This window comes from Eumetopias jubatus, unplaced genomic scaffold (assembly GCF_037043125.1).
Source record: "Eumetopias jubatus isolate StellerSeaLion01/CBP00866 unplaced genomic scaffold, mEumJub1_p1.0 scaffold_1, whole genome shotgun sequence".
Taxonomy (NCBI): Eukaryota; Metazoa; Chordata; class Mammalia; order Carnivora; family Otariidae; genus Eumetopias; species Eumetopias jubatus.
In genome coordinates, this window is record NW_028274807.1 from 12934084 (window position 1) to 13196189 (window position 262106).

A 262106-nucleotide genomic window follows, 5' to 3' on the forward strand; every position below is an offset into this window, starting at 1 on the left:
AAAATCTTTAAAAATAAATAAATAAATAAATAAATAAATAAATAAATAAATAAAAGGATGCTATAAATGCTATAACCTGATTCATCTTTCTGATGCATGATTCTTACTTCGTTTGTATAAAATGGGACATTTGGGTGAGTTCCGTGAGTTTTCTGAAGTGATGTTGTTTGGCTTCTTTTTGCCTTTTAGGTGCGTTTATGGATCTGTAACAGCTTTTTTAAGAAATTAATTACAGTGTCTCTCTCTTTCCCCCACTTAAGTGCCGAGGTGATGGTTATTGTTTTGTTACTTGGGAAGCCACGTAAATAAGACAAATCTATTTGCCATTTAAAATCTTTTGAAAATGTAACATCAAAAATACATTTCTCACACGCGCAGAATGTATTGACTTGAGAGAACTGTCCCTAATCATGGCCCCAGGGTAGAATGAATGGTGAACAAAAATGCCAATTAAAACAGGTTGTCTGAGAAATGTACTTGCTTTCCCTTACACAGGTTTCCCAAGATCCTAAGTCCCCCCAGAAACCTATAAAGGATTTTGTTTTCTTCTTTGGCATTCCCCTTCTGGGAAGGCTTCCAGACCAGCTTCCCTGCAAGCACCAATTCAACGTGAAGGCACAGAGGCTAAAACAGCTACTGCTCAGCAGGGCTCAGGTTAGGACGCCGGCAGCTCCTTGCTTGGGCTACATTTGCCTTGATTCGACAGATTTCTTCTAAAATGCAAGTATGACAAGCATCGCACATTGGCAGAGATTATCTTTTAGGGAAAGGGATACAGAAAGAGAAAGCTAAAGCCTCAAAGACAAATTTCATAAAGGACCTCGTAACCAGCCCCTGCAAGATCTATGTCACAGACACCACTCTCACTGATGATGGGGCCAGGGAATTAAATCCTAAGTCAAAAGGAATATAATGTAGGGGTTGAAAAGGAAAACAAAAACAAAAATCAAATAGCCAGTGCCGAGGACACGGCTTTGAATTTTAGTGCAGCTACACAGAAGCTGAGTGATTTCACTAGGTTAAGTTATTTGGCTAGCTTGTGCCTTGGTTTCTTCATGGATCGGGTGGGGCTGATAATATCCACCAGGATGCTGAAAGTAAGGATCAAAGGAACATACATAACATACAAATAAGGTACTTACAAGACAGACACTATGGTTGATAAATGTTAACTGCGGGGCGCCTGGGTGGCTCAGTTGGTTAAGCGTCTGCCTTCGGCTCAGGTCATGATCTCAGGGTCCTGGGATCGAGTCCCGCATCAGGGCTCTCTGTTCAGCGGGGAGTCTGCCTCTCCCTCTGTGCTCTCTCTCTCTCTCAAAATGACTAAATAAAAAAAAAACTTAAAAAAATAAATAAATGTTAACTGCTATTATTGCATATTCTCAAGATCCTCCAGCGTCTCGCTCTTCAAAGCGCAATCCATGGACCAACAGTATCGACATCACCCTGCCAGCAATTCAGAATCCCAAGCCCCACCCCAGACCTGCCGAATCAGAATCAATATCAGTAAAAAATCATACACTAAATTTTGAGGAATGCCAACTACTGAGTGCACACTTCTTTCTACACTCTAAACTCACCCCTTGAGGTTTGAGGGGTGGGGGTTGGTGTAGGAATGAATGGTAGAGTCTTTGGCTACAATCCCCCCATTTGCCAGAACACTACCCAGCAGTGGGGGTCACCAGGCTGGTTATTTAATGAGTTTTATGATACATTAAATCTTCTAGACCTCACGGCAATTTGACCATTAAAGAAATAACTTTTTTGAAGGTAGCCCAAAACAAGCCAACTCAAGCGAATAATGGGATTAGCGTGGTGATCTTGAAATCAGAGTTGTACCACGTGAGTCCCTCTCCATCAATCACAACCACTGTCCTCACGGCTGATTATGGCACATTGTTTCATCAAATTAAACACCAAAGGGATGTTGTAAAGGCAACATATGGTCCTCTTTCAAAAGTAGTTAGTCTGGCATTGCACAAGCAGCCTCATCCTGCCCCCACCCCCTGAAACCTCCTCCATCAACATATTGAGGGCATTTGCTCTGGCAAAACAGTGTCTCATAAAAGTGGTCGCTTTTAATTGCAGGCTTGCTGTTGTCGGAAGCACGGCCAAGACGCGTGAGACATAAAGCAGTAGCAGAATCAGGTTAGGAGGGGGAGATCAACTGTCCTTGTTCTGGGAGAAAAGGTGGGCAGATACCTTTTCTCACTTCTGCAACTCAGATGGGTACCAAGCTCCACAAAATCTATTGCACAAAGCAGACTGGGGATTCGTTTTAGAGTCAAGACAGAAATAACCACATGTAGTTAAAAGACTGGCTGAAAGGGAGAAGGTTTTCCTCTAAGGGTCGGGAGACACAGAGGATTGCGTTGTGTGGAGGAAAGGACCAGCCTGAGGGCAGCTTGGGCAGAACCCCTTGTGGTTCGTGGGAGGTAGTTTATATGCCACTGAAAGGTGAGACCAGCCCAGGACTGAATTTCAAGAGAAAAGTCATTAGGCAATATTAGCAGCAATGTTTGGTTGTTATTTTGCATTTATGCAGCCGGCTTTTTCTCCAAGGAGCTCTCATAATTAGAGAACAGCAATCCTCACAGCACCCCTGCAGCTCAGCGTGGGATGGTGTCAAAAGCACTCCCCACTGCAACTCTTTCTGCCACCCTCCCCTCAAAGTACCCCCAAAGTAAGAGGGCTGGGCCAACCTGGGCGCAGGGGTTCCATCAAGATTGCCATAGGGTATGTCAAGCCATTCCGCCATATACCTTAAACTTCACAGAGCTGTATGTCAGTTATAGCCCAGCAAAACCAGGGAAAATAAAAGATGACCATGAGGCATCTCCTACCTCCTGGTTTGTTGGTAGCCCTTGGTGGTGTCTCACCACACAGCTGAACCCATAGCGCTTCTGTGTCTGCTCAGAGGGAAACACAATCAAGCACCGAAGGCATCTTTGAATCACAGCCTGAAAAAACAATTTTTTTTTGGATTATTGAAAAACAAGACGCAGTTGTTTTTTAAATTTTTCAAAATAGGGGCATCTGGGTGGCTCAGTAGGTTAAGCGGCCGACTCTTGGTTTCGGCTCAGGTCATGATCTCAGGGTTGTGGGATCAAGCCCCGCACTGGGCTCCACGCTCAGTGGGGAATCTGCTTGAGATTCTCCCTCCCTCTGCCTCTCCCTCTGCTCACATGCTCTCTCTCTCAAAATAAATCTTTAAAAATAAATAAAATTTTCAAAATATACCGAAGAGGAGAAAATGAAAAGTGAAAGTCTTATCCACTGACTGTCTTTCTCCCTCCGTCCAAGGGCAACCGCTGTTACTGGTGTGTCACGTATTCTGAAAGGGGTCCTGGATGGTGCTAACCAATGTCCCGGTAGATACTAGAATCTCCTCTATGATGTTGAGAATGAACAAGAATACCCCCATAATTTCACCCTGGCGGGAATATCTCACACATAACCTAGCCTTTGACCTTGGGAATTCAGAGGTTTGGGTTTTGTCCTGATTTATTAATTTACTTATGTTTAACCCTGTGAAGATTATACAGTATCATAAGGGTGCTCTTTTATCCATCATAAAATGGACATGATAAAACTCACCACCTTTCTACCAGGGGGCAAAAAAAAAAAAAAAAAAGCATGAAATAGCTAGGTGTCCAGGACAATAAGATCCAGGAGAGTGGCAATTTCTGTGACCTCAAAATTCTAAGTTATTTTCCTTGACCATTTGGAACCTTTAAAACTTCAAATAAGCCGAAGTTGAAAAACAAGAGGTAAGGTTGTTATCTGCCCAAGAAGCTCTTAATAAAGTAAAAGAATTCTTTTATAAAAAAAAAAAAGACCTCATCTACTGATCTGATTAAAATAATTCACTGTGGAGAGATTTCATTATAAACAAGAGGGAAACGTCGCATTTCTGCTGGGATAACAGGGGGCACATGCATCTTAGAGTGGAGGGTGCACCCTCCGTCCCCAGGTTTAGGACACAACACAAATCTATGTCCCCCAACGATGGCAGGGGCAGGACCTCATGACCACGCCGCTCCTGGTGTAGGATTCACGGGAGCTGGTGCCTGTGTACAGCCTTTGTCACTCGGCTATAATCATGGATATGCTTAACCAATTTAAATGACCTTAATAAACCCGGAACCCTGGTGTTTTGGTGTTTTGGCCACTTTGGGATCTACTGCAGCTGAAGCGTAGCAAACAACCAACCTGCTGGGGGAAGGTACTACTCAAAACAGCCCTGTGACGAGTTTTGTTTTTTTTTTTTTTTGGTATCAGTTTAAAGCCCAAACACTGATGCAATTTGGCCCTCTTTCGAGCTGGCCTCCATCAGCCATTCTCCCCATTAATTAGCGTGAGCCGTAAGATGTTGCTAATGGCTACACATCTTGTAAACATGTTGGACTGGTCCTGCCCCTGAAGGCCCCATGCTGTTAAGTGATATCTCAGCTGGGGCTGGCAGAGCCAGTGTCCCCACCAGGGAACAGCCGAAAGGTGTGCGGTCTCCATTCAGAGTCAAAACATCACGCTCCGAGAGCTCTGTTTTTGTTGTTGTTCCCATAGAGGTGACTGCTTTTTGGTAGGAATGAAAGTAATAATGAGAAGGAGAATAAAAATAAAAGGAGAAGGAGGATCAGGAGCAGAAACTTGCACTGACGCTCACTAGGGACTGTTTCGGGCAAGGCTGAGTGGTGTGACTCTGGAAATCCTGGTTTCTCCCCACTGGGGTGAACAGAGATGTCAAGAAAGTCTGTGACTGTTCCTTAGTCTGCTGAGGCGGCTGGTCAGCTGCTTTTGTAGCTTGTTTCCAAAGCTAAAACCACAACAGGGGCTGTTTAAAAACAGGTTTGCAAAACAGCTTTCAGATAGGAAACGGCTGAGAGAAAAGAAAGTTTGAAGAGGCAGCCACATGGCTGCCATTTTGTTTGCTAACTTTATGCTTAAAATTCTGCTGCGGGATTGTGTTCCTTTTTAGGCGTTGAGTGGTATATCAGGGAAGGTGATGGTGGAAACCAAGCAGAGAGGAAGCCCGGAGTTGTTGGGGGTGGACTCTCCCAGTTTGTGTGAATTCTGATGGTTTTGGCACTAGAAGTCTGATGTCCAGGGAAACCCTTCAGTCCCAGGCAGACCAGGATGGTTGGTCACTCTACGTGAAGTCACAGCTGTGCAAGAGTTGAGAGAGACTCTAAAGACCATCTCCTCCAACTCCTCATCTTACATAAGAGGAAACTGAGGCCCAGAGGGGTCCATGAGGCAGCACAGCATAGGGCTCGGTTCTTCTTGATAAATATTGACTATATCTACTGTCTTGTCGGATGAGTAAAATCAACAAAGATTACTAAGTGCAAACATGATACAAGACAAAGGACTGGTCACGAGTGAAGTGACAGGGGTTCTAATCTTGGCTCTGCCACTAAATAGGAACCTCAGATAAGGTAATTCCCACCTGCTAACCACCTTCCACTGACTAGTTCATTTACCTGAATGATAATACTTTGAGGGAAGATTAATATGCCTGTTTAACAGGTGAGACATGGTTCAGGGAAATCAAGTAACTCACCTCATGTCCCAGTAAAAGGTGAGATCTGAAGGCAAGTTCCTCTGACATCGAGGCAGACATTCTTCCCAGAATGGCACACTGGTCTGTAACTGTGGGCAACTTCCAATAGCCAGTAGCTCCCACCGAATGATTCACCAAACAGGAGTGGCAGTTGGCAAAGGATTATTCTCTATTTGTGCAATGCAGTTAGAGAGGTGCCCAGATGATTATATACTAAGTACTGCCTACTTCCCAGGAAGGATTTAGATTAGCAGCATACATGTATTGACCTGAATTTTCTTTCCCTTTTTTTCTTTGTGACAAACTTAGCATCTGATAGACTTTTTAAAATGTTAAAGCCACCAGTTTCTTTATCTCCATCAGAATCAGAATCTTAACTTCATGAGGACAGGAATTTTGTTCACTGCTATAACCCCAGGGCAAACATGCCCGGCACATAGGGTTTCAGTACATATCTGTTGAATGAAAGAATGAATGAATGAATGAATAAAATTTAAAAGGCAACATAAGAATGTTAAGTAATTTTATTTTACATTTTTATTTTATAATGTACTTCAAAGTTGATCACACACCTAATAGGGAGGAGGTTGAAATTGGGGCTGTAAAGATGCATCTGCCAGAAAAGTTTTAACCAAAAAAATTATTGAATGGGATATTAAATAGATGTATGTGTCTTTAATTTTTGTAAATTAAATACTTTTAGTTATACTAAAAGGAGCTTGCTATTTAAAGGAAGCACTGTGTGTGTGTGTGTGTGTGTGTGTGTGTGTGTGTGTGTCTCCTGTAATGAAACAAAGAATCTTTTCAGAAAGGGGATAATGACCGTAAATTAATTTTCTAAAAAACTTCAGGGTTTATTTTGGATTTGCTTCCAGTGAAGGATTCTTTTCTGGTTAAGTTCAGTTTCACTTCCCTTGGTTTGCGTGGTGACACACATACGTGTAAGGAGCACAAAACTGAATGGTGTTTTATTTTTAAATTATTTTTGCCTCCTACATATTTATCAAGTATCTGTGGTAAAAATAAGGTTAAGTAAGCAGCATTTTCCAAGATGATTTTTAAAATAAATCGGTAGGTCTCTTCTAAATGATTAACATTATTTTAATTAAATATTTCTATAAACATATGCAAGCATCTCTGGTTTCTTGGCACACGTATTCTATTCAGGATTCCTCTGATTCTGTAGATGAAGCGGGTACGCAGCATTAGGGGTCTGGGCTTTATGAGTAAAGCTTTCTACGACTTACCAAATTCTATGTTCCTCAACAACTCTGAGCACTTGAATATGGCAACACATCTTTGAATAATGGAGGATAAATAAGAATAAATCGCATTGCTTCAAAAATGTGAAAATTGCCTCAGCCCTTAAAACACATTTTAGATATAAAAAAAAAAGTAAACTATTATAGAGAGTTCATCATAATAAAGCAACACGTCAGGTTTGATGGCAGGAGATCAGAAAGTAGGCTTAAAAGTAATATATGGTGTTTGGAGTTTATGTATAAATGTAATGGTCTGAGAAACAACTTTTGGATTGGATTGGATTGCCACTCTGTGTGAGACGTGCTATTAAGATAATGATGGAACATCTTCTTTGTGGACGCGAGAGGTCTAGTACCATGAAGAATTGATTAAATCTGTGACTTTTTCAAGGCAAACAGTGCATAAAATACCCATACTACAACAAGGAAATATATCTAAGCCAGGTTAACGGATGCATGAAACCATATGAACTCTGCTTCTTTTGGCTTAGTCTTTATGTCTCCCTAGAACTATGACTAATCCCCTTTATTTGAACAACTTCAAAGACTCTGATTTGACACACATGGCCCCCATATAACAGACAAACTTCGTTCCCGCCAGCAGGTAATCAGAAGCAACAAAAAGGTGTGTCTTCGTGAAGTTGCCTTGTTGTCCAAGCAGTTTGGGCTTCAGTTTCTCCCACAGAAATCCACGCTGTCACAGCCCACTGCCCAGAGGCAGAAGGAAGCCCAGTTTGCAGAGACAAAGAAATCAGTCTTGCCTATCAGCAAACCTTTTTGAAAGTAATCAATTTCATCCCACCATATTTACTCATAGAACACCTACTAAATTTGTGGATAACTAACTTTGTGACCGGGCACCTTACTTAGTTATCTTGTTGTTTCTAACAGTTTTTTAATGGATGGTCATGAATTTTAGAAATATTTATAATAATATCATAGGCAAACAATTCCTTCCCCGTATTTACAGAGTTTTTTCTGCTTGTTTCTCTTATCAAGTGGCATTGGCTAGTACTTCCAGAATATCAAATAATAGTTTCCATCGTGATTAATATTCTCTTATCTTTGATGATAGGAAAGTGCTTTTAACATTTTACCATGAAGCATGGTGACAGTTTTTCAATTAATATGTGTGTGTGTTTACATGTGAATTTATTGTGTTCAAGATCTATTCTTAATTAAAACTTTTTAAATAAAAAATGGCTGTTAAATTTTGATAAAAAGCCCTTTTGGCCACCAAGAATATAATCATGGGATTGTTTGTCCTATAACTTATGAATATAGTGAGTTTGGATGTCAGATTTCATAATATCAAACTATCCTTGCATTCCTGTGATTTTTTGCACTTTAATAAACTCCTGAGGATATGCAATATAAAGAAATAGTATTATCCCCCTCTACACTGATGTTTTCTATTCTCTTTGGCCCTGTACTAAGGGGGGATGCTGGTAATACCTTTAGAATTTAGAATTTATTTGCTGAAAGCAAGTAATGGTAATAATAATTGTAGCTCACACTTAGATAGCATGCGTTCTGTGACAGATGCTCGTCGAACAGTAGTGCGTATCTTAATGTTTTCCATCCACAGAGCAGCCCTGTGAGGAAAGCACCATTGTCCTCACTGTTACAGTCACCATCTCTGCTTTTGGTGTGAGGAAACAGAGCTTGAGTAACTGATTCAAGGTCACCCAGGTAGTAAGTGACAAAGTCCAGGCAATTTGGCATGAGAGAGTATGCTTTGATTTCCCCAAGTCACTCATTTATTCAACCTGCAATGTGTATTTACCAAGTGAGCCTCTTTCAAAGGCACTACACAATACATTTGCCTTTAAAGAAGCAAGCGAATATTGTGATGGATAGTTAGGTCTAAACAATGGGTCTAATGTTTATATCCCTGTCATCCAGGCAGCATTTCCAAAAAATTTCTCCCCAGCCTTTCAACACTTCTGTCCTCCCTGACCCTGTGTGTCAGACTGAGGGAATATTAAGTTTACCCCAAGAGACTAGCTTAGTCTGATGGCATCCTGGCAGATCCCGTGTGGGGGTCCCCGGAAAGCAAGCCCTCAGAAATGAAGGAGAACGAAATATCTACATCAGTTTGAAGGAGAGGCCGTCTTGTCTGGAGGAGCTAGAACTAGCTAGCCTGAGATGTGCAACAAGACACAGCTGCCTGATCAGGAGACAAGTAAAACACAGGGAGAGAAGGGTTCTTCCCGTCCGGTGAGAAAATCGCCAAGTGCCAGCCCGAGGCAGAGCGTGAGCGGGGCAGTGTCCGGGAGGTGGCCCTCATACCACAGGTCTTTCCCCTGCCTCAGAGCCCCCGTGGCATTTTTGAAGTGTTGGGGTTCGATTCCTTCTATTACCTGGTCTTAATTAATCTCCTGATGCCCCTTTGTCTGGGTGGCAGTGTCAGCTGTGAGGGTGATGAATAGAAGGCACTCCTGTCCATATTTTTTGGAAGGAGCCTTGTGAATGGGCCTGATGAGCTGAGGCTGGGGGGGTAGGGAGGGGGAAGGACTGTTTCCTCTTTAATCTGGCATTTAATCACTGGAGCTGAGGACAATGAAGGCCCCTCCAGCCTCCCAGAGCCTGATTCCATTTGGCAAGCCCAGCCCTCCTTTGTCAGCCTCACAAGGAGGCCCCACCTCCCCGTGCTCCACACAAGATTTGCCTCACAAGTGTCATCGAGATGAAACAGCCAGTACGTGGGGCTTGGGGACTGCTGGGCCCAGCCTCTGCGACCAGCGCTGGCCCAACCTTCACAGCCTTGGCTACTCTATGGATCCATCATTCCACGAAAGCTGTGATTTAATTTCCAGGCACTTTAATATTAAGCAGTTCTCGTGCGGAGGGCAGCCCGGTGGGACCATTTTCTCTATATATTCTTTTCCCCGAAAATTCTGATTCCACTAAGGACCTAAAGAGAGCCAGCTGGCTCATAGCGTTATGAAATTATAAGCGCGATGGTACTAAAATCCAAGGAAATCTTTCAAGGATACAAATCTCTTCCCTTCCCTTCCAGTCCCTTAACTACCGTGTCTATCTAATTCTAGATAATAATCGCAGCGATTTTTGTTGATTTTTTGTGATTTTTGTTCTTTGTGGGGTTTTTAGCCAAGCATTTCTTTAATATTGCCATGTTGCTTCCATAATGATGATTTTAATGGCTAGATGTGTATTTCATCAAGTTCATGAAGTTCACCTTTACCCTCCTTCTGGACAAAATACATGAAGGGACATCATACCACAGGCGAGGAGGCCTCAGCCCTGGTCCCTGTCTTTTTCCCAGGTGTGATCTGGGTACCTTAGCCCCTCTGAACGCGAGTCTCTTCATCGACAAGGTGAGGGTGACAACAGCGCCTACCTCCCAGGCCCACCGTAAAATCAGAGAGATGATGAGCGTGAGAGCTGTTTTGAAGTGCAGAGCCCGCACGAGTGGTGGTTACTGCTGGCGATTTCTAAATGTTCCGCAGTAACAGTAAAGTTCACGGTGAACATTTTCAAACACAGAGTGTGCGACTTCTTTTCAACTCTTTGCCTAGGAGAGAGTCCAAGAAGCCTGATGACTGGATCAAACATTATGAACATTTTTGTGATGTGAGAGCTCAGCTCCGAATTGCTACCTGATTTTCAAAAGAGTTGAACCGGTATTTACCGTAACAAGCTATCTATGGATGCAGCGTCTTGCCAAGGCCTCACCTGCACAGCAAATTTTCATTTTAAAGATTGATTGGTTGACTGGTTGATTGATTTTAGAGAGAGAGTGCACCCAAGCAGGGGGAGGAGCAGAGGGGGAGGGAGAGGGAAGGGTAAGAATCTTAGCGCAGAGCCCTAGGAGGGGCTCAATCTCACGACCCTGAGATCATGACTTGAGCCGAAACCAAGAGTTGGTCACCCAACCAACTGTGCCATCCAGGTGCCCCGCCAATTTTCATTTTGAAACATGCTGGGCGGCACAGTCGGTTGGGTGATTTTGGCTCCAGTTGTGGTCTCAGGGTCCTGTGGTCGAGCCCCGTGTCAGGCTCCCTGCTCAGCACAGAGTCTGCTTGGGATTCTCTCTCCCTCTCCTTCTGCCCCTCCCTCTTGTGTTCTCTCTCTCTCTCAAATAAATAAATCTTAAAAAGAAAAAAAAGTAAAACATGTTGGCTAATTATATAAGTTGCCACATATCTGCTGTTTGACTATTAGTGAAGTCTGAATTTTTCGTGAGTCCCCTTATGAAAAATTATTCTTGGGGCGCCTGGGTGGCTCAGTCGTTAAGCGTCTGCCTTCGGCTCAGGTCATGATCCCAAGGTCCTGGGATCGAGCCCTGCATCGGGCTCCCTGCTTCATGGGAAGCCTGCTTCTCCCTCTCCCACTGACCCTGCTTGTATTCCCTCTCTCGCTGTGTGTCTCTCTGTCAAATAAATAAATAAAATCTTAAAAAAAAAGAAAAATTATCCTTCCTGTGTGTGATTGCTTAGCCATTTGTCAATAAGTGAGCTTTTGTACAGCATGAAGACCATTTTTAAAAGAATGTAAATTCCCCAGAGTGGTGAGAAAGAGACTATATCATGCAGAGCACTCCACCTGAGCTTTAAAATGTCACTTACATATAAAAATGTTTGCAAGGGGCACCTGGGTGGCTCAGTTGGTGAAGAGTCTGCTTGTGGCTCAGGTCAAGATCCCGGGGTCCTGGGTTCGAGTTCCACATCAGGCTCCCTGCTCAGGGGGGAACCTGCTTCTCCCTCTCTCTCTGCCGCTCCCCTTGCTTATGCTTTCTTGATCTGTCAAATGGATGAATAAAATCTTTTAAAATAATAAATAAATAAATAAATAAATAAATAAATAAATAAATAATAAAAATGTTTGCAAGATTCTGCAGTCAGTGAGTTCTCAAAACCGAGATTCAACTTTCAGTTTCTTTCCTGACATGACAACCCTCCAAAATGGTTTATCCAGAGGTGGTGCCCAACCCTGCATCTTTGGTCCTTTTCTGTAGTGTGGGGGTTACCTTGTGAAGAAGGCAAATGACAAATTTAGGGTCTGACATTTTACCTGTGAGAAACTGAGACCTGGGGGCAGGTGGGGGTTGCTGCACATCAGCTAATGGATTAATCGACAAGGATGTATTAAGTGTTTTTAAGCATTCATGGGGCACCTGGGTGGCTCTTTCGGTTAAACGTCTGCCTTCAGCTCAGGTCATGATCCCGGGGTCCTGGGATCAAGTCCCACATCGGGCTCCTTTCTCAGTAGAGAGCCTGCTTCTCCCCTGCCTACCGTTCCCCCTGCCCCCTGCTTGTGCTTGCTCTCTGTCTCTCTCTCTCTTGCTCTCTCTGTGTCAAATAAATAAAGAAAATCTTTTTTTAAAAATGTGTTTTTAAGCACTCATTAAAACATGGTTCCTACTCTCGAAGGAAACAATAAGCCCAAACAACGACAGGAACCAACATGGAACACGGAACATACTTGGAAATCCAGTGGTGTTGCCTCTCTGCACCCCGGAGATCAGGAAATGGGGAGACCATGTAGCCTGGAACGAGCAGAGAGTCTTCAGAGAGGAGACAAACATCACCCTACCTTAGATCAATGACAGCAGAGCAGACGTGAGGAGCTGGTCCACCTGAAGCATTTCGTGCCTGGTCACTGTGCTCAGCTGCCCCTGTCCATGAGGAACGTCAGTCCAGAGGGCAGGACATGGAGGGTGACAGAGACAGGATTTGGAAATAAATGCGAATCACAAAACAAAGAGATAACCCCGACAAAACTCTGAAGATAGTATTATGATTATAATATATGAGTAGTAGTTCAATGCTATCATATTTGAGTATGGTGTTAAGAGCACAATAGCTGAATATTTGTATTTTTCATAATACTTGAGTATGGCATTATAATTATAATATGTGAGTGTGGGTGCTACAGTATAATATTTGAATATACATTATAATATGTGAACATTGTTACTATCATAAACTATTTGAGTATGGTATTAATATTAGAACATTTGAGCATTAGCATCTGAGTATAAGGGTATTAAGGATGGCATTATAATGATAAGATTTGAGTTGCATCCGAGCTATCTGACTTCACAGGCACGTACTTGAGCCTGTGTCTCTTCATGCGTGGGAGTATAGTATTTCCTTGCTCATCAGGCTGATGTAAGAAAAAAGTGTGTTGAAAGATACATTTGTAACATTTCCTTAACGCATTACCATTTACAAAGCACTTCCACTGTCCCCTGTCATTTTTTAAAAAAAGATTTTATTTATTTGACAGAGAGAGGGCACAAGCAGGGGGAGCAGAGGGAGAGGGAGAAGCAGGCTCCCCACTCAGCAGGGACCCCGACACGGGACTTGATCCCAGGACCCTGGGATCATGACCTGAGCCGAAGACAGACGCTTCACCGACTGAGCCACCCAGGCGCCCCCCACTGTCCCCTGTCTTGACTGAGCTTTATGGACTCATTTTACAGATTAAAACACTGAGGTTCAGGGAAGTCATACGACTTGCCTAAGGTCATAGGAGCCGGGTTAAATCCCCCTGAAGCCTACAAGTCTACATAAAATGGTATTTTATTTTGTATCTACTGAGTACGTGCCAAGTATGATGCCGGTCGTGTTTCTTATGTGACCTCGTGCAACCCTCTGGCCTCTCTAGATGAGAGGTCAGTCCTGCTCAGCCCTGGGTTGTAGAAGGACATCAACACCGGGGTTCAGGGAGAGATGATCCCCCAGGGAATGGAAGGCAGAGCAGGAGGAACTCAGGTCTGTCTGATTCCAGAGCATGCACTCACTTCCCCACACAACCAGCCTCCCTGGGGATGAGCGATCCACATCTTAGATGCATGATGCCTGTCTGCAGGACCCACACAGGGAGAGTCAGTAGGCTGCCGGACACACCTGACGGAGAGGTTCTCTAGCTCTCTGCAGAAGGAGTGGGCCAGAGACCACAGAGGCCAACAGCATTTAGCTATAGTTCAATCCCAGCAACAGTTGGCTTCGGAAATGTGTGTCCCCAGCTACACTGAATGTCAATGAGAAAGAAGCCCAAATCCTGCTACTTCTCATTTCACCTGGGGCAGGCAATAAAGATGAATCATGACCTAAAAAGACTTTGCCATCTGAGCTAATCAGTGAAACTAGATGATTTGCTCAAAGTAATGACTCTATTTCGTTTTCTACACCTTAACACACACACACACAATGCAGATCATTTATTAGTTTGTTGCTAAACGGGTTTAATGCGAATTTGTGTTTCTTTGTGGTTTGCCCTCTGACTATCCTACTTTGTAAAAGTCTAACAAGGTAAAATAACAAGTAACCAGGTAAGAAGTTTCCAAGTACAAATGCAAATGTTCTCACCTTCTTTAAATATAGAAATTTTATTCTTCAGGTTTAGGGTTCTGCTTTTAAAAGTGTGTGGTTTATTGAGAAGGATTTAGTCTTCTCACACAATTCCATATTAATTTGCATTCCTTCCTTTCTTAGGAGACGCAGCAACATTATGATCGTGTTTATCATTTGAATTAAATATAACATGCTTTGTTACTGATTTTTGTTTCATTCCTTAGCACCCAGTACAATTTTAGAAAGGCCACTTTTGAGTTAATGATAATTGCAAATGACTCTAGGTAAATGCTTAATATTTTGAAAACTCAGAATCTTTTTATAAGATTTCTTTATTAAAAAATTACAATTAAACTGCTAGTTCTCCCATGTTCTAATAGATGCTATTAAAATGTAATTTGTAGTTACAAGAGGAAATAGAAAGTATACTAAATTAACATCATATTATACCAAATTAATTTGAAATATATTTATATTATCAGATTTCATTTACAATTTGGTGGCTTTTTTAAAATTGTGCTATTTCTCCATGTCTGTTTTACTTGAATCTTATGCAAAAAATAAAGAAATAAATAAAATGTCTGTTAAAACCAGAGATAAAGGGTTCCTGGGTGACTCAGTTGGTTAAGCATCTGCCGTCAGCTCAGGTCATGATCCCAGGGTCCTGGGATCGAGCCCCGCATCAGGCTCCCTGCTCCCTGGGGAGCCTGCTTCTCCCTCTCCCTCTGTTTGTGCTCTCTGTCAAATAAATAAATAAAATCTTTTTAAAGAGAGAGAGAGTATTTTAAAATAAACAGAAATAATAATTTGTTTCATTAATTGCTTCATTAATAGAGCAAGTTACAAAACACATTTTAATCTTGGTCTGTGGATGATTAGCATGCGTTGAACGTGGTAGAGACCAAGTTGCCGAATAAGTCTGCTCTGGGAAAAAGACACTGTGGCACAATTTTAACACAAATTTCCTGCATTTGCAGCTGCAGGGAGGAAAGGACCACAGAGACTAGGCCTCTGGAACTGCAAAGTGTGGCCCTTTGTAAGTTTTAACTTAGTGGCCTCTCAAGTCCATTGAACAAGCACAGGAATATTTCAAATAATTGAAACAGTTGATACCTTGAGTTTCAGAAACTTTTCCACCATATTTTAACAGCTATCAATTTACATAGAAAACAACAGCGACGGGCGCCTGGGTGGCTCAGTCGTTAAGCGTCTGCCTTCGGCTCAGGTCATGATCCCAGGGTCCTGGGATCGAGTCCCACATCGGGCTCCCTGCTCCGTGGGAAGCCTGCTTCTCCCTCTCCCACTCCCCCTGCTTGTGTTCCTGCTCTCACTGTCTCTCTCTGTCAAATAAATAAATAAAATCTTAAAAAAAAAAAAAAAAACAGCGACATTTTGCAAAGGAGTGTGGTTTAAGATGCACACATTTTTTTTTTCAAATGTGCAGTCAGTTTTCACTGGCTGGGTTCAGTTCACAGTGGGAATCTCTGGCCGATGACTAAGGTTCTGAAGGAAAACGTGGAAACGAGTCCATCTGTGATCATTTGCTCCCTGGAACTGTACTGGTGGCCCTGGAGCATAATGCTGGCGACAAAAATAAAATCTGGGAGAGCTGTGGAAGCCCCTGGGGGAGAAATCAGAGCCCGGGCCACCTCTCCTTGCCAGGCTCCGGCTCTGCCCGCGATTCCCTGGGACACGGTGACTTGGAGCCCCTTCCACCCACCTGCCAAGGGGTGACTTGTCTTTGCCCACCTTTCCCAGTTCGGCTCCCAAGTTGGGAAGAGAGGGCCGGAAGTCCGCGGGTGACAGGTGCACAAGGTTGGCACCTAGGTTCACGCCAGCCTCGGGCTCTGGTGGGAAATGCACCTCTCTGCCTTGAACGCACATGGCTTCCTCTTTTCTCATTCTTGGCACCCTTTCTTCTTCCTAGCTCTTGGTGAAAGATCTGATACCTTTCTGTATTTTAAGTAGTCGTGTTACCTCTTCTATTTAAATCTCCTTTTTTAAAGATTATTTATTTATTTATTTATTTGAGAGAGAGGGAGAGAGAGAGAGAGCACAAGCAGAGTGAGCAGCAGAGGGAGAGGGAGAAGCAGGCTCCCCGCCAAGCAGGGAGGCCGATGCGGGACTCGATCCCAGGGCCCCGGGATCATGACCTGAGCCGAAGCAGACGCTTAACTGACTGAGAGCCCTCGTCTATTTAAATCTATTATAAAACCCCTCTCTCCTAAATAGATGGGAGGGGGGCTAAGCCATTGTCACCCACGAAAGCATGACAACACTGATGGGAGAAGTAGAGCCACCCACCCTGGTGACCAGGTCTGCTCCAGTCCCAGGTCTTAAAGCTGTGGGGGCCTTACAGGGTCACCTGGTTTGGCCTTCAGCTCTCGGCCTTGAGGCAGGCAAGGCGCCCAGGCCTGGTGACGACCTACGTTTGCCCAGTTGGTACCGTTGGGGGAGCGTCAGGCCCCAGGCCGCGTCTCCTGGTGGAGTGAGCTAGCTAACCAGTAGTCTCTTCCCACGGACTTGTTGGCCCATATGGATAGAATGGAAAGAGTGGATTAAATGACCTCTCAGGGCCTCTCAATGCTCCAGTTCTGTGGTTCTGACCAGCAGGATCTTAATCGTTTTGGTAAAGATTGCCTTTAAATAGAGAATGCCATCTGGCTTCCTGCCCCCCTGGCGCCGTCCACACTCCAGTCTCTCAGCTAGAAAATGTCCACCTTTTTTCCTGTCCAGCCCTTAGGCCCTTTGTCTCCAAGTGTTTTATTTCAAATTCTTTCTCGAGTCTTCAGCTTCTCCTTCCAGCTAGCCTTCCTTCCACACACCTTCTATCTCCTCCCCCACTAACCAGCCTAAAATGTCATTGCACCTGGCCACTGCTCTGCTCCCCACTCGTCCCCACTATGCTGACCCCCTCCCCTGCTCACCTGTGCTTCTCACTACCCTCCCCAACCCCAGCCTGCCTCGCCTCGGTCCCTGAGCCCACCACGCTGCGCTCCACTCACTCTGCCCAGCCTTCGCTGGCATGGTTCTCTTCCTGGCAAATCTTTCCCCCTCCCCACACCTTTCCAAGGGTTACGGTCTTACCTGTGTCCCCCTGAAAATCATAGGTTGAAATCCTAACCTCCAGAACCTCCAAGTATGCCCGTATTTGGACAGAGTGTCTTAAAAAGGGTAATTAAGTTAAAATGAGGTCATTAGTGTGGGCCTCAATCCAATATGACTGGTGTCCTTATAAGAAGAGATTAGGACACAGATAAGCACAGAGAGAAGGCCAGGTGGGGACCCAGGGAGAAGGCGGCACCCTACAAGCCAAGGAGAGAGGCCTAGGAAGAAATCGATTCTGCCAACACCTTGGTCTTGGACGTCTAGTCTCCACAACAGTGAGAAAATAATTTCTGTTAAGCTTCCCGCCTGTGGTACTGTGCAGACTAATCCATCAGGTCACCCATGCATTCATCCGGGGGAGGGGGGCTCAGTTCCAGTCCTATATTCTCTGATTACTCTTGCCCATCCTCTTCCCCTTTGCTCTGGGTGTCATGATGGAGCCATGTAAGCTGATCTGGGAGGGAAGGGAGGATATGACAGTGATGAGCAGTGGAGACAAATTGGCAGCAATGAGGGACCATAGGTCCAGGTCATGTCAGACATCATGGGAGTTGAGTGTTCCAAAGACGGGAGGTGGCAGCCGAAGATCGGGATGAGCAAGGAGCTGCAGGTGCTGGTAATGATTGACAAGGCGTCATGCCCAGTGGTGTGCTCGCCAACCAGCACTTATTACATGGCATGTGTGATCAGTCCCTCAGAGGGAGCTGTTAACAATTCTCTAATTATTCCACTTGTCCAGACACCTCCAAGTTACCACACTCACGACCCAGAACATAGAAGCTGCCAGCTGGGCAAGGGAAAGGAGATTTGCCAAAGGGCTCATCTATTCAGGGCTACAAGTTGAGGCTGAGGGCTGAAAAAGAGAAGTTTAGGGGGCACAAGAGGCTAATTTATGTCCCAGTGATGGATACTTGGGAATACAGCAGAGAAGAGAAACAATGCCCTCAGCAAGCTTACCGACTAGTGGGGGGTTGGAAGTGCTCCAGAGGCCCCCAAGGACAACACATCTATTCCCACAGAAGAGTAAAGAGAATGCATGGCACATCCCCAGTCCAGCTTGCAAAAGTCGTTTGATTTTATTTTATTTTTTTAAAGATTTTATTTTACTTATTTATTTTCTTTATTTATTTGACAGAGAGAGAGAACACAAGAGAGGGAATACAAGCAGGGGGAGCGGGAGAGGGAGAAGCAGGCTTCCTGCCGAGCAGGGGAGCCTGATGCGGGGCTCGATCCCAGGACCCCAGGATCATAACCTGAGCCAAAGGCAGACGCTTAACCCACTGAGCCACCCAGGTGCCCCCAAAAGTCTATTTTAAAGGTAGAAATGGGTCAAATAAACCTACATCCTTTATACAGCGTAACTCTCTGCAGTCATCAAAAACAAAAACAAAAACAAACCCCAAAAAAACAAAAAAAACCCTGAGGTACCTTTGATGATAAGAAATTGACTTCAGGAAAGTTAAGAAAGGAACAAGGTACATAACAGTTTGTATAGTATGTTTCCATTATGTAAGAATGGATACACACACATGCCCACATGTGCACTTACATATTAGAGTGATCTGGAAAGTCACACAAGAAACAGGAAGCATTGACTGACTCTGAATACACGGGGGAAAGGAAAGACTGGGGTAAGAAGAGAACTTACTTTTTCTGTGTTTTCTTTTTTACTATTTGCATTTTTATCACAGATATTACTTTTTTCCATAAAAACAAACTAATAAAAAGTAAATATTCATACTTGGAGGGAATAAAGTCTATTGAACTTTTCTTCCTTTCTTCCTCCCTTTCTTTCTTTCGTCTTTCTTTTCTTTCTTTCAAGTAGGCACCACACCCAGTGTGGAGCTCAGGGCGGGGCTTGAACTCATAACCCTGAGATCAAGACCTGAACTGAGATCAAGAGCTGGACACATAACTGACTGAGCCACCCAGCTGTCCCTGAACTTTTTATCTCATACTATATTCAAACCGAATTCCTGATGGATTAAAATTGTTCACTTTTAAAAACACTAAGTACGTATTGCAATCACAAATGAAATACTTGATTCAGGCAAGAATTCTCAATGGATACTAAAGCCAATGGGTAAAAGTTTGTTGGGGGAATAGGAGCACTGCACAGTCTCAAAGCATAACCCTACAGATTGCTTTTTAATTGCAGAAGAGAATATAAACTGATCTCTGGGTGAGAAAGAATGCATTTAAGCATAAAAGCAAAAAAAAAAAAAACCCAAAACAACAACAACAACAAAAATCCCCACTACACACACACACATAGAAACAGGTCCCTCTGCACACAAATTCAGATTTTCTTTTCCACAAGAAAATTCCACTGTAAGCCCAATAAAAGGCAAATTGCAAATTTTGAAAAGTAACGACTATGACTAGTACAGCAAGTCAGTATATGTATTACATAAAAACTTAACACAAATTGACTTGTTAAAAAATAGAACAACAGAGGCGCCTGGGTGGCCCAGTCAGTTGAGCATCAGACTCTTGGTCGTGATCTCAGGGTCATGAGATCAAGCCCCATCCACGTTGGGCTCCATGCTCAGTGCAGAGTCTGCTTGAGATTCTCTTTCTTCCTCTCCCTATGCCCCTGCCACTCGTGCTGTCTCTCTCTTTCTAAAATAAATCTTAAAAAAAAGACAATAGGAAATGGACAAAGGGAAAAGATACTTCACAGGGCAGAGAGATGACAATAAAAAAAAGAAGTCTTACCCTATCGTCCATCAAAGTAATGCCAAGTGAAATGGGATTGTATGTTTTATTTTCCAAATTAGCCAAAATTTAAAAATTAGGGGATACTGGGGCGCCTGGGTGGCTCAGTCATTAAGTGTCTGCCTTCGGCTCAGGTCATGATCCCAGGGTCCTGGGATCGAGCCCCGCATCGGGCTCCCTGCTCGGCGGGAAGCCTGCTTCTCCCTCTCCCACTCCCGCTGCTTGTGTTCCCTCTCTCGCTGTGTCTCTCTCTGTCAAATAAATAAAATCTTTAAAAAAAATTTTTTTTTTAAATAAAAATAAATAAAAATTAGGGGATACTTAAAGTGACCAGCACTTTCACTGAGGCTGGTGGAAACATAAATCAGCTTAAACACTCTAAAGAGAATCTGGCCAATGTATATCAAGAATTTAAAAATAGTTCGTATATGTCAACTCAATAGTTCCAGTTCTATGACACTGATCTAGAGAAATGATCCAAATGCAGATAAAGCTTTATTATCTAGGATATTCATCACATCATGTTTATAACAGCAAAAAATTAGAAGGCACTCAAACATCCAGTAATACGGAAATAGTTAATTGCAATACATTCCTACAAGAGAGTATTTTGCAGCCAATAAAATCAGATTTTTTCTGTGAGATTATAAGTCAAAAAGCAGCAAACAAAACCATTGAGTATGATCCCCACTTGGATTAAAAAATGTAAGCATTAAAAATGTGACCACTTTGGGGCACCTGGCTGGCCCAGTCAGTGGAATGTGTGACTCTTGATCCTGGGGTTCTACGTTTGGGCCCCATGTTGGGTATACATATGACTTAAAAAAATAAAAATCTTTGGGGCGCCTGGGTGGCTCAGTCATTAAGCATCCAACTCTTGATTTCAGCTCAGGTCATGATCTCAGGGACTTGAGATAGAGCCCCTTGTCGGGTCCAGGCTGGGTGTGGAGCCTGCTTAAGATTCTCTCTCTCCCCTTCCAAACTCTGCCCCTCCCCCTGCTCATGTGCTCTCTCTTTCTTAAAAAAATTAAAATTAAAAAAATAAAAATCTCTGAAAACATATGTGAAAGGTTAGCAATGATTATCTCCATGTAGTGGGATTACACATGATTTTTATAGTATTTATTTTACTTCTTTGAATTTTTCAAACTTTCATATTCTTTGCAATAGGAGAAAGGTTTACATAATAATAGTAACAAGAACATTAAAACTAATATCTATTGGTCATTTCCTATGTGCCTGTCCCTCTGGCAAGCATGTTACCTGTGTCACCTCTTTTATGATTAATCCTGTGTCATAGGGATTCTTAGCACTTCTGCTTTGCAATAAAGAAACTGAGGTCAGAAATCAAATGAGCTCACAGGTTTGAAGAATTTTTATTGGTGAAGGGAAATGCTTCTGATACTTAAAAATTATGACAATTTTTTTGTAATGCACAGAGTAAAATATTGACACCAAAATGTTAGCAGTGAATATCTCTGGAGATGGAATTTGGAGAGATTACAATATTTTTCTTTGTGTTTATATTTTTGATAATAACCATAGATTATTGTTATAGGTTATTACCCTAATAATAGAGGTAAATGACAAAATGTAGTGATATTAATGGCTAATTTGGAAAACTAACCACCACGCAAAATGTTAATTAGAAAATGTATTTTGAGTTCCAAAAATTTTTGAAAATACAGACCCTTCCTACATAGGGGGCTGATTGTATTATCTTTGATGACATTTACAGTAAAATAATAGTACTTCTTCAGTACTTACCAAGTACTTCTTTGTACCTACCAAAGTGCTAGCACAATTTTTTGAACGTGGACTTATCTCCATAATATCTATTGATAAAAGTGGCAATGCTAAATGCACTAGAAAAAAAAATTTTGAATTAGGAGGTACAATGACCTGAGAAGGTAAGCATCTTGTAAGGTGCACTGACCCCTAGCCGAGTCATTCTAAGACCTAACACAGCCCTGCCTCTCATCTGGATTCTTTCCAGCACAATCTGGTGAAGAAAGCCCGTGAATGTGGTACATCGAAGAGAAGGAAAGCAAGCTCCAATCTCAGATCCAAAGTTAGGCCCAAAGATACTTGCTCAGAAAAACACCTGCTTCCCACGGTGTTTTCACGGAGATGTTTGCTGTGATTGAGCAACCTCTCTCTTCTCTTCCCCCACTCAGTGTTTTCCCTTCCCTACTTCTAACTTAGTCACCAGCCTCAGGGACCAGGCAGCACTCCTCCCCAGGTCCATAAAAGCCTGTGCCACTTCTAATTCGTCTCCTGGAGTCAGGCACGCTACTGGGAGCCCTTGGGCACACCCTAGGGGAGTCGGCTAGCATGTCCCAGAGCCTGGAAATCTGGTTTGGTTTGCAGAGAAACATTGCCATCTAGTGCAAGAAAAAACAGCGTTCCCATTTCGTTTCTTGAGCTGTGGGTGTGACTGTGTATTCAATGTTTACAGTGCAAACTCACTTTTTTTTTTGAGATTTATTTATTTATTTATTTGAGAGAGAGAGAGAGAGAGAGAGAGAGAGAGAAAGCAGTGGGGGGCAGGGGAAGAGGCAGAGGGAAAGAGAAACTCCAAGCCAACTCTGCACTGAGCTTAGAGCCTGAAGCGGACCTTGAGATCAGGACCTGAGCCAAAACCAGGAGTCAGAGGCTTAACTGACTGCACCACCCAGGCACCCCAATGCCGTCTCACTTTGAAGCTGAATCACATTTAAGCTTTCCTAGAAAAAGTCCTGATTATCTTCTTTCCATGTTAAATGTTGTACTTCAGTGAATTGAAGAAAATGTAATCAATCGAGCACCACTTTCCTATGTAAATTACCAGAAATCTGAGCTAGACAGGAAAGGAAATGAGAAGAGAATAAAGAGATCTTTACTTCCTGATCAACTTGCTATTTGCCTCATTTTTACTGGTACTTTCCCCTTGTCTAGTACATACTATGATTTCTTTGTCAAAACGTCACTTGATCTGGCCCCATGGCCTCAGAATACAGAGGTGCTCGTGTTAGCAAACCTTCCTGGTGTGGTATGCTAGATTAGTGATCTTGTTTTGGAAATATGTTATCAAGAAATTATTGCCGGGGCGCCTGGGTGGCTCAGTCGGTTAAGCAGCTGCCTTCGGCTCAGGTTATGATCCCAGGGTCCTAGGATCGAGTCCCGCATTGGGCTCCCTGCTCGGCGGGGAACCTGCTTCTCCCTCTCCTTCTGCCTGCCTCTCTGCCTACTTGTGCTCCCTATCTCTCTGTCAAATAAATAAACAAGTTTTTAAAAAAAATTATTGTCAAAATAGAGATGAGTTGATGACCCAAAATCAAAAGAAAAGGCAGTTCTGAAAAATCACACTGGGAATGACACACACTTATCAGATGTGTCCCTATATAAGCCTTGACAGAGCAAGTCTTAGGAAGTTTTGAGTGAAAATAAAGGAAGGTCTGGGCTGAAGTGCAGGGCCACACAAGGGAAGGAGCCTGGGTCCCTGGGTCACCCTGCAGCAGAGTGACCCCCTTCTAGGAACACTTGGATTGAACAGGGACATACTGTCTCCACAGAAAACACATGAAATTGTAAGACCCTGTCAATTCCAACTGACTTCTTGTGAGTTGTTAGGATTGGAATCTTGGTCTCTTAGTTAATACCTTTGGGGACTCATTTCAGTCCTAGGTCCCTGCCTGCCCACAGAGATCACCCGCAAGGAGAGAAGGAACCTCAGACGAAGAAGATCCTGGGACCTTTGTGGATAGCGCCACGAGATCCTAAAGCAGAAGGAAAATTTAAACCAGGAGAAGGAGCCCCGTCCAGGGTCAGGTCTCCACCATCCTGCCCTGACTTCTCTTGCGCACAGAAAGGGACATGGCCTGGCCCTGCCTTGGGCCAGGAGTGTCTGAGCTCCGGGCTGGGATCAGCCCTTCCCACCTCCCCCAGGGCTTGTGTGATTGCGACACTTTCTACTTCACAGCAAAGTCAGGGAGAACTCTTTTCTGGAACCTGGCTGGCCTCCCCTCCCCCGGCCCAACTGCTCTGCCCTGGTTGCCGGGCACTGGTTGACCTCAGAGGTGGAACTCTCCACAGGGTTCTGAGTGGTCAGTTGTGGCCACAGGACACTGGCCGTTGCAGAGCTGTGGAGCCCGATGCAGCCATGGAGGGCCCCGGTCAGCCTCCAGATCCCCTTGCCAGCTGGTGTTGGAGCACCTGTGGGGGGCGCTGCTGCTGATTTCTGGAAGCTGGAGACACAGCCCAAGTCTCCCCGTGTTGCCCTGGGCGGTGCTGGTATGGACTGTGCTGCTGGTTTTCCTAGTGAAGAGAGGACTCACTCGAAGAAGCGCGAAGGCGCTGGGCCACGGGGGCTCTGCCCGCCACGAAGTGTGTGGAGCAGGCCGTGAGGAGAGTGGCCCAACCACACAAGCCGAGGCCGCCCTCAGGCCGCCCGGGGTGGTGGCCAGTCCTCCCCTGTCACAAGCCCTGTGTTTGTCAGCAATGAGCACAGACCTGAGCAGGTTGGTGCTTTGGGACACCGTCAACTTTCTGAAAAAGGCACTGAAGAGCCAGCCTCCTGACCTTCCCCAGGTCACTGGGGAAAAACCCATCTTAAGAGCATCAGAGAAGGATGGAGAACAACTTTGGAAGAAAATTATGGATCATTTGAGTAAAAACACTCATTTCCAGAAAGTCCAGAACTGCCCAACCAAGAAATTTTGAGATGGAGGCAGATAGGACATGAAAAGGAGGGGGAAGAAAGGCTGGAGCCGTCGAAGGCACACATGGAGCCAGTCCCGAAAGATCAAGTTTGCTAGTTCCCCGTCCAGGGCAGGACCCAGGCCATCCCCCCCGCCTGACCTCTCTGCAGATCACAGGGGTGCCGGGAACTGGGGAGTCCAGCACAAAAGGGGAGCAGGAAATGGGGATCACTCCATCCATCGGGCATCTGAAGGGTGTCACTGATGAGGCTGGCTTCCGTGTGTCCCTTCAGAGTTCTGACCAGGAACATCAAGAAATAGCCAGACGAGCGTGGGAAGAAAAGCAAAGGAACGAAGAGCTTCAAGACAAATAACAAATCTCCAAACCGAGGAGGAAGCATCTTTGCAGCATGAAAATTCCCAGCTTGAAAGTGAGATTCAGTGGCTGAAGCTGAAGCTTCAAATTCTGCCTGAATTACATCAAGAGCACATCTTGCAACTTCAGAGAAAATTGTCTGAGGAGGAAATGCCCCGCTTGGCAATCGAGAAGAAACCGGCCAGCCTGGGCAGGAACACCAGCTACACGCATCAGATTCGTGACCCCCGCGGCAAGACGGCCAAAGACCTGGGCAAAGAGTTGGAGAGAAGCCCCTGCCACTGTCCCCGGGAGGTCCTCTTCATGAGAAGAGAATTCCAGAAGGCTGGGTGGCAACTGTGCCGACCGAGAGAAAGCTCGAGGCGCTGAGAAGTGATCGCCACAGGCACCTGCTGGCCAACATCAAGTCCAACGGCCAGCCCTTCCCAAGGGGCTCTCTTGTTGCCGCTGTTCCAGGCAGCCCAAAGAGACCCTGAAGCGTCAGGGGGTCCCCGGGGTCCTCGGGCCCCCCAAGAAGGAGGAAGAGCACACTGTGAGGGCTCCAGGATCCAGGGTCGCCTGCAGGTGTGGCTCGGCTCACACCAGCGGGATCTCGAACGGTCACGACCATCTGAACGTGTTCTGTGTCTCCACATCATCCGCTCCCCTAGAATTAGATGATATAATTCTTATATTTTGACCTAAATAAGAGGGCCACCATGACTGGAACCATCACTGAAATCCGGCCTGGATGCAGTTACAGCAATAAAGACCATTTCTGTTTGGCAGGAGCATTTCTGTGGCCATTTTGAAACACATGAGCGTGTAGGAAAAGTCTGTAGGAGTAATTTAACATTTACCCAGATAAATTTTGACTCGTTTTTAAAAAACATTAAAAAAACCCTAAACAACAGCACCCCATTCCAACTTCATAATATTTGTATTAGATTATCCCTAAATTCAGAGATTAGGAAAGTTGACATTTTGCAACCGATTTTTAGATTTTAGGTTTTTTTTTTTTAACTTTCTTGTTTTAAGATCTTGTGTGTTATTTAGATGTTTCTAAATTTTATCCAGTTAAAAATTTTTCCCTTGATGGCAAATACACATGTACACAAGTGACAAGTGACAAAGCAGACTCAAGGCGCCCTTAGTTGGACGCCAGGAACAGAGGATAGTATAAAATAAAGCTGCAACATTTTTTTTTTTAACTCAAAGACAGAAAGAAAAATCATGCTGACACAGAAGGTACCTAAGTCATATAAGACAGAAAAGGAGAGGTGGCTGAAATATCGGACAAGATTCCAACAAGAAACCTCTCACCCCACATGCTGCAGAGGGAGAGTGAGCTGAAGGCTGGGTCTGGAGCTGTGGGCAGGGGTGGGGGGGGGAGGAGCGAGTCTGGGGAGACCTCCAGCCGCTAGCCGTGCACCCGGGAAGCTGCTCCCAGCCCTGGGCCTGGAGGCCGGAGGGGGATGCGGTGTCATCTGGGCCCGGGGAGGGGGGGGGCTGTCCTGATGGAGGCAAAGCTGGGGCGGACCCCGAAGCCGGCCCCCACCCTCTCCCCTCCTGCACCCCCATTTACCGCCCGAGGAGCCGCACCACAGCCGGGGCCCGCGGAGTCCGCGGCCGGGGGCACAGAGCAGGCCAGAGAAGGGCCCGGCGTGGACTCGAAGCCCAGCCCACGGGAGTCTGTTCAGCGGACAGAGCTGCCCCGAGTGAGGCCTGGGGGCGCCCCGAGCTCACGTGCTAGGCAGGGGCAGGGCAGGTAAGAAAAAGGAAGGGGGTGGGGGGCGGGGAGGGGGAAGGAAGGAGAGGACAGGGGTGACGAGAGCTCAAGGCCAGCTTGGACGACTCCCCGCTCGGGAGGGACCTCCTGGCCGTGGCCTCGGCCGGGCCTGACCCACGACAGAGGCTGCGGGCCAGGGGCTCTGGGGCCGAGGCCCCTCTCCTCCCCCGCGGCTGGCCCTGGAGCCCCAGCCCGGGACCGGGAGACCGCGCCCCGGCGGCGGGCAGGGCAGCCAGACGGGAAGCCTCTTGCCTTTCTGCCGTGTGCCGTCCCTCCCACGTCGGGGCTGTTCCGTGGCCGGACCAGCATCCTCGCTGCTGACCCCGCCCAGGCCGGGGCGCAAGAGTCTGACTCCGCTACCACCCCGTGCAGGCTGTGTGCCCCTGGCCAGGTCACCTAACCTCTCTGTGCCTCCGCTTCTGGGATGTAGAGTACGACGGCTCATCAGTAGTCTCTGCCGTGCACAGGTGGCGGGAGGTCACGCCGTGACACTGGGTTCGTGCTTAGGACAGTGCCTGCGCCGAGCAGATCCCATGTGCCTGTTTGCCAGCAGCCGGGATTTTCCTCGGGACCCACTGGAGCTCCTGGGTGGTGAGAGGAGCCATCCAAGGTGAGGCAGGTGAGCGGGGATCGAGCCGGCTGGTGGGGGTGCACGAGGGGCAGCAGCCTGGTGAGGGCTGGTGGAGCAGAGTGTGATGGCGGTGCATGGGCTGGGTGCTCAGGGAGCTGGGGCAGGTCTGCAGGGGGTAATGGCAGCCACAGGGAAGCTGGTGTGGGCCCCCAGGTCCCCATGATTCCCGAAGCAGTGGGACCTGGGCTTCTCCATTTGCCCTCCCTCAGGCCCTCAAGACTGGGGCAGGACTGGGGCGCCTGGGTGGTTCAGTAGGTTAAGCATCTGACTTCGGCTCAGGTCATGATCTCAGGGTCCTGGGATGGAGCCTCGCTTTGGGCTCCCTGCTCAGGGGGGAGTCTGCTTCTCCCTCTGCCTTTCCCACCACTCGTGCTCTCACTCGCGCTCTCTCAAATAAATAAAATCTTTTAAAAAAATAAAAATACTTTATTGATGAAAAAAAATGCTAACCATCATCTGAGCTTTCAGTGAATCATAATCTTTTGGCTGGAGGGTCTTGCCTTGATGTCAATGGCTACTGATTGATCAGGGTGGTGGTTGCTGAAGGTTGGGGTGGTTGTGACAATTTCTTCAAATAAGACAACAATGTAGTTTGCCACATCCATTGACTCTTCCTTTCATGAGCAATTCAATTTCTCTGTAGCATGTGATGCTCCTTGAAAGCATTCTATCCACAGAACTTCTTTCAAAGCTGGAGTCAATTCTTTCAAACCCTGCTACTGCTTTATCAACTAAGTTTATGTAATATTCTCAACCTTTTGTGGTCATTTCAACAGTCTTCACGGTATATTCACCAGGAGTACTTTCCATCTCAGGAAACCACTTTCTTTGCTCATCCATAAGAAGCAACTCCTCATCTGGTCAAGTTTTAGCATGAGATGGCAGCAATCCAGTCCCGTCTTCAGGCTCCACTTCTAATTCTGGTTCTCTTGCTAGTTCTACCACATCTGCAGGCACTTCTTCCCCTGAAGTCTTGAAACCCTCAAAGTCATCCATGAGGGTGGGAATCAGCTTCTTCCAAACTCCTGTTCATGTGGATATTTTGACTTCTTCCTATGAATCATAAATGAGTTCTTAATGGCATCTAGAATGGTGAATGTTTTTCAGAAGGTTTTCAATTTACTTTGCTCAGATCCGTCAGAGGAATCACTCCCTATGGCGGCTATAGCCAAATAATAAGATTTGAAGGTCAAAATTACACCTTGATCCGTGGTCTTGAGAATGGATATTGTGTTTGCAGGCATGAAAATGACATTCATCTCGTTGTCCATCTCCATCAGAGCTGTAGGCTGACTAGGTGCACTGTCAATGAATAAGTAATATTTTGAAGGAAATCTTTTCTTCCTGACCAGTAAGTCTTATCAGCGAGCTTAGAATAGTCAGTAAACCATGTTGTAGACAGATGAGCTATCATCCAGGCTTTGTTGTTCCATTCATAGAGCACAGGGAGAGTATATATAGCATAATCCTTAAGGACCCTAGGATTTTCAGAATGTAAATGAGCACTGACTTCAACTTAAAGTGACCAGCTGCATTAGCCCCTAACAAAAGAGTCAGGCTGTTCTTTGCAGCTTTGAAGCCAGGCATTGACGTCCCTCTAGCTCTGAAAGTCCTAAATAGAATCTTCTTCCAATGTAAGACGGTTTTGTTTACATTGAAAATCTGTTGTTTGGTGGAGCTACCTGGTGATCTGAGCTTGATCTTCTGGAGAATTTGCTGCAGCTTCTACATCAGCCCTTGCTGCTTCACCTTGCACTTTGATGGTATGGAGATGGCTTTTTCCTCAAACCTCACGAACCAACTTCTGCTGACTTCAGACTTTTCCTTTTGCAGCATCCTCACCTCACTCAGCCTTCACAGAATTGAGGAGAGTCAGGGCCTTGCTCTGGATCAGGCTTTGGTTTCAGGGAAACGTTGTGGCTGGCTCCATCTTTTACCCAAACCATTCAAACTTTCTCCTTATCAGCAATAGGACTGTTTTGCTTTGTCATTTGTGTCCTCACTAAAGTAGCACTTTGAATTTCCTTCGAGGACTTTTCCTTTGTATTCACCACTAACTGGCACCAAAGGCCTAACTTTTGGTCTTTCTTGGCTCTTGACATGCCTTCCTCACTAACCTTAATCATTCTAGCTTTTGATTTAAGTGAGAGATGTATGACTCTTCCTTTTGCTTGAAAACTGAATCGCCATGGTAGGGTTATTAATTGGCCTAATTTCAACACTGTCTCAGTGAATAGGCCCAAGGAAAGGGAGGAGGCCAGGGAACCGCCGGTAGGTGGAACAGTCAGAACACATTTATACAACTGAGTTCATGGGTCTCAAATGAGTACAGTTTGTGACACCTCAAAACAATTACAATGATAACACCAAAGATTACTGATCAAAGATCACTGTAACAAATACAATAATGAAAGAATTTGAAATACTGAGATTTACCAAAATGTGATACAGAGATATGAAGTGAGCCAGTGCTTCTGGAAAAAAATGGTGCCAATAGACTCGCTAAACACGGGGTTGCCACAAGCATTCGATTTGTGAAAAATGCAATATCTGCAAAGCACAGTAAAGTGAAGCACACTAAAATGAGGCATGCTTGTAAAGATGGGTACCTAGACAAAGAGGAATAAAGCTAGAGACATCATGCTCCCTGATTTCAAACTCTATTACAAAGCTACAGTAATCAAAACAAAATGAAAAGGCCAGCTACTAGATGGGAGAAAATATTTGCAAATTATGTGTCTGATAAGAAGTTAATCTCCAAAATACATAAAGAACTCATACAACTCAGGAGCTAAAAAACAAACAATCCAATTTTTAAATGGGCAAAAGATCTAAGCAGATATTTTTCCAAAGAAGACATACAGATGACCAACAGATACATGAAAATGTGCTCAACATCACTCATCATCAGTGAAATGCAAATCAAAATCACAATATCACCTCACACCTGTCAGAATGACTACTATCAAAGAGATAAGAAATAACAAATATTGGCAAAGATGTGGGAAAAGAGGAACCCTTGTGCATTATTGCTGGGAATGTAAATTGGTGCAGCCACTAAGGAAATAGTATGGAAGTTCCTCAAAAAATTAAAAATAGAACTACCTTATGATCCAGTAATTCCACTTCTTGGGTGTTTATCCAAAGAAAATGAAAACACTAACACAAAAAGATATCTGCACCCCCATGTTCATTGCAGCATTATTTACAGTAGCCAAGATATGGAAACAACCTGTGTCCGTTGATGGATGAATGGATAAAGAAGCCATGATACATATGCACAATGGAATACCAGTGAGCCATGGAAAAGAATAAAATCTTGCTATTTGCAATAACATGGATGGACCTTGAAGGCCTTATGCTAAGTGAAATAAATCAGAGAGAGACAAATATCATATGATCTCCCACTTAAATGTGGGATCTAAAAAAGCAAAACCAAAACTGATCTCATAGATAGAACAAATTGGTAGTTGACTGAGGTGGGGAGTAGGGTAGATGAAATTGGGAAAGGGGATCAAAAGGTACAAACTTCTAATTATAAAATAAATAAGTCATAGAGATGTAATGTACAGCATGGTGACTAGAGTTAATATTCTATTGCACATTTTAAAGTTTGTAAGAGTAAATTTTAAAAATTCTCATCATAAAAAAAATTTTGTTTGGTCACAGGTATTAACTACACTTATTGTGGAGATCATTTTGCAATATATGCAAATATTCAATCATTATGTTGTACACCTAACTAGTATAACATGTCATTTATACATAAATTTTTAAAAAATGGATATCTATATTATATCATACTGAAAATTATAAATATATTAAAAACTCAAATGTGGAAGGCAAAACTTCAAAATGTTCAGAAGAAAATATTAAAATATCCTTATAACTTCAGATGGGGAAAGGCTCTGGAGCCAGGCTGCCTGGGATCCAATCTGAGCTCCAGGATTCGCCAGTGGTAAAGAACCTGGACAAGTTACTCCCTGTTCGCTAGTTTCCACATCTGAAAAATCAGAATAATAATAGAAGAATTCGATGAAATCTCTTTCAGAAGTCTCCCCAATTTTGTTTGTAGGTTGTAGCTGCAAAGAAGGAATCCAAATCAATCCAGTGGACAAGATGGAGAACTTTGCCACATTTGGTTATAATCCCATGTGTCTCAACTCCCCCCCTGAAAGTTAAAGAAGTTAAAAACTGATCTAATGCAGAATGTCCCACCATGCACATCAGCCACCAGGGCTGATCCTGACTTCAAAAGACAGCAGCAGCAAAGGGGGCTATAACCTTAGCAGTCACCATCTTGCCAAATATAGCCAATAAAATTTAAATCACATGAAGTTCAGTTCAAAATAAATATGTTTCTAATCTAAGTGTGTTTTCATAGATCCTCACTAATGCTGACATTCTTGGCTTGGGAGGCCACTTGGAGTTTTCTCTCTAAAGAAGGCAGACCCCTGAACAGAGTTGAGGAGGCGGGTGGCCATAGAACTGTATGAACCAAGCTGCCACAGAGATTTAACTACTTTTGACAATCCTCTATAAAAGAGATAGTAGAGAACAGGAGTAGGAAGTTTAGATCATCTGTGTACAAACACAGCATCTTTTTAAAAAGAGTAATAACAGAACCTACCTCAAAGTGTTGTTGAGAGGATTACCTGAGTGATGTGCATAAAGCGTTTAAAACCACCTGACACTTCTTAAATGACTTATAGGTTTTTGTTGTTGTTATTTGTTGCTGTTGTAGAAATAGCTACACCTTGTTACAAGAGACAAATGCTCTCAATTTGGCAAATCTATGCCTAACAAAGTCCAGAAATTTTAGTAATGAAGGGAAGGAAATGCCAATCAATCCTGGAGGGTAACAAAGGAGAAAAAATAACAGAAAAACATAATAATGAAAGGACAAGAGTTCACGATCTATTCATCAAAAACCAAACAAATGTAAATGAGTCGAATTGCTCTATCAATCATTTCATTTAATCATTTCATCTGTGTACATCCCCCCCCCACCACCAAACTGCCTCCACCAAACATAAGCTGCATGGGATGTGTTTTGCCTTCTTTCTGCCACGCTTCCACATTCTGAAATGTGTGTGCATCATGGGTGTCCAATAAAAATCAGTTGATCAAGAGAGAGAATCTGCAACCTTGATCTGCAAATATGGCCCAGATGATGTGTTCTTTCTCTACTTGGAGGCACATTTTCTGGTAAGATGCCACAGAAAACAGAAACAGTGAAACAGAGATTCCTTAGAGGTCCAGCAGACTTTGCAATAAGACTTTCTTTTATGCACATCTTTTACAAGTCTTTATGACTTCTTAGTTTTTAAAAAGGAGTTCTTTAATTCCATAGTACTTTAAGTCATGTTTTTCAAACACTGACAAACTGCAATGCACGGGATTACAGTTCACTTGCTAAAACCAGTAACATTACAACATTTTATGTTTTTGACATAGTAAGGGTGTGGCTTTTCTGTGCTAATTTTACTATGATACCATCCTTTTCACTAGAAAATTTATTACTGTCATTCTAACTGTATCAGCCTGTTGAACACATTTGCAGCATTGCCTTGCTTTTACAAGGTGGTATTTAAAATACTGAAGAATGGATTTTTTTTTTTTTAAAATCCTGTGAATCCCGACCCTAAATTTCATTTCTGACAAACCAACCAGCAACATTGCCTTGTCATCTAAAGTTAGTAGGTTTCCAGGAGTTTGTAAAAACATTATTTTGGACAAGTCACACAGTGGGAGTTTAATTTTTTTTAATTTTTTTATACAAGGAGTTTAATGATCTGCAATGTTCTGGGTTTGCTACTTCTTCCCCAATAAACTTTAAGGATTTATAACAGACAACCAAATCACAGATTTGAAGGCTACAAATTAGGGGAATCAGTCAGAATTAGGACAAGGTTGAATAAGGAGGGCAGATGGCCTTTCTTGCCACTCTCTTAACTAGCCGTGCTTCCCTCCTACCAAGATGAGAAGCTCGGTCTTGTTTCTGCTTTCCCCCTATCAGTGTCTGGCTTACAAATAAATTAATCTCGGGGCACCTGGGTGGCTCAGTCGTTAAGCGTCTGCCTTCGGCTCAGGTCATGATCCCAGGGTCCTAGGCTCGAGCCCCACATCAGGCTCCCTGCTCAGCGGGGAGTCTCCCTCTCCCACTCCCCCTGCTCGTGTTCCCTCTCTTGCTCTGTCTCTCTCTGTCAAATAAATAAATAAAATCTTTTAAAAATTAATTAATTAATTAATCTCATCGCTTCATGGATAGTGCCTCTAACAGACATTATTTTTTTGTCAATAGTTTGAAATTTCTAGTAATGGTAGGAGAAAGGGACTGTGAGCAACCCCTCTAAAATAACAGAGTCTCTCGAGGTGTTAGTCAAGTACCAGGACAACTGGATTTAAGGTCTTGGTCTGTGAGAATCAAGTGTCACCAGTAGGTGGAGTACTTGGCCAGAAATTCACGGGGGCGGGGGTGTACGTTGGGGGGCGGAGGTTGGAGATGGAGACGGTTGCCAGCTTAGCTATTAAGTGGTCCAAGCAGGTCAGGGGATGCTCATGGTCTGGATAGTTTAGCAGATACCAGGAAGTGGGTATTTAACCAGATGAGACACAAGACTAACTGGAAATGTGGGACATTAGTGAAGGATGGCACCACTGAGCTGAGGCAGCCCTCCATAGTGAGTTCCATAGGCACTCTCTCTTAGGCAATGGAGCCCCGATCTTTATTGCACACCCTCATAGCCTCTGGGCCAGGCCCTCTCCATCTGGCTGGCTGATACCCCAGAACATACAATGTTGTGGAACTGTGGATTCCAGCCACCTGCCCTTCAGCAGGCAGCCAGCAAACGCCCAGCTCAGCTGAACACACAGGTTTGGTGGGGATTCAGGAAATGAAGGCCAGCGAGTCCTCTAATCACTGGTTCTCCATCTGGTACATAAATCTATGCATTCTGTTACACTGGTTGTTTAAATAACTGGGCCAGTTTGTCTCCCAAATATCCTAAGAGGCCCCCTCCCTCTTGGACATGTGTTTTGCAAGCTGGGCTCTTTGCACAAAAGTTAAGAAGTTGTCCATTTCCTTCTCCCTTCTTTCCCCTGCCTCACATTAGTTGTACCCCACCCCACCAGCTTTAATACACCAGTCCCTAAGACTTTGGGTAACATGAGCCCTTTCCTTAGAGCGTGATGAGGTCCAAGTTCACTGAAAAAAATTTGTTTCTGGTGCCTCAGTGTTAGATTAGACCCTGAATGATGATGACCTTCTAAATGGCCAGTGACCCACTTCTGTGGCATCTCTAAATTATGTCTCTATATCCACAGCATAAAGGATGCCATTCCATTTTTATATTCCAATTCTGAGTCTGCTTCCAGTAAGAGGAGGTGCTATTGGCTTGGATGAATGAGCCTCTGCAGTTGGCCCTGACAAAGATTGAACAACTGTGCTTGGAGACTGCTTACTGTCCATTTGTGAATATGCTGTTCCCTGGTTATATTGCTTTGAAGAAATTAATTTCCAAGGTAAGCTGGAACATGAATATACCCAGAATTTAAAAATATGACAAGTAAGTTTTAAGAGAATGAAGGTTGACAAAGTAATTTTTGTGGACAAATCGTAGAAAGGAAAGTCAAGTCTTTTTAAATTTGTCCAGCGGCTCAAAAATTTTTGATGCAAAGTGCAATGGCAAAGATTGTGACCCTACTGTGTTTGCTAGGCAAGGTCAAGGTACGTCAAGAGCATCTTCCCTTGTTGCTACAGTTCTGAATAAACCAACCATGCAGCTCCTCAGGGGTCCATTGAGAATCAAAGAACTCTTAATACAGGTTCTGGCTTGGAGGGAAAGAATCTTGGCTTACGTAATGGAAATGACAAAGCAGTCAAATCAATGTAACAGGTCAGTGTATTGAAGCCACTGACAAGTTGGAAAAGCAAAGGAGTTCTACTTTGAAAAACTAAAGAATATTAATTGATTTGCCAGGAGAATGAGGAAGATTGCCCTGTATTGGGAGTATGGCATCTCACTTCGGGAGGACTAAGAGAGCAATGTAGTAGGAGGACCCTAGGCTCGTCTCATCCCTCAAACACCACTGAACAGCTCTCAAATCTCTCTCAAAACCCCAGAAACCAACCTGAAGACTGACAGAACACACTTCACAACTAAAGGGAAGGAGCATGGCGTTTCTGTACCACAGATGGAGCTTTGTAATTCCTAATGGAGGGGACCCATGGAAGAACCAGCACCGTTTTAACAGCCTGGGCCAGCAAAGCAGTAACAATTGAATTATTCACTCCAACTCCTGTGCTTAATTGCAAAATGCTCTGTGTTATTTTTAGAAGACACGCTGGTTTGTTTCCCTAAGCAAAATGCACAAAGTGCCCTTTGAAGAAATTTCATTTCTTCTCTAATTAAAGTTTGAGTTGGGATCGTTATTCCTTACCTGTAGTATTAACATCTAGTGGGTTCACCTTGGAAATGAAGAGGCTCATCTTGGGAGCTCACCAGGGGGTTGCTGGTAAACTGATTTCTGGACAAGGTGTGTTACAGAGGACACTGAGGTGAAGACTCCATAAAGAAATGTAAGGACTTGATTCACTGAATTGAAGTAAGCTTCTGTGAAATATGATTACAGAACAATTTAACGAGTGTTACCATAGGCGATAAGGGGGAAAAAAGGAAAGAAATCCAGAAAGAATTTTTCACTTCTTACTTTATTTGATCTCCCTGCCCTGTGGGAACAGTATATACTCCTATCTCATTCAAGAAAGGATTGAAGATAAGATTCATATTTTTGGAATGTAGTAAGTTGATACTTTCCTTGCTGACTTCAGTTCTTCTTTTAACAGTTTTATTGATATAACTCATATACTTTTAATACATCCATGGAACTGTACAACGAGCCCCACTATCAAGTTTAGAACGTTTTTATCACTCCCAAAAGGAACCCACACCCATTAGCAATCACCCCCAACTTCACTCAAGCCCCAGCCCTATGCAATCACTAATCTGCTTTGCATCTGTAAGGATTTGCTGGTTCTGGATAGTTAAGATGAGGGGAATCATACCATATGCAGTACTTTCAGACTGCCTTCTTGCACTTACATGTTTTCAAAGTTTATCCATGTTGCAGCATGTGTTGGTACCTCATTCCTTTTTATTGCCAAATAACATTCTACTGCACGAATATACCATATTTCACTTATCCATCACTGATGGCCATAGGTAGTCTTCCCTTCTTGGGTATTATGAATAATGCTGCTGTGAACACTCGTGTACAAGTTTTTGTGTGAACACATTTTCATTTCTCTCGGATATATATCTAGCAGTGTTGCTATGTCATACAATAGCTCTGCATTTCACATTTCAAGGAACATGCCAGAATCTTTCCCAAAGTGGCTGCACCATCAATACTTCTTATCCTAGAAGTTTTTCAGTGTTCAGAGATTTAACCACTATTCAAGTAATTTTCCTATTTTTCTATGGCTTTATTTTTTAAATCCATTAATCTCGTATAGACTTCATCCAATATGTAGTGACAATCTAAATTTGGATTCTCCTCTAAATTCTCAGCCAGTGATTCCAGAATTATTGCTATGTAATCTTTAATTTCCTCATTGATACTTATTGTCTTCTTTTATATGTCACATTTTTGTATTTAATAAACTAATTCTGCACTGTTTATGATGTTCCATTGATCTATCTGTATATGTCCAAGTTAATACCACACCATTTTTAGAACTCTAACTTTGTTTTAATAACTCATAAGGCTAATCTCTCCTTATTGGTCTTCATTTCTGGAATATTTTTTATTATCTCAGTTGAAGCTTCAGAATACTTGCACTGACTCTTTTGGAGAAAAAATGCATTGGGGATTTTTATCATTATTGCATTATCTTTATAAATTAATTTGAGATGAGTTATTATTTTTAGAATATTTCATTCTTTTACCTTGAAATATGTTATTTCTGCAGAAGAAATTTCAAAACAAGACTTACAGTATTTGGTGACTTCTTTACGGTATGGACCAAAGGAGAAGGAAGAATCAAAAATACTTCTGGGGTTTGGGGTCTGAGAGACTAAGAGGAGATTAGTATGAGGCAACAGTGTATTGCTAAGGACTGTAAAAAAGAAGAGGGAAGATTTTTTTTTTTTCAATGCTGCTTTGGAGGACAGAAAAGCAGTCAATGTCTCAAAATTACCAGGAGACAGATTCAACCATATTTCACAAACCACTTTACACAAAACAGTTCTCTAGAAATGAAAAAAGCTGCCATGTAAAGAGAGGTAAGACCTTCATTTCTGGAGGCATTCTGGCTGAGGATGGATTGCCAAGTATTAAGAAGACAGCCCTCCTGTGCTGAGTTGAGTTACGCTGTGTTGAGTTTGTTCTCCAAGTGGGGGTAACCTTAGGATAATTGAAACAAGGGATTGGAATTCATAAAGAAGAAATGTAAAAGAAGATCAGGAACAAGGAATGAGCTTTAGGTAGTGCTGAAAGGAAAGAGAAAAAAGAGCCATAGGGAGAGAAAGAGATGACATAATTAGTAAGTAAACCCACAAGGAAAAATCACAGAATCATGGATGACAACAGAGGACCAGGGAAGGTTGGCCAATAGTCAAGAATCACACAGAGCGTTAAGTAGATTAAGGCCTAGGAGTACTTTATAAAACCATTTAAGGGTCTCAAGACATCACTTTGGTGTTTCAGGTATTCTGTTTTATGGGGATAATTATATACAAGAGAGGTCCTCAAAAAGTGGGGTTTTTGAAACTCTCAGGATACATCCCTTAAAACTATCAAGATTTTACTTACAGGAGGAGGTGAGGATATCATTATAGAAGAAAACCCTCTCAAGAAAAGGGAGGGGCTTGTTTTTAGCTCAGAGGAGGAAAGATATTTTAGAATCTAGAAAGAAGAACAAAGGATGCATCTTAGCCTGATTTCCCCCAAGAGAAGAATATGAGAAAAGTAGATTATCTGCAAACATTTTATGGGGATGGTGATCCCAAGAAGCAGCAGTGAGGGAGAGTGAAGCACTGGGAAGTTCTCTTCCTGCCTTGCTTGACCCCACAAGGCACCTGAGAGGCCATGGGACCCGTGTCTCGCACCACACTGTGAGAAAGCAGGCAGGATGTGTCTATCAGCTTGCATCCTCTCTTGGCCAGAGAATACTCCATGAGGCATTCACTCCCCAGAACTTCCAGGTTGTGTTTATGAGGATGCCGGAGGTTGTCTGCCTTGTCCCGAGCCATCATGCAAACAGAGAAGCCTTAGCAGAGAAAGCAAGAGGTGCTTTGTAGCTGGTTGGACCGTGTGCAGCTGGTTGGACCATGTGCAACTGGTTGGACCCATGGCAGCACCACTTACCATCATGGTGACTGGAGGAGGAAACAAGTATGGCTGAAAGAATCTGAAGTGGTATATAACAAGTACATGCTTCAAGATGTTTGCAGTTTAAGAAGACGTGTGCTTTTGTGAGCAGGATGATGAGAAAATGCATACCAGTGCCTGGCTCCTCTCAAGAAAATAAGATGCAAGGACTCCTTACAAGAACGAGGATACTGTGGTCAGAATGAGTATTCGGTACAAATAGAGAAGAGTCATTAAAGAAAGCCACTGGACCAGAGTAGGAAGGATGGCTGGATAGGGGCAGAGGTCCATTTGAAGTGAGCATTATGAACTTCTGGCTCTTTGCATTTTCTCCATGAGTGCCTGTGCCCTGCGTAAGAGCAGGAGTTGAGAAGGCGGACTGTGGGGGCAATCCAGGGCTAGGCTGGTGTGGCACGCGTGGTGAGGGCTGAGGGCGGACGTCATCAGCATGGTGGGGAGGGCAGCATGGAAGCAGCTGATCACAGAGTCAAGAGTGGGTGGAACAGATGAAGTGAAGCCTACACAGACGTTTCCATGCGGTTAAAGCAGAGCAGGAGTGGGGAAGAGAAACAACACAAAGGCAACAGTGGCAAATTGAAGGCGGAACAGAGCCACATGCTGATGACAAGGTCTAGAGCATAATCAGAGCTACCAGGAGAGGAGAGGAGCCTCGGTATCCTGCAGTGAACTGAGGAATGTTCAGGTTAACACAGAAGGAGCTGGGATGGAAAGGGAGGACCTGAGATGCATCCTGAAGTTGCCCAGGATGGTGTAAACGCTAATAGAAAATACTGGTAATGATTTGGAGGCGGTTAGCGAGTGGTAATAGTGACTTCGGAGGAAGGCTGTTGGAAAGAGTGGTGTTTGAGGCTTTACTTTAAAAGAGTTTGCGGAACCGACATGTTAATTAACAACCAAAGCATTTGCTAAAGTTTGAAGACACAGCAAGATTTGTCTTAATGCAGACTTACAACTGGCATTATTTCTGCAGGATAAGGTGGAGAGGTATGTAGAATTTCATTCTTACTTAGTGCACTGAGTATTATTTGAATGTGCTATTGGGAGCCTACATTGCTCTTGTGAGAAGGAAAGAGAAAGAGAGAAAGAGAAAGAGAGAAAGAGAGAAAGAAAGAGAGGAAGAAAGAGGAGGAAGGCAGGAAGGAAGGAAGGAAGGAAGGAAGGAAGGAAGGAAGGAAGGAAGGAAGGGAAAGAAAGGGAGAGAGAAAGAAAGGAAGAAAGAAAAGAAGAGAGGGGAAGGAGGAAGGAAGGAAGAAAGGAGGAAGGAAGGGAGGGAGGGAGGAAGGAAGGAAGGAAGGAAGGAAGGAAGGAAGGAAGGAAGGAAGGAAGGAAGGAAGGAAAACTGGGGGCAAAACTAGAATTCAAGCCCACAGTGAACAAACACTTGTCCACCACCCTTGACTCCACAGGTGAACAAAGCAGGCCGCCTAAGGTGGGGTTTCATTAGTCTTCCCAACACTCATTTTTGCTAAATCCCCTTAAATGGTGTAACCCAGGTAACACCAAGAGCAAATGTTTTAGAAGTGAAGGTTTTAGAAAGACAGAGAGATGTAAACCCTGCAGTAAATGTTTAACACGCTACACACAGAGATCCAGTCATATTCATCAGCAACTGTTTGCTTGACCTTTAGGTTTCCAGGGAGGAACTCACGTCCCCACGCTGTGTCTTTGTCCCGGTGTCCCCCAGTCAGCAAGAGATCCTGGAAGGCATCCGTGTCCTAACAAAGAGTAATACTGACCACAGTCACCATTACTCATGGTTCCTTTGTGCACAGCTGATGCTCAATGCTTCAGGTAGTTTCATTAGTCATAAAATACCCGTGAGCAGGTGCTGGTATCTTTCTCCTGCAGACAGGGCAGTACAGAGCTGCTGTGGGGGTTTGGCAGTGTCCTCAAGGCACCAGGCTGCTCCACGTTCCTGTGATCTCTGTCTGTGTTCACGCAGGAAGAAGCAGCAGAGGAGACAGTACCAGCAAACTGCCACTCACCTAGTATTGGCCCAAACTTGTCCCTGGTGTGTTGTTCAGGGTTCAGGTTGGTTACAGACGCCAGAGTCCACTCTAGCTGGTTTAAATAACAAGGAGTTTCTGAAGACATACAGAGAGTTCTTGAGTCATGGGGAGGGCTGAACAGACTCTGGGTTGAACGCAGAAGGTCCCCAGGGAATTAGGCTATGGAGGGATCTGCGGCCTCTTCCACAGTCAGGAAGTTACTGAAGTAAGAGGCCACCTTCTCCAACCGGAAGCCAGGACCACAGACCTCAGCTCCAAGCCATGACACATCTGCTATGACCAGGAAGCAAGTCGATCAGAAAGTCACCCCCACAGCCCTAGCTCCCAGGTGAGGCCAATTCTGCTGAGGCCCATGCCAGCAAGAGAGATGCCCAGAACTTTCTTTTCATTCCCCACTAAACTCAATTTCTAAACAAAGTCCCATGGTCCTCTCTCCATGTGGCTTAGTTCCAGATCAAGGAGAAGTGATCAATCAAACTTAAATCCTGTCTGGAGCCCAGCTGCAATGGTAGTTGAAGACTCTGCAAGTTGAGGATTTTAGCAGAGTCAGGCAAGAGAGAAAGGCACTGGAACAGAAGTTCAATGTGTCAAACTCCCATATTAGCCACAGTTGCTCTGGAAAGTTGGAGTATGCTTGGTCAGCTGAAGTATGCTTGGTCAGTATTCCCTTCCTCCGTCCTCAGGGGTCCTGTCCACATATATCACCTCATTGAATCCCTACCTCAACCTTTCAATGAAGTATTGCTATCCCTTTTATAGATTAGGAAACTGAGGCTCATGAAGTTTGAACAATCATGTTCAAGAAGGTAGTGGAATCAAGATTTGAACCAAAGTCCATGTTCTGCTATTCTCACATGGTAGAATTTATATGTTTGCTTTGCTAAAGCTAAACCCTGGAATAGTGGATTCTCTCTATTCTCAATTCCCTTGCTCCTGACTATGATTCACTGGCTTTCAAAGAGCTGAATAGGCTTGGTACTCTTCCATCTCCAAATCTTTGCTCTAGCAACATTCTTAATTGCTTGAGTTGCTTGGTCCCGTGGACCAGATGACCTGGGTGTCAGGACTGAATGGGGTGAGAAAGAAGGAAGCCTTCATCCATCAGCTCACAGCCTCCATGGCCAAAGACTCACTCCGTGAGGCATTATTGCCCTTTTCCCTTATATCTCACCACTCCAGATCAAATGCTACCCCTCTACAAAGACCTCTCCAATCTCCCTGCCAACATGTAGCTCCACCTTGCCTGTAACTCCCATGTATTTTCTTTGTACTTCCCTTCAAACATTTCTCACGATCAACTGGTATAACTACGCCTTCCATATCGTAGCTTGAAGATAAGAACTATGACATTAATTCCTGTTGTCCCTTAGAGCTCTTGGCACAGCACACGCATGTGGTAAGGGTTCACTAGATGAATAATAAATAAATTTCCCTAATGAGGGACTCTCTCTAAAATATAGGATAATCTATATCTGGGTAACTACAAATCAACTGCTTTAGTTTCCCTAGTGTTTTTAATTAGTGAGATGTTCCTCCATCGCCACCATCCATCTGATTTCTCCAGTATTTACTGACCCTTCATCAGTTAATGTACACAGAGTATTTTTTACGTGTTTATTTGTTTTGTGGCTCTAAACATTTTAAAAAGAGAACGGGGGAAAAAAGAGAGAGAGAGAACAGGACATCTTTGGAGTTGAAATGCATTCATTTTCTCTTTGAAACAACCACAAGAGGACAGTTTTTACCCTGGTTCAGGCATCTGCATACATAACAATCCATTAAGCCCAAAAGAATGGAACAAATCATGAAAGCAAAAGCATCTACGAATATCCATGCTCTACACTTAGCCCATTCCATTTCCCGCTAAAGTAGAACAACTTCCCTTAAGGTCAGCCCTTCAGGGTCAGCATACAGCAGCACCCTGCCTAGTTTCTTCTGAAAACTTTCCACTGTCAAACCCCCAAAGAATGGCCAGCACTCACCAAGGCAGGTTCTGTCCTGCTGTGCGGTTAATGAAGCTGGTGGGCCTGCAGCTTCCTCCTGGTTGCCATGGGAACAACCAGGGCCACTGGCCCTCTGAAAAGAACAGCAAGTGCAAGACCACACATTCCATCCTGCCTTGCAGATTAAACCAGCTGTCAAGCCAGAGTGAAGAATCAGGCCGAGGTCTGCAGCGTGGAAAAGGCAGCCTCGCGGTGGAACTCTGAGACGTAAGTACTTTCTCTGTTCTTTTTTGAAAAGCATGCCTAGCAGGACAGACAGTTTTTTGTAGCTTCAGAATTTCTACTGGCTGGCAGGCAAGTTCTGTGACCGTGTGAAGAGCCGCAGTGGGCGCCCCTTTCTTCTGGCAGAATTTACATTTCCTGAACATAATGTACACTTAACGGGTGGCTTTCACCATAAAACAATTTTTCTTTTTTTTAGGCTTCCAGGCACATGAATTGCTCTTTCCTGAGACTCTGCCTTTAAAAGGAAATGTTTTCAGTGCCTTCAGCAAAGAATGAAATGGCCTTCTCATTTAGTCTCTAAGCAGATAAACTCACATAGGCTAATATTATATAACAGATATCTCCGTGGAACCTCGGCTTCTTGTTTCTCTTTAAAATATTTTGCTCTATTTCCCTGTCCATCTTCAGTGCGGTCATAATTACATACAAGAGATGACCTCTTTGCCTTATCGTGATCCCAAACAGAGAAAACTGGAAACTCTCAAAACATCAGTTGATATTGTTCCTTTGCTCTGTTTTCATCTAACAGCATTACATTTATTGCTTTCTTACACGCTGCTCAATGGAAAACATGGAAAGATAAGAAGAAAGTATGTTTAGATGAGCATTAACACGTGGATTGGTTAACTTTTTTAAAAATGTGTCCTTTTATTTAAAAGTGAAAAAATATGGTAAATACTGTAGTCAAGGGCAAGAGGATGGGAATTTTTTAGTAAAAACCGGTAGTCCTTACACAGTTCTGCATAAATTTTATTGTTTAATAAGCATGTTTTGGGACATTTTTTTTTTAGCAGTAAGTGTGTTGGTGTGAACTGAGGAGAGGAAATGTTTCAGAAGAGTTGTGCATAATAGTCTGTAAAAACCTGTCTTTAAAAACTACCAAAAATATCCAGCCTCATTTGTCTGAAAATTTTTTTAGTGAAAACAGTGATCTTTGGGAAGTTTTTAACTTTTGTTTTTGGACCAAATAATGCAATATGTTTGAAAGAAAAAAAATAGTCTCATTAAAAGTTTTTTTACAGAAACTGGGCATTTTCTGAAAAGAACAGGTTGAATAAAGTTATTTATGGAAATAAGTGCTTTTCCACGGCTGATTTGGATTTCCCAATTTTATTTTCCATACTAATATTTGTATTGCGTAAAGCTGATGTACAATCAACTTTTTAAAACCAGTGTCCAGTAGATCACATCTCTGTGTCAGTGGGGAGGACAGACAAGCCACGTGGCTCATGGGTATATGATCAAGGGCACAGCCATGGGTGTATGTGCCACGCTGGGGGGTCTGAATCCATTGATCTGATTAGCTGAGCATAGACCAAGTCATTCAAGGGAAAAGCATGAGGGGTTTGCAGTCATTGGTTAACTAATTCTCACAAGGCCATGGGTTAAGGAGAGAGGTACAGTAGCTACATAGTTTAGTTAAGTCTTCCCATTGGCTCGCTCTCTGAGATAGTCTATGTCCCACATGCAGAAGCAGCATTCAACTGATATCCTTATTTTTAAATCTAATTTCTAAATGTTCTTTTTTTTTACACGATTTTATTTATTTATCTGACCGAGAGAGAGAGAGAGTGCAAGTGCACAAGCAGGGGAAGCCCCAGTGGGACAGGGAGAAGCAGATTCCCCGCTGAGTAGGAAGCCCTGTGTGGGGCTGATCCCAGGACCCTGGGATCATGACCTGAGCCGAAGGCAGACACTTAACTGACTGAGCCACCCAGGCGCCCCTAAATGTTCATTTTAAAAAGTGTTCCTGAAATGTTTGTGTCTACTGGAACTCATTTCATTCATTTTGTTTCCTATTCCTCTAGCATGAGGTTCCTATACACCCTTTATGTTAAATGGCACAGAGTCTAGTGATAGAATAAGAGGCATTTGAGCAGGAACATGAGCCTGGACTGGAAAATAACACTGTAATTTCCACCATGACTCCCTAGAGCGTATCTGGCTGCCTGGGTTCAGATCTTAGCTGTGTCTTACAGGCTCTGTGACCTTGGGCAAGCTATTTAACCTCTGTGTCTCCATCTTCTGACACTAAAAATGGGGTCATAATATCTACCTTTACGTGATTGCAGGGATTAAATGATATAAAACATGTAAAAGTACTTTGAAGAGTACCTGGCACAAAGAAGCACTCATTAACTGTTATTATTAATCAATAAAGCATGTGTATAGTTCCTAATTTCCGTTGACTTTCAACACCATGTATCTCCCACACTTCTTATTTGGACGTACATTGTCTGCTATCAATGTTTCTATATTTAGCTGGTTTAGTCCTGGGAACACAGGGCTGAAGAGCAGTAGGTGTTGATGCAATAAATGTTGATACAATAACATGTCTTCTCTACCCAGCAGTCTGAACTCTCCTGGAAATCAAGAGCTGTGTATTTGGGGGGCGCCTGGGTGGCTCAGTGGGTTAAGCATCTGCCTTCAGCTTGGATCATGATCCCAGGGTCCTGGGATCGAGCCACATGTTGGGCTCCCTGCTCATCAGGGAGCCTGCTTCTCCCTCTTTCCTCTGCTTGTGCTCTCTCTCTCTCATATAAATAAATAAAATCTATTTTTTTAAAGAGTTGTGTATTTGGCAAGTTAGGCTTGAGCTATCAAGTAAGATGCTGGATATATGAGCGTGAAGCTCAGGGCAGAGTGTGGGAGCTGGTTCATCATCAGCATATAGACAATATTGAAGTCCATAGGTTAGCATGCAGTCGGCAAAGGAGTGGATGTACACAGAGAAGAGAGCCAGGCACTGAGCCAGGGGCAGCCAACAATGACAAGGAAGAAGAGGGGACACCAGCCAAAGAGATGGAGAAGGGGTGGCCATTGGGGTAACAGGAAAAACTGGAGAATGTGGTGTCCGGGAAGAACAGACAGTTCTTTGCTCAAGAAGGAGAGAGTAGGCAACCATGTCACATGCTGGTACAAAGTCAATCAAAATGAGACCAGGAAATTAATCACTGGATTTGGGCATGTTGGAGGGTGGGAGTCACTGGAAAGCTGATGAGAATGGTTTTCATGGCATGATCTTAACAGAAGCCTGACTGGCGTGGCTTACAAATCTTACACAAACATGTATGGGTTCTCTGTTTATAAGAGCTTTGTTTTTCATTTCTTTTATGGTAAGAGATAAGAGAAATAGGTTTGAGGCAGGCAAGAACTGCCATCCACGACCCTAGCTACTGAAGTTTCAAGAAAGAGGTGGGATATAAAGATGGTTTAAGAGATGAGGCTGGTTTCTCAGCAGTTGAGAAGTAGAAAACACTCCTAGACACAGGGAGAAATGCAAGCCACGTGAGGGAGGTCTCCTCTCCCCCCGCCCTTTCACACACACACACAACCCAAGCCTTTCCAGGACTTCTCCCAACAATATTTCCTGATGCCTCTCCCTTCCAGTTTGAATCCATTTTCCATAAAAGGATCACTTCCCATTTGCATCTCTAAATTGCCTGGCCTCCAAGGCCATTAAGAAAGTCAAAATCTTCTTGTGGCCAGAAGAGCTAAAGAATTCATTTGGAGTCACGTCTAGACACCATATCATGGGTACTCAGTTTGGCTTAAATTGTGATGCCCAGATGTGGGCATCTGCTCTTGTCCCAAAAATAATCTTCAAGGAGTCAATGAGATCAGGAGGCATTCTTTTTTTTTTTAAGATTTTTTAAAGATTTTATTTATTCATTTGACAGAGAGAAAGAGAGAGAGAGAGAGAGAGAGCACAAGTGGGGGGTGCAGCAGGCAGAGGGAGAAGCAGGCTCCGTGCTGAGCAGGGAGCCTGATTCAGGGCTTGATCCCAGGACCGCGGGATTATGACCTGAGCCAAAGATAGATGCTTAACAACTGAGCCACCCAGGTGCCCCAGGAGGCATTCTTTAAAAAAAGAAAGAAAAAACACTTATTTTAGAATCATTTTAGTCTTAGAAAAATTGTGCAGATAGCACAGAGACTCCCATGTGCCCCACACCCTGTCTCCTCTATTGTTACATCTCCCGTCAGTATGCTACATACCCTTGTCAACAATTAATGAACTGATATCCGTACATTATTATTATTAACTAATGTCCACATTTTATTTGGATTTCCTTAGAACGTCCTATATTTTTTCTTTAAATTTTTTTATTGTTAATCACCATACATTACATCATTTGTTTTTGATGTAGTGTTCCATGATTCATTGTTTGCATATAACACCCAGTGCTCCACGCAGAATGTGCCCTCTTTAATACCCATCACCAGGCTAACCCATCCCCTCTCCCTCTAGAACCCTCAGTTTGTTTCTCAGAGTCCATCGTCTCTCATGGTTCGTCTCCCCTTCCGATTTACTCCCCTTCATTCTTCCCCTCCTGCTATCTTCTTTCTTTTTTTTTCTTGACATATATTGCATTATTTGTTTCAGAGGTACAGATCTGTTATTCAACGGTCTTGCACAATTCACAGCGCTCACCATAGCACATACCCTCCCCAATGTCTATCACCCAGCCACCCCATCCCTCCCACCCCACCCCCACTCCAGCAACCCTCAGTTTGTTTCCTGAGCTTAAGAATTCCTCACATCAGTGAGGTCATATGATACATGTCTTTCTCTGATTGACTTATTTCACTCAGCATAACACCCTCCAGTTCCATCCACGTCGTTGCAAATGGCAAGATCTCATTCCTTTTGATGGCTGCATAATATTCCATTGTGTATATATATATATATATATATATATATATATATATATATATACACCACATCTTCTTTATCCATTCATCTGTCGATGGACACCTTGGCTCTTTCCACAGTTTGGCTATTGTGGTAGAATGTCCTATTTCTGTTCCAGGATCCCACATTACCCTTAGTCATCGTTCCTAGGAGGCATTTAAAGACTCTTACAAATCTTTCAAGAAAGCAGCAAGGTTTGGGGTGGCTGGGTGGCTCAGTCAGTAGAGTGGCCAACTCTTGGTTTCTGGGAGTGAACTCAGGGTCATGAGATCAAGCCCTGTGTCCAGCTCCACACTTGGCACAGAGTCAGCTTAGGATTCTCTCTCTCTCTCTACTGAAATAAATAAATCTTTAAAAAAAAGAAAGCAGCAAGGTTTAAATTGCTTTTGGTCCCAATATTTGTAACTAAAACCACTAAAGCAAAATTTAATTCTTACTCTTCTAAAATTGAATCGTTGGAATAGTTGAATACAGATGAAAGGAAAAAGCTTAAGGCTTATATCAGTTCAATGTACTTTATGGGACTGTAATAATGTACAACAGGAAGCAGAAGATCTTACTTCTTTTTTATTGTTCTGGAAGCAGGTAATTAAAATATTAAAGGTTTGCAAGCCTTTTCTCTTTTTTCCCATCTCTTAGTGAAGGGATTACTCTGACTCATTTTCCTTGGCAACCTCACACTCATGTAATATAGGCCCAGTAACTTGAGCAAAGCTGTTCTGGGCTAGTTTTACAAAACTAGACGCTTAAATGTTTGGTTGTGGGGAAGTCTGCAGTGGGGGCTGTTATAATCCCTCAACCGAGAGCAACTAGGGCGATGGCTTTTAATTTTCACAAATATCTGTGAGATCAATATTTCCTAACTCTGCTCACTCTTCCTGGAAGGCTTGTGTGGGTGTGTGCAGGAAGGTAGAAGGGCAGGGCTCTGGGGCCCTGACTTGGGGCTCCTGGTCCCCATTCCGGGCAAGTGTGTTTTGCTCTATGCCCCCAACAGAGTTACAGGAAAGTTCCAAGGCAACTGCAAACCTAGATGATGCTCATTGGTAAAGCCACAGAGGTTGGGGATGCCTCTTGGGTTTTTGCCAGATGTCACTCAATGGCTTGCAGGGGGACCCACAGGCAGGGCATAGGATATCGAGTTCATATTTCCCATCCTCTAAGCCATACACAAAGTCTCAATTCACTTCCTTTGTTGTGGCTAGGCCAAACACCAAAATCCCTTCTAAAGAAGATGGATTTTGCTTGCTGATTTGATGACATGATACACTCCACAATTCTAGGAGGTGAGAGGTAAAAGAGGAAGTGAAGGATCAGCAATATGCATCTTTGACTTAGCTCATGTAGGAATTCACTTGGATAATATAAATATTTATGGAATGCCTCTATGTATCGGGCGCTATGCTGAGGACTCAGGAAAACACAGTCAACAAAAAGACCAGGGTTTTATCGCATCAGAAGCCTGACTTATCCAGCATTTCGCCAGCAAGGGTCCAGCATCCAGTTAGCAAATTAGCGGGTGAAATCAGTACCCAGCTGAGCTCAGTGCTTTCAGAACACAAAATGTCTGCTTTTCATTTGGTTCAAGTTGTTCCTTAGTCATCTTAGTCTAGAAGCTTCTGAGCACATTAGCCCATTTCCATTCTTAAATACATTTAATCTGAAAGCGGTCATCCACTGATCCTGGCTTCACCAACCAGTAGGCACAAATAAGGTTAAGTGAACCTTAACAGCTTGTATTTTGCTGGTTTGTGCTTCCACCTACCCAATACAGGTCCTTGCTTCCTTCCTCCCACTGTTTCTACATAATAGAGTCCCAGGAATGTCTTACCTGTGCTCAGAAATGATCCTTTCACCCGATTCTGTCTCCAGCTACCACTGGATGTTGGCTGTCCCTTGCCTTAGGCATGGGGCTCCCCATTGATTCACTTCCTGGAGAGCAGGGCCCAGGAGCGTCCCCCGTCTGTCCTCCTGGAAGGGCCAAATGGTGTTGCCTGGACCTCTTTCCTCATTGTGCCAGAGCTGTCCTGCACGCAGTGCAGAAGTGGGGAGAATGACTCTGTCCCCAACTCAGTGTCACACTTTGCCACCCAGAGAGAGGCCACGTGTGCCCCACCTCTCAGTCCAGGCAATCTCTGCCTGCAGCTCGCCTGGACCCAGCCCAAGGCATTAATTAGTAGGGGCTGAGAAGAGTCAGGTGCTATCCTATCCCTGCACTAGTTTCTGCCCCAGGCCTTCACACATCATCTTCATGCTTCCTTCTTTTTTCCTTGACAGTTCCACACATGCAAATAACCACTGGCTACAGCCCCCGCCCCCCCTGCACCACCCCACCCCCCCGCCGCCGAATTCATGAGACACATCCAGATGCCTCTGTTTAGGCTGGGCTGGGTCCAATACAGCCTAACTACTCTGGACAGTTTTGAGCTTGGTATGTCAGAAAACGAGTACTGGAGTTGAGGATCTAGTTACCCCAAGAGCTTATTTATGATCCAGGCTAGTGAGAGGAGTAAGACACTTGAAACAACTAGCAAATACTGCAGGGCTGTAAACAGAGTTGCTAGTGCATTTGGTCCAAAGGTGGTTGGATATGGGTGTTTTATCGTTTCCTTATAACCTCTGTCTTAGTTTCCTATTGCTACATAACACATTTCTACAGCGTGGTGACTTGGGGCACCTGGGTGGCTCAGTCTTTAAGCGTCTGCCTTCGGCCCAGGTCACGATCCCAGGGTTCTGGATCTCACTGGGCTCCCTGCTCGGCAGGAAGCCTGCTTCTCCCTCTCCCACTCCCCCTGCATGTGTTCCCTCTCTCGCTGTGTCTCTCTGTCAAATAAATAAATAAAATCTTTTAAAAAAGAAAAAAAAAAGTGGTGAGTTAAAACAAAAGAAATGCATTGTCTCCCATTTCTGGAGATCAAAGTCCAAAAGCAGTCTGATTGTGCTAAAGTCAAGGTGTCGACACGGCTCATTCCTTCTGGAAGCTCCGGGGGGCATCCGTTCCTTGTCTCCTCGGGTGGCTGGCATTCCACCGCTTGTAGCCATATCACTCTCTCTGATCCCTGCTTCTCTTGTCATGTTGCCTTTTTCTTCTCTCTCTCCTCCTGTTTTCCTCTCAGAAAGACCCTTGTGATTACACTGGGCTCACCCAGATAATCCAGGATCTCCCCATCTCAAGATCCTTAACTTCATCCCATCTGCAGAGTCCCTCTTGCTCTATAAAACAACATTTACAGGTTCTAGGCATTAGGACATGTATCTCCAGGGGCCCTTATTCAAGCCCCCACAGTATCTAGCAGGAATAAGAAGAGACCAGAAAGAACGTGTTTGATCATAGTCCATACCCTGCTGCTCCTTTAAACATTTTACACTAACATTTAAATTAGAATGTGTAGAACTAGTTGAAATGGGAATTGGACACTTATTTCCATTTACCAGATTTGCTCACTAATAATGTCAAGGCTTCCCATTCCCAGAATTACAGAAGAACATTTGTAAATCAGAGTTGTCTGTTACAGGAAAAATGGCGCAAAGAGGCATTTTTGCTTTACGTTGAGCCTGTTCTTTATTAAATTTTTCGTGTAAGTAGTCATTAAATGAACCAATACCTTTCTATTCCTTTGGGGTGGCTTTGGGGATGCCCTGACAGAGCATGCTAATATGTCCCTATTATCATTATAATTCCGACATTACAAAATATTATAGCTAATAAATAGTACTATAATGCTGTGTATATCATAGTATACTTACTAATAGTAACAGCACTCATGAATAGCCCTAATAGACTATATATATTTCCACATGAATCCTGCTTTACTCATATTATATCCTAGTGTGGTAGGAATTATCATCCTCATGCCATATTGAGAGAAATGGCTCAGAAAGTCATTTCTGAATGTCCCACAATATACAGTGAGTTGAACATGAATCATCACAATACTTTAAATTGTGTCCTCTTGAGACCCGAACTGCATGCTTGATGCTAATTTTGCTAAATGCCATCTCATGGAGACATCAACTTTGATTTCCTCATTTTTCTGGAGGAGAAAATAAATCAGATGGTAGCAAACAGTTTAGCTCCTACTCTATAAATCCCACGCGATCCCGATCATCTCAGAATCACGGTGAACTCTGCTTTGTGCCTCTCACGGTGAACTGTATCAAGCTCAATGACAGAGAAGTGGCCTTCCCCAACAGAGAGTGCACAAGGCGGCATCTCCAGAGGCAGACACTTGGGAGGGCATGTGAAAATTCAGTGGCTCGTACCAGGGATGGGGGTGTGCTCGTGTGGAATGTGAAGAAGAAAGAAAAGACAACACTTATCACAGTTAAGAAAACATGGAAGAGAGACCCAAATCAGCGTAACTTTCAACATTGTAAGCTTTGAAATATTAAACAACAAAGCTATCACTCCTCTTTTACGTATCATCTTTCGTAGTGTTTTATCTGTAACCTGCCTCCTGTGGCGCGTTTGTGGGGCAGAGCCAAAGAAAAGAAAAATGCCCAAGATCCTTTTTCTCAAAGAGCTTCTCAAGGTCCTGCACCTAACGGGTCCCCATGAGCATCTCATCCACATAATACAGGGTAGCCAGGACTTCCTCTTTGGCCTGCCTGGGAAGGGTGATTGCACAGCCACGGACCAGTGGGAACCGGCCCTGAGAACAGGAGATCTCTAGGTTCTGGGGTCCTCAAGAGGAGTCCCCATCCCACACTTCTCCCCTACTTCTTATTTAATCCTTGCCTTCCCTCTAACAAGGGACACGTAGGGATAAGGCTTAAAGTGCAAATACCCCTGGGCCAGAATGTGTTTATTTAAATCCATATGAAGGCTTACCCAAGTGCCATTAGAGCCCTCTATGAGAGTGGGTTTTTAGCACCAGGCATCTGGATGAGCCCTGACCAAGGAATTAAGAGGAAGGCACAGCAAGGGGACCCTGGAGACAGGAAAGCTACTGTACCCACTTCATAATCTTGCCTATCACTCGTTTGCCAGCAGCTGGTCTCGCTGCCAGCCTAATGAAACCACCACGAGACTCCTGACTCAGACAATGAATTCTGCCTTTCCCTGGGCAGTCAGGGACAAAGTGGGCGTCTTCAGGAGCGGAGTCCCAGGTAAGCCAGGATGGGATGCTAAGAACGAAACCGAGTGCTTTTCCAGTGCAGCCCACTCAGATCCCCTGCTTCCTACACCACCTGCTCCTCCCGAGGAGTTCAGGCAGCTGTCCAGGAGCTTTGTCCTCATTCCTGCCTCTCAAATCCTCTCTTGGTCCACACTCCACCCACCCCCGGATTCCAGATACTGAAACAGATTTATCTGGAAAGCCTGGAGTGAGAAGGAGTCAGCAAATGGAGAGAGGTAAACCTTCAAAGAAAATACACTAGAAAAGTGTTCTCTTACTTAGAACTCATGTTGCTCTCTCTGTCTCTACTCCAATTTCACCTCTGCCCGGGGCCTAAATGACCTTCCTTACGCCCGGATCGAAACGGGTCTGTCCTGCTTACTAACCTTCAGTGCCTCTTTTTTGCCTCTTTCAGGGGGCCTCCAAAGGGGGTGTTTGCATCCAAGGGAGTGCACAAGCCAGGCCAGTGGGGTAGAGCTGAAGGTCCTCCAATTTTCATTATTTTTCACCTCAAATTTTAAAAAATCTACTGTGTATTGCTTACAATGTAAATGATATATAAATATGGTATTTATAGTGTTTTTTTAATAAATAAAAGGTGGTTACATCTATTAGGGAGGGTTTTTTAAAGTTTTTATTGATGGGGTGAGGATCAGAAGGGTTTGGAGAGGGGTGCCTGGGGGGCTCAGTCTGCCTTTGGCTCAGGTCATGATCCCAGGGTCCTGGGATCGATCCCCGCATCGGGCTCCCTGCTGGGCGAGGCGTCTGCTTCTCCCTCTGCCCCTCACCCCGCTCTTGTGCTCTCTCTCTCCCTCTCAAATAAATACATAAAATGAAAAGAAAGCTCTCCTCGTTCTAAAAGAAGGAGGAGGAGGAGGAAGAGGAGGAGGAGGTTTGGAGACCAAATCCCTGAGCTTGGCTGGCAAGGTTCTGTCTACCCCTGCCCTGCCCGCACTCCAGGTCATGGGCTCCCAAATGCGCCAAGCACTCTAGTCTCTGGGATTTTGCTCAAGTGACCCTTCTATCTGCAGCCCTTCCCCTTCCCTCTCCCCAGCCCCTTCTCTGCCTGGCCCTAATAGCACCCCCTTTGGGAGTTTTTCCCAGTCCTTCTGCCCAACACTTGCTCTGTGTCTTTAATAAGCACTCACCGATCACATTGCCCCATTGCCCTATAATTAGTTGCCTACTTGTTTGTTCCCAGAGTACATAGTGAGTTCCTGGGGCAACCCATTAGACCCCTGGGGTGAGCGAGGCCATCCTACTGCTCTCAGGGTTAGCAACACTGGGCACCTTTTTGATAAAATACCCCTCAAGAGTAAGGCATAGCTCTCTCTTTGTGGGATCCACCCCAAATTCCAAATTGTCTCCTTTTCTGGGATTTCTCTCATTGTCGCCCCCTCAGAATCTTCAAGGAGTTTTGCAGAAACACACTTTGAGAACTGCATTTGTGAAGACAGCCTAGCCTAACTTCCCAAGTCCTGGCTTCAACGTGGATTTCGTGGGATGCCCGGACCTGGCTGTCTTCTGCCTTTCTTCCCGTGACTACGGTTCAGATTTCTCTTTCAGACCATCTGCTTCTTGCTGGAGCATCTCCTTCATTTCTGGTCTTATTTCCCCCGCTTCTTCAACTGAATCTTTTCCCTAAGTGCCTTTCCACCTTTAACATTTAAAAATCCCTTCTAATTTCAATTAAACTCACTTTTGAATTAAAAATTTGAAATCACTCTTAGTTTTTAATTGCTGTTAGAATTAGGGGAATACCACTATGTTGTTCCACAATTATATTTTTTTCTCTTTTCTGTTGAGACTACAAAGTTCAAAACATCATTATTCAAGACATTTCAAATCTGTTTTGGGGCAAATGGTCCAAATGGTATCCTCCCACCGACCGACACACTATCTCCTTAGTAGTAGTATCTTCTTATAAACAGAACTAGTGCAGTTTGAAACATTCCTTTTGGAGCCAAGTATAAACATTATCTAAATGTTGGGTGTAATCCTAGATTGAGAAGGAATCTGTGTGGAATTTGTTTTGAAGTCACTGATGTCTATATCTGCTCAATTCAGAAATCTTTGCTTTCATGCAGCTAATTGCTAGTATTAATTGCTGTCGAGATTTCTTCGGTGGCAATACAAAACTAATATTGGAACTGACTCTGAATCGTTGCTCTGGTTTATCAATATGTTCAATGACTTAAAGGCTCAAAGATTTAATGATCGTATAGGGTTTTCTGCATCTTGCCAGAGAAATCTGGGTGGATTGACACCACCTGACTGTTTATCGTGGTTGCATAAAGCCATTTATTATGTCTTACCACCTAGGCATGTCAGAAATCTCTAGTGCCCACCAATACCCAGGTCATCCTCTCCTCCTTTGGCATGGTGCTGGACTTCATTTCCAACTGCTTGCAGAGAGGGGGTGCCATATGCCTGAGTTCTGGCTGATGAATTGTGAATGGAAAATCCTGCAGAGGATCCAAAGGCCCAGGAAATGACAGAGCTAGGGAAGAAAGTTTGAGTCCCTGCATGACCACGTGGAGCAGAGCACACCCTCCCCACCCCACGGCTCTTTAACGGCATTACGCTGCAACATGAGGGAGGAATCAACCTTTGCCCTAGCTTCACTATGCAGTTTTTCATTTGTGGGCAGATTCTGGCACAACATCAGCAGAACAGCACAGACCCGTCACATTGTTAGGCCCCTGCCCATCATGGGGGTGGGGTGGGGGGGCCCTCTTAGGACATAGGAGGCAAATCCTAATGTTAGAGCACACAAAAGATAGATGCTGAGACAATGATGTGTCAGGGCAAGTCAGAAGGTTCCACCCGACAGGAACCCTCAGCTCCTCTCTCCTACTACCATCCCCATGGCCCATCAATCTCTCATCCTACTTTTGGGTTTTTCAAATTCTGATCACCCTATGCTAATTACATAGATAACTTTTTCTCTTCTTTTTCTCACTCAAGAACTACTGCCTTCCTCAGATACTACCTCTTCCATGAAGCTTATCATGATATCTTCCATTTCCAGGGAAAGTTACGTGTAGACGTAACACCCTATACAAAATGTTATTATACTGATTATCACATCATACTGTGATTATTGATTCACATGTCTCTTTCACTGGGGTATAACCCCTCGAGGGAGCTCTTATTGGCTTTATTCTCAGTTTCTAACACAGTGCCTAGCACATAGCAAGGACTCAACAAATGTTTATTGAATGAATGAAAAAAAGATAGTTTACCAAATGTCAGTGTACTCTTTTCACTGCTTGTTATAGAAATCCAATTCAGACTGGTTTGAGTAGGAAAAACAAAAAAACTTGGTTCACGTATTTCAAAAATCAAGGAAGGATGTCAGGCATGGCTTGATCCCAGTGCTCAAAAAAGGTTGTTAAGCATATCTCTCCAGGGCGCCTGGGTGGCTCAGATGGTTAAGACTATCTCTCCATTTCGTGTCTGTTCTTCTCTGTGTTGGCTTCATTGTCGGGCGAACTCACCCCTTCTGGAGACGAGATGGTCACCAGTAGATCATGATTTCCCTTCTAACAAGATGAGCAACCCCCAGAGGAAAAACAGTTTCTTTCCTCACGATGGTCAGGGGCATAGCTAGGGGCAGGGACCGTGTGATGTATCTGTGCCCATTCTCCTTATGCCAGGCTGGAATCTGCCCACAAATGAATAAATGCATAGTGCAACTCAGGTGTTCACAATCCGTATCCAACAAATCTAAAGAAAGAAGTCTAGGGTAAAACCGAAGGAGAAGATGTCCAATTAGCTTATTTTTTGAAAACCCCATAAGCTCGTTACCAGGGATATTTGTCCCACTCTGTACCTCATCATGAGGCGTCATGCATCTGGCCTCCTTGTTCCAGCCTTCAAGCTCTCTAATATCCAGAAGGCAGGGAGGGGCCACCCTGAGGTCCAGCCAGGGCCTTGACTGCAGGGGGTCAGGTGTTTGCTCACAAATCCTTTTTATGGTCTCCAGACCCACTCGTTTCAGGAAATCAATGTCTGTTTCCCTTTCTACCTCTTTTGCCTCTGAATGGTACCAGCATCTGGAAGAATGAAATAGACACTTTTTGCACCAGGTTCCAGGCTGATGGCTAGATCCTTTTCTGCCTCCCTTTTCCCCTCCAGGCTGGGATAAGAGCAAGCCAGTGGCATTGATGACAGTTTTCCTGGTTCTGGGATGAAAGGGTTACTGGGGCATCAAGACCTAGAAACCTCCAATGGAATCTAGGACAACTGATCATCTAAAATTATCCTGTAATTAATAAGTTAGTCACTGCTCCTTACTAAGTGGGGTAGTCACCACCACATGTTAAAGCTATTTAAAACTGTTAAATCTCGTGTTCAGGAAGAATTCTGGCTCTATGCATTTCTCAAAGCCCTTTCTTTTATTACAAAATGAACCAACGAATACATCCTTTCAGAAAACCCTGTGCCAACTCCAAAATAAACACAAAACACTATAAAGTACCTTATTCAGTCCCCCAAATGGACTTTAATCTATCTCTCTGCTATGTCCCTATAACTATACATTCAATAGGGCCTTTCTCAGTTCAGCCTTATTTGTCCTCCTCTTCTGCTTATAAGCCCTTGGAGGGCAGGGGTACTCATCTTGTTCATCTTTGTTTCTTCTACTTGGCCTTGGCACATGGGCTCTGCTGAACCCTACCTGACTCCTGCCTTTTTTCCCTCCCCCTCTGCTGCAGCCCCTTGGTCCTCACATGTAGGCCTGGAAGCAGAATCAAGTCCCTTAGAACAAAAGTTCCAGAAGCTCGTTGTCTTCTGGGCCACGTCCACAGGGCTATTAAAGTGCCTGCTGCCTAGTGAACGCCCAGTAAACATTTGCTGAATGAATGAAGTTATGATGGTCGTGAACCAATGTCTCACCTTCTGTTCAAGTTCACTTGGTTGAGCTTCAGGTTAGTCTCCCTGCACTCCAGTCACCTGCTGATGAACTTGTGTTCTCCGCCTGTCCGCTGGACCCTAGCATTTTTAGCTTTGCCTCCCTTGGTCTTCTCTTTGCCTTGCTTTGCCACCTTGTAGCCTCCTCACCTTGCACCTCTAAGTGGTGCGTGTCTGCCTCGCTTCTTTCCTGCTGTCACTGTCCTCTTCGGACACAGACTGATCCATCTATGCCTGCCCAGCACTTCCTGTGGGGGTCCTGTCACTAGCCCCAGACTCTCCAAGTCAGAGGTCTTATTCCGAGTATTTTGCCATACCCATGGTGCTTTGTACATGCAGATGGACTGAATTATCTCTTTGGTCAACTCAGAAGAACTGAATGGTATCTTTGGTTCTGTATCTTTTGGTCAGTCATCAGCTTACTCAGGGGAAATGTAATTATTTTTGCAAGACTGAAACCTGGCACCCTACTTTATAACGTGTGTCTCATTCCAAGCTCACCATAAAAGGAGGCCGTGCATCTATTTTATGCCAGGTACTCGGGGCATTTTCCTCCAGATCAGACACTGGCGTTGCTCCTTAAACTGTGCATACACTCCTACCTTATTTAGATCATTGATCGCTGCTGATATATTGCTTAGTTTTGGAGCCCTCCACTAAGTTTTTGATAGCATCTATTTATAACATTTGGTCTGGGGAAGGAGCAGATAAGCAAGTTCGTTGGGATTAATTGGTGTGTGATTAGCACTTTCACTGTCTCTGAACACAGTTAAAATCTACTCTAATACTTAAATTTGTAGGAGAGCAGGAATGTATCAATGGACCTATAAACAGATTAATATGATGGGGGCATGTTTGTCTAGTTAGAAATTAAAGTTTATCATTAACTAGATGTTTCACTAGTATTCATGCTACGTTGTTTAACAGGTAGCGCTTGTGGAGCTGAATCTAACACGAACTGTTTGTCTCCCGAATTCCAGGAAGTCAGCTATTGAGGGGGAGGAAGGAATGTGCGTGTTTCAGGGGCTGCCAAGCACTCAGTACAAGGAAGACGATGTTTGGAGAATCTGCACATTCAAAGCCCCACAAATTCCTGCCCACAGACAGCAGGGTGCCCCGGGTCTCATCTCAGGCACCCATGCTGCTTGCCATTAGTGTGTTAGTCTGTCAGCTGACATCACAGGGAATCGTATGCCTCGGATGCTGCCTTTCCCGAGGCTCTTAGACCATGCATTGCCTGCCTTTGATAGAACTTTGAGAGAGCGGAGGTCACCAAACCCAACCGTGGGTTATTTCGGGGGCTCCTTTTCTATCAGCTGCCTATTTCTTAAGTAATCTCGACACCCGACGTGTGGCTCAAACTCAGGAGCCGGAGATCAAGGGTCATGGGCTTTCCCGACTGAGCCGGCCAGGCGCCCTGTAAGGTGTATATTTTTAACAGAGTGCCTGCGATCACCAAGCTGCACATTTTTCTTTCAGGTGAGTTCCAATGAACTGGCTCACAAAGGGGAAACACAAACGTGGCGGTGCATGCTGAGAGCAGAATGGCACCACCTTTGGGGCAGAGCCTCCTTCTGGCCATCACGCTGGGCATCTTTGTACTCCACAGCTTCTCGAGTGGGCAGAAGAACAGCACGCTGATTTTCACGAAGGAAAACACCATTCGGAACTGTAGCTGCTCTGCGGACATCCAGGACTGTGACTACAGTTTGGCGAACCTGAGGTGCAGCTGCAACACCGTCCTGCCTTTGGCCCTGGAGCAAGCCAGCTACAGCGACCATCTGACCATCTGGTTCACCGATGCATCTGCCCTGGGCCTCCTGTTGAACTTCACACTGGTCCAGGACCTGAAGCTTTCTCTGTGCGGTACCAACACCCTCCCCACTGAGTACCTGGCCATCTGTGGTCTGAAGAGGCTTCGCGTCAACACCGAGGCCAGGCGCCCATCACCAGAGCAGAGCCTACTCATCTACAACGGCGGGGAAAGTGAACCCAGACAGAAGCCCGTGTGGTTTCGAAGAGGCTGGCAAACATGTATGTACATCTCATTCTTAGATATGGCACTTTTCAACAGGAAATCATCCTTAAAAGCCTACAGTATTGAAGACACTGCCCACATCACCAACCATTTTCCTTACTTGTCTTACTTCGAAACCTTCCCGATTTTAAGCAATAGGAGCTATGTCATCACGTTCATTTACTAACGTTGTAAAAGAGACCAACCGCCAGGAACTTTGGCAAACTCTGGATAACTTGAACAAGGAATCTGGGAATGAGGCCATGGGTATCCTTACCTACAACTTCACCTGTCTGCCCAGCCCCCATTCACCACAGAGCCACACATACAACCAGCCCTCTCTGCTGTCCTCTCTGCCCAACCACGGGAGCTGTTTCAAAAAACAAAAGAAAAAGAAAGAAAGAAACAAACAAACAAAAAAAAAAAAACACCCCAAAACCAACCAAACAAACAAAACGACTTGAGTCCAGAAGGTCTTGAGAGCAGCCAGAGTTTGGGTCTGTGGAGAAATGTCAGATCAGAAATGGAGACAGCAGGGCACACCAAGGACTGCTTAGTGGAACTCAGCACAGGGGATGACCCCCAAAGAAGATATCTTTCTTCAAAATACTGCCTTCATTTTTTTCTGCTTCCTTTTGTTGCTTTGACTGGAATTCCCCTAAGAAGAGGATAGATTTCAGAGGCTTCAGGACTGTGAGTCCCACAAAATGATTAGGTTCTCTTAGACTGGTATTTCCCAAATATCTCTTAGACTGATACTTGCTGAGAATATATGCACTGAGGAAGGGGAGTTTCAAGAGTGGAACAGGTCAGGTTAGGGCACTAGGGTTCGAGGAGTGTGATACAGAAATGAAAACCGGAGCACACAAAAACCAATGGCATATATCTCAAAATTTTGCTTAGAGCAAGGCCTAAACCCAGGGGGTTTCTCTCTTGTATCCCTTTTCTTTCATTCGTTCTTTGCCTTCTTCTTTGTCCCCACTGTACCACTTCGCCTTTCTCCTCCCATTTCCCTCATCCTCCCCCTCCCCCTCCCCTTCCTCCTTCTGCTCCAGAAATAAGAACTTAGATTAGTACCATTAGAGCTGCATTTAACACCACCAGGGGCTAGCCTGGGAATCTAATAATCATTTATAACGTTACGGACAAAAATGCTCATATGACTAAAAGATAATTAAGAAAAGAAACTTTAGGGCTCAGTCCACTTGGATGTTTAATTCTGGAAAGTTAAGACACTTTGTATGACATGGTTGACACAAAATGGTCTTAGGTGTGATGACAAAAGGAACCAAGGTAACATATTAAAAAAAAAAAAAAGGAAACAGACTTCAGTGTACAAAAATTTTCCTCACAGACTCAATTTACCATTGAGATACAACGTAAAGAATCCATGGCAATTATGATACAAATGACCAAACTTAAGAGTGCAAGGAACTAGAAACATAATTGCATTTATAATGTCATAATGGTAAGAAAGAGTCTTATTATAAAGTAACAGGATGTCTTGGGGCTGATGATTTCAGATCACATTCACCACATTTTTCTCTTACCCTTAACATAGGGTAACTGAAATAACCTGAAATATCTTACATTCACTTAATTGGTGGGGGATTTGGCCATTCAGGCTAATTAGCGTGAGTCCATAATGTCAGTGTTTAAATTAGGCCAGAACTAAGACCAAAGTATGAATTTTAATAGAATAATGCAATGACCTCATTATTGACGTTGTATTTGGGAGGTAAGTTTAAAGTGAGAGAAAAAGACAAGGAAAAAAAGGATTTGGAAAAGGGAAGGCAAGAAGAATATAAGTGAAAGGATGAATAATAAATATATTTACTATCATGAGTTACTGAAAATGTAAAAAACTGAATTTTAATGGATTTTTATTAATAAAGTACAAAATTAAATGATTTAGAAATTATGAGCATCTTAATATGCATTCTCTTCCATTTGGTGGCTTTGAATAGTTTCAAAGCCCTTCCACAGATGTTGTAAGTGATTCTTGTAAGAAATAATTGTAGATCAATGGGACTTAAATCAATAGAAAATGAAAGTTAATTTAGTAATGAATCAAGCTTGCCTGATTTATTTCTGGCCTGAAAATGTGGTTCAGGTTGCACTGATAGAGGATAAATAAGGAACAGAGAAAATCCACAGCACATACATGGGAGAAAATGGCACTTGGTGCTCAGTGGATGGTGAGGGTTGGGGGGAACAACAGGGAGCCATGGGGATAGTGGAAAACTGAGAGTATTTGCCCTACCTGAAGGGTCCACAGCAGCTCAGCTCTAGCTCTGAGTGTCACTGTGGGAGAATACAATGGGGCCAGATCTTATCCTTCAAGAAAATTAGGAATTCCAGGTTTTTGTGTGAAATCTTACAATTTGTAAATGTTGGCACACTATTTTGCTTTTTTGTTTGTTTGTTGCTTTCAGTAACACTGTGTGGTCAAACAAACCATGTCAGTGGTCCCCTTAAGCTTGGGGCTGGCCATTTGTCACCTCTGATCGGTAGTGTGCTGGTTAAAGTTTAACCACCAGCTCTCCAAAAAAGAAAAAAAAGGTACATAGATACATATGTACATAAGTTTATTATAAATTTTGCTTTTTATAAATAAGGGATGTATATTACAATTTACAAAATGATAATAAAATATACTGTATTCTTTATTATAAACTCTATGTATATAATTAATTCCCAAAGAATTCTTTAGGTGATTTTTGGCAAATTCTTATATCCAAAGCTAACCTAGGGTTGTGATTGATGTGTGAGTATAGTTCTGGCATGAATGTTGGCTGATATTTTTATTTACATTAGGAATAAGAGAAAAATTAACAAAGATTTTTGTGGGAATGTCATTTGCTAGTCAGTGATGTAAGCAAATTCTTTGTTGAGTCAAATAATATTTTTCAAATACTGGAGGAATATTTCCTTAACTTGGAGGACTATTCAGAATGTTAAAGCTATTGAAATGATACACGTTTAAGTTTAATCTGCATTGTTAACATTTTCACCAGCACACTCAACAAAACAACAAATCAAACCCTGATATGTAGTGTTTTCCAATGTTAGTGGTGTAAATACTGACATCATAACCAATTTCAAGCTACCAAAAGAAGCCACTGAACACGGAGTTGGGCAAAGATGCACAGTAGGACATGATTAGATAGTACTTCTACCTACAGATGGAATAGGCACAAATAATGTCAAGAGCATAAATAATAGTAAAATGCAGTAGAATTAAGAAGTGGTGAATGTTGAGAATTATCTTTGTTTTTTTGTACAATTAATTGTAAGTTTCTATAATTTAATTTTTAGTAATGACTAACAACCAGCTTGCAAAATTCCTGGAAAGTTAACAGTCAGCCCTGGTGAGCCAATGCAAGAGAGCCCTAGTGCCCCACTCACTGGTAGAAAGAGATGCAGAAGGAATGGAGTGAAGACAATGACCTCAGGGTTGTGGAAGATCACTTGCAGTATTTTTTTTTTAAGATTTATTTATTATTTTAGAGAGAGAGAGAGAGAGAGAGAGAGAGTGTGTGTGTGGGGGCACATGTGCTCACGGGGGTAGGGGTGGGCAGAGGGAGAGACAGAGAATCTCAAGCAGACTCCCTGCTGGGCATGGAGCCTGCCACTGGGCTCGATCTCAGGACCCTGAGATCATGACCTGAGCTGAAATCAAGAGTTGGACGCCCAACTGACTGAGCGACCCAGGCACCCCCACTTGCAATATCGATATGCCTCATTTCCTCATTTGTCAGAGCTACCGGTGGGAATTTTAGGAAATTTTCCCTCCCCTCCCATGCAGTAGCTCACTCTTCAACATCTACAGTCAGGATCCTAAAAGCCCTTACATGGGAGATTGGGGGTTAGGGGAGTAAGGAATCTAAGGCCTTATGAGAAAAAAAGAATTAGGGGTTAAAACTCTTGAGTTAAGCTATGAAGGGCTCCTGAGAAGAAGAACAAAAGAATCCAGAGAAGCTATTAACAGCATTTTTTTAATTTAAATTCAATTAGCCAACATATAGTACATCATTAGTTTTGATATAATGTTCAGTAACTCATCAGTTGTGCATAACACCCGGCGCTCATCACAACATTTGCCCTCCTTAATGCCCATCACTCAGTTACCCCATCCCCCCCACCTCCCTTTCCACAACCCTCAGTTTGTTTCCCGGATATTAACAGCATTTTACACACATTAAATTAAAAATGAGAGAAGGGCAATCAATTTCCATTTCCCAGAGTTGCTCACTAGTAACTTCAGGATCTCTTTCTCCAGAATGTACAGGAATATGTTTGTAAATCTGATTTGTTACAGGAAAAATGATGTGAAAACAAAAAGTTGTTTTATGCTGAGCCCTTTTTCTGTTCAAATTTTTAATGCATTTCAGATTTAGCAGAGTCCGTAGTCACAGCTCACAACTCAGAATGACACGCAAGTGTCATCAGGCCACCTGATGTAGCCTCCAGGAAAGCACTGAGGGGGCGGGGCTGGCTCTGCACAGAGCCCAGTGCATCATAACGCTTCGCCAATTTAAATGATACAGGCACATCACCACACAAATAAATAAAGTGGTAATAACAGCTCAAAAACAGATACCCCATTTTATTTTAAAGATTTTATTATTTATTTGACAGAGAGAGACCCAGCGAGTGACGGAACACAAGCAGGGGGAGTGGGAGAGGGAGAAGCAGGCTTCCTGCCGAGCAGGGAGCCCGATGTAGGGCTCGATCCCAGGACCCTGGGATCATGACCTGAGCCGAAGGCAGATACTCAATGACTGAGCCACCCAGGCACCCCCAGGTCCCCCATTTTAAAAAATCAGCACATGTTAAGAATAAAATCACAGATCCATGGGAAAAGAAATTTAATAAATGGTGTACAGAGGGGAAAAAAGATCAGAAGGATACACACTAAAATATTAATGGTACTGTATCTGGGTGATACTATTAAAAGTGAGTTTCATTTTCTCCTTCCCGAGCATCTTGATTTCCTAAACTTTTTTGAATAAACATACAATCACTTTTGCAATAGGGAAAACCCAGTAAGAGTATTTTTATATAAACAAATGCTGGAACAAGTGCTAACTCCTTAAAGCTACAGCCTGACCGCCTACCCAACATCGTAATGTTAAGTTGGATAATAGTAAAATGAAACTACAAACAACTCTAAAATATGGGAAAGAAAAAGATTAACAATCTATTTAAAAACAGGGAAGTAGGGCGCCTGGGTGGCTCAGTTGGTTAAGCGACTGCCTTCGGCTCAGGTCATGATCCTGGAGTCCCGGGATCGAGTCCCACATCGGGCTCTCTGCTCAGCGGGGAGTCTGCTTCTCCCTCTGACCCTCTTCCCTCTCGTGCTTTCTATCTCTCATTCTCTCTCTCTCTGAAATAAATAAATAAAATCTTAAAAAAAAAAACAGGGAAGTAAATAAACAGGCAATTCACATGAGATGACACCCAAATAGCCAATAATTGAAGAAAAAAATTGCCTCTACTAAGAGAACTAAGAGGAATGCAATGGGACACAGATATTTCATCTATTCAGCTGGCAAAAAAAAAGCTACTTAATGAAAAGTTTTGTCTTACTTGTAGGCAAATAGATATTCTCATATAATGTTGGTGGGATAATAAACTGGTACAGCCACTTTTAAGTACAATTTAGGAATGTATCTTAAAACACATAAAAGCTAGAAGCCAATTCTACTTTATATCTACCATAAGCACCTTCCCCCACAAATACACATATGTCAACTAGTAGAAACTCATCTAGCCATTCTCCTAGAAGAAATGCACTTTTTAAAAATCACATTGTACTGCAATAAAGTTTTAAAAAGAAAAGGATGAATAATATAACTAATACCCATGTAATTGTCATCCAGAATTGACAAATGTAAACATTTTGTCACGTTGACTTAAAACATTTTTAAACACGTTTATTTTAAACATTTTGAAACAAAAGATATAAAACAATATTAGTTTTAAAAACTGCAAATAAATTATGAATTTTACTTAGTAAAGGCTTGTTGGTAGGAGTATAGGCACAATTCTGAAACTATTTTGTGTGTATTATAGGATTGTGCAAAAGAGTAAATATATGAAAGATTTGGGGGACTCAGAGTTCTAACAGGAAGAGTATGAACTAAAGGGAGGAACAGCAGGTTCCTGGGTCTGGAACTAAAAGGTATCACAAACTCATGATTTTTAAAACATACATTACTTAGCTTTATCCAGAGAGAGTCCCAAGAAGCAATGACATCCCTGGGGCAAAGAACACACGAATACCTAAATTTTGGTTTCTCAAAACCACTCCCCATTAAAACAAACAAACAAACAACAGGAACAACAACAAAATAGGTCCTTGAAGAAATGGCTGATTCCAGGGTATCAGGGTAGCAAAAGTATAAAGTGAGCCTGGAATATCTTATTGTGACAGAAAGTAAGAAGAGCTCAATAAATTGATGGGAACGTATCCAAAAAAATACAGGAGCCAGCCTAAAGGATTCCGCTGGCCATAAGAGGGACCATCTGAGCATCAGTATGATCAATTACAGGAATGGTTTACAGCATATTGATTTGCAAAGATTTCATGAGTCTGTATTATCACAAGAAAGAATACAGTGAGCAGGCACAACATTACCTATGTAGTATTCTTGTTAAAACTGTTAAGCCTACATCTAATTCAAATCTGAATTAAGGCACAGTCTGCAAAAATAAAAATGGGGAAAAAAAACCTCAAAAAGCTGGGCTGAACTCTAAAAATATCAATGTCATGAAAACTAAAAAAAAAAAAAAGCTAGCGAGTGATGGGGGACTTTTCTAGAATAAAGGAGACTAGCTATGCCAACTGAATGTAATACACAATCTTTACTGGATTCTGGATTGGGGAAAAACAACAGCTATAAAAGGCAGGAGAAAATGGATGTCCCAGCTCAAGCAGAGAGAATGCATCGTCTTTTCCCCTTCTTTTTGTCCTATTCGGGCCCTCAATGGATTGGATGATGACCACCCACATTGGCAAGGGTGATCTTATCTCTATGGGAGACACCCTCACAGACATACCCAGAAATAATGTTTTACCAGCAATCTGGGCATCCCTTAGCCTAGTTAAGCTGACACATAAAGTCAACCATCATAAGGGAAAAAAAATTCATAGAATAAGCATCTTGTTTCTCCGGTGAGGACAAATTGCTTTCCCTTAATGATTGGAAGGGTCTAGTATAATGAAAATGGCTGGTCCTCCCAAGGAATGCTTCATATTGGGGGATCAACATTGGTCTCTGCTGTTGACAGGTTGGGCACTAAACAGATCAGTTTTGGTGAGAGGAAGTCCACATTGATGAATCCATGCAAAACCTTCATCCTTGACCCCGTGGCTACTTTGTTCAGAGGGCCACTACGTAAGCAGTGGAGTAGCTAGAGAAAGAGGTAGACTGGTATCCATAGAATGAGTCATCTGATCCACCTGATTATTGAAAGCATCCTTTTTGGTGGGGGGACTTCGCAGTATTTACATAGACACAAGTATCTCCCTACTTGTGCTTATTCTGAGTCTATTCATATCACTCATGCCCACTTGTCTAATTCCTTCCAAGTTCCTGAACATTCACTCCAACCTTTCTTACTCTGGCCTCTGCAAGAGAATTAAACTATATAGAAAAATGATTTCTTAGTTCCCCTAAGATGGAACATACTTAGGTGCATATAAGTTAATTCTAGATGCGTAAGAACAACAAAATAAAAGATAAGCTAATTTATTACATAAAATGGACGCCTTTAGGACATCAAGGCTAATTCTCTTGAGAGACCCCAGCTGAAAAGCCAAACCATTAGTGACTATATAATGAGTCAGAATAGATGTTCTTCTAGCCATGCTTTTCCCCAGCAAAGCAGGCACCCGGATGAACTGGGAGGATTCCCCTTCATGGCTTCCTTCATGTCCACTCCTGACTGGGGCTAATGCTACAAAGCCCACTGTAGGTGGTGTCAGCACATCATGTAGAACCATATGTAAACTAGACTTGAATTTTTTCTTCCTTAATCAACCGGTCATTGGGAATACCTCAAGAGGCCATAGGTTTGCTTCCAAGGATAGGTAGCAATACATCAAGGGTACAAGAGACAAAGCACATGGAACAGTGTCTTCAAGACCTGCTAGCATCCAATCCCATGTGTACTACTTCCACTAAATTTTAGAGGGCTGTTTTGCATGCCCAACTTTATGTTTTAGTAGATCAGATAACTTTAGTTCATCAGGGCAGCTAGATCACATGGTCACTTGGTATCCCATGGTTAGGCATTCAAGCATCTATTTGGGCTTAGGGCAAACCAGGAGTAATTTCTCAAAAGGAGACTACTTCTTTGCCACTTAGCTGAATTCAACTTCAATTTACTTCATTCAATTCAACTGCCTGGTCCATATTGGTCACAGGCCTAAGGTCATCCTTATCATGATAAAAATTAAAGCCATGGGATTTAATTTAATCATCTAACAAGAGATTAGAAAAATGATCCAGGATCAAAGAACAAAGCACTTGAGTACTTACCGATTACTTACAGGAGATCCCCTAAAGGTTTGGCAAGGTTAGTGAAAGGGGAGATAACACGAGCCTGGGGTGTTTTTGAGCAGTGGTATTCTGCTAAATGTTTAATAACCAGCTTTCCAGGAAAAAGAGGTCTGATTTGAGGCATTTGCTGATTTCCATGGTGTAAATACTCCTGCCTTGGCCAACTTCAAGCTACAGTGTGACATCACTGAACATGAAGTTGAGAAGAGATTGTATAATCACACTGAGAGGACAGTGTTTGAAGTATGAGCGTGGGGTCAGTTGGTTTGAAATTCAATAGGTCAAACAAGATGAACATAGAAGCATCCTCTGGATTGGCAAGAGGTAAGTCATTTGGTGGCCTTGAAAGAGGAGTGTTAGCAGAGTCGTGGAGACAGAAGTCAGACTGGAGAGGTTTGAGGAATGAATGGGAGATGAGGATGTGCTGGGCCTGAGTAGAGACAAATGTATGAAGTTCAGCCGTGAAGGAGACCGGAGAAAAGGACCTGGAGCCAGATGTCCAAGGAAGTTCTAGGATGGAACTTACTAAAGTAGGTGTGTGTGCTGACGGGAAGCCGAAGATGGAGAGGATAGCCATTGGAGTGAAGTCCTTAAAGAACGAGAATATAGTGCACACCTTGATAGATTAATCTTAGATAGGAAGGATTCTTTTTTTATTTACATGAGCATAAGTGAAGAGCTGAACTTTTCAGCAGAGTTATATAGTTATTAGTTGGGAACACATGAAGGGCTTTGAGAAGAAGTGATGCACTAGTTTCATGGTATGGGAGAGGAAACTTAACCAGGACACAGATTAAAAATACTGGATACATGTATTGAAATCCCTCATGTGCAGAAGGCTCTTTCAACTCCTTTGTCATGGTTTCATTGGGGCGATGGGAAAAAAGACTAATTAAACAACTTTGTGGTCATTCCCACATCTTTAACGCAAACTCTATCTCTTTAATATTTTTTCCTGCTTCTTTTTGCTTATTGGTTTGGTAAGAGCCATTAGGCTCTTCTTAAGTCAGTTTTGTGAAACACGTATTTTGCTAGAAAGTACATTTTCTGTAGAATTCCATATGTATTATTGCTGGGTTCCATATAACATCTTCTCATAATTAATTTGGCTCTTCCTTATCTCTGATTATATCTAAAGTTGTAGGTAGTGTGTGTATTTTGTATTGCTTTTTAAAATCAACCTTGGGTTTTTCTTTATAATTTCTTTATAATTCCTACATTTTGGTTTTTATTGTTTTCTAATTTATTGATTACAGTTTTCTCTTTGAATATTCCTACTCCCCACATTCTTTGAATTGTTTTGCTAGGGTTTTGTTTTGTTTTGTCATTTCTGAGGTTGGGTAATTTATTCCTATTACAACTTTTGTAATCACAAATGGTTTGAAGTTATACACTATTCTCCGAGTATACCTTTACAACTGTGTTCCATATATTTTTATATGCAACTATCAGCATTTTTATTAATTTTAGAGTTTTTAGATAATGTATCGTATTTTATTTCTTCAATTTAGAGATTTAGGTCGCTGCTCATTAACTCCCAAGTAGTCAAGGCTTTTTAAAGAATTTAAATTAGGAAGGGTTGCTCGCCTTTTGAATTTGGTTTGTCATGTAACTTTTTCTCTGGTTGAAGAATGTGCCCTATGAAGAATTTGTTCAGGTTGTCTTTTTTTTTTTAATTGTAGTCAGGTTAATGATTGCTATTTATAAATGTTTCACAGATGAAACAGATGATTAAATAGTCTCTGGAGAGTACATAATTCTATTAGTTTATCTATACATTTGAGCTCATTAATTATATTATTAAAATTTCATATACCTTTACATATGACTTGACTACTTCACTTATCTGACTCAGACAGAAAGGCATATTACAACAATGTATTATAAAGGAAAATGTTTTTAGCATCCATCTGAAGTCTGCAGTCCATTTAAAACAGAACCAGGAATGTTAGGTAGTCAGGAACAGATACAGAAAAGACTGCCTCAACTATGGCTAGAGTTTTGCTGGGTGAGTGTAACAAAGGAAGAGGGGGGAAGAGGGTTGAAGTTGTGGCAAGGGGCTGACTATAATCTTGCCCCAGGAAATCCAACCTAAAATAGGAGGGAAATAAAGGCAGGAGGAAGAGAATGGGCAGTGAACAGTGATGGGTTCATTGGACTGGAGGTAGAGTAAGCAGACTGGAATGACGGAAATGATACAATTCCTGGAAGACACCCAGTAACTCCCCAGTGACTTGGAGAAGGTCCAAAGTACAATCATGGTAGCAAGCCAAAGCCATGGATATGATTATTAAAGGTGAGAGGAGTGGAGAACTAACTCCAAGTAGAATATGTACTGGAATGATGAAGCCACAAAGAATGAACGAATGTTCATAAAACAATTCTGGAAGGAAATGCATAAAAAATTAAGTGTTAAGACTGTAAGTGATTATTTTCTTTCTTTTGTTCTACATTTCCTGAATTTCCAAATAGATAGGTAGTGCTTTTATAATTAGAGAAAGGTTATTTTTAAAAGCCCACTTAATTGAGGTGCCTGGGTGGCACAGTTGGTTAGGTATCTGACTTCTGGTTTCAGTTTGGGTCATGATCTCAGGGTCTTGAGATCCAGCCCAACATCGTGCTCTGTGCTCAGCATGGAGTCGGCTTGGGACTTTCTTTCCCTCTCCATCTGCCCCTCCCCACCACTCTCTCTCTTTCTAAATCAATCAATCTTTAAAATAAAATAAAGGTCTACTTAATTTTTAAGGAATTGGAAGCTTGATTTGGTTCTTCTCTAATGTAATTGTACTCTAAGGTTAGTATGTTTCTTATACACTTTGCTGCCCTCTAGTAACACTCAAGAAGAGATACTTATAACTGTTAGTTTTTAATATGTATCTTCTTTTCATTTTTTCCTCAGGTAGGACAGACAGTAATGTATGAAAGGTATTGAGCTAACACAAATGAGTTCTTTCAGAGAGGCTGCATTGCTATTTTTGCTTTTGTATTGGTAATATAGTTCTTAGATGCATTCATAAAGTATCCACTATGAATGTAATATAAATATCATATCTGTACTAAGACTGCAAATTACACTCTTTCGCAGAGTAACACTAGAAATGTAAATAAAATATGGGGGTGCCTGCTTGGCTCAGTCAGAGGAGCATGGGACTCTTGATCTTGGGGTGGTGAGTTTGAGCCCCATATTGGGTATAGAGATTACTTTAAAAAAATAAATGTAAAATACTGACCTGGATAAAGTGATTTCAATTACTCCTCATTTTACATGAAATATTTTAAGAAGAATTTACTCAAGGAGTCATCCTGGAGCTAGTAATTGTAATCATCTTGAAGGAAAATGTTCTGCCTCAATCCTAGAAATTCTTACATATTTACTGATGATAAAGATACTTAAATGGTCATTGGCACATGGGAAGAAATGAATCAAATTAAAATTTCTATCATTTTATATTTGTGCTTCTTAAATTGTAGTACCCTATTGATTTCTTCACAATATTAACTGCAAGTAGTAATTAATTTTTATTTACTTATTATGTCTCCAGCACCTGACTATAGGTCTGGAAGGAGAAAGAACACATCTGTCTTGTTCACTATTGTTTCTTATTGCCTCACACAATGCCTAGAACATAGTAGATGTTCAAAAAGATTCATTGAATAAATGGACAATAATAGAATTACCTGGTCTAAATAGCAGATGTATTTTTAAAATACTGAATAAGCCCAATATTTCCATGCAAGGAAATAAAACATTGTTTACTTTTATTATGAAACTCTAAATTTGGATGAAAAGAAATTTCACTTTCTTTTTGTTGAAGAAACTGTCATTTCAGAAAATGAAGGAATAGCCATTAGAGTTGAATTGCCAAAACATTCTTAAAAGTTGAGTATCTCTCTACTGAAAATTCTAATGTGGCAAAAAAAAAATTAACTTTTAAAAGCCTGAATCTTTTAAATCTGGATTCCATCCTTAATAATGGTTTGATAGAAAAGATAATCTTATGAAAGTAGATACAATGACTATATTTCAATAGAGTTTGAGACAAATAATTTAGAAATTTTCTAATATTTTTCATAGGATCATTCACATGCCCTGGATGGAGCTACTTGTTTCTCTGTACTTGTAATAACTACAGATTTGCAAGATAAAGAGCTTTCCTCACTTTTGCTTGTGACTTAAATGCCAATGAACATATCTGTATGGATATCTTAACAATAGAGAAAAAAGAAAGACAACTCCTCTCTAAAAAATTACAGTAAAGCTAAAGAGTTATTAAGCAGCTAAACTTAAAACACACACACACACACGCAATCCCTACCAAAATACCACCAGCATTTTTCACAGAGCTAGAACAAACAATTCTAAAATTTGTATGGAACCAGAAGAGACCCTGAATAGGCAAAGTAATGTTGAAAAAGAAAAGCAAAGCTGGAGGCATCACAATTCTGGACTTCAAGCTCTATTACAAAGCTGTAATCCTCAAGATAGCATGGTACTGACACAAAAACAGACACAAAAAAAACAGACACAAAATCTTGAAAGAAAAAAAAATACCCACAATTGTATAAATTCCACAGATAAAATTAACATTACTACAAAACTGAATAACTATTGTTTATTTTGTTAGAATTCTTTGGTCCTAGGGTTCTTTGGTTTTAATGGAAACAAACGTGAAGTACTTTAAGCAACTTTAAGCAACAGAATAGAGAACCCAGAAATGAACCCTCAACTCTATGGTCAACTAGTCTTTGACAAAACAGGAAAGAATATCCAATATAATAAAGAAGACAGTCTCTTCAACAAATGGTGTTGGAAAAATTGGACAGCTACATGCAGAAGAATGAAACTGGACCACTTTCTTACACCATACACAAAAATAAATTCAAAATGGATGAAAGACCTAAATGTGAATCCATCAAAATCCTAGAGAAGAACAAAAGCAGCAACCTCTTTGACCTCAGCCATAGCAAATTTTTACTGGACACGTCTCCGGAGGCAAGGGAAATAAAAGCAAAAATGAACTATTGGGACTTCATCAAGATAAAAACTTCTGCACAGCAAAGGAAACAATCAACAAAACTAAAAGGGAATCTACAGAATGGGAGAAGGTATTTGCAAATGACATAATGGATAAAGGGCTAGTATCTAAATCTATAAAGAACTTATCAAACTCAACAAAAACAAAAAAGCCAATCAAGAAATAGGCAGAAGACATGAACAGATATTTCCCCAAAGAAGACATACAAATAGTTGACAGACACATGAAAAAATGCTCAACATCACTCATCATCAGGGAAATACAAATGAAAACCACAAACACCTCACACCAGACAGAATGACTAAAATTAACAACTCAGGAAACAACAGATGTTGGTGAGGATATGGAGAAAGGGGAACCCTCTTACACTATTGGTGGGAATGCAAGCTGGTGCAGCGACTCTGGAAAACAGTATGGAGGTTCCTCAAAAAGTTAAAAATAGAGCCACCCTACAACCCAGCAATTGCACTACTGGGTATTTACCCCAAAGATACAAACATAGTGATTCAAAGGGGGCACATGTACCCCAATGTTTACAGCAGCAATGCCCACAATAGCCGAACTATGGAAAGAGCCCAGATGTCCATCAACTGATGAATGGATAGAGAAGGTATGGTATATGTGTACAACGGAATATTACTCAGCCATCAAAAAGAATGAAATGTTGCCATTTGCAACAACATGAATGGAACTAGAGGGTATCATGCTAAGCCAAATAAGTCAGTCAAAGACAAATACCATTTGATTTCACTCATACATGGAATTTAAGAAACAAAACCGATGAACATAGGGGAAGGAAGGAAAAATAAAATAAGATGAAATCAGAGAGGAAGGCAAATCTCTAAGAGACTCTTAACTATAGGAAACAAACTGAGGGCTGCTGGAGGGGAGGTGGGTGATGGGCATTCAGGAGGGCACTAGATGTAATGAGCACTGGGTGTTATATGCAACTGATGAATCACTAAATTCTACCCCTGAAACTAATACTACACTATATGTGAACCAAGTTGAATTTAAATAAAATCTTGAAAGAAAAAAAAAACCCACAATTGTATAAATTGCACAGATAAAATTAACATTACTACAAAACTAAATAACTATTGTTTATTTTGTTAGAACTCTTTGGTCCTAGGGTTCTTTGGTTTTAATGGAAACAAACATGAAGTACTTTAAGCAAACCCACACAAACAATAAAACCACCTCAACAGCAACAAAACCAAAAGAAATTTACTCTAAGGATTCTGGATCTCAGGGGCCCACAGACAGAAGTGCAGTCCTGCTTCAAGAAGCATTGAGAACAAGAACCAGGAAAGGCACAAAAATGCTATTTTGTCTTCTGCTATTTTGTCTTACCTTTCTTGGGGAAAAATGTCATGCTATTTTGCCTTCTGCTTTTTAGAACATCTGCTTCATTCTTCTCTTCAGCTACACAAACTAGTTTTCTCAGCTTTTGAATTGACATGGTAATTTATCGCTTCCCTTGGGCTCTTGAGTTCATTGCAATTCTAGCCACAAGCAGGCACTCATTGTCTTAGTTTCAAGTGCAAAATCTTGGGAGAATCTGATTGGCTCACCTTGGATCAGGAATTTATACCTGGAATTTATACCTACCCAGGAATTTGTAACAAATGTATTGCAATCTTGTTTTGAGAATAAACAGATGTAAGCTGTAGAAAATGTAATTTATATCAACATAGGATGAAATATTTACCACTAATTAAATAAAAGGATAATGTGCAGTACCATTCAGTCAACAAATATTTGTGTATGAGGTGCTATTATAGGTGTTGTGAAGATGGCAGTGAATAAAGCATAAAATATCTTCTCCCGTGAAGCTTACATTTTACTTTAAGTTAATGTAGAACTGCCTTCAGCAAGGCAAGCTCTAAAGATATTTAAATAATTAAATGTTTTTTCCAGAATAGAATTATTGAGTTATAGCTTTAGAAAGAAAAGAAAAATTCCTAGATCAGGGATTCCTAGATTATGAGATTTCAAATAAAATTTTTAGGGCAACCCCTTTGGGTACCCTCCCCCCCTTGGGAGCTTTGTACTATCACTTTGCTATCCCTCAATAAAGCTCGCTTCAAAAAAAATAAAATTTTTAGATAAAATAAAAAATTTAGGAGGATTCGTGGCTTTTACTTTTTAGTTTGCCAAATAAGAATGCAAAAACAAACACACACTATCATATAACGTCATCGTTTTGTAGAAGGAAAGAGATTTTAGTATCTTAACATGGAAAGAGAAAGACAATGTCAGAATAAAGGAACATTTTTTTCCCGAAGAAAGGACATCTGGCTACTCCTCACAGACTGTTCTTACTCTTCTCATTTGGCAGCTGACTAGGGAAAACTTTTCACAGGTTCATAGACTTGCATTTCGTAACCATTGTTCTAGACTACAGAGTCGAATACTGAGTCAGCAAAAAACCCGAAACTTGTTTGCCTATTTTATCTGAATTTACGGGTCACTTAATCCATGCAAAGTCACAATTCGGTGGGGGAAAAAAAACCAATCAGAATTATTGCCTGGAAAGACGACTTTTTAAAAAGAATTGAGCTAACTTATTGATTCAAACAAAATGACTGATGTAACAGTTCTATGTAAGCTGTTTCTGTTTTCCCAGAATACTAAAGGCCTTCCAATATTAAACGGTGATGACAGACTATATGCAACAAACAAATTAGTCTGTTTAATACTCAAAGCACAGAAGCATTTTATAAAATCATCAGTTTGGATAAGATACTGGCTGACAGGCAACCAAAGCAGCTATTCAGTTTCAGGAATTTAATTTCCACAAGATCTATAACCTCTATAAAAGGACCTTTGGCTTGCTTGTGCAGCAAAATAACTTTCAAGTGTTTAATTATCTGAATAGGTAGACTGTCAAAGTTATAAATACATTTGTTGTCTATTACTATCTTGGCTCATGTTAAAATGACAAGTGTCCTCCCTTCTATCCATATTCAGCCACCATTTTTACAGTGGAAGATCTTTTTGAAATTTTAAGTCAAGCTATTAACATATTCTGCTCTGGACCTTATGTTTGTTACCTCTAACCCTGATCATATTACTGCAAATCTGTCTCTTGGCTCAGGTGTCTGGAGGCTGATCAGGCACAATTTGAATCTTCTGTGATGGGAACTGGAGTTCAATTTCACCAACGAAACACTGTTGGAATCAGAACTTAAATCAATGCTGAGCAGCCAGAATATAAGAATTTAGAGTAATGAGAACAGAATGGGAGTGAGATGTTACTAACTTCTCCTATTAACTAGAAGAAAATGTTACAGAGGATGCTCTTGGCCTAGATCATCTTTCCAGTTTCCAAAAGTGGGTCCTGGCTGGGCAGATCTCAAATCCAAACAAAGAAAACCAGAGAAAATAAGGCAGATGTGTATGACATAGAAATTCTTGGTGGGCTTGGGATCTTCTGCTTCAACTTGGAGCTTAATTCTTAAGTGCAATTTTGACAGGATGGTGTGGACAAAAAGGCACTCTCATATTTGCTGGTAAGAGTACAAATTAGCACAGATTCTATAAAGAGCAATTTAGAATTAGCTAAATTACAAATGCACACATTTGGATCTAGCACTTCCAATCCTGTTTCATTCTCCAGATGTGACCAATTTCCAGAACTTTTCACTGTGGCAATGAATATATAGTAAGATGGGAAATAACCTTAATATCAATTTTTATGGGGCTGGTTTAATAAATTATGGTACATTCCAACAATGGATCGGTATGCAGCTGGGTGGAAGGAAAGCCAACACTTTACGTACGGACACGAACCTAACTCCAATTTATGTTAAACTAAAAACATAATTTACACATGTGTAAAAAAGGTAATTCATAAAGATACACTTATTTCTTCTACGTTCACAGAATATCTCAGGGGGATCCTGAGAATTTTAACTGCTGCTGAACTGGAAAGCTTCTGGTGATGGGTGGGCTCTTTTCACTATACAAATGCCCTTTGTAACCTTTTGAATTTTGAGACATGAACACGAATTCACATATACTTGCACACGTGAAGGAAAAGGCCTCAAGTCTGTTGATAACGACCGGCAAGCCTGTGAGTTCAACCTCACAAGCCGGTACCCTGATTGGGCCTTGCCAGTTAAGACTGTTACCTCTGTGACGCAAGGCTGAAATGTGTCACAACCACCCCCACTCGTGCAAGCCGATTTTCCTTCCGTTTCTGAAATTAGCTATGTTTCAGAACTGCTCGCAAACTTGGCTTTCTTTCCAAAACGCTAAAACACTTTGCTTTCGGCATAACAGAGAAAGAGGCTAAAACACCAGGCCAGGTAACAATTTATCTATAAATGAAATTCAATGCTCTTTTGAAAGTGCTTTGTAGCTACAAAACAAAGCTGTAGAAATACGAAGTGTGACTCAATATAGTAGTAATTACCAAATTACAACTCAACTTACAGTTTGGGAAAGACTATCCACCCTGGGACCCTACTTTGCCTCATCAAACCTGGTTTCTCTTTTTGGCTCCACCCCCCCCACCTTCTCCTCCGCTCCCCCTTCCCTCTCTTCCCCATCCTTCCTCTCCTCCTCTCTTTGCCGGTCCTAGAGCTTGGCGGGAGGTTTCCTCGCTTGACTGACTACTCTGCGTAAGTGCGGAAGACGCACTGCGGTACCGTCGGCCGTAGGACGACCGAGCTTACTCTGTCCTCTCGTCTCTATGATCCTCTTTGTGACCCGGGGGATAGCGCCAGAGTCCTAGAGTTCCGTGCCAACAGTCCTCCACGCCGACAGAGGACAGCGCAAAAAGCTGACGTTCTCGCGAGAGGCGCGGAGATCTCTCCACGTATTGAGGGTGCGAGCGCATGCGCGCTCGGTGGTGCGCGGTAGACGGAGGGAAGACGGGACCCGGCTGGAGCCCCGGAGTGCGCGCGTGCGCCGTCGCGAGCTTGCCGCTGCCGGGGCAGCCGTGTGAGAGCGGGTGTGAGACCGCCGTGCGAGCCGCGGGAATGTTCCGAAAGGCCAGGCGAGTGAACGTGCGCAAGCGGAATGACTCGGAGGAGGAGGAGCGAGAGCGCGATGAGGAGCAAGAGCCGCCACCGTTGCTGCCGCCGCCGGGCACCGGCGAAGAACCGGGCTCTGGCGGCTGCGGCGACAGGGCCCCTGGGGGGGAGTCGCTGCAGGGCCCGGGGCCGCCGCCACCTTCCGCGCTGACCCCGGGCTCCGGGGCTGAGGCCGGGGGCTGCTTCCCCGGCGGCGCGGAGCCGGGCAATGGGCTGAAGCCGCGCAAGAGGCCGCGAGAGAACAAAGAGGTGGCCCGGGCCAGCCTGCTCAGCTTCCAGGACGAGGAGGAAGGTAACCGCCCCGCCGGACCCCAGACTCCAGCATCCCTTACCCTGGGCCCCCACTTTTAGTCCTCGCATTCCCTGGACGCCCAGCCCCCGCAGCCCAGAACGGAGCCCCTTCGCGCCCGACTTGCTGCACATCTTTCCCCGCCTCCGGCCTTCTGCTCCCGGCGGAGGACGCGTTCCCGCGCAGCCACCAGCCTTTTCTTAACAACCGCCTCCTCCTTACCGTCCTCCTGTGCGTTTCATGCTCTGTGGGGCAGAAGCTCAGATCCGTCATTCTGAGTTTATCAAGTGGAAATTCAGTGTCCCCTTGTCCTGCTTTTTTCCTGGCGGATGTGTTTCAGGGTGAACTTGAGTTGGGTCCCCTGTCTGCTTTTGGTACAGTCTCTGAGTCCTCTGCAGGTCAGTGTGCCCACGCCTATTGGGGGATCTGTCCAGACATCCTTGACCAGGAAGGCTGGGTTTGTAAAGAGGAATCCTAAATCTGGGAACAGAATCCCCGGAGTTGAAGCGCTGGTTATGAGTGACCTTGGACCAGTCCCTTGCAAACGTCGAGCTTCGGTTTCTCCATGGATATAAGTAGGGGTACAGATGTACGGCTTTCCTCGCATTGATTTTTGGACAATGAGGGGAGACGGTGTAATAGTAATTGAAGGCATTTTATCTAAACGGGTGTGAGAGGCTAAGCTGCAGTGGATTTAGATTTCTGATCATATATGAGCCTTAAGTCTAACTTCCCGACCAGTTGCGTGTGTGTTTATGTAACCCAATTAAGTGCATGTTATGAAAAAAAGAAAGACTTTTGGATATCTCACTTGCATCTTGATGCAAGATGCTCTCATCCTTCCAGGAAGGTGGGCATTTTCTTTTTGGCCTTTCTGTTATTTCTTGTTTTGTTCGAGAGGACCACAGCCAGATTTTCTTTTCTTTCTTTCTTTCTTTCTTTCTTTTTTTTTTTTTTTTTTTGATGATGATGCAGAAACTATTTGATAAAGTGTTTGTATCTGACTTTAAAATTTTCAAATCAGACAGGGGCTACATACCAAAACTTATTTTTGAAAAGTGCTTTGCTCTCAGCTTAGTCTTGAATAATATATGTCAGTTTGTGATGGTTATAGATTTACTCAGATCTGACAGCTCTCTTATCCAACGTCTTTTGACTTTGGATTTTTTTTTCTGATAAAGTAATTAAGTGCTTTTTCAGTGATTTTGTTTTCTTTCTGAGGAAAACAATAGGACATATGAAAATTTTGTGTAGTCGCAGGTGTTATGCCTTTTAAAAAGTCTCAAATTTGCGTTATGTGAGGTTAATTTATGAAGTTGACAGCTTTTGAGAGTCTGTGACAGATTTGGAATAACTTCAAATTATGTGATGCTTTGGGGTGTATGAGTATCCATTTGGATGAATGTGAAAAGCACATAAGACCATGTGAAAGTTAGAAGGGAAAATACTGTCTGAAATGGTTGCTACAGCTTCATTTAATTTCTTTTCTAAGAAAATGAAGAAGTTTTCAAAGTGAAGAAGTCAAGTTACAGCAAAAAGATAGTAAAATTACTTAAGAAAGAATATAAAGAAGATCTTGAAAAGTCGAAGATTAAAACAGAACTCAACTCATCAGCAGACAGTAAGTACCAAACTAATAGGATTCTTTTGAAACAACAAAATGAAAGCTCTTTCTCACAACTATTGATTGGATTTGCTGTATATATCATGAACTTGTTCAGTTGATTCTGTTGTTGTCAAAGGTCCAGATTGAATATTGATACAGTTCTGTTATTTAATTCTAACACAGTTGCACAGTAAATGCATTTTTTTTTAATTTGTCAGAGAGAGAGAGGGTGAGTACAAACAGGGGGAGCAGCAGCAGAGGGAGAAGCAGGCTCCCCGCTAAGTGGGGAATCAGATGCGGGACTCGATCCCAGGACACTGGGATCATGACCTGATTCAAAGGCAGACGCTTAACCGACTGAGCCACCCAAGCGTCCCAGGAAATGCATTTTTAAGAAAATCCTTGCCACCGGAATGTTTCTGCTGTAGCACCTGAATCCTCCCCCACTTTTCTTGCTAGTGTTCAGACTGCTGTTAACCAGAGAAAGGAAGTTTCCCACTTAAGCCTGAGACACAGGTTTATTCCTGTTTGAGATAGTACTGTGTAAATTCCTGTGCTTGTATTTTATAGAGACAGGTGTTCCATTTCCTTGGTGGTATTTCCACAGTTGGTTTAATTCTTGCAGAACTTTAGGAACACCCTTGTTTTAATGTTTGTTGATAACACTTTCTCATTCAGCAGCCCTATCAGATACATGGATGAAGACTTCTCAGTGTGAGGCCCCTGCCTACATTGTACAGACATTTCTCAACACCCTTTCACAACTGAAGCGTAACAATTTTAAGAAGTTATTTGTCTTGGAGGAAAGTGGATCCATTATATATGCTGTGGTCTGAATTATTCTCATGCAAATGCTGAATCTTTTTATTCCATGGAATTAAGGATAGAATTATTATTTCACGGGTTCTCAGCCACAGGCTTAATGTGAAAAAGTATGTCGTTATATCTCAAATTTACAGTCTAGTTTTGGAGACAGCATCACAAATGTCTACTTGGACCCAATGTTTGGCCAAATGTCCAATGAGTGGTTTAAAGGGGAACTGCATTTTTTTTAGTGGCAGGAGAAGGAATGCTTCAAAGATAAAGTGGAATATGAAACTGGATTTTTGATAATTTAAATTCCAAAAGATGGGAGAGGGAAGATACGGATGTATAATCAAAGATTAAAGTGACTAAGGCGAGAGCAAATACATCTGTCAGGTCAAAGTGGATGATTTATAGAGGAAGTAGAGGTTTAGGGTGAAAGGTACATTGTTGACAGATTGTGAAGGATGTTTAGTATCCATTAAAGGGGTTTAGAGTTGCTGTGTTGGATGGCTCGCCAAGATGGTGACATGATAAATGCCTTTTGAAACCTTAACCTTGTATTAACATGCAGAATGGATTGGCACAAGGAGAGATTGGAGGCCTAAAACAGTTTAAAATCAAGGGCCAGCTTTGATCCATTAATAGTGAGTTTGAAAAGGTCTTAGTTGAGTGAGACTGAGGCTTTTCCTGACTCAATGGGAAATAGTGGATGAGTTAAAAATGTTTGCTATGGGTGTGGGAGAAGAAATGGAAAGAAAGGATTATTTGAAAAACATTCCAAGGGAAAAATTGGTAGGCTTGATATATGCTTTAGCTATTGAATTTAAAAAAACAGTCAAATTTTGAACTTTTGTGACATGGTGACTGAGAGAACAATGCTGTATTATATACAGAAATAGGGAAGGCAGGTGGGAGGAGGAGTATTTTTAGGGGAACCAATTATTTTGGAGCCTAGGAAACTGCTTTTTTCCCAAATCTTTTGAGAACCAACTGTGTGCAGTATAATAGTGCAAGAAAGATCAGAAGTGAGAAGGGACCATTTAGAAATGGAAGCAAGTCTGGGATTTATGAGGTCTTCTTCTGTGACCTGTGATCTTTGTGACAAAGACTTCTACCTTTAATAAGTGTACACAAAGAGAAAAGGATTTACTAAATAAAATCATAAAGGCCAGAGAAGAGATAGGAAAAGTTTCAAGATGATGATGCTCATTTGAATGAGAAAGTACCAGAAAAGTGAGGAAAAGAAAGGACCAAGGAGAGGCCATTGGCAGGGTTGCTGTTGTTTTCTTTCTGGAGGAGGGTGTCTGGCAGAAGAGACAGGTCCACTAGCCAAGCTGTATCTGTTTGGATGAAGGAACATCTTTTGCTGAATTGCTCAACAATACTGTATGAATTTGTTGTAGCTGCAGCCATTGGGTTAGCTGGTATGGGAGCTTGGACTGAGAGAAATCAAAGGCCATTTGCCTAGGTTGAGGAACAAGTTGGTGATGAAGTAGAAGTCAGCAGGTCCACTGCTTTCCGGAAGTTTGTCAGAGAGAGAGAAGTAGACAGTAACTAGAGGGACCATTGGGATCAAGGAGAAGTTTTTCAATAAGGAGAAAACTGTTTGTAGACAGAAAAAAGGTGAGGGAGAGCCTGGTCAAGTTCGAGGTAGAATGTTCACAAGAACAAGTTTCTTGATGTGGTAGTAGAAGAAATTGAGGGTCCTAGAGGAGCCTAGGGAAAGGTTATTTAGTATCTCTTTTTACAAAGACATCTGGAAGGATAATATATATCCACTGACAAAAATTCAAGTGTAACCATGTTGTGCACTTGTATGTGTTCAATCATAAAATGTATTTGCTCAGTCTTTTAAAATCTGCAGAAATCATTATCTGAACATAGATGATCTGATAGACCTTTCACAGTTCTATTGAAAGCCTTCGATTTAGTGTGGGTTTAGAGTAGAAGGAAATGGGTAGTTTTTGACTCCGATTCTTGGGTAGTCTTTGACTCCCATGTAAACTGTATCCATCTGATAAGGTGAATTTTTAAATCTCATAGCATCGGAATGCACTTCAGAAGACAGGCTGGGGCTAATGAAATAGGATGGTAGATGAGAAGACTAAGGAGACTAAGACATAATGACCCGAATCTTAGTAAACTTAAAAGTGTGTATATGGGGGAGTGGTATTATCCCTGGGATTCCTATTGAGGGGAATGGAATATGGTTTGAAATGCATAGAGAATCTTTGAAACGGTTTTTGGGAGGGGAACATGCTAGGGAAACACTAGAATATCATATTTAGAATAAACTTTTACTGTTTCATTATATTCATTGTGCCTGTTGCGTGCCAGGTTTAGTGCTCAAGGTGAAAAACACTTTGATTTTCTTGATTTTTGCCTGGGACTGATGGTGCAGTGGGGCTAGTTAGTTATAAGGAACGTAAAGCTCTGTAAAGATACGGTGGTGCCTCCTGGTATGCAGTGGCAGGAGAGCAGTGTTGCAACTGGTCTTATGAATGGCCTCAGAATTAGGGAGCTCTCTGTCTGTCCATATGGCAGAATATGGCACTCTGCAGCTCCCTTCCAGGTTTACATGTGGTTGTTTTTAGTGCCACCTGGTCTCTGACTTCTCTCGCTGTCTCAGTTCCAGGTTCCCGGAAAGAGAATCCGGTTGTGTCTGCTTTGGTCACAAATCCACTCTTGAACATTGAGTCATGGCAGTGGGGTCAGAGTTGCATTGTATAAATGTGACTTTTGGGGCTTAACCCCTTCAGGTGATGGATGACAAATGGTTATGAACTAAGAAGATAATCCTGAAGTATTCATTGCAGAAAGGTTTATGTGGTCCATAAGCATTGTTCTTGATAGAAAGCTGCCTCCAAGGGGCTTAGAGTTTAATGAAATGCTGATATAAAATGAAATAGTGATTCAAAGAGGTATGAACAGTTACCAGTGCAAGTTTAGAGGAAGAAACAAATCAAATTAATTTTGATTTGTGCAGAGAGGTTTATGTGGTCCATAAGCATTGTTCTTGATAGAAAGCTGCCTCAGAGGGGCTTAGAGTTTAATGAAATGCTGATATAAAATGAAATAATGATTCAAAGAGGTATGAACAGTTAGTTACCAGTGCAAGTTTAGAGGAAGAAACATATCAAATTAATTTTGATAAATTTAGTAAAATTTTGATGAAGTGAACTCAAGGTGGAATTGAGCAGAGCCTCCAAAGCAGCCCTGTGACGTTTATATTACTTTTACTTCCCAATTAATGCCTATTGTTGGATATTTCATTTTCATACATCAGTGGTTTGAGTTTTTTATAAATAATTAAAATAGTTCAGACTTGAATGAATTAAGCCTATAAACAAAACGGTGCCCACCTGATTTATGCATTCTATTTTAAATATATTTTAATAACTTTTTTCACAAATGTAGACGAACCACCTTTGGACAAAACAGGACATGTTAAGGACACCAGTCAAGAAGATGGGGTTATCATCAGTGAACACGGTGAAGATGAAATGGATATGGAAAGTGAGAAGGAGGAAGAAAAGCCAAAAGCTGGTGGCGCCTTTTCAAACGCTTTATCTTCTTTGAACGTTCTCCGTCCAGGTGTGTACTTGCAAATACTCCTCAGAAATGAAGGACTCCCTCAAGGAGGGGCCTGTGGAAAGATGGTGAAGGAAGGAGTTAGCTAAGTGGTTTTTCTTATGACATCCGTTTGAAGCCAAGGTGTTTTCTTTTGCAAATAAAGTGAGAGAACTAGAAACTTTCCAGTTTTCCAAGTTCATTCTCAGACAGGTATCTTTTGTTATCTGAGCAAATGTGGGGGCTTCAAGTAAATGGATAAATGGTACTAAAGTTTCTCTTTTTTTGTATTTCAGATTAAGACTTTAACATTTTTAGAAATGCTACTAAAAGCAAAAGTAAATGCTGTCAGTTTTATGCCCACGCTCTCTTCCTTTTTACTTTTCTTTAGGAAATAGTTTGCAAATCTGTTCACTGGGTAGTCAGTTTTCCAGTAAATAAATGCTTAGAAAAAGTGTCTAGCAGGGGAGGAACAGCTCAGTAAATTAAGGTACATTTACATGATGGGATATTCTAAAGCTATTAAAATAACATTAGATAAGTAGCAAGGCATTAATTTTTACTATAGGTGAAAGGTCAGTTCGATATGTCGTAGGTTATGCTTTATCTGTTCAATGAATATGGTTAAGCCATTAAAAATTGTGTTTATGCCAAACGGCAACATGGAAAAAACTTAACAATGCTTTAGTAGGAGGCAAAATTACTACAGAATATATTCAGTATGCTTACAGGTGAACTGAACACTATTTGCAACAGAAACATGCTATAATGGTTTTTTAAGGTGTGTTTGTGGGCACCTTTTTGTTTTTTGTTTGCTTTCTAGTTCAGTAATATGATTTGATTACTTTTGTTTATTTCTTAAAAATGAAAAAAAATTATAGTTACAGTTGCTATGGTGGATTTCCCCGTTCCCTCTTTCTCATACATATTGTCATTATATACATATATTTTAGTGTCCTTAGTGACTTTTAGTTTCCATTTAAGCTAAATTAAGAATAAATCAGTTGGACTACAGGCACAGTTTGGGAAGGGGGCACCAGCAACTAACATTAGACCATCACAATGACAAGCCTGTCTTGGTGAGATTATTTTACCCTTCATATTTTCCAGAAACTAGAAATTTTATACCCTAAAATCTCCATCTTTTATAATCCTTACCGTATGTTTCCAGGAGAAATTCCAGATGCAGCTTTTATACATGCTGCAAGGAAAAAGCGTCAAATGGCCCGAGAACTAGGAGATTTCACTCCTCATGATAGTGAGCCTGGTAAAGGCCGCCTTGTTAGAGAAGATGAGAATGATGCCAGCGATGATGAAGATGATGATGAGAAACGCCGCATAGTTTTTTCTGTGAAAGAAAAGTCACAAAGACAAAAAATTGCGGAGGAAATAGGTAACTTGATTTAATAGGATAGTAAGCCTGGCGCATTGCTATTAAATATGATTTGCTATTAAATATAGCCAAACAAAAATTACCCACATTTACTTAACTATGTTTGTTTATTTTTTTTAAGATTTTATTTATTTGAGAGAGAGACAGAGATAGCTAGAGAGAGCAGGGGCTGGGAGGAGGGGGAGAAGCAGACTCCCCACTGAGCAGGGAGCCCGACGTGGGGCTTGATCCCAGGACACTGGGATCATGACCTGAGCTGAAGGCAGACGCCCAACTGACTGAGCCACCCAGGTGCCCCTTACTTAACTATGTTTAATGTTTGAGGACTGTTTTTGCTTGGGTACAAGTGTCTTACTGGAATTTTTTTTAAAACTATAGCACGATTGTGATAGCTGTTTATTGAGCTCTTCCTGAATAGGCAGTATTGTGTTAAGCACTTTACATGCATAAATATATATAATCAGCTTAACATTCTTTAGAGGCCTGTAGGTTTTGTTCTTCCCTTTGTTGATTTGATGTCAAGCTCATAGATTAGGAAACCCTCCTAAGGTCTTAAGGGTTACATAATACTGCATTTTGCTTCAAGGGATACCGTGGCTAAGACAAGGTCGGGAGTAGCAAAGGAGAGGAGATCATGATAAACATTTTAGTAAGACTGACTTAGTACCAATAGTTTTGCTTAATTTTTGTGAAGTGCCAGGTTGGCATCTCTTCCCTCCCTACTTTTCTGGTATTTAATTTTCTTTGCTGCTATGACTGTAGGCATCGAGGGGAGTGACGATGATGCTTTAGTAGCTGGAGAACAAGATGAAGAACTCAGCCGATGGGAACAGGAGCAGATAAGAAAAGGAATTAATATCCCTCAGGTAAGAACTGAAGGATTTCACTTCAAAAATTAAAAAGTAAATTAAAAACCTTTTCTGCCTATTTTGTTGAGTTAAAAACATTGCACCTTGAATTGAATCTTTGTCATTCATTCAACTAACGTAATTAAGAAAATTACATAAAGTTACATATCCAATAAGCTTTTAAAAGAAACTGTATTATCTTTTGCTTTTTACAGTCAGAATGATGGAAAATTTTCTGGTTTCCTAGATCAGTGTTTCTCAGAGTGGTCCTTCAACCAGCAGCAGCAGCTGGGAGTTTGTTAGAAATGCAAACTCTCACCCTCTTGAGATCCAGGGAATGAGAAGCTGGGGCGGGGGCGCCCAGCCACCCATCCTGGGTCATCCTGATGCACACTGAACTTGAGAACCACTGTTTGGATAAAATCTTTCTTTCCTGTAGAGCTTATTGTTTCTGACTTCAGAAATTATTCTGTGGAAAATGGATTTCTCTGTTATATGAAAACTTACTCTAGATGGAAAGTCTATTCCTCAATAGTTACAACAGTTTGCTTTATGGAATTAAGTAGAACAGTGGAAGTGTTGTGTAAATGTGTAGACTATTTTGGTTACTGGTGTTTGACACAGAATTTTGCACACGTTTGGGTTATGTTAAGAAAATAGGGTACGTAGATGGCAGTCTCTATTTGCCGCTTATCTATTTATTCTCTACTTAGAACAAGTCATTTGTTCTCTTCCACTGATACCTTGGTGGCCTTGGATTATTTCCTATGTCCCTTCCAACTCTAAACTTCTCTGATATTATGTTTTCCTGAAAGTTATTAGAAATGAATCCAGTAATCCCGCAAGAGTTAGAATATTCATCCAGCCCTACCTTTACTTGATTCTGAAGAACTCTGCAATTATTTATTTTAATTAACGTAGTATTTGGAAAATGGTGTAATTTTTGCTGTTTGTTTTTGCTTTTTTTTTAACCCTAAAGGCATGATATTACAGTTTTAACTGTTAGTTTTCATATATATCCCATTTCTTTTTTAGGTTCAAGCAAGTCAGCCCACTGAAGTGAATATGTACTACCAGAACACTTACCAGACGATGCCTTATGGTTCATCCTATGGCATTCCTTATAGTTATACGGCCTATGGATCATCTGATGCCAAATCTCAAAAAACAGATAATACAGTCCCTTTCAAAACTCCCAGTAATGAGATGACTCCCGTTACTATTGATTTGGTAAAGAAACAGCTTAAAGACAGGTAGGGCAGATCAACTTCTTAAAGACCTGTCCTCTAGCTTTCTGTTCCCTCAGGCAACATGTAGTCTGGGGTAGCAGATGCAGAATATCGGCAAAGAAGATTCACTGGCCCATCTTCAAAAGCTAAACAGAAGATGACTTCATACTTTGTTCTGCTACCTTCTTGGATTACTTCTGTGGAAGCCTCGAAAAGTTATAAAAAATGCCACTCCATGATCTTGTTGAAGACAGTTCTGAGTTTGTACCTCTTGGACTCTGAAAGAGTGTAGTCAAGATATGGGGGGAAAAGCGAAACAGATTTTGGTTAGCCCACCAAATAACTTTATATGAAGTCTGTAAACTGCCTTTTTTTTCTTTCTTTTTTTTTTTTTTGGGAAAAAAGCAGTACAGATGAAAAGATGCCACTCCGAGTATTTTTATATTCTAATAGTGGAACTAAATGCATTATTATAATATTGCAAGAGTCCTGACAGCGTAGACTTTTGGATGTAAATGTGTTATATTTATCCTTTTGTGTTCTTAAGGTTGGACTCCATGAAAGAACTGCACAAAACAAATCGACAGCAGCATGAGAAACATCTGCAAAGCCGAGTGGACTCTACCAGGGCTATTGAAAGATTAGAAGGGTCTTCTGGGGGTATTGGTGAACGGTATAAATTTTTGCAAGAAATGCGAGGGTATGTCCAAGACTTGCTTGAGTGTTTCAGTGAAAAGGTAAGAATGCAAAAATATTAATCTCTTTGACTAAGGCAAAATTAGGGAGGTCTAGACGGCCTTGTGTAGATCATTTCTGTATTTCTCAGAAAATATCCACTGCATTCAGCTCTAGAAGTGATGAAAAGCCATGCTTCATTTTCTTCACTTCATTAGCGGCATTCTGTCTTGGGGGCGGCATAGTGCCTTTGTTGAAAACAAAAAAGATAAGGCATATTTAAATAAGACTTTGGCAAGTTGTGCTTAATATAGTGGTAGATTATTGGCCTGCCCTGAAATATTAGAATATAAGGTACTCCTCTGGTGGAATTTTCTTTTTTACAGTTTAGGTCTTAACTTATCTTTAAACTGTTTCTACATATAATTCCAAATAGGCATAAAGTTGCAAAATTTTATTAGTGTTTTTTTCTTTTAACTCTAGATAAAGTTGGTCACCATTGCTGCTGATAGTTTTCATCTAAATAAGCCTATGCTTCATCCATTTCAAGAACCGTATCATTAGTCATAATTTCTTTGAAGGCCTCATTTCTTCTGAGTTCGTTTTTTGTTTTTTTGTATGCTAGTCACTTGGAATAGTTTTTTGCATTCTACTGTGCAGTTTATTTGCATTTTTTTAAATTAGCTGCACATAGGATCCCCTTCTCAAATGACCTCTTAATTGATTTTTCTTTTTCAAGATAAATGTAATCGGTGCATTGGTTTATAAGCATTTGTGGACTTTGTGGCCTTATGTTTTTTTTTTTTAAAAAAAATGAAAATCTTGAATATCCTGTCTGTAAACTTCCAAGTGATACAGAATTAGAAGGCACATTTTTCCCTTTTCCTTGGCTGTGTGGATTAGCATAGAATCTGTAAGCATAGTATGTTTGAAGGAGTATTTTATCATCTCTGCTGATTACTTCAATACCCTAAAGCCAAAGACTCACAAAACACTGCTAGACTGTCTTCCTCATGGGTCTTAATGGTTCTAGCCAGTCCGTGGTCAGATGCAGGCTGAGACAGCATTCGCCAGGTCTTACCTGTTGGGTTTATCACGTTCTTGTCTTACCACCTGATTTTCTGGAGAAGCAACTGTAGTCTGAGCTATGATAGCCCTTGTGGCAGATCACTGGCTTAGGGTGACAAGTACAAGGGTGGGAAAGAAACCTAGGTTTGACTCTGCAGGGGGCTAGAGTCCAGGTGGGAAGTAGACATAGGTGTCAGAGCTGGTGGTTGTGTCCTTCCTATTAATAAAGCCCTTTTGAGCCCAGTGGACCTGGTGGGAGCTGATCTAATAACCTTTTGTGACCAGATAAAGGATCTTTGTCTTAAACCATACTTTGTAAATGAGGTTTGTCCCTGTCGAGTTTTTTCCTGGAAGTATCTGAGCCTTTGCTTTAGAACTTAGTAAACTTACATACTTGTAACTGTAAGCTTAACTCTTAAAAATTGACAGTAACATGATCAACTAGATTATATCATTCTTGAATTAAAGAGACTATTAGGACGTCTAGTTCATACAGTTTTCAACTGCTGTTTTTAAAAACAAGTAGTATACTTTATTGATCTCAAGTACCATGTTCCTTGAGAAATCACTTCAAATGTGCTAATGTGGTTTCACAGAGTCACTTACAGTGGTAGATAATCCTTTCTTTTAAGGATGAGTATTTTATTTCATGTTGACATTTTCATGTGCATTGAGTTTTATTAAGAGACTGCTTCTAAGTTAATACTGTCATTGTTGTCTTGGAAATATTTAGGAATAATTGGATACATTTGAATATTCCTTTTATACTATAAATTTGTTTCAGGGTAAGGCCATAGAAAGATGAACATTTCTTTGTTTTTTTACTCTTTTGTTATAAAAGTTTAAGTAGTTTTAAATTTAGATTTTTAAATTATTTAAAGATCATTTTAACTTTCCATTGTTTTGTTTCCCTATAGTCATCTTCCTTCTTGTGTTCTTCGCCTTAAATTTGGTCTTGAAATAAAGATAGTCAAGAACAGTTTTGAGTTTGGAGAGGGTAAAGAAATTGTCGTGGTGCATACTCTTGAGACAAATCAATATTGTTAAGAAACATGAAAGAGAGCTGAAGAATGTGTTTGAAGATTTTTATTCGCAGAATTTTCTCAGCTTTGTTGAAAGGCATTCCAATTACCTAAACAGAAAAATTACATTATCAGAATTTTAACTATAAGTCGAATAATTAAATTCTGTCTGATGCAACCTTAGGCAGGTAGCTCTTACGGTAGAGGAATGTTAACAGTCTCCAGGACTGAAAGAATGCACCTTAGGTGCATAGGTACATTTGTCTTTCGTCCTGTGTGGTGTGAAAAAAATAAGGGGGTGGGGATGTGTAAGTCACAGTAATACAGCACTAAATGCTTAAAAAAAAAAAAATTACTCATTGTAAATTTTAAAGATAGAGCCTGTGGGCTCAGCTGTCTAAGATAATCAGTGCAGATTTGGGGACATTGTTGCCTATGGTGTGGCATATTAGAGATTTAAACTCCCATCAGTTTGATCTTTCTGTGAACATTTGCTGCTTTTTCAACAGAATCATGCAAGTGTATGAAATTGCTTTTATTACAGACATCTTTGAATTCCACCTGCCTTTTTTTATTTTCCATTTGCAGTCTGTTCAGTTCAGGAAGCTGCTATAACACTTGGTGCCAGTGTTCCCAAACTCTAAATAATGTGTTTTCCATTTGCACTAACCATCAGGAAACTAGAATTTCTGGTTTCCTCAGGTATGTGTAGTGGTTGTTAGTGTTTTGTGAAAGTTTCATAGCATTTGGTTATAATATAAGATAATTGACAAAAAGTTTTCTGTTTTTTCCTTTTAAAGTTAGGTTTCATTTTATAAGCTTTTGTACTCTGTATGAACCGAGTGAATGCTTAGCTGTGGATATTAACCTGGAAAAATTCATTGACTTTGTAAACTGATAATTCATGTGATGAATTTTATTATTTCATTATAAAATATGGAAAAACTTAAACATTAACTAGCTTTCTGAGTTTGAACTCTTGACATTAGGTTAGTGAAAGCTAGAAATTTTATTTGCCTTACTAATGTAAGTGAAGGCAGTTCACATTTAAGAATGTGTAATAAAGTTGCAATGTAGTGTGACATTACTACATTACCGTAAGATACTTGGTACATACAAGTGGCAAAGCAGTTTAAGTGTCCAGAATTGGGCAGCTAGCAGACTCCCGTTCTTACCTGCTCGTGGAGCCCTTGCCTTTTTTTGGTACTGCACAGCAGTAATGGTTTATTTTAAGCTACAAAAATTCTGAGGGAGATCATGCTGCTGGAAAACTAAAAATGGACTTTAAAAAACTTGCAAATACTTTATTCTGAAAGAAAAGCACTACAGTTTTTGACATTTCTTTACTTGCTCTCTTTACTAATATTGAAGTGTTAAGTTTCCTAACCAAACTTTTACTCCAATAACTAGGCACTGGACATTATAGCTCTATATATGGATTAAAAGAAGAGCTGTTTCCTTAACATCGTAAAACTGAATTGCAATTTGTGTCCCTTTGGGAGTTTATGATTATTCTGTCCATAGAGGGTACTTTTTCAGAAATCCGGAAATAGTATGGAACCCTCAACGAAGTAAGCAACTGAGGAGTTTGGTGTTACGGAGTGTGTTGTATTTTTACAGGTGCCACTGATTAATGAACTTGAATCAGCAATACATCAGCTGTACAAACAGCGAGCTTCCCGCCTTGTCCAAAGACGACAAGATGATATTAAAGATGAATCTTCGGAGTTTTCAAGCCATTCAAGTCAGTCCATCTTGAAGGTTTTTATTATTCATTAAACAACCTTGTTTACTTAGTGCAGCCTAATTGAAAATTAGAGAGCTTAGCTTTTTTTTTTTTTTAAAGAAACATTTCCTTGCTCTTGTGTCAGGTAGTTCTAAAACTTAAAACAGCATGTCCTTTGGATTTTGTTTAAGAAAATATAGCTTCGCAAAGGAGCTCAAAAACGTGCACTGATATTCTGTCAATCTTATTCTTCTTTGGACATATTTTTTTACTCTTTAGATTATAGAGAAGATATTTTCAGTGTTTTATCTTAAAACCGCTATCATTTGGCCCCAATTGATCTCTTCCCCTCCCCCCATTTTTATCCTGTTCATAACACCAGTACAAATGCTGTTGTTGATCACAGTGAAAGATTCTGAGTTTGGGGACTAGGAAAGTACTGAAAGGGGGTTTTAATGACATAACAAAGGATACAGCTCCAAGATTAGGGGATTTTTGAGCTTCATGTCTCGGAGAAAAGCAAAATTTTTTTATTCTCTAGTTTGCCTTTTATACTGGATTTTTTTAATAAGTCAGTTTCCTCTAATTCTTGAAATTTTAATGTAAAAGTTCAGAAATTCAGTTTATATTCCTTTCATTATGAGATGTGTTATGGAAAACCGAAATTAATTGGAAACCTCTTATTAAATAGTTTAGCTGAGATTCTTTAACCAGAAGTTTTAAACCTTTTAATTCCGTTTTTCCATTATGCTCCATATTCTTGGGTGCTCTGCTAGGAATTTTCCCAGCATGGATTTCTCGTGGCTTCTTTTGTCATCTCTTTGTTCCCTGTGTCAGCAGTTCTAAATGAAGTGTGCATGACAATTACCTGTAATACTAATTTAAAATGCAGGTTTCCTGGTCCTATCCCCAGAGATTTTTGCTAGGTCTTGGATAGTGACCAGTATCTTCTTGTTAAACACCTCAGGTGATCCAAGTGCAAGGGCCCCTCATGTTATTCTTTCTGAAAACAGTGCTTTGTCCTACAGGGTGTCCCCTAAATTAGATGTTGGATCCTTGAGAAGGCATCCTGTGTGCGGGATGGGTTTTGGACCATTGTAAAGAGGTGGTAATATGGCCCTCAGAGCTTGAGTGAGACTCACATGTGAGCCATATGAATGGCTTTGACCTCTTCTTTTTGCCACACAAACTTAAGTTGGTTTATTGCCATATTGGGCACCTAGATGACTAATGCGGGCCTTCCAGATCACTTTTGATCCAGGCAGAACCAGATTTCTGGGGCAGATTACAGGTAACCTATGAAGGGAAGTAATTCCTTTTTAAGTTAAATGGTTTGTATGAGCTGTGCATCTCGTCAGATACCTTTTCCTGTCTATTATCTGTTCTTTATAATTTGAAGCTAATTACTTACATGATATTAGACATAAAGGTTGAATGATGTATGTTAATTAGATGGAGAGTTGGGAAAAAATTGAAAAGTAATGAGAAAGTGAAAAATACTGCCTTGGAGGGGAGTATTCATTGTCATAGGTTTGAGGAAAATTATATGGGACACTAAAGTATCACGTCATTTCTGATCTTTTTTTAAAGAAACAAAAAACCCTGAGATTCATCTGTTGAGATTTGTGAACACTTACCACAATTACTGCATGTAGTTTTAGAGAAGTGAAGGAGGCTATCCCTCAAGTCATCTACTCTCTCATATCTCCCTTATTATACTATAGAATCTAATAAACATAGCGACATTTTAAGTATTTATTATAGCAATGAATAATCTTTAAAATATTTCTTTAATGATGGATACCTCTTAAAGAGACAGGAATCATTTCTATAGTTTGGGACTTTAGCTAATTCACCTGTGGTGTGTGAACTCACAGTTGAGGTACAATAGGGGCATTTTTCTTGTTTACCATACTCATCTTTCTTTATAATTGCTGAACTCTGGAACATCCTTCCTGATGTCAGAGCGATTTTGAAGTATGAATGAACAATTCAGGAAGTCCGCTTTTAAAAATAGTTGGGTCTATGATAGTTAGGATACATTGAAGTAGAAGGCTGATTTTGGGGTTTGTTTTTTTCTGTTGCTGCTATTGGCAGCACATCTCTGATATCCGGGGAAGAAATATGCAAAAGCCTTGAATCGATGTCTTTCATTTTATGTATGATTTTCCCTGCATCCTGTCCCTTGGGTGGTTTGCTTCTGTTACAATCCCTGTCTTACAGAATATCTTCTGTGTTCTAAATGTAGAAACGAGGGAAGTATTGCATACATATGTTACCCTTGCTCTTCCTCCTACCCCAGACAAGAGACTAGAGGACTTTTCTCTGGAGAGAGAGAATGGGTCCAGAGAAAAGACCCTGAGACGCCCCCAACAGAAGGCTTTGTCCCAGGGATTGGATGGAGAGGCCTCTGTTAGATACCCCCCACCTTTGTCCGTAGAACTAGCAATCTCGTTCTTTTATATGAGGTGGTTACTGATCATAGAGCAGCACACACAGTAGAACCAAAGGGACTGAGGAAACAAAGACAGTGCAGGCAGCAGAAGAAAATATAAAATAGACTTGATATCCTTCGGGAGGTAGTAGGAGGTGCCGTACATGTGACAGAAGTAGAGGATGCTATAGAAAGGGAGTATTCTCAGAGTAAGAGCCATCTCTTAGAAATGAAAAATATGGTAACTGAAATATAAATTTAAATAGGAAGGTTGGAAGCTAAGGCTAGAAAATTGCCCTAGAAAGTTAAAAAAAGAGACGGAAAATAGGAATCAAAAAGAGAAGTAAGGGAATTGTGCTTTGAAAGAGTTTGTTTGAGAAAGCGTAGGTTGGTCCTCTTAGATCTGGTTTTCAGTCTATATGTTGATTCTGCCCTTATTCTAGAAATAGTAATGAGAATAAATTTCTACACAGCAAAATTAGAATAAATAGGATATATTATTAAATTCCTGAAACAAAGCTGTTTTCTCATCCTTTCTATCCATGTTTCTTTTCTGTCGTATCATTCAACATGTGATGCTTAACTTCTTCCTTAAAAAGTAATCTATTATTTTTCCCTTTGCACAGGTAATTTTGATTTTTAATTTATTTGGTCATCATGATAGCATCAACTAGTTAGTTCTGTTACAAGTAGATATAAAAATAGTGATTAAGCCCAGTTGTTTTTGTGTAGGGTTATTGAACTCTCCATTTATTTTTCTACTCCTTTTCCTGGGAACACAGCATAATACTGAGATTTGCTCTAAACTAGAAAACTATCTGGTTTACCAGTTACCGCAGAATCCTGTCATTGAGATTAGCAAACAGTCTGTCATTATGGCTTATTCTGTGCAAACTCTTTCCTCAAGATTGTTGAAGGAAGGCTTTTAATTTTAACCATCGTTGTTTTACAGATAAAGCTCTGATGGCACCAAATCTCGATTCCTTTGGGCGAGATCGGGCACTGTATCAAGAGCATGCAAAACGTAGGATTGCAGAACGGGAGGCCAGGAGGTAATTCTAAAAATGCTTGCTGTTGCTTTGTTTGCAAAGGGAGGAATCTCTTTTATCTGGTTTGGGAACATGATGTTTGTTGTTTAGGACTCGTCGGAGACAAGCCAGAGAGCAAACCGGTAAGATGGCAGATCACCTTGAAGGCCTTTCCAGTGACGATGAAGAAACTTCTACGGATATTACAAATTTCAATCTGGAAAAAGGTTAGACATTTATTTGGAAATGAGATGCATTGCCACTTTAGTTTCTACTTGGGTGTGGTTTTTACCATGAGATGGTGTGAAGTTTTGTGGCCTCTGAATTAGAATCAGCCACTTTTTTCTTAATTGTAAAAACTTGTACCCATTTTTATTAACTGAATATAATGATTTCTCAAAATAGTGGTGACACCTCATCACGGGCTTTATTTAGTACTTGCGTAATAAATGATATTACTCTTCAGAATCATAAAATTTTAAGTGACCAAAAAAAAAAAAAAAATGTGCCAAATCCCAAGAATAGACCTAATGCATCCTGTCCTAGGAAGGTAGAGCTCGGCCATGGGACACTCAGCCCTTACGTAAACTCCTGATTTGGGGAGTCCTGAAATAATTTCAACCAAGAGGATTAATAGGAGTTAATACTATTATGTGCCAGGCATTTCTAGAAAGGTTTTCAGAAATCTTTATTTGCCACCATTGGTTGTGGTTATTTGGAATTATATCGGCTGCAAGCCAATTGGAACTTAGTTGGAGAAGTGTGTTTTTCTCCCACCTTTTCATAGTGAATATTTTTAAACAGAAATTAGAAAGAATAGCACAGTGATCACCCATGTACTTGTCACTCAGATTCAACAGTTTTTACCATCATTTAACCAAGTTTGTCTTAATTTGTTGAGGGATGTGTGAGTGTGTATGTGTATTGTTGAACCATTTGGAAATAACCTATAGGCACCATGATACTTTAAACACTTGAGCATGTTTAATGAAAAGTTCTTAATATTGTGTCTGTTTAGTAGCACTTCCCCCAGAATAAAACTCTTGGGACTGTTTTTGTGGGTCATTCTGTATTTTCCAAACTAGGATCCACACGAGATTTCCTGCCCCACTTTTGGTTGTTACGTTTTTTCCCCCTAGAATTAATGAATGTCCATGAGTACCTTACACATATACACACCCCCATTGTTTGTTTAAGACATTAAGTTTTTGAAGAGACCAGGCCACTTACCTTGCAGAACTTCCGACATTCTAAATTTGTCTGTTTCCTCATAGTATTAATTTGTTTTTCCATTCACTGTTATTTCTGTGTAAGCTGGCATTTAGGTCTGAAGACTTGATCGGATTGAGGTTAAGCTTTTGTTTTGGCAAGAATACTTCATATAAGATGCTGCTGCTTATTGCATTAATGTCAGACGGCGAATGTTAGATTGTCCCACTATTAGTGATGTTAAGATTGATCTTGACAAGTAAGTTGTCACAACTAGGTTTCTCCATTATAAAGATTCCCAAGTCGTCAGCGACATCAGAGAACCTTCCACTTAAAGATCCTAGCCTCCATTGCCGATACTTGTCTATGTCCGTTCTTGCTGTCATCGATAGACTTTGAAAAAAGTGATACGATTGTTCACTGATCATGATGCACATCTGATATTTATAGTGATTTGTGGACTGAAGAGCAATTGCTTCATGCAATTACTCATGATTAATATACCATAGTAACTGAAATTTGAACTGACTTGTTGGGGGACAGGTGGGATTTAACTAAACTCTCGGTACCCGAAATGGTACATATTGCAGCTGTGCAAACGAACACTGCCTGCACTCTGGTTTGCATAATAGACATTTGAAACCTAAACTTACTCTGTTTATGCTTTCTGTTAAGTAGTAATTAATAGTGATTTCTCCATAATGAGCCTATCTGACTGATACTGAAGCTACACCGAAAATACTGAATTGTGTTTTTTTCTACTACAGACTAAATTATGGTTCTCTGTGGGATTTTTGTTGTTTTTATTGTTGTCTTTAGATCGCATTTCAAAGGAGTCCAGCAAGGTTTTTGAAGATGTCCTTGAAAGTTTCTATTCAATCGACTGTATTAAATCCCAGTTTGAGGCATGGCGTTCAAAATACTATCTGTCCTACAAGGATGCTTACATCGGCCTTTGTTTGCCAAAGCTGTTCAACCCCCTTATACGGCTGCAGCTTCTCACTTGGACTCCTCTTGAGGTGAGTGGCTTGTGTCACTAGTACAAAGCAATATAACATGGTACCTGGGTAATTTTAATCTCAGAGCTAGAGGGGAGGTAAGGCACCGGGCTCCAATACCAATTGTATGATGTCATGATCCTTTACCCTCCCTTCCTTCTAAAGAGAGCCGTTGGTTACTTTCAAGTTACAGGCAGTGCTTTTCTCAGTCAACTAAAATTACATGTAGTGACACTGGGATATGAACATGAATGAATAATCAGACCTTGGTCCTTTGATCCTAGAAAAACTTAGAACCTCCTGGGAAAGCTCAGTGAGGTGGATGTGAAATGAGGACCTGAATTGAGTCGGGGGTAATGGAAGTTGGGAGAATAAGACAAATTGATAAATTTAAGAGGTGCAATCAAGGACCTGATGGCCTGGTATATAAGGGTCCTATATACGTTCAGTGGTCACGTTTAAGAGAGGATTTGGGGGGTAACCTGCATGTGGACAGAGCCATGGGCACGAGTGAGATGGGCTGGGTTGGATGTGTAAACCATAAGGAGAGGGCTGAGGTCGGAGCCCTTGAAACGACTGAACAAAACTGAACCATTTGGCCCCCAGCTCTCAGTTGGTCTTTGCCAGACCTTGTGGCGTTTCACCCTGTGCATGTGTGTCTTAGTACACAGCAGAGCTCAGTGGGACTTCTGTGCATTTTGGAGTTCTTTTTCTGGGTCGCTCCCTCCTCTGCCCCAAGGCTTCTAGCTGTCTCAGCCTCCCTGAGCTCCAGTGCTTGTCTCCACACCTGAGCGAGACTGCTCTGCCTGTGGTCTCCCACCAGGGGCTCGCCTCCTTTGAGTCTCTCCCTTTCGGGGGCCATAGTCCTCTACTGCCTGTGTCCAGTGTCTGAAAATGGATGTTTCGTATATTTTGTCTAGTCTCTAGTTGTTTACGGCTGAAGGTTAAATCCTGTTCCTGTTCCTGTTCCTCTTACCATGGCTAGAGGCAGAAATAGCAAGCATTTGAAATGTTTCACTTGTAATATTCTTTTTTCTAGGCAAAATGTCGTGACTTTGAGAATATGCTGTGGTTTGAATCTTTGCTGTTTTATGGTTGTGAAGAGCGAGAGCAAGAGAAAGATGATGTCGATGTTGCACTATTGCCTACCATTGTGGAAAAGGTGATTCTTCCTAAACTAACAGGTAGACATTTCTGAATTTGAACATTTAAACACGTGGGTTTTCCAAATCTATTTTTATGAGTTTTTAACCGAGCATATTTCCTCATAGAAGTTATATTACAAATGATAAAGTAACCACCGGGTCCAGAGATGGCTAAAGGGTAGACATCTCTTAACCTAGGACTTGAAGACCACCTTGGGGTGGGCCTGGAGTTGGGGGTAGTAATTGATCCATAGGCGAATTTTAGAGACTCTTAAACACGACCCGAAGCAAAACTGAACACATAGTTTTGGCAGGGGGATATGCATTTTCCTGGGGAGCAATTTCATTACTTCTGTTAATTTCTCAAAAAAGATTAGGAATCATTGGTATGGGAACCTATTTAAAATATTAAAAATAAGTTTCAAGTTTAGTTAGGAATTCTTGATGCTGGGACATCTCCTAGGATACAGAAGTCCTCCCTTCCCTGCCAATCTTTATTATCACCCAGCAGCAGAAAATAGAATGAATCTATGCCCTCCCCACATTTGCCTAATCCTCAGTGTTCCCACAGTTAAGAGGACAAAGAAGAGTGGAGCTTATACTCTAGAGAGAGAAAAAGTAAGTCAGGATTGGCATTTATAAGTTGAGGACTGCTTGACAGCAGATTTAAGTCAGCTGCAATTTACTTCTGTATCTCAACACATTCTACTTTTCTCTTATAGTAATAGCTGAAAATATGTGGGACCCTTTCTCTACAACACAGACTTCAAGAATGGTTGGAATTACACTAAAATTGATAAATGGATATCCTTCAGTAGTGAATGCAGAAAACAAAAATACACAGGTAATTTATTTATTATCTGTGAACGGTTTTTTTCCTCCCCTCACCTTTCAAAAATGAGCAAGAGCTGGGGCACCTGGGTGGTTCAGTCGGTTAAGTGGCTACCTTCAGCTCAGGTCATGATCTCAGGGTCCTGGGATTAAGCCCTGCGTCCATCTCCCTGCTTGGTGGGGAGTCTGCTTCTCCCTCTCCCCCGCCCCTCCCCCACGGCTCATGCGCGCGTGCGCTTTCTCTCTCTCTCTCAAATAAATAAAAAATAAGCAAGAGTTGAGGGAATGAGTGGTTATGTTCTTTTTTTTTTTTTTTTAAAGATTTTATTTATTTGACAGAGACAAAGCGAGAGAGGGAACACAAGCAGGGCGCCTGGGTGGCTCAGTTGTTAAGCGTCTGCCTTCGGCTCAGGTCATGATCCCAGGGTCCTGGGATCGAGCCCCGCATCGGGCTCCCTGCTCAGCGGGAAGCCTGCTTCTCCCTCTCCCACTCCCCCTGCTTGTGTTCCCTCTCTCGATGAGTGGTTATGTTCTAAGGCTTGCCAGAAAATCCCATTCCCTCAGGCCATCTGGTCCTTTATAGCCTGAAATATACAAGATTTGAGATAATCATTTTTAATTTTCAACTCTCTCTGGCAAGGTGATGTCATTACTCCAGGTAGCCTCTCATCCTCACCTCCCCACTTCCCACTAATTAAACATCCCTTTAAGAACTGTTTTTTTGTTTTTTTGGAAAAAGAAAAATGTAAAACTACTAGAATGGGTAACCGTTGATGACTTAAATGCTAAAACATTTGAACAGCATGTAAAACAAACTGGTTTTCAAACTTCAGATTGTTGCCATCCCTCTGGGCCTTCTTAGGTAAGCAATTTAGACACAGAAAAGGTGCTCTTTTTTTTTTTATGATTTTATTTATTTGAGAGAAAGAGAGGGCCTAAGTGGGGGATGTAGAGAGAGATGGAGAAGCAGGCTCCCCGCTGAGCAGGAAGCCCGATGCTGGACTCGATCCCAGGACCCTGAGATCATGACCTGAGCGGAAGGCATAAGCTTCACCGACTGAGCCACTCAGGTGCCTCAGCAAAGGTGCTCTCCACAGTCATTTTCACTGACCTCATTTTGAGAAGAACCAGATTATGTGTCTGACTTTAAATCTTAGTGGTATATAGTAGCCTGAAGGTTTACAGATTTCTAAGTGGCTTCATTGCCTGATAGTTGAGGGCTGAACTAAGAGTAGTGAGTATTAAAGACCTTAATGCCTTCAGTGAGGAAGGTAAAAAAAAAAATAGAAGACTGTTGACTTGAAATTGAATACTCAGTGATTTAGAATATGGCTTGTTTTTCTTAAAATTTAACTTTTATCATAACCCTTATTAAAATGTGTGCTCTGTTTTTAATTCTTTAGGTGTACCTAAAAGCACTCTTATTAAGAATGAGGAGAACTTTAGATGATGATGTTTTCATGCCCTTATATCCCAAAAAGTAAGTAGCTCTTCAGAATGTTAAAGATGTTAGTATTCTCCATCATCTTCCAGAGAAGGCTTGAAGTTCTAGAAAAACTAAAGGTAGCCTGAAATACAAACTTTACCTTTTTAAACCTGTAACCCAAAGAGACTAGCTCAGTGGGGAAATTATTCCCTTAAGCAGAATAAAGCAAATAATGCTTTTTGTTCTCCCTTTGTATCTCACAGTAAATTTCCATTTTCTTTTAAAACCTATCTTCTGGAATATAATTATTTGAAAATTTGAAAAATTACTTAATTCTTTTGTTCAGCTATTTTACTTGTAGAACTCTTTTCCAGGAATCAAATGGCAGTTAACATATAAAATATTTGCTCATTTTTCTCTTTTTTTCTTAGTGTCTTGGAAAATAAAAATTCTGGGCCTTATTTGTTTTTTCAACGACAGTTTTGGTCTTCAGTTAAGGTATGTGTCTCTAGGCTATCTAAAAGACTTCAGATTTTGTTTGACTCATATATTTCAGAAGGTATTTTGCAATTTGATTAAGTCAATCTATAGGCTTAGATTGATAATCTGTATATAAACTCCATTTTACAAACTAGTTTTATTCCAAAAGTTTGTTCAGGTATGAGGTTTCCACACGAGAAAATGTATTGAGTTCCAAAGCAAGGTCTAAGCTAGCCAGCAAAATGCCTTGCTAAGCCACAGTTCTTTATTCAGTGAGTAGAGTACCAGTTACTTTTCTAAATTGGCGAATATAGCACTGAATATGATAGAAGTGGAGCCTTCGTGGAGTTGATAATCCAGCATAGTTGACAGCAAACCAGTATTACCATCTCAGGTGTGATGAATCTTGAAAGGAGAAGTTCAAGGTAGTATGGGCGCATATGACAAGGGCACAGAGCCCTTGACTGGTGAGTCACGGAAGATCCCCGACTGCCCCGGGGAAGTGCTATTTAGATCATTAGACCAGAAGAATAGGAGCTGACACTGAGCTGAGGATGAGCAGCATATTCTAGAAAAACTGAGAAAAGTCCAAGATGGCTGGAGTTAGGGAGGAGATGAGCTAGCTTCCCAGATGACATAGGAGCTGTAATTTACACATAGACATGTGTTCACTACCCTTATCAAGATGCATAACACTTCTACCATCTCCCCAAATTCCCCATATCCCTTTGTAGTCAAGCCCACCCCTGCACCATGGCCACCCCTTCTCCTTGTCCTGTGGTTTTCTTTGTAAGGGTACCTTATGAATGGAATTTTTTACAGTCTGGCTTCATTTACCTAACATACTGCGTTTGAGATTTATCAGTGTTGTCATGTGTTACTGGCAGTTAATTTCTTTTATTGCTACGTAGTATTCCTTTGTAAAGTGGATGATACCACAAGTTGCTTTTTTTTTTTAATCCGTTCTCCAATTGAGGAATATTGGATTTTTTCCAGTTTGGAGTGATTATGAATTAAAGCTGCTGTAAGCATTTGCATACAGGCCTTTTCTGGGTATGTAAGTTTACATTTCAGTTGGATAAATACCTACGCAAAGCTGGTTTTCAGATCAACAATATATTAATGTTATCCAGTTATCCCTCATTTTCACCACATACCCTACTCGGTATTGTCAGTTTTGGAGTGTTTTTTTTTTTTAAGTCATTCTACTAGCTGTGTAGAAGTGTCCTGTTACAGTCTTATTTTGTATTTCTCTAATGACTGATCATGTTGAGCATGTTTTCCTGTGTTTATTTGCTATTTGTATATGTTCTCTGGTGAAGTATCTGTTCAAATCTTTTGCATTTTTTTAAAGATTTTATTTATTTGAGAGAGAGAGCAGGAGGAGGGGCAGAGAGAGAGGAAGAAACAGACTCCCTGCTGAGCAGGAAGCCCGATGCAGGGACTCGAAGCTGGATCCTAGGACCCTATTATCATGACCTTACCTGAAGGCAGACGCTTAATCAACTGAGCCAACCCAGGCACCCAAATCTTTTGCATTTTTAAAAATTGTCTTACTGAGCTTTGAGTTCTGTATTCTGGATACAAATTCTTTATCAAGTGTATGATTTGTAGAGTTTTACTTTTCTACTGTGTGGCTTGTCTTCATTCCCTCAACAGTCTTTCAGAGTGCAGAAGTTCTTCATTTTGATGATGTCTAGCTTATCACTTTTTCCTGTCATGGGTTGTGCTTTGGGTGTCATATCTAAGAAATCTTTGTGTAACACAAGACCACAAAGTTTTTCTCCTATCCTTTCATCTAGGTAGTTCATAGTTTAAGCTTTTACATATAAGTCCATGATCCATTTTGAGTTAATTTTTATATAAGGTGTAGGGCCTGGATTGAACTTCATTTGTTCCAGAACTGTTTATTGAAAAGGTTATCTTTTTTTTAATTTTTAGAATTTTTAATTCCAGTATAGTTGATGCACATTATATTAGTTTCAGGTGTACAGTATAGTGGTTCAACCATTCTTTGCATTACCCTGTGCTCAACATGATACATGCATTCCTTAATCCCCATCACCTGTTTCACTCATCACCCCTCCTCCCACCCAGCCTCCCCTCTGGGGACCATCAGTTCTCTATAGTTGAGTCTGTTTCTTGTTTGTCTTTTTTTTCTTTGCTTATTTGTTTTCTTGAATTCCACATATAGGTGAAATCATATGGTATTTGTCTTTCTCTAACTGACTTAATTTCACTTACCATTACACTCTCTAGCTCCATCCATGTTGCAAATGGCAAGATTTCATCCTTAATGATGGCTGAATAATATTCTGGGTGTGTGTGTGTACATAACCACATCTTCTTTATCTATTCATCAATCGATGGACAGTTGGGCTGCTTCCATAATTTGGCTATTATAAATAATGCTCAGGCTGTCTTTATTGAATTGCTGTGTACCTTTATTGAAAATTAATATTGGTCATGGAAGGGACATGCACAAATTGCCATTTTTAAGATTACTCTGGCTGTTGTGTGGTTAATGGATCAAAGAAGGTAAGGATAGTAATAATGAAAATTTATTAAGGATGTACTGTGTGCTAAGCACCGTGCCACACTGTTGTTTATCTTGTTGAATTGTCACAGTAGCCTATAACTAGACACCGTTCTCGCTCTATTCCTGGGACAGTTAGGCACAGAATAACCAGCCCAGAGTCATTCCTTTGTTCAGTGTAAAAACGGGAGTCTGATTGAGACCAGTTCTGACTGATGAGCAGCTCTTCTCAGCTGGGGTCTGTGAAATAATCAATACCTAATGCCCTAAGTCCTCCACTGAGCATAATGAATTCTCTTTTCCCTGCGTCTAGAATGGTACTTGGCTATGTACCATCTTTGGGAAAATTAAGGAGCCACTCAAATCATTTTCTGTAGGTTTTATTTCTCTCTTAGAACCCTGCTTGAGAAAGACTACTCCAGAGCTAGTGCTCATAATCATTTGAGGAACTGGGAGGTCCAGAAAGAGATGATGGCAGCTTTGGATTAGGGGAGGTGGCAACAGGAACTGAGAGAAATGGACACAGTGGATGGAGGTGGGGTCAAACAACTGGAGGGAAAGGTGCAGAACGGCATCCAAGTTTCCAGCCTAATCAGTTGGTTGGATAATGTTAACATTTACTGAGCTGAGAAATACTGAGAAGCTTGGGAATTTTTATGCTGGGATGGGCTGGGAACTCCCATTTTATAATAATGTGACTGCATAATAATGGCTTCTATTTTGCGTGTATTGAACTTTAGTAGCTTGAGCTATTAAAGTGATATAGCTCAATTCAGGTTCATGAGATTTGGTAAACATGCAGTGTTGTAGTCAAAAAGAGAATTTCCATCTTTTTGTGGATGGTTGTAGGACTCACTTAAGCATGATTTTGAATGAAGGACATTTATCGAAGGATCAGCACTTGCCCGGTAGTACTTTCTATTATGATGGAAGATGTTCTGTTTTTGTACTGGTCTATAAAGTAGCCACTAGCCCCGTGTGGCTATTTATGTCTTAATTAGTTAATTTTAATTAATTAAAGCTTAAAATTCAAATTCTCAGTCATTTGAGGCAACATTTGGACCCTGTTAATTAGTACTTTGGCAAGACATGGTCCACTTTATTTCATAAAGTGTTTGTAACTATTTTCTTTGGCTTAATTTAGTTGTTTAACAAAGCCTTGGAATAGTTTTTCTTTTTATAAAAAAGCCAGACTTCTAGAAACAGAGATCTGATGCATGGTGGCCAGAAGTGGGGAGTCCAGGGTGGGGGGACTAGGTGAAAGGGGTCAAAAGTACACACTTCCAGTTACAGGATAAAATAATTCTGTGTGTAATGTACAACATGGTGACTGTAGGTAATAATAACGTGTTGTATAAAGTTGCTAAGAGAGTAGATCTTAAAAGTTCTCATCACGAGGGAAAAAATGTAGTTAGGTGAGGGATACTAACTGTGGTGATCATTTCACAATATATACTTAGATCAAATCATTATGTTGTACACCTTATACAGTGTTATGTGTTAATTGTATCTCAGTCTGAGAGAAAATAATTTTCTTTTCTCTTTCTAGCTATTAGGGAATTTTCTTCAGTGGTATGGCATTTTCTCGAATAAAACTCTTCAGGAGTTGTCAATAGACGGTTTATTAAATAGATACATTCTCATGGCTTTTCAGAATTCAGAATATGGAGATGACAGCATCAAAAAAGCCCAAAATGTGAGTTAAATGACACATACTATAGTTTTTAAAGCATGTAAATTAAAATGGATTAAGTTTCCTTTATTTGAAGAGAGATTTTAGAATTTTATGAAAACGATTACTGACCTTGGTGTAATGTTGACAATCAGTTTGCCTCCCAGGTGGTTCTGAACCCCCTCAGCATTTTTTACATAAACATGTATCCTGTAACATTTGTATCTATCATTCTATCCATCTATTATATCATTATTTGGTAGGTATTAATAAAAGTTTTAATTTCAAAATAATACATTTTTAAAAGTTGGATGAAATGCTATTTTGAATGTTATTACAACAATAGTCTCTTTCTCATTTAAGAAATAATTTTTATTTTGTTTTCTACTTTATGGGAGTTACAGAGTTTCATCTTTTTTATATTATTTTTTTTAAAGATTTTATTCTTAAGTAATCTCTGTATCCAACGTGGGGCTCGAGCTTACCACCCTTAAATCAAGAGTCATATGCTCTACCAAGTGAGCCAGCCAGACACTCCCAGTTTCTCTTTTTTAAAAATATTTTTTGAAATAATTATAAAATTAAAATTTGCAAGTACAATACAAAGTTTTTTCCCTCAGCCATGTCAGAGTAAGTCTCTAACATGATACTCCCCTGCCCCAAATACTTTCATGTCTGTTTCCTATAAACATGGCTGTTCTTATACATAATTACAGTGTAACCATCAACTTATCTATTACTGTCATCTAAGCTTTGAGACCCTTCAGGTTTTGTCAGTTATGTCAATAATATCACATCCTTGGTGAGAGAAGTTCCCAGATCATTCTTGGCATTTAATTATCATGTCTTCCTTAGTCTCCTTTAATCTGGAAGAGTTCTTGTCTTTCCCTGACTGTTACAAAACCTTGACACTTTTAAAGATGATGGGCTAGCTGTTTTGCAGAATGTCCCTCAATTTGGGTTTGTTGGATATTTTCATGGTTGGATTCAGATTCTGTATCTTTGGCAGGAACTGTCCCAGATTTCATTTGAGTCCCTTCAAGTTGACCTCTGTGACCTTGTAACATGTCATCTCATTTTGGGGGAGCACTTTCTTGCTTTCTGGCACATGATGTTCCGGGCTTATCTTCTACTTGCTTGGAATCAGCCATTTTTCTAAGCATCCCTGGGTTCTTTAGTGGGGAGCCTTCTCTGCCCGCTTGACTGAATCCTGCTAGTACACTGCCCTCTTCCATATGAAATCAGCCTCACCTTGCTTGGATTTTGTACTGACACCATGCCCTGTTCACCTTGCCTAGGCTCTTGCCCTAAGCTGCACCCTTGGTGCAGTGTTCCCTTGACCCCACTCTGGGCCGGCATGGATACTTGCTCACTGAATTGTTTAGGATAGGGAGAGGCTACAGTGTGGTATTTATGCTGCACATGTTTTTATATGAAAAGCTGCTGATAAAAGGAAATTCAGTTCATTTAGGGCTTCCTGGAAGACAGGAAAATGAAGCATTTGATTATCAATTTTATGTCCCTAATTTACTTAAATATTGAAGGTTATTTATCTTTTGTTTTGAGTACCTCTCTGTTGAAGTTAAAAATACAGATATATTCAGGTATATTTGTATAGTTAATGTGGAAAGTCAGGTTTAAAAGAATATCCCTTCAAAGCGATTGGCTATATATAGTTCAATAGCAGGTCTTCTAGTTACATACATTATCCCCATTGTCTAGGCTCAGCTTTTAGATACTTTATTTTGTTTTAACTATTTTATTTTACATCTTTCTTCTTCATAGGTAATCAATTGTTTCCCAAAGCAGTGGTTCATGAACCTGAAAGGAGAAAGAACTATTTCTCAGTTAGAAAACTTCTGTCGATACCTTGTACACTTAGCAGATACAATCTACAGAAACAGTATCGGATGTTCCGATGTGGAAAAAAGAAATGCGAGGTAATTTTCTGTAATTGTTCAATGAAATGGTGATCTAGAGTCTTAGTTTTTGTCACATTTAGTATTATTAAAATGTCTTAGAGTCATGTTTATATTTTACTTTAAATTGTGCATTGATTTGGTATTGGTAAACCTACCAAAAAGACACATCATTTTTTATTTTGGCAGTATTACCTAATCTTTTTTTCAATGTGTTATTTATGAAGTATTAAGAAGGACTTCTGGTAAGCACCAGCTCTAAGTCAAATGAATGAATCATGGTTTTCTCCGTCTCCTCCCTTGAAGAATTGGGGGAGATTTCAGGCTCTTAGAATGTCATGGATCTTAACCTCTAGAGGATCATTATATAGATGTAAACCCTCAAAAAGCTGGTCACTGAAACTTAAGTATATTAAAGGTTATATGCCAGTTTCGGCACATTAGTGCTGTGTGTGGAGTTTTCCTGTATCCATATCATAGACTAAAGGTCATCACTCATGATTTTTGGGGAGCAGCTTGTACATAATTTTTACCAGGGGTTGCAAGGAAGGAATGAATAAGTGAACCATTATCCTTTTTTTTTTTTTAAGTTTCATATATTGTTGCTAATGTCTAGAGTTTCCGTTTTCAGAATATACACTATCAGTCATACCCCTCTAACAAAACTTTTTCCTCATTTCCCTTCCATGAAAAAACCTTATTTTCTTGAGAAGATTTGCTGTCTCTTAGAATAAAGTTAAAAATCAAGTAGATAGTAAAGATTTTAGTGGTAAAATTCTTTGGCAGGTGATTTTGATTTATATTTTAATTTCATTAGTGTGGGTCACTTTGTTGTTGGTTGTTATTTCTTGGCCCTAATATTTCTTCTCGGTGTTTCTTACTAGATAAGTCCTGTTCACTTTTTAAACTTTGATTTATATATACTTGACTGTTTTTGTTGGGAAGTTAAATAACAAATGGTATTTACTTTTCTACAGAAAAGAACTTCAGTGCCTATTATAAGCATTTGCTGTGTGCAGAGCCCATAAAATAGGAAATAGGTTCCATGTGGGTTACAAAGTTTTACAAATAAAGTCCTTCTCTAAAAGGTGCTTGCTACAATTTTGCTGAGAAGAGACAGCTAATTACGTCACATTGTGTGCTGTTTCTCATACATGGTTCAAACTGTTAAAACAGTCATTCTTAAAATGGTGCCTTGGATCATCAGCATCAGCATCACCTGGGAACTTTGTTAGAAATGCAGATTCTCAGGCCCCATCCCAGACCTACTGAATTTGAATCTGGGGGTGGGACCTGGTGATCTGTGTTTCAGCAGCCCTCTAGGTAATTTTGATGTATGCTGAAATTTGAGGACTACTCAGAATGACAGCTAGTTGGGGTGATAGAGGAAGCCAGCTTATGCTTTCTTAGTGAATTTAGGAAAAGTGGAGATTATGCTGGATTCGTGGATGGATTGGGGATGTATACACACATATACAGTTGTGTTCCAGGTATGTTCTGAAAGACCTGGGACTCTGGTTTAGGAGGGAATGGGAGGCAGAGCTCTGAGGTAGTTTGGCAATAGATACCCTTTCTTTCCTTTCTAGATTATCAGTGAAAATCATTGATCTGAATGGATTTTTGGGGTGTTTCTGTTTTTGAAAGTGGATACTTGGTCTCCGGGCTAGTCATTTAAACATATACAAGTTTTGTTTTATATGGACAAATTTATTTTATTTTTTTTACTTGCTATAACTTGCTTATTTCTGTCTTCTTTAAAAATGTGTGCTTGAAAAAATTGATTGCAAACCTCAAAAGTGGTCATAAAGTCAATAACAAATTTTCCTTTGAAAGCTTTGGTATTAATTAATAAGATATTGCTACATTTTTTTCTTTTTTAGGGAAAACATAAAACAGATAGTAAAACTCCTTGCAAGTGTTCACGCTCTGGATCATGCTATGTCAGTTGCAAGTGACCACAATGTGAAAGAATTTAAGTCTTTGATTGAAGGAAAATAGATCTGTGAGACTGAAAAGCCTGTTTGCTTTAATACCATTCCCAGTGTATAAATTTTGTATATATGTAAAGTTTCTTAAACTGTAAAATATTGATTCTTGTTTTAATACAAAGAACATTATTAATATTCAATACTGTGTCCTTAAATGCAATTTCTTTGGAATGAAAGGAATTCATATTATTTCTAGGAAGCCTATTAATGTTTTCCTTACTGCCTGTCATACTTTGTTTACAGAACTATTTTATATGGTCATTCAAATTAACCCTCTCAGTTAATTGTCCTCTGTAAACGATGTGTGCAGTGTAAATTGTGTAATTATGCATATATATATTTATACCACCATGGAGTTACTTTCACACTGGAAATTTGTGGTGTTTTTCTACAGAGTAAGCCTTTTAACAGCAGAAAATTATTCAGTAGCAAATTGTTGTAGGGAAATTACTACACTGTTGCAACAAAAGGGCTGGCAAGTGACTAAGTGTCCATCACCTTTTGGTTAGCAGTTGCTTTGCTGCCTTAAAATTGAGAGTTGAGTGTTGACTTAGTCATTGGGTGAATGGAAACTTTCTTCCTTGAATCAGCATTACAGTCAAATGTGGGTTTAATATGAACTCTAAATAATATATGCAACATAGATTTTTGAGAAGAACATAGAAGTTTAACTTTTGGAAAAAAATAGCCCCACAAACCTCAATGCATGGTTTTGGGCTGACTGTCCTGTCTCATTCATGATTTTACCCCCTGACCAGCTTACAAAAATACATGCATTTGAATTTTAGTAGTCTGTCATTTTATTTAAAATCCCACATATGTGAGTTATATATGCAATAAAGAATACGCCTTGCTGATTAGCTACACCCAGGCAATTTAATATCCTTGGTCTTCTATAATGTTTATACCATGTTGTAAATATTCAAAGAACTTGTTTTAAAGTTTATGCTTTCTGATTATGTGATTTTCAAAAGAGGAACTTTTTGGAAATTAAGGACTATTGTTTGATAATTATATATGTAATTAAGCTTTAGCCAAGCATTAAATTAATTTTTAAATAGATCTTTTGTTGTATTTTGCTGGTGACTGATTTTAGAGCATTTCATATGACTCTAACATAGTGTGAGACTATCAGTGTGCATACCCTTGGTCAGGTCATATAATATTTATAACAGTGACATGCAGTCTAAGTGCATTGTCAGTTTTATCTTTATTGTAGGAACATTACTTATCCCTACATATTCATCCTGTTGCACAATAGTAGCCTACTAAATAGAATTAAAATGAGAACTTCAACAGAATAAAACATTTAAACATGTATACATAGGATATGCACATCATGTGTGCCTTGAATTTGTGTTTCCAAACCCATTAGACTGGTGATTTTTCCTGTGTCTACTTTTAAGGACTGTTGAAGTAAGCGGGAGACTTTATCCTATGCAATCTCTCAAGCTGTTTTTGTTTCAGGAATGGGTTTGAATACCACACAGGGACCTTGATATAAGGTGAATTCAGCATAGATGTAACAAGTAGTTACATAGATAGAACAAGTAGTTCTATCTCAACTGGAAAAAGTTTTGTTCCTGAAATAGCTAAATACATCCTTTCTTATGAAGGGAATTGGCAAAAGATAAATAGAGGGTAACATTTTAATGAAGCTAAAGGTTTGCTTCTTCAGTTTTTCCTTTTGGATCAGTCTTCTGAAATAACTCCAAAATAGGTGAGAAGGGTGTTTGAAAAGGAAAGCTATTTTATTGAGGCAATAGAAACCACAGTCATAAAGACTGATGGCTATGTTATAGCACATGATGGTGCCCCACCCATATCCCTGTGGATGCGCTGGTGTCCTGCAGGTACCTGTGGCTCTGCCGGAGGACTTTGTCTTGGCCTGTGCAGCAGGCTGGAGCATCCACCAGATAATGTCCCAGAGAACAGCCCTCAGCCAAAGAAGGGAGCAGGAAGAGAAATACCCAGTAGTTCCAGTCATCTGGAGAGGAGTCGCTGAGATAGCAGCAGGGAGGAGGCCGGGAGAGCCTGAGAGCTGTGAGATCATCATGAGACAGGCATGACCTCTGAAGCAGAGATGGCAGGAATTAAAGTCTCAGATGCAAGACTAAGAAGGTCTCAGCAAGGCTAACAGAGGGACTCCTCAACCCAGAGTTGCAGTTCTGAGTTTAGGTCTCCAGGAGCTGGCCTTTGTCTTCCCACCGCGCTCAGTCAGTGGTGCCCAGGGTCTCCTTGTGGGAGATCCTGGGGAGGCACGATTTCAAGTCTACCATACCAACTTTTAATCTCTCCAGTATGTTCCTCGTCATCTCCAAGAGGGCTTCAGTTGATTTGAGCCATGGTTGCCTGCGGTGATGCTAATCTCGTCACCCAGAATTGGCCCCAGATTGCACAACCTCACAGTGAGCACCTTCCTCTTGATGAGAGTACCCTAAAATGTAAAGTTCTCTAGTTTCTTTAAAGCCAGGTTTATTAAGGTATGATTTATAGACATTAAAGTTTACCTTCTTAAATTTAAGTGCATACAGTTCCGTGAGTTTTGACAAGTGCCTCATTTTGTTTTAAATGCTAATTTCTGGGTGGGGGTATGGGGTAACCGGATGATGGGCATTAAGGAGGGCAGTAATGAGCAGTGGGTGTTATATACAACTCATGAATCACTGAACTCCACCTCTGAAACTAATAATACATTATGTGCTAATTAGTTGGATTTAAATTTTTAAAAAATGCTAATTTCCCTTGAAACCATGAAATCCTTCTAAAAATGGTCAGATGTTGTAGAGCTGCAAAATGCAACGTGTAAGTTGCTACACTGGTGGTTCTATATGGTTACAAGAATTCATCTCTAGCATGATAATGTCCATATGGTAAAGGGACTCACCATTCACCAATTATAACATTTTGGTCTGTCGTTTGAAGTAAATGAAAATAAGAACGATTAAAACATCAGAACTTCTGCATGTAGTGAGAACGATCTAATATGTCTGAATGTTTGGGAGGCCTTATGCTTTGATAAGGCTGTTCGAAATGCTTTGGAGATTGTCCTCCAAAATGGAAAGTGTATGGATGCTGGGTTCACAGTTGCTGAGGGTCTTCAGACTACCTGGCAAAGGCAGACAAGCTAAAAATTGTTCTATGGAATTGATTTTGATGTGCAATGTTGACTGGCCCCTGGCCTGCTTCTGGACCTCCAGGCCCCAGTAATTTATACTGGCTTTCCTCTAGCCCTGGCAGCCCTAACTCCAGCAGGGGCTTGGATCTTACAATCATCCAGCTCAATGAGAAGGCCTAGCACAGCATTTCTTGGAAGATACACTGTGGTGCTTAGTTTGGGGGCCTTTACTTAAAAAAATCTTCAGAAACAAATACTTTATATCCTATGCTTGCTGATTCAAAACACATGGTGAAAGGTGAAAGATTTGATAAATCCTGTAGAAGCCATTTTAAGCTACTTTACAAAAACACTTTGCCCATGAAAGCTTACCTTTTTTCACATGTAGCCTTAGGTGTTGAAATTCCAGAGACACCTGTTGCTTAGGGATGAAGAGCTGGGTTGACCGTTGAACACCTTCCAGCTCTCATCTCAGTGAGGCTGAGCCCTGCTATTGCTCAGGTCCTTTGGTTTCCATGAAAATCCTTGTGTGTCATTAAAACAAACCCCTTCACTTGAGCTCCCTTGCGTTGGTCTGTTATTCCAAATGAAAATTTTTTGGCACACAAAAGTTCCCTGTTCATCACAGGGGTAATGGCCTTTCCTATGGTATGTGTGAGCAATTTTTCAATCTTTGAAGTTTTTTGCTTGATTTTATTTTCACAATGATTCTGCTCCCAAGCTTACTATATTTTCTACTTACACAGTTTCCATTTTTCCGATTTAAAATCTTGTTCTTCATTGATTACTACAACTTATTCAAAGCAAATAGCTATGCTATTTGGAACTTGTTGTGTTGCCTCTCAGGAGCCATCCCTTTCTATATAATAGTAGCTCTCTGCAAATCCTGATATAGCTCTAGTCTATGTAACCTGAACAAGAGCCTGTTAAAGATAACTGGATCAGGCTTTTAATATTCCCCAAGTTTGCCAAGCATTTTCTAGTATTTTTGATAAAATTCAGGCTATAAGGAAAAGTAGACCCTACTATTAATTCATATTTTAGACATCTGTCAAAATTCGTAGTCGTGTAACATGGTATAGTTTTAAAAACGGTTATTAGAATAATCATTCAAATTAATAAACCCTAGCTATAGTGTACTGGGAACATACTATTAAATTGAGCCATTTATAGTCCCTATATGAGTATTTTTGACTTATAGAAATGGTGAGTGCATATTTTAACTCGGTAGAATTGCCCATAGGAGAAATAATTTGGTCAAAAATCAACATTTAAAACTCTGGGTGTTTGCCTTCTATTTGTTGAAGCTATTGAAGTTCATATTTGAATCATCTATCTGGGACTGTTTGCTGATGGGAAGACACATAAGACTTGTATTGATTGTCTGTGGCTGTTGTAACAAATTATTACAAACTGGGTAATTTCAAACAATAGAAATTCTCTCACAGTTCTGGGATTCAGAAGTTCAAAATCAAGATGGTGGCAAGGCCATGATCCTCCAAAGGCTCTAGGGAAGAATCCTTCCTGCTCTCTCTGGTGGCTTCTAGAGGTAGCTGCTGACATTCTTTGGCTGGTGGCCATACCGCTTCAGTCTCTACCTCTGTCTTCACATTGCCTCTGTGTGTGTGTGTGTGTGTGTGTGTGTGTGTGTGTGTGTGTCTAATTTCTCTGCTACCCTATAAGGACAGTTGTGATTGCATTTAGGGCCTACCCAGATAGTGCAAAATAATCTCAAAACCTTTAACTCAGTCTCATCACCAAAGACTTGTTTTCCCCATAAATTAACATTCACATGTTCCAGGGATGAGGATGTGCAATTTTTTCAGCCTACCATAGGCCTCACTGCTCATTTTCAAGGGTCAAGAAGGTGTCAGCACATCTCTGTGGGCCCTTAAGACCTCAGTAAGAAGTTTGTGTATACCACTTAACATGTATTTTAAGTCAGCCACCCACCCCTCCCCACACTCTTCAAATCTGATGAAAATTTGTCCAGCTATTTTTCATGTGCTGTAATAAGTATAATTAGTAAAGAGGGACAAGAAAAAGAAGGACTAACATTTTATAAAATCACTAGTAAAATGGCCCTTGTGTTTTCAACCCCTGGGCATGTGCTTATTTCATGACTAAAATGATCTATTTTGAAAGGATTTGGAAAAGTCCTGGCCTTCGGACAGCTCTAGGAATAAGAGTCCCGCTTACCATCCCCCCCCCGCCCCCCATTCATTCTGAAGAAAGAAACAGCAATTCAAACCCAGAACCAAAAAACTTTGACCTTAATCTCCTTAATCCAAAATCAAAGGAAACCAGAAATAGGCAGAACACCTGCTTCTAGAAGAGCCCAACACCCATAAATGACACCCTGAGAAGGAGGGGTTCCCCATGTGGCCTCAGACAGCCATGGTGGAAGTGATCTTAGGTTAGGGGCGGGCAAGTTTGGTCTCAGGTTCCAATTCCACTTGAAACTGAGTAATTTTTAACAACTTATCTTTCCTGGGTCTCAGCTGACATAAAAAGCAACTCCCAAGCAAAGTATTCAGTAACATCAACATCTCTCCTGGAGCAATATCCTTCCATATGTTTTTCTGGTACATACATCTGGCATTCCTTCAGGGCTAGAGAGCCATTATAACTGAATAGGCAAATAAAATTTCCATTCCCACCCACTCCCATTTACTTCCTCTGTCAAATGCAATCTCTAATTGAAATGGATTCTTTGGGTGAGGGGGGGAGGTGGGAAGCAACCACAGTCCAGCAGAGAATCTTAATATAAGTTTAATTCTGAGGCTGCTGTCAGTAACCACTACTAAGAGCAAAACACCTTTTTCTAAGTAAATAGTACTAAATGAGAAATCCTTTCCAGTTCTCAGAACTAAATGTGTCTTTGCATATCTCCTAGGAAAGAAAAGGCTTCTCTTCTAGTGAATGATAGCTACTTTAGTATCCTGAAACCAGGGTGGGTCCAGCTTCTCTAAAATGGATGAAGAAATGTTAAATCAAGCCACATGACAGGGCCCAGAGGGGGAAATGATTTTGTGCGCTATAACAAATTTAAATTCTGCTTTCGCTGCTAAAATAAAAGCAAGAAGAGGAAGAGGTAAAAAACGAAGGCAAGCAGAAACGGTTTCTTCAGGATTTCAATTCCTTTTGGCCCTCTTGGCTTTGACTTCATTCCCATATTTAGGTCTATTAAGTGGAAAGAGAAGGAAAAGTCCGTGGGACACACTAATATGAGCCACGTAGCATGATTTGTTGAAAAATGAGAAGATGAGAGGGTTAGACGCCTTTAGTTATTAAATTCCATGGTTGACAAAAGCTATTCGCCCTTCAGGGCCAACCATAGCTACCTCCGTACAGCCATGTTTCAACTCAGTCTTGAGGTCCGGGTTTGTGACTTCCGATTCTCCAGCATATGTACAGCTGAGCACTCTTTCCTGTAGTGTTCCTGAGAGCTCTGGAACACTCCAGAAGAAACGACAGCCAAGAGAGTTGCTCCAAAGCAGGCATTTGGTTTTCTCCCGCTACCTACCCAGATGCTCAGAACAGGAACTGGGCGCTGTTCGCGGGGAGACACCATGGACAGCTCTTCGGGAGCCGCCCGGATGGCCGGGCGTGCTGGCCGTCCCGAGCCCTCCCCTCGCCCGTCAGGCCGCCTGGGGCGGCAGGGGGTGGTCCCGACACCCATCTTGGGCACGTATCAGTGCCCGGTCCCCAAAGCTTTTCCCCAGAGCCCCTCCCTGGCGCCCACGGGGAGGGTTGGTAAGGTCTGAAAAGCCCACGCGAGGGGACCGGGGAGGCCGATTCTCCTCGTCCCCGCTTCCCCAGCGGTCGGACCTGTAGCTGCGGCCTGGCCCACAGGCCGCCTGAGTGAGGCGCAGGTCGCTACGCTTGGAGGCCCGCAGGCAGCCTACCATTTCGGACCCGAAAGGAGGCTCGGAGTGGGCGGGGCCCGCCTCCTGACGCCCCGCCTTTTCCCCCGAGGGGCGGACCTTCCGCCCCCGGCCTCGGCGCAATGCGGAAGAGATGGGCCTGCTGGAGAGGAAGTGACGCTTCCGGCGGCTGTGGCGGCGGCGGCTGCGGGAGAAGGAGGAGGAGGAGCCGGAGGAAGAGGTGAGCAAGCCGGCGGGGGGCGGGGAGCGGGGAGCGGCTGCGGCCAGACCCACCGGCAGCCGGGCGCGCGGGCGGACTCTTCCTGAGCAACCTTCCTCGCCGCAGCCTGGGCGGGAACGGTGAGGGGCGACCGTGGGCAGCCCTGGCTCGGGAGGGCGGGCGGGGTTGTGAGGAGACTAGGGGTCGTGCGGCGCTGCGTCGGGCCGGGGGCTGTGGTGACAGCGGCTGTCAGCCTGTCCGCGGGAGAGGAACCAAGTCGGTCTGGGCGCCGGGTCATCGCCTCTGGCGCATAATGGAGGGATTGGGCGGCTAGGCGGCTTCGTCCCCCTGGGAAGGAGCCGCTTTCCCGGGCGGTCGGCTGTCCGGGACCCCCGAGAGCCCCGGTCGGGTCCGTATCGTGAGTCTTCCCGGGTGGCCATTCATATTTACGGGCTCCCGCCTGCCGTGCCCCAAGCCGGCGGTAACCTGTGCCGCTTCCCTTGCCCTTCGCTGCCGCCCTCGGAGAGCCATTCGTGTCGGATAATCCTTTCCCTCCTCCTGCCCCCTAAGGAGCTTTGAAGCAGGCTCGTTAACCTTCCCTCCCACCTCCTCTCCTTCCCCGGCCAAGGAACGGTTTGAAGTTTCCGAATCTGTCCCCTTTCAGCGTAGTGACAAATCCTGAAGCAGGAAGCTGATAAACAACTCCGAACGAAATACGCGCAAAATCTTTCCTTTTTGGTAAACATAAAGTAAACGGGAAACTCATCTTAACCAAACCGTTCGTGGACTTAGAGTAATTAAACCTTATGTTGCCTTGCCGTGAGAATTGGTAGCTTTTCCCCTGGCCTTTTGGTAAAATTAAGTGACGGCTTATCTTTTGGAATAAACCATTCTCTCCCTGAGCTCCCTTTTCTTCCACCCCACCCCCCATCAAAACCTGGCAGGGAGGGACTTCTGGATGCCTTGCAGTCCTTGCTGCAGAAGGAAACGTTAGCTTCATTTGCTTTGCTTGGTTTTCACAGGGCTGCCTCCGAAGAAAGGAGAATGGCGTTCAGCAAAGGATTTCGGATCTATCACAAATTGGATCCCCCACCTTTCAGTCTCATAGTGGAAACTAGGCATAAGGAGGAATGTCTCATGTTCGAGTCTGGGGCTGTAGCTGTGCTTTGTAAGTCATCTGTCATAGCCCACCTGATCGCGGCTCTGTTTTGATTTGAAACCGTTCAGATTCAACCATTCTTTAGAGAAGACCCTGACAACCCCTTCACTGTATTTCCTGAAGCAGATTATGTTTTTTTTTCTTTTCATCAAACCTTATTTTAAACTTCCATTTTCTCTTCTGCCCCCTGCTGCAGGTTTCTTTTGGGGGTGCGGGGGAAATGCAAGTTTGGTTATAGGTTTTTGCTTTCTTGGGTTCTTTGGCTGTTCCTAAAAGAAAACCTTTCTTTCCAAAGAATTCTTGTTACAGTTTATATCACATCACATAAACCCATAAAGGCTTGCTTGACATTTTTACTGTAATGAACAGGATTTCTTATATATCAGTTACAGTAATGAACTACAAGAGTACTTATTTATCTGATATTTTTGGAGTATCTTATGGTGAGGCCCTTACATTTTTATTAAAAGAATTGTAAACTAAAATTTCATGTGAGATATATGATTGATTTAATATGTTTTAAAAAATTACCTTGATAATCTAAAGAAAAGGACTACTGTACCACAAGCAAAATAGTAGATTAGAATGGTCTAGGTTATTTTCTGGGATGAAGTTAAAAATAAAAATATTAATTTGAATATTAATTTTCTTGCTTAGTCTTAAGATTTTGGCAGATAACTCCAGCTTGAGTTATTTGAAATGTGATTGTGTTTTTAAAGGCTTTTTAGTGATAACTACTTGTTTTTTGTCATGTTTTTGCTTTGTTAGCATCAGTTTAGCTACTGGTCATATTTTATGAATTAAAAATAGCGTTTGAAAGTCATACTTAACAGGGGTGCCTGGGTGACGCAGTCAGTAAGCATTCAACTCTTGATTTTGGCTCAGGTCATGGTCTTAGGGTTGTGAGATCAAGCCCTTGTTGGACTCTGCGCTCAGCGTGGAGTCTGCTTAAGATTGTGTGCGGGCTCTCTCTCTCTCTCTCTCAGATAAATAAACCTTTAAAAAAAAAAAGTCATACTTACAAATATAAGCTCCTAGATATTTTAAGCTGTTAAACTTTCTTCAGATTCAGTAAGTGAAGAGCATACATAAGACCCTAACTTTACATACAGAATATTAGCCTGTTAAAATGCTAATCTGATGTTAATAATCTAAAATAGTAAAATTTTATCCTGATTGAGAAAAAGGGTAGTGACATAATGAAAAGGCTTAAGCAAAGTGTAATGTATAAGAAATGTATATATTTTTGGTACATATAGTAACATGGTTTGAGTGAGCAGGAAGAGCTATTTGTGTTCTAAGAAACAAGTATTAATAAAGTGGGTTATACTTAGTATGGACTTAATTCAAACTGTTTTTTATATTTAAATAAACTGAAATATATCTTGCTATAATATTAATTTGCATAGTCTATTTTTTCATACTACAAATACAGTTCTTATACTGATGAATTCTTAATTAAAAATATCTGGGGGGAAATGGTTTGGTTTAGTTGTGAAATATTTTTTAGCTGCTTGCGGTTTTTTTCGTGATATTACCTGATTTTGTAACTTGTCTAAATTTTAAATGTTTCTACAATTGTGGCTACTGGTAATAATAGGGAGTCACATGCATACACAGTATGCATTACCCAGTTATTAGGATCACTGCTATATTTTCCTTTCAGGTACGAAACCTAAGGATAATCATACTTCCAAACCTTCAACAGCTCTCTTTTATGCCAAATAATGGTTAAAAAGGCAAGCTCCCTAAACCATGCATTTTGGCATTAACATTTATTTTAAGGAAAAAATATTAAAAATACTGTCTTAACATTTATTGACTGTATTTATTTTCATTAGATTTAGACGCATAAAGCAGTTCTTTCAGGAGAAAAAAATTGAATATTGTCTTTCTTAGTAAAAATAGCACAAATGGATGTATAATTTTTTGGATATGTTGTTAGCTTTCCTATAATAAGCTTTACAGCAATAACTTAAAATATTAAGAACTAACAGACCTTTTTATAAATCCTTTGACTTCTAAAATTAATTTGACATTCATTTGGGAGCAATACCAACGTGCATATTGTGCTGTAGTGTTCATTTTTAAAATCTCACATTTCTTAAATGCCTGTTGTATTCAGGGAGCTGTGTTTGGAAGATACTGAAGTGTTCTTTTTTTCTTCAACAATCCCAGCCCCTTGAATCTCAAGGCATTCTGCTTATTAATCTGCAAGAAGAATCTTCTCAAATCATGTTCGATATTAAACCAAAGTGTAACCCCATTTTTCAGTCAGATTAAGTTTAAAGTCCTCAACCTGTCCATCAAGGTCTTCCATAACTTGGCCCCACCCTGTTTGTCCAGTGTGGATATTGGTCTCCTTTAAGGAGACTCTTGTGTTTCCTCAGTCCTTTCCCAAAGTACCATGAGTTTTCTCCCCTTCATCATGCTGTTCCTGTTACACCCTCTTCTTTAATGACTGCTAGAATGCTTTTCTCTATCTTTCCAGTCCAAGCCTCTCATTCTCGCTCAAGTCTTCCTTTCTGAGAATCTGCCCCACCCACCCACTCCATCTCACTCTTGTCTCTTCTTTATTTGTCTAGAACTCAGTCATATCACAGGATAAACCCTTTTTATGTGCTGGTTTTTGGTTCTCAACATGGTTATGTGCAGATGTTCTTTTTGAAAGTAAATGGTAAAAGTGACCCTTGCAGGACTCAGTCATACACTGAATGTTTATGATTTCTACAGGCCTCAGTTGTCCTGGCTTTGAAAGTTTAAAAAATGAGACATCTTAGGCAGTACATATCATTGAGGATTGACAGTCACTTAATTTTCTTGGCTTATGCCAGAAGTGCCATGAGATACCCAACATGAAACCTTATATTTGTATTATTAGCACATATCAAAAAATAAGGTGCAAGTGAAAACACAGTAAAAACAGTTTCAGATCATGGATCTTTGTAGAGCCTGAGTGTCTACTAATCTTGTCTACTAATCTAGCCTCAGGAATCTGTATGTTGCTAGGCTTCTAAACTTAAATCAGTCATGATAAAATGACTTAATCAATTAGTGAGCCAGTGGTTTTCAGCCTTGTATGCACATCGTGTAATCACTGGGTGGGGGGTTATAAATACTGTTGCCTGGGCTCCAGCTCCCTAGAGATTCTGATGTAATTAAGTTGGGATGATCATTCTGAGCATAATTTATATCGGCCTTTCTAGGATAGATTATGGGATAACTTTCTTAGCTTGCAAATTTTATCCAAAGTAACCACGTTTCCAGAATTTTAATGCTATTATTGACTGTTATTGGGCTAATAACTAGTTTTCTTGAAACCTTCAGCCTGAACCAAGTGCTAATGATCCCTGAGCACTTTTGATATAGCGCTTTCAGGTTATGTGGAACTTCTGTGTCCGGGCGTTGTACTCTTTGAGGAAAAGACCCATGTCTTAGTAATCTTCGTATCTCTAGTGCTTACTACAGTGTTTTACTCACACTTAGTGAATAAATGGCTAACTTAGTGCCATGGGCGGGGAGGGGGGAGATTAACCTAAACCTTACAAAGTTGACAAAAATAGAGTATTCTGTGTTTGAAAGTACAGTACCTTTTTCTATAAAACTTTCTTTTTTATCTTTTAAAGAATTGCTGTTTGACCGAACTGCCAATATAAAAGGGATAAAAATTATCAGTCCAGAAAACTATTTAATTAAACTGAACTTTGATGTCTGTGGAGCAGTGGTTCAGTGTAGCAAGTGGATTCTCTCTGACTAGTATACTGTGTTTGGACCAGTGTAAGCAGGAAGTGTGGTGGTCAGCAAGTTATAACACTACGTGTTTTTTCTTGGAAACTAATAGGAGATTAAAAAAGACATTACCAGTTTTGTGTCAGGTTCAGTTTTCCTTGTCTTTCTATAGTTAACACCCACAAAAAGACGATGACAGGAGAAGAACAAGTAGCCAGTCTGACCGACACATGCATTAAATTCACAAGCTGTCCCATTATTTTTCAGCCCATCTCGTGCTTCAGCAGAGGTAAATAATTTACTTCATAATTGTACCCTAAGTAGAAAATGAAGGGAAGAGGTGGTCAACACATGGGAAATGAAGGATGATTCTAAAAACAGAAGTTATGGGTCACCAATTTAAAAGAGGGGAAGGAAAGTGCTGATACAAATTCCTAACTCTTAATATTAGAGCTCTTGCTCTTTTCCGTATATGCTAGGGTAGAAGTAAGGATTAATTGCTTCCATCCGTTTAGTGGTAAGATTATTTTCAGGCTTTCCAACTCAAGTCAGTTAGGACTCAAATCATCTCCTTACTAGACAGCAAGGCCATATCACTATACTCTGGACCTGGTTTCACCCCAGGTTGTCCACCTGAGTTTCTTCATTTACTTAATTTTTTCTTTATGGAAATAGGAGCCATAAAACTGTAGAACAACATTCTGGAGATCTTTGTCACAGAATGTGGATTACACTGCCTTTTCTATTGAAACTGCACACTGTAAAGGAGTTAATAATAATGAAATAGCAGTTGCCATTTCCTGGAAGCTTCCTCTACCAGTCACAGCATTAAGCCAGAAGTCCCGAAACTTTATTGTTTCATGGTGTCTCATTAAGTTTTTCACAGCACCCCTAGGCCACAGTTCCGTTTATTAAGTAATTAGGTCCAAACGTTAAATATGTCTGTCTTAACAACTCTACTAGCCATTTGAAAAAATAAGGCAAGTAAATGGAAAATAATTTATTTCCTTCATAAGTTATTTACTAATGGGATATGTATGTGCCTGTTGAGCATTGAACAGCTTTTCAAACCTTAGACTCAGACTGGACAACTCCACCCTCATTTCCTGTTCCACATTGATTTTTGGAGTGGTACTTGCTTTTTATCACAGCAACTACTGGAAACCCAGCTTTACAAAGATATGATACCATCAAAGGAATGTACTGCAGTCTAAGGTGAAAACTCTGAACTACCTCAAGCTAATAGTTTGGGCAATACAACATCTGTTGAGTATCTCTGTGTTTCTTTCAATTAAAAGTCTCCTGCAGCTCTTAGGGGAGTTCATTCTCAGCCTACAGTTGAGGGAGATGTGGCATTACACATCCTTTACTTCATTGAATTCTCTGGGTTGTGCTTTCATCTCCATTTCACAGATGTGAAAACTGAGGCTTGGAGAGATAAAATAACTGCTCTAATGATATAATCTTACCATTTGATTTTTTACTTTAATGATTGTGTTGCTGTGAGGGTGGTGGTTATTATTTTGGGTTCCGGGAATGAAGAGCGAAAACAAGGGGATGCCAGTAGAAGACTTTAAAGTTAAGAGTGAAATTGGTAGCATTTTCTCATGAGGGAAGTATTAAACTTGCTGTGTTTTTGCCTACAAACTATTAATATATTCAAGAGGGAACATGATTTGATTTAGAGTTAGGTCATTAAAAACATAGTTGTTTTGCTGAGCCAAGTTAAATGTCAGGTTCTAAAATTTTGGATAACAAGTGTAGTAGGTGGTGATGACAAGCAGTGTGTATAGTTTTTTTGTTTGTTTTTTTTTTTTTTAATTGCCAAATGCTGACAGTCAGCATGATTGCCCTTTAGATAAGTTGCAGTATCCTGTCTCTTTTTAAGAAAAAAATTCAAGTTGAGGGAAGAAGGGCCTTTTTATAGTTGACTTTTTCTGCACAGAATGATGAAATTTAGACTTGTTACATATCACTTTGTGTTAGGCTTGCAAAAATTCATTTTCTTTTTGTAAGTAATTTTTGGAATGTTCTATTTGATAGAAAAGAAAGTAAACAGCAACTTAAATATCTATGCTTTAAAAAAAAAAAAAATTAACCTAACTTTTCACTCCTGGGCCAGGTAGCAGGATTAGCTTCTTAATGTAGGGCCAAACTAGTAGTTCCTAAGTGCTTTCCTTTCTCTGCCACTTAACTTTTCTATGAGAAAATAAAAGGTGAAGCACAGTGTGTCTGTCATTGAACAGTAAAATACCATTATGTGACTTTACTATATAATTTCAGGTCTGCCAGATGTTCTAACTTGTCTTATAAAATTTAGTATAAGACTATAACAGGATTTTTTGCTTCTGACCATGATGGTATAATAGGAACCCTCTCACTTTACATAACAACAAGGAAACAAATAAAATAAACAATTTTCAGACATTGAACAATAGGTGGCACGAGACACTGATCCTTGAGGGAAGGGAAACAAAGGAGTGAACCTTAGGATTGCTCTAGCTGATCACTCTGCTTATTACCTTAAGTGCTTCCGGGCTGCAGTAGCAGGGAGATGCACCCAAAGAAAGCCTGGCAGTCTCCCTGAGTTGAGGACACGGAGTAGGGAATTTGTGGAAGCCAAGGCAATGAGAACTCTCAGGAATAGTACCAAAGAGGAAGCAGCTGCACAGAGAGTTTCAGAGATGTGCAGAAGGTAACGCATGAGATTTCAGCTGAGTACTGATCACTGCTCGTATGTAAGGAACCTACCCAAGGCAGGGAAAGAACCACCAAAAAGGAGCAGGAAGAAAAATTCCTGGACTTCATCCAGGGCTGGGAATAGTTAAGTTGTCTGCAGCCAGAAAGGAGAAATATTATAGTACTCTGGGAATTGGGTTGAAAACTCAGAAGGGTATATTGCTTCAGTAGTGGGACGGAGTAGCCCTAAACGAAAGGCTTCTGTGGTCCTATCTGACAAAGCTTAAAAAGCAAGACCCAAAGGAATCAGACTGTTTCCAAATAACCTAATTTCTAAAAAACTGCACTGTATCCTAGAACAAAGTTTAAGAATACAGGAATACAAAATATATATCCATATATCCAGCATTTAACTCTGTATAACAAATTCACAATGTCTGGCATTCAATTAAAAATTGCCATACATGCAAAGAAACAGGAAAACACACCCCATAATGAGGAGAAAAGTCAACCTGTAGAAACAGATGTTAAAATTAAAACAAGGAGAGGCTCTTGGGTGGCTTGGTCAGCTAAGTGTCCAACTCTTGATTTCAGCTCAGGTCATGATCTCAGGGTCATGAGATTGAGCCCCACATTGGGCTCTGCCCTGAACAGGGAATCTGCTTAAAATTCTCTCTCCCTCTCCCTCTTCCCCTCCCACTGGCTCATGTGCACACTCTCAAAAAAAATTAATAAACAAGGATATTATAACAGCTATTGTAAATATACTCCATATGTCCAGGAAGTAGAGGAAAGAGTAAACAGGTTAAGGAGAGACATGGAGGCGCCTGGGTGACTCAGTTGGTTGGGCATCTACCTTCTTTTTTTTTTTTTTTAAAGATTTTATTTATTTATTCATGAGAGACAGAGAGAGAGAGAGAGAGAGAGGCAGCGGGAGAAGCAGGCTCCCAAGGAGCAGGGAGCCCGATGCGGGACTGGATCCCAGGACCCTGGCATCATGACCTGAGCCGAAGGCAGACGCTTAACCATCTGAGCCACCCAGGCACCCCTGGGCATCTACCTTCTGCTCAGGTGGTGATCTCAGGGTCCTGGGATCGAGCCCCGTGTCAGGCTCTCTGCTCAGCGGGGAGTTTGCTTCTCCCTCTCCCTCTGTGTTCTCTCTCTAATCATAAATAAATAAATAAATAAATCTTAAAAAAAGAGAGAGACATGAAAAATGTGAAAGACCTAAATCAAATGGAAATAAAAATAACTGAAATGAAAAAAATACACTGATAGTGATTAATAGATAAGACACTGCATAATAAATGATTGGTGAATTTGAAGGCATAATAATTGAAACTACTCAAAATGAAACACAGAGAAAAGACTAAAATCGATAAACAGAGCCATCAGTGGGCTGGGAAACAACCTCATATGGCCAATATATGTGTGTAATTGGAATCCTAGAAAGAGGGGGTTGAAGCAAAAAAATACTTGAAGAAATAACAGTTGACAGTTTTCCAAATTTGATGGAAACTATAAATCCACAGATCCAAGAAGCTAAATGAACCCCAAGCAGAAGAAACATGAAGCAAACTGCACCCAAATACATTATCAAATTGCTTAAAACCAGTGATATGGAGAGAAATCTTAAAAACAGATCAAGAAAAAAGGACGTATGTACTGAAGAAAGAAGACATATGAATAATGATAGAATTTTCTTCAGAAACAATCCAAGCCAGTGGATATAGACCCAACATCTTGAAAGTACTGAAAGAAGAAGAAAACAAAACTGTACACCTAGGGTTCTGTGCCCAACCACAATTAACATGATGTAAAGACTTTTTCAAATACCCTATAGCTGAAAAAATATGAGCCAATGGTAATGGGTAGCAATTTAAATAGTATAGCTTTTCTTTGCATCTAGTACCAACATTTTCAACAATTCTGAGGTGGTAAAGTCTGAATCAGTGGATTTTATCACTTAGTTATGTTTAAACTGTTTTTGAAAGAAACATAAGTAGGGTAGCCTAGTGCATTTGGGGTTAGCTTTGTAATTAGAGTGCCAAAAGGAGATACAGCTTTAAAAATTGAATATTATACTTTTATTGGTGGTAATTTAAATCTGCTTGAGTTTTTTAATGGTTGTAAAAAAGAATTTGTGTTTTATCTTTTTCTACTAAAATAGAGTTTGCAAGGGTAAGCTGTTGTTCCTCTTATTGTGTTACATAAGCACGTGTTTACATTGGAGTGCATTTCACAGCCACTGAGCTAGTCACATTATTGTGAGTAAATGTGGCATTTGAGGAGATGGATTAACTTGTTGGTCAATTGGACACTATATAATTACTCTTTTAGTTTAGGTTGAAAGATATGCTCTTTAGATGCCTGGATGATTTTGAGATAACTAAGTCAGGAAAGAAAGAGAGAGAAAGGGAGGGAAGGAGGAAAAGGAAGGGAAAGGAAGGGAGTAAGGGAAAGGAAAGGAAAAGAAGAAAGAAAATACTGATTAAATTATTGGCTTAAACATTAAATATTTCTCTATGTTGAATGTTAGGCTTATTAAAACATTCGTTTCCATTTTATTATCGTTTTCTTACATTACTTTATATATAAAGTTTGTTTACTTATATAAACTAGCTCTTACCAGTAAATATTTATTATGGGTTGTGTTTCATTCTGTTCATAGGAAGCTGTAGTCTGTTGAGTCCTTATGCAGATAAACAAAGTCTTTTAATCCTATGAACCTTGTGTGAAGTATAGGAAGAATGAATCTTAAAATTAAGTAAATTACTAGCTAATTGTACAGTAGTGCTCATTAGTGGTCTGTCCTTGGTCAACATTGGGTCTATGTCTTTGGCTTATCTTGTTGAATGATTTCATCATTCTCTTGGAGAATGGATGGAAAGTATAGTTACCAGATTTGTAGATGTTGCAAAGCTGTGTGGGACTGATACAGAGCTGGGTAGAATAATTACTTATTTTGGATGACACAATTGAAATCCAGCTTTTTTCAACTGAGAGAATGGACTGGAACCCACAAAAGGAACATGCACTTCCCCTGCGCTGGATCAAATTGAGTTTTGTGTCCTTTCCTGATTCAACTGCTGTGGCTGTAGAGATATCATAGGCAATTTGGATTGGGCTGATGATTAGTAAAATAAGGTAGAAATTACTATCATTGTCTGGGTTTCCATGATACCCCAGCCTGAATGGTGACCACACAGTATGGAAAGTTTGGAATAGATACTAGGTTGATAGTCACATCGATCTCTGCACTCCTATCAAGCCTGCTCTTCCTTCAGTCTTCCTTATCTTAGTGTATTGCAATCCATCCACCTTGTTGTTTAAACCAGAAGTTAAGAATCATCCTCTATACCTCCTTCTCTCCAGCTTCACACATTCTCACTCTACTACCATGTCCAGTGTACTCAACCTTCTAATTTCATTGAGAATCCATGCAGTTCACCATTTTAGCTGGCTCTACCACTGTCTAGCCACTGTAATCCCTTTCATGGACCATTACTATAGCCTCCTTAACTGATCTCCCTGTTTCCACTTCCCTTACCCACTCTCCAGTCTTCTTAAAAACACAATTTAGATCATATTGTTTCCCTGACTAAGACCCTTTCATGGTTGACCACTGAAGTTAAAATCCAAGCTCTTTAAAATGATCTACATTAAATCATTGAGTCCCTGCCTCCCTCTTCAGTCTTAAGACTGTTTTGCCTCTTGGTTTCTGTGTTCCAGCCACTTTGGCCTTCTAGTTCCGAATGTACCAAATGATTTCTGATCTCAGAGCCTTCACATATGCTGTTTCTTCTGCTCAGTATTTATTTTAAAAAATTTATTCATGCATGTAGAAAAATACATAAATCATAAATGTAGAATGCGATGAATTATTAGAGTGAACATATCCATGTTACCAGTGCCAGGTTGAGAAATAAACATTATTACTAGCTCTCCAGAAGATTCCCTCACATTCCTCCCCAATTATTCTCTCTGCCATGATTTGCAGAGATAATCACTGCCTGACTTCTTACATCATAGATTAGTTTTATCCGGTTTTTAACTTAACGTAAATGGAATCATTCAATATGTATTCTGTTGGGTCCGGCTTCTTTCTGTCAGTGTTCTGTATGGGAGGTTATCCATGTTGTAGCAGGTGGCGGTAGTTTTCATTGTTACGTGGTATTCCATTGTATGAGTATTCCAGTATTTTTTCTGTTGACATTTACTTCTAATTCTTTCTGTTACGAATGACACTAGTATGACCATGCTTATACATGTCTTTTGGTGCACGTATGTACACATTTCTTTTGGATATATTTTTAGGAATGGAATTGCTGGGTCATAGAGTATTTGTATGTTGCCTGGAATGTTTTTACCTCCACTCTTCATTTAGCTAACTTCCTGTTTATTCTTCAGGTTTCAACTTAAAGGTCACTTCTGCAGGCAGGCCTATCCTAACCATTTTTCTCCCCCCAGTAATTTTAAATTAGGTCCTCCTGTTGTAATCTGTCGGAACTCCATCATAGTACTTACTGTCATTTATGATTTTACATGTGCCTAGTTATATAATGGCTGTCTTCCTATTAGAAGTTATGAGGGCACTGACTTTTTTTATTCATAGAACTTTGCCAGGGTCCTGGTACATAGTAAGCATTCAGTAAATACTTTTTATATGAATGAGTGAAAGGTTATTATTATATTGAAATGTTGCCAAGATTGGGATTTGGAGTTTGTACAGAACATTAATTTGGATAGTTTAATGACTTTCAGCTGGAATTTTAATTTATTAATTTTACAAATAGAACCTTTTTGTTTTAAAATAGTTTTTCTTTTTATGTATGATAAAATGGAAAGTGGCTTTACTGCCAGGTAGTTATATGATCTTGGATGAATCACCTAAACTCTTAGTTTTTTTTCTTTTGAAAATGAGTAGCTTGTTTTCACAATCTCTAGGATCCTCTAGCTAGAGGCTCTCTCGTACTACACCAAAGTGCTACCTGTATGCAAATAAGCTGACCACAAACTGCAGTGCATGCAACCACAGGCAAATTGTGATTCTAGGAAGAGCATACTAATTTGTAATCTTGTTTTCACATTCTTAATGACTTTCTTTAGTTTGGCCTTCTGTATCAGCTGAAGAAAGTTTGCTGTCCATCTGGAAGGTTGGCGCCAGAGCAGAATGTTCACTTTGGGTAGCAGGACCTTCATTAGGTAGCTTAATTGTTTAGTTTGAATTATTATTATTATTTTTTTTTAGGATTTTATTTACTTATTTGAGAGAGAGAGGGAAAGAGTACAAGTGGGGGAGAGGGAGAAGCGATGCGGGGCTCGATATCAGGACCCCTGGATTGTGACCTGAGAGAAGGCAGCTGCCTAACTGACTGAGCCACCCAGGCGCCCCTGTTTAGATTGAGTTATTGTAATTATCAGAAGTTAGAGAAATTTACATTTAAACTTAATCCTCAATACCATTTAAGTTTAAAACAAATGACTTTGTAATCATCTGGTTATCTTAGATAATAAGTTAATTTTGTTTCATTCTGTTCAGATGGTAGAGTTAGCAATGCAGGTCTGATCACCAGTTTTTCTATGTTTAATAAGCCTCTGTTTTAGAGTCACAATCATGAAAACCAAGAAATAGGTGTATGATTATGTTTTCATCTGACTTTCTAGAGATGATTTTATGCTTCATTATTTGCCTGAAATTCTAATTTGAGAAGAGAAAGTGTAAAACCAATAATGCTGAATAATACCAGTTATGTCATATGATATAGTGCTATAAAAGCAAGTCACTCCAGCAAAGGAGGGTGCTGAGTAACATGCTAGAGGACAATTAGTATATTAAATTTTGATAAAGACCAATTGATAACATTTATACTCTTGAGTGTTTTCTGTAGTCTATAAAAAGATAATCTCTACAGCATCTATTTTCATTACTTTCCTGTCACTTCAGTAGGAAACATAGGTTAGGCCTCCTTTCAGTCATGAATTTGTTCAGTTAAAAGAACTTTGAAAGCAGCACAGAGCTAAAATACTGGGTGAATTAAGTCATCAGAATTAAGGTGTTGGATGTCACTACCTCATGGCTTAGTGTAGTTTTCAGGATTTCTCAACCTCTTTTGTGATGAGCCGGGGCCAGTTTGTAATTCTCCAAGGCTGTTTTCAACAGAGGAGGATACTAAAGCTAAGTGATTTAGTATGAATGTAAGGAAAACATTTATGGCAGAGTACAGCAGTATTTCCCTTTCCTGGGGTCTCCATTCTGGAATCGCCGAGTCTTCCTTCCTAATTTATTATGTTTATCATTTGATGATTATATGATGGCCTTAGAGTGGGCTATGGGGTCATTCTTTTTTTGTTTTTTGTTTTTTTTTTAAAGATTTTATTTATTTGAGAGAACGAGAGAGAGAAAGAGTGTGTGCATGTGAGTGGGGGAGACAGAGGGAGAAGGAGAGAATCTCAAGGAGCCTCCACACTGAGCACAGAGCCTGACACCCAGGGCTCTATCCCACAACCTGAGATCATGACCTGAGCCGAAATCAAGAGTCGGACGCTTAACCGCCACCCAGGCGCGCCCTACGGGGTCATTCTGAAGGCAGTAGGACTTACTGCTTCCCTTCAAATTATGAAAGTCTGGATGCCCACTGAGCTTTTGACTAGTATACCTCTGGTCTAGGGTAATTGAAGGAAAGTACCTTTCAGATTACTTAGAATTCCAGTAGCCTCTGCTCTCACTGACTGTCCAGTTATCTTGTCTTCTCTTCTTTCTGAACCTACCCAGCATGCCAAAGAATGTTGTCAGAATAAATTTTTTTTTATCATTTGATTTTGGGAAGTATCAAGTGTGCATCAAAGAAGGGAGGATAGTGTCACTGGCTCCATGTACCTGCACCCAGCCCCACTGATTGTCAACTCCCGGACACTTGTGTTTACCTACATCCCTGTCCACTACCTTCCCTCCCCATTTATTTTAAAGTAAATCTCAGATATCATGTAATTTCATCCATAAATATTTTTATGACAGTAAATGTTTATGGTACATATCCTATTTTGCTTTAAATTCTACTCTGTGACCTTATTCAGATTCACATATTCACTAGGATTAGAATCAGAGGACCTTCAGATTATCAGTTCTACGGATGTGTGGATATGTTTAAAAATGTAATGGTAGATTTATGCTTAAGATAGCTCTGTGTTGGGCGCCTGGGTGGCTCAGTTGGTTAAACGTCTGCCTTCAGCTCAGATTGTGATCCCAGAGTCCTGGGATGGAGCCCCGCATCGGGCTCCCTGCTCAGCAGGAGCCTGCTTCTCCCTCTGCCACTGTCCCTCCCCCACTGCTTGTGCTCACTCTCTCTCTCTCTCACTATCTCAAATAAATAAGTAAACAATTCTTAAAAAGAAAAGATAGCTCTTTTCTCAGGAGCTGCATGTTCACATTAGATGGAAAATAAAAAAATTGAAGGCACGAGTGAGTTGTAGCGTTGGGTGTGACAAGGGAGGAAGAGCTTTTCTCTTTTAAAATAAGCCCTTGAGGAAGTTAGGAACTCTTGACCCCTGATGTGTTACAGCAGTAACTCCAGGAGTCGGGCTCTGCCTTACTTTACATGTTGAACAGGTGAGCCAAAGAGGTGCAGGCCTCCTTACCTGAGCTGAGCTGCTACAGGTCTGGATGGTGGTTAGAAATCAGTAACTTGTAAAAAAAAAAGTCTGTTTTTCCTAGCATCTTGTTTACTTAAGAACATCAGCATGAGCAGGAGAAAAAAAAAATACAGAGCAGGCTGTTCCCCTCATTGAAAGCCCAACAGAAGCCTTGAAAGACAGCCCTGGCGAGGAGTAACCTGAACTTCCATATCACCATATCCCCTGAACTCTCGTGTCCTCTCGTTCTTTCACCCTGTTTTCCTCGGGGCTCTCTATACATCCTACCATTGTATAAACTCCACTAGTTTAAGCCCTGGTTAGAAATCATTTAACAAGGCCTGTCTTTCCCCACCCCTACCTTTCCACTCCCACCCTCACTCCACCAGAGGTGTCCACCATAGATAGACATCACATTTGAAAATTTCCAGATGTTGGGGCGCCTGGGTGGCTCAGTCATTAAGCGCCTGCCTTCGGCTCAGGTCATAATCCCAGGGTCCTGGGATGGAGCCCCGCGTTGGCTCCCTGCTCAGTGGGAAGCCTGCTTCTCCCTCTCCCGCTCCCCCTGCTTGTGTTCCCTCTCTCACTGTGTCTCTCTCTGGCAAACAAACAAACAAAAACAAACAAATAAATAGATAAATAAATATCTGAAAATTTCCAGATGTCACTGTGAGGAATTGTTAAATTTCAGAGCATTCAGATGCTGTTAATGGTAAGGTTAAATGTTTATGTTTTTATGTATTATTTTAAAACTCACAAAACATTCCCTTTTGTGCTACAGCCTCTCAAATTTTTTTGTCTAGTAGATGAATACTTAATAGTCATCGTATTCAGTGTCTCTGGTTAAGTTGGTATTGTGTTGAGATAAAAAGAAATGAGGGGCACCTGGGTGGGTCAGTCAGTTAAGTGTCCAACTCTTGGTTTTGGCTCACGTCATGGTCTCAGGGTTGTGAGATGGAGCTCTGTGTTGGGCTCCCCACTCAGCGGGGGGTCTGCTTGGGATTCTCTCCTTTTCCCTCTCCCTCTGTTCCTCTCCCCCCAACTTGTGCACACACATGCATGCAGTGCGCACTCTCTCAAATAAATAAATAAACCTTTAAAAAAAAAAAGAAATGAGACAATTTCGGTTGCTGTTTGTATACAAGTGAATGAGGTATAAAATAATGAGAAAAAAGATTTACTTCCAGCATGATCAGGGAAAACTTCAGGAAGGAAGAGGCATTTTAGTTAGGTATTGAAGGATGGGTGATATTTGGAAACACAAAGATGATAAAGTGTGTTCCAGACGGAAAGAACACTGTGAACAAAGGGAGGGGGAAAACAGTGTGGAGCACAGAGAAGGAGCCACCCGTTATTCATTTTTTATTCATTTTGGTTGCAGTGTAGGATGCAAGGGGGAAGTATTAGGGAAAAGCAAAGATGGGGATGAGTGAGTGAACAATCTGTACATTCTGTGTTTTATCTAAAGGTTATACACGTTATTTTAAAGTAGTATGACTTTTTTATTTTAAATAATCTCTTTATAGTGGAAGATTCCCAGATTATTTTCTAGAATTAAAAATTACCAGAGAAATAGGACAATAATTAAGTCTGTCCCTCTTACATCATGTATTTCTCTGTATTTCATGGCATTTCATAGAATAAGAGAATCTTTTCCCCATTAAAAAAATGTATGGGGAGGGGGTAACACGGCACAAGAGTTTGTCTTAGTGCTGTGTAGAGATTAAAGCTTCTGAATTTATAAATGTGCATGTGTATTTTTAAGTTTTATTTTTTATGGTTACATTTAATTTTTTAAAAGGTTGGAAACAGTGTCAGATACAGAAAAGCTGAAGTTCAGTACAGAGAACTTTCCTCTGAATTATTTGAGAATGAGTTGCTGACATGGTGTCCCATCACCCACAAATACTGTTACTTTTTTCCTAGAAAGAATTGCTCCTTCATAACTACAATATAGCCATAAAAAAGTTTACATTGTACTTCTGTCTAATCCTCAGACTCCATTCAAGTTCACCAGTTGTCCCAATGACTCATAACAACAAAAAGATGGAGTTCAGATTTGTCATTTTATTAGTTTTCATGCCTCTTTATTCCCTTTAAATCTGGAAAAGTTCTTCAGTCTTTGATGTTTATGACCTTAAAACTTATGAAAATGAGGGCCAGTTGTTTTGTAGAGTGTACCTCACTGTGAGTTTGTCTCCTGGCTCCTCGTGCTCAGGTTGAGGTTATATGTCTCGGCAGGAATATTACCGGAGTGGTGCTGTGTCCTTTCCATTGTATCCTGTCAGGGGGCACACAATTTTGACTTGTCCCATTACCATTGGTGTTCACTGTGATTATTTGGTTAAGGTGGTTTCTGGCAGACTCCTTTTTCTCATATAAGAAGTGTTTTGAGGTCAGGTACATTGAGAGCATGTAAACATCCCCATTACTCATCACACTTCCGGTTATGGGCTTCTTCAGTGGGCTGTAATCTGTTCCCATTATAATTGGTTTTGATGCTCACATTGTTCCAGGTTTCTCTAGTAGACACCCGTTCAAGCTGGCTTCTGTATTTTTGTGACATATCTCTATTATTCTTTCGAGTACTCCCTTTATGGCACAAGAATATGTTCCAGGCTCATCTTGTCCCTGCCCTTGCCCTGGAATCAGCCATTTCTCCAAGAAGTCCTTAACAGTGGAGAATGGTATTAGAAAGCAAGATCTGGGTGCTAAGTGTGGCCATTGCTATTGGAGTACGGCTGATCTTGGGCCCTGTCGATGGATAGAGCTAAGGAGAATATGTAATTGTGTGAATATGTATATATGGTTATACACTCCCTCTTATATCCATGTTTTCCATCTATCTAGAAAACTGTGAGTTCACACTGGTAACTCCAATTTCAGTCACCGCTGCAGTGCCCATTCTAGTTTTCTCTCTTTCCATATTGCACTCATTCTCGGACAGTGAGGAACCTGGTTCCCATTATCCTGATCCTTCCCCTCTGTCACCAACCACTCTGTTGCCACTGTAGCCTCCTCCATTGAATGGGCGCCCTCCTTGGCCCTCAGGGGCTCCAACACTCTGCCCTGGGCTTCCTTCCAGTGCACCCTGCCTTCCCCACCCTGCCCAAGCTTCAAGCTACCATTACAGGCAACTGCCAACATCCCTGGGTGGACACCATCCTCCTCACCCCACTGAGACTTATTTTATGCCAGGCTGTCCTTCCCGCCAAGTGGATGCCCTCTCTTCCTGCCTCTGGCTTCAAATCCATGCACAAGGCCATTGTTCTCACTCTGCCTAGGCTCTGACAGCCTGCAAAAGACCTCCCTCAATTGTAGCCCAAACCTTTGAAGCATATATGGAAGAATAGGAAAACATCTACAGTCCTTTACATAAAAAATGTTTAGGAAGAAAACACTGTTTTCTCTTCGGGAATTGCAAGTGTCTGGAGTTAAAATTGCATATGGCTCTGAAATTTCATCTTTGAACTCCTACTGAGCGCCAGGCACTGAGCTAGGCCACTGGGGATAGAGCAGTGAACTAGGCAAAATCCCTTCCCTCCTGAAGCTGCATTTTCTGACTCAGGTTGTTTAAGCTTAGACAAGTTAGTAACAAATTGATAACCTCTCTAAGCCTGTTTCCTCATGTCAGATGGAAATAGTTGTAATTTTGCCCATGGGGTTGTTGTGAAAATTGAATAATGTGTGTTAGTTAACTGTCGTAATCATCACAAGAAACAATATACAGGTACCTCAGCTGAAACAGCATTCATCACTCCAAAAATTATTTTAAAATTTCATTTAATAGTTTGAGGAGAAAGCAAAAAATTCCTGGAAGGAAAGTAATATCTACTCTTCAAATTATTTTCCCTTCCCTTTAGCATACTTTTATCTAAGAATAGGCACTTTAGTTTAAATTGTATGCTTGTGCGTTTGTCCTGTTTCCTGAGTCTTAGAATATAATATAAAAGTGTAAATAAGCAGCATGACATTTCTTGGCATGTTTGAATCAGATGACAGTTTCATAGATGGGTCTTCATGGGGCCTGAGAGACATGACATATTCATATATTTGGAGCACAGTTAAATGAGAAGATAATTATTATATATTATTAGAAGAGAGACCATTTTGTTGCATGGTAATTTAAGTTATAAAATGACTCTTTTTTTCTTTTTAAGGGAAGGTTATGGCTTACTATTAAAAACACATTTTCTTTTTAATCTTACTAAATAATGATTGCTGCTGAAACTGATACATCTAGTAATATCTATATTACTATATTAGTGATGGTATTTAAATGCATAGAGCATGTAACCTCTAAAACTCTAATAATTTGCCCTGGGAGCCATGCCTTCTGTCATCAGAGGTATAACAAGTCTTTAATAATGTTTGCTTTAATGTACACATGGTACTCTTAATGAGGCAGTATTTAGGGACAGGCAATCCTGATTTACTTTACAAAATATAATTACAGTTAATGTTGTGACATTTTATATTTGTCGCTTGTCATTTAATGTTAGGAGTAACTTATCTAAGCATATGGTGTAATAATAAGAAGATCTCTAAGAATGCAGAATGAAATACAAATCCCCACAACTTTAATGGCATGGTGAAATCTTACTCCCTAGTTTCATATGGGGTGCTTTGATAAAGGTAAAGGCCCACACTTAATAATGAGCATGCTAGAGAATTATGACAGTATCAGCTATTTGAGTGATGAATTGAGCAGTTAGTTTTAGCCTGTTCTGCCAGCTATCAGAGCACAGCTCATTCCAAGGCAGAAGTGGGTTAACTAGGAAGAAGGCTTATGAGTAGATGGTCTGAAAAGAGGTGAAGCAGGCAGGGAAGTTGAGATGTTCTGTAGAACCCCAGAGAAGAGCTCAGGGAAAAGGAAAAGCTCCCTAATACAAAGTACTAAAGTAGTATTAGGCAAAGCAGTAGGCTGAGAAGATAGCCCTTTTGTTGGCCATAAAGATTGATAGGAAGTGGGAAGGCAGTAAGGATCTAATAATATGCCTTACTTTTTTTTTTTTTAAGATTTTATGTATTTATTTGAGAGAGAGAGTGAGCACTAGCTGGAGGGGAGGGGCAGAGGGAGAAGGAGAAGCAGACTCCTCATTGAGCAGGTTGCTCAGTGGAGCTCCACTCAGGGCTTGATCCCAGGACCCTGAGATCCTCACCTGAAGCAAAGGCAGACGCTTGGCCTCCTGAGGCGCCCTGGGGCCCCATAAAATGCTTTTCTAATGTGGAACACACATTATTGCCAAAATGTACTATAATTCTATGTAGTAGATGAATGAGGAAAGGAGGGGGGGATGGGGAGCAAGAGAATAGGGTAAGTCAGGAATGAACTAGTCAGCCAGGAGGTGAGTTGGGGGTGTGGGGTGGAGAGTGGAAAGGGAGAACAGTAGAGAAGGAAAGAAGGAGAAGAGAAAGGACAGAATGAGAAAGAGGACCATACCCTTCTGGATTTGTAGACTTTAGAATTATTTGGAATTGTCCATTGAGATACCAGCTGTGGCTTATATTTCTTTGGAGGTTTTTGGTCAAATTTTTAATAAGTATGTTTGCTAAGAACTAGGAAGAGTTTTCCCTTAAAGTTTCAGGATTTGTTTTTGTTTTTCGGTAGAGCAACCACAACAGCCTGACCTAGGGGTATCATTCTGTGGGTTATATTCATCAGCAAGATAACATTAACTTTATAGCAGAAGAAATGAATCCAGGCAAAGGCCAAACTGAAGATTTCCACTCCTGTGCTAAACTGTGTCGTCAAGTGTTGCCATTAGCTTTTATCATTTCAACATTTGTCATCTTCTGTGTTCCAAGCACTGTTCTAAATGTCAGGGATAAAGGGATGCGTAGGACAGTGTTCCTGCCTGCAAGGGTCGGGCTGGCTAATGAGAGAGACAGTGATGGGTCTGTATAAAATGTTTCGGCCACATGAAGAGGGAACTCTGTGAAAGAACTGTGCCTGTGGAGGTAAAGAAGGGTTTCCAGAAAGTGACCTCGTGCGATGTTTGTATAAAGTGAAGGTTAGGTGGAGCCTTTCGGGCAGAAGGCTAGATTGCCACACAGAGGTGCGGGTGTGTAAAAGAGGGTGTTTGGGCAATTAGGGGCAGTTTAATGTGATGAGAGCATAGAATGCAGGGGGTGGGAGGGAGAAGGGAGTAATGAAAAATGAAGCAGAAAGAGGAGGTTGAGGCCAGATTCTGAAAGATTGCTGATAAAGGAGTTGGATGCTGTTCACTAGGGGTGTGATAAGCCAGGATAGAGCTGGTAGTAGAGATGGGCAAACAGATCAGTGGGACAGAGAAGAAGATTCAAAAACAACCTCCAAAACATATGAGTATTATTCAAGGCAGTACTTCAGATCATTGGGAGAGGCTGGATTAATTCATCAATGGTGCCGGAACAATTGGTTGACTCTTTGAGAAGGACAATTAAGTTACTAGTTGAGAAAATATTTTATGCAATACATTTATGTTAAGAATATCAGATTTAGGGGCACCTGGGTGGCTCAGTTGGTTAAGTGTCCAACTCTTGATCTAGGCTCAGGTCTTGATCTCGGGGTCCACACCTAGTGTGGAGCCTACTGAAAAAAAAAAAAGAATATCAGATTTAGATTTAACAGCTTTTGTTTGAGACTCTGGCTTTATAATAGAATCTGATGTTTCAGGCCATTTTTCTTACCCTGAAAATTTTCTTTTGTAGCATCTGCAGAAAAAGAGGCAATCAAGGGTACATACTCCAAAGTACTGGATGCATATGGACTCTTAGGTGTTTTACGATTAAATCTTGGTAAGTTTATTATTCAATATAATTAACCTTTTTTCATTTCAGTTTTTTTAATACTAAGGATTTGAGAGAGAGACTGCTTATATATCATTTCATACTACACATTTGGGCTAAAAGCTTGGTAACATCTTTTAAACCCTAATTCTGCTAATCCTGGGAAAATGTTGGTTGAAAAGGCATGCTACATACTCAGGCTTTTGTGATTTTAGGTTCCAGAGACATTGTGCTATTTAAACATTGTGCTATTTAAACATTTTAAGATGGTATCAGTTGTCAAAAGAGAAAATCAGGGTATTGCCCTTTTTTTGTTTATTTTGTTTTGTTTCAGTGCTTTAGGGAAAGACGTCTTAGTGAGAACCACACCGATTGCTCTGGTTTATAGTGGAAAGGACATCTGCTTTGTATTTAAAAGGTCTCAGCTTGAGTCTGTCTCTGCCACGTAATGTCACCATGGGCTGCAGAGTAACCTTTTTGATTACCAGTTTGTCTGTAACAGCGTGGCTGCAAGTGTGGCCCAAGGCCTGGTACCAGTCCCTGAACCATTTTGTTAGTGGTCTGTGATGAGATAAGGAGCTTGCACCATCATGCAAATCAACACATGGCTTCCACCAGTGATAAAGTCTTACTATGAAAAACAAAAGTCAGCTAAACTAAACAGTGAATTTAGTGAGGTAGTTGCTTTCCATTCTGAAACAAGCACCTTTCTCACTGTGACAGCTCATGCACCATACTTTGAGGAGGGCGGGATTTGTAATTTGTTATGAATCTAGCACATGTAAAAAGCACTGTGCCTAGGCGCTTAACTATCTCAGGTAACCTTCACAGTCCAGTGAGATTTATTTTAATCCTGGCTTATGAAGGAGCTTATCTCAGGTTGGTTATGTTACCACACTGAAGTCGGTCTAGATAATGACTGGTGGAGCCAAGATTCGGGCCACGTCTGCCTGCTCAGAGCCCATTGTCAAAGTACACCACCGCTGAATTTTCGCCTTCATGCTAATTTCATAGGATTTTTGTCAAAATTCGTGAAAAATCTCTGTGAAAGTTTTTGTAAACCAAATTGCTTTATAAATTGTTAGCAGGGACTTTCTGTTCATGTGTCAGCAGCGGCAGCTCACATTTATATTTTTTCCCAATTTTTTTCAACTGTGTTCTTTACAAAGAACTCCCACATTTATTGTCTTATCTGGATTTCCTGAGAATCATAAAAGACAGATGGGGAAGATAACACATATATTTTTTTTTTACTTGATAAATTTTGTATATCCTCAGATTTAGTAGAGGAACAATTTCCTCAATGTGAGATATTCTCTTAACGTTTAAATGCTTCATTATACTAAATGTGCTTAAGCAGGGATTTTTTTTCAACTTTTGCCAAAATCCAGTTGTAAATATAAACATGTCCGTGGCAGTTTAAAATAACCATGCTGTCAGATTTAAAAAGTTGGAGACATGAAAAGAAAGTTGGAAGAAACTTTGAATAATTTGAAAAATATTGGGACTTTTCATCCAATTAATTCTTTGGTTTTTGCAGGTGACACCATGTTACATTACCTGGTCTTAGTCACCGGATGTATGTCTGTTGGAAAGATTCAAGAATCTGAAGTTTTCCGAGTTACTTCCACTGAATTTATATCACTACGAATTGATTCTTCAGATGAGGATCGCATTTCAGAAGTGCGAAAAGTTTTGAATTCAGGAAACTTTTATTTTGCATGGTCTGCATCTGGAATCAGTTTAGATCTGAGTCTTAATGCACATCGCAGCATGCAAGAACACACAACTGATAATAGATTTTTCTGGTGAGTTTGTGTTACGTTTTTTCCCTTTGTTATCGTGTGCTTGCCGTGCAGTAGTTTGATTTGGGGTATAGCGTGTTCATCACTTATTTCCAGAGGTAGCAGGGATGGGCATTGCTGATTGAGCACACCACTCTTTCCTGCTCCAGAATCCTCGGCAGAGCATAGCAGATATCCAATGTCAGCTTACTGAAGTTCTCATGTGATGTGAAATCCATTTGCTGTCCTTGATCTAGACTGATCCTTCATTTCTGAAATATATTTAAGATACTTATTTTAAAATTAAGAATGAATTAGTTATAATCAAATCGTGTTACTCATATTTACTGTTCTTAGTTTTGAGATCTTGTCTCTGCAGTACTGTTTTTCTAAGACAACATTGCCTGATTATTTTTAATTTAAGGGCTATAGGTGGATAATCTTAATTCAAGAGCAATAGACTGTGAAGAAGTGCCATACTAGGATAAAGTTTAGTACTATAATAAAGTAAGACTTAGGTAACTAATATATTTCATCATCATGCATAAATGTGCTGTACTATAAGTATACACAAAGGGTAAGCATATGTGACTATAATTAGTACTGCTTTATTGGAGCTGACCAGATTTCTAGTATACTGCTTCTCTTGTCCACAGCCAGCATTGCTGTTGACTTTTTTCCTTAACATCATGTAGCAATTTTATTTCTTTATGTTTCCATGTTACAGGCCAAAGTCCAGGGCTCTCTGCTCTTGGGTCTCCCTTAGTAGGTCAGATTCAAGGTGTTCCTCCTGTATATTTTCTTTCCCTCCCCCTTGTACCATCTACCTATGGTCCTTGAGTAGCATATTCAGTCTGACCCATCTGCCCTGGGTGTCTGAGGGCCCAAAATCAACAACAACTTGAGGATAAGAAACTAATTTTAGAGGAAACTTTGTAGCTAACATGGAAGTTTTTTGGCCCAGCATAGTAGCATGGAGGAGAAACAAGGGTAGAATGAAAAAAAAAATTCTAGTGCCCTGTAAACAGAGACTTGGAGCCTGACAAAGGAGGAGATGATGGAGGTGTGGGGAAGGAAGGGTTAATAGGGCAGATGAGTGGGCACAGAGTCCCGGCTGCTCATGTCAGCCCCACACTTTTTCTGATGGAAGAGACATCGAAATCCCTGAAAAGTTAAGGTGGTACAGCTGAGCTGGGCAGCTGTCCTTACTTTTTTTTTTCTTCCCCCGTGCTGGACATTCTTAGCCCAAATTCCTTAGATTAAGAGATAAACATTTTCCTGCCGTAATTAGAAGTTTAAGCAGGTGTGGATGCATTGGTTCAATGATCAGCAATTAAGCACATTTGCTAAATTTAACCAGTAGGAATAATTTATTTATTTATTTCAATTAAGGGTGAGGGTGGCAACAAGTTTAGATAACAGATTGAGGGAGTTCATCTAGTAGGAGACAGGTTGAACAAAAAGGGGACTAAAACACCAAAAATGAGTTTTGGTAATTTTACACTTTCTACAGTTTTGCTAAGGATTGGCATTCTTGAGCTTCACTTTGCATAGAAAAATGAGAGCTTTATGAATTTATTATGCATACTCTTGTAGCTTAGTAGAAATATTTTCCAGGATACAGCCAAGTAAGTTTTGTTGCCAGAGTCACAAAAACACCTATCACAAAAACTCAAGTCGTTTTATTCCACTGGAGATTTGAAGCTGCTGCCAGTTGAGAGTTGTTTATAAGTTTGAATAGAATTAAAACAGTAACACATTGACAGCAAAGAAAAATGAAAACTGATGGCAGAGGGAGAAACTCTACCTGAACAAATGCATAGCATCCCACTTGTTTTTAAATGGGGACAAGTAGGTTGTTTATACCTCTGCCGTGACCTGGGACTCGCTGTGGTGTCTGGACATACTGGGTCAGTTTGAACTTCACCTCAGATCAACGTAGGTAATAGTAGAGTATGGAAGCTCAAGTCGTATTTTGAAAATACATAGTGGCCATTGGATTCGGTGTTAGTCCAGAAATAATCTCACCACTCATTTACATTACGCTTTCTTGCATGGATGGTTTACCAGAACTGCACATGACCACCATCTGTTGTTATCTCTGCTGCAGCCTATACCCTGTGGAGAAGGGCTGGGCAGCTGCTGGTCTAGCAGTAGTGCTGTGCATTAATAACCAAGACAGCAAGATAGTGGAGAGTACTTAAGAAAAAATTTCTGCTTAAAACAGAAGAGTTTTAAAACTCAAAGAGCCAAGCTTCAGTATTATAGAAAATTCACTTTTATAACACTTTGTGTTTTTGTTTTTGTTTTTGTAACACTTTGTTATCTGAAAAGACAAGCCAGAAAGTTTTTCTGCACAATATATTTTCCTTGGTGATAAGTTGGTTGGGAGATTTCCACATGCTTTCTTTGGAGGATTCCAGTCGAGAGCCCAGAAGAGGCAGTCAGCAGGATGAAAAGGTGGCCAACCCAGCAGGACTCTAGCCCCTATCCCTGCTTTAGCCATAGCGACTCTGCTTTGGTGCATTTCCTAATCACTGGGCTTCTGTGTGTTTATTTGAGTAAAACTTTTTGCTCCAAAAAAGTTTGGAAACCAGACCCCCTTGTTACCTAGAATGCTACTCTATTCGGAGTAATGGAAAACTCTAGACATGTATTAATATGGTAGCTACTAGTTCAATTGACTATTTAAAATTAATTAAAACAGAGCCTCATTAAAGTGGAGCATTAAGAGTAGAGCTTTATAAGGTGGGGTGGGGATATGTGTATGAAATCCTATTTTTGGAAAAGTTAGGTTATATATACATTATATAAAAGACAACAGAATGGGGCATAGATACTAAAAACATAAAAGATATGCTTCTTTTCTAGAGACCGTAGGTCATGTGCCAAAAGATCACATTTTATAGCCTTCTCTTCTGATTCCTAGCATAGTAAATGTAAATGAATTGATTTATTTGTAGGGCCTTTTAATTGAATAGCATTAAATTAATGTTTCAGGAGCACTGTTTGAAAACTGATGCTGTGTTGTCTGGTACTCAGTAAGCTAATGAGTTATTTTTTTTCTGTTAGGAATCAGTCTTTGCACTTGCATCTCAAGCACTATGGTGTGAATTGTGATGACTGGTTATTACGCCTCATGTGTGGGGGAGTAGAAATCAGAACAATTTATGCCGCTCATAAGCAGGCAAAGGCTTGCCTCATTTCCAGACTCAGCTGTGAACGAGCTGGGACCAGGTTTAATGTCCGGGGAACAAATGATGATGGTCACGTCGCTAATTTTGTAGAAACAGAACAGGTATATAGTGTTTTATATTGCTTAATTCGTGTATTAGATGAGAGGCCCAGAAAATAACAGAAACAGATTTCAATTTGATTCAGAACTCCTTTTCACATCTGTAATGTCATTTTGTGGTTGTTCTTGGCTACTTACTGGCCTTAAGGAAGGCTTCCCTGAAACAGACTTATTTATAAACAAACTTAGGTATGGCTCTTCAAATGAGTAACAAGATTTTTACGAATTAGCATGACGTTGTCAGTGCTGTACATTTTGGTATTGAATTTAAAAATCCTCAATTATAGAGCTAGACAACTTAATAAAAGTGGGGTTTTTGTAAAATTAAATCAAACTCATCTAAAATTAAGTTATGGCATTTGCAGTCAGAGAAAGACAAATACCATACGATTTCACTCATATGTGGAATTTAAGAAACAAAACGAACAAAGAAAAAAAGAGACAAACAAAAAAAAGACTCTTAAATACAGAGAACAAACAGGTGGTTGGCACAGGGGAAGTGGATGGGGGAATGGATAAAATAGATAAAGGGGAATAAGAATGCACTTACCTTGATGAGCACTGAAAAGTGTAGAGAATTGTGGAATCATCACATTGTACACCTAGAACGAATATACCACTGTGTGTTAATTATACTTGAATTTTTAAAAAAATTATGACATTTTTTGGCTCTGAAACCATATAAATGAAATTCAGCCCACACCCCCAGCCCAACTCAGTTCTTCAAATTAGTTTTTGAAAAATATAAAAAAGCTAAAGAAAAAAAATAAAGGTACTTGTGTAAAATATTGAGATTTAGAAGGCATTCTTTTTTAAAAGTTGTGACTCATATGTTTATGTTTTTACTATTTTTTTGGTTAATATACAGAAAAACTCACTAATTAAAAGAAAGTCAAACTTATTTAGTCACCTCTTCTGGATATTTTGTTAGGACAAATATATGTGAGAGACTGGTCATAAGATAAAACTAGCAGGCAACAGATGTTAGTAATTTGTCTTTGTCATTTAGAGGTAATAACTTTATGGAAATATTTTATATATGATTTTTCTCTGTAGGTTGTGTACTTAGATGACTCTGTTTCTTCTTTCATACAAATCCGGGGATCTGTTCCATTGTTCTGGGAGCAACCAGGGTTGCAGGTATCTGTGTAACATTTTTTGTCTTGTGTTTTCTCTTGAATATTTTCCATGTTTTTTAAACTTTGAGGATAGTTTATTAGTTCATTGGATAGTTCTGTTATTCAGTTTAGTAATACTAGCTAGATTCACAAATGAGGGTCTAAATACAAGAAGAGTTCATGGAATTGTCTTAGGTATTTTTCATTTAATGTTCTTTCACATGTCCATAGAAATTCAACTGCGGTATTTAATATTAAAATTTTAATGTTTCCATAGCACTTGATATTCATTGTTTCATATTTACTATCTCAGTATCTTAATATATAACAATTTAGCCTCTTTAGGTAGAAGAATGTAGTAGTTAAAAAAAAAAAAGGCTTCAGAAACCAGACTTTTCAGTTTGGATCCTTACTCTGCCACTACTAGCTGTGTGATCTTGGGCCAGTGGTTTAACCCCTCTGTGTGTCAATTTGCTTATCTATAAAAAAATGGGACTAATAATATTAGTAGTTCCTGTTCATAGGGTTGTAAAGATCAAATGAAAAGTACTAAGACCAATGCCTGGTACCCACAGCCACACTGTTCTGTAAGGGTTAGCTTTTGTTGTTACCAATAATACATCTGCTACTGAAATTTTACTTTATAATTTTTAGTGACCTGTCATCTTTAATATGTTCTCTGGTTTGCTTTCTGATTTTTTTTTTTACTTTGTTGATATAAACATCTAATCTTTAAGATATAAGATTTTTTTCATGTAAGTTCATAATATTAGATTGCTCATAATGGCGTGATTTTGCATTTTTTTATTCAAAAATCTTCAGTCCCTAAAGTATACGTTATTTTCATCTTAGACTTCTAGTGTGTATTGTCTACTAAGTTTTATGCCTTAGCCTATAATACTGAGACTATGGACAGAAAACAGTCTTGCCTCCTTTTAGTTCACAGCTGGATCTCTTACATTTTAGTACGGCTGTGTGGAGAAAGATTGCAGACCACTTGAACCTTTGCAATACTGCAATTTATGTAAGACAGGCCAAGAATTAACAAGGATTAAAAGCAGTTACAAGAACTGCTTAAACTGCAAGAACCCAGGAGTTCTTGTCATGAATTTTGACTTATGCAGGTTTTCTCTTTGGCTTGGAAGGGTAACTTAAGCAGATATAGCTCTCCCCAAGTCTCTTTTGGGATAAAATCCCAACCCTAGTCCACTTCTCCTAAGCCTTTGTGATCAGAGGAAGGTGTTTGGAATATTTGTTTTAAGAACATTTCGAAAGCCTTGTTTTGATGCAAGGTGAATGCTTTTGCTTTAGAGACAGGGGAGTGTAAGAAATGGTAATAACCTATTTATGGACCCTCTGTTAGCTGCTCTCTGTGATATTTTATTAGAAGCTCAGAATTATAGTGTTTGATTATTCAATATGATTGGATCTTGAGTAGTTACATTGAGTGATCCTCCTTGGTTGAAGCTACCCACCTCCCTCCAGCTGTGTTCTGTGGCTGGCCCACATAGTCTGTCTCACCAGTGCTGTACTGTTTAAGGGCTGAAAGCTACGGATTTTAAAATCATGCATTTCTTGATAAAGATAGTAATTTTTCAGATGTTGAGACAGTCCAGCAATTCTGCTAAATTTTCATGGAGCTGGCCTATTGTGTTGTCATTGGTTAGGGACTAAGTGGTTCTCAATTATTTAGCTTAGTAGTTTTTAAAGTCAGCCTTTTTTTGAACAGGAATGGATTAGTTTCATAAGTATCTTTTACAGAAAAACATTTTCCCCATCATTCTAAGAATAGGTAATAGAGGAATGAAAATATTTTATCAATTTTTAAAAACTGAAAAATACTCATTTTTAGAAATACAAAATACCAAGTCCCTAAATTTATTTTCCCTTAGAAGACAAACAAGGGCTTTTGACAGAGTGGTTGAAAATGATTGTTAGGTGTCCTGTGTGTTCTCAGAACTGGAATTAATTTTAGGGTTCCTTGATGTTCGTGTTACCTAGCAAGATGTCCCACTTCAGAAGGCATGGACAGAGAGTCGTCCCTTCACTTGCCTTTTACCCTCCACAGTTAATTCCTCTGAGGTTTTTTTAGTTGTAAGGTTTTGAAGGAATCCTCTGAGGTGATTTTAAAATACAGATTCATGGCCTCAACTTCACATCAGCTGAAAGAGAATCTCTTGGAATGAGACCAAAAATCTGTATTTTTAACCCAATTCCCTACCATTCACATTTGAGAACTTCTGTGTACCTGATGCTATTCCATTGGCCTTGACGCATCTCCAACCCTGTCTGCTCCAAGAACCAGTCCTGAACCAGCAGAACTAGCCCTGCGTCCTCCTGGGCACCGGGCCTCTGCCTTGCTTTCAGTTTCCCACTCCCATCATCCCAGTTAGAGTGTTCCTCATTTATTTGCCTGGAAGACTCTCACAGTTTTCTGACTGGTCTCCTCCCAGCTCTCTGGCAGTTCTTCTCACTTTTGAAATACTATGCTCATCACATCTGTAAGGTGCCCTTTTCTTCACGATCTACTTTCCTCTGCCTATTCAACTTCATGCCTTGCTGTTTTCTAACAAGTATCCTCTGCTCCCCATATTAAACTTTGCCATCCTTCAATATAGCCCACTCAGATCTCCTTGAATGGATTCAGTCCCTCCTCCACACTGATCTCTTCATTAAATACTTATGTTCTTCCCATGTATATTATTCTATACTGGGTATATAGTGTTGTATACCATGAGAAATTCAAAGACAATACTGATGCTTCAGAGAGAGCTTACCATCTGTTTGGGCGGGGGGGGGCGGTCAGGCCTTTTACAGAAGAGGTAAATGTCAATATGAATTAGTTTGAGGAATTACTAGGAGTTGTCATAAGGTGCTACCCAGGTAAAGAATGATACTTTAAGTGGTGGCAACTCATTCATTTTACTTATGACTTCCTTTCTCAGAAGTTATTTAACATTTACAATTTATACTCTTATTCTGACATTATGTTACAGCTTATATTAGCCTTAACATGGTAAGCATTATCAGATCTATGTCTAGTACAGGGTTGCATACTCAATTTTTGGTTGAAGTTTTAGAAATATGTAAACATGAAGCAGTAGATGGAAAATGATGTTCCATACCACCCAATTAAATGGTTTTTAAAAGATATCTTTGGTACAACTTTTTAAAAAATTGGATAAATTTATGGTTATTTAAAGCCTTAAAACATTCTGGAGTACTACTTTTATCACAATTAATCTAAGAGCTCTTTTATTATAGAATTTTTTTTAGGCAGTTGTCCTAAAACCTAATTGAGTAATAAAACCAGTCTAGTTTAACCAATATGTTACTAGAAGAGTTATGATGTATAGCTAGTTGTGTGTCGAAGACCACAGTGCTGGGGGACAACCACAGCCATTGCTTGAAAAACAGAACTTGTATTTTTTTTTACCTTCTTGACAGTTGGCAGTACTGTTCAGTATAAATATTAATCGGTAGAAAAATGCTAAGTCTTGGACTTTTATAGAGTTATAGGTAATTACCTGAGACTACTCCAAAGAAAAGGTATTGACTTCTGATGAGTTTTCTTCAGTCTAAAATGCCTAATGCCCTGGGGTGTACATCTTTCAAATTTTAAAATTTTATAAAGATTATTAAGCACCATAAAATAAAATTGAATATAGGCGTGGCATTCGGCAAGTCAGTTTCTTGTTGAAAAGACAAAACATTAAAGAGAAAATACTGATTATTAGGGGAGTTACTAAATTGTCTCACTTGTCTTATCTGGAGAGAAGGATGCTTGATGAATGGATAATACTGTTAATTCAGTTTTCAAATTGGATGAGCATGTTAGAGCTAATTTTTTTATTTTATTCACCAAACTGCATGACTGATTTGGTAGCCCTCTTCCCATGCCCCTTTAAAGTCACTTTGTTCAGGGACACCTGGGTGGCTCAGTTGGTTAAGCAACTGCCTTCGGCTCAGGTCATGATCCCAGGGTCCTGGGTTCGAGCCCCGCATCGGGCTCCCTGCTCGGCGGGAAGCCTGCTTCTCCCTTTCCCACTCCCCCGGCTTGTGTTCCCTCTCTCGCTGTGTCTCTCTCTGTCAAATAAATAAATAAAATCTTTAAAAAATAAATACATAAATAAAGTCACCTTGTTCAAACTGGGGAGAATGAATTCTGGGGAACGTTGATACCAGGGCCTCAGAGGGAAATGTTTAAAAGTGAAGTTCAGAGAGATAATCTGGTGTCACTTTTATATTTCTTCTTAGCATCTCATTTCTTTTTTTTTTTTTTTAAAGATTTTATTTATTCATTTGAGAGAGAGAGAATGAGAGAGAGCACATGAGAGGGGGAGGGTCAGAGGGAGAAGCAGACTCCCTGCCGAGCAGGGATCCCGATGGAGGACTCGATCCCGGGACTCCAGGGTCATGACCTGAGCCGAAGGCAGTCGCTTAACCGACTGAGTCACCCAGGCACCCCTCATTTCTTTCTTAATTTTGTGTCATCTTTCTGCTACTCTCCTATGTGAAAAAAGAAAAACTGTAACAAAACAGAAAGGCAGATACTTTCCATCTTGTTTAGTTCTCTTAATCCATATTATCTGATTGTGTGTGTGTGACTGTGAGACTGACTTGGAAAGCCTGTTTTTCCAGGAACAGTGTTTTTGTTTTTTTTTTTAAAGATTTTATTTATTTATTTGAGAGAGAGGATGAGATAGAGAGAGCATGAGAGGGGGGAGGGTCAGAGGGAGAAGCAGACTTCCTGCTGAGCAGGGAGCCCGATGCGGGACTCGATCCCGGGACTCCAGGATCATGACCTGAGCCGAAGGCAGTCGCTTAACCAACTGAGCCACCCAGGCGCCCCCAGGAACAGTGTTTTTAATTTGTTGGATCTTTAGGTGAAGGAGAAGTGAATAGAGCATTTAGCATAACAAAGAAAAAATATGTAGACACTTCACTTGTAGACATAGGTAGAGTTGGAAGAGTAGGAATTTAGTTCAGGAGACCTAAATTCTTGTGTGAATCACTTGTTTTGGAATTAGTTCTGTTGACCTAAGAGGACAAGTTATTTCACTTGTCTGCATTTCAGTTTTTTTATTACACAGATGGTAGTAATATGTTAACTTATACAGGGCATGTAGTTTGAGCTTAAAACAAGGTAATGTATACAAAAGACCTCTTAAAAATATTTTTCATAAGTAAAAATTATTGTTAGTTTATGAGTGTTTCATAACTTCTAGTTTTTTTTTTAATGAGGTCATGTTTTTAAAAATAAAGGGAAAGGAAGCCCTTTGAACTTGTTTTTTTTAAAACAATATGAATGAAAATCAATTATTCATTGTACTATTGTGTGTTCAACAAATGAGTTACTACATATTGTAAACAATGATATTTCTTTTGTCTACATGTTGGCTTTTGGTATGATTAAATGTGTTTCTCTGGTAGGTGGGATCTCATCGTGTTCGTATGTCAAGGGGATTTGAAGCCAATGCCCCTGCTTTTGACAGGTAAGACTGATTATTTTTACATTTTACATACATAAGTTTTGATATTGTTAAGCAACAGAACTAGTTATTATATTTTACTGATTCATTTCAGCTTGTTTTGGCTCTAAGTAAAATTTCTTCTGACTCCTAATTTAACCAGAAGAAAGTGATACCCAGTATTATGACTTCTGGGGTTGATAGCACTAGGTTGTGGGTCTTGATCTCTTGGCCTCAAAACCATGGCTTTGAATATGTTGTCTAATAGGGTAACCACTAGCCACATGTAGCTACTGAGTACTTGAAATATGACTAGTCCAAAGTGAGATGTACTGTAAGTGTAAAATACACACTAGATTTCAAAGACTTAGTGCACAGAAACCTTGACTTGGCCACAGCAGCTTCTTGCTAGACACGCCTCCAAAAGCAAGGGAAACAAAAGCAGAAATGAACTCTATTGGGACTTCATCAGGATAAAAAGCTTTTGCATAGCAAAGGAAATAGTCAACAAAACTAAAAGGCAACCTATGGAATGGGAGAAGATATTTGTAAATGATTTCTCAGATAAAGGGCTAGAATCCAAAATGTGTAAAGAACTTATCAAACTCAACGATCCAAAAAAAAAAAAAAAAAAAATCCAGTTAAGAAATGGGCAGAAGACATGAACAGACATTCTCCAAAGAAGACATACAGATGGCCAACAGACACATGAAAAAAAGTTCAACACTACTTGGCATCAGGGAAATACAAATCAAAACCGTAATGAGATACCACCTCACACCAATCATAATGGCTAAAATTAACAATCCAGGAAACAACAGACGCTGGAGAGGGTGCAGAGAAAGGGGAACCCTCTTACTGTTGGTGGGAATGCAAACTGGTGCAGCCACTCTGGAAGACAGTATGGAGGTTCCTCAAAAAGTTAAAAATAGAACTACCCTATGACCCAGCAATTGGCTACTAGGTGTTTATCCAGAGGATACAAACAGAGTGATTTGAAGGGGCACATGCATCCCAATGTTTATAGCAGCAGTGCCCACAATAGCCAAACTATGGAAAGAGCCCAGATGTCCATCAACCAATGAATGGATAAAGAAGGTAGGGTGTGTGTGTGTGTAAACATATACATACATACACGATAGAATATTACTCCGCCATCAAAAAGAATGAAATCTTGCCATTTGCAACGTCATGGATGGAACTAGAGGGTATTATGCTGAGTGAAATGAGTCAGAGAAAGACAAATACTATATGATTTTAGTCATATGTGGAATTTAAGAAATAAAACCGATGAACATAGGGGAAGGGAAGGAAAAATAAAATAAGATGAAAACAGAGAGAGAGGCAAACCATAAGAGACTCTTAACTCCAGGAAACAAACTGAGGGTTACTGGAGGGGAGGTGGGTGGGGGGTTGGGGTAACTGGTTGATGTGCGTTAAGGAAAGCACTTGATGTAATGAGCACTGGGTGTTATATGCAACTGATGAATCACTAAATTCTACCTCTAAAACTAATAATACACTATCTGTTAACTAAACTGAATTTAAATTAAAAAATTTAAAAAAAGACCTAGTGCAAACAAAATGCGAAATATCTTATTAATATTTGTTTTATATTACATGTTGAAATGATATTTTAGCTATATTGGGTTAAATAAAATATATAAATTAATTTCATTGTTTATTTTTGCTTTTCTTAATGTACCTTCTAGAAGATTTAAAATTGTGTCTGTGGTTCATGTTGTATTTCCTTGGGACAGCATTTCTCCATAGCCCCTGGAATGGTTAGAAGCTGGAGAGAAAAAAAAAAAAAAAAAAAACTCCTATTTGGGGCCTATTTTCATAAGATTAGAGCTGTTAAGGAGATCCTGAATACCCGTGGAGTATGTGATGTCCTCACATAATGAGGTGCATCCCTCTGTCGTGGCTGCCATCCCAAGCTGGATGGCTTGTGTTCTCGGTGCTTATGTGGCACCAGCCTCACAGAGTGGAGAGGGGCGGAGTGGGTCCAGCAGCTCCAGCACAGATGGGAGTCTCAGCATTGATGAGTCAGAGAGGAAATGGGCATTAACTGAATTTTCATAAATTCAGAGTTTTGAGAGGAATAAATTGGTGGAATGAATTTGTATCCAGTTTTGCCAATTCTGGGAGTTTAGAAAACAGTTTTGTAGGTTCTATTTAATGGATTTCTGTTTGTTGAAAAAAAATTAGCTTATCACTTGACATATGCTTATTTCTTTTTTTCCTAAATAGGCATTTTAGAACACTTAAGAATTTATATGGTAAACAAATAGTAGTAAATTTGCTTGGATCTAAGGAAGGTGAACATATGCTAAGTAAGGCTTTCCAGGTAGGCATGATCATTTTTTCTTCTGGCCCATGGACATGTAAATTATATTAAAAAATAATATGATACAATAATGAAATTACTTCCTAGAAAAAGGTTGGGTACTTGTTGGAACCATTAACTCTTTGGGCTACTAAGAAAGAGTTTTATGTAATGTTGCTGAAATTGGGATCATGGGAAGCTTTCAAAGCAATTGATGCTGTTTTCTGAAATGTACTTATTTAGGCTGTGGAGAAGCAGAAGAATATCCTCCTCTCTGAAAAATGTTCATCTATCACTGGTAAAAAGATACCAGGCAGTTTCCCCCTTCATCTGTTCATTGCCTTGCCTGTTTCCTAGAAACCACAGTCATTGTTTTAAACCTATGAAATGGTGAATAACACATTTGTATACATCCAAGGCTATACCTTCTTGAGAGAAAACTTGAATATTTCAAGTAAAAAAGAACCCAAAGATATGTCCAACTTCTAAAAAAAAAGTATTCTTCATAAACGCTTATTGAATCAATAATGAATTAATATAAATGATGGTGTTCCTTAAGATTAAAAGCTTAAATCAAACAAAATGGTTAGAGAACATTTTCTGAAGTTCAGTCTCATGAAGTCTGGAAGTAACTTAATTATTTGACTATTTTGTTTTTAGGCTTGTGAAATAAATATTGTTAATAAACAGATTGTACTTTAGAGAATGACTTTTAAAACATTTGAAAGTATTAAAAAATGAATTTTTCAGTCTTTGATAGGTTTTGTCTTAAATCAGTTACTTTATTTTGACATTCTATAACAGATACAGGTATTAAATGTCTAAAAAATGAAGTGCTGGTAGTTAGAAATAATTTTTAATTTTCTAAACCAGATGAGAATATTATTTAAGTTCTCTGATGTTAATTATGTCACCTAATCTCTCGGGGACCATATATGAGGTTTTACAAAAAGATGTTATTGGATATCAGCAAATAATTTTCCATTTTATGGCCAGCATCGATGCATGCATTGTGTGAGATCAGTGAGATTTCAAGGGACCATGCTGAGGTTTAAATTTAAAATGTGAGGTTCCATTTTAACATTACTTGATAAGGTTGTATTTAGTTAACATTTAGATGAGTATTTGCCTTTTTACTTTCAGAGTCACTTGAAAGCTTCTGAACATGCTGCTGATATCCAGATGGTGAATTTTGACTATCATCAAATGGTTAAAGGAGGAAAGGCAGAAAAATTACATAGTGTTCTTAAACCTCAAGTCCAAAAGTTTGTAGATTATGGATTTTTTTATTTCAATGGAAGTGAAGTTCAAAGGTTTGACTGCTCTGTTTCTCTTTTCTTTGAGTTGGAACTTTGCTATATTGTAAAAATTGTTCTTAACATTGAGCTCTTAAATTTCCTTTTTTTACACCAAAGTTTATCATAAAATAAAATAAAATATCTTTATTATACTTGATTTTAGGCTTGTTTTTCTTTCTTTAGAATTGAACAAGTAATAGTAACAGTAGCTTATATTGGCACATATTATAAGCCAGGCAGTGTACGTAGTCTTTACATGTACCTGTAACAACATTTGAAGGGATAGGTTCTATTATTATCCCCATTAACATTTGAGGAGATTGAGGCATAGGCTATAATTTGCCCCAAAACACATAACTAAAAAGTGTTAGAACTAGGATTTATCTGGCTCCAGATCTCATGCTATTATATGTGAGGCTATTTCACTTCTCTCTTAAAACTAGTATTTTAATATATCTTGACCTCAGTAAGGCCTATTAAATGCAAATAGAAGTAAAAGACGTTGCCTATTGTCTGCTTTAGTGTAATTTAAATCTTCAGTTCTTGATTATGAAGTAGAGGAGGAAAGTAAGTATTAAAAAAACTAAGGTCAGACTATAGGATGAGGTAAACTTTAGTGAACAAAGCTCAAACTTTCAGTTTTTTCAATTTGTGCAATATTTAGTATCAATGCCATAGAAATTTGTAGAGGTCAGTAGAGATAACATCTTAGGCTTTTAAAATTTCTTCCATAAACACTTGATTATCTTTTATGTGCAAAGAGCTATGGGGTTATAAATTTGAATGCATATTTAGGTCCTGACTACTGGCCTAATTAAAAATAAGTGGGTGTAGATAAATAAGTATGTGATAAAGAATATATGAAAGAATTAACAGTTGTAGACTCTAGATGGTGGGTATGTGGATGTTTGCTGTAAAATTCTTTCATCTTTTTTGTGTGTTTGAAAATTGTAGTAATAAAAAGTTGGGGGTAAAAAGTGGATGCTGTATTTTAATCACCTTAATTGTTCTCATTTTGTTTTAGCTTTATTATTTGTGTTTCAAACTAGCTGTTAAACTTTACTGAATTTGTTGCAGATGCCAGAGTGGTACAGTTCGAACAAACTGCTTGGACTGTCTTGATAGAACAAATAGTGTGCAGGCGTTCCTTGGCTTAGAGGTAAAAAAAATAAGTTGAAATGTATGTATGTGACTTGTATCAAATGCCTCTTTCAGTGTTTTTGTAATATTTATGTTTCTCATTAGTCACTTTTCATAAAATGAAATTATGCTCCATTAAAGGCATTTCTTCTCTTACGGGTTTTCCCTCCCTCAAAATTCCTTTTCATTTAAATGTTCCCTTTACCTGTTCCAAATACTCCCTTAGATAGCTGATATTTCCCTGTATTGTTCCTTAACTTTCCCTTTAAAAACTGGTATTTATGCTATTCCAACAATTACTTCTTTTGCCTTTTGGAAGAAAAAAAATTATATTCATACACACACACACATATATACATACACACACAAACATAGTGTATGTATATATTGGCCTTTGCTCTTTGTGTAGTTTCTTCAGAGTTGGGGAGAATCTTTTTTCACATCTATAGGATTATATTTTTGACGGTCTGTAACCCAGTGCGATTTATATGGTGTTTTCAAATCAGTCAGCTACTAAAAACAGGATTGGTGAAAATGCAATTATTAGTGAGAATGAGAGTGAATGAGATTCAGCTTCTGTAACAAAGTCTTTGTTTAAAAGTTGTTTTCTTTACCACCTATCCATAAATTCAGTCTAATATAGACATAGTCTCAACTATATGACATGCTAGCAATGCTGAGCTTTCTTTCTTTCCTATTATGCAACAGTAGGGGTCATAAGGCTGTGGTGGGTCTTCATTTAGTTACATAGGAACTTAGCATAGTTCTCAAATATTATAAAAAACAGGAATAGGAAATAACATGTTCTTATTTCTTCCAGTTAATGATCTTAAATTTGGCCAGGACACTGGTTAATTAGTTACTTTGCAGCTGAGGTTCTATCTCAAAAACGAAAGCACAGTGTGTAGAATTCTCTGCTACAGAAATGTATTCTTCATGTAGCTAAATAAATTTTACTGTTGTGCCTTTTTAAAGATGTTGTCATTGAGTCTTATATAATTTATGTAGAAGGTATGATGACAGAGACAAGAAAACTGAAAGCAGGATTTGGTCATTTGAATGGCATTTATCACATGGCTTGGGTTTGTTTTGAGTTGTGTTTTTAAGTGGCTGAATATGTTTACTTAGATTCTGAGAGTAAACTTATTGAAATACTTGACAGTCTTCATTAAAAGTATAACAAGTGTTAGTTCTCAGAATCTGACTTAGCTGACTATCCACTGTTGGTAGCTAGGTGTGAGAGTACTCCCTTGTATATAGCAATTGGTTGACTGATTACAAAATTTACTGCTAAAGTAGGCAAAGCCAAACTAGAAGTGAAGACTAGTTTTGCCAAATTCCTTGAAGAGAGGGAGCTATAAATGATAGAGGTAGTACTGGAGGCTAATTTTGTATTATTCATGCTGACGAAGAATAGCTCTGGATAAGTCCATAGGTAACCAAATGAACCTAGTTTAGTGTTTTTTATATTACTTTAGTTTTTGATCTCTCTATAAATATGGATAATCACGATACTTATAGATAAAAGGAAACACAAATGGGAAGGAGTTAAGTAAAAATGCAAGGCATAAAACATGACTGGATTCCAAATAAGACAAATAGACTGGGTAAAGATTATGAATTGTTTTGACTGCCAGATTTAAAGGCCAAAGTTCATTCAAAGATGAAGGAACTGTGGTGGCCTGAAGACCTTGCATTCTTGCATGATGTATTCCCCCCAGTTCCCCTTTATATACATTACCAGTATAGGCTTTATACACTAAACGATCATGACTTTATTTAGAAAGAGGACTAATTTATTTATTTTTGTGATAGTTCAAGAGCAACTCTACTTTTCTCATAATCTCCTGATTTTAATCCCAAATGTATAGAACCCAATCCAAACATTAAAGAAATTTAGTTATTTCTATATATATTTAAATAACCTAGGCAGATATTTTCTGTGCTCTATTGCATGCCATAGAGCACAGAAAATTAGTTCTTTTCGTGAACAAGGTAAACCAGTCTGATTTATAGAGACATTTTAATAAGGTTAATTTTATCATTTAACCAGAAAGAATATTGCTACATGGGAATATTAAGGTACTTGTAAGCTTCACTGATGTGGGAATATTGCTACATGGGAATATTAAGCTATTTGTAAGCTTCACTGATGTGGTATTTACTTTAAAAAGTGAAATCGTGGGACAGAACACAGCCTACCTAGTAAACTGGTGGGTTTTCAGGATCCCGTCCCATATAGCCCTATAAATTGTAAATTTTTATTTGATTCTTGTAGTTCTTAAAAAGTCACATCACAATGTATTAATCTACTTATAAAAGTTTCTCTTTTGCTGTTTTAGATGCTAGCTAAACAGCTGGAAGCTCTCGGCTTAGCTGAAAAGCCTCAGTTGGTGACTCGCTTTCAAGAAGTTTTTAGGTCGATGTGGTCCGTGAATGGTGATTCAATCAGTAAGATATACGCAGGGACTGGAGCTCTTGAAGGAAAGGCTAAGGTAGATCTAGATTTATCATAACATTGCAAAAGATCCCTTTAATAAGATTTTAAATCATCTCCTTTTAAATTAGTAGGTGGGGGGCCCCTGGGTCAGGTCATACTCTCATGGGTCCTGAGATTGAGCACCACCTGCCCCCCCCTTGCAGGCTCCAGGCTCAATGGGGAGTCTGCTTGGGATTCTCTCCCTCCGCCCCTCCCCTCCCATCCCCCTGCTCCCATTTATAAATGAATGAATGAATGAATGTTGGGTTATTTTAGGTATCTGTTTCAGAATTTTGTTTTATTATGCCTTTATGTCCTCTTTAACACTTCCTTTTGTAACACATACCAGTGGTTGGATGGAAGAGAGTTATTTCCCTAGGTTTGGGGGGTATTAGGATGACATATTTAGTTGTTTAGTGATATAATCCAGTAGGCCTGTGTAGGTATTGCTTACATTTTTTTTCATGAGTTTCCCTTACATATCTGTTTTACGTTTTATGTTGTTTATTTTGATTATAAATATTATTTTTTTTAACCATAGTCATCCTAATAAGGGGTCCTATCACATTTGGCTTTGTGTTCCCAGCACTTGTAGTGCCTACTGTTTAATAGAATTGTGACAAATAGTGAATGGATGAACAAATCATTGGACAATTTATGTAACACCTCCTATGAACCCAACACTTTTAGGGCTTGATTATTAAGTTTCTATTCTTTTATTTGTCTTACCTTGAAAAGGAGGCTATCAAAATGTACAAAAGAAGTGTGAGAGATGAACTTACTAATAATTCTCTGCCTCATCATTACTTTTTAATTGCTGGCCTTATTATCTACAGACCACTTTCTCCTCTACTATTTGGCACTTATTGAGGGACTTGTTTTATATGCTTAATATTGCCTTTTAAGCCTCCTGTTCTCAGTTGGACTTTATTAACATTTCAAATTTCTACAGTTCTTCAGATAACCTCAAGTATAGAAATAAGGACAAGGACATTTAACATTTTTATAGTTCTGCAGCCTCCTCAGTACAGCACCTGAAATTCTTTGAAGACCATTCATCATATCTAGATCTTCTTTTAATTTCTAAATCTTCTTCCTCTTCTATATCTCATAAAATGCCATGCCTCTCTCTGTTCAGAGATTGGCCTTACCTGCGAAACTTCTTTTGTTCAAATCACAGAAATGATTTTTTTTAAGATTTTTATTTATTTATTTGACAGAAAGTGACACGGCGAGAGAGGGAACACAAGCAGGGGGAGTGGGAGATGGAGAAGCAGGCTGCCCGCAGAGCAGGGAGCCCGATGCGGGGCTCAAGCCCAGGACCCTGGGATCACGACCTGAGCTGAAGGCAGACGCTTAACGACTGAGCCAGCCAGGCGCCCCCACAGAAATGATTTTGTTGACATTTACAAATATTTACTTCTTAAATGGGCCCTATTTTTGAAAACCTGAAATTGTTAAACCTTATTTATTATTCCTTTAAAATAGAGAATATCTAGAGAAAATATCATTCTTACTGTTAAAACTAGATTCTCTACAACTGTTGCTTAAAATATTCTTTTATGTTCTTCTGCCTTTTTGTTTTTGCAGTGACTATGACAGTATATATACAGAGGTTACATATATTTTCAGTGGTCTTTTGTCTCTAAGATAATAGAAACGAAATTTCACATATTAAATATACTAGTCTGAATTGAACTAAACTCTAACATCTGAACTGCTCTTTCTTTTCCTTTCTCTGGGTTCCTTTTGATTAATTGCCTGATAATATGAATGGTGAGTGTCTTTTCAAATAATGTCATTTGTATGTGTTATCATGTGGAAGGAAATAACGTTTTAATTCTCAAATTACTGATATTTCTATAAGGAATGAAAATTGCATATTGCAAACTGAAGCATTTGGTGGTTTTTTTTTTTTTTAGACATCAAAATTCATAAGGTCAAAAGAAATCTTTATGGAAACTAACATGCCTAAGTAAAATAGGTGCTCATTAAAAGTTATAATCAGAAAATACAGGGTTCCAGTTATGGAGCGAATACATCCGGGAATAAAAGGCACAGCGTAGGGAATATAGTCAGCAGTATTGTAATAACGTTTCACGGTGACAGGTGGTACCTAGTTCATGTGAAACTAACGTAACATTGTGTCTCAGCTGTACTCAGAAAAGAAGTTACACTCAGCTCTTCCACTATAGGAATTGGCCTAAGTTTATCATGTTTATTATTTATATTTACATGGGTAATAAAATGACCTGAGATATACAAACTGTAGTTTGCATTTAATATTTATGAACTATAGTGATAAATTTCTTTTTAGACTAGTCCTTCATTCTTATGTTCAGTCTTAGTTTTAACTAATATTAAAGTTATTTAGGAGCAATTCCAATTTTATTTTTCTACTGTTGAAGTACTTTGAAGTTTTTCTAAGAGAATATGAGTGCACCATATCCTTGATCTCTGCTTCCCCCACCATCCCATCCCCAGTTCTAAAAGTTACAGTGTAAGAAGTAAAGTTCTTGTTTTAAATAAGTACACTTCACTTTATTTCCTTTATAGTAAACAATTTTAAACATTTACAGCTCTCAATATCATTAGTGGATGAGGTTGTGGTATTGAGCTTTTTCCATCTTTTTGTGCAGAGCTATTATCCAAAAGGAAAAGAAACAATGACATCTTGAGCCATTTTAATATGATGATTTGATACTCAAAATAGAATGATTGGGTCCTTTTTATTGCAGTAAAGTCATATAAAACTGGTTTAAAGTTTCAAAATGTCTACTGAGTAAAATCAACACTCTTTGGAACAAAAATCCATGCTCTTTTTTTCTTCCCCAACAGGCTGGAAAGTTAAAAGATGGTGCTCGTTCTGTTACTAGGACGATTCAGAATAACTTCTTTGACAGCTCCAAGCAAGAGGCCATAGATGTTTTACTTCTGGGAAATACTCTAAATAGTGATTTAGCTGACAAAGCTCGAGCACTTTTAACTACAGGAAGTTTGCGTGGTATGCATACTTACTTTATATTTTGATTACTTTTATGTTATTTATATCCCTTCTAAAAGTCCAAGAAGTAAATGTAAATTTATGTACATAAATATTCTTTAGATTGAGTTGATTAAAATAGTTTTGGGAGAAATTTCTATCAATGTAATTTTTTAAAAATTGCATTCTCTAAAGGAAGTTGATCTCTTTTGGAATGTTTTTATCATCAGTGGTATTACTAAACTCTAAAATGAGACCCATGCATATTTTCTTTTATAGATATGATTGAGGGGGTAAATGGTTTAAGTATTGCTAACTTTATATAAGGCAGGATTTCACAGACTATTCAGCTAGTACTTTTAATAGAACATTCAATAACCTGATTATATAGAAAACAAATGATTTATTGAGAAAAACAGTACCTATATTGGTTATTTTGCTAATTACTAATCCCAGATTTCTATAACTTGGTCTTTCTATTGTTTGAACAAGCATTAAATCATATTAATAATTTAAAATATTGCTTATTATTGGACACTATTTAATATTTGACATAAATACATGATTTTCAAGGTGGCTTTTTATCTTTCACTGAGTCTTTTATTAAAAGTGAAAGAATTTGAGCTCATGTCATTGAGTACATATTTAGTATCATGGGAAAACTCAAGACTCATTATAGAACTTAATGAATTAACTTCCTTAATTCCATGTTTTTTTGTCTTAACTTTTCAACATTCTGAACATTTTTACTTCTTCTGTTATCCCCACACCAAAACTTTCAGTTTTCCCTGTGCATGTAAGAGAAATTGTTCTCATCAAATAATGTGCTCTTGGATAATTACTTGGTCAAATAGGTCATCTTGGATTCTTTCAGAATTCTGTGTGTCACTGGGGGTAGTTGATTACAGTTGCCCCTCAGAGATCTGTTACTAGGCTGGGGGGCTGAGACCCTACTAAAACTCTAGAAAACAAAGTCTGATCTTGGCTACTACTTTTAACTTCAGGCTTTCTTCCTGGCTCCCAGCAGTGGAGACTTAGCTGATTTGCATCTTACCTCTTCTTTCCCCCTGTGCCTACTTTGATGTGGAGGCATGACTAAACAACAGTTGAAAGTAAGCAACTGAAGGAAAGAAGAGAAGCGAGGAAGCTGAGAATTCCCAAACTTGATCATCATTTTTTTTTTTTAATTTCCCTGCACATTTTCCTAAGTGTCAAATAAGCCTGAAAAGAAGTATAGTCAGTTCTGCGATAATGCTTGTTCTGAGAATGGGAATTTGTCCCAACATGGATGCTCTTGAGTGAACATTTTGGGCATAATGTCTGTTCCCCATTAGTTTATGCATGGTTTCACCCAGCAGAACTTAGATGGGTAGAAAGAAAGAAACAAAACATACACCTAATGCATACACTTCAAACCTCTCTCTACCTCACTTCCCCAGGTATGTTATGAGACATACCCATTCACACTTGGTGTTACCGATTTCCATCCCGATTTCAGAGAACCCGTCTTCCATCATTCATAATTACAGTTGACCCTTGAACAACACCGGGCTTGGGGTGCCCACCCCCTAGAGTTGACAATCCATGTATGACTTCCGATTCCTCAAAAACTTACTACTAATTACCTACTGTGGATTGTAAGCCTTACTGATAACATAAAGAGTTGATTAACATATTTGTATGTTATATGTATTATATACTGTATTCTTACAATAAAATAAGCTGGAAAAAAGAAAATGTTAAGAGAATCACAAGGAAGAGAAAATACATTTACAGTACTGTATTTAATGAAAAAAATTCACATGTTGAGTGGACCAATGCAGTTCAGACCCATGTGCTCAAGGGTCAGCTTACTCACAAGCTGCACCCCTCCTGACACCCACTTCTTTGTGTGTCTGTGTGTGTGTGTGACACTGTCACTTCTACAAGCAAACTTCAGGTCTTTTCCAACATGAAATGCCATATTTAAGGAGTATTCATACCTCTCAAGCTGTTTAACAATGTAAAACTGTACTACTATTTTTATTAGGTTCCCATCTTTTTTGGTGTGTCACTGTTGAAGGTTTTGAGGGTTGTGCCCTAAGCCAGTTTTTCCCCTAAGCTATGTGGCTATGGGAATTTGTACAGTTTTGCACTGCATGGTGATTTTTTTTTGGAATGTATATGTTTTGTTATAACTGAACTGGTTATACTTATCAGCTGAGTCCCAGAAAGAATACTAAAAGGTATATATTAAGGTAGTATCTTTCATGTGTTCAATATCCTCTAGCTCCTTAGGTTTTCAGATTCATATTCTCCCTGTGCGTACACATGCACGCATGCATACACACACACACACACACACACACACACACACACACACACACACACACACACGGGCAGTCTGAAAAGCAGGCCGAGGACCTCCTGATTATGAAACTCTGGACGTCACTGAGTCATTGTAGGATTTTTCTTAGATGCTGAGGGTTTGCATCAGATATTGTCATTTATTTTTAATCTTTGGTGTCCTATAGCCATCAGAAAAAATAAAGTCATCAAATCGACTTAAAAGAAAAAAGTGAGGCCATCTTAGAATGTATTGTCATAACACTCTAGATTTTAATTGTAACTTGTTGTTTTACTAATGATTCTTTGTTTTCTTCTTGATGCATCCATAGTTTCTGAACAGACATTACAGTCAGGTACAGTATAGAAAACCAATCTGTAAATAAAAGCAAATTTTTCTAAAGTTGATATTGTAAATAAATAAAGCCATATAAATGGAAATTTTCTCTTATTTTACCCTCAGATTCTAACAGGATATATTGATATCTTGTTTTAATCCGAGAAAAAAAATTTAAGGTTGAGAAAACTAAAGTACCTCATTTAGAAGGAAATATGTAATGCCGTCTGTCTTTCTACAGCAAATGTTTAATTCTAATTAAATATAGCTCATCTAGTTTTAATTTCACTTTTATATTTCATTGAACAAACATTGTTTGTGTTCTCCCTTACACTCTTAATAGACTAATGGGAAAAACCCAGACAAGACTATTTTGGATTAATTTCAGAGTACTGTCTATGATATTGATGACTACTTTGCATCATTTCTCACATATAATATTAGAAAAAGCATTGACTTATTTTTTCATACTGTGGAGGAAATATTTTCTGTAACCATAAGGCCTGCACTAAAATGTGATCTGAATTCTTCTAAAAAGCGTCAAGATTGCTAACAAAGTTAAAGGAGTTAAGTGATTAGGACCATTTCCTGTTCCTATGAATCTCATGCCTGCCTTTTCTGGACAAGTTCTATGAACTTGTCCTTAAACATGAATCTGTGGCAAAAGGAACAAAAAAGGCTAAATTCTTGCCAGAAATTTAGCAGAAAAAGATAACTTTCTTCACTTAAGATTTGGTATCACTTAAAATTTGTTTTGCTTAGTTACTGTTCAGAATGTTTTGAGAAACTATTGGTTATTTTTGTGAGAAGGATGGAAGAAGAGAGCACTTGAATATATTTTTGAGTTATGTAATGAAATCCATTTTCTGAAATGATATGGCATTTAGGAATGGACATCTGTTTGAACACAGACTCATTTCTTTCTGCACATTAAGGTGCCAACCAGTTAAGAATAAACTAGAAAATTTTAAAAATGTTTTATTCCATGTATAAACTGATTTGACTTTATTAGTTCACGCAACATGGCAACATGTTTTCACACAATTCATTATTTGTCTTGCTGAGTATTTTAAGCTCTTAAATCATTACAGAACTTGTGTTTTGATATAGAATGGATCACAGAGGCAGTTTTCATCATAATAACAATGGCAGTGTTAAAGACCGTGTCATAGGGAATGATTCTCTAGGTACGGCCAGCTTTCAGTTAACCCCACCAACAGACCGGAACAAATCATGTGCTTCCATTACCACCCAACACGTTCTACAAGTAATCAAATCAAATAGGAAGAGGGCTAGAAATCTGCATGTCTGTCCCTGGGAACAGTGGGGGTGGGCTTATAGCTACAGCAGCTCCCACGGGAGAGTCACTGGTCAAACTGTTCTCATTATAATACTAAAATGTTATTTGCCTTTTTCACTCTCATTCTGTCATGAGTCTGCTGTATCTTAGTATCATAAAATAATTAATAATAGTAAAATAAAATGTGGTAAAAGGTGAGAATCATTGTGATTTCCTTTTTCTCTTACCAATTAATTACCAATTAAGTGTTCGTTCTCTGTTTTTAGATTGCGGTCCTATTAAGGTTCTAGCTACTTTAAGTGCCGAGAATTTAATTTAATCAAAATGAAATATGATTTAGAAGGAAGATAGATGGTAGTCAAAAAATATGCAGGAAAGAGATTGAGGATCCAAATGTATTGAGCATTCATTTAACAGTGATTTACTGAGCACTTACTATGCACCAGGCACACTCTTCTAGTGACTAGACATATTGCAGTAAACAAAACAGATCAACATTTCTGCCCCCATGGAATTTCCACTCTTGAGAGGGGAGACAGATAGTTACAGCATAAATAAATAAAACTCACAGTTTGTAAATGGTGATAAATGCTATAGAGAAAAATAAAACAAGGAAGGGATATGGAAAGTTAGGGATAGAATGCAAATTTTAATAAGATGGTCAGGAAAAGCCTCACTGGAACTTAAAGAGCCGAAGGAGATGAGGGAAGAATGTTGCAGGCAGTGTGGAAACAGTCAGTGCAGAGGCCTTGTGGTGGGAGCAGGCTGGCCTCTTACTGAAACAGCAGGGAGTCAGTGGCCGAGCAGTGAGCCAACAGGAAAGAGGTAGCAGATGAGGGCAGGATAGCAATGCAGACTCTTTAGGGCCTTGTACACCATTGTTAAGGACTTTGGCTACTACTCCTAGTAAGATGGGAAGAATTTTGTACTGACCTCAATCCCTGAAGTCTCACTAGCGTACATAATGTATGTTTTTGTCAGGGAGCCATTTTTCATCAAGCCACCTGTCGGTAGCTAGAATCTTAAATGTCAATGTTCTTAAATGTTTTTGTTTGGAAATAAGAAATAAGGTTTATATTTTTACCAGCCTTTAAATGAAAGATATATGAAAATCAATGGCTATAGTCCTAAAAATGTAGAGTCTCTAGTTTTGTACACTATAAAACAATGTACTGCTTCTTTGAAACAGGACTGTTCTGCATGTTTTATGTTGTTGCAATAATTGTGTAATAGCACTTTTACTGTGACAATTGTATTAAATGTCAAATTTAAAAAAAATTGTGTTGGTCACTTGCATCGTGCTGGGCTGTGCATGTGTCTTATGCTTGTTTGTGCTTCTGATGATAATTGTACTTAACCATACATACATCATTTCTGAGGTATAAAAATCAATTTCTGAAAGTGGTTTAATGCAGCTAAGATTCTGTTATGTTTTGTTTTTGCTTAGCATCTTCCAAAGTACTCAAGAGCATGTGTGAGAATTTCTACAAGTATTCAGAGCCCAAGAAAATTCGAGTATGTGTTGGAACCTGGAACGTGAATGGTGGGAAGCAGTTTCGCAGTATAGCTTTTAAGAATCAGACACTTACCGACTGGCTTCTTGATGCACCAAAGTTGGCTGGCATCCAGGAGTTTCAAGGTCTGCTTTTTATAATATGGATTCACTTACTAAATCCTGGCTGTGGTTTATTAATCTATAAAACAAATGTAACATATCACAATATGCATTACTTTATTAAAAAAACTTGGATTTGTAAGTATGAAGGCCAAACCTTTAAAGGTAACCACACATATAAGAAAAACTTGTTCTGTTCTTATTCTTTTAAACTGACACAAAGCAAGCTTATTTTGTAACTGATAATTTTTTAAGCCTAGTATGTTCCATTTTTCAAATCTAGTTCTCTAGTTACCAAGGTAAGAAGTATTTGGGGGATAGATTATGAAAAATCTTACAAAACTGGTTGTGACATTTGTTGGCCACTCTATAACTTAACAGTACTGATTTATCCTTAGAAAAACTTCATTGTCATTAATAGCCCAAACCAAACACTGAGCTGAGAATGCTTTTAAGATTTTGATTAGAATCATGAATTTGAGGCTGCCTTCTTTTTTTAAAAGTCACTTCGAATTCCTTTTTCAAATGGTACACATCTAGCAAGTAATATGTATAAAGGTGAGGTGCATAGGAAGAAGTGTGAGATACAGATTTTCTTTTTTTTAGTTATCTGTAGTCAGTCACATCTTAAACCCTGGGGTTTTCCCCAGACTTTTATTTAAAATGCTCCTTTTCACTTACATTGAACCTAATTTGAAATTGTAGTTGTTGTCGTAGTAGTAGTAATAATAAAATAACAGTTAATACCACAATTCTGTAAGTACTGTACATCGAGCCATTTATTCCCCATAACAGACCTACTGCATAGACACAATTATTATTCTAATTTCACAGATGAGGAAACCGAGACACAGCAGGGGAAGTGACCTGCCCAAGGTCATGGTTAGTAATGGCAAAATCAGGATTTGAACTCTGGCAGTTAGGTTCTGGCGTCATTGTGTCACACTGCAGTTTATGTGTAAATTTTTTGGGCAAGTTGCTTAGGTTCTCCAAAGCCTCAGGATCTTGTCTGTAACTAAAGGACAAAAATAAACTGTCTTATAAAGTGTGTGGTAAATGAGATGAGGCATGTATAATCCTTGCACTTAATAGCAGTCAGTAAATAGTTTTATTTGTTTTGTTTCTCAGTCCATACCATTTATAGGCCCTTTCTAGCTACTTATCCTCATTTCTGAATACTTGGGCCGCCCAAGTACCCCTGAGCTGCTTATCTCAAGTAGCTTCTGTTCTCTCTTCTTCCTTGTCTGTTAGGAGAGAGCAAATGGCTGAAACAGAGGGGTACATCTTAACCCCTGGATCTCTATTAATTTTCTTGGATTCTTCTACCAAGGAAGTAGTAAAAAGGTCAAGCCTCTGGTTTTCACATTTGAATGTGAAAAATCCCTCCTGTTATCTTAAATTTGAGATGATTTCTCAGCGACTTTGTGACTTTTCTGAAGAATCCCTTTACTTCCCCAATTTTTATTAACTTCAACCTTCGATAAGTGGCTTGTTTCTCTGGTGCAGACTTCAACAATAATTCTTCAAAATGAGTTCTGAAAGGACTTAAGGATCTTTAAGAATAACAGTCTTAAAGAAGCAAACTTAGGAGGTCTGAATAGAAGCTAAATTTAAAGTAATTTTGTCCCATTCATTGTTTTTGCCTATAATTTGAATTTGGTTAAACGTAGAACACAAAAATGGAATTTTATGAGGTCTGGTGTTGATCTTAGTTGTGCTGGGTTGGGTGGCGGGTGCCATTTGACTAAGGCTACATTTTAAAAGTTTTTCTTGGACGCTTAATTGTAGATAAAAGAAGTAAGCCAACTGATATATTTGCAATTGGTTTTGAAGAAATGGTCGAGTTGAACGCTGGAAACATTGTGAATGCAAGGTAAGCCAACAAGGTAATTGTCTAGTTGAGGGACATGGAAGGCAGATAACTAAGTAGCTGTTACAAAGATAGATTGGGATAATATATGTAAAGGTGCTTTTTTTTCCTTTTTTTTTAAGATTTATTTATTTATTTGAGGGGTAGAGAGGGGCAGAGGGAAAGGGAGAGAGAATCTTAAGCAGACTGCACTGAGCATGGAGTCAGACCTGGGGCTCAGTCTCACAACCCTGAGGTCATGACCTGAGCCAAAACCAAGAGTCAGTCACTTAACCAGCTGTGCCACCCAGGCCCCCCTTTGCAAATCTTTTAATATCTGGCTTAAAACAGCTGAATTCTCACATCTACTTCTGTATTAGTCTATTGCAGTATGTTGTTTTGGTTGAAGTATATGAAGAGAATCACATAAATATTTAGTTGAAAGTGGAAATAATTTAGTAGCCTTTTCAGATACTTTCTTCTCTGATACTACACCAAAGCTCAACAAATAGTTTCTTAATGGTTGGTTGAATATGGAATCTGAAACCATAGCAATGAACTTTTTTTGGTGTTCTATTATACTAAAATTCATTGGTCTATTTTTTTTTAATTTTTTATTGTTATGTTAATCGCCATGCATTACGTCATTAGCTTTTGATGTAGTGTTCCATGATTCATTGTTTGTGCATAACACCCAGTGCTCCACGCAGAATGTGCCCTCTTTAATACCCATCACCAGGCTAACCCATCCCCCCACCCCCCTCCCCTCTAGAACCCTCAGTTTGTTTTTCAGAGTCCATCGTCTCTCATGGTTCATCTCCCCCTCCAACTTACTCCCCTTCATTCTTCCCCTCCTGCTATCTTCTTCTTTTTTTTCTTCTTCTTCTTTTTTTTTTTCCTAAGATTTTATTTATTTGAGAGAGAGAGAGAATGAGAGATAGAGAGCACAAGAGGGAAGAGGGTCAGAGGGAGAAGCAGACTCCCCGCTGAGCAGGGAGCCCGATGCGGGACTCGATCCCGGGACTCCAGGATCATGACCTGAGCCGAAGGCAGTCGCTTAACCGACTGAGCCACCCAGGTGCCCTTCTTCTTTTTTTTTTTTTCTTAACATATATTGCATTATTTGTTTCAGAGGTACAGATCTGTGATTCAACAGTCTTGCACAATTCACAGCGCTCACCATAGCACATAACCTCCCCAATGTTTATCACCCAGCCACCCCCTCCCTCCCACCCCCCACCACTCCAGCAACACTCAGTTTGTTTCCTGAGATTAAGAATTCCTCATATCAGTGAGGTCATATGATACATGTCTTTCTCTGATTGACTTATTTCACTCAGCATAACACCCTCCAGTTCCATCCACGTCGTTGCAAATGGCAAGATCTCATTCCTTTTGATGGCTGCATAGTATTCCATTGTGTATATATACCACATCTTCTTTATCCATTCGTCTGTCGATGGACATCTTGGCTCTTTCCACAGTTTGGCTATTGTGGACATTGCTGCTGTAAACATTGGAGTGCATGTACCCCTTCGGATCCCTACATTTGTATCTTTCATCGGTCTATTTTTTATCCTTGCATGATTTTGAAACATCATGTATTGGTCATTTTGAAAATACCAGTTCACTGAGCTATGTAGATCTTCCAAATTTTGATACATTTCATTGTATGATATCAAAGCATCATATTGATTAGTCTCATTACTGATGTCATCAGCAAATTTTTCAAATATTTGGAAGCTATCAAGATCACAGTAGCAGATACAAGTTTTCCAAAATTCTAATTTTTGCTTGAAAACTCAAATTTTATCATTGGAAAATTTATCATTGGAAATTTATCATTGGAAAGAAATACTATTCGTTGTTTCCCTTAAAAAGGCAGGCTCATTTGAAAAATGTTTGTCAAATAACCTAAGTCTGAATAACCATAATCTGTCAAATAAATCTTTGTCAAATAATCTTTCAAATAAAAATGGTTTTCTATGAAAAAAGTGGCAGTTCAGCTCTCAACACAAAGTATCCAATGATTTTCCAGCCATCACGCCGCAGTGTGCAGCAGAAGTGCTTTGTGTGTATTTCCTATTCATCACATAGAATATGAAAAAGATAGAACTTTGATCAGATGAATAACGTTTATTGCTTCAACAAGGATATTCTTAGATGAAATGGCATTTTTTTTTTTAACTGCAAGTGCATGACAGTGAAGACTAATGAATCCTAGTACAGTTTGGTGCTTGGATTCATGTGAAGACATCAGCACTTTTACTCATTGTTGCTCTTGCATCATCATGCAGATGTTGGTCAACACAGTGAAAAAGACCAAAAGATCTTAGTAGTAGTATGAAGATAGTTTGGGGAAACCCCAGGGATGTTCCCAGACCACACTTTGAGAACTGCTGTTCTGAAGCCTTATTACAAATGCAAATTACTTAAGTGGAACTTAAAGCTTAAGTATTTTATTTTAAGAAAGTATACTTGCTTTTAAAGTTGAGCAGTTGCCCATCTTTTATGACCCTTTTTAAGTTTTCAGAATAAAAATACGGGCTGAAATAATACGGTATAGTCATCAGTCTTGCAAACGATTGCAATTTTTTTCTTAGCTGAAATGAATGTAACATTCATACAGGGAAGTAGAAAAGAAGTCCAGTTTCATTCATTTTGCTGTTTTGAATCTCTTTCCTGAAAATACATATTCAGGTCTTAAAATAGAACATACTCTTATGGTTCCTAGTACCAAATTGTTTGATTGTCTAAGTAGAGCTTAATCAAATTATTCTTTAGTAAAGTGGTGATTATTCATTCATTTAACCAATATCTTTTGAGCACATACTGTAGGTGCTAAAGTTACATTCATGAATAAAACAGGCAAAATCTCTACCTGCATGAATCTTCTATTCTAGTGAAAGAGACAGACAATAAACAGTAACTGTAGTAAGTATATTACAGGCATACCTCGGAGATATTGCAGGTTCAGCTCTCGACCACTGCACTAAAGCAAGTATTGAAATCAACTTAGTCAAATGAATTTTTTGGCTTCCTGATGCATATAAAAATTAAGTTTACACTATACTGTAGTCTACTAAGTGTGCAATGGCATTATGTGTAACCAACAGTGTACACACCTTAATTAAAAAATAATTCATTGTTAAAAAATGCTAATCATCATCTGAGCTTTCCGCTAGTCCTAATTTCATTGACCACAGATCACCATAACAAATATAATAAAAATGAAAAAGTTTGAAATACTGTGAGAATTATCAAAATGTGACACAGAGACAGGAAGTAGGCAAATGCTGTTGGAAAAATGGCACTGATGGGCCTGCTTGACACAGGGTTGCCACAGACCTTCAATATGTAAAAAAACAGTATCTGGGAAGCACAATAAAGCAAATCACAGTAAGACAAGGTGTGCTTGTATGTAGCGTGGTGGAAGACTGCAAGTGGAATGGAAAATAAACAGGTAAAGGGGATCAGGCATGTGGAGTTGGAGGCGTGGTACAGCTTAAATGGAATGATCAGGTAGGGTTCACTGGACCTGAGAAGTGAGCTGGATAAAGAGATGAAAGCCGTCATTCTCTTCTCAGAATCCAGGTTGTAGTGGTAGGATTATGGTAGGTAGTAGAAGAGAATCCATGTGCTGGATTTGTATTTTGGAGGTGGTATGGCAGTGTTAGATTAGATAAATGAGCATGAGGTCATATTCTGGCTTACTGCTTATCATGTGTGTAGCCTGGAACTATGAGAACACACTTTTTTGTTCTCCTTTAGAGGTCCTTGGGGGTTCTTTGGAGGTTCAAACTTATTACTCTGAAAATCCATAAAGACCCAGGTATTTATGCTACCTTCTTTGTATGAACTGTGTTTCAGACTAATGAAATAGTTGAGTAAAGTTCTTTAGAGAAGAATTCTAACTTAGTACAAATGCCTGTGGAATGCTGCAATTATAAAATCAACGTTGTGCAGCCCCTAATGAAGTAATGGCAGTGATCAGTAGATATGAAAACCTTAGCAGGATTAATGGGGGAGCCTTTCATTATAAAGAGTTGATTAGATTGTCAAAGTCTGCACAGTGGATCAAGTATAACAGCACAGAGATTATGTACTTCCTGCTTTGATGCAAGGGGGACTGCACTAACCATGAGGTTATTTTTGCCAAAAAAATAAATAAATTTGAATGGCTTTCTTAAGGCTTCTACATTAACCAGTTAAAAGCAAATGTGAGAGTCAGAGGGGCAAGTTAAGATACTGTGAAGACACATCAGTCAAATCCTGGCTGTCGAACATTTTACAGACAAATGGCCCAACTTCTTAAAAAATAAATAGCATTAGAAAGGGGATGGAGTGGCAAGGGTTGAGAAACTATTAAAGATTCAAGAGATATAACAAGCAAATGCAGTGTGTGGGCCCTATTTGGACCCTGTTTTATTTATTTTTTTTTTTAAGATTTTATTTGAGAGAGAGAGAGAGTGAGTGAGTGAGCAGGAGAAGGGGCAGAGGGGAGAGAGGGAGAATCTCAAGCAGACTCCACACTGAGCACAGAGCCCAATGTGGGGCTTGATCTCACAATCCTGAGATCATGACCTGAGGCAAAATCAAGAGTTGTTTGCTTAACTGACTGAGCCACCCAGGCGCCCCCTTGGACACCCTGTTTTAAAGAAACCTACTGTGAGAAGACATTTTTTAGATAATTAGGGAAATTTAAATATGAACTGAGTATTAGATGGTATTAAGGAATTGTGGTGATAATGGCATTGTGATTATGTAAAAATAAAAATGTCCATTGCATTAGATGACGCATACTAAAGTGTATATGGGTGAAATGGCATTTGTCTTAGATTTGATTTAAAATATTCACACACACACACAAGTGAGGGGAGATGGAAGAAAAAAGACTGTCAAAATGTTGATAATTGTTGAAGCTACGTAATAGGTTTATGGTGCTTTAGCTTATGATTATCTCTTTTTTTGTGCATGTTTAAAATTTTCCATGATAAGTTTATAAAAGATATTACTTACAGTACAGAAAAAAGAAAAGAGGGGGAAAATGTGTCTGGAAGCATGTACTTCTCTGTTATCCTAATGAATACTACAGAAAAAAATATAACTGGAAATTACTCAAATGGTGAGCACTTATTTAATAAGTATGCTCAGATTTTCTTTATAAAGGAGTAATAGACTTCGAAGTATGATATTCTTTTGGCTAAATTTTAGGTTTTTCTTTTTAAAGGAAAAAAAAAACCAGCCTACATAAAGATTTCACTGTCGGTGTGGATTTCATGACTGTTTGGTAGTCTTATGAAATTTGGGGATATAAAGATATAATTTACAATTGCCTTATAAAATAGGCTGTATTGTCAAGGTCTTTTAAAAGATTCCCTTTTTAATATTTTCTGCTAGCACAACAAATCAGAAGCTCTGGGCTGTGGAGCTGCAGAAGACCATCTCCAGAGACAACAAGTATGTGCTGCTCGCCTCTGAGCAGTTGGTGGGCGTCTGCCTGTTTGTTTTTATCAGACCACAGCACGCTCCCTTCATCAGGTCAGTAAACAGAGCATCTTCCGCGGCTCCTTCCTACCATCTCGTAACAAGCAAAAGACCCGGCATGTTTGTTGCTTCAGAGAAAACACTTACTCATGAATCTTGGCTTTAAATGTGTTTTTAATTAAAGAGTCACCAATAGTTTTACCATACTTGTTGCACAGCCTTGTCCTCAAACTGTAGTTTTGTATTTCTTTCATAGACATTCCTGATTTCTGACACACACAGAACTTTCGGAAGTTCCGATCTTTGATTTAGTCTTCTCTTTTAAAGGGATGTTGCGGTTGATACTGTGAAGACTGGAATGGGAGGTGCCACTGGAAATAAGGGAGCAGTTGCAATACGAATGCTATTCCATACAACAAGCCTCTGCTTCGTCTGTAGCCACTTTGCTGCAGGGCAATCACAAGTCAAAGAAAGAAATGAAGATTTTGTAGAAATAGCACGGAAATTGAGTTTTCCAATGGTAAGCTCTTACTGCTTGTTCTTGAAGATGAAGCTTTGAAATGTGTACTTTAATTTACTCCAAATTCTCTAACAGTTTTTGAAAACTTAAGATAGTTCCTAGGAACATCAACAGTGTTCACCTAAATTGATGTTTCATGTGTTATTACTCTTGGGTCAAATAAATAGGGCCTGCCCAGGGGAAGGCAAGCATATCTGAGGCAAAGAAATAGTTGTAAAACATTTTTCAAATTGACTGTTTAGGATCTAAAATCCCTTCTCCTTGCCTTCAGGGAAGGATGCTGTTTTCCCACGACTATGTATTTTGGTGTGGTGACTTCAACTATCGCATTGATCTCCCTAATGAAGAAGTTAAAGAGCTGATAAGACAGCAAAATTGGGATTCTCTTATAGCAGGAGATCAGCTTATCAATCAAAAAAATGCTGGACAGGTATATACATACTTAAGAAGATACTTGCATGGAGAAGAAGGGGAGCTTTTGTTATGAAACACGCTTTCCTTAATCACAGTATTCCTTTTTTTGTTTGTTTTTTGTTTTTTGTTTTTTGAGAAGGGGAGAGAAGGTTGGGGGTGGGCAGAGGGAAAGGGAGAGAGAGAATCCCAAGCAGGCTCCATACTCAGTGTGGACCCTATAGCAGGGCTCAGTCTTACGACCCTGAGATCATCACCTGAGCCAAAATCGAGAGTCAGACGCTTAACCAGCTGAGCCACCCAGGCACCCCACTTGGAGTCTCTTTATACTTATATACATGTGTCTAGTTTAACATATACAGAATTATTTTCTTTAAAATATTTTTAAAAAATGAAAAGAAAAAGAAGACTCTTAATAATTCCCAGGAGGAAAAATATATTAAAGTCTCTGTAAGATTCACCTTCAAGTGGAAGAGTATACATTTTTGGTTCCTTCTTTTTCAGTAATAGTGAATTTAGAATCTTTGTCTTCAGAGCCACTGTTTTTTGGCTCTAAGACCCTGTGGTAATCTGCTTTATTTATTCTTTTTTTTAAATTTATTCTTTTGTTTCTTATATCATCTGCCTTTCTAAAACTTATTTTTTAAAACTTACAACCACAAAATTTTGGAAGGCTAAATTTTTTTTTTTTAAAGTAAGAGGTGATTGAGGCCACTTGATATGGTGCCTTTGTGATCATCTGATTTATACTCTCCCACTTTAGGCCCCACTTAACTTTTTAGGTCTTACTTCCTCATTTGATAATTAGATGTCAAGACTAGAGGATTTCTAAAATCCATTATAGTTTTAAGTGTCTCTTATAGCTCAAAGGTCTGGTAGAATTCCCTTTTTCACCTTTTTTACTTTGTTTAATCGAAAGTTAAAGTGGCATGAACAAATCCTAGGTTATTTTTTCTTAAACCTTTGTTCCATTCAGTTAAAAGTGTTCATCTGATGGACACAAATTTTGTGTGAATCTCTAGCACATAAGAGACATTTAATGAATGGCTTGGCTAAATGAAACAGAACTTTTTTTTTTCGAATAACTTACTTTATATTTTGTTTTAGATTTTTAGAGGATTTTTAGAAGGAAAAGTAACCTTTGCTCCGACATACAAATATGACTTGTTTTCTGATGACTATGACACCAGTGAAAAGTGCCGCACCCCTGCCTGGACAGACCGTGTCCTCTGGAGAAGAAGGAAGTGGCCTTTTGATAGATCAGGTTGGGACATGGATTTCCTCATTTAAATGAGCTAATGCAAATTTTATGAGGAAGAAGGGAATGATATATAGATCAAAGGAGAAGGGCTGTCAACAAGGTTTGGAAACCTTTCAACCAAGGTTTTCTAGAATAGAAGAAATAAAATATAAAACAATTTAAAAAATATTCTCAGACTTGCTTATAATAATTTAATTTTTTGGTCTATTTTCTTTCAGTGACATAATTTGATATAAAGAGAAGCAGGGAAACATTTTTATGAAATTTTTATGAGAATTTCAATGGAGTGCTAATGAAGGTTTTTAATTTGAATAACTAATCTGGTTTGTAAAAATTATGAACTGCCCCTTGTCTGTTGAATTACTTATGAAACACTAGGTGGTCACAGGTCTTTAAGTAATCTCAGAAGTAAAGCCTTAATTATTTACTAAGTAAAGCATAAAATGGTAATTTAACCAAAACCTTTCTAACTTAAAGGTATCTAGACTTCCCGCTGCTTAAGAAGTGTATCAGGCATCCCAGCCTCAGGCAACTGAAGCCTATAAAGCAAAGAAGCTAGCTCCTGGCTCCCCCATCATCTGACATGCTCATGTGGCTTCTCTTATGTGTGTGTGTTTTTTGTTTTTTGTTTTTTTTTTAATTCTGACTGCAGCTGAAGATTTAGATCTTCTAAATGCTAGTTTTCAAGATGGAAGCAAAATCCTCTACACATGGACTCCTGGCACTTTGCTGCACTACGGAAGAGCTGAGCTGAAGACCTCTGACCATAGGTTTAAACAGTCTTGTTATTTCTAATGGTGCTTGAAATTTATTTGAAATACATCTTTTCTTAAACATGTCTAACACATCCATCTTCCTTTATGCCTTAAGGCCTGTCGTTGCCCTGATTGATATAGATATATTTGAAGTTGAAGCTGAAGAGAGGCAAAACATTTATAAAGAAGTAATTGCAGTTCAGGGTCCACCAGATGGTACAGTATTGGTCTCAATCAAAAGTTCTATCCCAGAAAATAATTTTTTCGATGATGCTTTGATTGATGAGCTTCTGCAGCAGTTTACAAATTTTGGTGAAGTTATACTCATAAGGTGAGTAAAATATTTAGTGTGCAAAAGCAGCTCATGACTCCTAAATATTTTCTATATTAGAAATTACCTTTTTATTGTTTGAATAGAGTATGAATACGGTAGACCCTTGAATGATGTGGGAGTTGGGGGCACTGATCCTCCCATGCAGTTGAAAATCCACTTAGAAGTTTGACTCCCCAAAAACTACTAAGAGTCTACTGTTGACTGGAAGCCTTACCAATAATGTAAACAGTCAATTAACACATACTTTATATGTTATGTGTCTTACATACTTACAATAAAGTAAGCTAGAGGAAAGAAAATGTTAAAATCGTAAGGAAGAGAACAAACATTTACAGTACTGTACTGTATCGGGAAAAATCCACATAAGCAGACACCTGCAGTTCAAATCTGTGTTGTTCAAGGGTCAACTGTATTTTTATTTCCAAACTATAGGAAAATCATACTATAGAAATATTGTTCAAAGAGTTTATAGGTTTTGAAACTGAACTCTGGTTAGAAAGTTTGAAGTTGAGTAATAAAAGTTGATGTGAACAATTGATGACAAAAATAATGTGCACATTTAGATGTGGTATCTTAATAAGACTCCCATACAGTCTAATGTATAACAAAGCCCCACAGCAAAATGAAGCTGCGATCACTGTTTTATTTTTGTAAGGAGAGTTAGGAGTAAAGCAGAGTGACTTTTCCTCCCTCAGTTTAAGAAATTTGATGTTTTAAGTAATTTTAAGTACATTTAATTTCCAGCTAATGGAGAAGAAGCACCACCAGATAAACAGTCTGGAGTCATCTAGTCCAGTCTTCGTTTCTGTCATTGACTTAACCATCTGCCTTTTGCAGAACCAGATGCTTCTTCCCTTGTTTAAAAAAAATGTTCTCTTCTAAGTAGACAGCAGTTTTGAGAGACTGAATGACCTGTATGTGTTTGAATTTCATAGGGAAGAGGTTTGATTCCTTTCTGTGCTTTTCATCTACTCATTTAGGTATGTTTTATAGCTATTTGGTGGGTAGATCCCTGTACGAGGTGTGGTGGGAGAGCAGAGGAGAAACTGAAGTCTTGATTCCTACTTGTAATCCCGTGGAAAGATCAGAATTGTATAATGGCTTCCCTAGATCCTAAACAGAGTACCCCACAGACTGTGCTTTCTGTAGAGCGAGAAGCCTGCCCAAGAAACCTAGAGTCCTTTCAGAAAGTAAATGAGCAAATAGAGAAGAAATTGCATTTATATATCCTTCAAATCATTTAACAACGATCCACCCCAAAGCTTTAAAATAAAACATTTCTTGGGCGCCTGGGTGGCTCAGTTGGTTAAGCGACTGCCTTCGACTCAGGTCATGATCCTGGAGTCCCGGGATCGAGTCCCACATCGGACTCCCTGCTCGGCAGAGAGTCTGCTTCTCCCTCTGACCCTCTTCCCTCTCGTGCTCTCTCTCTCTCATTCTCTCTCTCAAATAAATAAATAAAATCTTTAAAAAAAATAAAATAAAACATTTCTAAAATCCTAAGGCATTAGGAAGTACATAGTGAAATCTCCAAGTTTACAGATGACAGTAAGCTTTGCCAACTACAGAAAGCCAAATTACCAGGAGCACAATGTGGGCAGCATAGTAGCAGACAAGTGTCTTCATGAGCAAATGTAGAATATGGCACTGGGCTAGAGAATACAAAGTGTACATTAGGGATGAAAGACTCTGGTACAGGAAAACAACCTATCTTTATAACCCAGTCTCAAAGGAACGTGGTATTAAATGAGAGCTAAAAGCTTTCCCCAAAGTGCTTGTCATAATTTGAAAAAGTATTGGTGGGTGCCTGGGTGGCTCAGTTGGTTAGGTGTCTGCCTTTGGCTCAGGTCATGATCCTGGAGTCCCGGGACCTAGTCCCACTCGGGCTCTTTGCTCAGCGGGAAGTCTGCTTCTCCCTCTGCCCCTCACCCCACTTTTGTGCTCTCTCTCTCTCACTCTCCCTCTCAAATAAATAAATAAAATCTTAAAAAGAAATAAAGAAAAAGTATTGGTAACAAAACAAGGTATTACCCTAATGTTATCAAACTATGCGTTGTCTCCACACGTGGAATATTCTGGTTGTTACACCTGCAGACAACCAAGTTAGAATAGAAAAGCAGACCATGGAAGTAAACAAGGAGAGGACTACTGTCACCAGTAAAGCTAAACTGACCATTACCTTTTGGTCTAGAATAAAACAACCATTAAGGAATGACCAAAGTCTGTAAACCCTTTTATTTGTAAATGAGAGATTCCCTGGAAATGTAAATGGGACAAATGTAGATACTTCTATTAGTTGGGGGGAAAAACTAGAAGCTTTTACCCTAATGAGTGAAAACAGGAAGAAAATACAGCCTCTTCCTTTTGATATCCATAAGCCGTGCTTTTGAATCCTTGGTTGTGTGTGTTTGTGTGTGTGTGTGTGTGTGTGTGTGCACGCATGTGTGTGAGCGCTCACACATGCACGCCCCTTTGAAAAATCTGCAAGGATTCCTGATCTTGATTTACATAATTGGAAGTAGTTCAATGAGTAAAATTGTTCTGTAAATAAGACTGATAATGTTTTTGTTTTCCTCTTTTTTAAACGATAACATTATTATGTGTCCGTGATCATCTTATTCAGAATTTGTTCTAATGTCCTTTGTATTTTTTTCTTTTTGGGGGTTTCTTATTTCAAAATTACAAACCTAGAATCATAGCAAACACCATTGAAGTCCCAAGAGAGTAAATGGCTGTCAGTGAATAAAGACAAGGACCATAATAAACTAAGGTACCTTGGGGCCAGTCAGATATATATATTCTAATGACAATTCCCTATCTTATTTCTTGGCCAAAGGAAATTTGTTTCAGGGAAGTCATTGAGACCCTGAAAATACATAGTTCTAGACTACAGGTCCAGGAGACTTGGATTCTAGCAACCTGTAACTCATTATCCTTATAAGGTCACTTTGAACAAGCCACTTATAACCTCTGGCCCTTTTTTTTCCTTACCAGTGAAATGAAGGATTAGATTAGCAGGGATCACAAATGGAGGTCCACAGGCCCCACTGCTTTATTAGCATAGTATTCGAAAGAAATTTGAATTTGAAAGCTTTTAGAGGAAGCGCGCCCTCTCCAGGTCACCAGTGGCCCTACTGCTCTCCCTGTTGTTTTTTACTTCCTGGCCTCTATAGGCCCTTGTTTGTCGTTGGGTTAGTCGTTGGGCTAGTTACATATAAGATATTGATTATTTTTTATGGCTTATTTTTCTCTTTCTTGAAGGTTTGTAGAAGATAAAATGTGGGTTACATTTTTGGAGGGAAGCTCTGCCTTGAGTGTTCTGAACCTAAATGGTAAAGAGGTAAGGTAGCATTTGTTGATTCTAAACCATTTTGAAAAAAGGCATCCGAAGATTATGTTTTTATAGACAGGCAGCAGGATTATCTAAATGTATTTCCAGTGCAGGACTATAAAAGACCTTATGGTGTGTTTTAATATTTATTATTTAGACTAAGTTTCTGACCAGCTTGGAATTATTTTGGTCCTCCCTAAAGATACCATTGGTAAAGACTAAGAAGAAAACATGTTTATCACCTAACTGGATTTTTATTATATGGAAACTTATTAATTGGGGTAGATACTCTGGCTTATTCATAGTAGGAAAGATCTCTATTAAATGAAGAAAATGCTTTATTTACAAGAAAACAAGGGAGGAAGGTACTCTTTATTCCTAGGAACTGGTTTTATTGGCTTGGATCAGGGTACCCAGATAACCTTTTCAGGTGTAGGTAAAATAATTCCCATAGATAACAAATCCATCCCACTGAAATATTTTAGTAATTTTTAATTAGTGGAGGTATTCCTAACCTGTGACTTAAAATGTTATTGATGGAGGAAATTTACATCAATGACCTAGAATAGTTTTATTTCCATAAAGTGCTGTGTCTGTCTGTTTTTTCTGAATGATTTTGGACAGATCCTAAATTTCTAAGCATGTGGTCACTAGAAGGATGGACTAAAATCCAGACCTAATTTCTCCAACAGTGGAAAAACTCATAATAAAGTCTTCCCTGAGCTTGCTCTTCTGTCACATTACTTCAGTTTCTTTGGAGTAAAACGACAGTTTCCACACATATATTGCTTTTGAAATAGGTTTTATATGCTAGTTTTTCCTGAATGTAATAGTAATACACTCAAGCAAAAGTAAATCGTGAAATACAGAAAAGTATAAAGAAAGAAGTCGTGAAGAACACTAATCGAACCATTACAAAATAATTACTCTTAACCTTGATAGATGCATGTATATTAAAACCAATGAGATTACATATACATTTGTGTATGTAGTAACACAAGCAGGATATACATGTATACACACACATACATGCACAGACACAAGTAAGATTGTGTTGTAAGTGCTGTTTTCTCACTGCCTCTTCGCTTGACGGTATCATGGACATTTTTCTATATGAGCAAATATGTCATTTTTAATGTCTGCAGACATTAATTTTGTTATGTGGATAAATACATAAGTTTATTTAACAAACTTATTAATGGCTAGACTGTTGGAATTTTAGTTATTAAAACCAACATTCCAGGGAAGTCCTGTGTATACTCTAACTTTGTGTGCTTACCCTGTTATTCCTGACCTTAGGATAAATTCCTAAATGTAAATTTGCTGTGTTAGAGAATATAGGCAGATTACAACTGGATGTTTGTTGCCTAATTATTCTTCAGAAAGTATGGATCTAGTTACATTATGCCTTGGGTTACCTAATATTTACATCCTAATCGATCCTGGGTAATTTCTAACTTTGACAACCTGAAAAACCAGAAGTAGTATGTCATTTCCGTTAAGATTTTAATTGCTGGTCGCCTTAATTTATTGGTCATTGGTACTTTCTAAATGAGCTGCGTATGTCCTTAGCCTATTCATCTTCTGAAGCAAACTTGGTGTAAAGTTCAGTCCCTTTCCATTTGTGCTGCAGATATTCCTACCTGTCGATCTTGTAACTTTGTTGTGTCTTAACTGTATGGAAATTAGATTTTTAAATTTTTAATTCTAGCTTTAGTTTCTTTAAAGCCTGTCTTCATCCCATGAGGATATAAATATTTAAGAGCAATTCTCAATTTAGTGTTAGCTTACTCCCTTGCCGAGTATTTCTTTTGTCTTTCTCTGACAGTTTAATTTTCCTTATTTTATTTTTTCTCCTCCTTTTCAGCCCTGCCCCTTACCCTCAAGTCTACTTATCTGTGTTATGCTCTTAGAAAATACCTGCTCTTAGGTCCCTAAAAATATTTTGAAAATTCTGTAAAAATTAGGTTTATGGAAAGTATATAATAATTAATTTGTCCTTTTGAGAGTTAGATATTTCCAAACCTCTAGTCTGTTGCTTTGTTAAAAACATTATTTTAGCCCCAAATCTTCTAGGACGTATATAGACCCTTAAGAGCTCTTGCATTCCAGGGAAGGTGCTAGGAAAATTAGATAGCTTAAGTGGGGCAAACCTAAAGGATGATCTTGAGCATGTTCTTTAAAGACCTATGAAGCCTGTTGCCAAGTTCTGAAATGGAATTGATTTGTTTTGATAAGCAAGTGCAGGATTATTGGTTTCTTAGGACACTGACGTCAAAGCTTAGTGTAGATAGTAAATTACTATTAAAAACGACTGTACCATTCAGGCCGACAGCTTTGTGTCTCCATCCTGTGCCTTCAAGGAATTCTAATGTTGATAGCACTTTGAGCCACGGAAGATCTGTACCCACAGAGGTGTCAGCTGTCCTCACAGCATGTTGGTCACAGCTACACAGCTCCTTTGGAAATACCAGAAAAGTTCACTTATTTTATATTCTCCAGAAGCTCTTTAAAGGAAGGAAGTTGAAACTGTGTAGAAGAGAGCTTACATTTTAGAAAGCAAGTTTGTTACATGGTATGGGTTTTAAATGACAGTGTCTTTCTAGTGCACAGTCTGTTTGACCAAGGAGTCTTGTGGCTGTGTGCAGGTTTTTTGAAACTATTTTTTGAATACATCAACAGGACAGTGTGACTTAATTATAATGTGTTTGGCTGTTGTAGATTATACTTTTGTCTAAAAGCTGCTCACATTTATAGGAAAGGCAGAATGCCAATCCATCTCTTCTGTAATTGTTTCATGTAGGAACAATTACTTAATCAGAATCAAAGGAAGTATCAAATTATTTGGCAAAGTTGTCAGTGAATTTACATCTGGCCAGGGAAAGATATTGGCTACAGCAACAGAAACCTGAATCTGTGTGCATCCTAGAAGAGAAGACCTTAGATTTAGCAACACGGGCTTTTAAAGGGAAAATTGGGAATGTTTAAGCTACTTCAGAATTTGGTATATATTAAATTGAATCTAGCTGAATTAAGCCTAGACTATTGCATAGTGTAACTAAAGCTGTTGCTTTATTCCAAGATAATTTTCGTGCTAATGAATTTTTAATTTCCATCTCTTTTAATCAACTAGTTACTGGGTCGGACTATAACTATTACTTTAAAAAGTCCAGACTGGATCAAAAATTTGGAGGAAGAAATGAGTTTAGAGAAAATTAATGTTGCATTGCCATCATCGACAAGCTCCACCCTGCTTGGTGAAGATGCGGAGGTCACAGCAGATTTTGATATGGAAGGTTTGTTTATGGAACACATTTACGTCTGTGCTTCTAGATAAGTGTCCTTTCCCATCAGTGAAGTCTTAGTCTCCAAGTTTATCCATCTCTATCTTCTTGCAACACACAGAGCAGTATTAATTGGGTTTTGTTTTGCATTGTATTTGTCTATTTTGCCTGTACCTAGACTTCAGATTGCAAATGTACTTGTCCTTCTTCCATTTAAAGGTTAAGATCTTTACAAGCGTGAGTTTATGTCCTTCTGTGCTAAGAGCACGAATTGGTATTTCGGGTGTGTGGTTTTGTCCCACTAGTTGCAGTTAAGGTAGAAAAGTAGAAGTTCAAAGTGGGTGTTCTAACAACAGAAATGCGTTCAAAGTAGTTACTACAAAAGAAGATACATTTCAAAGCAATTTTAAAAAGATTCTCAAGGAGGCTAGGAGCACATGCATTTGAATGGACCCATATAAATGTGGCCATTTCATATTTAGTGTTTAGTACCCAGTTATCTGAATAATAATTTCCTTAAATGTAATCAAGAAATGCAAGTGCTTTCTCATGCTATGTGCTGTGTTATTCTAGCATATTTCCCATGACAGTGCATCCCTTAGTTTATAAAATGACAATATATCATACTGTGAGGCTGCATACATTCCAGATAACACATTTAAGAGTTGAGCACCATACAAGACAACCCTAGCTTTCACGTTTCTCTATTCATTCGTTGACTTAGTCCATACATTTATGTCCTACCTTGGATGTGCCAGGTGCGTACTAGGTACTGAAAATTCAACAGATATCATCCTTGTCCTTCCAGAACTCCTAGCTTAGCGGTGTTACCAGTGAGCAGGCAGTGAGAGTCAGGTAACAGATGCAGTCATGAACAATGCTGCAGTAGTTCACGGGACAGTTGCCCACCTCGGATTGGGGAAGCAGGGAAAGGTTTCCCAGAGAAATTGAAATTTGAGTTGAGAGTCTGAAGACTGGGTGAGAATTAGATGAGGGAAGGTGGAGAGGGTGAGCCAGGAAGAAGGAATGTGCAAGGACCAAAGGGGGAGAAGGCTCAAAGCTCTTCTGTAAGTACGCTCGTGAGGGAGTAAAGGGAGAAAAAAGAAATCAAGCAGGGGAGCGGTGTGGGGTGGAAGATGAATTTGGTCTGGATCATGTTGAACTGAGGTGTCTTGGGAGCCTGCTGGGCCCACATGTGGGCTGTGGGTGTGTGAAGCAGGTGCTCCGCAGAGAGCTCTGGGCTCACGGGGCTGCTCTGATAGCAGCTCAAGTCACAGGTTGTCATTAGCTTGGCCAAAAGGACTGTATAGAGATGGGAGAAAACTGGTCCTGGGAATGAACAGAGAACCCCAGATTTTAAAGACAGGCAGAAGGCAGCTGCTCACAAAAGGAAAATGAAAAGAATCATCTAGCGATGTCAGAGAGCCAAGAGATGGGCCTAAAAATCAAGGGAAGAAATGGTAACAAGGAAGGCATAGTCAGTGGAGTCCTGTGTCACAGAGAGAGGAGGAGAAATGGGGACCACAACTTGCCCTTTGGATTTAAGAACAGTGAAGGAGGCAGTTGGTGACACTCATGAGAGTACTTTCAGTGCAGGGATGAGGCCAGATGGTGGTAAATTGAGGTGTGGATAGAAGGTGAAGAAGTGGAGAGAGTGTCTATAGACAGCTCTTTAAGGAAGCTAAGATGGGGGCTGGGGAGTGTGAGGGGCAGTTGTTCCAAGGAGATTGGGGATCCAGGGAGTGCTGTTTGAAATGAGAGAGGCTTGAGAGGTCTTCATGCCAGGGTAAGGGCTGATGATGTTGGGGACCAGCAGGGCAGAAGGGGTGATAGAGCAGGTCACTGAGAAAACAGGGCGGGGTGGGGCAGAACCACAAAAACCCGAGTGCAACCATGGGATTAGACTCCAGCTTGGCAGCAGATTGTGGGAAGGGGGTCCCATCTTAAGACTTCTCTCTCCTCTGAGAAGTGTTAAAAGCTGAGGTTGTCTACAGGAGTAGGGCAACCCACAGTGTCAGGAGAGTTGAGAAGTTCCGAGATTAAAGCTCCTGAGAAGGGGGTGGGGGGTTGCGGAGAGCCAATCATGAAATTGCAGCAGGCAGCTTTGGGATCCCAGAGGAGGCTGAAAATTGCAAACGGAATGTGACTGCAATCGTCAACACCATGGGATTCTCTCCAGCGGCAGCGCTCAGCAGCCCGGGTGCAGTGATGGAACTGATGCCCGTGGGACAGAAGGTGCGTGGGGGGGGCCGAGGTGAAGCGTATCGAATCCGAAGACAGATTCAGAGAAGCAGAATGGCATCAGAGCTAAAAGGAGAGGGATCAAAGGCCTGGATCCGGATAAAGTCCCAAGAGGGAAGAGTCACTGAGGGACAGAACTGAAAGGCTGGGAGCTAGTGTTTTGAGTATTATTTCAGAGCTAGTGCAGTTGGGAGGGCTGTGTGTGTTTGAGTGGAAGAGCATGTAAGGACAAGACCAAGGTTTTTCAGTTGTTGACGTGTTGTCTACATGGATTTTGATGTCACCCAGAGACATGGTGGGACCCAACTGTCATCCTGCTCTCTGCTTAGTCCTCAATGAGTGGGTTCAAATCACCAGAAGGATGGAGGTTGGAGATTATGGCAGCAAGTGGGTGTGGAGAGCGTTAACATAAATTCCTGCAGGCATAGCCTCAAAGAAGTAGACCTTTTTATTCAGGATGGGAGGATTAATGTTCTGAAATTGGAATCGTGTTGCACAGGGACCCTGACTCTACTTTCCAACCCTGAGGAAAGGAGGGAGATGGGGAGGCCTCAGAGGAGCACAGGGGAAGGAGTGTTGAGGAGACTTTTGGGGAAGGGTATGTAGCTGTCTGAGAGCCTGTCTACTATAAGGGCTAGAGCTTAGTTGAGGACTCCCCATGAGTGGGGAGGGAGCAGTTCCGTGCAGCAAGTAGAAAGGTTTGGAAGGAAAGGAGAGCAGTAAACTTTTGAGTCAGCCAGCCCTGAGATAGCTGCTCGGTGGAATATTGAAAGCACTTGTGTCAACCCCGCTCCAGGTGTTAGTCACCATGGACATCCTGATGCTCTGAGGTAATAGGCTATCTTTAGTTACAGTTTAACAACATGCTTAACCTCTGCATGTTTGTAGTGTCATAATGAGCCCCTTGAAACCTGGATTGGTAAAAACAACCTCTGAGAAAGTGAAAATGGTGATAATTTTAATAACCTTGTTTCCTCAGGTGATGTCGATGACTACAGTGCTGAAGTTGAGGAAATTCTTCCCCAGCACCTGCAGCCATCTTCAAGTTCTGGCCTTGGCACTTCCCCAAGCTCTTCACCCCGGACCAGTCCCTGCCAGTCACCGACCATATCAGAGGGCCCCGTACCTTCCCTTCCCGTAAGACCAAGTCGAGCGCCATCGAGAATTCCTGGGCACCCAACTTCACAAAGTATGTATTTTATTTCAGGTTTTCTGTGACTTTCCCTACCTGATCTGTTTGATTTTAGATGGTCAAATCTCTGATGCCTTTGGATCTGTACTGTGTTTTCTATGGATACAAAAGAGGAAGCCTGTGGATGGTAAGCCCTAAATGGAAAGGAAGCTAACTCATCATCACCTTCATTAGATGAGAATTTTTCTTAAACCTTTTTTCCTATGAGGTTTATCCATGTCTTAAAATTGATGTTTTTCTGTCAGTGCAGTAAGAACTCATAACTATCTGGGCTTAAGTATCTATTTATACATAACCTCTATTATGGTATGAAGCAAAAAGAGACAAAAAAATTTTTTTGAGTTCAAATTTAAGAGTCATTACTCCTCCAAAGTTGGAAGATTTGTCCTGGAAGTTGTTATATCGCATGACTAAATCACTGTTCTATGCTTACCAACATTTCCAGAAAATGTCTTCCATTTCATAAATGTCTCCAGTTCTCCCATACTACTCTTAGAGGACTGGCTTCATTAGATAAATTCAAGATGAGCTAAGGTGTAGAGAAAAGAAGAGACTCCTTTTTTCTTCTCTGTATGGGCCAGCAGACTGCAAATGACCTTATTCAACCAATGCTTTATGCCCTCTTGATCGGCCCACTCATTAAATCAGCTCTCAGCACCTGGGGCCTCGGTAAGGCGTCCACATGGAGCTACAGCAGTCTTGCTTCCATGGTACCAAAGGGGACTTTAATGGCAGAACTGCTTATGTTATTGATAATAAAAATGCATGTCATTACATTACAGAACAAATGGAGAAAATGAGCAAAATCGAGAATCGAGAGTCTGTCATACGTATTGGGAGGTACCATACTCACATGCTCACAGCCACGTGGAACCTGATCTTACCTCGTGTACTTTTTTAGGTTCTCCTATTGACACTCTGCCAGCAACACAGCTGCAGCAAAGAGATTCTCAGCCCCTAGAGCCCAAGAGGCCTCCTCCCCCCCGCCCAGTTGCTCCTCCTGCACGCCCTGCTCCCCCCCAGAGACCACCTCCACCTTCAGGTAACAAACCATTTGATTTCCATTTCTGCTAGATTGAAAATCTTCCTCCATTCTATTTTAAAATGTTTTGCATGTCTTCAAACCTCAAGCTTCTAGATTTTATTGTTTTTCTACCGTTGTTGCTACTGCCTGAGCCTTTCTCTGAGGAACAACAGAACAGGTAAAAAGAGTGTTTCCCGACTAGATTTCTGTTTTTCTACCTGCCTTCTTACAGGTGTGCAAAACAAATGTTCGTTTTGTTTTTGCTAATTTGATGTAGTTGTACTAATTTCTGTAAAACATATAATTAGAACTGAAGAACATACGTTTACTTATTTATGATAAAGTTTTATATATTTGCTTAAATATTCTTTTTAAGTGAGTATAGTGCCATTACTTAAATTGTTAGAAGTATTTGCATTAAATAATAGCTTTTTTATAGTACCAAGATACTAGTTTGTAGTTCCTACATGACATTTAACGTTATGAATAGTATCGTAAGTCTTTGACATTTCAGTTCTTTACTTAATGTCCTTTCCTTTCCGCTGCATATTTTCTTATGAACTATAAGGGGCTAGGAGTCCTGCACCTGCTAGAAAAGAATTCGGAGGTAACCATTTATATTTGTTATAATATATGCATCTTGGTTCATTCATGTTTTAGAGTTTGATCCCTGTATTGGAAAGACATTTTAGATTTGTTTGATAAAAGCCATAGTGAATGATATTTATACTCCAAGTTAAAAATAGCTCCAAACTTCCATTATATTCCCGTTAAGTAAAAGATCAGAGTTTAGTTTTATTAGTAAGAAGGCCTGATACAGGCTTCCACTCTCCAGGTAGACATAGTTGAATTTCTCATCAAGGACTGATACACTTTTTCTTAATAAATATAGTTATTTTGATTACACAGATTTAATTCCCCCAAATCACCTTAATTTCAAAAGGAATTCAGATATAGTAAATATAGAACATTTTCCAAGTATTTGATTAGTGATTAGTGATACACTAGTACTTTCCTTTTCTAGAAACCTAGCAAATCTAGTGATTAGCAAGATTTCCTAGGAATGCAACTTAAAGCTATAATTATCTGAAATATATCTTTCATTTTGTATGGCTTTATCATAACTTGTCATAAAACTCGTGCTTCGCTTTTTTTTAACATGAGAATGATTTTATTTTTTTTCAGTAAGGAAATTTTTATTAACAAATGGGTCACTTTTTTTAAAAAGTGTACTTTGGTTTACATGAAAATTTCTCACAAAAGTCAGTTGGAGGTATGTATTTGACAAGTTCATTTAATCTAATTCTAAGAGAGGATGAGGCAGGTTATCATAGTTCTGCAGAAGAGGCTTCACAGATCCACTGTTAAAGCCCACTCATTATACCTGTGTGGTCATTCTTTTTCTACTCTGGCTGCCTGATGCCATTGCTGACCAATTCACCTGGTATCACAGGTTGTCTCTGCTGGTATGTAGATTTTAAGGACTTTGTATAAAAATTATAGCCCAGTTATTTCAGCCTTACAGCTTCTGCAGAATGCTGCTGGATGATAATTTTTTCCACTGACTTACAAAAAAACATTAATTTTTCCTATTTTAAACTCCTGCTTTTGTTTATATTTTTACAATAACTTCTATTTATCCTCTTCCTTTAATTAGGAAAATAACGTACAGAAAATAAATTTTTAAATGAATTTGTGAAAAGTTATATCAAACTTAGAAATCTGACTTAATTTTTAAAAATTGCTTCTTTTCGGGTGCCTGGGTGGCACAATTGGTTAAGTGACTGCCTTCGGCTCAGGTCATGATCCTGGAGTCCTGGGATCGAGTCCTGTATCGAACTCCCTGCTCAGCAGGGAGTCTGCTTCTCCCTTTGACCCTCCCCCCTCTCATGCTCTCTCTCTCTCTCTCATTCTCGCTCTCAAATAAAATAAATAAATAAAATCTTAAAAAAAAACAGTCTTGTCTGCCTGTTTAAAAAAAAATAAAAGTTGCTTCTTTTCATAATTCTTTTGTAGGCAATGTTTGCACCTTATTTTTTGAACCTTATAAACCAGTAACTCCTTTAAGGCAGTAACTTAGAGAAAGTCATTACAGTACCTTTAGAGTTTTCTTAAAATAATGCATCAAAAACTAACTTCTAAGAAACTAATATAGTCTCAAAGAAATTTAAAATGAAATCAATACTATGATTTCTTTTTCCTTTTTGACTGTCAAATATTAGAGCTTTTATTAGTGATTTAACTGTGAATATAATGAGATGATCATAAAGTAAAGGCTTTCATTAAGATATTTTAAAATTTCCTACAGCTCATAATCTCTGATATAAAAAGAAAATTGTCATCCCCTTTCTATCCTGTTTGAGGAAAGGGAGGCCTGGGGTTTGGGCTAGGCTTCTAAAGTCACTTTGGTTTGTATTGATATCTTTGAAGAAATGTAAAGCAGTAAAAGAACCTTTTTGCAAAACTCAGTTGAATGCAGAAATTGTTTTGTGTGCCTGCCTTTCATTCTGTGCTGTGGGCCCTGAACAATATATAGCTTCTGTTCTTTCTCTAAAAAGGTGTTGGAGCCCCTCCCAGTCCTGGGGCACCTAGGCGAGAGATGGAAGGTAACAAGACTTCTACATCATAGAAACGGACCTCTCATCTCACTTCTAAATGTCAGCCCCCCCCATGTGTTAAAGGCACACTAAATCTGTCCTTAGTCTGCCTGTAAACTTCCCCACCACCCCCCCCATGTACACCGTGTAACCTTGTACTTTTTCTCTTTTCATTCTGTGTTGTGGATAGTTTCTAACGGGTTACCCATTTAATTTCCCTGCGATTCTTATGTTGTATTGTACTCTGTTTTGTATATATTTCATATCTACTTAGGATGTGGAATTACTGTATGATGTTATTTTAAGAAGAATGCCTTTCAAAATTCTTTTTAGAATAAGTCAAATGTTTAGAAATATACTATATCAACTCCGAAGGTTTAAAAATTAATAATTATCATTAAATCCTATTAATTCAGGTCCAAGAATAAGTATTTTGTGGGTGATTTCAAATAACAAATTTTTTATGTATAATGCTTAACTAAATTTGCTTAAAAGACCATTAAGACTAAAAGCCATTCATTAAGATAATAGTTATCAAAGGGCTGATGTATTTAATATGACAATTACACATGAATTTCCTTTAAAAAAGAATAAATTTGATATGCCATCCGTAATAGTTCCCCCTGCTCCTTTTGACCCCAAGTGATTTATTTTGTTTCATGTGTCCAATACCTTTCTAGTGAATTTGAACCGCATATTAACACTGTCTTCCATAACGCAAATACTTAGTTGTAAGATGTGCCCGCCCTCTACTTTAATCATAGGATTTTGTTGTAGAAATCTAAAATGCCTCATTGTAAGATTCCTGTATCGATAGTGATATCTACAGCATGAAGCTCTAAAACAGGGTCCTTAGGAGCCCCTGGTGTAACCTGGAAAATGCTCTGTTTTGCTGGGGAGCAGTTTGCCAAACTCTGAGAGGCAGTGGGGTCCCATCTTGTGACCTTATGTTTTCACGGTTCACAGGAGAGAACTCTGTTGGGAGGGTCACCTTAGAAGTCACCCTGTAAGTGAGATATCAGACTGAGGGCTAAGTTGTCTCTCATAAATGTCACTCTGAGTATTCTAATTTTTCTCTCTTCAGGGGCATTTTCTTGAGGAAGGATAATAGCCTTCATCATTATCCAAAGCAGTGTACCTTTGGTTCCCATCTCATGCCCCCATTTGTGCTGGTAATGAAACAGAACAGCCAACTGGTATTATGCAGTGTTGCTTGATTGTTTACCTATGACTCATTTTTTTCCCCCTTCCTGCTTCAAAGCACCCAAAAGCCCTGGAACAACACGGAAAGATAATATAGGTAAAAACACTTAAATTTAGCTACCTAACCTTAAAACTGGACCATGTAGACACTTGGGATATAAGTACATGGTTTCTTGTTTCTTTCTTTAAAAAAAACAAAAAAACAAAAAACCTAAATACGTGGTATGATGTCTTTGTTTCAGGGCGCAATCAGCCTTCACCTCAGGCAGGATTCACAGGCCCAGGACCTGCTGGATACAGTGCAGCCAGACCGGTAGGCAACACCTAGCCTGGGGGCCAACAGGTTTAGGGTCTAGGTCCCGGTTTGCTGTCAGTCAGGTGTGTTATCTTGGAAAACCATGTGTCAAGGCCTAGTTTCCTCAACTCTAAAATGAGGGAATGACACTTGATGACTTCCAGGGTACCATCAATGATAACATTTAGCATACTCTTCAAAAATAACAAAATATACTTTATTATTTGAACAAAAGTGATACACTTCAGTAATTAGGGTCACTGAATAACTTAGAATCTCAACATTTATGAGAGGGCAGTGTGTTTGGGCAGCTTTTTAAGGTATTATCTGAGTAATTAATGAGGATAGAAAGTCATCCTTCAAGAAGAAGGATTTTAAAACTGGATTGGAGGAAGAACATTGATAGGAGTCCATGTACTAACACTGGTTCTGACGGTAGGAAAAGTAGGGGCACAGATGGCGCCGCAGGGCTTTTCCCTTCCTTGTAAATCTGTGGTTTTCTGTGTTTAGCCTATGTTCTCTAATACACGTAATTATTCTAATATTTACCCAAATGAAAATTTTCTCTGGGATCTAACAAGTAAGTAATAAAAGAAAACACAAACCAGAACCAGTGGCTTGTCCAGTGGTGCCTGGGACTGCCGGGGGACCCCTCACTGAGGAGTGGGACCCAGGAGCCGGTACCCTCGGGAGAAGTGCAGGGTCTGCTTCTGATGAAACCGCTCCTAATTCCTAGTAAGAAATGGTCAGAGCCTTTCTAAGAAAGTTTTGTCTTTCCTGTTGTAGCTGTCTAGTTAATACGCACCCTTAAAGTCCTTTACTACATGTAATACTACATGTAATATTACACTCTGCATTAAAGTGCCTGCAGCAGGGCACCTGGGCGGCGCAGTGGGTTGAGCGTCCAGCTCTTGATTTCGGCTCAGGTCGCGATCTCGGGGTCAGGAGATGGAGCCCCGAGTCAGGCTTCACGCTGAGCAGGGAGTCTGCTTAGATTCCCGCTCTCCCTCTCCCTCTCCCCCTCCTCCTCTGCTTGCTCGCACACACTCTCTTGCTCTCTCTCTCTCTCTCAAATAAATAAATATAAATAAGTAAATAGTGTCTGTAGGATACAGGTGCTAGAGGATCTGTTACCCATTCTTTTTTCATAAAGGGACAGTCGCTCTTCACTGACTTTGCCAGCACACTTCCCACAAGCATTTTATGTATTCTGTTTAATGCCATCAGAATAGGGAAGGTAAGTCAGGATTTTGTGATTGCAATAATAACTTGTGCTGAAAATAAGAAATACAGGGGCTTAGAGCCTCCAGCAAAGTTAGGAAAATAGACAACAGATGTCTCACAGGTGTCCCTCTGAATGTTATCTAATTTAGCACACTGAGTTAGTCATCCAAGAGTTTTTACTTCTGTGTTTGAAAAAAAACGATCTTAGGTGTGGATTTTCTTAAATGTCTCAGTTGTTCCATGTATGTCTCCATCTCCTCGTGAGCTTTCACACCATCCCTGGCTGCGACTGAGGCCACACTGCACAGGGGAAGGGCAGGGGGGCCCCCACCGCTCGTCACACCTGAGCTCAGGTCCTGGTTTCCTTTCTAGCTTTACAGCCTTGGGAAAGTTGTATACATTTCTTTGTCTTCATTTAAAATAGAGATGATAAAGAATACTTACCTCTGAGGGGAATTTCGAAGGTGCAATGGAAATGCCTAAATAGTGCTTAATTAACATCGTGCCTGCCACATGGTAAACAGTCAAAAATAAAAAGGAAGGTTTTAAAGCTTACCACTGTATGACTATAAATAGAGAGCAATTAAAATGACAGGATGGGGGCTAATGCCAGAGAGGAGACTAAATGGGATACAAAAACAAATATTTTTGCAAAATCTCATCTATTGAAAATAAGTTAATGTCTCAAATGTTATGTTTCCCATTTTTAGACTATTCCGCCCCGTGCTGGAGTGATCAGTGCCCCACAGAGCCATGCTCGAGCATCTGCTGGAAGACTGACCCCCGACAGCCAAAGCAAACCACCAGAAGTAGTGAAAGGTAGGCCCTATATTAGAAATTCCAGTTTTGTCCTGAATTTTTTCACGGGTCCTTTTCCCCTCCTCCCACCTTCTACAACGTACTCAAGTAGGGCTAGCCTTCCTTCTACATGCCACAAGGAATGAGGCTGCTCGGTGGGAGAGCGGGGGCCTAGAATCCCCCAACACCTCACGGAAGGAGGAACAGAATGTGTTTTTCTAGAAAATACCTAACATCTGAAAATGCATTGTTTAGGGTCAGTTCTTCTGCCTGAACCGCTGAAGCCTCAGGCTGCCCTTCCTATGCAGCCTTCTCCACCCCCGCCTGTTCAGAAGCTGCAGCAGCCTCTTGTCCCCACGGCAGCACCTTTGCCTCAGTCTGCCCCCCAGCCGAGCTTGGAAACCCCACCTCAGCCACCCCCTCGGAGCAGGTCGTCCCACAGCTTGCCTTCAGAGCCTTCGTCACAACCACAAGTAAGTCCTGCTAGTGAACAAGATCGCACTTGGATGCCTTTGCTATAGTCTTTGAACAGACTTACCTTAATTAACCCTTTGCTGAGGTCAGGGGTTCTCAGAGCGCAAGCTTCAAATCGGGTGCTGGAGGGAACTTCCAAGTGGTTCCCAGGCTGTTTTATCTTGTTCACATTTAAAGTGTTGGTGACTTTTTCATCTTTTTTAAATGCACATTTTACTTTGGATAGTTAACATATTAGGACGAATAGTAGTATATTTTTCTTGTTGTTCACAGCTAATATATTAGTTTTGGTTCTCACTTTCTGGAGAGAGATGCCTTACCATTGGCAGTATGGTTAATTTCCTGTAAACAGAGAATAATCCTTTTGTTTCTCCAGCTGCAAGCAATGGTCCTTTTCTGTGGTGGAGCTGGCCCTGGGGTCCTCAGGTATTTCCGTGTCAGGAATTGGTCCAGTTTAGATTTTTGGCTGTGCAGCAGTGTGCTTGTTGACCAAGTAGAAGTCATCAAAAGAATAAGGTCACCTCATTAGTGTTGCACAGAAAGCAGTGCCATTGCCTTAGGGGGTGAAGATCATAGGATCACAAGGACTTTTGCAATGCTAGCGTGACCTCACATTGGGAAGACTTCCAGGATGTACATACAGAGTTATTTTTATACAGGGATAATCATGCAAGTTAAATTGCTTTATTTTATTTGGATGTGGTTTTACTTTGGTTATACATTCTAGTAAATATAATTTACTAGTAAATATACATTCTAGTAAAATTGCTAAAATAAAATTCATGTTTAGTAAGAACATTTTTTGTTGTCCAGCCTTACAATTTATTTTATCCTAAAGTTTTAACTTGAAAATGCCATCGAGGCCAAAGAAATGTGTGAAGTTTTATAAGTCTGCTTTTAAACTTCGTAAAGATCTACAATACACAAATATTATACATTGGCAAATGCCCCTTAAGCACATTTGTAAGTAATAGTTTATATCTATTTTTACAGATATCTGGGGATGTCCAGCTAGTAGGCAGAAGTTAATAGCTTCTTATGCTTCTATATGGTGAAAAACATATATTAAAGTAAACATGAGTCTTAAAATGAATATTGTTAGCCCTTAGCACTTTCTCAGACAATTGGTCACATTTGTAAAAACTGAAGAAATATATATAATTGAGAGAAATAAAATGCTCTCTTAAGCTGATCAATATCGTAAAGTATTCTACATTTTTTAGTTCAGAAAATTGAGGATGTTGGCGATATATAAAAAATTGTAGCAATCCTTCAAACAATAAATGTCCATTATTCTTTTCTCGCTGCCAATCCACATTTAGTGAGTCCTGAATTTTTCTTCTCATTTTCTTGTAATGTTTACTATTGTATTTTTTTTTTTATGTAATTGGAGGGCGGGTGCCTGGGTGACTCAGTCGGTTGGGCATCCAGCTCTTGATTTCGGCTTAGATCATGATCTCGGGTTCTTAGGATCCAGCCCCATGTCGGGCTCTGCACTCATCGGGTGCAGAGGCTGCTTGAGGTTCTCTCCCTCTTCCTTCCCCTCCCCTGTGTGCACACACACGCACACCCTCTCTTTCTCTCTCAAATAAATCTTTTAAAAAAATTTTTTAACTATTTTGGAATAGCCAAAGGAATGTTGAATAAAAATTTTTTAAATGTAATTGGAGGGCAAAAAACTTTCAAACTAGCCATCTTAGAGCTTTCTACTACTGTTTTAAGAGAGAAAGTGAGCATCTATTTCACAGTAAAAGTGAACCTTAATTCCTAAGTCTGCAATGGTTTAAGTATTCTTAGATCAATATGAACATAGATACAGTACTCTGAAAAACTTGAGAAAGAACAAACTGTCCAGTAAGATTGCAGTTTTCAGCAGAAAATAATACCAAAGTACCATAGGACAAATATTCCCTTGACTACCATATTATCATTTTCTTAGGTCATTTTTCATTGTTTTGATTTCTGTGTTTCATTGGAACGGGTGTGGTGATTTGGTGGCAGACAGCATGTGCTTCGTGTGTGGCCTGGTAGAGAATGTTCTCCTCGAATCTTGTATTCTCCACTTTCTTGAAACTACCAAAGATGTTTGTTTTGAATTCTAAATATTCTTTTTACCTCAGTCATTGGTATCAGATTCCTCCAAATATCTCTCACACACACACACACACACACACACACACACACACACACACACTTTTCTTTCTTGGGGGGGGAGCAGGGGTCTTGTTTATGTGCAGACTGTCTTTGGAAAGGATCACAGAATGGTGATTTCCTCCAGGACAATATCCTCCAGGGAGAGGAGAGTGCTGGGGGGATGGAAGGAAGGGGGGCATTTTATCTTCTCGTACCTCTTGAATTTTGAACCATAAAAATAATGCTTATTCAAAAAATAATAAATATCTAGGGCACCTGGGTGGCTCAGTTGGTTAAGCGACTGCCTTCGTCTCAGGTCACGATCCTGGAGTCCCGGGATCGAGTCCCGCATCGGGCTCCCTGCTCAGCAGGGAGTCTGCTTCTCCCTCGGACCCTCCCCCCTCTCATGCTATCTCTCTCTATCTCATTCTCTCTCTCAAATAAATAAATAAAATCTTTTAAAAAATTAATAATAAATATCTAAAATTTAAAGATCTCCCAGAGCTATAGGTTGAAAAGGATAAGAATTTAAAATATGATATAATTGATATTTTGGTCATATATGAAATAGTCTTAGAATTGAACACTTAGTAATTTTTACAAGTCTTTATTATTAATTCTGCCCAAAATCTACAAGGTATTTAAAACATAGAAACATACATGGCCCAGCTTTACTTTTTATTATTATTTCAATGGTCTTTGACTATAATTCTCTATGGAAAAGATTCATCCAATTCAAATGATTATATAACATGTACAGAATGGAGAAATGCCTCCCTTCTCTGCCTGACGTCTGGCACCTTACTCATCTGATTGTCATCTAAGGACCCGAAGTTAGGAAATTCAACAGGAGATAAAGGAACAGCCTCACTGCCTAACCATTGTCGTGAGAGCTGACAGGGAGGGAAGAGACCACGTAGAAAATCTCAGCATTCCGGATCTATTCAATACCTCCTACCTTCTATCAGTGCCAAAGCCGAGACACGTAACCCCGACATCATCGAGAAAGTATTTGTTTAAATTCAGGAGTCTCATGTTTAGTAGGCATGCTTAACATACTTCAGAGTGGGGACTTTCTCAATTGTAAACATGAGTTTTGGTATTTTAAAATAAGGTAAGCTTTAGATATTGAAGAAGAGTTGCTCAAAACTGTTTTTGAGACTACTATATTAAAGAAAATACTGCTATATTATGGAAAGATGATTTCATTTTTAAACAACAAAAATAGGGTCCAGTTTCTTATTTTGTTGTACCTTACAACTAATAAATTCTAAGGTGAATTAATGATAGTATCATCCTTCTGAAAATTTGCGTAATATAGAATATGCCTGGATCCTGATCATTTTGTTAAAATAAATACTGATTTTCGATAGGCTAGTACCGTGGCAAAGTGGTGCCATTTTGTACATTTTCTCTAATGATGATAACTATCCTGTGGCTGTTGTCCCACTCCTCTTGGGCTGCCATAACAAAATACCGTAATCCAGGTGGCTTAAACAACAGAAATGTGTCTTCTCACAGCTCTAGAGGCTTGAAGTCTGAGATCAGGATGCCAACACAGTTGAGTTCTGGTGAGGGTTCTTTTCCCAGCTTGCAGACAGCTTCTCCCTCTGTGCTCACGTGACCTTTCCTCAGGGCTTCCAGTGGGGGAGAGAGCAAGCTCGCTGACGTGTCCTTTCATGAGGGCACAAATCCCTCACGAGGCCTGCCCTCCTGGCCTCATCTAACCCCAGTCACCCCCCAGAGGCCCCCACCTCCAAATACCATCACACTGAGAGTTAGGGCTTCACCATATGAAATTGGCAGAGGTGGGGACACAAATATTCAGTCCATAACAGACTGCTTAAAATATCTTGGAGCTCGAAAACCTATTTGGGATATTATTTTTGTAGTAACAAAACTTTGAAGTGGCTAGTCATCAACTTCTGACAAAATTAAAGTTTGAGCCCTAATTTAACGATACATTTTTTATTCAAAATTACAAAAGAAATTGGAGTCGTCTCTTGAACGAATGCTATGACCTGCACATATTGCCACGCTCAGGTTCTGTGTCGAATATAGAAATAAAAGCATTTTGAAGACTGAATTGTTAGGGTTGCTGGTTGGTCTCAGATTGTCCTCCTAACGCTTTCCTTTGATGTCTGTGTTCCCTTTCTCAAAGCAGGAGCAACCATCAGGGTAACAGGTATCGGAATCTTTCTCAATCTTATCTGTGCTTTTCATCTGTCTTAGCACATTAGATGTATGAATCTTTTGCTTCATACATCTAAAAGTTTCACCCATTTTTAAAACCACCTGTCCACATTAATAAATTCTACTATCATACCATAAACCTGCTTTTTTTTTCTTAGTATTTTGAATTTTTAGGAACCATTTTAGTTCTTGTTAATGCTTTACCATTTTTTTGCTTTGTTTTTTATGAAAATTAACAAAACTAAAAAGTGTAACTTCAAGAAGGTAAGCTCTAGGTATTGGAAAGTCTGTTTGGCAAGACCATACTGGGTCTTTGTTTAATAATGGCATAACTACATAAATAGAAAATTCAACTTTTTTCTTGGGTTTATTTTGGGAATTTTTTTTCAAAGAATTTTAGTAACAAGATTATTTTTGGTAAGGAAGAATTGATGATTTAGAAAGATAAAAGTTATTATAACAGGATTATTTAAAGGTCCTTCCAACACCTTTCTCTGTAAAGATACCACCATTTTTAAAATGTTAATTCATCATAAATCCCGCTTAGATTATAAATTAATTCTAATACAGTGAATGATGGTGTGGCTCTCATTGTAATTTCAAGTCTGATTGGGTAAAATGATCCTGCTTCTATCAAATTACCTTTAATGTATTTTGAAAACAAATTTTTTTATATATGAAAATAAAGATATTTAAATGTAGAGCATTCAGGGCGCCTGGGTGGCTCAGTTGGTTAAGCGACTGCCTTCGGCTCAGGTCATGATCCTGGAGTCCTGGGATCGAGTCCCACATCTCGCTCCCTGCTCAGCGGGGAGCCTGCTTCTCCCTCTGACCCTCCCCCCTCTCATGCTCTCTCTCTCTCTCATTCTCTCTCTCAAATAAATAAATAAAATCTTAAAGAAAAATAAAATGAATGTAGAGCATTCATGGGTGCCTGGGTGGCTCGGTTGGTTAAGCGACTGCCTTCAGCTCAGGTCATGGTCCTGGAGTTCCGGGATTGAGTCCTGCATCGGGCTCCCTGCTCAGCAGGGAATCTGCTTCTCCCTCTGACCCTCCCCCCTCTCATGTGCTCTCTTTCTCTCATTCTCTCTCTCAAATAAAATAAATAAAATCTTTAAAAAAATAAAAAAATAAAAAAAAATAAATGTAGAGCATTCATTTGCCAAGGGCCTGCTATTCTAAGCTGTGTAAAGCATAAAATTCTCCTTTCCTATAATGTCTGTGTTGTGGACTGTTCCATCTGCCATGGGAGAATTGGGTCCCAGACCCAATCAGGTACTCCCATTTTGTTGTATAAATCATAAATAATCCAGAGATTATTGGTACTGTAGAGTTAATTGTAATTTTTTATGTCTATAATAGATTTGTCTCTTAAGCAGACTTCCATATATAAATCTGCTTACTAGGTTTGAATTTGTTAAATGTTTACTTTTGTACAAATTTCTTGTCATATTAAGTTGAAGAAAAATATACTTGTTTATTCAATTATAAAGTATGTTCTAGGACAACTGAATAAAACAGTCAGATACTTGAGAGTTATTCACTTAATGAAATTATCCACCATTTCTTTGTACAAATGAACAGCCTTCCCTGTGGTTAAAGTAATAAGTTAGTTTCATAATATGCAATTATGTTTTTGGGGAGGAACTGCTGTTCTTTTTTTCAACACAGTTCGTGAACATTTAGTTATTTTGGTTTCACAACTATCTGAATTCATTTTGGGTACTGCTGCATTTTGTTACATTGCCCATCTTGAGCTAAAATTCTCCCTCCCCTGCCCTTTCCAAACAAAAGTTTGTCTTCTCTTTAAGTTAGGCATCAATATCCAAGTCATCTGTTTAGTTTCAATAATTATGTGCAGTTGCTATTTTTTTTTTAATTAAAAAGAAGCATCTGATGAGCTAATTTGCTGATAAGGCCAGGGTTCTCCTTCCCATAAGAGAGGTTGGCTTTGCTCAGGCCCATAGCCACACTCCACTTCCGCTGGCTTCTTCGTGAACTAGGCATAGAGTGCACACTTGTTATGACCATGAAGTAATTCGGAACACTCCTCTTTCCAGTTCACAACCAACTCTGTCACATAGGAAGGATTGTGTACCGCTCATCTCGGTTTTAGAATACACCGAATAGAACATGCGATTTCCCCCCTGCTTTTAAATAATCATTGCATATGATTATTAATAAGCATGTCTGTTTTGGAACATTTTTTTTTATAAGATGAAGAAGGTCAACTAAGGAATACTGTCACATTGTTCGGTCTACAAAGGAGAACTTAAAAGGCAAAGAATGCTTTGAAAATTCCTTTCTCCAAGTAGAAAAGATGCATTGTCTTTAGCTTATGAATACAAATATACTAATAAAATCCATTTTCATTTATAAAGTTGAATTTACATAATAACATTAACTTTAAATAAAAATATATTTAAAAACAATGAAACCACATCATCATCATAGATGGGTGTTGGAAGTCTAATATATAGCTTTAGCATAAGTTCTGAATATAGGTTTCTTAAGTTTGTGCTAACATTTGATAGAACAGGGCACGAACAAAAGTCATATGCTAATTCTTTACAGTCCTCCATTTTACCATATTAGAACTTGCATGAATGAAATGGGCTCTTTTTAATTTCTTTGGGATTTAAAAAAAATGTATTTAATAAAAGTGTTTATTTGGTAGGAGGTTTTTAAAGAATAAGGTTTTAGTTGTTTTACTTAAAACACCAGAGTAACAAACTACACAAAACTGTTTTTACTTTCAAATTTGTATACTTGCCCCCCAAAATGAAGAATAATTGAGACAGGAAGCATAGGGGAGGTGTTAAAAATAATATATTACCTTTTCTTTCTTTTTTTTTTTTTTCTGATTATTGAGTGCTCTCTTTTTCAGGTAAAAACAAATGGAGTCTCTGCTGTCAGACTGGAATCACCATTAAAGAGCAACCCATTTGAAGATCTGTCATTTAATCTGCTTGCTGTATCAAAGGCTCAGTTATCTGTTCAAACATCATCAGTTCTAACTCCAAACCCAAAGGGGTTGATTCAGTTGCCTTCTGCAACGCAAAGTAGCGTGAATACTTTGAGTTCTGTAAGTTGCATGCCTCCAGTTCCAGCCCGGAGTAAATCCCAGGAAAATATGCGATGTTCTCCAAACCCATTTGTTACTAGCTTGACCAGCACAAATCCTTTTGCGGACAGGACTGCCACTCCTGGAAACCCATTTAGAGCCGAGTCTCAAGAATCAGAGGCAACTTCCTGGCTCTCCAAAGAAGAGCCTGTTGCTAACAGTCCTTTCCCCTCTCTGAAGCCTCTTGGTCATAACAGTAGCAAGCCTGCATCTTCATTTGATGGTTTTAAGGACAGTTTTGATCTGCAGGGCCAGTCTACGGCAAAAATCAGCAACCCAAAAGGATGGGTAACCTTCGAGGAAGAAGAGGACTTTGGTGTGAAAGGGAAGTCAAAGTCAGCTTGTCCAGACTTGCCAGATCATCAGCCGAGTTCACTTTCTGGCTCCAGGGTGACCTTTGATGATGACTGGAATAAAGGTACAAATGTTCCTTTCTGTGCATTGCCATCAAGGAGACCACCTCCACCTCCTGTCACTCTGCTCCCACCTGGCACCACCCCTTCCGTAGCTCCTTTCACAACCTTTGCATCTAAGGCATCACCCACACTAGACTTTACAGAAAGATAAAGTTATGCAATAGAAAACAACTGTTTTTTTTGTTTTGTTTTGTTTTTAGTTTGGGCAGGTTAGAGCCAAAAGAATTGGGCATTAGTTATTCATTATGTGCAATAAATAATTGTTAAGTGCACTGATGTTGTCATGAAATACCACTATTTAATGTGTACAGAGTTGGAATATGTGTATATTGGAAATAAGGAAAAAAATCCTTCTCATTATTAACTGGAGTTTTGGTGTGTTTCTGTTTGGCTAAGTAAGAGTAGTAGCCATAAACAGTGCTCAAAACTACTTTAGAAAGTAGTCCCTATCCAGAAATTCTTTGTCGGTCTTCTCTGAAGAATCTCAAAAAGCCCAGACAGCTTTAGCTGATATTACTACCAGCTCTTCATACTTGGTAACATTTGGTGTTTCCAAGTAGTTACAAAGAGCTATCAGTGTTATACTGAAACAATTTTGAAAGGCGTGGCTTTAAAAAAAAAAAAGTGTGTGTACCCACTACACACGTATACATATATATATATATACACTTACATAATTGTAAAACTCATAACTTAAATTCTAGGATATAACTCAGACCAAATTTTACCTAAAAGTTCTAACAGAGTGAGTTAGCTTTTCAATATTTCATTACCCAAAGGATGGCTATAAATGAAATTTGGACATTTCCTTAATTTTCTTTCCAAAACTAGGATCTCACTACAGAACCAGATTTTCCTATACCATTCCACCCCCCTCCCCTGAACATACACATAACACACATCTTTGTTACTTTGCGCTCCCAGTACCTCCATATGCTTTTCTCTGGGAGGAGGTTCTTGCAGCTGGAAGCAGCTGATTTTGTGGATGGACACTCCAGCCCTTACAAAAAAGCACTGTGGCCTTATCTGTCAGGAAGGCACATACCTCCAAGTTCAAGGAGAAATATCAGAGCTAAACATACTCCCCTCTCTCTCACTAACGTGTATGTTGCCCATTTCCCTCCCACACTTGGTCTTTGCTGCTTTTGCTCTGAAGCTTCATTAGCAGGAAGGCAGCTGGCCTCGGGATGCTTGCAATGGAGGCTACTCAGTGTGTGTGCTCTGTCCCCTCGAGAGGCTCCCCAACTCTTCCGTGATGCTGCTTTACATTGTTAGAGGCCACCCCTCAAATCAGCTGTGGATTTTGTCTCCTGCACTGCCAATATGCAACTGATCCTGCTTTTATTCTATGAAGCTCACAGAATTTTTACACGGTGTAGTATTTTGATATCATTCAGTTATCCCAGACAGAAAACTCCTTGGGCAATAGTTGCTTTGTTGTCAGTTTAAGTTAAAATCCTCTTTACCCGTTAAAACTTCTATTAACGTTCCTTTTATATGAAGAGTTGTATATGTCCACCTAAATTCCATTGTCCACACTTAACCTTTAGAGAGGTGCATTGGGAGAATATCTGAAAATAGAGTTCCTGGCTAAGATTATATAAAATGGAAAAGCACAGCAAACTGCGTTGCACTCAAATACGTAAAGCAAATCTAGTAGGAAAAAAGCACTTTTCTAAATGCTCAAATGTTATCAAAATATTATATTTATAGAAGTAATCCTCTCTCTCTTAACAGCCTGGATTTGCTGTTAGAAATAACTCTTGTGAGTTTTATATTGTGCTTTTGGGGGGTTCTAATCATTTCAGCGGTAGTATATTTTAAACAGCAGTATTACTGTCAGCAGTGTGCTTCAGAATGTGAATTAACTTGTTGAAACTGTGGCTTTAACATCTACGTGATTAGTGTATATGGTATTTGCTCTCCGTTAGCAGAAGAATTCATTATCAACTTCACTAGTGCAGGTCGCAGTTCTGTGAGCAGTGTTTCCTATTGAATATAAACTACTGTCTAAAATAGACATATCGTGCAGCAGCTCAGCCTTTATCAGGAAAACTATATTTGGCAAGTTGCTGAAAGGGCACAGAGTTATGAAAGTTAAAGGTATGCTGCAAAAAACTAGCCATTATTCTGTGTTATTAAAATATTTACCAGTTCTGTTAAAAGCAGAGCAGAAATTAGACACTAAGGATCTCTTTGTGAATTCTTTGTTCCCTATAGTAGATTGCTGTTTATATGTAAGAATTTTATTGCTTATGTGGCATACGATATTTATAACTATATACTTTATAGAAGTACAGTATTAAAGCCAGTGGTATACCAACATTCTGTACATACCCTGTGAAATGTGCTGTCATATGAAATAAATATACCTGTCTTTACCGTGTTGACTGCTTTGCTCAAGAGGGAAGAATTTTTCTCAGCCATTTTCCTTGAACTTTTCATATCCAAGTTTAATGACATTTGGGGATTAACTCATATTGTATTTTAATTCAAGACCTTATTTCATCCATTTCCCTTATCCATATAATACTCTAGAAGAAGACATTCTGAGACTACAAATCATCAAGAAGTCCATGCATTTATTCTGTAAGAGAGGCCCTCATTCAGTCTTGTTGGCTTGAAAATAACACTGAAGCAGGAATGATGATTTTCTAACCCACAGCAAAAGAAACAAGTGGGGGCAGAAGAGAGATAGGCCCAAGGACAGCCAGACCTAAGAGACTGACCTAAGAAGACCCAAAGTACAAGGCCAAGGCTAGTAGTTCCTCTGAGTATTGACCTTTTTCAGTCCTATATGATTGCTATTCAGAACAGTAGCCTTAATTCTTTTTATTTTTTTAAAAGATTTTATTTATTTTAGAGAGAGTGTGAGCACGGGGGTAGGGGCAGAAGGAGAGGGAGAGAGAAAGAACCTCAGGCAGATTCCCCACTGAGTGTAGAGAGCCCATTGCAGGACTTGATCTCACAACTCTGAGATCGTGACCTGAGCCGAAACCAAGAGTCAGATGCTTAACCAACTGAGCCACCCAAGTAGGTGCCCCTAACCTTGATTCTTAAATCATTGAATTATGTTCATTAACCTCTGACAAAGAAGTTTTAGATAGAGAATAATAGACTTTTAAAGAAATTTTTGATTTTAAGATGATTGAGATACATATATCTATATATATATATGCGCAGTTGTAAGAAATAATACAGAGAGAGCCCATGTACCCTTTATGCAGCTCTCCCCCCCCCCCGCCCCCACCAGTGGTAACATTTTATAAAACCATAGTGTAATACTACAACCAGGACCTTAACATTGATACAAAACATTTCCATCACCTGGAAGATCCTTTATGTTGCCCTTTTCCCCACTTCCTTCCCATTCCATCTCCCCTGGCTTGTCCTTAACTCCTAGCAACCACCAATCTATTCTCCATTTTTATGATTTTGCCACTTCAAGAGTGGTATGTGACCTTTAGAGACAGAGAGCTCAAGTAGGAGGAGGGGCAGAGGGAGAGGGGGAGAGAGAATCCCAAGCCGACTCTGCACTAAGCGTGGAGCCCTACATGGGGCTCCAACCCAAGACCCTGAGATCATGACCTGAGCTGAAATCAAGAGTCAGATGCTTAACTGACTGAGCCACCCGGGTGCCCCTAGTCCATTCCTTTTTATTGCCAAGTGGTATTTCATGGTATGGATGTACCATGGGTGGTTTAACCATTCACGCACCCACTGAAGGACATCTGGGTTGTTCCCAGTTTGGGGTATTATAAATCTGCTATGAACATTCTTGTACAGGTTTTTGTGTGAACATAAGTTTTCATTTCTCTGGGGTAATGCCCAGGAGTACAACTGCTGGATCATAGGGTAGTTGCATGCTTGTATCTTTTTTTTTTTTAAAGGAAGGAAATGATATATTTTTTTTAAGATTTTATTTATTTATTTGACATAGAGAGACACAGTGAGAGAGGGAACACAAGCAGGGAGAGTGGGAGAGGGAGAAGCAGGCTTCCCGGAGCAGGGAGCCCGATGCGGGGCTCGATCCCAGGACCCTGGGATCATGACCCGAGCTGAAGGCAGCCGCTTAACGACTGAGCCACCCAGGCGCCCCTGCATGCATGTATCTTTAAAAAAACTGACAAAGTGTTTCCCAGAATGGACCATTTTACATTCCCATCAGCAATATATGAGTGATCCAACTTCTCTGCATCCTTGCTTGCATTTGCTGTTTTTATTTTAGTCATTTTAGTAGAGGCTGTATCACTGTGGCTTTATTTCCTTAATAGCTGATCATGGGGAACATCTTTTCATATGTTTATTTGCCATCTAATATCTTCTTTACTGAATATCTGTCTTTTGCCTATTTTCTAAAGGGGACTGCTTTTTTTTTTTAACTCTTGTGTTTTGAGGGTTCTTTGTCTATTCTGTATACCCACCCTTTGTTAAATACATGGTTTGCAAATATTTCTCCCAGTCTGTAACTTATCTTTTCATTCCCTTCACACATAGCCAGATCTTGAGCTCTGCGAGTCCACAAACTATAGTAATGGTGATTGACACAGGATAACCAAACTCACAAAAAGCTGACGTATAAACCAAAAATACCTGTGTATTAGTTTTAGAAACAAGTCTGACCACATCAAGATTTAGTGAACATGTGGAAGAATGGGAACTTATACACTGCTGTTGAGAAGGGTAGACTGGCACATCAATTCTAGAGAGCAATTTAACAACGTGCAGTAAAATTCATATACTCTATCACAAGAAATCTGACTGGTAGAGAAATTATAGTGCATGTGGAGCAAGACATGTATTGTCTGTAATGGTTAAAAACCAGAAATACAGGGGTTCCTGGGTGGCTCAGTTGTTGGGCCTCTGCCTTCGGCTCGGGTCATGGTCCCAGGGTCCTGGGATCGAGCCCTGCATCGGGCTCCCTACTCAGCGGGGAGCCGGCTTCTCCCTCTCCCTCTGCCCCTGCTTGTGTTCCCTCTCTCTCTGTATCTCTCTGTCAAATAAATAAATAAAATCTTTAAAAAAAAAAAAACAAATACACTGATCAGCAGGGGAATGGAGTGACCTATTCATGCAGTCGAATACTACACAGCAGTGAAAACAAGTGAATGAAATATTAGTAAATTTAATGAAATTAGAATGAAAAATTAGTCATTATGGAGCCAATGGCAAGTTACAAAATAATACAGTATGACATCGGGGTGCCTGGGTGGCTCAGGTGGTTAAGCATCTGCCTTCAGCTCAGGTCATGATCCCAGGGTCCTGGGATCGAGCCCCGCATCGGGTTTCTGCTCAGCGGGGGGCCTGCTTCTCCCCCTCCCTCTGCTTCTCCCCCTGCTCATGTTCTCTCTCTGTATCACTGTGTCTCAAACAAATAAATAAAAAAATCTTGAAAAAAAATACAGTATGACATCATTTATATAAAATTTAAAACATGCAAAACAATATCCTCTATTCTTTAGGGAGAAATACATGTGTTGATGGTAGAAAAACAGCAAATGGGAATGAGAAACTCAGGATAGTAGTTACCTTTAGAGAAGGTGAAGAAGATATTGGAATCAGAGAGGGATATGTGGGAACTTGAACTGTATCTTTAACGTGTTAGGGCTTTTTTAAAAAAATTCTTTTTTTCAATAGACTAAAAATTTGTTCTTTTCCTCCCTGGCTGTCTGATTTCTAGCAGCCATCATGAATGACAAATTAACAAATTAACAAATTAATTATCTAGACCAGAGTGTTCATCACTAATGGATTGCTTCATTAGATACAAATGGTCGAAGATGCCCTTTACCCTAGAAAGGCAACGGTACCTAAAATATTCAGAGAAAAGTTGCCAAACTGCACAAGAACACACAGATCTCACCTTTCTTCTGAAAATTCAGAACTCACTTGAGTGATGGCAAGATGAGGCTTTGGCACAATTTATAACCACTGAAGCCACACTAAGAAAAAGCTACACACAAATTTGTGAGGCATGGCCTGGATGAGAAGAAAAAAGACCATAAGAGAACACTGAAATGAATGTAATAAAAAAACTTTAGCAGGAGGCAAAGGCAAAAATCAGTGCTGACAAAGATTAAAGATACTGCAAGGGCTTGTTCTGTGGAGATTTGGCAGATTCTCTACCAAATGATTAATAAACTACGTAGTTAAACAAAAGCGGATGGCCAGTACATGAGTTTTCCACACTTTTCATTAATATTAAAAGTTATACCGAGACCCAGGAGTTTGTGGATAAATGTTCTCACAAGGCAAAATACACTGTCCACCCAAGTTTTAAGCAGTAGTTGGCTCGATGAATACAGAATGTATTCAGGATAAACAGAGGGATGACCTTATGGCCGGCAGTGAGGAGCTCAGAGAACTCAGGAGGCCCCCTTCCCCCTCTGGGGAGAGAGACATTTGCCATTCTGACCAGTACTGCATGTTCCAGGGTCTGGGTGCTCCCTGCCCCAATACTAGAGATGAAAACACATCTGCTCCCTGGGCTCCATACCGTCTGTCCAGGATCAGCCTAACCGTCTTCATATGAGGCCCTGGATTGGTTTTGGGCATTTCCAGGCCTGCAGTCACACACCATTAGCTCTGCCCCCAAACCCCAGGGATGAAGTTTCCACGGTGAGAGCCAAAGTTTCAGGAATACAAAGTAGCGGGTGCTTGCAACATTCAAATCAATTTGTATTCGGCAGTAGCAGAAGGAGATAACCGCGGGTAGAGGTCTTGCACAATCTCAGAGCTTCGGCGGCACCTTGTTATCAAGGGCTCAGTGCAAATGTCACCTTCCCCGCATGGCACTCCTTGGCCATCCGTTCTCAAAAGCCAATCGCCCTATTTGGTTTTCTTTAGACTTCTATTTGAATTTGCCTCGTCCCCTTATTTTGTCTCTTTGTCACTTCCACTGCATGACAGCAGTGACCCTGGACGTGCCGCAGGGTCACCGACACCTGGAAGAAACAGCGCCTGTTCAATAAGAATCCGTTGGGCGGTGGCTGGCTGGAGAGTTCGCGGGCGGCAGCCGCTTCTGCCTCCCTAGATACCCGACTCCGAATCAGCCCGCGCAGAGCTCCGCGACCACTTTCCGCGGCCTCCCGGCGCTCATACCCAGCAACCCGCGCGCACCTCCCGGAACTTCTCTAGACCGGAAACAGCGGGAGCACTTCCGGAAGTGGTGACTGCTGGCGGCGGAAACGCCGCTGAGACTCGGAGCGGCGGCGGGGAGCCTGCTGCGGGGCTCGGGGTCTGGAGGTGCCCACCACCGCACCCAATCCGACCTAAAAGGCTCCTCCCACCCCACCCATCTCCCTGGGTGGAACCTCGGGCCCAGGAGAGTCGACGGGGCGTTCCGCGCTCCCCTCCGGTGGCTTGGGCTGTGTTGGGCGGTCGCCCAGACAACAGGCACTTCCGGGAGCGGAGCTCGGCGAATCACGCTGGGCAGGGTGCCGGCCTGGACCGCGGCCCTCTCGGACTGTGTGGATCGTTGCCCGGCAGCACCTGCTTCCGGGAGCGCATTGCCGGGCCTCTCGCACTGCGGCTTAACCACCTTAGGCTTCTGACTGGAGCTGGGGGCCCCTGTGTTTCTTTGTTGCTCCTGGCAACAGCTACTTCCGGGAGCGAGTGCCCCCCCCCCCGCCCGGTCTCTGCATCGCTGGCGCCCGAGCCCCGAGTTCCGTCTCTAAGCAGCAGCTCGCACTCGGGTTACGGTGGGCCCGGCCTTCTCGCCGCCTCGGCGGGGTCTCCGGGGCCGCCATGGTTCTGCTGCACGTGAAACGGGGCGACGAGAGCCAGTTCCTGCTGCAGGCGCCGGGGAGCACGGAGCTGGAGGAGCTCACGGTGCAGGTGGCCCGGGTCTACAACGCGCGGCTCAAGGTGCAGCGCGTCTGCTCAGGTGCTGCCCGGCGGCGCGGCGTGTCTGCGGCCGGGACCGTGGAGCCCGAGCCGGGGCGGGTCCGGAAGGGGAGGAGGAACGGGTCATCCGGGATGGGGAATTGGGGCGGGAGCCGCAGGATTTTTCTCGGGTCGGCTGGGCGGTGGGGGAGGGTCAGGTTTGCGAAGATTTGCAAAGACGTGAGGCTGGCGGGCTTGGAGGGTGACAGCGGGGTTCCCCGGGGATGTCTGAAGAGCCAGCGGAGCGCGTGGAGACGCCGGCACCCGGCGGGTGGGCGAGGCCAAGTGCACATCGCAGGGCCGCGGGCCGAGTGTGAAATAGCCGGGGAGAGGGAATAACCCTTGGGCGCCGCAACGCTGGGCCGCAGAGCAGGTGTAGTGGAATCGAGCAGGTGAGAGAGGTGGGACGGCCCCTGGCCCTTTTCAGAAGGTGAATTCAGGGGCGCCTGGGTGTCTCAGTCGGTTAAATGTCCAACTCGATCTCAGCTCAGGTCTTGATCTCAGGGTTGTGAGTTCAAGCCCCGCACCGGGCTCCCCGCTGGACGTGGAGCCTACTTTAAAAAAAATAATAAAAAAATAAAAGAATTCTAAGGGGGAGCACCTGATTTAGGACGGTGCCCCGAGGGTGGGAAGACCAGCTGAGGGTCTTGGTGTTCCTTGCCCTCCTCTAGGGAATACAAGCCTTTTTCTCATATTAACAGCGTTTGGTCACTTCTGTCAATGATCTAGAGCATCGCTGTCCGGGGACTTTCTGCCGGAAGGGAGGTGTTCCCTATTTGTGTGTCCAGTAAGGCACCCACTAGTTAAACACGATCCAGGATATGCGTTTTTAATTGTATTTTTTTTAAGATTTTATTTATTTATTTGAGAGAGAGCATGAGCAGGGGGAAGGGGCAGAGGGAGAGAGAAAGGGAGAAGCAGAGTCCCCGCTGAGCATGGAGCCCAATGAGGGTCTCCATCCCAGGCCCCTGGGATCATGAGCTCAGCTGAAGGCAGATGCCCAACTGACCCAGACACCCAGGCGCCCCTAACTGTATTTCATTTTAATTTAAATGTAAAGAGTCAAGTGGGGCTAGTAGCTACCACATTAGACAGCACAGCAGTTGACATGAAGATACTCCAGATGTGGTCTAGAATGTTACTGAGTGTTTCTATAATAACGTGATTTTTGTGCCATGGAGAATTCCTTAAGGGTTATGGTTTCTACCTTTATGAGGCAGACATAAAGTTTCTTAGTAAAATTTGCTGATTTCAAAACAAGGTCAGTATTCCTTTTTTTTTTTTTTTTTTAATTAAAGCATTTGGGTAGAAAAGGGACTCCCAATTTCTTTTTCTATAAAATTATCAATTGAAAACGTGGTGCCAAATGTGAATAGTCAGGTTAGTGGCTCATTCGTGTGTTCTGCAGCCCCCATTGGACTGGTTGGGTCTGTAATTCAGGCAGGCCCCAGTGCTGTGCCTGCCGGAGACAAGGATGACTGAGACCAGCCCCTTCCCCCAGGTACTTAGTCTGGGGCAGGGAGAGATAAAGATACAAAGATAATAAAGCCCCATGAAATTACACCATTTGTCGGAGGTCAGGGACAGGCCTGGCACAAACCAAGTGGCATCTAAGTGTTCGTTAAATAAAATAGGGAGCCGATGGGCAAGGCCCCTGAGCTCTAGGGAGCTTACATTTCAATGAGGGTAGAAAGTGTTGTGATGATGATCATGATACATATCGTCTAACGTTCTCTTATTTTTAAGAAATGGAAGAATTAGCAGAACATGGCATATTTCTCCCTCCTAATATGCAAGGACTGACGGATGACCAGATCGAAGAACTGAAATTGAGGGACGAATGGGGTGAAAAGTGTGTACCCAGTGGGGGCTCAGTATTTAAAAAGGATGACATTGGCCGAAGGAATGGGCAAGGTAATCCAGCATGTGTCTTCTGTGTGCACGCCTGAGTACAGCAGCAAGTATGCAAGAGGCTCTTTACATGAAAACATTGACCTCAGTTTTCTATACGAATCAATGAAATGCTGCACTGTGTAACTCCTTGTGGTGCAGTGCAAATCCAGAATGAATTGGGCAGGTAGAGGAAGCGTCTGTCGTCTTGCTCTTACTAAGATGCTGCTAGCTTTTAAATATGTTAGGTGAACCACCTGAAGCTGCCATATTTGTAGGAAACAGATGGTGAAAATTAGCAGTTTCTCGTATGGTTCAGCCTAATTGTTTTGGGGAGAAATCATTGCAAATGCATTGAAGGTTCCATTCTGTTATGGTTTGCAGGTACTGGGCTTTCTTTAGAGAATCCGTGAGAAAGAAGGAGATTAACTTTGGCCCACGGGTCTCCACTTGAATGGAGGGCATGCCTCTCTGTGGGGGTAGGGCCAGTAGCCCAGTACATGTCAGAGCATTCTGAAAGTGTTCCCCCTTTAGTGTATGTTTGATCGGGTGGAATTTCAAGGAGAACAGATGGTAACCCATTCGGATAGCTTATCCCTTTTAAACTGCAGAAAAAGCTCCATTTAAAAGACTCTGATCACTGAACAAACACATAAGTGTCTGTCCCTAAAACAGTTAGGAGCTAAAGAAATACGAAAGTGTCCCTACAAGGACTTTACAGGCTCAAAAATTATTTTTGAAGATAATAGGAATTTTTAGTAGTATTTCCATTGAGTTTTAGCCTGGAAAATGGCTGGCTGTCTTCCACATCTTTTCATACATAGACTCATTGTCAATTTGGAGAGGATCTTTGCTTTTTAGAAGGAACTGCATCAATGAGAAAAATAATAGTATCTCATAAGAACCAGTTAATGGTTTGTGATTCGTCTTTCAACCGGTATTATCTTAAATTAGCCCTTTCTATTCTAACACAGCTTTATGTTTCTAGCATTTTCAGTGTCTAGGCCATACTTTTCTTCATTAAGAAGTTAAGCTTTGAGAGAGTCTTACGTGACTTCTCACAGCCAGCTCTCTCCCGTGTCCCTCGCCTGAGTTCCATGTGGGTCCTTCTCTCATCTCCCTGCTCCCCGACTCAGCCAGGAGGAGGGTTAGGACATGGAAGAAGAGTTTTAAAGATGGCCATTTCTCTCCCTCTTCCCTGTTTTATTTTCATAGCTCCAAACGAAAAAATGAAGCAAGTTTTAAAGAAGACTATAGAAGAGGCCAAAGCAATAACATCCAAGGTTAGCTTTTGAAATGTTGCCCTATAGCCTGTCCTTTGAAATAACTAACTCCACGTCTGGCTTCCAGAATTCTCCGCAGACCGGCCTTTTCTTTTTTCTTTTTTCTTTTTTTTTTTTTTTTGGCCTTCCAGAGTCAAGGGAGAGCAGCACGCTTGGGGTGGCCCCCCACTTTTCCCTTCCATAATGGTGACAGTGTCTTCCCGGTTTGCGCAGGTCAGGCAGAGACTGTGCCCAGCCTGTGTGAGTGCCGATCGGCACCTGCGCGATGTCTGAGGAGCTTAGCAAAGTGAAACGTAAACATTGTGGCCCCGGATTAGCTCTCTGGTTATTTGATTGACTTAGTTCGTGCTGATAGGAGTTACTTTTTTGTGATCGTCCTGATAATACAAAAACTTTCATAGACAGAGAAGCGTGAGTCCTACGGTTGACAGATACCGTGTATCTGGAGGAAGAGGATTTAAGGCTGTTTGAAGAGTTGGGTTTTCAATCAGCCGCTTCATGTGTTGACCTGGTTGTTGCTCCCACCCCCTCCCCCAGGCCTTCACAGTTGATAGCTGTTTGTGCAGGGGTTTTTCTGTTCTGCTCCTCCTGATTCCCCGGGCAAACCTGCTACTTCTAAACCACTATGTCCCGAATTCTGCAAGCTCCTAACTAATCCTTTTTAAGTGCTTCAGGAAAGACTGCCCTTCTGTGCTTGTTAATACAACAAAGGCTCTGTGAAGTCCTACAAGGAAGGCTTTGGTTCAGTCCAGCGTTTGCAAAATACATTTGACCCTAGAATGGTTTGTATTTTTTTTTTTATTAAAGTATTGCTAATGATAATAACTATTAACACGTGGTCAAACTAGCACCTGTCAGGACGAGTTAGGACAACAGTAGCCTGGGCATGGCTCTGCACCCTTCCCTCCCCACACTGCATTCTGGGCACTTGTCTCCCCTCTTCCCTTTGCCTGGGGATATGTTTATGCAGTTCTCTCCTCGTTTACAGAGAGGTTTCGCAGGGGTTCCAGTCCTCCACTGCTGTGATTGGCCCAAGTTGCAGAGCCCCCCGAGCGGCAGGCCCAACTTCTCGCCTAGGGCCCTTTCCACGCCTTCCACCAGACATGCAGTGTGGTCGCTGTCCCCTCACCAGACCCTGCCCTGTGGGGGCACTTAGCACTGTGGGTCTGGTGTTCCAAGGGTTCGAGTCCCTTGGTGGGAGGTTGGTTACAGGGAGAGTGTAAGATGGTGGAACATCCAGACGAGGTGGCTCCCGGGGAATGAGCTGACTGTGTCTCTGCAGCCCCGTTCCCTGGGACGACCCTCTGTGGAGAGCAAGAGACTGTTGGGGGTGTCTGTTGTCCTGAGGCCACACCAAAGTTGCTCCCTGGCCAGGGTTCACTGCCCTTGGCCTTTGGAGGAGCTTTTACAGAAAATGACTCTGGCACCCCACCAGTCGGTGTTGGTGGCGCGGGTCACACCCTCCCTGCAGAAGCCTTCCATCACGTGACCCCATATCTGAGAGCTCTTCTCACTGTTCCTTCGGCAGAGGTCTCTCCTGGGAAGACCTGATGGGTTTTATAGGGATTTGGGTCGGGAAATGGTCTCATGAGCCCCTGGGAGTAGGTGAGACAGGAATAACACCCTTCAGTTCACAGATGAGAGCCTAGCTTTTGAGAGTTTCAGTCTGGGCACCCAGTGGACGGTCCGCCGTCCTCCCTCAGGACACAGATCCCGCCTGTCCTCACCACTCTCTGGGCCCCGGGCGTCCACACCACAGGACGCCTGCATTTTCTCAGGAGCAGGGATCTTCTCCTCCTTCCGTCTTACTCATGTACCACTCAGTGCCATTATAATGCTGTTACCCAGAATGGTCCCAGCTCGGATGTGAGCTGCGATGTGCCCCTCTTAGTGCAGGACCTTCCATCCTGCCCTGCCGTGGGGTCCCTGTAGCCCCACTTTCCGAACTCACCTCCTCGCCCAGCTGGTCCCCGGCTGGCTCTCCGTGGGCAGCAGGCCCCGGGCTCTGAGGCTCTGAACAGCCTGTGTCCATGGGCAGCTTCGCTTCTCTGTCCGTCCTGCAGGTCCTCTCTCCCTGCCACCCCCTCGTCCTTCCCTGGAGACTCAGAATGACCCATGTGTCTCATCCCCCGGCTCTCTCCCCTTTCTACTGCTGCTCCCACTGCAGCTTGTCTGGATCCCCTCCTTCTAGAAACCCAGGAGGGGGGTAATGCCCAGTGTCTCCCCTCCATGGGCTGCGTCTGCCCTGTTAATGCACTCCGGCCTCTTTCCTTCCCTGGAAATCAGTTCTCTGCAGCTTCACCCTCACAGCACCCAGTCGCCCGCCTTTCCCTCCCAGTAAGCTTCCCAAAGCTGAGGTGCTCTGGGTTTCTCAGAACCCCGCCTCTGTTTCCTTCCCCCACAGCGTGGGCCGTCTCGGGGCCACTGGTGACCCCCTGACCCGCAGATCTGAGGCTTTTCCTGTCTGACTCTGGCCTTTGAGCACATGGAGGGTCCTCCTGTCTTCCTGTTCCTTCCCAGCTCCCTGAGCGCACTTGCTCTTCTTACATTTGCTATTTATCAGAGTGCTTTCTCCTTGGCCCGCTTCTCCTTTCAGCTCTTCCCCCAGTGTTTTCCCTCTTCTGCCAGCTGCACACTTACCTCTGCAGGTAACTCAGATCTGCCTCCTCCCCCTGACACCTGCCTTTGTTGCACCTGAGTTTCTTCCTGGTTCCTAGATGGTTCTACCTGAAAGCCCGCCAGCTGGGACTTCGTCTCAGCTTTCCTAGACCTGAGAGCTCATTGATTCCTTGTGCCTCTCCCTGTGCTCTGGACCCAGGAAGAAGCACCTCCCACTGACATCCCCCTTGTGTCAGTGGAGCCCCCTGGTGCCTCGGATCACACAGGGCTGTAGCCCTCCCTGCTGCCACCCCCGAGCCCCAGCTTGGGTCCTGTACCATCTGTCCCACGATGCCTCTCCAAACCCACTCCTCCTTCCATGGCTTCAGCCACCGCTTTCTTTCAGACCTTTCAGACACCAAACGGGGTGGCCTGAGTTCAGGTTCGACACTACCCAGGATTGGCGCAGACTCCACAAGTGAAAGAACAAGGCCCCTGCAGGGACCCCCTCCCTTACTTCAGACACCAGCCACCCACGCTTCTTCTGTCCTGGCTTCACATTTGGAGGTTCCCAAAACCCCCTTCCAGGTTCACCAGTTTGCTAGAACAACTCACAGAACGCACTGCAAGTGCTATACTTAACTATTATTGTTTTGTTATAAAGGATGCAACTCAAGAAACCGCCAGACAGAAGAGACTTAGGGCAAGGTCGGGGGGTGGGGGGGCAGCTTGCAGAGCTGCCACGCCTTCCTCCTGGGGTTCCAGGCACCCACCTTCAAACATCAGTGTGTTCAACCAGGAAGCTCCCCTGGGCTCACTACCCAGAATTTTTAGCAGGGCTTCGTTACGTGGGCATGAGTGATTAAATGATTGACCACACGATTTAACTCCTCTCCAGCCCCCTGCCTTCCTTCCTGGAAGTTCCAACCCCAGCTTGGTCTCCCTGGGGTGACCAGCCTCCCCCTTGACAGGAGGTCCCAGGCTGGTCACCTCGTTAGCATAAACTCAGGGCGGTCCAAAGGGGCTCGTTATGAATAGCAACAGACATTCCTACCACTCAGGAAATTCCTGGGGATTTTGAAGCATTGTGCCAGGAGCAGGGGTCAAGGAGATATATTCCTCACTGTATCAGCACCCCCTCTGCGCTCCCCTGAGCCTGCCTCCTGCTCTCCCTGGCCTTGTCCTGTGCTCAGTGCAGACTCCCCAGCCTGGCCTCCGTGGCCCTTCCAGCACAAGCCCCGGCTCCCTGTCCAGCCCTAGCTGCCGTCGCCTGCCCGCCTCCAGCAGAGCTGCCCGCCCCCAGCAGAGCGGCCCGCCACGCTGGCCCGCCGGTGTTCTTTACTTCTGCTGGTCCTGGTGCACCTGTTCCCATCTCGGTCCTGTCACTCACCCCCCGGGCCACCTTCCCCCAAGATGTTGCCTGACCCCCTCGGACTGTGCTGTGCCGAGTGTCCTCTCCGCCCCGCTCAGTCTGCCTTAAGGTCTAGGCCGTGGTGGGCACACAAGACGCCCCCGGGGGTAGATGTAGTGGCTTTGGTAGCAAGAGCGTTGGAGTCGTTTTTGTTGCTCTGGCAGTACCTGGCGAGAGTCTTGTACAAGAACTTGGTACTTATTGAATGTGTTAGCCCCATTGTAAATAGTGAGGCCTGTCCTTGCCCTTTCAGAAACAAGTGGAAGCTGGAGTCTGCGTTACCATGGAGATGGTGAAAGACGCCTTGGACCAGCTTCGGGGTGCAGTGATGATTGTTTATCCCATGGGGCTGCCGCCCTACGATCCCATCCGGATGGAATTTGAAAATAAGGAAGATTTGTCTGGAACTCAGGTATGCGGCTCGTGGGCGTTCTGTAAGATGGGTCACCTCGGATTTGGCCCTCTGCCTCTGGATGTAGCCTTTTGCTCCATACACGGCTTTGCACCATGCTTCCTGTGCCTCGGGGCAGAGTCCTAAGCTTAGGGGAGGACCCTGAAGGTAGCGCTCCTGGGTGAGGGCACCCAGAGGGGCAGGCGGGAAAGTTTGTGAGGCCCCATCAGGAGGAACTGAAAACATTCCCATTTTCTTTGGCCCCTGGGAAGTCAGAAACCTAATTTGTGCCTGTTTCTACCCAAAATGTATTGGTCCCTTTGCATGGAATTTTGTGTTCTGGCCTTACCTTTTGCTTCATGTTATTTTCCCACCTTTATGTTCTTTTTTTTTTTTTTTTAAGTCTTTATTTATTTGACAGAGAGACAGCGAGAGAGGGAACACAAGCAGGGGGGAGTGGGAAAGGGAGAAGCAGGCTTCCCGCGGAGCAGGGGGCCCGATGCGGGGCTCGATCCCAGGACCCTGGGATCATGACCTGAGCCGAAGGCAGACACTTAATGACTGAGCCACCCAGGCGCCCCCCTACCTTTATGTTCTATTTTCCCTTGTTTTTCTCATTTTTTCCTTATTCTATTGGGCAGTATCTGTGGCTCTGAGCCATCTTAAATAGGTGGCTATGCAGAAGCAAACAAACAGCCTCATTATGCCTATATTTAAAACCCAGCAGGATTCCAGTGTCCTTTCCTGGCAGGATCCTGAAATTCCATCTGAGAAGGACCTTGTAGAAAAGGGTACAGATCATACCAGATACTCCTCACTTCCCAGAACAAGAAATTAACTGAATTGGGCATGAGTTGAAACTAACAGGGAAGGCATTAAAATGAGCAAGGGCAGAGCGCCTGGGTGACTCCGTTGATTAAGTGTCCAACTCTTGATTTCGGCTCAGATCATGAGCCTCAGGGTCATGAGATCAAGCCCCATGTCAGGCTCCGCTCAGTGTGGAGCCTGCTTGGGATTCTCTCTCCCTCTCTTTCTCTCGCTCTTCCAAAAAAGAAATGAGCAAGGTCTTTGACTCGTTCGAGGGGTTGGTTTTTCCCGCTGCGGGGAGAGGAGGTAGAGGGGGTAGAGATGGCAGAACCTGCCCCATACTGGTGGGGGGTGGGGTTGGGCACCAGCCAGGCTCTGTGCATTGGGGGTAGGGTCACACACTGGGGGCAGTGTCCCGATAAACCTTAGAGCCAGTTCTTACCGTGGCCCCAGGCAGGACTGAGTGTCGTTGAAGAATCAGAGGCCCAACTGTGGTGGGCAGCCAAGGAGCTGAGAAGAACAAAGAAGCTTTCAGACTATGTGGGCAAAAATGAAAAAACCAAAATTATCGTCAAGATTCAGCAAGTAAGTACTTTTGCTTTAACATGTCACAATTTTTTGTTAATTATTTTCCAACCAATAAAAATTTAGAATAAATCTGACTTAACGTCCTTGTTGCAAATACTTTAGTGCCAGTAGTCCAGGCTTAAAGTAAAACTATCCTCTTTATGCATCAGCAGAAACTAGAATATATGGCTTGATTGACACTATCTGGAGTTTGTTTTAATGGCAGGGTTGGGGGGGGTAGATATGCCATGTTGATTTCAACTTTAGAAATGGGCTCAAGTGGGGCGCCTGGGTGGCTCAGTCAGTTAAGCGTCTGCCTTTGGCTCAGGTCATGATCCCAAGGTCCCGGGATCGAGCCCCACATCGGACCCCCTGCTCCGCAGGAAGCCTGCTTCTCCCTTTCCCACTCCCCCTGCTTGTGTTCCCTCTCTCGCTGTGTCTCTCTGTCAAATAAATAAATAAAATCTAAACAAATTTAAAAAAAGAAATGGGCTACAAGTAACTGAAAATATTTCTTGAAATGAAAAATACAGCCTAGAGCACAGATTTCAAGTTTTCAAAGTACTGATACCCTGTAAACAAGGAGGATGTGCCAGAAGCCTTTACAGATGGAGGTAGCATAGGGCTGTGTCTCCGCAAGGTGTTCTGTCACAGTCGTTTCTCTGTGATTTTGGGGACACAGCATCCTCCATGATTATCTCCCTCCCCTCCCCACTGGACCTGCAGTGGCTGATGGGAGAATGGCCATGACCGACGGCACTGCCCGGCCCCTGGTCTCCGTCCCCCATGAGGGCCCTGGGCAAGGGGCTGCTGGAGTCCAGGCCTTTCCGTGATGGTCAGAATGGGTGAGCCATGTAGCTGTGGGCAAAGGCAGTTGGAAACACCCACTGTCACCTCGTGGATTGCCCCTGGAGGAAGCCTATAACCCACAGTCTGCTCTGCCCGCGTCTTTTCAGAGGGGACAGGGAGCTCCCGCCCGGGAACCTGTGATTAGCAGTGAGGAGCAGAAACAGCTGATGCTGTATTATCACAGAAGACAAGAGGAGCTCAAGGTATCGGGGTCGACAGAAGGTTTTCCACAGAGCCGGCGCCAGGGGCCCCCGTGCCCCACCCAAGCGTGCAGGGCACTTTGGGGGGTGGCGAGTCCTGCAGGATGTGGGGGGGGGGCACTGCTGGAGCTCCCTTCTCTCCTGCACTGTGGGGACCCTGCCTGGTGGCCCACCTGCAGCCAAGTCTGAAAGCTTCCTTCTGGGCAGGCGGGGAGTGGGAGTTTGGACTCGGTGGTTCTTTTCTTCAGTCTGTTGATGTTGCAAAACACTTTTCCAGAAATGCCTTCCTGAGTGAGACATTTTTATTTCCAGAAATTGGAAGAAAATGACGACGACTCCTGTTTAAATTCTCCGTGGGCAGATAACACCGCTTTGAAGAGACATTTCCACGGAGTAAAAGACATCAAGTGGAGGCCAAGATGAAGTTCGCCAGCTGATGACGCTGTCAGAAATACTAGCCTTTCATTAGGCAAATAATACAAATTTAAAAGAATAATAATAGTAATAGTAAGGGTGCCTGCAGCCCTCTGTGAAAGATGTTGCATTTCTAGTTTTCCTAGTTTTTCTTTCCATTTGAATGTTTCAAAGAAAAATTATTCAAGGTCTTAGAACTTAATAAATATATCCTCAAAAGAATCAGCCTAAATTATTTTTATTTGAGAACAACTCTTTAGTATCTGAGGTTCTTCTTTGCGTACTAAAGATGGAATGACATTTTTTTTCTTCTGGATTTCTTTGTTTTCTGTTCTCACCACCGCTGCTGTGGGGGAGGAAACGGAAGAGCCCTTTCTCCCTGAGAATCCTGCGTGCGCCGTGAAGCTTGGCCGCTAGAGGCCGCTCGAGGCCGCCCGCCGCTCACCAACCTCCTGGTGGCCCCGAGGGGACCGGCAGTCCCTCCATCCATCGGCGCCCGGCCTCCCAGGTAAAGTCCAGCTCCTGGCCAACGCCTCACTGGCCTTGCTGTAGTACAGGCCACACCCGTGGTGGAAGCCGGCTAGCAAGCTTGTCTAACCCGGAAACGGAACCAGTTCGGGAATTTCTGGGCTTTTCCTGAGAACAAATGCAGGCCCTGGTAACAGACGCGGTTGTCCCTTGTGGGCTCAGCCTGAAGCTCTCCGGGTGCCAGGCTTCCCCCGTGGGTGACAATGGCGTCGGGCTCAGTGACCACCGGTCATCCTGACTTTTTCTAGGACGGCTTTGGTCTGAAGCCCCTCATCCCCACAGACCCTGGCACCTGAGCTCAGTTCCTCTCCCAGACTGCCTGGGCAGCCAGAGTGGCCTAGAAATCCTGCTCTGCTTGGCTTTTGGTCTATAGAATGCCGTCCCCCTAGTTGGAGGACATGCATTGTGCTGGCCCTGAGTTAGAGCGACGTGAGGGGGACTCACCCTGCCCCCCAGTGGCCCCGCTCCTTTTCCTGCCCCAGAGCCACCATGGGGCTGGAGCTCTGGCAGCCAGCGGAGGGCAGGTGTGCTCTACCTGCTGAGGGCAGGCTTCCTGGGGCTCTGGGCTGGCTACGCCCACCCCCCCAACCCCCCGCCCATCACCAGCAGCAAGATTAGCCAAGACGCTGCTCCCCGCCTTGAGGGGAGGACTCGTGTCCTTGGCAGAGACTAGCCTCTCAAGAGCAGACAGGACCTCAAGCACTCCACGCAGGTTCTTCTCCCAAAACCTTCAGCCTCCTCTCCTCTCCTCCTCCCCTTCCCACCGTTTCCACTCACTTAGAGGAGCTGCCCCCCAAGCTGGCTCCCATGGTTCCTGCTATTCCCAAGGCAATGTTCCCGAAAGCGGGTTGCAGCCCACACCATACATCACGATTGTGCCTTACTCTTCTGGTTGATTGACAAATTTTGTAAAATCAAATCTGCATCTATTTTCCTTTTGACTTGGATTATAATTTTAAATGTCTCCATCAAGAGCGTTTGTCCTTGATGATGTGAGGTTTGCAGTAAGATCCTCTGATTTTATTTGAGGAGCCTCCTGCCTTTGACAATGTATAGCTTATGTGCGTCACATCCTTGCCACACTTGCAAACAATGTTATCAAGCCACACGGTCACAACAGATCTTTTTAAGAACTGTTTCTAAATCATTAGGAATTCTTATTGACTCAATGGGATATAAATGCTAGTGGCCACGATAGTTACCCTGTGGCTTCACTTAATCCCAAGTTATTAGCCAGAGGGTCACTTACCTTTGGGTATAGAAATCACTAGATTTCTACATCACACTCCACTTCTGTTTCGGATACTTCCATAAAAAGAACCGTCCTCTCTGCCCTTCTCTGCTTCAGAACCCCCAGGCTCTCTGCTCAGACAGAGCAGCCCCTTCGCAGGCACCCGTAAGGAAAGGGGGCTGGCAGTCAACTGGTGCCCACTCCGTGCCCACCATGTGGCTTGTGGGTATCCCCCTGAGGAGGCTGGTGGTGAACTGAGGCAGTGACCTGTGTCATCCTTGGTCACATCGCTTGTGGGGGTGGCACTAAGGGGCCACCCACCCCCCAGACTTGCTCAGGAATCAGTTTATTGGCAAGTCACCTGGGCTGATGGGAGGTTAGAGACCAGCCTACGAACGTGATCTTGCTGTTACGTTCGTGTTTTTTTTAACCCATCTTTGGATCACTATCAAAAGGAAACGAAGTGCCTATTGTCTGTGGAGCGCTAGTCTGGGCCCGTAGTTTTGTCCTTTCACGTAACTTGTGTTCTCACATGGTTACTTCATGGAGACCAGGAATGCTAGTAATAAAATTTGACACCACCTAAAACCCTCTGGACTAGCAAACCGAAACCCTGGGCAGTGTTTCCGTCACCGGATTACCTCGTTCCTTGGCAGCTGCCCCACAAAGAATGTGCCGTCAGACTTGAAACGAACAGCCACATGCCTGGAGCACAGTGGCCTCACGCACTGTGGAATTCTCCTGCAAAGCTTCAGAAAGCACCCCCACCCTGCTCTGACCGCCACGAGACCTGGAGTCATCATTCAGTGTTGCAGACGCTCTACTGGCCCGAGTCCAAGGAGAGAGATGGTAGGACCCCCGGGAAAAGGTCGTAGTAATGGTCGTAGCAATGATAGCCAGCCTTGGTGCCCTGCTGTTTCCCAGAGGGCCATGCCAAGTGCTTTCCGTATATTTTCTCATTTATACCTCACAACAGCCACATTAGGAAGAAGCCAGGATTGTTGTCGTTTCACAAATAAGGAAACCAGGGCCCAGAAAGGTTCATTTGCCCAAGATGGAGCATCGAAAACCCCACCCACTTGCCCCAGAGTCTGTGTCAGCTCTAAAGGTAAGCTTCCATTTACACCCGTCGTAGATACTCGACCACAAGCTAGTGAGCATCGGGCCGTGAGCCTCGCCGAGGTGCCCTCCAGAGCGGGCACAGGGCAGCCTCCAATTATTTTCGTGCCTGAGGCCAACAGCTGTGGGCCTGTGGGTCCTGAGACTGCTCTGGGTCACCTGCCACTGAAGGCAAGAGGTGCCCAAGCCCACCCTTGGGCTTTCAAGATGCTTTCTTGAAAGATGCTTTCAGCAAAACAGAAGCTTGACTCCACTCTGAAAACCACTGCCCCAAACGATGAAAGGAAGAGTCTGGGGTTGTGTCCTCCTGGAAGTCAGACCGCGCACAGGATTCTGGGTCACACCAGCATGGACGGATTCAGAGGCCAACAGATGAACAGATTCCCACGGGCTAAGTCCTGGCCTATCCTTGCTTTGAATAGATGGAATTCTATACATTCAGACCGAGAAAACAAGAGACACATCTGTCTTCCTGGGTCTGCCACAGGGCAGGATCATCCTGAAATGCACAATGTCGTCACCCAAATCCCCGATCCCACGGTTGGCTGTGTTGGGCGACAGTGCTGCTCGGCGGCCACAAAACCACAGCTGTGTCACTGTTTCCCCCTTACACCTCCCCTGAGTGCTCCTGGCACAGCAGCCCATGGTCCCTAACACATCCTACTGTTTTCCCTTGGCTCATGGAGAGGCCCCCGTGCTCCAGGCGCCCCGGGGGCCACCAGCACAAGACTGATGAACATGAGAACACACCAAGGACCTTCGTTCTGTCCCTTCATCTATAACGTCGTTACGTCGTTCAGAAATAAGGCCAAGCCCCATATGAGCGACACGGATGACGCGACTATGGTGCAATAAATGCCCATGGGCCGCCTCTTTCCCCCCTCCCTGCCCGCTTACCGCCCCCCCACTCCCCACCCCACCCCCACACCCCCCCAAACACAGTGGGCAGACACAATAGCAGCATTATTCTTGTGGGTTCTCATTTCTTGTTATCCCATTTGCATTGTGCTGGAATGGATCCCACAGGCTCAGAGCAACTGTGGGTTTTAGGGATAAATTTGCAAAATACAAACTGCCCTCAGCTCTTTTCGATCCGATTCGGAATGACTAGATCCGAATCCTGTGGTATGATTAATCACTTACGTTGTAAAATAAAGGAGAGGGAGATAAAACTATCAAGGGCATTCATATGCAAAGCAAAACCGCAAAACGGAGAGTTGCTTTGAGTTTAACTACTAGACCTTCACAAAATGAACTCAGCTCACATGAACAGATGTCCACCTTTTCTGGCAACTGTGTCCAGGCTGGAAAACTCTTGGCATTTCTAGAGGCAATTTACATTGAACTAATGAGAGTTTTTGAGTGGGAGAGCTCTTGATTTTGCCTGGGGAGATAAATATGATTTATGTTATTGAATATAGGATTTTACAGCTTTATGCCATAGGAACCCCCCAATTGGCGAACACAGATAGAAAAGAAATGTCACGAATTGGCGATCGGCAAAGCTGATTTGGCCTCTGAAAGTTTCACTGAAACTGTCTACACTGGGAGATTTGCCCTGAGCTGAGGAGGAGGATAGGAAACCTGGCTTAAACCAACTTGTTTGGAGAACACAGAGCATTTCAGAGTGTGTGCATCCCCCGTCCCTGTGGAAACACTTACAAACCTGAGACTGAGGCGTTGGAGCATTTTTCCTTCTTTCACAGTGAACTACATTTCTGACAATGCCTCAGAACATATTGCCATCATTAAAATGCAATTTTAAATATTAAGTTATATTAATTTTATATAATGTATAAAATCATAAATTGTATTAGAATAACATGTATGTAATTTGTAAAACTGTAAATTTTTTTAAAAGATTTTATTTATTTATTCGACAGAGAGAGACACAGTGAGAGAGGGAACACAAGCAGGGGGAGTGGGGGAGGGAGAAGCCAGCCTCCCGCGGAGCAGGGAGCCCGAATGCGGGGCTCGATCCCAGGACCCTGGGATCATGACCTGAGCCAAAGGCAGATGCCTAATGGCTGAGCCACAAGGGGGGCACCTGGCTGGCTCAGTCAGTAGAGCATGTGATACTTGACCTCAGGGTCATGAGTTCAAGCCCCACAATGGGTGCGGAGCCTACTTAAAAAATCTTCAAGTAGGGAGCATTCTTTAAAGGAGGGGCTGCCTTGGATTTTATCAGAAAGAGCAAAGTTATTGTCACCGAAACCCCTTCCTGGGAACCCCACAGGGAGCCCAGGCCCTTGGTGCCCCCACAGCTACCTGAGAAGGTAATATTAGTCCGTGAGGCTGACGGCCAGCCTGCGGGTTTTCCCTCGGGAGCCAAAATTCCAAATGTGTCTCACGTACCAGAGTTACAAAGGCAGCATAGAAATATATTTTTTTAAATGATAAATTTAAATATAATGTATCATATTTTTCTCAGCTGAAGCATCAGCTACATGACACAACTCTCCGGTTGTCCCCTAACTTCCTCGGCCCAAGTGAGGCTGAGGAGTGGCTTCTGTCTCCACCCCGGGATGTCCCTGCCCTTGACCACACTTTCCTACCCACCTCTGAGGTGCTAGTCATCAGTCCGTTTATATGAATGGACCGGAGCTCTGGAGGCAGGACAGTGTTTTAGTCAGATTTTAAGCCTTCCCCCGCCCCCGCCCCCAGAAGCAAGGGTGAAGTCAGAAGTGACACTTCCTGAAGAAGACAAGGCCGATGTCAATGAGGACACGTGAGGGACAGTACCTTCTCTCTTCGCCTGAGCGCTGCTTTGCTTTACCCTCATGGATCAAGGGGGCACTGGGGATGGAGTCAGGATGCTAATTCTTCACATGTCCATGCCTCACGGTCAGTGACGAGGTTCCACAGTCAGCACCTGCTGGGCGCTGGGTTCACCTGAGGGATGCTCCTGCTTCCACACGCTTCGGCTGAACATGGGATTTCCCGGTGCAGGATGGAGTTCGGGGCCATGCTCTGGACCTCACGGAGCACTGGTTTATGGCCCACTGTGTGTGCCATTGTCACAGCCTGATTTGGGGCCTGCAGACTTCCTCAGGGAAGGTCACTCTCAAAGGCTTCTTGACTGAGGAAGCAGTCGCAGGATCAGAAGGCCGTGCTAGGAGAGGAACCGTTGACAGAGTCCGGGAAATTCTGTTCCCACACAGAGCCCCCGCTAAGAGATGATCTAACTGTTTAAAAGGACAAGCGACATCATAATGAATCTGTGCCACCCAGCACAGCTCCAAATGGGGCATGCACGTTCTTCCTGTTCTTACAGGCTTCTCTCCGGTTTTGTGTGTCTCAAAAGGGCCGCAGAAATTCTCCCACAAAGAAAAGCTACCAAACCTTTATGCAAACATGGCAAGTAAAAGAAAAAGGAAAAGAGAGGTGGCTCTGGGAAGCTTCTGGTGGGGCGTGTGGAGCTGGGTGTGTAGCCGCCCACACAACCACCACCCCGGGAATGTATCTCCCGACTGGGGGGCTGGGCACCCTCCTCCTGAGAGAGTCTGGGGTCCTGGAGCCCTCTTTGGACCCCGCAACCTCTAATGTGCTGCATAATAATTGCTCCCTTAGACCTCTCCTCCCTCCAGCTGAATTCTGGCCCAGTCTTCCTAAGGCCACCTCACCAACACGCATCTCTGCACCGTCCCTCCCCGAGGCCACGTCCAGTCACCTGTTAGACCCCCAGCCCTGCCCTCCTGCTGAGTGGGAAGCCCCACCAGCCAGCACCTGGGCAGCCCAGGCTGGTTTTTGATCAGAATCCAATGATCAGTTTTGCTCTTCATTCCTTTTTAAAATGCCTATTTAGACGGGGGCTTTCAACAGTAAAAATGACATGGGATCAAATTAGAAAGTGGGCGGGGGAGTGGAAGAGTAAAGAAGGAAATTTAAAAAAATTCAAATGCCATCCTCCAGGGGTGCCCAGCTGGCTCAGTCAGTAATAGAGCATGTTACTCTTGATCTCGGAAGTCATGAGTTCAAGTCCCATGTTGGATGTAGAGATTACTTAAAAATAAAAATAAAATCCTAAAAAACAAAGAAACAAATGCCATCCTCCAGGGAGAGGGTGTTAAATTTTTTTATCAGGAAAATTGAAATTTATTGGGAAAGCAAAAAACAAACAAACAAACAAACAAACAAACCATGGTGAACTCCCAAGTACCCACCACTCAACTCTGAAAATTATCAACGCTTTGCTAATCAGTGCTTTGTAATCTCTGTCCTCCCACTGACCACTACTGGAGTCTTTTTAAGAAATTCCCAGACATCATTTTTTTTTTTTTTTAATCAAAAAGGTTTTAACAGGGGCGCCTGGGTGGCTCAGTTGGTTGAGTATCCAACTCTTGATTTCTGCTCAGGTCATGATCTCGTGACTGTGGGATCCAGCCCCACGTCAGGCTCCATGCTTAGTGAAGAGTCTGTTTCTCCTTCTCCCTCTGCTCCTCCCCCTGCTCATGCTCTCTCTCTCTCTCTCTCAAATCAATAAATAAAATCTTTAAAAAAAAAGTTAACAGATTTGCACATAGAAGAGTCACAAAGAAAACATCCCCAAATCCCCAAAATATAAATACTGCAAACAGCATTCTCGGATCATAGTGCAAACAAACCAGAAATTCACACTAACATCCCTCCCACCGAGAGGCCCTTCCTCCTGGAAATCAAACACATACATTAAGCGACCTCCTTGGGAGAAAGGAGATATTCCAAAGCTGTGCATTTTCTGGACAGTAAGGATATGAAAGAAGAACAGAACAGAATCCATGTGATTGTGCTACAACAGGATCTAGAAGAATGTCTAGTATTAAATATCAGAAACCATAAAAGTGAAAGTCAATCAATTAAACATCTAAACAAAGAACTAGCAGAGGATCAACGAAGTAAACCGAAGAAAGCAGAAGGCAGGATTAATGGAGGTCAAAGCAGAAATGTAATGAGTTGGGAAAGAGTGTTTAATACATAAAAACTGATAGTTTGAAAAATCAACAAAACGAGAAAACTATTAGCTGACATAACTAAAAAAAAAAAAAACAAAAAAACCCCACAAATACACAAAGTAAGAAATGACAAGAGAAAAATAGTAACAGAAGAATTTTAAAAAATTGAGACTACAGGTCACTTCTGCCCACACCCGTGTCCGCAGTGGTTACCTTGCTCCTCGTTCAGACCTGGCTGTGGATGTTTGTTCTGTTGGACGTTGACCTGATGAAATCTTTTCTCCTCGAATTTCCTGCCCCTGGCTCCCGGGCACCTTCCCTTGTCGCAAGGGTCGTCAAGACTCAGCCTTCAAACTGTAGACTGAAGCCTTGTGAGCGCTTGAGCCAGAGCCCGAAGCCAGGAGTCATCGGGTGTGCGAAGGGGCACCTCCCTGTTGGGGGCATGCTTAGCTTGTGTTCATATTACCCTAGGAGTGGCATGGAGAGTCAGGGGACTGGTTGAGGTTGCTCTGAATGCACCAAAAAAAAAAAAAAAAAAAAAGATAATATTTTGCACTAGTTTAGGCAAATAAATCTGGAAACACTTCAAGGAAAGTCAAGTGTACCAAAATTAACCCAAGCAGAGATAGAATGTGTATGCAGAGAACTTCCACAGAAGAAAGAGAGAAAACTCAAAACCCACACACACAAAAATCCCCAAGGGACTCTATGAAAACTTTAAAGACCAATGAATCACCCAGCTGCATGAACCATCGCAGAGCACAGAAAAAGAAGGAGCCTTCTTAGTTACTTCTGCGAAGCTAATATAATATGACTAGCAGAAGTGACAAAAACAGTCCTCTATCACTCGTAAATACTGATGCAAACATTTTTAATAAAAAGAGAAGCAAAGAGAATCCCCAAGCACGTCAAAGATAATATATCACGACCAAGTGGGATTTATTTCCAGACATGCAGAGTGGTTTAATATTAGGAAATATATCCTAGTCACAGAGCTGGGAGAGAAATCACATGATCATGGCCACAAATGCCAAGAAGGCATTTGACAAAATTCAATTCCCTGTTGATGCTTGCTGTAAACCACAAATCCCCCGATCCAGATGATTTGCATCCTGCCACGTTTCTCTGGCTCTTAGATGTGCTTCCAGAAACACCGTTAGGATGGTTCTGTCCTTGGCAAGGTTGGGTATGGAGGATGAGGTTGAGGAGCTAAGTTCAGACAAGGAAGCAGGGTCAACCTCATATGAGTAGTTCAAGAGGAGCCAAAATCCCACAGATCTCTTGAGGGAAGCCCAAGGTGGTTTCCACCCCAGCCAAGGACCACGGAGGGTGAGCGGGGGCAGCTCCCCTCCCACCACCAAGCACCCCACCACTGGCCTCCTCAGTCTGGGAGTCAGGGCCTCGATGTGAAGGGGGGGTGCAGGAGAGCCTCGGACACAGAAGGCAGGAAACACAAGAAGCCGGGTGGTGAGGAGGGGGCGTCTAAGCATGGGTTCAGATCAGAGTGTGAATTCAGACGCTGTAGTCACCAGCTCCAGCGGCCATAACAAAATCGGGCAGATGCAGGGGCTTAAACGTTGATGTTCTCACGGTTCTCCTGAAGCCTCTCTCATTGGCTCGCCCCTGGCCACCTTCCCGCTGTGTCCTCACACGGCCTCCCCTCTGTGTTCACGCATCCCTGGTGTCTCTTCCTCTTCTCACAAGGACGCCAGTCCTATTGGTTTAGAGCTTGGGTTTCTCTGGCTTGCAACGCAGATGCCGGACTTACGTTTTGATCATGGAGGCATCTACCTCCAGGAGGCCTCTCTGTACACACAGTGGGGCCGCGGGAGTAGATCCAGAGCCAGCTCCCCACTGGCCAGCCTCCTTTGTTTTAGAGATCTTGGCTGATTTAGATGACTGACCATTTGGGCTTCTTGGTTTTTTTCTCTTCCCACCCTTTAAATTTAACTCTACTCTTATATTTTAAATTCACCAATAGAGAATAAACCCTCAAAACCCTCACCTCTCCCCCCAGCCCCACTAAAAGCAGACTCCCAGGCCTGTGCTCTTGCTTGCTCGCTCACTCGCTCTCTCCCTGAGACTTTGCTGCGTGGCCCCAGGGGCACTGTACAACTTCCAGGTCCTATAAGCAATAAACCTTTATTTCCAAGTTTCCTGATGATTGCTGCTGAAGGATATTTTGCGATCATAATACGAACCACAAAGCCCTGTCCAACCACAGCACCGGTTGTCGATGGGCTGAGGAGACCAGCACAAAACAGCGACCTCATTTGACCTTATCTCCAAACACTGTCATGATCAAAGGTACTAGAAGGGTGAGGGCTTCAATGTATGAATTCAGGCAGGGCACTGTTCACTCCACAGCAGGCTCTGTCATTTAAGAATTGCAAGATCTTGGGTAATTTATTAACCTGAGGAGCCTCAGTTGGCTGCTCTGTGCAATGGGAGTAACAGCATTGCCAACCTCGTCCGCTAGGACAGCGCCAGCCACCGTGCACCCAGGCTCCTCCTGACTTTCCAGAGCCATTGCCACCATCACTGGCCCTGCAACTGTCTTCTTCGTGTGCAAGATGGCTGTTGTGCCCCTCAGGACCACACTTGTGTATGAGGCAGAAGGACGGAGAAGGAGGGCAGAAGGCAAGAGGCCACAGGGTGGGTGCCCCTTGTGTGTGCCCCTCCTACCCCCTCCCTCAGCGACTTCCCTTTGTGTCTAGGTGGCTGGGATTGATGGCGGCATGCATGCCTGCTACGAAGGAGTGGGGAGGGGTCAGGGTTTTAGCCGGGAAAATCGCCACCTTGGACGAAATTGGAGTTGTAAGGAGGAGGGAGCATAGACATCGGACATCCTCACACTTGCCATACCCAAGCTCCGGGCTGTGGAGGTGTTGGGACAACTTGCTTGAAGCAAGACAGACAAGTAGGGGTGGTGAAAGCATGGAACACAACCATTTATCCAACACCCGAGGTCCATGAACAGCAGGTGTGCGAAACGCAGGACGGAAGGAAGGAGCGCTAGATCCAGATCTGACTGGGGCACAATCGAGATTTGGCACCTCCCTGCATTTCCGACGCTTTGAGGTCTGGGCCTTGCCCACCACGGAGGGAGGGGCCCCGCTAGGATGAGCTGATTCCCAGAGATCGCCAACAACTCCCCTGGGAGTCCCGCTTTTCTAGGCAAACCGACCAGTCCAGAGCCCACATGTGCCCCAACTGCCTCCTTTATTGGGCTCTGATGCTCTGGCCCCTTGTCCCCTGTCCTAACCATGCCCAGGGCCAGGCACCAGACGACCAGGGACAGCCCTACACCCTGGAGCCTGCTCACATTCCCCAAACCAGCCCCCAGCCCAGCGGCCCTGCCTCGCCCCCGTACCTTCCTGCTGAACCACCGCAAAGGCTCTTTCCCCTTCCTTCTCACTCCCTCTGCCTCCCGGCGGGCCCCAGTGCTTCCGTGAGTGGCCCTAAGGGGCGCCGGTGTCCCCTCCTCCAGGGAACTGAGTCACAAGCTCGTCAGTGTTAGTTGTCTCCTGATCCGATGGCCTCACTGCCCTTGAATAACTGTAAAGCCTACCTTTTAAGGTAGGAGGATGGAACAAAAGTATAGGTAGGCACAGGCAGTTCGAGAACAGTGGCTCTCTGGGGGGTCTTGCCGAGATCAGGGGCCTCAGACCCGCTACCTGCCTCTGCCCAGTGCTGAAGGGTACGGCCTCTCCCTCAGGACAGGATGCACACCTGTGCACCTGTCACACCCCCGGTGGGGGGTGGGGGCTTCTCGGATGCTGTTCCCCGAATCGGCACCTGAGCCCTGCCCCACGGCCTGGCCCACACCCCACCCCATCCTGGTCACACTGGTCCGGGGGCCTGGGGTGCAGTGACTCGACATTCTGCCTCCCAGAGCACAGCCTCTGTCTGAACCCATATTTGGGGAACCGAGGGGAAAAGGCGGTGCTGCTAAGTTTAGAATCTCAAGGCAGCGCTCATAGCCTGTGAATGCAGATGCATTCTGGACTGTTTTAATGAGAGGAAGTTGATATAAAGCTGTGGGAAATGTAGCGCTTCCTTGGACACAAACACAGCCCAGTTACCCAGTAGCTCAGGCTTTTGTCACTGTGACAGGCAGTCAATCCCTGCAGACCACGCAGACTCTCAAGAATATGTGGGGGCTGAGTGACATCAGAGGGGCAGAAGCCTGTTCTGCCTGGGCCCCAGGGGCCTCAGATTTGGAGAACCACATACTCCAGAGGGTAGCTCTCCCAGAAGTGATCGAATGGGGGTCAGAGGTGGGAGGCCCATCACAAACCGGGTTATCCGCTGGGCTCCCCTGAGCTGTCCCTCCCTGTGCTGCATCAGGGCAGGGGGTGGGGCAAGCACCGTCCCTCTTTGCCTCATGTCTAATGTCTTAAAGACATTGTTCAGATGTGTTTTTAGTTTTTTCATTGTTTCAGATGGGGGGGTAAATCTCTGTTTCCCCACTGGGTCCCCAGAAGTAGAAGTCTCAAGGGACTCCTTTTTTTTTTTTTTTTAAGAGAGGGAGAGGGAGGGGTGCGGAGGGGTTTCTCAGGCTCTGCTTCTAGGGATCCCAACCCAAGACATTCCCCAAACAGGTGTCTGAGGGCAGAGGGAGAGGGACAGAGAGAATCTTAAGCAGGCTCCGTGCCCAGCACGAAGCCCAGTGTGGGGCTTAATCCCATGACCCTGAGATCATGACCTGAGCCAAAATCAAGAGTGGGATGTTCAAGTAACTGGGACATCCAGGCGCCCCTCAAAGGGCTCCTTTAATCAAATATTATGCTCACTATGGATCTACTGTCATTAAAATGCCAAGAACTAGAATAGTTCTAGAATAAAGGGCTTAAAGAACTAGAATAAATAAAGCACATCAATCCCTGAAAACTGTACTAAATATCATTTGTTTTGGGTGATCAAGAAGGCGATTTGGGCCTTATTGTATTTCGTGGTCTCCAAATTGAACAGCTGCCTTAATTTTTCTCTGCTTCAGTTCTGCCTGCTTCCCCCCCATGAGCCCCACAAGTCCGGGGGCACCGGTAGGGCTCCCCTTTGACATCAGAGCTCAATTCAAACTCCTCATCTGGTGGGAAAGGCCAGGCCTGGCTCACAGCAGGTGTTCAAAACCCATCCACTGAGTGGGGGCGCTATGACCTGGGCCAGTTAGCCATTCCACGGTGCTCCACCTCAGTGACATAAGGAGCTCCATCATTCCCTCCCTGTACCCCATGGAACAGCCCGTCCTTCCCTGTGGCTGTCACTGCTGAGGGTCCTTGACGTTCTTTCTTACAATTCAGCAGAATGACTATAACCTGCCTCCAAATACTGATTCTTTCCTTTCCCTTCATAAAAGAGCACTAATTAAGTTTTAAAGCTGGACACATGGCTAACTAACTAAAACACCACATTCCTTAGCATTTATTACAGCCAGGGGTAGCCATGTGATCAAACCCTAGACAAAGAAATTAAAGTGAAAGGATGGGAGTAACACCAGGCATCTCTTTTATCTATCTATCTATCTATCGTCTATCATCTATCTATCTATCGTCTATCATCTATCTATCTATCTATCTATCTATCTATCTATCTATCTATCTATCTATCTATCTATTGGGGGAGTGGAGGAGCAGAGCCCAGCATGGAGCCTGATGTAGGGCTCAATCTTACAACCCTGAGATCATGACCTATGCCGAAATCAAGAGTCGGACGCCTAACTGAGTCACCCAGGCACCCCTGGGGCATGTCTTTTAAAGTAACTTCTTCCTCTTCTCTTTCCTCCTTTCTGACACCTGGAAGGTAGATGTAATGGCTGGACTCCAGCAGTCATGTTGGACTATGAGATGACTTTGGAAAAGAAAGCCACATGCGGCAGAGCAACAAGATAGAAGGAGCCTGGGTCAGGGTCCCTGGATGGTGCAGTTGGTTAAGCGTCTGACTCTTGGTTTTGGTTCAGGTCACGATCTCAGGTTTGTGAGATCGAGCCCCACCTTGGGCTCTGCATTCAGTGAAGAGTCTGCTTGAGACTCTCTCTCCCTCTGCCCTCCCCCCCTAAAATAAATAAATGAATCTAAAAAAAAAAAAAGAAAAGGAGTCTGGGTCTGTGAGATCATGGGCCCCCATAGCACTCAGGACTACCTGTGTGTGTTCTTCTATACTGGTTAAGTCACTATTTCGGGACTGGGTTACTTACAGATGAACCCAAGCTAACTGATATAGTGATACAGCCCATCTCACGTTCCTCTCACGGCACTTATGCCCCATTCCTGCAATGCCTAACAGCATAAAGAAGAGAAGTCAGAAGCAGAGTTGATAAAGTTGCTTTGGGCTGTGGACGGATTGAGCCAGTGCCTTGTGCTGGGATGTCAACAGCCTGAAGAGCCCCTACATGCCAGAGGAAAACCAGGGAATGCTTCCAAGAGTCTTCTTGAGTTCCACTCTTCAAGGAAGAAATGAGCCAGAGGCTGTGGTGCTGGACTGTCAAATTGACAAATGTGGGAATCACTTATTGTTCCCAAATCAGCATCTCATTTGGTAACCTTCTCTTTTTCCTCTGCTGAGTATGTTCTGCGGGCAGTCTTGAAACAGTCAGTTGTCCCTGCGAGCAACAGTCAACCCTTTAGCCCTGAAAGAGGGGCAAACAATGAGGGGCTTGTCACTGAACAGTTATTCTGCGGGGAGGTTGGGAAGGAATTTCTGAATCAAAGTAGAAGTCCTTTAAACTCTGGAGTTGGGGCCCATGAGCAGCACCCCTTATGCACCAGACCTGAGTCAGGTTAGGCATTTTTGATGCTTTGGATGAAGACTATGGACTATGGACTTGTGTTCAAATCCCACACAACCACCTGACAGCTGTAAGATCTGAGCAAGTTACTTTACCTTTGTCTGCCTCAGTTTCCTCATCTGTAAAATGGGAATGATGATAGTACTTGCTTTCTAGGTTGTTGTGTAGACGAAATGAAATGCTCCTTGTAAAAGCATTTAGCGTGGCACAGAGAAAGAGTTCCAAAACTTCCACTTACTATTCAGTTTCCGGAGACCTCATTTGAGGATAATCAAACTCTCCAGAAGCCAAGTGACAGCTGTTTTCCTGAATGTAGGGAACTGACGGACTAGGCATAGCATGGCCTCTATCTCGAAACCTTGGTCTGGCTGGGTCTCAGCATGCCTGTCACAAGGTCAAATTTCAATAGAAAGTTTTCGAATGAGGAGCTTCCCACAAGAAGGGAGAGTATCTCGGGTCTCCCTGAGTCTGTGACCTGCTTGGGGACCATCCTGGGCAGTCCCATCAGATCCTTTATCCGCATTTGTGATGGTCCCAAGAAGCCCAAGGTTCCTGGGGGCATCTCTCATCCCGATGCACTTCCCAGCCTCCACCCCTGCTGCACACAGCCTTCCATCTGGCCCTCAGGAACCTGTAGTACACCTGAAAAATCCCTTGTATGCTCAGCCTCCCCTTAAATGTCCCCTGCCCTCTGTTCCAACGAAAGCCCCATCTCCCCTGCAATCTGTGTAGCCTGGGAAGTAAGGGCTGGTTCCTCTCCTATGCCCCTATTTCCCAGATGGGACGGAGATAGGGGTCCTCCTTGTTGCTTCTAGATCACAGTCCTCTCTCCTCCCTAAAAACCTTGCCTCTGACACTTCTTCAGCCCCTTGGGGTCTTTGTACAGTTTTTTGCTGCCCCCTCACCTGCATCCCCCCTTATAGACCTCTAAACCACCCATGGACCCAGTCAGCTCCCACACTGCACTGTCCCCCTCTGGCAGATGTGTTTGGCAAAACCCCAACCATCGTTAAAACAACATTCCAGCTTAGCACAGTGGAGAGAACCCCAAAACCACACAATCAAGGTCATGGGGAGAGGGCCAGACACCCCTGGTCCTTGAGCTCTCCCCTTCAACACCAATGTCAAGCCGACGTTCACCAGATCTCCAGCCCTCCCCACCATGCTCCCTGCTTCCTAACTCACTGAGCAAACAGGAGACTGGCCCATCTCAGAGATGCTTCACGTGCTCCCCCCACCGCCGGGCATCTGTCCCCCATTTCAGGGACAAGCCACCCAGGCTCCAGCCAAGACTACCTGGGACCTTGTTCACATAGTTCTGTCCCCTGCAAGGACACAGCCCTGGCGCTTCCAGCTTCCTCTCCCACAGCATCAACCCATTCATAAATAAACATGTGGTAATAGTCCCTAACTTCAAACAAATCCTCTCACTCCATGTAACGAAATTGACTGTTAGAAGGTCTCTTCTCTGTTTTGCTCCCTCAACTGAAATCTAAAATTTGCAAATTTACAAGTCATGTTTAAAGAATTCGCCAACCTATTATTTTGTTCTGATTATTCCTCTGCATTCAACAGCCTGTAAAAACTACCATATCCAAGGATATCTATGGCTTTTAGGAATTGGTGGCTATTTCAACCTTAGGAAATATTAATGGGACATAGTGCCTTAATAGATCAAAGGGGAAAAAGCTTGTTATTTCCACAAATACTACAAGGAAATTTGATAAATCGATACCCATTCTTGATAAAAGAAACAAACAGCTCTTGGTAATTCAGGAAATGAAGGATACTTTCTCAGCATGATAAAAAATAAAGAACAGCTAATGTCATACTTAACACTGAGATCTGTGAGCAACACTTGCCAAGTGTGTCCTCAGAAAAATGGGTCTGGTGTTTTAAATAAAAAATGGTATCGTGGTGTATGAGTTAGGGCAATGTAACAAACACCAACATTTCAGGGGCTTATTACAGTAGGAAGGTATTTCTGCCTCGTGTAACAGTCTTAAATGGATATTTATGGTTGGCGGACAGTATTGCTCCATATGGTGATTCAGGGACTCAGCTTCCTTCCATCGTGTGGGCTCAGAGTTCCCCAGGACCTTGAAATTGGCTTCCACCTGGCGGACAGGGAAAGAGAGAGTGGAGGTACCCGCCCTTTACTCAATTACTCTGAATGTGGCACACCTCACCTCTGTTCACATTCTGTAGGCCTGAGCTAGATTTCGGACTTCACTTGTCTGTAGGATGCATGTGAGACAAGGAGGGGAGTGGGCAACAACCCCACGGAGGGGGACGGGCAATCTAGTTTATAGTGGCACGAGTGCAAAGTGGGACCACCCCAGGATGGAGGACCTCCTGCCAGCAATCAGTCACATTTAACAAGATTGTGTATCCTTTGACCTCATAACCTCACTTCCAGCAATTTTTACTATGGTTGTATTCACAAACATGTGTAGATTTACATTTTAAGGATGTATCTCATATATTGACTTCCCGTGGCTACGGATTCAAATGACCACAAACCTGCTGACTTCGACAAGAGGAATTTATTCTCTCATAGTTCTGGAGGCCAGAAGTCCAAAATCAGCATTGCTGGGCCTGCATCAAGGGGTTGGAAGGGTTGTGCTCCCTCTGAAGGCTCTGGAGAGAATCCTTCTGTGCCTCTTGTAGCCTCTGGGGTTGCTGGCATTCTAGCCCTTGCCGCCATCTCCACATCCCCTTCTCTTCTGTGTGCATCCGACCTCCCTCTACTCTTCTAAGTACATTTGTGATCACACCCAGAAAACCCAGGACCCTCTCAAGAGGCCTAATCTAATCACACCCGCAAGAACTTTCCCCCATATCAAGTAACATTCTTTCATTCCAAGGAGCAGAATATCTTTGACATCTTTGGATGACCACCACTCAGTCTGCAATACCAGGCAACACAGTGATGGCGAGACATTGGCAACATTTTGAATGCCCATCAAAAAAACCTGGACGAAGAAACTACCACCCATCCATACAGTGGAATACCCTGCAACCATTGAGAGGAGAAAGGCCACGGTCTATGTCCTGACTGAGAGAAAAATTCAGGTATGAACCTGTGTGTCTGTACTCTACTGCTTATTTCAAAAGAAAGAAATATGTGTATGCTCGTGTACTCAAAGAGCATTTGTGGAAAGATCTTGAGAAACTGGTAAGGGTGGCCACGTGTGGTTCAAACTATAGGGAGGCAGAAGGATGCGGTGGGATGGAGTCCTGCTTTCCCTGCAGGCTCTCTTGTACCTTTTGAAGTCACCTCTTCCAATAAATACAGAAGCCAGCGTAATACATTTTCAGAGCATGATTCACAATGTAGCCAAAAGGTGGCAGGCAACAGAAATGCCCATGACAGATGACTGGGTAAACAAAATGTGGTCTATGCAGACAATGGAATGTTGCTCAGCCTTAGAAGGGAGGGGGAAACTCAGACACTTGCTATAACACAGACGGACCCTGAGGACATCATGCTCAGTGAAATAAGCCAGTCACAGAAGGACAAACGCTGTACGATTCCACTCATATGAGGTATTTAGAGTAGTCGAAATCAGAGACAGAAAAGTAAAATGGTGGTTGTCTGGGATGGAGGAAGGGGTACTGTTTAATAGGGATGGAGTGTCAGTTTTGCAAGATCAAAGGGTCCTGGAGGTGGATGGTGGTGATGTCTGCACAACAATGGGAATATACTTTACACCACCGAGCTGTACATTTTAAATGGTTAAAATGAGGGGCACCTGGGTGGCTCAGTTGTTTAAGCGTCTGCCTTCGGCTCAGGTCATAATCCCAGGGTCCTGGGATCGAGCCCCGTGTTGGGCTCCTTGCTCAGCAGGGAGTCTGCTTCTCCCTCTCCCTCTGCCCCTCTTCCCCACTTGTGTTTGCTCTCTCTCTCTCTCTCTTTTGCAAATAAATAAATAAATAAAATCTTTAAAAATAAAAATAAATGGTTAAAATGGCAAATTTTATGTCATGCATGTTTTACCACGATACAAAAGGAAAAAGTTTAAAAATCAGTTATAGAAGTATAATAAATAGCATGGGAAGACAGTTGCAGTATTTAGTTGCCCAAAGAAAGTAGCTTACGAAAAATATGTAAATATGACCTCATTTACATAATAAATAAATAAATGGCATATTAAGAAATCCTTTCTTGACTTCCCATCCTTCTCTAGCTATTGCCTTCCTTCTGTTCCAACCTTATAGCAACCCCCTGCGCCACAAAAGAGTTGTCCATATCTGCTGTCCCTCCTGTCTTCTCTCGAATCTGCTCTGGTGGGGCTCTTGTCCACGGTGTAGGAGAGAAGCCCTGTGTTTGGTCAGTCGACCGCACAAGCTCTCCTGCCTCGCTGGGCTTGGCCATCCCACCTGGAAACATTGGGAAGCTCAGGGCTGCTCCCCCAGAAGCCCAGGGCTGGTCCCCCAGCTCTCCTCTCCCCCCACACTCACTCCCCAGCACGTTTCCTGCAGCTCTGGGCAGGGTAACCTCTGTGCGAGAGAGGACACGGTGCTCTGGTTGAGCATCGACAGGGCTGGAATTTGAAGGTGCTGATAGATCATCCCCACCTCCACCCCCACCCCATGAAAGCAACTTGTGAGATCCACCTGTCAGGATCAGGTCGGGCTCAAAGGGCAACCATGCCTGCACAGGAGAGTTTCAGCAGACCCCCGTGAGTGGGAAGAGCCCCGTGGAATAAGACGGGAGCCTCACCAGGGTGAGGCCGATGGACTGGACCCTCTTGGAACCCCACTTTGGCTCACCAGACCCCGAGGAGCCCGCTGGCTCTATAACCACCACGCTCTTTTTTTTCCCCTAGGGTCACATTCCTGGGAGCACTGAATATGTCAACCTGACGTTTGGTAGTTCAGCCATCCAAGAGCAGAAAAGGGCATTATTTGAGACTCAAAAGGTGTATTTTATATTCACACAGTTGACTTTCAAGACCCTGAATGAATTTTGCTGAAATAAATATCACCTTTGGGTTTCGTCCAAGTATGTGAAGTTTTAGACCCCCAAAGCCTTTTCTCTTTCTTTCTTTTAAAAAGAATATTAAAAGCGACTGAAAAGAGGGATTTAGAAATGAATGGCTATTTTTCAACATGTCTTATAAAAAGAAAAGGGGCAAATGCTATAATATTTCTCAGGGACACGGATTTAGGGAAAGCGAGATTTAGAACCCAGTGGGTGTTTATTGCGATGTGAGATTTCTATCCTTGCCGGCCTCAGGATTCAACCCTGCACAGTCAGAAGGGGGGCAAACGCAGGTGACCGCCCATCCCAGTTGCCAGGCCTGCACCCTCGTTTTAACACCTACAGTCCTGCATTGCAGAAAACCCCTCAGTCCCCAGCAAGGAACCAGGGTGTTTGGTCACCCTAGTTGAGATTACTTTGGATAAGAGAAGTGCTCATACAACCCCACTCAACCCAGTCCAGAAGACCCAAAGTCCCTGTCAATTCGATGTCATCGTGCCCCTGCATCAAGAGGCAACATTTACATCAAGAACTGTGTGCAATTTTTTATTTTTCATTTTCAGAGTCATATTTTATCCCTTCGTAGTAGTTACCCTTATTTTTGGCATATATATATATAAGGTGTTCTCTCTTTAAAATTTTGAGATACAGTTTCTTCTAACAGATCAAAATATACCCTAAATCACTAGTGTATGGCTTTGTTCTAGTCTCCTGCCTGATCACATTCTCTCCCTTTTTTCTTTTTTCTTTTTTAAATCTTCTTCTTTCTTTTTTCAAACAACTTATCATCAATTCCTTTTATAAAATCTTTTATAATTTTCATCTTTACAGTCATCTTCCATCCCTTCATTGTATCAACCCTTATTTTGCACATATATGTCTTTCTTCCTTTAAAATTTTAGGAGGCACTTTTTTCTAACAGACCAAAATACGCCCAAAATCTAGTGTGTGGCACTGATCTATGCACTAGCCTGATCATATTTGATCATATTCTGCTTTTTTTGTATTGTTCTGTTTTTGTTTTTATCTTTTTTCTTTTTTTTTTCTCTTTCTTTTTTCTTTCTTTCCCTTTCTTTTCCCCTGGTTTCAGGTCTTTTCTGATTTGTATACAGTATATTTGCTGGGGACGTTGTTAACCTGTTAGCATTTTGTTCTCTCATTCATCTATTCTCCTCTGGACAAAATGACAAGACGAAAAAAATCACCTCAGCAAAAAGAACAAGAGGTAGTACCATCAGCCAGGGACCTACTCAATACGGACATTAGTACGATGTCAGACCTAGAGTTCAGAATCATGACTTTAAAGATACTAGCTGAGCTTGAAAAAAGCATGGAAGTTATTAGAGAAACTCTTTCTGGAGAAATAAAAGAACTAAAATCTAACCAAGTCGAAATCAAAAAGGCTATTGATGAGGTGCAATCAAAAATGGGGCCACTAACTGCTAGGAAAAATGAGGCAGAAGAGAGCATCAGTGATATAGAAGACCAAATGATGGAAAATAAAGAGGCTGAGAAAAAGAGAGATAAACAACTACAGGATCACGAGGGCAGAATTGGAGAGATAAGCGATACGATAAGATGAAACAACATTAGAATAATTGGGATCCCAGAAGAAGAAGAAAGAGAGAGAGGGGCAGAAGGTATACTGGAGCAAATAATAGCAGAGAACTTCCCTAATGTGAGGAAGGAAACAGGCATCAAAATCCAGGAGGCACAGAGAACCCCTCTCAAAATCAATAATAATAGGTCAACACCCCGACATCTAATAGTAAAACTTACAAGTCTCAGAGACAAAGAGAAAATCCTGAAAGCAGCGCGGGAGAAGAGATATGTAACCTACAATGGTAGAAATATTAGATTGGCGACAGACCTATCCACAGAGACCTGGCAGGCCAGAAAGGACTGGCAAGATATCTTCAGAGCACTAAACGAGAAAAATATGCAGCCAAGAATACTATATCCAGCTAGACTGTCATGGAAAATAGAAGGAGAGATAAAAAGCTGCCAGGACAAACAAAAACTAAAGGAATTTGCAAACACAAAACCAGCCCTCCAAGAAATATTGAAAGGGGTCCTCTAAGCAAAGACAGAGCCTAAAAGCAGCATAGATCAGAAAGGAACACAGACAATATACAGTGACAGTCACCTTACAGGCAATACAATGGCACTAAATTCATATCTTTCAATAGTTACCCTGAATGTAAATGGGCTAAATGCCCCAATCAAAAGACACAGGCTATCAGATTGGATTAAAAACAAGACCCATCGATATGCTGTCTGCAAGAGACTCATTTTAGACCCAAAGACACCCCCAGGTTGAAAGTGAGGGGGTGGAAAACCATTTACCATGCTAATTGCCACCAAAAGAAAGCTGGGGTGGCAATCCTTATATCAGACAAATTAGATTTTAAAACAAAGACTGTAATAAGAGATGAGGAAGGACACTATATCCTACTTAAAGGGTCTATCTAACAAGAAGATCTAACAATTGTAAATATCTATGCCCCTAACATGGGAGCAGCCAATTATATAAGGCAATTAATAACAAAAGCGAAGAAACACATTGACAACAATACAATAATAGTGGGGGACTTTAACACCCCCCTGACTGAAATGGACAGATCATCTAAGCAAAAGATCAACAAGGAAATAAAGACTTTAAATGACACACTGGACCAAATGGACTTCACAGACATATTCAGAACATTCCATCCCAAAGCAATGGAATACACATTCTTCTCTAGTGCCCATGGAACATTCTCCAGAACTGATCGCATCCTAGGTCACAAATCAGGTCTCAACCAGTACCAAAAGATTGGGATTATTCCCTGCATATTTTCAGAACACAATGCTTTGAAACTAGAACTCAATCACAAGAGGAAAGTCAGAAAGAACTCAAATACATGGAGGCTAAAGAGCATCCTACTAAAGAATGAATGGGTCAACGAGGAAATTAAAGAAGAATTAAAAAAATTCATGGAAACCAATGAAAATGAAAACACAACCGTTCAAAATCTTTGGGATACAGCAAAGGCAGTCCTGAGAGGAAAGTATATAGCAATACAAGCCTTTCTCAAGAAACCAGAAAGGTCTCAAATACACAACCTAACCCTACACCTAAAGGAGCTGGAGAAAGAACAGCAAATAAAGCCTAACCCAGCAGGAGAAGAGAAATAATAAAGATCAGAGCAGAAATCAATGAACTAGAAACCAAAAGAACAGTAGAACAGATCAACGAAACTAGGAGCTGGTTCTTTGAAAGAATTAACAAGATTGATAAACCCCTGGCCAGACTTATCAAAAAGAAAAGAGAAATGACCCAAATCAACAAAATCATGAATGAAAGAGGAGAGATCACAACCAACACCAAAGAAATACAAACAATTATAAGAACATATTATGAGCAACTCTATGCCAGCAAATTAGATAACCTGGAAGAAATGGGTGCATTCCTAGAGATGTATCAACGACCAAAATTGAACCAGGAAGAAATAGAAAACCTGAACAGACCTATAGCCACTAAGGAAATTGAAGCAGTCACCAAAAATCTCCCAAGAAACAAAAGCCCAGGGCCAGATGGCTTCCCAGGGGAATTCTATCAGACATTTAAAGAAGAATTAATACCTATTCTCCTGAAACTGTTCCAAAAAATAGAAATGGAAGGAAAACTTCCAAACTCATTTTATGAGGCCACCATTACCTTGATCCCAAAACCAGACAAAGACCCCATCAAAAAGGAGAATTACAGACCAATATCCTCGATGAACATGGATGCAAAAATTCTCACCAAAATACTAGCCAATAGGATCCAACAGTACATTAAAAGGATTATTCACCACGACCAAGTGGGATTTATCCCTGGGCTGCAAGGATGGTTCAACATCCGCAAATCAATCAACGTGATACAATACATTAACAAAAGAAAGAACAAGAATCATATGATCCTCTCAATAGATGCAGAAAAAGCATTTGACAAAGTACAGCATCCTTTCTTGATCCAAACTCTTCAGAGTATAGGGATAGAGGGTACATACCTCAATATCATAAAAGCCATCTATGAAAAACCTACAGTGAATATCATTCTCAATGGGGAAAAGCTCAGCTTTTCCCCTAAGGTCAGGAATGCGGCAGGGATGTCCACTATCACCACTGCTATTCAACATAGTATTAGAAGTCCTAGCCACAGCAATCAGACAACAAAAAAAAATCAAATCGGCATCCAAATCGGCAAAGAGGAAGTCAAACTCTCACTCTTTGCAGATGATATGATACTGTATGTGGAAAACCCAAAAGATTCCACCCCAAAACTGCTAGAACTCATACAAGAATTCAGTAAAGTAGCAGGATATAAAATCAATGCACAGAAATCAGTGGCATTCCCATACACCAACAACAAAACAGAAGAGAGACAAATCAAGGAGTCGATCCCATTTACAATTGCACCCAAAACCATAAGATACCTAGGAATAAATTTAACCAAAGAGGCAAAGGATCTGTACTCAGAAAACTATAAAATACTCATGAAAGAAATTGAAGAATACACAAAGAAATGGAAAAACGTTCCATGCTCATGGATTGGGAGAACCAATGTTGTGAAGATGTCAATGTTACCTAGAGCAATCTACACATTCAGTGCAATCCCCAACAAAATACCATCCACTTTTTTCAAAGAAATGGAACAAATAATCCTAAAATTTGTATGGAACCAGAAGAGACCCCGAATAGCCAGAGGAATATTGAAAAAGAAAAGCAAAGCCGGCGGCATCACAATTCCGGACTTCCAGCTCTATTACAAAGCTGTCATCATCAAGACAGTATGGTACTGGCACAAAAACAGACACAGAGATCAATGGAACAGAATCGAGAGCCCAGAAACGGACCCTCAACTCTATGGTCAACTTATCTTTGACAAAGCAGGAAAGAATGTCCAATGGAAAAAAGACAGTCTCTTCAACAAATGGTGTTGGGAAAATTGGACAGCCACATGCAGAAGAATGAAACTGGACCATTTCCTTACACCACACACAAAAATAGACTCCAAATGGTTGAAAGACCTAAACGTCAGACAGGAGTCCATCAAAATCCTAAAGGAGAACACAGGTATCAACCTCTTCGACCTCAGCCTCAGCAACTTCTTCCTAGAAACATCGCCAAAGGCAAGGGAAGCAAGGGCAAAAATGAACTATTGGGATTTCATCAAGATAAAAAGCTTTTGCACAGCAAAAGAAACAGTCCACAAAACCAAAAGACAACTGACAGAATGGGAGAAAATATCTGCAAATGACATATCAGATAAAGGGCTAGTATCCAAAATCTATAAAGAACTTATCAAACTCAACACCCAAAGAACAAATAATCCAATCAAGAAATGGGCAGAAGACATGAACAGACATTTTTCCAAAGAAGACATCCAAATGGCCAACAGACACATGAAAAAGTGCTCAACATCGCTCGGCATCAGGGAAATCCAAATCAAAACCTCAATGAGATACCACCTCACACCAGTCAGAATGGCTAAAATTAACAAGTCAGGAAACCACAGATTTTGACAGGGATGTGGAGAAAGGGGAACCCTCCTACACTGTTGGTGGGAATGCCAGCTGGTGCAACCACTCTGGAAAACGGTATGGAGGTTCCTCAAACAGTTGAAAATAGAGCTACCATACGATCCAGCAATTGCACTACTGGGTATTTACCACAAAGATACAAATGTAGGGATCCGAAGGGGTACGTGCACCCCGATGTTTATAGCAGCAATGTCCACAATAGCCAAACTGTGGAAAGAGCCAAGATGTCCATCGACAGACAAATGGATAAAGAAGATGTGGTATATATACACAATGGAATATTTTGCAGCCATCAAAAGGAATGAAATCTTGCCATTTGCAATGACATGGATGGAACTGGAGGGTGTTATGCTGAGTGAAATAAGTCAATCAGAGAAAGACATGTATCATATGACCTCACTGATATGAGGAATTCTTAATCTCAGGAAACAAACTGAGGGTTGCTGGAGTGGGGGTGGGGTGGGAGGGATGGGGTGGCTGGGTGATAGACATTGAGGAGGGTATGTGTTGTGGTGAGCGCTGTGAATTGTGCAAGACTGTTGAATCACAGATCTGTACCTCTGAAACAAATAATGCAACATATGTTAAGAAAAAAGAAAAAGAAGAAGATAGCAGGAGGGGAAGAATGAAGGGGAGTAAGTCAGAGGGGGAGACGACCCATGAGAGACGATGGACTCTGAAAAACAAACTGAGGGTTCTAGAGGGGAGGAGGGTAGGGGGATGGGTTAGCCTGGTGATGGGTATTAAAGAGGGCACATTCTGCGTGGAGCACTGGGTGTTATGCACAAACAATGAATCATGGAACACTACATCAAAAACTAATGATGTAATATATGGTGATTAACATAACAATAAAAAAGTTAAAAAAAAAAGAACTGTGTGCAACGCCAAGCGCAAGGATTTTAGAAGGCTCGAGAGATAATGCCTTATGTCCCAGCCTGGTTCTAGCTGACTGAGAATCACCTGTCACCTTCAGGACTGATAGATCAGAGAGTGGGGACCAGGGCAGAGCTGTGTGACAAGGAAGGCTTAGATGAGCCCCAGAATTAGACAGAGGCAGCTGTGGACCACCACAGGCCTTACGCTAGACAATGGTAGGCTGCTGGAAGGCAGGGACTCTGCCTTTGTCGTGTTAATATTCCTAGTGCTGGCCTGCTTCCTGACACAGTGAACCCCTAATCAGTGACTCTTGTACTGGACAGAACTGTCATGGCAAAGGCATGAAGAAGAGCGTGTATGTGCCTGCATGGGGGAGAAAGAGAGAGAGATGTCAGGAGGCAAGGCTGGGGCTCAGTATGACCAGCCTCCACAGTCTCCCCAATCTTCCTCAGTGCAGAGCTTGGGGCAGGTAAACGCTGACTGCTACCAGCAGTCACCCTGTAGCGTGTCCTCACCCTCCTCTCCCCCAATCCTTTTTCCATGTATAAGTAAGTCCAGGCTGGTGTCTCCTGGACAGTTACTTTGGAGACTGTCCCCTGCCACCTGTGCCGGCCCCAGGGGCCTGTGGATCAGCAGGGCTGACCAAGAGCTCACAGACACAGGCTGGCGTGGCTGGGTGTCACTGCGTACCACCCTTCACCGACCCTGCCGCCCTGGTCTAGTTCAGAGCTGAATTCTGAGGCCACTCTGTGGACCTCACTTCCTCCGAGCAGCTCTGCAGCTACCAGAGCTGGAGATGCTCCAGAAGCATCTTCCCAAGAGTCCACAGGAGCCAGATGGCCACATGACAAGCCCCACAAGGTGGCGGTTACGTTCGCTGAGGTTGTCTTTTCCACTGCTGGACTCCCTCCGGCCAGCTGTGAGCTGACATCAGCTGGTGAGAGCTAACCGTTAAACATTCAGCAATGTTGCATGCTGGTTGTTAAACACATCCACTATTAAAGATTAAAGTATGTCAGCTAACTATGAAATAGATTCGGTTAGACACGAAGGTGGTAACTTCTCAAAATGTATCACTTCCTAATCTGTTTTATAATTATCCACACTCTTGAGGTTATTTGCACCTGCCATGCCTGGGAGGGGAAAGCACGATAGTGGGGTGCTATGGGGCATCTCTTCCATATCTGCCAGTGATGTCACGTTGGCAGCTTGCATAGGCCATAGAGGGAGTATGTACATCATGGAAATTTACAAAAGCTACAAATCAGGACTTTCCCTCCCCCCAATTACAGGTTGTACATATTACTAGCACCCCACTGCCCCCAGCCCAGCATGGGGTCTGGCACAGAATGGGGCTCAGCTGCCCACCCTTTGTAAGTAAACTTCCTGGAGTTATCCCAACTTGCACGTGCTGCCTGCTTCCTGCTGGGTTGCTGCGGACTAGTTGATGCCTCGTCTACGTCCGTTCCCCTTGAGCTGCTGTGGAATCAATCCATATTAGCCTCCTGTGGCCGCTGTAACAAATTAACACAAACTGGATGGCTTAAAACAACAGAAATTCATTTTCTCACTGTTCTAGCAGCCAGAAATCTGAAATCGAAGTGCTGACAGGGCCAAATCCCTCCAAAGGCTGATGGGGAGAATCCTTCCTTGCTTCTTGGCTCCCGGCAATCCTTGGCATGGAGTGCAGCACTCCAATGTCTGCCTCTGCCTTCACATGGCCTTCCTCCCCCTGTGTACTTCTCTATGTCTTCTCCTCTTCTTAGAAGGACCCCAGTCATTGGTGTCCCACCTTAGAACCCACCCGAATCCAGTATGACCTTATCTTAACTAATTGTATCCACAAAGACCCTGTTTCCAGATAAGATCATATTCTGAGGTTCCAGGTGGACATGAGTGGGAGGAAGGGACACTGTTTATTTTTTTTTAAGATTTTATTTTTATTTATTTGACAGAGAGAGAGAGAGAGACAGCCAGAGAGCACAAGGCGGGGGGAGGGAGGAAGGAATGGCAAAGGAAGATGGAGAGGGAGAAGCAGACTCCCTACTGAGCAGGGAGCCCAATATGGGGCTTGATCCCAGGACCCTGGGATCATGACCTGAGCTGAAGGCAGACGCTTAACTGACTGAACCACCCAGGCATCCTGAAGAGACACTGTTTAACTCACCACCAAATCCCTGCAGTAGGAACCACAGAGAGTGCTGCCCCTCTCATGTGGAGAAGAAAAGTCTCGAAGACTGCTTGATGCCAATCATGACCAATGGACAAAGGAGCCCCTCACCGCAAATGTTTCTACTTTGTTTTTATGGTTACTTTCTGGACAAGAGCAGATATGCTCTCTCATCGCTTTTTGGTCTTTTGGCTAAGATCAAGTGAAGAGCAAATATGCTCTTATATTCACATCATCAACCTTGGGGTCTCTCCTATTCCCCCACCTGCACCCATGTACACTCTCTCTTCCAGAAACTACACCATTCTCTAAGCAGATTCGCACCTCTAGGGATGGTCTGTTCCTGCAACCCCCCAGAAGCTAGAGTTTCCTCTTATTCTAACGACTATAGCCCTGGCCCAGTGCCCACACACGTGCCAGACCAATCTCGTGGCCTGCCCCAAGAGGAGTTTCGCAAACACTGTTGACACAGAGAGACGCACGTTAACTTCTCCCAACCTGCTGTGATGATGATATCTTATATTTGTGGAGCATGGCCATTGTCAGCACTCAAAAGACACCATTTCTATGATCTCCTTTGATCCCTATCTCAGTCCTGGAGAAAGCCAGAAAGAGGCACATTCTCATATCCACAAGTTTTGCTTGAACTTTCAGGGGGTTTGTGGACCTCTGGAAGAGCATCATGGGTCTCCTAAGAGTTCACAAACCCCAGGATAAGAAGTCCAGAAAAGGAACACATTTCATTAGGCCGGTGGCATGAACACCCGGCTGGAGGCACAGATGCTCGGGATGGGACAAGAGACGAGATCGGGAGGTTGGGGCACCACACAGAGGAGCCTGTCGGGCAGCAGGAACCGGTGAGACAGGGAGAGAAGACAAGGCTAAGGCTAGGGTAAGACAAGAGAGGCACCTAGGGTGCAGAATTTAAGGAAGTGTTCACTCCCTCTCAGGGGAACCCCCATCCTGGCCTTGAAGGAAGAGCCCAGCACAACCCCAGTTGTGGGAAGTGGGCACTGGCAGGGATGAGTCCCCAGGCACTGGGACAGTGGGGCCCCGACAGGAAGCAGATGGCAATGCACTTTGGGACCCTTTAGGAGGGCTTCCTTACAGAGGAGTGAACAGCAGGGAGGGGACCTTGGGGCATAGGGAGGTGCCTGGGCTTTACCAATGGGAGCTGGTACCAGGCCTGACAGATGCACATGACTGATGGGCCGAGAAGGACAGTGAGGCTCAGAGGCAGACTGCCTTGAGAGGGGCAGGGACCTGTGATTGGGGGCCATGGCCAGTCAAGGTGACCTGGTGGAAGATGCGAGGAGAATCTTCCTCTCCCCCTTCTCCTTCTGATCCCAATGGGAAGTCGAAGGGCAGGGGAGATGACTTGATGATGCCCTGGGCACACGGCAGGGTGGAGGAGCTTGGAGAACAGGGAGCAGTGGGTTGGGGCAAAGGGAGGGAATTCTGTACAGGGCAAATGCAAACCAGATGCAGGAGTTGGGTTCTGAGAGGTGAGTAGGTGGATGAAGGGGCCCAGGAAGCCCAGGTAGGGCCAGCCCTAGGCCCTAGCCCCCTGCCCATCAGAACCCTCAGGGAAGCTTGTGTTAAGAATGAAGATTCCTGGGCCCTGCACCCCAGTTTAGACTCAGTGACCCTTGGGTGGGTGTTGGAATCTATCCTTCCAGACCTCTTGAACCAGTGTTGTGGAGCACTGGGCAGGGGCTGCAGATAGCCTCAGCTGAGGCCAGGCCTGGTCCCTGGGTGTTAGGGGTCCTTGGCCTGGGAAAGGCAAAGGGGCTTTCTTACCTCCAGAAACCCCAGACCCTCCCACAAGTCTGTCCTAAAGTTCCCACTCTAACTCCTTTCCATTCCTGTCTGTAACCCTCTAGGTGTTGTACATGTGAACTGACCCAGCGTGGATGGCCTTGGGGCCTGCACTCAGGACGGGTGAGAAGCTGGGATGAGCTGTGGATGGGGAGCGCCACACCAAGGAGCCACTTCCGAGCATCTGTGAGCAGGAGTGTTTGGGGGCCACGAGGACCCTGCCTGTCTCTGCCCCCAGGCTGGCTTCTGCTCCACACTGCCTGGGGCTGACCAGGCTAGCCCACGACAGCCTTCCGCAGTACTGTCCCCTGGCTCTGCTGCAGCCTTCCCTGCCCATGAGGGACTAGAGGCCGCTCTTTTGCTTCTGAATGTGTCTTTGCAGGGCAACTTACAGGGGCTGAGCCCCAAGATGGGCCAAGAGGGTCCAGGACCAGCTTCCCTGGACCCTGGGCCAGCTCTCCTTTGGAAGGAGGGCACAGGTTTGAGGTCTCAGCTCAGAGCTGGACAAAGAAATGCCAGGCTGCCATTGAGCTCTTGGGAGCTGAGCATGCACCAGGGACAGATGACTGACTCCCAACACTTCCTAAATTAACATGGTGTGAAACAGAATAGCCAAGTGCTGCAAGTGAGGGTAACAGCTCTGTTCCCACCACCACCACCACTCCCATGACATCCTGAGGCCCCAGCTTGAAAGGAGCCCAGGCTGACTAGACCAGGTCTGAACCTCACTCTCCAGGCAACCTTCCCTGGTTGCAGGTGAAGCTCCAGCTCTAATCCTACTGCTGGCCCCATCCCCGCCCTGCCGCATGTATGGTCTTACATGAGGATCTGGAGTGATTAATTAGTGCTGTCATGCTGGGTTGGTAGAAGGGCGGGCTGTCCCCAGGGGCAACTTCAGCGGGAGTGTAGACTCTCTGCAACATGACGCCTACCTTCTTCAGGAGGGAATTCACCTCCCAGACCAGAACCCCAAGACTCTGACTTTGACTCCCTCAAGGCAAGCACTACACTTTGTTCACCGCTGTGTTTCCAGGGCTTTCCACAGTGCCCTGCACAAGGTGCAGGAGATTTGTAGAATGAATGAACAATGAAGGAACTGAAAGAAGGATGGGTGGACACAGCCTCAGACAAAGGAAGAAGGAAGGAGAAAGAGGCCACCCCTGTCCTGGGTCTGGGAGAGCAGGGGGCCAGGCCCTTTGGTGGAGCTGTGAGGTTGTCACACAATCTGAGAATGGTAGGTGCTTCCTGATCCGAAGCTGGTCATGACAAAATCTTTTGTCAATTTAAATTGACAGGGAGGTAAGCTTTGATCTCAGAGCCTAGAGGCGAAAGGTAGTCATGGAGGAGATATAGAGGTAGGGTGCAGGGGTAGGATTTTTCCAAACCAGTCAGGGGTGCCCAGCTTCTTCACCACCAAGACCTTTTTTATTAATTTCCCCTCTTGTCCACGGACCCCATGTTTTCAAAGTGTTAGTTTGTTAAACAATGTTAGGAATAATCTATTTGCATATTTTTTTATTAACTAAAGCCATCTGTAACTCTTTGATTGCCTTTCTTACCGGTATGAGATCATTAAGTTGAGATAATTCTAGCCCAAAGCAAAGTAAGTTGATATTTTCATTAACCGTTGTAGCCAGATGGTGGGTCCGTGTATGATTTTCACTTGACTGTCTAGAAATAACTCCTGATCATCCATGGACAGCAACCCCCCCTACAAAAAAGCAGCAATATTCCCGGTCTTTTCTGTCTCTCTCCTTGCTAGGCTCCTCAGAACTCACTATGTGAGAAACATAGAATGTAAATACAGACACATGCTTCTGGAATCTAGTGCTATGGGGTGAGCAGAGGAGGAGAGAGAGAGAGAAGAGGAAGTTCATACTTGTAAATGTTGCATGTGATGGGCTGAAAAAAAAATTTCATGGACTGGTGATTTCTAAATTTCTTTGCAAAAGAGAGTGGAGACATTTTCATTTTCTTTCCTCCTCCCTCTAGTAGCAGCCATTAAGCTGACTGGACATTGTGAGTCGCTGAGTTTCACTTGAGTCTTGACTTTGACCAGTAGAGAGTGGCGAAGAACTACTAAGTCTTTGAACTCATTACAGTGGGGTTAGGGCCCTCCAAGTATTCAGCCCCTTGATGCCCAAATGTTGGGTGAAGAAGTAAATAGAAACATAAAAGAGGGAGATGGGAGTGAAGCTATATTTGGAATAAGGAAGTGACATCAGATTGTAACTTGAATCCACAGGAAGAAATAAAGACAATCAAAAACGGTAATTAAGAAGGTTAATATTTTTAAAAAATTAGTAAATGCATTTGTGTTCTTTATTCTGTTAGCTTTTTAAAAAGACATAATAGTATATAAAGCAATGATTATATTTCTGTATAGTTGGGTTTATAACATTCCACTTAGAAAATATAGTTGGGTGTATATAGACATGATATGGGTAACAGTGATAGCAACAGAAAGAGAGTAGGGGATGGAGTTAAGTTTCCATAACTTACTGGAACTAAGTCAGTGTAAATCTGAAGTGGATTCTGGTAAGTTAAAATGTGTATTGTGAGAGCTAAGGAAATCACGGGGCGCCTGGGTGGCTCAGTCGGTTAAGTGTCCAACACTTGATCTCAGCTCAGGTCTTTTGATCTCAGGTCGTGAGTGTCCATGGAACCAACTTAAAAAACAAAAACAAAAGTTAGATTCATTAAGGAAATGAAAAGTGTACGGTAGAAAATATCCACTTAAGACAAGAAGAGGTATGAAGGAGGAATAGAGAGACAAAGTAGTTATAAGCTACAGAGAAAATGGAAAGGAAAGCAGAATGGCAAATATCCAACCATATTAATAACATCAAACAGGAATGGATTAAACAATTTAACCAAAAGGCAGAGATTGACAGACTGGAAAAAAAAATCTCTGATCTAATTATATGCTGTCTCCAGGAGACACTTTTTATTCAAAGATACAAATAGGTTAAAAGTAAGAGATGAAAAAAGATATATCATGCACCTGAAACCATCACAAATTAGGTAACTTAGATGAAATGAACAAAGACACAAACTACTAAAACTGACTCAAAAAGAAATAGAAAATCTGAATAGACCTATAATAGCTAAAGACATTGAGTCAGTAATTTAAATATTCCACAAAAAGCCCAAGCCCAGATGGGTTTGATGGTGAATAACATTGTATAATGCTGAACTCAGTGTCTGGTGCAGAGTAAGTATGCAATAAAGGTCATCCTATATTGCTATTATCTTTCTATCACATGTTTTTCAAACGATATGTTGCACTTGGCTACCATCTCTTGCCTGATTGTGGGCTTCCTCAGTGCAAGGAATCTGTCTTATTCTTTATATTCCAGGTGCCTCGCTTGATGCCTGGCTAATGCTCCAAGAGAGGTAGAGAGAAAATAATGTTTATTTATTTGAAAGAGAGCAAGAGAGAGAGAGCATGAGCAGGGCAGAGGGAGAGGGAGAAGCAGACTTCCTGCCAAGCAGGGAGCCCGATGCAGGGCTTGATCTCAGGACCCCGAGACCATGACCTGAGCTGATGGAAGATGCTTAACCCATTGAGCCACCCAGGCGCCCCGACAATTTAAGAATATTGAAAAAATTTTTTTAAGATTTTATTTATTTATTTATCAGAGAGAGGGAGAGAGCCCAAGCAGTGGGGGCAGCAGGCAGAGAGAGAAGTGGGCTCCCCACTGAGCAAGAAGCCTGATGCAGGACTCAATCCCAGGACCCTGGGATCATGACCTGAGCTGAAGGCAGGTGCTTATGGGAGCCACCCAGGTGCCCCGACAACTTAAGATTATTAAAAATTGTTTTGATGCTGGGCAGGAAAGTGATTACCCACTTGTCCAGGACACAACATTCCTTCCAGGGCCCACATGGCTATCTCTCAGAGTCTGTCCTTGATGCTGGTGTGCACATCACTGGTCCCATGCCATGTGAAGGGGGTGGTGGCTGTTTGGGGGGGATGGGTGGATGCACACATAAGTGTGTGAGGCCCCTCACAGAGAGGAAAAGCGGTGAGATGTGAAGAGAAAGTTGGGCAAGGGGCCGGAGGCTGAGCTCCCTCCCACCCTGCCCCACACTCTCTGGCCACATGTCTGCACCAAACACTGAAGAGTCTGAGGATTTTAAGTTTGAATCTGGTCGTCAAGGTCATCCACACTGTCCAAGACAATTATAAAGGTGTAATTGTCAAGGTAGAAGAAGTGGTATATTTTATGTAACTTTTCTTCTTTGGCTTGATTTTAATACTTGGCTGTATGGCATGTGATTTCTTCTCATAGACCCTGCAAATGTTAGGGACAGACCTATCGATTTCTACACACACATAGAAAAACAGTCTTATTTTGAGTCTTTTTCTTTTACATGAATGGAATCATGATATACATATTTTTTGTTTATAATTTTCCCTTTTGGCTTAACAATATGACTTCAAGAATTTTTCATGTCAGTACACAGAGATCTATCTACTTCAATTGAACACATAATACAATGCATCTTTATTACTTTTTTTCCCCCAGAACACCTGGGATTCTTCCCAAGACATCTTCAATAAGAAAAGAAGCTTTGCTCATGTGTGAACTGAGTGATGTAGGCAAGACTGATGTAACTGGAACCTCCGTGGAGACAAGCCTGGCTCGTTCCCGCGACTCCCCTTCTGCTGACGGCACACACCTCACTCTCCCAGAGTCCAGAGGCTTTCCAGTCAGAGGTCAAGTTCTAAGGAAGGAAGTTCGGAAGCTCAGAGCTGGGAGGCAACTCACTGGGTCTGCACATTCTTCACAGATTAGTAACACATTCTCTTGCGAGTTCATTGTGAACGAGTTGGGAGCGCTTTCCTTTTTCTCTTTTAGTGAGGTAATGTCATGATTTTACACACTCTTCTAATTGCAGCTCCCTCCCTTCCTCAGAAACTAATCGAGCATTTTCCAGGTCAGATTGGTGTTTAGTCATCTGGACACGAGTGCCCCTTCCTCTTGCCTTAATCTTTCCCAAGCTGGATTCTGTCTTTGAAACAATAGGAAATGACAAGGCCTATTTTTCTTTTCTTGAAAGGACTCAATCCATGGACTCATGAGTTGGAACAGAGAAAGTACGGGGAATGAATATGTACCCCCAATAGGAAGTGACCAACTTTCCTCTCTTTGTTCTACAGAGTCCTGTGGGCTGAGCTCACGATATCCCAGAAAGTCTGCTTAAAAGCAGGAAGGCGGCATGTTCACCTCAAGATAAATTCCCAGTTGGATTTTCTGTTGGACCACTCTGAAATGCAATTAGGCTGTGAGCGGTCTTCAGGCAAAGATTGGGAACCTTTCAAAGAGGGGCTCTGCTAGAATAATTTGTCAGGCCCAGGATGATATTAATTACATCTTAAAGCACCCGCATGATTCAGTCACTAAACTGGCTTTCTTTTTTTTAAATTTTATTTTATTATGTTATATTAGTCACCATACAGTACATCATTAGTTTTTGATGTAGTGATCCACAGTTCATTGTTTTCGTATAATACCCAGTGCTCTGTGCTTTCTAAGTGTGTTGATTTTCATTTCTCCAAGAGAATTAAGCTGTCATTTGGTATTTTCCAAGATATTATGAGTGACTGGATAGTGATCAATAAAATCAGGAGCAATTACAATTCCAAGAGTCAGAAGGCCAAGGTTTGAGGCCAGGCCCTGCTGGCTGAGGGTGGGCTGAACAGGCAAGTCCCTTACCTGCTCTGGGAGGTAAAAGGATGCTGCCCAAAGAACGTGATGCCATCCTTACTGTCAGGTGTCAAACAAGTCCCGTGGTCTGGGGCACAGACCCACCCCCTGGTGTCCTGCACCATTAGCCTGTTTTCCCATGGCCCTGCCCCCCTCTGGCTGTTCCCCATTCCCAAGCACACCCTTCTGGCTCCCACCTCCTGGCCTATCACTGCTGCTCATCTTTGCACCTCCCCACCTTGATTCACCTTTCAAAATTCTCCTCATTCCTGAAGGACCAGGCTGAGAGCCTCCGTCGTCTTCTCTTTGCATCCATACCACCTGCTTTGACCATTTACTGTCATTCTTACACCCTGTCTTGTGAAGCCAGGGCATCCAAAGGATAAAGGAAAGAGCTATCTCTGCTCCTGGGCTCAGTGGAGGTGTGAGATACTGAAGGAAGAGGACGAGGAGGGAGGGGAGGAGGCATGGTCGTGGTGACCCAGCAGGGATGTCTGAGGAGTGGGGACAGGGCTCCCAGGTGTGAAAGGCCTGGCCTGCCATTTCTCTGGCCTGTTCCTGGGGAGAACTGATATGTCGCTGGATGGGGTGGGGTGGCAACTCTGCTAGGTAAGCCCCATTCTTCCCAAGGGACAAAGGAAGGGGAATTAGTAGCAGACATGGTGCCCAAAGGAAGCGCTGGTGGCAGCAGCTCTCACAGGATAAGTGGCCAGGGCAGGGGAGGTGGCCAGGGCTCCCGAGGCTGTGGCTCTGCGGTGGGTGGGAACTCACAAAGGTTGGGCTGGAGCTCCAGCTGTGGGCTCATGCATCAGAGCACACCAGGGCGACAGGCCTCAGGACTGGAGCCCAGGGATATATGGGGGCATCTCCCAGAAGGTGAGCAGAGGTGGGGTAGGTGGTCCCCGAGTCCCACATGTCTGAGCTTAGGATTTTGATCTGATGACACCCCTGGTCAGTGAGGCCCAGGGAAATACCCACTCCATTCACTGAAGTGAGTTGGGCTCGTGTCTGTGTGTCTGAATGACCTGCTAGCTCAACATCACCAGACAGAACCATCCACACTGTCCAAGACAGTAGCCATGGGCCACGTGGCTCCTGAGCACTTGACATTGTGACTGGTGTGACGAAAAGCTGACTTTTATCTTTCATCACTGATTCAAATTTAAATTTAGGTAACTACATGTGGCCAGTGGCTCCATACTGGACAGCACTGCCTTGGAGGGTCTACATCTGTGATTCGATACTGGCTCATTCATTCCCCGGGGCAGCCAGCATGGCACCCACCCCCCAGAGGAGGTATAGGGTGATTTGAAATTCCTAAAAAGGATGTGGTCACCTCAGGTTATTAGCTGGCTTCCTGAATTCTCTCTTATGTGGTTGATGTTATCATGGATCTTTCTTGCCTTATTTCCAACTATAGACCAGTATGGCTTCCAGTCGACAAGGCATTTAGTTGGAGTATTTATCTAGGATTTAATCTCCCGGGCTATCGTCCAGTCTTGGGATGGAGTTTGGCCAACTCTGCACTGGTGGTCAGGCTTACAATGAGCTTCTTAAAACCAAATGACCATAGTTCCAGGTTCATAACTACCCTGCCAGAACTGGGCATGGCCTTTTAAGTCCATGCATGGGAGCCTCCACCGTGGACTTGGCCAAAGAATCCAAGGAAGGTCTGGCCTAGACACATTCCTCCAAGTCCTGCAGACTGTTATTCTTCCTCTACAAAGTCTTCTCGGTAGCAGGGCTGAAGGGGGCTGCCTGGTCCTCTCCCTCAACAGCTTGTTCTTACTTTGCCCTTAAATTCTGTCAGATCCCCTAAGTGCTAAGTGACGCGGCCTTGGCCATGCTGGAGGCTGCCACTCAGGAGGAAGAATAATTGATGATAAAAACTTACATTTTCTGTTGTTCTTCCTGGATGTGAAGCACGATTGCCCTCAACACCACTAGGAAGGAGGTATTGTTATTATGTCCATTTTTTGGATGAAGAAACTGAGGCACAGATAGGTCACCCTGAGATCAAACTAGGACCAAGTCTGAGTAGAAGCTGGGAGGCAAGAGGGCAGGAGGGGACCCCTGAGTCTGGGACAGAACCATGCCCACTATGGTTGGCCTCTGTGTTTCAGTGTCCGGGTGGGAGCAGGGTCGGGGTGAAAGCTTCAGGGCAGTGGTGCTTTCCAGGAGGTCCCCACTAGGCAGTGTGGGCTGCGGGTAGGGGGGGACTGGCTCCAGCCCCGGGGAGAGAGTGGAAGGGAACACTCACTCTGCTCCCCCACCTGCCAGGGAGGACTCAGCCTCAGGCCTTGGTTCCCCAGGTAACCTGGAGCTGGTCTCTGGAGACCCACAGAGAAGGCCACAAGCAGAGTGAAAGGGAGTTCCTGTGGGCACCTCCTTCCAAGACTTACCAGATACGAGGCTGGCTCCTTTCCTAGCACCACCTGATCAGGGGAAGGGTCCCTGATGGTCCTTTGGGTCTGGCTCCCGCTGAGGCTGTGGGTGACATCATGCCTGCAGTGTGGGCCGATAGGAGCCGCACGTGCCCCCAGGTCCACAGAGTGCCCCCCTAAACGGTGGATCAGCTTCCTGAGATGGAGATTCTTGCATAAGTGATTTGTTGAAGGAGTGCTCTCAGGAGAAATACTTGTAAGAAATCACTCCATTCAGAATGATTGTGTCCCCCTGCCCCAAATTCATATGCGGAAATCTTAACCCTCAAATATGGTAGAATTAAGAGGTGAGGACTTTGAGTGGTGATGAGGCCATGAGGATAGAGCTCTCGTAAATGGGATTCATGCCCTTATGAAAGAGACTCCAGAGTGCTCTCCTGTGCCTTCCACCGGGTGAGAAGGTGCTGGCTGTGAGCCAGGAAGCGTGCCTTCACCCAACCACGCTGGCACCCAGAGCCTGGACCTCCAGCCTCCAGCACTGTGAGAAAGACATTTCTGTTGTTTCTAAGCTGCCCATCTCTGGCATTTTGTTATAGCAGTCTGAGTGGACTAAGACAAAAATGATGAGGGTCGATTCTCTGCAGGAAAGGGTGGCCTTGGGCTGTCTGCAGCCACCCTCAAGCCACTGGGGTGGATGCCACCTGGTGCAGGGATCTGGGTGGGGCACAGTCTCGTGCACTGCACATTTGTGGGCTCAGCCGTGGGATAGATTTCAGGACTTCCCAGTGCTTGCTTGGGGCCAGGGTGTGTGCTGCTTCTCCCCAAAGTGGCCCTGAATGCTCAGCATCTACAAAATACCAGCAGCCCCACTAACAAGCTCCCTGAATCCAGAAGGGCTGAATTTTCCAGCTGGCAGCTCATGTCTGGAGAGTCGGTGTTCGCAGCAAGTAACTGAGGTAGTGACATGTGCAAACCTCCCACGGAGGGCTGGCTTCTTGTCATGGGACTTCCGGGACCTCACAGCTTGGGAACAGAGGGATGTCTGTTGCCCAGAGATGCACAAAGCTGTGTGTGCCCCACACTCCCTGGGTGGACTTGCAATCTGGAGCTTCCTCCAGCCACCACGCTCCATCAGCAACCCTTCATCCAAATCTGGTTTGGTCCTCTTCCCCTGGGCTCGGTGCCCATCCAAACACATTCTCAGCAGGATCCTTCAGGCTCTGTCCATGAGAAGAACATGGCATTCTTCTGTGAGGCTCAGAAAATGCAAATAAATAGCTCACTACATTTGCACAGACCAAAGACTGGGCCTCGCCTTGGCGGGCCTGTCCTCCAGTGCCTCCTCGGGGGTCCTGGGAGGAGTGTGCACGTGTGTGGGGGCTGGGAGTTGGGGAAGACTCAGATAAGGGAAAACCCACTGTTACATTCAACACAAGCTTTATGACTGAGGTCCATGTGGGCAAAGCTCTTTCTCCAACTTGTGAAGTGAAAACCATCAGCAGCCATGTTCTCTACAGCCCCAAGAAGACGGTCATCAGATGGACAGTATTTATGTTCAGGGAGTGAGAGAAGATGTGCTGCTTGAAAGCTGGATACGGAGACAATGGGGACAGGCTGCTCCAAGAGCTGGGACAATACCAAAGTGCTCCTTGCTGGGCTCAGGGAAATGAAAGCACAAGGGTTCTCTTTGATCAGAACAAAATCCTCATAAAAAAGTTAGACAATGAGGCCGTATGTTCATTTCATTCTCCGCCATGACCTAGAAGAGATTTCTTTCTAATGACAGATTTAAGACATGTCATTCCCAGCCCCGTCAACCTCTCCCAGGACCCTATATTACAGAGGACTCAATTACCTGGAAATCCCGAGGAGTTTTAGCCTCTGCTCAAATCATCCCAGCCTGTGCATAGGATGACCTACCCTCTTGACCAAAACCCTACCCTCCCACCTTCTTGGGGGTGAGTGTAAGGGAAGCTCATTTTGAAATCAGCAGAAGTAGCGGGTAAAAGAGGGGATGTCACTCTGACTCATCTTCCCCCTCCCTTCGCTCTGTTGAGTGGAAACCATGGGATTTCTCAACAAGTCTCTGGTCATCAATTGGTGAGCAGTCTCACTGCTGTTAAAATACGGCACACAGATGTTTATAGCAGCGTAGCCACAGTAGCCAAGAGTGGAAACAACCCAGATGTCCACCACCAGACGAATGAATGAACAGAATGTGGTCTCTTCATACAATGGAATATTATTCCACCATTAAAGCATGGAGCCCTGATACACACTACAACGTAGGCAAACCTTGAAGACATGGTGCTAAGTGAAAGAAGCCAGTCACAAAAGGCTACATATTATGTGATTCCATTTAGATGAACTTTCCAGAATAGGTAAATCCAGACAAAAGGCAGATGACTGGGGGGCTAGAGGGAGGGAAGAACAAGGAGTGACGGCTTAGGGTAGGGGGTTTTATTTTCAGGTGCTGAACCTGTTTTGGAACTAGAGTTGGTGGTTGCACAACATCGTGAACGTGCCAAATGCCACTGGATGGTGCACTTTAAAA

The 262106-nt window shown here is 41.7% G+C and overlaps 4 protein-coding genes across 9 annotated transcripts; all 4 read left to right on the top strand.

The window, feature by feature from the left end:
* The first annotated feature begins 59329 nt into the window (after positions 1–59329).
* Positions 59330–59989, top strand: EPCIP (exosomal polycystin 1 interacting protein). Its single transcript, XM_028114154.1, has one exon. It carries the CDS (start codon positions 59330–59332, stop codon positions 59987–59989), a length of 660 nt encoding a protein of 219 aa, XP_027969955.1.
* An 18303-nt stretch (positions 59990–78292) lies between these two features.
* PAXBP1 (PAX3 and PAX7 binding protein 1) lies at positions 78293–111411 on the top strand. The gene is made up of 18 exons (XM_028115657.2): positions 78293–78742; positions 80232–80360; positions 84570–84746; positions 85894–86115; positions 86878–86981; positions 87999–88216; positions 88740–88929; positions 92578–92701; positions 96070–96169; positions 96257–96372; positions 98174–98373; positions 99392–99536; positions 100220–100341; positions 101732–101808; positions 102186–102252; positions 106320–106466; positions 108228–108382; positions 110242–111411. Exons 1-18 carry the CDS (start codon positions 78397–78399, stop codon positions 110357–110359), a joined length of 2757 nt encoding a protein of 918 aa, XP_027971458.1. The 5' UTR covers positions 78293–78396; the 3' UTR covers positions 110360–111411.
* Positions 111412–117476: 6065 nt separating this feature from the next.
* On the top strand, positions 117477–205529 carry SYNJ1 (synaptojanin 1). 4 transcript variants are annotated; one of them, XM_028115299.1, is made up of 31 exons: positions 117477–117574; positions 118576–118721; positions 139446–139532; positions 141064–141331; positions 144380–144605; positions 145659–145742; positions 151154–151215; positions 153445–153541; positions 154664–154833; positions 155896–155977; positions 158301–158453; positions 161276–161441; positions 166830–167021; positions 168786–168870; positions 174247–174387; positions 174661–174853; positions 175125–175283; positions 176372–176528; positions 177178–177295; positions 177396–177611; positions 180876–180954; positions 184079–184241; positions 187450–187659; positions 188564–188704; positions 189255–189293; positions 191245–191292; positions 192545–192583; positions 192729–192799; positions 194716–194824; positions 195059–195276; positions 202491–205529. In XM_028115299.1, the coding sequence occupies exons 1-31, from the start codon at positions 117477–117479 to the stop codon at positions 203292–203294; spliced, it is 4821 nt and encodes a 1606-aa protein (XP_027971100.1). In that variant the 3' UTR covers positions 203295–205529. The 4 variants fall into 4 exon arrangements, with proteins under 4 accessions (XP_027971100.1, XP_027971088.1, XP_027971090.1 ...); XM_028115287.1 differs by lacking the exons at positions 189255–189293; positions 191245–191292; XM_028115291.2 differs by lacking the exons at positions 117477–117574; positions 189255–189293; positions 191245–191292 and adding an exon at positions 117604–117693.
* A 4768-nt stretch (positions 205530–210297) lies between these two features.
* CFAP298 (cilia and flagella associated protein 298) lies at positions 210298–221659 on the top strand. 3 transcript variants are annotated; one of them, XM_028116152.2, is made up of 7 exons: positions 210301–211028; positions 212774–212941; positions 214133–214200; positions 218463–218621; positions 219861–219992; positions 220931–221026; positions 221336–221659. In XM_028116152.2, exons 1-7 carry the CDS (start codon positions 210890–210892, stop codon positions 221444–221446), a joined length of 873 nt encoding a protein of 290 aa, XP_027971953.1. In that variant the 5' UTR covers positions 210301–210889; the 3' UTR covers positions 221447–221659. The 3 variants fall into 3 exon arrangements, with proteins under 3 accessions (XP_027971963.1, XP_027971953.1, XP_027971971.1); XM_028116170.2 differs by lacking the exon at positions 210301–211028 and adding an exon at positions 211191–211419; XM_028116162.2 differs by lacking the exon at positions 219861–219992 and having other exon boundaries at positions 210298–211028.
* The last annotated feature ends 40447 nt before the right edge of the window (positions 221660–262106 follow it).

What these genes read in the sequence shown, in the direction of transcription:
- EPCIP (XM_028114154.1), top strand. Translation starts at nt 59,330, where the DNA reads ATGGCACCACCTTTGGGGCAGAGCCTCCTTCTGGCCATCACGCTGGGC.
- PAXBP1 (XM_028115657.2), top strand. Translation starts at nt 78,397, where the DNA reads ATGTTCCGAAAGGCCAGGCGAGTGAACGTGCGCAAGCGGAATGACTCG. An exon ending in AAAAATTGCGGAGGAAATAG is followed by an intron (nt 86,116 to 86,877) that starts GTAACTTGATTT and finishes CTATGACTGTAG; the next exon opens with GCATCGAGGGGAGTGACGAT. An exon ending in TCACTTGGACTCCTCTTGAG is followed by an intron (nt 98,374 to 99,391) that starts GTGAGTGGCTTG and finishes TCTTTTTTCTAG; the next exon opens with GCAAAATGTCGTGACTTTGA.
- SYNJ1 (XM_028115299.1), top strand. Translation starts at nt 117,477, where the DNA reads ATGCGGAAGAGATGGGCCTGCTGGAGAGGAAGTGACGCTTCCGGCGGC. An exon ending in AGGCGTTCCTTGGCTTAGAG is followed by an intron (nt 155,978 to 158,300) that starts GTAAAAAAAATA and finishes TTGCTGTTTTAG; the next exon opens with ATGCTAGCTAAACAGCTGGA. An exon ending in CTCTTGAAGGAAAGGCTAAG is followed by an intron (nt 158,454 to 161,275) that starts GTAGATCTAGAT and finishes CTTCCCCAACAG; the next exon opens with GCTGGAAAGTTAAAAGATGG.
- CFAP298 (XM_028116152.2), top strand. Translation starts at nt 210,890, where the DNA reads ATGGTTCTGCTGCACGTGAAACGGGGCGACGAGAGCCAGTTCCTGCTG. An exon ending in CCAAAGCAATAACATCCAAG is followed by an intron (nt 214,201 to 218,462) that starts GTTAGCTTTTGA and finishes TTGCCCTTTCAG; the next exon opens with AAACAAGTGGAAGCTGGAGT. An exon ending in AAGATTTGTCTGGAACTCAG is followed by an intron (nt 218,622 to 219,860) that starts GTATGCGGCTCG and finishes CCGTGGCCCCAG; the next exon opens with GCAGGACTGAGTGTCGTTGA.